The following is a 252,922-nucleotide window of genomic DNA, read 5'->3' as shown; positions in this document are numbered from 1 at the left end:
GAACCTAGGTCCTCTAGAAGAGCAGGTGCACTTAACCTCTAAGCCATCTCTCCAGCTCTTAGTATTTATTTATGTGTGTGTCTAAATATGCTAAATATGCTGGTGCCTGCAGGGGTAAGAAAATCCTCTGGAGCTGGAGGGACAGGTGGTCAACAGTCACCAGCATCTTGATGTAGGTACAGAAACTGAACAGGGGCCCTCTGGAAATAACAAAAAGCTTTGTTTTTTGAGACAAGGTTTCTCTGTAGCTTTGGAGCCTGTCCTGGAACTAGCTCTTGTACACCAGCTGGCCTTGAATTCACAGAGATCCGCCAGCCTCTGCCTTCCAAGTGCTGGGATTAAAGACGAGCGCCACCACCACCCAGCAGCAAGCTCTAACTGCAGCTCTATCTCACCAGCCCCACACAACCTGGATTTTGACCCTAGAAGGAGTCTAGCTCATTTTATATTCTGAAGCTATACGTGAGAAGATATAATAAACTCTTTTCCCCGGGCATAATACTGCAGGAATTTCTGATATGGGAATAATAGGGGACATACTTAGGCAAAAATAATATCAGTTGGGCAGTGGTGGCACTCAGGAGGCAGAAGCAGGTGGAGCTCTGTGAGTTCAAGGCCAGCCTGGTCTAGTGAGTTCCAGGACAGTCAGGGATACACAGAGAGACCCTTGGGAAACAAACCAAAACCATCACTATCACCACGTCTCTGGGGGCTCTGCTCCCAGCATACCCTCAGGTGCTGCCTCCACCCCCAAAAGCCTGTTTCAAACAAGCCAATGAGGGAGGCTGACGGTGTTGCCACCCTTTTCACTAGGGAGGTGTCGTAGAAGCCGAGGAGACGGGAAAAACATCAACTTTTTTTTTTTTTTTTTTGATTTTTCGAGACAGGGTTTCTCCGTAGCTTTTGGTTCCTGTCCTGGAACTAGCTCTTGTAGACCAGGCTGGCCTCGAACTCACAGAGATCCGCCTGCCTCTGCCTCCCAAGTGCTGGGATTAAAGGCGTGCGCCACCACCGCCCGGCTAAAACATCAACTTTTAATAGAGATTCGTAACTGATTCCCTAAAGAAATATGAAGAGTTACTTATGGCATGGCTAAATTGGGCACACTTCAATCGGGCTGTTGAGAAGTTATTAAGATACATACAGCTACATGAGCTCTGTCAGGACTGGCTACTTTTCCAGCTAGAGAGGTCTTCTGGTCTGGGCTGCCTTGGCTCCAACTCAGAGCTAGGGAGAGAGGGAAGAAGCCCCACCTCTTGGCTCCAGAGCCCACTGCCCAGTGGCCCAGAAATTCTAGCAAGGGAAATTAAAACAGGAGTAGACTCCCCCCCCCCTCTGGTTTTTCAAGATAGGCTTTCCTCTGTATATAGCAGCTCTGGCTGTCCTGGAACTCACTTGTAGACCAGGTTGACCTTGAACTCCCAGAGATCTGCCTGCCTCTGCCTCCCGAGTGCTGGGATTAAAGGTGTGCGCCACCATCGCCCAGCTCCATCACCATTGTTGTATACCAAGTAATTTCTCTGTTTATTCCTGTGACCCAGGACTGACAGTAGGCCTTACACGTCTCCATCTTCTCCATCTCTGCTGAGGGTCCCGCCCCCAGTTGATGCTGTTATTTTAGAGGAATGGTCCTGGTTGCTATCTCAGGGATGAGAAGAAAGGCCAGTGAGCCAGTGTCTGCTCGGGGCTGCAGTGGATCTGTCTTCCCTAAAGCTTATTTGCCTTAGCCCTTCCTTCACTGCCTCCCCTGAAAGTTAGGGAAGGCAAGAACCATGCTACCCCCCTCCCTGCCCCAGCTAGATAGAACTGGACTCCACACATTGGTCAGGCAAAGGTGCTATTTTTTTCTGGAAATTATTTTTATTTCATGTGCATTCATGTTTTGAATGCATGTATGTGTGAAGGTGTTGGACCCCCAACAATGGAGTTACAAGCAGCTATGAGCTGCCATGTGGGTGCTGGGAATTGAACTTGGGCCCTCTGGAAGAGGGGTCAGAGCTCTTAACCGCTGAGCCACCTCTCTCCAGTCCCCAAAGACTATTTTAAGCCCCAACCTCAGACCCTTCCTTAAGGCCCACCTCCTTCTTATCCTGGGACCCTGTATACTGGGATCTTCTGGATGTTTAAACATTCATCTTAAGTGCATGCGTCTTTTGCCTGTATGCGTGGTACATGAAGAGGCTAGACGTATCAGTTCTCTTTAAAACCGAGGTTGGAAATTGTCACGTGGGTGCTGGGAGTCAAATCAGTGCTCTTAGCCACTGGGCCATCTTTCCAGGGCAGGTCTTACACTTTTTATTTTATGATTTATTTATGTATACAGGTCTGTATGTGCAGGTGTCTGGCCAGAAGAGGGCATCAGATCATCTGAAGCTGGAGTTACAGATTATATGTCTTATTTATACGAAAGATTTGATTATTTTTATTTTAAATGTTGTTTTTCTACTGCTTCTCAATTCTTCAGAGTTCCTGTATGACTTGCACAGAGATAGCCTGTCCTGTCTCTTGTGCCCCTGCACATTAGGAACACATCCAGGGGAGGAGTTATTGTAACTGCCCCCCCCCCCCCAGCAGTGGTGACACTTGAGGGATGCTCTCCTTCCTGGTAGACATTACTGGGAGGAGCGCCTACATTTATCTCTGTCTTTCTCCTGGCTCCCTTATCTTTTGCTGTGGATGCCCACTGGATCTTCGGCCACGGACATTGCTAGCTGTCCCCTGGTACCTTGCTTTTTCAAGGCTCCTGACTAACAAACGGTAGGATGATTTTTCTTCCCTCCCATTAGCCAAAACAAAAGTCATTTCCACAAGAATCATTCCAGAGGGTTAAAGTCCATGACCATCATTGCCGGGAGAAAGGCAGCAAGTAGACAGGCATGGTGCTGGAGCAGCAGTTGAGAGCTCCCTTCTTCCATAAGTAAAAGGCAGAGTTATTCCTTTTTTTTTTTTTTTCTTTTTTGGTTTTTCGAGACAGGGTTTCTCTGTGGTTTTGGAGCCTGTCCTGGAACTAGCTCTTGTAGACCAGGCTGGTCTCGAACTCACAGAGATCCGCCTGCCTCTGCCTCCCGAGAGTTATTCCTTTTAATTATGTGTATATGCGGGTGTCTGTGCATATGTACACATGACTTCAGTGCCTGGGGAGGCCAGAAGATGGCGTTGGAGAACAGGTGGTTGTGAAGCACCTGACTAGGATGTTAGGAAACTGCAAGGGCAGTTAACACTGTTAGCTGCCGAGTCATTTCTCCAGCCACTTAACCGCCTTTCACTATTTATTCCACGCAGTGTCCACAGATGTCAGAAGAGGGCATTAGATCCCTTGAGCTGGAATTTCAGATGGCTGTGAGCCACCATGTGAGTGCTGGAAATCAAACCCAGGCCCTCTGCAAGAGAAGCAAGTTTTTAAGCACTGAGCCATCTCTCCACTACCCCACCCCTCCCAAACTGTCTTAATCTCATGTCAGTGCCCATCTCCATTTCCTCAGCCTTGTCCACTCAAGCAATCTTATCCCTCCAGCCACAAAGGCAGATGAAGACTTCTCTTCCCAAAGTATAATCACACATTAGCCAGAAGACTGTAGTTCTGGGCACTGTTTCTGCTGGGGCCCGAATAGGAAGGATGACTTAGGAAAGAAGTGGATTAGGCAGAAGTAGGGACTTCCTATTAGCAAGCCTGCATCAAGCTTTCCCTCCTCTGCCTGCTTGTGGAGGCGACTCCAGAGGGCGCCCCAATTCCATTTCTCTGGTTCAGGGGCTCTGGGTTGGCAGTTTAACCAGTACCACTTAGCTAATTCAGTGTTGTCTTCCCTCCTGCCTTCTGGAGCAGCTCCGTGTTCAGGTGGCCCAGCTGACTGTCAGCTGGCTGAGCCCGCTGGACCTGTGTTCACAATCTCTCTCACACTCTCAGCAAGAGATGGCTGAGTTCTGCCAGCACCACCATAGCCAATAATGACCTTGAGGGAGGAGCCAAGACACCACGGGAAGGAGGTTGATCATCATCAATGCTGGTGTGCCCGTCCTAAGACACATCACCCTCAATGACAGGTTACTGAAGCACCCCAAGTGGCTCTATGACCTCATCTACTCTCCTGCTTCCACAATTGGTAGTGAGGTAATGGCACCAAGCCTGAATAGGATAAGCAAGGATGTCAAAAATCCAGCCATCTCAAGCAAGCAGTTTGCTCCAGCTAGTAGTAGGGGCCATTTCCAGTAACTCTGATCTGAGACAGCTGGGGACAGGGTTGTTTTGGGATATCACCCCTTCACTACTGCAGATGTCTGACATCCCCAAGACATTCTGTTTATCTTCTCCGGGTATTGGTCCTGAGATAGATCATGGTTACTTGGCAATGTTTGAAGACCCACCCCAGCCTCCCCCCAATACTGGGCAAGTGCTGTACCACTGAGTTGTCTCTTTTTGTTACTGCTGCTCTTAGGCAGGATCTCATGCTCAAGCCCTGGCTGACCTAAAACTCACTATCCAGACAAGGCTGGCTGTCAAATCCACAGTGAGATCATACTGCTTCAGACTTTCAGGTGGGGTTAGAGGTGAGTGCTTCCTTATCTAGCCCCTGAGAACACTTTGATAAGAGTCACACTTTTGCAACTGGTATCTAAAACCAGAAATCATTCAGATGGATAAATAATTTGGATTTACATTCCCAAATGTCAGTAGTGCTGACATTGTAAGCCTGGTCAGAGGCAAGGGGTATTCTCCAGCCCCCCACCACAGGCATAGGGGGCTAAGCAAGGCTCATCACTGCACAGCACAGGCAAAGAAGGCTGCCGCTCCAGCTTTGAAGGTCCCTTGTGACCTTAGGAACGTGAATTGGCTGCCTGCTCACCTACCCACACACCAGCCTCCAGTGCCCATGATGAGGGGGCCTGGTGAAGTTTTAGCTTCTCACGAAGATTCACTCATCCCAATGCCAGGTAAACCCTATACTGCCTGGATCAAAGAAGATTCTGGTTTTAAGGAGAAGGCTGGGTGAGGGTAGGAGATGGACATACAACTACCTTGCCACTCCAAGTCCACCTATTTTGAAGTTACCCCAGTCTGTGGCTGGCTGGAAGCTCTGCCCCGCCTCCCTCTATTTAGGAGGCAGCCATGGTGGCTTAGCTCTTGTCTCTGGTTTCCTAGGGAGCTCTGCTGAAGCAGCCCAGCCTCCGTGGGTCCATCTGTCAGGAAGGCTGTTCCGCCCCATCGATTGCTGTTCCCAAGGGGCTGTGTTGCTCCAGGGACCCAATGTGGCCGCCAGATAGCAGGGAACCACACGAAGAGGCAGGGAGGGAGGCGGCTTGGCAGCAGGAAGAGCCAAGAGGGGCTGACACTGCAGAGAGAAGGCACAAAGCTAGACAGGCATGAGAAATGTAGAGGGCCAGGGGCAGTGCGGCAGCAGGCTAGCTGGAATGACCACTGAAGCCAGCCGGCACCCTTAGGACTCAGTTTTGCCTTTGGACATACCAACTTCCCACTTGCAAAGACAACAGCAGCTGACATTTATTGAGCAGGAACAATGTGCCTGGCATTGGGCTGGGGCTTCACACACCCGTGCTTTCACTTGAGGGACTGCCCGTTCAATGCAGGTGCCATTATTCTCCAGCAGGAGTGGAGGAGGAATCAGAGAGGCTGCGGCACTGTCGGTAGCCACACACGTGATTCAGCTGGGCCCAGTGGTTGCGCCCCAGCTCCAGACAGACAGAGCCAGGTCAGAGGGGGAGGAGGTAGTCTTGCTTGGCTAGAAGCCCTGTCCGCCCTCCCGGGGAGCCGCCTCCTCCCCTGGGCTGCGTGACATCTGCCCCGCTTCCCGGCCCCAGACAGCTGCCCAGAGCCACGTCAGCACTTCCACCAGGGAGTCTAAACTGGCTCTGGCCCCTGAGAGGGAAGGAGGGGGAGGAATGCGGTCCTCCGAAGGATGGCTTCTCAGAGGGGTGGCCCACTCAACTAAGTAGGAATAAGGGTACATGACCTTGGACATTTACAAGATGCAGTTTCCCCTGCATCTTGTTGATATGTAGTGGGGGCCTTTTGGCAAGGGTATTAGTAGCATTCAATGTGGATAGAGCATATATTCCCACACAGTCCAACCATAGTTCCAGAGATACCAGTACAGCCAGCTATCCTACTTAGAGCCACGTGGTCATCTAATAAGGACCCTAGCGGTAAGGAAGTGCATGGCCCAGCTCTGCAACTGGCCGGCTGGGGCCAGAGATAACCAGCGCCTCCCGGAAAATCATTAGCATCTGTTTGGGCCAGTAAAGTTGGCTCTCTGGTGCCTCCGCCTACTGGAAACGGCGGCTGCGGCCCAGCCCCTTTGGTGCACAAGCCGACTTTAACTCGGGTGGGGACGACATCTATCTATCCACCCACCCTAGGAGTGGGGTGACCGGACAACAAGCAGGGGACAGGACTTGTGTTGTCAGGGGTGGGGGCTTCCTCTGCAAAGTAAGTGGTTCACTCCGCACTCTGGGTAATCCAGGCCGGCTCTTGGAGATGCCCGTGCTGGCGGCAGCCCAGGGAGTGTGTGGAAATGACACCGCCAGGGCGGCGGAGATCCCCCCCCCCCTCCTGACATTGGCTGGAAAGTGGAGCAGCTCGTCAGGGACAATCAATGGCGATCGATCGCTGCGTGGCGCAGGCGGCCAGCGCGCGGGCGGGGGGGGAGGGGCAGCGCGGCCAGCAGGGGTGGGGGCACCCGTAGATGAGGTCAAAAAACACACAGAGCCGCAAAAGGGCATAGTGGGGTCGCATGCATACAAAACCGTACAGAGAGGCATCACATAGGGTACCACATTACAAAAGGAGGCAGTCTCATCACACTAGTCTCTGACACAAGTCACAACACAAGAGGGTTAATGTTTGGTCTTCATGGACACACGATGAAATCAGTCACACATAACTACACAATGATATAGCTTATCACAAACACACGACCAGTTCCACCACACACAGGGCACACATACCACACTATTCACCCACCATTTGCCAGTATATAAACTTACACTGACTGGTCTTAACTAGACAAAAATGGGGGAGTTGATATGTCTGGCTGCACAAGGCAAAAAGTTGGGTCTCAATATGCACTTTCACTATGGGATCAAGAGGTCAAGCGGAACACAACTGGGCCACCCATTACCCTAAGATGCACCTCAATAACTAGGAGGAATAAAGGAGCTTGATAGCACCCACCATGAACCAACTTCATCATGTGGAATGCCACCCCCCCAAATAAACACCAGAGCACAGGCAAAGTGAACAAGCATTAACTCACAGTTCTGACAGTACTGCCATGTGATGCAGCACGGCCCAGGTGCACAAGAACTTTACACAGGAGTCTTCGGTTGTGAGTAGAGACCCTAACGGGGTTGAACGACTCCTTCACAGGGGTCACCTAAGACCACTGTAAATCATATTTACATTATGATTGGTAAGAGCAGCAAAATTAGGAAGTAGCCACGGAAATAATTTTATGGTTGGGGGTCACCATAGGTAGCTGTACTACTGGGTTGCAGCACTAGGAAGGCTAGAAGCACTGTGTTAGCAAGTCCTATCTATACAATGACTGATGCCCTGACAGAGCTCTAGACTGAGTTCCTCTCAGGGAACTTGATTTACCACAGCAGCAAAGAAAACTTTTGTCACTACATCTGGAAAACCCAACTCACATGGTTGTTTTCACCCAAAACAAAACAAAGAAGCCACACTCTTACCCCCATCCCACTGGATATATCCTAGCAGCAGGGTGAGCCCAAATAGAACTTAGGCTCTGGGACCTTGGTGGGGAGCCACAACCGAGCCTCTCACCAGGTGCTACTGATCTTACTTCCTGTTATCTTCACAAGCTTTAGAAGACAAAGTTACCCCACTCAGTCTCCCAAATTCAAGGACTTTCTCTACTTAAATCCACTCTCTATCCCTTTATTTCCCCAAGAGAAATAGAAGTGTTGGTTATAGTCCCAGAATATTGGGCATGGCTGAGTACACCACCTTTGATCCCAGCATTCTGGTGGCAGAGGCAGGTGGACCTCTGAGGTCAGCCTGATGATCTGATCTAGAGTGAGATCCAGGGCAGCCAGAGCTACAGAGAAACCATCTCCAACAACAAAGCCCCAGAGAGGTTCTTTCAGTAACAAACATAAGCAGCAGAACAAGGCCAGCCCTAGGTCTCAGCAATACCCCTACCCCCATCCTGAAGAAAAACATGTTTGTGGGAGCAGGATCAACATCTTCAGTCCTACAAACACCCTTGTAAGACCTCCACTGTGAGCTAATGCAGGTCAGCTGGGCTGGAGCCCTATCTTCATGTTCAGACTTGGGCCCACTCAAGGGCTTCCAGGAATCTCTTCTAGCAAGGGAGCTCCCCACAAAGGAAGGTCATGCCTAGAGTGACTCCCAATACTCCCAGTTAGATTCTTTAAACTTTCTGTGACGGGCTCTCAGGTCTCACACACTGACCTAACATCTCTCCTAATACAGAGGCCTTCCTTGACTAGAGAATGAAGACTGTTTTTGTGACATAGGATAGGAACAGCAAGGATCTGGCCATGGTGGCTGTTAACAACCAACTCCTTCCCCTTCCAGGAACAACTGAGAACACATGGGGGAAGAAGAGATCTGATCTGCCATTAACACTCTTTACCCACAGCTGAAGGCAAATTCTCACATTACTCCTCTCCCCCAGGTTTTATATCCATCAGTCACAAATGGTTGACATGTACATCCTGGTATATGCATGCCCCCTAAGGGGCCCAGTCTATACAAGGTACTGGTATCCCATACTGTTTTTTGTTTTTTTTTTTTTCCGAGACAGGGTTTCTCTGTGGTTTTGGAGCCTGTCCTGGAACTACTCTTGTAGACCAGGGTGGTCTCGAACTCACAGAGATCCACCTGCCTCTGCCTCCCAAGTGCTGGGATTAAAGGCGTGTGCCACCACCGCCCGTCCCATACTGGTCTTGCTCAAAGTTTTGCCATGAAAATACACAAAACAAAACAGGGCATATTCAAATTGTCCATAGTTACTTCCTTGAACCTGGTCCACAAATTTTGTTTCTTTGTGTAACGGCTCTGGCTGTTCTGGAACTCTATAGACCAGGCTGGCCTCAAACTCAAAGAAATCAATCCACCTGTCTTTGACTGAGTGCTGGGATTAACCAAGTGCTCCTTTTCGATATGATAAAAATCAAAGGACATATAAATTATTTGCTCCAAATTATATGATTGAAGAGCCTTTGATTCAAACCCAGATCTAATTTCTCTTTTATAAAGGTTACAGATTTAGGCTCACGCCCATATACATAAACACTAAGGAATGTCCATGCTCACAATCTTCAAGAGTTCCTGACATGAACAGTCCCTCCCAGCACACAAAAGCTGGCCTATGCTGTCCTTTAGTCTGGAGCCAGTCACATTCTCCATAGCTGTTGTTCAGGGAAGGCAGGGAGTCTACATTCCCAGGTTTCTGCCCTGACCCACTCCCCTTCCCCACCAGAGCAAATTCTTCCTGCTACAGCCTGATAACCAGCCCCAGTGGGAAAGACGTGGTAGAGAGCAAAGCATTCTGGGGGCCAGTCTGCTAGCCCTACTCAGGGATGCCTAAGACCCAGATCTACTGCCAGTGTTTTGTAGCAAGCCAGCCTTTCCTTCAGGTAAATCTCTATTTTTCTAGTACAGCTACAATCAAGGCCTCCCTACTTATTACAGGGACTTTCCCAGGTCCAAAGTTTTCTTAAGATGTAAAATACTTCCCATGGTTAGGAACTAAAGAAAACTCAGGGAGTCCCCTAGACTTCCCTCTCTAGAGGTATATAGCCAAAACCCTGACTTCTGGGCAAAAACAATCTCTAGAAGCTTTCCAAATTTGGGGATAGTAGCGGTTCTCATAGCTCTGCCTGGGTTGCAGCTACTTGGTGACCTCAGCAAATCTACAGTTATTTGCATACCCAGATGGCCAAGCCTAGAATTTCAAAGAATTCCCAATGAAGAGGCAGCTGGCTTCCGGATGGTGGTCCTGGAGGCCACAGCTGCGGCACTGGAACACTAGAAAGCCTGGGGTCCCCGATCATAAGATAGATTGAAAAAAAGAGTATTTCTCAGGCCTCACTCACCACCAGTGCTCTACTCTTGTTCCCGACCCTCCATCTTTGGGTCTAAAAGAACCATGTCATGGCTGCCCAGCTCATGCAGGCAAACAAGTGACAGTGGATAGTTGATGAGGGTACAGGGACCATCTGCTTTTGAGAAAGACAACAGTGGGCACCAGAAACGTGAATCCCCTTGTTCACATGAAATAATGAACACAGCCAAGTGGACAAGCCTGGTGTTGAAGCTGTTTATGTAATACAGAGATGACTACAAGAACACGTGGTAAAGACCTAGCACTTTGATACTTTTGGTGGGGCTAGGGATGCTATTTAAGACACTATAACCTGTTCTCTTTACAGTAAACCTTTCTGAGTACTAGACTGAACTAGGCACTGGTCCAGTTATTTCTAAATACATCAAACAAAAAGCCAAACCTAAAACAAGCCTCCATACCCCAAACAAAAGCCTCTCAGGCTCTGTCCAAGCACATTCACTGACCTCACACACCTTGTAGCTTTAAAAGCTACGGGCCATCATTGCCCTCTGCTGGCGACAGAGGAACTAGCACCCACACAAAACCCCTTTACCTGTAGGTACAAAAACTGTAACCCTAGTTAGCTAGCTATCTGTTGAACCATGAGTTAACAGGGTAGAAAGAAACTGAGGTAGAAAAACGGTGTGCGTGGGGGGGGGGGGCGGCGGCAATTATCTCCCACTCACAGAATAAACATCTGAAGAACCCTAAAACCCCACCAGATTCTATCTTTTCTCATGTCCTTGCCCTATCTGCTCCAAAGGAAGGCTGAGTGAAAAAACCTACAGCCATACTTCTAGAAAATTAAACTTTAAAGAAGTCTGAGACAGTTTTGTTTCCACTGTCCCCTTTGCCACTCTGCAGCAAGTGCCTGAAAGTTCACAATATCCTTTAACAATTGGCACAATATTCTGCAGGTTAGCTACATCTTCAAAAATGGCTGTGATGCTAGCTTGGGGGGGGGGGGGCTGGGGTGTTTAAACAGGTGAAACCAATGAATTGTATACTTTACTACAAGGGGAAAGGAAAGATCAAGACACCAGAACCACAGGGTAAGTAACCCAGCTTTTCCCAATTACTTCAAGCACAGAACCCATCTCTTGCTTCTGAGCTAGTGTTGGCTTTAAAGCCCAAACGGATTATCCTTTGGGATGTCAAGAACTACCTTAATGTCTAGGGAAAACAAAGAAAACTGGCAATCTGAGAAGATATCTTCTTCAACAAAATCCTCTCCTTACCTATTGCAAAAAAATTTTAAATTCAAGATTTGAGGAACAACAAGATGGCTCCCCAAGTAAAGGCACTATTTGCTGTCAAGCCTGACAAACTGAATTCAACCTTTGGAACTGACATGGTGGAAGGAAAAAGTCTCCAGAACCTTGTTTGATAACCACACACATGCTCAAAAACCACACACATACTCACACTAAATAAATGTTTAAACATTTTAAGACTTCAGTGTGTCTGGTGGGACAGACCCAGCTTTTGTGGAAGAAGCAAGGATACCCCAAATTCAAGACCAACTCAGGTAACTTGAAACCCTGTTGCAAAAAGCAAAATGAGTGGCTGAGAGATGACTCTGATTACAAGTACTTAATGCTATTCTATTGCCAAGTACATTCCCAGTATGTACACAGTACCCCCAAAACACCACTAACTTCAGTTCCAGAGATTCTGATTTATCTGGTGCCCTAGATATGTGCATGTGGTACACATATTCAGGCAGGTTCACAACAATACACATTAAAATAGAAAAAATAATCTTGTAGAGCGTGGTGCCACATGCTCTTAAACCCAGCACTGGGGAGGCAGAAGCTGGCGAATCAAGGAGTTCAAGGCCAGCCTGGTCTATGTCACACAGAGAAACAATCTTGAAAAATAAAAAAATAATAATAATAAAAAATAAAAATCTTAAAACAAAAATGGCTGGAACTATCTTTAATTTTAGCACTTGGGAAGCAGAGGGAGCTGATCTCTTGAGTTCGAGGCCAGCCTGGTACAGAGAGCAAGTTCCAGGACAGCCAGAGCTACACAGAGAAACCCTGTCTCCATAAAACAAAAACAAACAAAAAAATGAAACAGGGCTAATGATAGTTGGTGGAATGCTTGCTTGCCTAGCATGCATGAAGCCCTTGGGTCAAGTCCCTGCATTGCGTAATTGGGTCTGAGGTACATGGTACCTGTAATTCCAGCACTTGGTAAGTAAAAGGATCAAAATCTCAAGGTCATTTACAGCTGTAAGTTTAAAGCTGGTCTGGGCTACATGAGACTTTGTCTCAAAAATACAAATACTTTTAAAACTGAAGTGGATGCAGCCTATGCTTATAGTCCCAGGCTTCAGGAAGAATTCAGCTCAGAAGTTCAAGACCTAAAGTTGAGACTACACATAAAAAACAAAGAAATTCAAAGTTTTCTAATTACTTCAGAAAGAAGCTCAAATTGGAGATTTCAAGAATAAGATATGGAGGAAGATGGTTCCATACCTTTGAAAGCTGCAGCAGGCATACTGCATACCCTCACAGGGTCGAAAGGGAACATTTATTAAGGCTCCTGCTGTTTGAGTATTTAGTGGCTTCATGCTTTCTTTCCTACAAGTGATCAATCATTTGCTTTCAGAGTACAATATAGGAAATTCTACAAATAACTTACATAGGTTAAAATCAAACAATGAAACACTAATCAAAGACTGTTAAGCTGCTATATTAGTACCAATGTATTCAAGGTTGAGGTAATGGGGACCAAATCCAGGGCTTTGTGCATCCTACACAAGCACCCTATCTCTGAGCTACACCCCCGACCTATTAACATAGATTTATATCTGATAAGAGGTAAAACTCTATGAATAATTCAAAGATGAAGAGTGATCCCTAGCTACTAGTCAAAATTTCTAACTTTGCCTAAATTACCTAAAAAGCAGTCAAGGCAAGCTAGGTGGTGACTGTATTACAGTCCCTGAGGTCAACAGCTTTAAAGGCTTTCAAAAGATGTGCTTTCCCATTTATACTGAATAAGGTAGGTAAAACATAGCAACAGAGAATTGGTTCAAAAACTATCAAGAACACAATGGTTTTGTGTAAGTAAGGGTATAGTACTGAGAGAAAGGCTTAAAAAAATTAGACAAGATCTCATATATTCCAGACTTTCGATCCATAAGCCCGTACTTCTAAAGTGTTGGGATAACTTATGCTCAGTCCAGACAGACTTATGAAAAGTTACAGAGAACACGGAGAAAGCCAGTTTTCACATAAGTGCATATATAATACAGGGGAACAGGAACCCGCACCAGGTATGCTGTGGGACAATGGTCTGTATGTACCCTGTCACTTGTATTTTAAATAAATGCTGGTTGGCCAGTAGCCAGTCAAAACATACAGGAAGGGTGACCAGGCAGGAAGTATAGGCAGGGCAATGAGAATTCTGGGAAGAGGAAAGTTTCAGTTTGCAGTTGTTACCCGGACACAGAGGATGCAAAAAAGGTACCAAGCTGCGTGGCTAACACAGACAAGAATAAAGGGTTAATGTAAGATACAAGAATAAACAAGCTTGAGCTAATGTAGACCTCTGTGTTATTTCTTTGGGACTGAATGACTGTGGGACCTGGCAGTACAGAAAAACTCAAGTCAACATATTCCACAGGTCTAAAAGTCAAGAGTAGTAGGGGTGAAAAGGAAGACAAAATACATCTATAATTCAGAAGAGCCAGTAACAGAAGAAAATTCTATTGAGACTGACTCACCTCCAGGAAGTGTTAAGGAGTCCTATACTGAGACAAATAAGAATTTCTCCTTAACTGCAGACAAGCGGCAACAGATAAGCATTCTGATTATAATTTAGAAATAACTTATTTCTCCTGGCAATCTAAAGCTCAAAATAATTGGCTGAGGCATACAGATGGCTCAGAAAGTGGGACTGGGTGAAGAAAAGAAATACTTCTAACGTTAAGTCAGTGCAAAAAAAGTCTCAGCCCTTGGTCATATTTTCCTTTTTACCATAACCTTCCTGTCCCATCATCACCATTATAGCCCTGCTAAATCCTTGTCCTTGACAAATCCTTAACAAAGTAGAAGTTATCAGGACAATGATCCCTTTGACTACTGGCCAGTAATAAGAGTGTGCAAATATCTGAAATGGTTTTACCAAGATATTGCTCTGAATATAACTGGACAAAACTGTCTAAACTCTTACTAAGACCCAAACAGAAACCCATAACTGACATGCCTTTGTAACCACTGCCTTACCAAAATAAAATAAACCTTTAGACACGAGAGAAATTTCCTGTGAGAATCCTGAGTGACATCTGTATTCTTACAGTGAGATGGGATTCATAAAACAAGTAGACCAAAAGTGTCTTCATATTCTAACCACATTCACTGGCCTAATATTGTCTGTGACCATCCAAACCTTTCATTTGGCATTTGCACAATAAGATGACAGCTTTTATTTAGCACAAAAATACTCAAAGCACTCTTATAAAAATTACCCATACTATGACCTAATAAATGGTAATCAGCAAGCAGCTCTTTGAAATGAAAGGCAAATAAGAATGGGCTTTCAAGAGCTGTGCAACGGAACCCAAAGTAAGTAGCAGCATTAATAATAAAAAATGGAAACAGCCAATGGCAGAGCAACTATTATGTGCAAGGCAAGGGGCCCACTAAAACAGACAGACAGACACACAGCACCCAAAAACTGAATTTCCATCTGCTTATAATAGTAATGATACATGGTGATTTCTGGTTAGAGTTCAATCCTAAATCTTTCTCTCAGCCGGGCAATGGTGGCGCATGCCTTTAATCCCAGCACTCGGGAGAGAGAGGCAGGCGGATCTCTTTGAGTTCGAGGCCAGCCTGGTCTACAGAGTTGAGTTCCAGGTCAGGCCCCAAAGCTACAAAGAAACCCTGTCTCGAAAAACCAAAAACAAACAAAAAAAGTCTTTCTCTTACAACCAGTAATACAGCATTCCTGAAATGTCTGTAAGCTGCCAGCTGCTAACCAAGAGATTTTTAGCAGACAGGTTGAGATGGAGGAACAGTGACACTGAGAGATGAGACAGGGGAACAAGTTTAAAACCAAAAGCAGTGGACATTTATTCCTCATTTGTGTGCAAGAGTGTAAAGATGCATTCCAAAGACGCTGATGACTAGAGAGCGTCAGCCAGGCCTTCAGGCTGGCCGGGTTTACAGTCAGGTTAGGGAAGGGGTGAGGGCAGGTAACTTGCCTAGTTCACACGTATGTTTCTGGGTAACAGTTGTTTACAAATTTCAAACTACATTTTACTAGAGTCAAGGGAAGACTTCAAAAAGCCACATACAGTACAATTTAAAACCAATGAACATCCTGCAAATGTTAGTGCAAAGTAATTATGTAGAGTCTCCAATACAAGATTGTGCTCATGTTTTCCAGGTTTGGTCAGTTATTCTTTTATGATTACAATCACAGAGGCTTAACTTGTCAAACAGCAACACCTTTGTATTCTATGTCCTATGTACCAAGAGACTATCACAAGGTTTTGGTGAAATGCTGCTCAGTTTCATAACAAAGCAAATTTATTTAGTTTAACAGTCATGTTCCTGGAATGGTGCACATAAGTTTCATGAAAATGCCTTTGAGCTTATGCCTCTATCTTATTTAATAAACTACTCTCCTATCTTGTTTACGATGTAAACTGGAATTGTTTCATGATTTTGAAATGCAACAAATATAAATGAGAACATTTCAGGGACGAGGAGAAAATCCACCACTAATCTTAACTAGACAAACTTTTTAAATCAAAAAGCCTATTCACACAAAATTATATGTAATGACTGTAGTAATCAGTTTATTACACAGATTAATCATTCTTGAACGTACAAGCTCCAGAGGAGCAACTGGGTCTTTAAATATACACAAGTATTTCCATCAAATGAATTTTCACCCTTACATCGAAATAGGCCTAAAGCAGTTAAAAACATAAGAAAAATAAGAGCTATTAGCTATGTATTAACTGAGAAACCACATACAAACCAAAGATTATGGAAAGGGGCTAAAAGGAAGAAGGCAGAAAGGGCAGGGAGATGTGAAAGTGTCGGGAATAAAGTCCACCACACTTTATGTACTAACAGCTCCAGTCCATTTAAATGTTGATCAGTCAAACTCAGACCTTAAATACAGCGTGTAGGCAGAGTCTAATCTGTTTGGTCATAACATTCACCTAAGTTGTAGGTCCTTCAGGGTGAAATGAATACAGAAACAGCTTCATGTTCTTCACCGTGCTTTTTATGACTGTTTGAGATTAGATGGGTTCCACTTAAAAACAATCTCCTACGGGTCACTGGAGCTTTTTCCCTCTCATCAAGCAAACACTGTGTACCCACTACCCCTCACATCTTGCCATTATCCAAATTTAGGTCAATAAGGAAAGCTTTTAGTCTCACACCTAGGTTATGCCCGGAGAACTGGCTTCTCACACACACACTTCTCTGCTAGGAGGCAATGTTGGTACAGAAGTACAGTATTTCTAGTTTGTTGTTCCAAGTATGTACAACACGCAGCACTGCTGTGTCAGGTAAACATGTGCACAGGGGAAGATGAGGCGTGGGCTCATAGAAAGCAGTCAAATGGAAATCAAAAGGACTTTCTCTTTCAGAGTTCCCCTAGCTTTATTTGTAGAGGTTATCCAATAATTTCTTTAATTACATCGCATACTTCTGAGTCCATTCCCGAGCTATTCTGTTGTACCTGTACACACACAAAGAGAACTTGGCTTAAGAGAGGTAAGGAGTCAATGAGCAACACATTTCATTCATTATCCCAATTAGTAATTTTAGGGCAATAACTGAAAACACTAAAGCAAAATCATCTTTTCCCCTCCAATTTCTTTCACACACACTCCCCCCTTACTCTCTCAGTCCCACCCCCCTATCTGAGCTAGGGTCTCACTTCAGAGCCATGGCTGGCCTTGGACTATCTAAAACTAGGATGGATGGCCTCAAACCTGAGGCAATCCTCCTGGGTGCTGCCATTACAGAGATGTACCATGACCTAGCTTTACCTCTAATTACAAATAAGCCTGTATTCATAATACGGTGAGACACTGCTGTAAAACCAAAACGATTTCCTATAAATGCAGTATCTAGAGAACTCAAGTCAAGTTTAGAATTTGCTGTTACCTTTTTCTTTTTTTCTTTAAATTCCCGAGACAAGGACTCACTGTTTAACAGCCTTGGCTGTCCTGAAACTCAAATTTGTAGACCAGGTTGGGGAACTCAAGAGATCTGACTGCCTTTGCTCCTGAGTGCTGGAATTAAAGTCGTCTGCCACCAACATCTGGCTTCCACCCTATGTTTCCGACTGACCTTCAACTCAGTGCAGCCAAAGGCAACCTTAAACTTGTAGTCTTCCTACCTCTGGAGGGCTATGGTATGTGCTAATACACCTTAAGATTTTTTTGACTATGTAATTCTACATTATATGGTTTTTAAAATCACTTAACAGTAATTAAAATGGAATAATGAACTAAGAGGGGAGACTGAGACAGTAGTTTCCAAAAATTGTCTCAAACAACACATAAAAATAAAAAAAGAATGAGACCAGCCTGTACTACATAGACTCTTGTCTCACAAAAATACAATAAGGGAGCTAGAGACTTGCTGTTAAGAGACTTGCTCCTCTTAAGGAGGACTTCATTCTGCTCCTAGCTCCTGCATGGTAGGTCACAACCATCTGTAACTCCAGTTCTGGAGATCCAAGTCCTTCTGGACTCTGCGAGTACCAGGCACTCATGTGGTATATACACATATATGCAAGCAAAACTTTCACCTATTCATACACATAAAGTAAACATAAAAATTATAATGAAGTTTGAATGGTGTTGCATTTCTTTAGTTCCAGCACTTGGAAGGCAGAGGCAAGTAGATATACCTGTGAATTGAAGGATACCTTCGTCTACACATTCCAAGCTACAGGCCAGCCAAAGGTACACAGTGAGACCCTGTCTCTAAACAAAACCAAATAAAACCCTACAAAGAAATAGAATGACACAATACCTTCCTTTATATTAATAAAACAATTATTTGGCATGGTTTACTTCAATAATTTATATAATAAAAAAATTGCTCCATAAAAACATTCCAGTAACAGGGGAAGCTGTAAAAGTCTAGAAGGATAGTACTTGAGGTAAAGACAGTTAAACAGTGAATCACGAGGCTAGCCTCAGCTACATGAGACCATTAAAAAACAACAAACCAAAAAAGAAAGAGAAGACAAAGGAATAGGAATGAATCATTAGGCATAATAGCTCATTCCTGGAAATCTGGCATTTGGGAGGCTGAGACAAGAAGACAGTGAATGTGGCAGCAAAGGCTACATAGCTAGATTCTGTTTCAAAATGTGTACATATGTGTGAACACAGGTTTGACAAGACATCCTATAGCCCCAGCTATCAAAGACACTGAAAGGCAGAAAGGTCATTCTATTACAGGAATTAAAAGCCAGCTTGGACAGCATAGTGAGACTCTATCTCAAAAACAACCAAAACAAAGCAGTAGGCAAATCTGAGTTTGAGGCCAGCTTGGTCTACAGAACGAGTTTCAGGGCAGGTAATAAAGCTACACAGAGAAACCCTGTCTCAAAAAACAAACAAAAAACCCCAAACAAAACCAAAATAAATACAGCTAATGTTTGGGGACATACATCTTTAGCTACAATATTTGGGAGGTAGGAGCAGGTAGATTTGTGACTTCCAGGACAACCAAGACTTTTCAGTGAAACTGCCCCCAAAATAAATAAAAAAATAAATAAATTAAGCTGCAGGGTCTGGAAAATGGCAGGCAGATGACGCAGCAGTTGAAGACCAGCTGCTCTTCAGAGGATCACTCACATGGTACTTTATATCCGCTAATGACAGTTCGAGGGAATCTGATGCCCTCTTCTGGCCTCTGAACAAACATGCAGGTAACAAGCATACACACAATAATTTAAAATTTTTAAAATTCTGCCAAAACACATGATTATAATAGATGCTACTTAGACATAAAACAAAACACTTTTAAGAATTAGTGCCAGAATCCCCCATTCCTGATGTAGCTCCATTAACATCACTATCAAAAAACCCAATCAATAATCTATGATTTTTCTGTTATTTATGATTTTGTTTTTTTGATTCTGTTGTTTTTGAGATAGGTATCAAATTCACAATTCTCCTACTTCAATATTTTGCCTATCTATATCTATGAATTTTCTAATACAACATATTTTAAGTAATCATGTAATATTTTGTTTTTAATTAGTTAAGAGATAGGGTCTTACTCAAAAGAGATCTACCTGTCCCTGCTTCAAAGAACGGAGATCAAAGGGATGAACTACACAGTCAGCTATCTGTTTATGGGTTGTTACTTTTTGTTTAGTTTTTGACATGACAGGGTCTCTTTGTATAGCCCTGGAACTCACTCTGTAGACCAGGCTGGCCTCAAACTCACAGAGATATACCTGCTTCTGCCTCCAGAGTGTTCACATCAAGGGTGTGCACCACCACTGCCCAGTGGCAGACAGATCTCTGCATTCAAGGCCAAGCTTGTCTACAGAGCCAGGGGACTCAAGGCTACACAGAGAAACTTTCTCCAACAGTAAAAAATAGAACAAAACAAAAAACATCTAAGTTCTCCGATATGGTTCCTATCATAATCTCACTAAATAATACCTAAAAGCAAAAATGATGAGTTTGAGGCCACCCTGGTCTACAAAGCAAGTTCCAGAACAGTGAGGACCGTTACATTGAGAAACCCTGTCTCAAAAAACAAACCCTGCCCCAAATAAAAACAAAATCCTTTCATGTACTCCTTGTAGAGTTTATCTTAAACATTCAGTCCAAACACCAACGTTATAAGGAAGTTTTGAGACAGCTCCACCCCACACCTGACAGGGGATACTTACTTTTCTCTATCTGTTTTGTAGATCCGAGCAATCTCAGGCACTAAAGGATCATCTGGATTGGGATCACACAACAGAGAACAGATGGACAAAAGTACTAGGGCATTAAAAAAAAAAAAGTATATGTTAGTAGAAGATCAAAGTAAAGGGCTTAAACATGAGAAGCTGGGTAGCACTCAGGAGGCAGGGATAGGTAAAGAGATGGATCTCTGTGAGTTCAAGTCCAACCAAGGCTGTATAGTGAGACCCTGTTTCCAAGGGAAGAACAAACAATGCCCCCCCAATCAACCTGAGATGCTACCAATGTTAAGAATAGAATCGGGAATGCAGGTAACTTAATGATAGAAAGCTTGCATAATGTGCATGAGATTCTGTTCTGAATTCAGTTATTAGCAGAACAAAAGCTCTTCTAAACCCTAGATTGAGAACACTTGTCAGTGCCAGTGAACTTCAATTTTTAAAAGCTCAAGTTTAGAGAAAATCAGCTGTCAAATTTCCAGCAACAGACAAAATTAGTTGTCTGACATCACCCTCCAATACAAGGAAACTTCAAGGACAGCTCAGGATAGAAGAAATTGTCTCAAAAATGAAATAAATTTTAGCCAGGTACCAGTAGCTCACACTTGTTATTCCCACACTACAGAAACTAAGGCAGGCACATTGCCACAAGTGGAAACCAGTCTAGACTACAGAGTAAGACAGCAAAAATAACCAAACAGGGCACCAGTGAAATGGCTCAGCAGTAAAAAACTTGAACAGACTGCCAAGCTAAGTTTGATTCCTGGAACCCAAAAGCGGAAGGAGATAACGAACTCCAAGAGTTGGCCTTTGATCTATATGCAGTGTTTTTTGCGTCCCACCCCACATACATTAGTAAGTAAATAAAGTCAAACAATCACATCATTCACCCTCTCAGTGGTAGCTGGCTTATTTACACTTTCACTCTATATCAAGCTAGCCTAAAATTTGCTATGCAAGAATAATTTTGAACTAATATCAATCATTCTGCACCCATTTCTCAAAAATATAGGATTACAGTGTATATACCACTATAACAGGCTTCTACTTATTCTTGAGTATCACAATCAACAAGTTGACATTATACCAAGGATTATCTATTCTTGAAAAAAAATCAACCCCTTTCCATTGTGTCAACAAATCTACTACAGAGTAATGAAGATTGGCTCTTTCAAAAGAAACAGGAGTGGGGGCTCAAGATATGGCTCAGCAGTTAAGAGCACTGACTTCTCTTCCAGGGAAGCCAGGTTCAATTCCTAGCACCCAATTGGCAGCTAACAACCATCTAACTCCAAGATCTGACATCCTCACACTGACATACACGCAGACAAATAAAATTTTGAGAGAGAGAATATGAAACAGGAGTTATAAAAAAAAAATAAATAAATAAACTGGGGCTGGAAAGACAGCTATGCAATTAGGACCGCTAGCCACTCAGGACCCAGGTTCAATTCCCAGAACCCACATGGTACTGTGGTACATGCTCACAACTCTAACTCCAATAACAACACTCTCTTCTGGCCTCTGGGGGAACCAGACACATACACAATACAAATACATCCATTAATGCAAAGCACACATAAATTTGAAAAACATAATTTTTAAAAAGATAAACCAATAAACAATATAATCAATTATTTCACCTTGACATCAAACAACTATTCCATTACCTTTTGAAATAGTTAGTGCTGGAGACCACTGTGATCGTAGAATATCAAGACAAATGCTGCCATTACTGTTAATATTTGGATGATAAATTCTTGTTGTAAATGCAACCTAAAGAAAAAGAAATCCTTGTGATTGATTTAGTATATTCATACAGAGCATATTAAAAGCAATTATCATATTCCAAATACCTTAGGTGGTTTGAAGGGGTAATCTGTTGGAAAATGAATTGTCAAGAAAAACACTCCACCCTGATAGGGGCTGTCATTCTGTTGATGATAAGAAAGTGAGATTTAAAATGAATAAATTACATAAAGTAAGTATTAAGGAATTAAAGTGAATACTTACTGGCCCCATTATTGTAGCTTGCCAATGAAACACTGAAAAAGAACAAGAAAAAGAAAACTATCATGTTAAAGATATTCACATCAAACCTATACTGTAGAAACCTATCACGCCTACTTAATCAAAATTCATTTATGCCAGGCAGTTGTGGCTCACAACTTTAATCCCAGCACACAGAGGCAGAGGTAGGTGGCAGAATGGTCTACAAAGCGAGTTCCAGGACAGCCAGGGACACACAGAGGAACCCTGTCTTGAGGGGGGGTGTGTGTGAGAGACTACAACAAAGTTCATTTATAAACAGTATGATAATGACTCACCCCACCACAGGGTTTCTCTAACAGCTTTAGCTGTCCTCAAACTCACAGAGATCCATCTGCCTCTGCTACCCGAGTGCTGGGTTTAGAGGAATGTACCACCACTGCCTGGCAATAATGGCTATTTTCTTTTTACAATTTACTTAATTTTATTTTATGGATATGGTGTGAGGGTTTCAAATCCCCTGAAACTGGAGTTATAGACAGTTGTGAGCTGCCATGTGGGTACTGGGAATTGAACCCAGGTCCTCTGGAAGAGCGGCCAGTGTTCTTAATGCTGAGTCATCTCTCCAGTCCAATGACTATTTTCTATGGGCAGGATGAAGACTAAACCAGTTATGATCTCAAACCACTGAAAAATACACACACACACACACACACACACACACACACACACGTAAATAAAAACAGACAGATGAGCAGGGTGCCTTTAATCCCAGCACTCAGGAGGCAGAGAGTGCCTTAGAATCCAGCCTGAGATCCAGGACAGCCAGGGCTGTTATAGAAAAAGTCTTGAAAAACCAAATGAACCAAATACATACACTAAAACAAAACAAAAACGGACAGCCAATTTAAAAATAGGTGGAGAGGCTAGAGAGATGGTTTGGCAGTTAACCATATACACTACTTTTGCAGACCAGAGTTTGGCTCCCAGCACCTTAATCAGGTGGCTGCGCCAGAGGACCCGTTAACCTCTTTTGGTCTCTGAACACTTACATTTGTGTACATACACACCAAGCTCACATACACCACCACAATCGAAAACACAATAAAATCACCAACAACACAAAAGAACCCACACATTTTTCTTGAGGCTAGCAAGATGCTCAACGGGAGCTATCAAGCCTGACATGATTCCCAGGACTCCCAAGCTGTTCGCTGTCCTCCACATATTTCACCATAGGATGTGCACACACATTGGACCTAAGCACGGTAGTATAGTATACCAACAACAACAATACTGGCAAAGCTGAGCCATGATGCTAAATCTAAGTTTATGTTTGGCTAAGTAAAGGGTTTGAGGCCACCCTGGTGAGTTCCAGGTGAGCCAAAGCTACATGGTGATTCTATCACTAAAACCAAACAACTAACTTACCAACAAACAAAACCTGTTTCAAAGTCATACCTGGAAGATAAATTTGTTTACAAAGTCCAAAGAAAAGTTCTAAATGCTATTTCAAAAAATGATTCATTGAATAGTGGAGACACATGCCTTTAACTTTAGTCCCAGCACTTGGGATGCAGAGGCAGGAGGATCTCTAAGAATCCAAAGCCAGCCTCATCTACAAAGTGAGTTCCAGGACAGCTAGGGCTTTTACACAGAAAAACCTTATATTGAAAAATTAATACACACACACACACACACACACACACACACACACTTGTCTTTTTTTTTTTCTTCCCCACTCTGAAACAGGTTTTGTCCTGGCTACCCTAGAACTGCTCTGTAGGTCAGGCTGGCCTCTAACTCACAGAGATCTACATGCCCCGCCCCCTTAGTGCTGAGATTAAAGGAGTACACGGCAACCACCACTTGGCTACTTCCAAGACTTAACCATTCTTCAATATAATTGCATAAAATATACTTAAAAAATAATGCTGGCGTCTTCTTTTCCAATCCGCCATCTGTGGTGGCAGCGCCGCCAGGATACAGATTTTTGTGAAGACCCTTACGGGGAAAACCATATGCTCAAGGTTGAACCCTCGAACACTATAGAAAATGTCAAGGCCAAGATCCAGGATAAGGAAGGAATTCCTCCTGATCAGCAGAGGCTGATCTTCGCTGGCAAGCAGCTGTACTTTGTCTGACTACAACATCCAAAAGGAGTCCACCCTTCATCTGGTGTTGAGACTTCGTGGTGGTGCTAAGAAAAGGAAGAAGTAGTCTTACACCACCCCCAAGAAGAACAAGCATTAAGAGGAAGAAGGTGAAGCTGGCTGTACTCAAGTACTATAAGGTGGATGAAAATGGCAAAATTAGCCGTCTTCGTCGGGAGTGTCCTTCTGATGAATGTGGTGCTGGAGTTTTCATGGCCAGCCACTTTGACAGACATTATTGTGGCAAGTGCTGTCTGACTTACTGCCTCAACAAGCCAGAAGACAAGTAGTTGTGTATGAATAAATAAAAAGACAGGAACTGAAAAAAAAATGCTGGCACATTACAGAAAGGGTTTAAATACTCAAATTAGGAAAAACTATTTTCAAGTGTGCATGTGGTGAATGTGTCCACATGCATGTACTTGTGAGAGTGTTACCTGTGTGTGTGGAGATCAGAAGTTGACTTTGGATATATTCTTTACCTTACTTTTATTCTAGACAGTTTTTTCACTGAATTTGAAGCTGGCCTTTTCAGCTACAAGGGCTGGTCACTGAGTCCCAACCCACTTGTTTCCACATTTTTGTATTCCAGCACTGGTTACAGGTACACTGCTACACATCCAGCTCTTTCTATCGATGTTAGGTATATTAAACTATGTTTGCATTCTGTACAGCATACACTTTACCCACTGCACCATCGTCTCAGCTCAGAAAGATTGATGTCTTTTTTTATTTTTCCTTTTGTTTTCAGTGGGGAGTAGAGGAAACCCTGAATGAGTGAACTTCTGAGTGGAATGTGTCTTGTTGGCGTGCACACAACCACGTCAAGAAATCCAAAGCTTCAGACCCATGGGAAAATGGCAAAGCCTTCCCCTCTGGATGAGGCTCAGAGAATTGGCAAAGCTGTTTTCTGATCAGTGTGCAGATTATAGTGTGAACAGAAAATGCCCACTATAACTTTCTCTCCTGGATGATTACAGCTCAAAGACTATTTCTCCTACAGAGATTAGCTAAACTTGCTTCAGTGTTTGGTAGAGTACAGCATAAATTTTGCCTCCTTGCTTATCTGTCTCTAACAGCCCTGCCTTCTTCTTCAGCTGCATGTAATAACCCCATTTTCCATTTTATACAATGAACACACTGAGCTTCTGGGGTACTGTGGTTTCTGCATCAGAAAGTTCAGTGTACCCAATCTTTCTTTCTGTTTCCATATGTTTGTATTTTCTTCATTTAACAAACACCCCAGTCAGGTACAATTCCTGAAGCCCTAAAATACGTGGCAATGGGTGTTTTGTCTGAATGTATGTGTGTGCACCACATGTATGCAATGTCCAGGAGGCCAGGAAAGGACCCAAGATTCCCTGGACCTGAAGTTACAGACAGCTGTGAGCCACTAAGAGGGTGATGAGAACTGAATTTCAGGAAGAGCAACCATTACTCTTAACTGAGGGAACCATCTCTTCAGCTCCAAATATTTTTACATTTTTAGACAGGGTCTCATGCATGCCAGGCTGGCTTGAAACTGCAGAGGATGATCTTTCCACCTCTATGATGGCATGTGACACCACGACCAGTTTATGTAGTCCTGAGGTTCAAACCTAAGGCCCTGTGCATATTACTTAAGTACTTTACCAACTGAGCTACATTCCCAGCCACAACAACAACAAAATTAGGTCATGCAAAGGTAAGTGTAGCACTTACCTTTAATCTTAGTACTAAAGAGGAAGGGGCAGAAGGATCTTTTTGACTTTTGTTAAAAAAAAAAAAAAACTTTTGATACAAACAACTAATGCCAGGCCAGTCAGAGCTACACAGTTAAGACCCTGCCTCAATTAAAAAAAAAAAAAATTTAACAGGGGCTGGAGAGATGGCTCAGTGGTTAAGAGCTCTGGTACTCTTCCAGAACCAGGGTTCAAATGCCAGCACCCACACGGCAGCTAACAACTGCCTGTAATTCCAAGATCTAACACCCTCACACACAAAGACATACACGGTAAAACGCCAATTCACCTAAAATAAGAATAAATAAATAAATTTAAAAATTTAAACAAAAAACCCAATACCAATAAAGCTTAAATCACTATCAGGTAGTATAATAATCAAATAAACAACTAGATCTGTTTTAAGTTGTACCCTTCTACATAATCCTCTTGTGTAATTTAAATCTGTCTATCGTGGTCCAGGTCAAATTCCAAGAATCAGAAAATAAAGTATTTAAATAAGAATTTCAAAACACTGAGGTTTCAAGCATAAAATTTTCCAGCAGCTAAGTATTAATTCTTTGTTGCTAGCCTTCTGAGAGCAATCCTTTATTCTTGCTAAAAATCGTACCAGATTTAAGAAGAAATTAAGAGGCTGGTGCTGTGGCTTTAATGGTAGAGTATTAGTCTGGCAGGTGCAAGGTTATGGGCTCAATCCCTAGTCCTGCTACACATTGGAAGAAGGGAGAAAAGGAAACAGTTCTGATGGCTCAGCGGGTGGGAGAGGCTCAAGCAGAAAGATTACTCAAGAATTCAGGCTCAACCTGAGCTACCAGAGGGGAAAAAAGTCTCAAGACAAAAACACGGCCAGCAAGATAGTTCAACAGGTGAAAACACCCGTCACCAGGGCTGACAATCTAAGTTTGATCCCCGGGACATACAAGGTGCAAGGAAAAAAGAACCAATTCCAACAAATTGTCCTTTTTACTTTCAAGTATGTTCGAACACCCACAACCATTGCCTACAAAAATCAATATAATACAAGACTTGAGAAAACATAAATCAGAACAAGTTTCTGGCTAAAAAGATAAATAGTTCTTTTATGGTCTGTGTTATTTTATGCTCTAGGATCAAATCTATGAAAAATAAGTAAAAAAGAACAGAAATAGCAACAGGTTGGCAACTAGAACATTTGCAATTATGGAAAGAATATCCTTTCTAATAGAAAAGGGAAAATATCAACATTCAAGTAGTACTGCTATCTTAGTAGCCTACTGCTGTAAAGAGACACCATGACCATGGCAACTCTTCTAAAGAAAAACATTTAATTGGGGCTGGTGTACAGGTTCAGGTTTAGTTCATTGCTGTCATGAAGGGAAGCATGGTGGCACACAGGCAGACATGATGCTGGAGAAGGAGCTGAAGAGTTCTACATACAGAACCTCAGGGAAGAGAGCAACACTGGGCCTAGTTTGAGGTTCTGAAACCTCAAAGCCCACACCCATGACACACTTTCCCCAAGGCCACACCTCCAATACACCTACTCCCTGAGTCTTTGGACGTCATTTTCATTCAAATCACAATTATGTCTTTCATATCCATACTCCAGTGAAGACACTATAGTGTCTCTGAGAGGGATTATACTTTTAAGAACTTTAACAATCTTAGTATTATTGTTGAATGTGTATGAAGTATGGATACAGTGTGCATGTGCCACAGTGTATGGAGGAGTGGAGGCCAGAAGACAACTTTCACACAGAGCAAGTTCACTCCTACCACTATGGGTTGGAAGACAAAGCGTAGTAAATACTTCCTTTTACCCACTGAGCATCTTACCAGTCCTGCTCTCAAGAACCTTTACAGCAACAGCAGTAAGAATACCTACTGGAATCACTAACATGTTTCCTTCTGTTATGCTCCTGGTCTCTTTAGGTAGTAAATATGAATGAGGGGAAACAACAGCAATATAGTATCTAACCATGATTCAAATGATATCAAAGCAAAGCAAGGGTTTCTCTTTGGTGGTACTAAACAAGGCCTCATGCATATTAGACAAGTACTCTATGACTGAGCTACATACCCACCCCTAAACAATTTGGACAATAAAAAACAAAAAAGTGACTACTATTACAACTTTGGTTGGATGCTGTCAGATCAAATTATAGAAACTGAAAGCTACAATCTGTTGTATAAGCTTTTAAAGGTGATCTTTACAGCTCAAAAATTTCTTTTTAGCACTACAGATGAAGCCTTGCAGTTAAAACATATACTAAGAACATTTGTTAGTTTGCAATTAAATCTTCAGAGACCTATGTCTGAAGACACAGATCCCAAGAGGGTCACTTTACCAAGTTCATAACAAAATAAAGTAGATTAAATATCTTCAGCTTACTTCAAGGAGAAAAAAACAGAGCATTAAAATTTGAAGCAAAAGCACTGGACAAAGTGATGCACATCTTTGATCCTAACACTTGGGAGACAAAGAATGGTGGATTTCTGGAAGTTCAAAGACAGCCTGATCTATACAATGAGTGCCTGACAAGCCAGGGTTACATAATCAGTTTCATAAACAAAAACCAAAAACAAAACAAAAAAAAAATAAAACTCAAAACACAAACACTTGACAAATCTCTCTCTTCCTACTGCCCCCTCTCTTAAGTATGTGTGTTTAAGTGCTGGGTATAGGTCAGAGGATTATATCAAGTGTTTTCTTTTTATCATTCTCTGCCTTGGTTTTTTTCCCTTGGTTTTTCGAGACAGGGTTTCTCTGTTTAACTGTCTTGGCTGTCCTGGAACTTGTTTTGTAGACCAGGCTGGCTTCAAACTCACAAAGATTCACCTGTCTCTGCCTTCAAAGTGCTGGGATTATAAGCATGTGCCACTACCACCCAGCTCTCTGCCTTGTTTTAATGCAATCTCTCTTCCTAAACCTGTAGCTTATGTTTTTCAGTTAGAATGGCAAGCCAGTAAGATCCTTGTCTCAGCTTTCCACAAAGATGGAGGCTATAGCTATCTATAAGCCCAGCCAGGTGAGACTACATCTGACTTGTTACATGGGTGCTGGAATTTGATTTATGATCCTAGGTTTGCATAGTAAATGCTCCTATTGAACCATCTCTCCAGTTCCTACCTTATTCATTTTGTTGTACTTAGCCTACTTTGATTCAGTATCTTTTTTCAGATGGAGTTTCTTTGTGTAACAGTTCTTTCTGATTGCCCTGGAACTCACAGAGATTGTTTGAGATCCTCTCATCTCAATTTCTCAAGTACTAGGATTATAAACCCAGGCCATCACACCGAGTTTCTACCATTTTCCTCTCTTAAATAGGGTCTCACTAGCTGGGGCTGTGATGGCATATACCTTTAGTCCCAGTGCTTGAGAGGAAGAGATGGGAGATCTGAGTTCCAGGCCAGCCACGCCTAGAGAGAAATCCTCTCTTGAAACACCAAAACAAAAAAAACAAACAAAAAAACAGGAGTGGGTGTCTCACACTGTAACCTCTGCCTCTCAATTATTGAGACTATATGGGACCACAGCTGGCTCTTTTTAAGAAAAAAAAAAGTATATACATATTTATTTATTTATTTTGTTTACAATGTTCTGTCTGTGGGTATGCCTGCAGGCCAGAAGAGGGCACCAGACCTCATTACATATGTTTGTGAGCCACCATGTGGTTGCTGGGAATTGAATTCAGGACCTTTGGAAGAGCAGGCAATGCTCTTAACCTCTGAGCCATCTCTCCAGCCTCGCTGGCTCTTTTTCTTAAGAAACTTTTTAAAAAATAATTTTAGTTTATGTTTCTGTGTGTGTGACATGCAGATAATTGGGAGGCCAGAGGAGGGTGTTGGAACTAGAATTACAGGTTGATTTGAGCTATCCCTGGGTACTTGGATCTGAACTCAGGTCTTCTAGAAAAGCAGCAAGCTGAGCCATCATCCAACCTTTTTTGTTTTCTCTTTTTGGTAACTTTGGTGGCATCTCATAATTTTGTTTCTTGAGACAAGGTCTTTAGCACATACTGGCCTTGGACTCACAATTTTCTTGCCCACACTTCCCAGGCTCTGGGATTACAAACATGCCACCACAATAGTCAATGTGTATTATCTCTTTCTCAGTGCTATCATTTGTAGCATATTAAGGTGTTTTTTGGATTTTTCAAGATAAGGTTTCTCGGCCGGGCGGTGGTGGCGCACGCCTTTAATCCCAGCACTTGGGAGGCAGAGGCAGGCGGATCTCTGTGAGTTCGAGACCAGCCTGGTCTACAAGAGCTAGTTCCAGGACAGGCTCCAAAACCACAGAGAAACCCTGTCTCGAAAAACCAAAAAAAAAAAAAAAAAGATTTCTCTGTGTACCCCTGGCTGTCCTCGAACTCAAGAGATTCTCATGCCTCTGCCTCCTGAGTGATTGTGGGTGTTTGAACATACTTGAAAGTAAAAAGGACAATTTGTAAGAATTGGTTCTTTTTTCCTTGCATCTTGTGTGTCCCGGGGATCAAACTTAAATTGTCAGCCCTGGTGATGGGTGTTTTCACCTGTTGAACTATCTTGCTGGCCGTGTTTTTGTCTTGAGACTTTTTTCCCCTCTGGTAGCTCAGGTTGAGCCTGAATTCTTGAGTAATCTTTCTGCTTGAGCCTCTCCCACCCGCTGAGCCATCAGAACTGTTTCCTTTTCTCCCTTCTTCCAATGTGTAGCAGGACTAGGGATTGAGCCTATAACCTTGCACCTGCCAGACTAGTACTCTACCATTAAAGCCACCACCACCAGGCTGCTTCCTTTTTTTGTTATAATAAATGAAGTCTAAATAGTCTACTTTGAAAAGTTATTTGCCCTTTGAGGGTACCCAACTTTGCAGGACAGCCATTTTTGCTCAAAGATAAGTGTAATAATGCAAACTGCAATAGCAGCAAAGCAAAAATCAGTAATTTTCACATGCTTAAAACACTTCCTACCAGGCTAATCCTAGCACTCGAAGCCCAAAACAAACATATCTCTGAACTCAAGGCAGGCTGGTCTATACTGTTCCAGACTAGACAGAAAAACAGTGAGAAAAAAAGAAAAAAAAAGGGGGGGGGGGAACAGGAAGAAAAAATGAAAAAAAAGGGGGGGGGGGAGAATGGGAAGAAAAAAAGAAAAAAAAGGGAGGGGGGAGGTTGGACCAAAAGAAAATACTCCAAATCATCTGGGTTTAAAGACTCACACCTGAGCTGTCTCACACTTTTAATCCTATCACATGACAGGCAGAGGCAGAAAGATCTCAGTGAATTCGAGGCCAGCCTGGTCTACAGAATGAATTCTAGGACAGCCAGAGCTACACAGAGAAATCCTGTCTCAAAAAACAAAAACACTCACACAATGAATCCTAGCACTGGGGAGGTTGAGACAAAAGGATTGCATGGCAATGAGTCTAGTTTTTTGTTTTTAATATTAAATTTAGTATTACTGTATTAAACTAGCATTAAAATATTAGTAGGGCCAGTAAGCAGGTAAAGACATTTGCTGAAGCCTAACATTCTAAGTTAACTCCCTGAGACTCACAGGGTAGGAGAAACTCCCCAACACATAACAAACAAACAAATACATTTTAGTAATAAGAGTGGTTGCCTAGCATACACAAGGCCCTGGGTTCAACCCACAGTACTATATAAACAATTTAATAATTATATCTGCTTTCACACATATAACCCCGTAGAATATAGTTAAATACAAACATATACAATGATTTCCTTAAAGGGCAAAATAGCCAAATGTAGGTTAACAGCTCTTTTATCCCAGGAAAATATCCAACAGAAAGGACAGGTAGAAAGAGACCAGAGCAACCACAAAGATAATGTTGCCAGAAGAAGCTCAAAATATAATAAGATGATTGGGTATACTTAAAACAAGTTTTGTTCAAGGATAGTGGCAAATGCCTTTAGTCCCAGCACTCAGGAGGCAGAGGCAGGTAGTTACATCTCTGAGTTTGTGACCAGCCTGATCTATACAGAGAAATCCCACATTAAAAAAAACAAAAAACAAACAAAACCACACAAAAACAAAACAAACAAGCAAAAAAACATACCAAAACATATTCTGTCACGGGAAACTACAAGTTAAGACTCCCCTTTCCCTATAGCAAATGACCTTTTAACATATAACAGTAAGAGGGCTGACTCAGCAGCTGAAGTGCCTGCAGCCAAACTTGACCACCGGAGTTCAATCCTGGGACTCACATAGTGAAAGAAAGGAACAAACTGCAAGTTGTCCACTGACCTCCACATGCAAAACTGTGATGCTTAAACTAACACTCTCACACTCTCATACACACACCCCCACCCCAAAAATAAAGAGAAAGTCTTGTTATGCTGCAACTCCATTCAGATACTTACTATCATCTCCAACAGGACCTGCTGAACACTGTGCTGGAGGATCTCGGGCCAGGTCATTCAATTCCTTAAGAAAAAACAAAGAGAAGAAATGTAACTTTACATAGTTTCTAAACTTACCTTATTAACAATGCTCTCTGCCTTACTAGTGAAGCTTTTATGATTATTTTTCAGTCAGTATTTTTTGGAAGGGTGGCTCACTATATAACCCTGTCTGGCCTTCAAAGATACACCTTCCTCTGTCTTTCCCAACACTGGGATTAAGGTATGTACTAGTATCCCCTGCAAAGCTAGTTTTATGTTTTTCTTTTCTTTCTAAAAGTATTTATTGTATCTTACAAGTGTTTTGCCTGCATGTATGTATTACATCAGAAACTGTCAGATGCTAGATCCCCTAGAATGGATGGATGGCTTGCATGCTGTGGGCTACTATGTGAACGCTAGAACAGAATTCTGGTCCTCTGAAAGACCAGCAAGAGCTCTTAATGGCTGAGTGATCTCGCCAGCCACTTGAGCAATTTATAAATGTAATCTAATTGTGCTGGCCACCTACTTCTGCTTCATCCTCAAGTAGTCATAGTTGCTGAGTGGTGGTGACTTACACTTTTTAATCCCAGAACTCAGGAGGCAGAAGCAGGCAGATCTCTGAGTTCAAGGATGACATAGTTTACAGAGCAAGCAAGTTCCAGGACTGGCTCAATAGCTACAGAGAAACCCTATCTTGAAAAACAAAAACAAGGGGCTGGAGAGATGGCTCAGAGGTTAAGAGCATTGCCTGTTCTTCCAAAGGTCCTGAGTTCAATTCCCAGCAACCACATGGTGGCTCACAACCATCTGTAATGGGGGCTGGTGCCCTCTTCTGGCCTGTAGGCATACACACAGACAGAATATTATATACATAATAAATAAATATTAAAAAAACAAAAACAAAAAATCAGACTCTTGGTTCAGTCTTATATACTTTCCTTACACAAATGGTTATAAGCACCCCTCAATTTCACTAAGATATTTTTCTCCTTTAAAAACAAAATAAGGAACAGTTAAAGCCCAAAACAGTGTTTTTGTTGTTTTACTTGATTGTGTGTGTGCAGCAGAGGACAACTCTTTGAGGAATTAGTTCTCAACCACTTTTGCTGTTTGTGCCACACTCTATACTTCAGGCTCTGTGGACCATGAACTTCCAGCTAATTCTGCCTCTGCCTCCCATCTCACAGAAAGGATGCTGGGATTACAGATGCATGCTACCACATGTGGCATTTACATGGGTTATGGGGACTGAACTCAGGCCATCAGGATTATAAGGCAAACCGAACCATGTTGTAGACCCTATTTTTTGTGTTTTGAAAAGGAGTCTATATTGCTCAGATGTTAGTGCTAGCCTGGACTCCAATGGTACTCTCATGTCAGCATTTTCCATGCTGGGACCAGAGGAAGGCACACCACCAGCTCTCCAAAACTGTTTTATTGCTTAATTAGTCCAGGCTAACCTTGAATTTATGGCAATCTTCCTGCTTCACCCTCTGAATGCTACTACCCTAACCTATTTTAAAGAAAAGTCACTATTTTTCTTTTATCTTTTTTCTCCCTCCCTCCCTTTTTGAAATGAAGTCTCCTTCTGTTGCCCAAGCCTGGCTTCATTAAATTTGTGATCCTGTCTCAGACTTTTTTTTTTAAAGACAAGGTCTCACCCATAGCCTAGCTGGTCTAGAACTTCCTCTGTAGATTAGACTGGCTTTGAACTAAGTGAGACACCTATCTCTGCTTTCTCTTTAGCTAGGATTAAAGCTGTGTGCCACCATGCTCATCTCAACGACAATTTTTATATCACAAACTGTTAGAGCAGCTCTTAAAACTCATAAAAGGGGAGGAGGTGGCTCTGAAACTACTCTAGACCACCTCAACCAATGCTGACATGTTTTCAGCTGATGTCATAGCACCAGTGTGCCAAACAGAAAACCTTTAAAAGGATGTGGTACACTCTAGTCAGATAGGGCAGATATATAATATCGGCTACTGGAAGAAAGGGCAATATTAAGGCTGCCTGAATTATGACGAAGTTCAAGGCTGATATGAGCACCTTCGTGAAAGCAAAAAAACAACACAATAAAACAAAAAACAAAAACCACTAAGAACTGGGGATACAGGTCAATGGTAGAGTAACTATGTATCATGTTAGGCCTAGTGTCAGTCTATAGAACTTCCAAAGAGAACAAACTATAAAGGCTTACTGAGACTGATTTATCTATAGCATTGGCTCCACAGTCACATGTCAGCTTTTTAGCTATTTTAACACAAACTTGGAACCTGGAAGTGATATTTGGAAAACTATATGAAAGAAATTATTCTCTTTTCTTTTTCCTCAGCTTGTTTTTCATGTTTTCTTTTGTAGTGATGCAGATCTAACTTACAGTCTGGCATACGCTCAGCAACTGTTAACTACAGCCTTTGGCTTGGTTTTAAGAGATCAAAAAGCTGTTAGGAAGAACTAATTTTAGAACATATTTTAAAAGTACAACAGTAAAAAAAATAGGAAAAATCCAACATTAAAAAGTTGTACGTTTTTATTTTGTGTGTGTGTTTTGTCTGTATATGTATGCACACCATGTGTGAACTAAGTGCCTGCAGAGACCAGAAGAGGGTGCTGGAGAACCTGGAACTGGAATTGCAGTAGTTATGAGCTACCATGTGGGTGTTGGGAAATGAAGTCTGCTCTGAGAGAACAGTCAGTATTCTTATCTGCTGAGCCACTCTCCAGCCCCAAATTTAACTTTTTTTTTTGGGGGGGGGGGGGCGTGTGTGTGTCTGTGTAGCTCTGGCTATCCTGGAACTCACCTTGAACTCAGAGATAGCCTGCCTTTGTCTCCCCAGTGCTAGGATTAAAGGCATGTGTCAGCACATCCTTAAATTATGAAAAAACATATTTAGACTGGAGCAGGGTGAGGTCACACATAGCTTAAACTGCTCTCAAACTTATGTAACCAAGACTGGCACTGAAGTTCTGATACTTCTGCCACAGTCTTCTAAGTACTACAAGAATATACCATCTTATTATATTCTGCTCAAAATACTTTAGTATGTTTCCATGTATTATTTTTCCTATCACTGTTCACTTAAGTACTCTGTACCTAAACTACTATAGAGCCCTTTAGCTGATGAACTGAAATTACTTTACTTGTGATGCTTTGGTAAATGTCCTTGTTTTTGGTGTGTGTTGTGCATGTATGCATGTGTTTGCGTATAAAATGAGCTTCTATAAATAAATTTGGGTCAAAGCCTCCAGAAGGCCACAGGCTTAGATTCCCTGCATAAGTTCCATTTCAAAGTGCTCTGATCATCTGCTGCCACTGAGGTTCCGAGGTTATAATAAAGCATTTTCCAGCATTACCCAAAGTAACCCTTAAAATTAATTAGAAGTACTCTGCCCTTCAAAGTATATTTTTCTTACCAATTTAAATGTTTCACACAATAAACTGTTTGCCATTAATTAAGCAGATGTTTTCATTATTACAGAAGAATTTACGTACAAAGTCACCATTTTCTAAGTTTATTAATATTCTCTACATTTTTAAAGACAACAGCAAAATAAAGGTTTTTCTAAATCTTCATACATTAATGTTCTCAACATTATGCTCATAAGAAGCTTTAAAGATTGATTTACTTGGCCTCTTGAGATAAGTTTTCATACCTACATCATGACTGAAGTAGACATTTATAAAGTATAATAAAGCCATTGGTTTAAGAATCAAATAATGCCGAGTAGTGGTGGTGCACACACCTTTAATCCCAGCACTTGGGAGGCAGAGGCAGGCGGATCTCAGTGAGTTCGAGGCCAGCCTGGCCTATAAAGTGAGTTCCAGGATAGACAGAACTGTTTATACAGAGAAACCGTTTCAGAAAAAAAACAAAAACAAAAACACAACACCCCCCCCAAAAAAGATTCTGATAATTAGAAAATACTGTATCCTCTGTGTGTGCACACATGTGTACAGTATCTGTACCAGTGTACATGGGGTTAAAAGAAAACTTACAGAAGTTGCTTCTTTCCTACCATGTGGTTCCAAGGATCAAATTTGGGTCATGAACCAGGCAGTTTATATCTCTAATCCCAGCACTCAAAATGCAGGGATAGAAGGATCTCTTGTGAGTTCTAGGCGGGCGTGGTCTACAAAAGTGCCAGGACAATCAAGACTACATAGAGAGAAAAAACCCTGTTGAAATAAGAGCGGCGGGCTGGGCTGCGTCCCGCCACCCGGCTAGCTTTACCCGAAATAATTACACAGAGACTGTATTCTTTTAAACACCGCTTGGCCCATTTCTATCTAGCCTCTTCTAGGCTAGCTCTCGCACCTGGACTAGCCCATTTCTAATAATCTGCTGTAGCCCACGAGCTGGCTTACCAGGAATGATCTTAACGTGCATCTGCCTGGAGTGGAAGAATCATGGCGACTCCCTGACTCAGCTTCTTTCTCCCAGCCTTCCGTTCTGTTTACTCCACCCACCTAAGGGTGGGCCTATCAAATGGGCCTGGCAGTTTCTTTATTGCTTAACCAATGAAATCAACAGATTGATATATGACACTCCCAGTGCCAGGACAATCAAGACTACATAGAGAGAAAAAACCCTGTCTCAAAAAAACCAAAAATTAGCTGATCATGGTGGTGCATGCCTTTAATCCCACCTCTCAGGAAGTGGAGGCAGGTGGACCTCTGAGTTTGAGGCTGGTTCTGATCTACAGACTGAGTTCCAGAACAGCCAGGACTACAAATCCTATCATGAAAAACCTAAACCAGGGCTGGAGAAATGGCTCAGAGGTCAAGAGCACTGGCTAGTCTTTTAGATTTTAGAGGTCCTTAGTTCAACTCCCAGCAACCACATGGTGGCTCACAACCATCTGTAATGAGATCTGGTGCCCTCTTCTGGCCTGCGGGAACATGTGCAGGCAGAACATTGTATACATAAAATATAAACCAGGAGTTGGGACATATATTAGGTGTTAAAGTGCTGGCCTAGTATGTACAGAACTGTGGGTTCCATCCCTAACACTTCATGAATCAGACACAGTGCAAAACGGTGATCAATCCTAGAATTCAAGAGGATCAGAAGTACAAGAACATCTACTATAGGGGCTGGAGAGATGGCTCAGTGGTTAAGAGCATTGCCTGCTCTTCCAAAGGTCCTGAGTTCAATTCCCAGCAATCACATGGTGGCTCACAACCATCTGTAAAGAGGTCTGGTGCCCTCTTCTGGCCTTCAGGCATACACACAGAATATTGTATACATAATAAATAAATAATTATTAAAAAAGAAAAAGAACATCTACTATAAAGAGAATAGGGAGCTCCAGGCAGGTAAGCAAGAGAGGCAAGAGAGGGAAGGAAGGAGGGAGGGAGGTAAAAGAGAAGGTAAAGAGAGAAGAGAGGAGGAAAGAGAAAGAGCAAAGCCTTAGAACTTTGTCAGGGCTGGAACTGTAACGTGAAAACAGCAAAGCACACAAGCACAAGTGTGTATATACGTATACCTTATTTTACTGATTTAAATTATGTATATATGTATATGATACACAGAATGAAAAGCTTAAATACACATACACTGTGAAATGGCTCACTGCCTAATTAATATAAGTATCATCTAACATTTACTGTTTTATAACAAGAATACTTAAAAAGTACTCTAGTAATTTTCAACAATACATTATAACATTCTCCCATACCACAAAATATAAGAAAACATTATCAGAGTTAAGAATGTTTTAAAAACTATAAAATTATATTATTACTATGTATGTGCAGGGCATAATGTGTGTGTGCATGCACACACACACGTCAACCACAGCATACAGGTAAAAGCCTGAGAACAACTCCATGGAGTCGTTACCTCCCTTCACTCTCACATGGGTTCTAGCAATCAAACTTGCATCTCAACTAGATTTGAATGGCAAGTACCTTTACCCACTGAACCATCTCTCCAGTCTCAACAAATTTATATTTATTCCTCTAGTCTAACAAAAATTTGGCCAGGGGCTAGAGTGGATAGGGATGGCTCAGTAGATAGGAGCACTAGCTCCTCTTCCAGGACCGAGATTCAATTCCCAGTGTCCACACAGCAGCTTACAAACATCTGTAAATCCCACTTCAACACCCTTTTCCAGCCTCCCCTGGACACTTGCACATACATGGTGCACAGACATACACGCATAAACTAAAAATAAATTTTTTAAGATCTTAAGATCAAAACAATAACAAAAAACTTTGACCAACTTTTCTCCACCCTCAGACCCCTTGGAGACCCCCATTCTATTCTACTTAAATGAGTTGAGTATGAATTTTTAGGTTCTATATTCAAGTAAGTTCATATCATGCTCTGTCTGCATCTAGACTAATTTAACAGTAAGTATTCCAGATTCTTAAATATTATTATAAATAACAAGATTTTCTTTTTAAGGCTTTTTATCCTCCTGCCTCAGCTTCCAATGTGTTAAGATTACAGGTATGTGGCAAGATGAACAGTTTTAGAACTTTATATACTGTCTATTAAGCCATAACAAACAGGAAGGAATCTAATCTCTAGCTTTTTGCACACTGAAGTCCATCCATAGGAACTGCCCAGTTAAATGTCTGTGCAACATATAGCTGAGAAGCTAGAGAGAAGGCTCAGCAGTTAAAGAGTGCTTTACTTGTTGCTCTTGTGGGGAACCCTGGCTTTTAATTCCAAGCACCCACATGGCAACTCACAACTAGAACTCCAGTTCCAAGGGACCCAATGCCCTCTTCTGACCCCTTTGGATACCAGGCACTCACATGATACATAGTTACACATGCAGACAAAATACACACATAATCTTATTTATTAAATAAATAAACCATATACTTGAACTATATATACATACTAAGTACCCAAAGAAAGGTAATATTGTTTTTTACTGACTTCACGGACAATACCTGCCCCACATGGTCTCTTGTAACCCAGGCTGCCCTTGGACTCCAGATCTACCTATCCTCCACCTCCCAAGTATCAAGATTGCAGGTGTGTACCACCATACTTGACAGGTGGCACACTCATTTTCTGGCATAACTGAAATATTCTTCAACATACCTTGCAACTGACAATATTATTTTCCCTTCTTTCTTCTTCTGAGACAGTTCTGGTTGGCCTGGAACTCACCTATGTAGAACAGACTGACCTTGAACTTACAGATACCCAATTGCCTCTGCTAGAATTAAAGGCATGTACCACCATACCCAGCCAATGTTTTCTTTCTTGATTGCATTTTAGACATAAAAAAGACAGATACGGGCTGGAGAGATGGCTCAGTGGTTAAGAGCACTGACTGCTCTTCCAAAGGTCCTGAGTTCAATTCCCAGCAACCACATGGTGGCTCACAACCATCTGAAATGAGGTCTGGTGCCCTCTTCTGGCCTGCAGGCATACACACAAACAGAATATTGTATACATAATAAGTAAATAAATAAATATTTAAAAAAAAAGACAGATACATGGAAAAATCAACCATCTCATTCTGATACTGTAGCCATAAGACCACATACCTACTAAAGTACAAATGAGAATTTTACAATTATAGCCAAATTAGAAAAATTGCAGTCAGGCAGTGGTGGTGCACACCTTTAATCCCAGAACTCGGGAGGCAGAGACAGGTGGATCTCTGCGTTTGAGACCAACCCGGTCTACAAAGTGTGCTCCAGGATAGCCCAGATTAACCTTGTCTTGAGAAACCAAAACCAAAAAAGAAAATCACTAAGTAATGGCAAAACTAGAGGAAAAAAAATCCTTCAAATAAATGAATACAAACATTTGCAAGAACAGAAGCTGCCAAGAACTGCTACTTCCCAATTCTTTAAGTTCGTAACAATGGAGGCTATTTCAAGGCAAGTTTGACTCCATGACATAGGACCTGTTAGGATCCAAAATTTATTTTCAGTAATTGGTTATCTCTGCTCTCCAAAATGAGTGTGTCACATAGTCAGGTAGATGACAACAGTCTATGCTAATAGACAGATATCAATGCCAAAAGCACCACTGCTAAGCCCCAAAGAAAAAGCTAGACACTAGAAAAGAGTTCCTATTCTGCTACTCAAGTTACCATGGTCCCTTCCAGTATTTCAATCTTACTTTCAAAAGCAACTATATAGGAAACTAGAAATCCAAAATACTTATTTGTAAGGGGTTACTGCCACTCTCTCCCATACTAACCAAACCCCAGAGTGAGTTCCAGGACAGGCTCTAAAGCTACAGAGAAACATTGTCTCAAAAAACACATAAAAAGTGGCTGGATAATGGGGTTCTCAGGAGAGGTAAAACGGGAGCTGGGGGAGATGAGTTAAAGAGAATGTCTTAGTCTGCTTCTGTGGCTATGACAAAATACCCGACACTAAATTATTTTTGAAAAACAGATTATTCTCATAATTGTAGAAAAAAATAAAGAGGCACAATGGCATCCTATTTCTTAATATATCCTGTAAAACTGTGGCTTTCTCTCAGCAGAGAACTTATGTGATTTATTTATTTTTTTGAGAAAAGTTCTTCCTGTGTCACCTTGGCTTGCCTGGAACTCACGGAGAACTGCCTACCTCTACCTTCTGAGTTCTAAGGTTAAAAGGATGTGTTACCATGCCTGGCTACATCACAATTCTTACAGACCAATAGGTTCTATGATATGAGATGTGTAGACTGGTGGCTGAGGGTATAGCTCAATGGTAAAGGAAAAAGGCTCAATCCCAAACACCACTCAAAGTGTGTGTGTGTGTGTGTGTGTGTGTGTGTGTGGGTGGTGTTATGGGTCAAGCTATTAAATTTTACATTGTCTTACAAATGGCTATATACATGCAAAATGGTCTCATCCGATTAATCAAAACTCAAAAAAACAAAAATTGTAGTTCTTCTATCAAAGGAGCTGGGTATGGCACTCAGGAGGCAGATGCAGGCAGATCTCTGAGTCTGAGCCACTACCTTAGCCTATAGAGTTCCAGGCCAGCCAGGATGACAGTGAAATCCTGTCTTAAAAACACAAAAACAAAGGCAAAACCAAATTTCAGATCTAAAAATGTTTCAGAAAAATTATTCTATTTTTGTTTGACAGAGTCTTTCACCTCTCCAGAACATTCCCATCTACAAAGCTAGACTGTATTAACAAATGTGAAAAATATATCTGAAAAATGTCTAAGATTGCATTTCATATAAACTTTAGAACTAGGAGCCTTTTGTCTGTCTAATCAAAAAAAAAAAAAGACGGCATTTAGTAAAGTATTTTCTACCAACAGCAGAAGACGGCAGATCTGTGGGAAAGATTACAGAACCATGACAATAAGAAAAACTAAGTCTGGGTTGGGGATGGTGGTGGCACACACCTTTTAATACCAGCACTGGGAGGTAAACTGTGAATTCAAGGTCAACCTGGCCTACAAAGAAAGTTGCAGGACAGCCAGAGCTGTTACAGAGAAACCTTGTCTCTGTAGCAAAAGTCCATAGTTAACTGAGGAGAGATTTGGTATCAACTAATATTATGTATATAATCAGAAACAAAGCATACCTTTAGAAAGTAGGGTCTCTTAAAAAAATCACTTTTTAGAATTAAGTGGTAAAAGTTGGAATTTATTAAATTATAAAGTGCAATGGTGGGGCTGGAGAGATGGCTCAGTGGTTAAGAGCACTGTCTGCTCTTCCAGAGGTCCTGAGTTCAATTCCCAGCAACCACATGGTGGCTCCAAACCATCTGTAATGAGATCTGGAGCCCTCCTCTGGCCTGCAGGCATACAGACAGAACATTGTATACATAATAAATAAATAAATATTAAAAAAAAAGAGTTCAGTTACAAGTAGCCATACTTGGCAGCTCCCAATTGCCTGTAAGTCATACCCAGGAGAACCCACTCTTCTGGCCTTGTGGGAACTGTATTCCCATGTGTACCCCCATACACACATATTTAAAAACAAATGAAGTCAGTCGTAGTGGCACAGGCCTTTAATCCCAGCATTCTGAGTGGCAAAGGTAGGTGGGTCTCTGTGAGTTAAAGGCCAGCCTGGTCAACAGAGAGTGCCAAGACAGTCAGGGCTACACAGAGAAACCCTGTCTCAAAAAACCAAAATAAAAGAAAAAAATATTTTGCCAGGCAATAGCAGAGCATGTCTTAATCCCAGCAGTCAGGAGGCAAAGGCAGGTGGATCTCTGTGAGTTTGATGCCAGTCTACAGATCAAGTTCCAGGACAGCCAAGATTATTACAGAGAAACCCTGTAATAAAAAAACAAAACAAAACAAACAAAAAGAATAAAGCTGATATGGTGGCTCACATTAGAGAGGATCAGGGCTGGAGAGATGGCTCTGAGGTTAAGAGCATTGGCTCCTCTTCCAGAGGTCTTCAGTTCAATTCTCACTAACCACAATGTGGCTCAGCCATTTATAGTGGGATCTGATGCCCTCTTCTGGCATGTAGGTGTACATGCAAACAGAGCACTCATAAATAAATAAAAATCTTTAAAAGAGTTCAACGACAGCCCAGACTACATTAAAAGGGTTGAAGATGTCACTTAACAAAACAGTGGGTTGGATCCCCATCACCACCACAGAAACCATGTGTGATATCGCGCGCTCTCTCTCTGATACCATGTGTGATATCGCTCTCTCTCTCTCTCTCTCTCTCTCTCTCTCACACACACACACACACACACACACACACACACACACACACACACAGCTGGAGAGTTGGCTCAGCAGGTTAAGAGCACTGAGCTGCTCTTGCAGAAAACCTAGGTTCAATTTCCAGCATCCATGTGGCAGTCCCCAAATCTCTAACCCCAGTCGTAGGGAATCCAATGTTCTTGTTCCTGGGGCAACAGACCAAGGTACACATACTCAACACACAGGTAAAATTTATACACATTTAAAAAATTTCATTTTCACAATCTTGGCACCTGCAGAGGCATGCTGGGAAATGCAAGTATGTCTAGAAGGTTGTGGTTCAAGGTCATTTTTGATGGCTATGAGTGTGCTTCTTAAAACTGAAGATATTCAGGGCTGGAGAGATGGTTCAAAGGTTAAGAGTTCTGGCTGCTCTTCTAGAGGTTCTAAGTTCAATTCCTAGCAAACATACTGTGACTCACAACCATCTATAATGAGATCTGGTGCCCTCTTCTGGTGTGCAGGCAGAATACTGTATACGTAATAAATAAATCTTTTTTTAAAGAAAAAAAAAACCTGAAAATATTCATGCCCAAGATAAAACTGAATTCTACTTAGGCAAGAGATGTGTTCATATGCATAAAGCAAAAAAAAAAAACAAAAACAAAATGAAACAAAAAACAACGCAAGGACTCCTGAACAGGCAAACAACAAAACCAGAGCAATCTGGCAAAAGGAAGCTCAGGCCTATGCAAACAGTGACATGGTTCAAGACAAATTCCAAAGCAATCGGACACAGAATTCATGTGATGTTGTATCCCTCATGGATTTAAACTAATAAAAGTGATAATAGGTGCCTACTATAATCTGTTTTCTTTTTTTCTTCAAGGAATGTTTAAAAACCATACAGTGCCACTTGTGGGTTCTAAAAGCATTTTCAGGACAAATACAGAAAAGGTAGCAAGCAGAGGTATTCTGTAGTATAACAGAAGCATGAAAATATAATGCAGCCACGTACAGTGGTGGTGCACTCCTTTAATCCCAGCACTTGAAAAGGAGAGGCAGACAATCTGAGTTGGAGGCCAGCTTGGTCTACAGATTCCAGGGCAGCCAGGGCTACACAGAAACCCAGTCTCAAAACAAACAAAATATTACAATGCATCCATATGATGGCTCACAATAATCCCTCCACTCTTCTGAACTCCATAGGCACCAAGTACATACATGGTTCACATATATCATTCACACAAAACGCTCGTAATTCTTATTGCCTCCCCTTCTCAAGTGCTAGAATGACAGGTGTGTTGTCACCTTATTCAGCATTAGAATTTTAGTGAATCCAAGGAAGCAAAATTATAACGTAGTATAAAGTCTTCAGGACGGCTAAGCACAAAAGGCGCTTCCCATCAAGCCTAAAGACCCAAGTTCTCTACCTTGGATCCACACAATGAAAGAACAAAACAACTTCCACAGGTTGCCTTCTAACCTCCATGTACACTTTGTGGTATATGCATAACTCCATGCACCCACACACAATAAATTAAATAAAATATAATTTAAAATTTTAAAAATACCTCAGTGCTCGAGTGTAGTGGAACAATCCTTTTTTACACTATGTATATGTATTACTCTCACTGGCTAATAAAAATTGATCAGCCAATAGCCAAGCAAACTGTACAGGTGAGATGATCAAACTGAGGATATAGGGAGAAAGAAGAGCAGAGTCATAGACACCAGACAGCCACCAAAGAAGCAAGAGATGCTAGAGGACAGATAAAAGTAACAAGTCACATAGCAATAGACAGATTAATAGAAATGGGTTAATTTTATAAATATAAGAGTTAGCTAGTAATAAGCCTGTGCTATTGGCCGAGCATTTGTAATTAACATAAGCTTTTGTGTGTTTAGGCAAGCAAATCTCTCTGAGTTCATGGCCAGCCTGGTCTACAGAGGGAGTTCCAGGACAGCCAAAGCTACTAAACAGAGAAACCCTATCTCAACACACACACTTCTTTAATCCCAGCACCCAGGAGGCAGAGGCAGGCAGGTCTCTGAGTTTGAGGCCAGTCTGGTCTACAAAGCAAGTTCCAGCACAGCCAGGGCTGTTACACAAAGAAATCCTTTCCTGAAAAATTAATAATAATAGAATCGTTTTTTTTTAAGATTTATTTATTAATTATGTATACAGTGTTCTACCTGTGTGCATACCTGCACCCCAGAAGAGGGCACCAGATCTCATTGTAGATGGTTGTGAGCCACCATGTGGTTGCTGGGAATTGAACTCAGGACCTCTGGAAGAACAGTCAGTGTTCTTAACCGCTGAGCCATCTCTCCAGCCCATAATAATAGAATCTTAAAACTTAAACATATATATAGTACAAAATTAAATTTATGGCACATGATTGATAAAAACTAAGATGTTAAGATAATGATTTAACACATTTCATATGTATGTGTGTGCATATATGTTTAATTAATGGTGTTTTGCCCACAGCAGTCAAAAGAGGGTTACAGACCTTCTGGAACTGGAGTTACAGAAAGTTGTGAGCTGCCATGTGGGAGTTAAGAAACAAACCTAGGGGGCTGGAGAGATGGCTCAGAAGTTAAGAGCACTGCCTGCTCTTCCAAAGCAAAGGTCCTGAGTTCAATTCCCAGCAACCACATGGTGGCTCACAACCATCTGTAATGGGGTCTGGTGCTCTCTTCTGGCCTGCAGGCATACAGAATATTGTATACGTGATAAATATTTAAAAGAAAAAAAAAAGAAACCTAGGACTTCTAGACTAGAATAGCAGTAAGTGCTCTTAACTGCTGAGTCATTTTTTTTCAGCTCCTATATTATACACACACACACACACACACACACACTCTCTCTCTCTCTCTCTCTCTCTTCAAAAAGTTACTGATTATTTCTTCCTTCTCTATAAGTACTCTCAGTTTTCCAGCAGTAGCATCTACTAAATAAAATGCAGCTAATAAATCACTATCAAAGCCGGGCGGTGGTGGCGCACGCCTTTAATCCCAGCACTCGGGAGGCAGAGACAGGTGGATCTCTGTGAGTTCGAGACCAGCCTGGTCTACAAGAGCTAGTTCCAGGACAGGCTCCAAAACAACAGAGAAACCCTGTCTCGAAAAACAAAAACAAAAACAAAACAAAAAAAATCACTATCAGGACCAGCAAGATAGCTAAGCAGTTACTGTTTTCCTAGTGGGTGTCAAGTGATATCCTACAGTCCTTGTGATTTGTGATCTGCTTTTTGATAAGGCATAATGGTGAAGATAGATACTAGAACCCTTATAATAGCTGACAGAACTATAAACAATTGCCCAAATTGAAACAAAGTCTAGATTCCATTGCTTTATACAAGAGTACATCCATATAAAAATCAATACTTTAGCATAACTGTTACTATCTGTGAAGTTGAAGACTAAACACAGAACATTTAAGAGAAGGCCCTCTTAAAGTAGGAAGGTTGGAGAGATGGTTTAACAGTTAAGAGAGTATATTATTGCTCTTGAGGAGGACCTGAGTTCAGTTCTTAACTCCCTAACCACCCTGCACTCAAGCACCTAACCGAATACATACCTACCATGTAATTAAAACTTCAGAGCTGGGCATGATGGGAGATACATTTAATCCCAGCACTCAGGAGGTACCTAGCTATAAACCATTCTCAGATTCCTGTATGAAAAAGTGTGGTATGTTTTAAACAGTCACTTTCTTAAGTGGCAATAGATAGCTAATACAAACAAGGTTAACAAGTATTTATAAAATGGGAAAATGACAACATACCAACAGACAGGATGCAATGAAAAGCAGCCAACTAAACAAATCATCTGCCACCTAAGGTGCAGATATACAGCACTGAGCTTCAAAAACATTCCTGCCTAAGGCAAACAAATTAAACCTAATATTTGGAAATATGAAAAAAGCCAGGGGCTGGAGAGATGGCTCAGCAGTAAGAGCACTGCCTGCTCTTCCAAAGGTCTGAGTTCCAATTCCCAGCAACCACATGGTGGCTCACAACCATCTGGAATGAGATCTGGTGCCCTCTTCTGGCCTGCAGGAAAACAGGCAGACAGAATACTGAGAATACTGTACACATAATCAATCAATGAAAGAAAGAAAGAAAGAAAGAAAGAGAAAGAAGCCTAAACTACTAAAACTAAGAGGCATGGTGTATACTCCTTTAATTCCAGCACTCAGGAGGTAGAGACATGAATTTGAAGTCATCCTCTGCTAGAGAGACAAGCCTTAGTCCAGTCCAGGTGACAAGACCCTACTTTGGAAAAAAATAAAACTAGGGATTGCCATGGAATCACATCAGCAGATTCCTCAGAAACAGCTAAAGAAAAATAACACTAGATTTTTAATTTTTCTATAGGCCTGAGTTTTGGGGCTTTTTTTTTTTGTTGTTGTTGTTTTTATGTTTTTCAAGACAGTGTTTCTCTGTAGCTTTGGAGCCTGGCCTGTAACCAGCTCTTGTAGACCAGGTTGGCCTCTGCCTCCCGAATGCTGGGATTAAAAGCATGTACCGCCACCACCCGGCTAGGCCTGAGTTTTAAATTTTCCTAAAAATTTAACAAATGAAAAAGCCCAAAGGCAGTTACTTTATTAAACTGTGGATATTAAATGCTCTGTTGTTGTTGAAGAGACTGGAACTGATCTGGTTCCCAGCACCCACATCAGGTGGCTCTCTAGACAGAACAAATGGTATTTTGTTTCCTTACACTATAAACTATCAAAATTTAATTTTTTTTTTTTTTTTTGGTTTTTCGAGACAGGGTTTCTCTGTGGTTTTGGAGCCTGTCCTGGAACTAGCTCTTGTAGACCAGGCTGGCCTCGAACTCACAGAGATCCGCCTGCCTCTGCCTCCCGAGTGCTGGGATTAAAGGCGTGCGCCACCAGCGCCCGGCTCAAAACTTAATTTTTATAGAAAAAGCAAGTGTAGCCGGGCAGTGGTGGCGCACGCCTTTAATCCCAGCACTCGGGAGGCAGAGGCAGGCGGATCTCTGTGAGTTCACAGTGAGTTCCAAGACAGTCAAGACTACATAAGAGACCCTGTCACAAAAAAACAAAACAAAGAGTAGTACACTGACAAGACTTTTCCTGTTGCAAATAGGCATGAACCAAGCATGCACTAAAAGTGTGTTCCAGGATTTGGCTATGCCTACAGTTGTTTTATTCTAAAAAATGGGCTCTTAATGTTTCCCACATTGGTCTTGGACTCCTAGACTCAAGTAATCCTCCTGCTTCTGCCTCTTAATTTAGCTGGAGTATGCCCATCTAAGAATCTTTGTCTAATGAGGGAGACCTTCCAGAAAACTATACCATGACGTTTATCTTTTAAAGTAAGCTATGCCTGCTTTCCTGGGCAGTAAACCAAACACTCATGCTAGTATTCAGTATTCTACAGGAATATTTGTAATTTGTTTCATCATTTTGCCAAAAATTACTCAACCCATACCTCTATGAATATTAATGTAACACACAGCACACATTTCTAGCAGTTATCGTTTTTATTTTCTGAGATTCAGGAGATTAAGTGTAGTGGCAAACATTTTACCTTCAATTGTTCTTAATTCAATGGCCAATACTATTTTTAAATTTAGTAATATTAGGAATCAGGACAGTACTACCCACTTTAATCCCAGCAACATTTCAAGAGAGATAGGTAGCAGATGCCCTATTTTCTAGCACCCTCATTCTCCTTTACTTTAGTTACATCCTACTTTTAGTTATCTGTCTTGAGTTCAAAACCTTTTTTTAACTGTGAACTTTGTTTTGTCTCCTAAGAGTCTTAGAAGTTTGCCTTACTATTGGATCATTGATGGCATTACTATATTTCAAAGCTACGTACACAAACCTTAAACTATCAAGACACCATTAAAATATGTAAGGAATTATTATGTTTTAAAGTATCTGAACTTGCTCATTTACTTATTAAGATAGAATCTTATGTACCCAAAACTGCCCTCAAAGATAATTTGTAGTTGAGGATGACCTTGAACTTCTGATCCTCCTGTCATCATCTTCTCAGTTCTGGGATTACATAAGTATCCAAGGTGCTAGAAATCAAAACAGGGCTTTGCAAACTAGTCAAGCACTCTCCCTACTGTGCTTCACCCCCAAGACTAGTACCTTCTCTTTTGTCACTCTACAACTCCTGGAGGAATCAAAATATTCAGCCTGCTAACCTTCTCAAAAACAGAAAAATTAAGCCTATATTTCAACAAGGGCACCTGCATCTTTAGAACTAAAGGTAAAAGGAAAAACAGGAAGTCAAAAAGGTCTTTGATCAGTCAAAGAGACCATACAGTTGAGAGAACACACGAAACCCTCTTCACTCAAAGCCTACTGGATCTTATTTTAGACACAATTTTAATAAGCTCTGTGATCTGGTTTCTTAGCTCACAACAGATGAGATGCAGCCAACTGGAAAAGGGCTGGGGGTGGTACTAGGAGAGGCAGGCAGGCCTCAAAGCATCAAAACCTATAAAGTCAGCAGAAAACTGAAACACAGAAGGCTATTTGGTATAGACACAGACACACAGACATGAAGACATACATGTGCACACACAATTCAAATCCCTGCTATAACCATACTATTCATAATGTGTCTCCATGGTAAATTTTGGCTAAAGACTAGCTCAGGAATCTCCAAGATATACATCAAAATAATGCCCATCAAAAGCTTTTTCCAGAACTTGGGGTAACTCAGTAGTGGGGTATCTGCTGAGAATGTACAAGGCCCTTCCTTGGTCCAATCCTCAGCAGTGAAAATAAAAAGTGCTGTAAATTTGGCCAAAACAGACTATGCATGTATGAAATTCAAAAAAATAAAAAATACGTACAAAAATTCAGACAAAAAGTACCAAATTCAGACAAAAATTTGCATTATATATCAAAGAAGTAAGATACTGAGTTCTTATTTTTTATTTTTGGGAGGCTTTTCAAGACAGGGTTACTCTAGTTTTGGAGCCTGTCCTGGACCAGGCTGGCTTCAAACTCACAGATATACACCTGCCTCTGCCTCTGCCTCCCAAGTGCCACCATCCAGCAAAATACTGAATTTCTAAAGATGCCTCCTGTCAAATGAGGTAAAAATTTAAGAATTCTATTAGAACTAGATAAAACACTTCATGATGGGCTGAAGAGATAGCTCAGAGGTTAAGAGCACTGACTGCTCTTCCAGAAGTACTGAGTTCAATTCCCAGCAACCACATGGTGGCTTACAACCATCTATAATGAGATCTTATACCCTCTCCTGGTGTGCAGGCAGAACACTGCATACACAACAAATAAATCTTTAAAACAAAAGGGGAAAAAAACCCACTTCATGACATTTGAGGTCGAAGGGATATTTAAATAATAGCTCTTTTCAGAGTCTGACAACAGGAAAGGCAACACTAAAACTGATTATTCAGACCAAGCAAGTCTTGGGATTCCAGATCAGATATATTGGGCTGAGGATAAGATAGGAATGGTTTTAACTGTATCCATTAAGCCAATATAAACTATATATGCCACGCAAAAAAAAAAAAAAAAAAACAATTGAGAAACACAACTTCTGCTTTTGTTTTCACAATAATTTTGATGAAAATAAAAGAGGGATTTTTCTAGTCTTTGGCAGTCTAAGAGAAGTCAAGTCATACTTGACTTCAACAAAGGTTCTAGGTTACTAAATGGGAATAGAGAGATACATATATAAATTTTAAAAACTGAGCTAAGAATGCACCTCAGATGGCGGAGTTCAAACTCTGGGTTTGATTCCAGGGCCACTTAAAACTTAACAGGGTGGGACATGCTTACAGTCACAGTATTCAGGAGGTAGGGGCTGAAGGAGCACAAATTCAAAGTCATGCCCCTATACATAGTTTCAGGCCAGTTTGGAATACATGCAAACCTGTATCAGGAAAATAACTAGGGGACTGAGACAGCTGAGCTGTTATTTTTGTTCTTGCTGAGAACCCAGGTTGGATTCCCAGCTCCTGAATGGTGGCTCACAACCACGTCTAACTCCAGTTCCAGGTGATTCAACAGGCATATACAGTGAGCACACAGATGCATGAAAGCAAAACATTCATAAAGTAAAACACATAATTGTAAAAGGTTTATTGAAACAAATAGCCAGATGGTAGTTGTACACATCCTTAAGCCCAGAACTCAGGATCAGGAGGCAGAGGCAGGTAGATCTTTGTGAGTTCGAGACCAGAGTGGTCTACAAAGCAAGTTCCAGTACAGCCAGGGCTACAAAGAGAAGCCCTGAACAAAAACTCAATCTCTAGGATGCAAGGAAAGGTGTAAAATAGTTCAAGCGAGGGCTATGGGTGAAACATACACAGACATTTTTAAGGACAAATGATCATTTCTAAACCTGATTTCCTTTTTAAAGATTTATAAGAACTGGGAATGTAGTTCAGTGGTAGAGTGTTTGCCTTAGTATACATAAGATTCTGGGCTCAATTCCTTGTACTGTACAAAAAGATTTAAAGTGAAGGCAGGTGTGGTGGTACCTGCCTGCATCCCAGTACTGAGGATAAATACCAACCTGAACAACAGTGACAGCCAATCTCAAAAACAGCTGGGGGCAAATGTTATTTTAAGACTTAAGTGTATGTTTTGAGTCAGTGTTATCGCCCTCTCTGAAGAAATCTCTACAGCACAGATATTAACACAAACACTAAAAGCTATTAACTCGTTGGTTTAATCTCAGCACTCTGAAGGTAGAGGCAGATGGCTCTTGGAGTTTGAGGCCAGCCTGGTCTACATCACAGTAAGTTGCAAGCCAACAGAGCTAGGAAGACCCTACCTTAAGGAAAATTAAGAATCTTTGCAAATTATCACACATCAAACTCACTTTCTCTCCCAGCTTTGGGGGATCTTCTATAGGTATAACTCAAACAGCAACTCAAATTGATAACTTCCCAATAGACTCTATAAGGATCTATGACAGTTAAAGTCTTTGAAATTCTTACACATGCTGGGTGGCAGTGGCAGGTGCCTCTAATCCCAGCTCTTGGGAGGAAGATCTCTGAGTTTGAGGCCAGCCTGGTCTACAAAGAAAGTAAGTTCCAGGACAACTAGGGCTGCTACACAGAGAAATCCCATCTCCAAAATGAGAGGGGGAGAGAGAGGGGGAGGGGGAGGGGGAGAGAGGGACAGAGGGACAGAGAGAGAGAGAGAGAGAGAGAGGAGACGATATATACACATTACTTGGATGTTTATCCTTTACATGGTTTTTCAAGAGATCTTTCACTAAGCTCATACTTTAAAAAATAGTAATTTATTTATCTTTATTTTATGGGCATTGATGTGAAGGTTATCAGACCCCCTGGAACTGGAGCCACAGTTGTGAGCTGCCATGTGGGTGCTGGTTGAACATAGGTCCTCAGAAGAACAGCCAGTGCTCTTAACCGCTGAGCCATCTCTCCAGCCCCAAGTCCATTCTTCTTTTAGCAAAGACCCTGCTTCATTTTAGTGCCAAGACTTATTGCTAAAGCCTATCCTTTGATTTCTTAAAAAAAAAAAAAAAAATCAAGCAAAAGTTGGTAAGGTGCTAATTCACGGTAAGGAATGGAATTAATTCCACATTCGAAGTCTTGAATAAAGAATAAAATGAGGACCAATTGCTGAACTGTGGTTTCCCATCTTTCAATCTGCATTTTGACTTCGTTCTCCATTCTTTGTGTCCCCATCCTATCAGCCCTTATGGGTAATCCCAGGCCCTACCACTTACTAATAAGGTGAAGATTTAATATGGCCCATCTGAGGAGCCAAATAAAATACCAAACAAAATTCACAGTGGGTGACTTCTTACGTCCAAGGAAAAAAATAATAGTGACACCAAAAGGTTAATATTGAGGGGGAGGACACTGAAGTTTACGCCAAGCCTATGCTATCCTAATACTAAATCATATCAATAACTAAGTGGCTAACCTTTCGTTTAAAAGAACTAAGAAATTATTTCTAACCAAAAATCGAGTAAAATCCCTTCTAAATTAGGTCTTCACGAATATATTGTCTAATATTAGCGTTAAAATCATTTTGGGAGAAGTCTGTGAAAGGAATTTCTCCGGCGGTGTTCAACGTTCGGTTTTCGGAACTGCCTGGCTTCACCCTACCAGGTAAACAGTAGTTCCACTAGCTCCCGTCCTGCAAAACTGAAGGGTTAGTCTCCGACGACATGCGGCAACCCCGAGGAACAACGCTTCTCCACTTAACCCCCTCCGCCCTCCGGAGGGGCATTCTCTTCCCTCTGACTTTCCAGACCAGTAAGGACGACTTCAGCGTGCAGCCAGCTGCCCAAGAGTTAAATGAACTCAAGGAAACAGTCACGGATCGAGCAAAGGGACCCTCCGGTCGCACCCTGTCTGGGTGCTCGATCTCAGGGAGCTCCGGGTAGGGCGCCCGAGTAGGGGGACAGAGATTGGACAAGCAGCCCTATCGACCTCAAACCATAGGGCCGCCCAACGCCCCAGTTGCTGCCCCCACCCCCCTTCCCGCGCCGTCCAAGTCCCCTTCCCAGGCGGACAATAGCCCTAGAGAGCAGCAAATCCCAGGCTGGAGGGAGGCCTGGAAAGGAGGCGGGGTGGACGACGGCGAGGACCGGAGCAACTTCGGCCTAGCAGGGTCCCCGCGCTCCGGCCTTCGCGGGCGCCATCTCTGGGAGTGGGGTGTGAAGGCCGCCCCGTGGGGCCGGCGCCGGCAGCGGGAAGCAAACGCCGCGAGCCCGGCGGAGGCGACCGCGGGAAGTGCAGGCCGCAGCCTACTCAGCGGGCTCTCCCAGCGGCCCATTCCCACAGCAACACCCCGGCCGCTTACCTTGTGGATTCTCTTCAAAGCCATGGTGGGAAACGGTGGCGACGGCCCCCGGGGCGGGGACGGGGACGGGGGAGGGACGGGGAAGGGGCGAGGGGGGCCTGAGACCGCCCGAGCGGTCGCGAGTCGGCCGGAGAAGACCGGGAGCTCCGAAGCGCGGATCCGACGAGCTGAGGGCCGAGGCCCACTCAGCTACTGGGCCTGCCGCAGCGGTCACCGCATCACCCGGCGGCGGCCCCTTTATGCGCTGCTGCCACAGCCGCCGCCGCCGTAGCCGCCTCTTCCTCGTAGGCTCAGCGCCGCCTCCTCAGCCGCCGTGGATCCCTCCGCCAAGGAGGAAGCGCCCCAGACCCCGGGCTCGCCGAGAGCTTTACGGTCGCGGAGCCGGGAAAGCCTGCTGGCTTGCCTGATGCAGGTGGACTAAGAGACGCGCGGGCGGGCGGGCGGCGCCGCCGGGGTGGGGCCGCCAGAGCGCGGGGTGGGCCCAGGCCGAGGGGCAGGTCGGGAGGCTCCGGGATTGGCGGGCCTGGGAGGGAGGGCCGGGCCGGCGGCGGAAGGATACGGGCCGCCCCTGCGAGGACCTTACGCGCCGGCGCCGGCGCATCCACGGCCGCGGAGGGGATGACGTCGCGAGGCACGGAGAGGCGATCTCGCGAGAGTTTAGGCGCGGGTTCTAGATGCTCCTCCGCCAAGGCCCCAAATTGGCCCCCGGTACCCTGTGCGCGTGGCGCTTCGAAGATCAATAAACGCTTAAAGGGACGCGTTCCCCACGTTGTTTAGTCCCCAGCAGACTCAGAAGGAAGTACCAAATCCCACTGCTACTTTCCTGAAAGAGAAAGGGACTTTCAAGGTCACACAACTCTTCATCTATTGGCAGTTTTATGGTCCTAGAGCTTGCAAAAGGGGAGCCTTGAGGCTGGCCATCCAACCAAGACCCCGACTGGACATGACTCGAATGTTCTTTCCGCAGCCACCAGCCTGTTAGCCTTAGGAAATATGCCAAGGAGAATAAGAAAATATGGAAAGGATTTTTTTTAACCCTTTTTTTTTTTGGTTTTTCGAGACAGGGTTTTTTTTGGGGGGGGGGAACTAGCTCTTGTAGACTAGGCTGGCCTCAAACTAACAGACATCCACCTGCCTCTGTCTCCCGAGAGTGCCACTCTACCGCTGCCTCATTTCGATTTTTATACTTAATTTTTCATATATTGGATGTTTTACATTTATTTGTTTGTTTGTTTGCTTACCTATTTATTTTAATTAAAAAATTAGCTCAGTAGTGGCGAATGCCTTTAATCCCAGTATTCAGAAGGCAGAGGTCTGCAGATCTCTGTGAGTTCGAGGCCAACCTGGTCTACATAACTAGTCCAGGACCTGACTTGAAATCCTGTCTCAAAGAAATCATTATATAGAGAGAGGTTTTTCCTGAATGTATATCTGTGTATCACAAGCATGCCTAGTGCCAGGGAGGTCAGAATAGGGGTCCTGATTTCCTCGAGCTGGAGTTACAGATGGTTGTGAGCTGCCATGTGGGTGCTGGGAATTCACCTGGATCCTCTGGAAGAACAGTCAGAATTTTTAACTACTGAGCCATCTCTTCAGCCCTTATTTTACTTACGTATTTTTTTTTTTTTTGAGACATCATCTCAGTAGCCCTGGTGGCCAGGAACTGATTATAGAGATCAATCTGGCCTTGAACTCGGAATGCTAGGATTGAAGAAGTGTGTCACCACACCAGACAATTCTTTTTTCTCTCTCTCTCTTTAAAGATATGTATGTATGTATGTACGTATGTATGTATGTATGTGTTTATTTGGTTTTTCAAGGTAGGGTTTCTCTGAGTAGCTCTGGATGTCCTGGAATTCACTTTGTAGGTCAGGCTGTCCTCGAACTCGTAGATATGCCTGCGAGGAAAGGCTCCAAAGCTACAGAGAAACCCTGTCTCGGGAAAAATAAAAAAAAGATTAATTTTTTTTTGTTGTTTGTTTTTTTGAGGCAGGGTTTCTCTGTAGCTTTGGAGCCTGTCTTGGAACTAGCTCTTGTAGACCACGCTGCCCTCAAACTCACAGAGATCCACCTGCCTCTGCCTCCCTGCTGGGATTAAAGGTGTGCGCCACCATCGCCTGGTGATTTATTATTTTTTTTTTATTTTATGTGATTTGGTATCTTGCCTTGCATTGATGTCTATGTTCTCCTTCTGTGCCTAGAAGCCAGAAGAGGGTGTCAGAGCGCCGGGAACTGGAAGTAATCTTGGTGTTGAGTCACCTGTGGGTGCTGGAAACTGAACCTAGGTTCTCTGTAAGAGCAAGTGCTCTTAGTTACTGAGCATCTCTCCAGCCTTTTGACCAACTTTTATATGAATTTGAAGGATTTGAACTCAAGCTCTCATTCTTGCATAGCAAATACACTTACCTGCTTACCCACTCAACAAAGACCGTAGCCCATTGCTGTTTTGGTTTTGTTTTCTCTCTCTATTTTTTCTTTTTGAGGCAAGTTATTATACTGTTACTGGAATATTTTTGGAACCTCACCTACTACCTTGGAAATTGGGGTCCCTTTATGAGAGTCTTGGTCTTGCTTTTGTTTTGTTGTTGTTGATTTTTCGTTTGTTTGTTTGGTTTGGTTTTTGGTTTTCCCAGACAGGGTTTCTCTGTGTAACAGTTCTAGCTGTTCTGGAACTAGCTCTTGTAGACCAGGCTGGCCTCAAACTCACAGATACCTGCCTGCCTCTGCCTCCCGAGTGCTGGTCTGGTCTTGCTTTTTAATTAAGTTTTTAGATTTATTTATCTTATTTTATATGTATAAGTGTTTTTGCTTACATATATGTGTGTTTTGTGTGTGTGTGTGTGTGTGTGTGTGTGCATCATGTGCTTGCCTGGTGCCCACAGAAGCCAGGAAGGGCATCAGATCCCCTGGAACTGGACTTAAGGGTTGTTGTGCGCTACTCTGGGAATCAAACCCAGTCCTCTGTGAGAACACCAAGTACTCCAAGACTCTGAGCCATATCCCTGGTCTTGTAAAAAAAAAAATTAATAAAGGACTCAGAACAATTTTATTTGAGTTGAAAACAGAAACCCAGGGCAGGAAAGGCGGAAACTTGAACAGGTGCGCAGAGGACAATTGATTAAAAGGAAAAGAAAAGGCTGTGCCAGGGAGTGAAGGTGGCACTGAAGCCAAGCCCATGGCAAGAGAGGCGCTTTGAAGACTGCGAAGCCCAGTGGCAGGGAAAGCCCCTCAGGAAGGGAATCTCTGAGAGCCTGTGGCTCCTTTCTGGGAAGGAAAGGTACATCACCTCCCTGAAGGTATAATTATTCTTCCTATCTCTTCAGCTGGGTTTAGAGTAAATCTACCTTCCTGAGGATACTCCCTCAATCAGGTGATTGCCTAGCCTAACTGGAATGTTAGGTCTCCAAGCAAGCCAGAAATTCTATTTTCTTGACCAAGAAGAAAGAGCTTCCCTTCAGTGGGCCTCAAGGCTGCTGTAAAATCACCATGTGGCCCAGACTTGCCGCAAACTCTTGACACCTCTCTTCCTGAAATTACAGGAGATTGTCTCTTTATCTGTCATTCACCCCCACACCAGTCCCTGAAGACAGGGTCCCCTTGAGTAGTCCGGGTGGGTCCTCCAAGTCATGGTCTTTCTGTGTCAGCCTCAGGGTTCTGTAAAGCTGTCAATATGGCTGTCCTTCTGGGGCTCTGGGGGTGAAGGCTGTGTTGCTCTTGGTCTTCTTCACATTTTTGTTAGCATATATTGTACAAAACAATGCATTTCTTTGTGGAATGTTCATGCAGACATACAGTATACTTTGACCATATGTAATCATCTGTCCTGTCCCTTTAAGACACAAGCCACACCCACTCCCTCCCCATGTCTGCTGAGGCAAGCTGATCTTCAGTTTCCAACCTGAGTCCTTTCCCTTTCTCTCTCTCTCTCTCTCTCTCAGAGGCAGCTTCTATCTCTACCTTCTCCCCACTTCTCCCCTTTCCTCCTCTCTGTTTCTCTCTCTCTCTGTTTCTCTCTCTCTCTCTCTCTCTGGTCTTCCCCCTTCTCTCCTTCCCCTCCATAACCTACTAAATAAATATGCAACTTCACTCTACATGTCTCTGTCTCTCACCCGCCACGCGGCTTCCTGCCTGGGGCCCGGCTGCCTTTGTGGCCTGCCATAGTCTCAGGACCCGCTGCCTGCCACCGCTCGGGGACCTGCAGCATTTTACTTAAACCATTACACCATGTTTACCTCCCCACTACCCTCTCTGATTCTACTCCCCCTGAGCCCTTCTTCTCTAATAGCCTTCCCTTAGCTTTACCGACAGTTTTTGAGAGATCCTAGAACTCGCTCTATAGACCAGGCTGGCCTCGAACTCAGAGAGATCCACCTGCCTCTGCCTCCCCAAGTGCTGGGACTAAAGGCGTGTGCTGCCATCACCCAGCTTTAATAACATGTTTTATGAGAGAAAAAGCAACAATGATCTCGTTTCACCACTTGTTTTTCGAAAGACACAGTTTGTTTCTTTCTGGTTGAATATTTCATGTTATTATTCTTACAGAACGTCAACAAAAGACTAACCAGAAATTATTATTATTATTATTATTATTATTATTATTATTATTATTATTGGTTCTTCGAGACAGGGTTTCTCCAGAACTTCTGTATAAGCCATTCATGTATCGTTGTCAATTGTGAGAGAAATCCCTCCTGCAAATCAATTTCGGTTCCTCTCCCTGGGGTATCAATTCATGCATTGGAGTGTTTCAATTAGAGAGGCCTTTTTCTTTCTTTCTTCTTAATTTTATGTGCATTGGTGTTTTGCCTGCGTGTATGTGTGTGAGGGTGTCAGGTCCCCTGGAACTGGAGTTACAGACAACTGTGAGCTGCCCCGTGGGTGCTGGGAATTGAACCTGGGTCCTCTGGAAAAGCAGTCAGTGCTCTTAACGGCTAAGCCATCTCTCTAGTCCAAGAGATCTTCTGTTATAATGTTTATTTATTTATTTTTTGTTTGTTTGTAGCAGGATCTAGTCCTGGCTGCCCTGAAGCTATGTAAATCAGGCTGCCTTGATTTCACAGAGATCTGTCTGCCTCTGCCTCCTGAGCATGGATTAAAAGTCTGTCACCACACTCAGTCAGAGGCCATTCTTGTTTTTTTTGTGTTTTTGGTTTTTTTTTTTCCTTTTGGTTTTTCAAGACACAGTTTTTCAGTAGCTATGGAGTCTGGAGTCTGTCCTGGAACTCACTCTGTAGTCCAGGCTGGCCTCAAACTCAGAAATCCACCTGCCTCTGCCTCCTGAGTGCTGGGATTAAAGGTGCATGCCACCACTGCCCGGCCACAGGCCATTCTTTTTTTTTTTTTTTTTTTGGTTTTTCGAGACAGGGTTTCTCTGTGGTTTTGGAGCCTGTCCTGGAACTAGCTCTTGTAGACCAGGCTGGTCTCGAACTCTCAGAGATCCGCCTGCCTCTGCCTCCCGAGTGCTGGGATTAAAGGCGTGCGCCACCACCGCCCGGCTCCACAGGCCATTCTTAAAGGATGCCTATAATTGAGGCCTGTCAGTGGTGGCGCACGCCTTTAATCTCAGAATTTGGAAGGCAGAGGCAGGTGGATCTCTGTGAGTTTGAGGCCAATCTGGTCTACAAGAGCTAGTTCCAGGAAAGCTGGGACTGTTACACAGGGAAACCCTGTAAAAAGGATGCATCTTTTACACCTGGATTCAGAAACCTCCATTAGAGTTTGTGGGGCAGCAATGAAGCCTGAGAAAGGGGCAGGACCTTGAAGTCTTTGCATACCCAGTGTTACCTGCTGGCAGTGGAGGTTGGGTGAATGGGCAGGATTACATTCTCCTCGGGCCTGAATGTGGTGTGGAGCTGTTCTTAACCTGTCCACCCTCTACCTCCAAATTTTGCCCTACCCCACCCCCCACTTCTGGAGCCTGGGGCTGACTCCCAGCAAGGGAGGCAGGAGGACTGTAGGAGGCCTATTTGGACCTTTAATCATCATCACAAAGGCCTTCTTGACTAGGGTCCCAGGATTCCTGGAGGCTTGTTCAAGGCACCCTTCTCTAGGATCTTCAGGCCTTCTTTGATCTCAATTCACCCCGACGCTGGGCCTCCTGAGGTGGCTAGATACTGCATAACAGTGGCCCTCTCCCTGGTTTTTACTGCATTCTTAAGCTCTTAATGACAACAAAAGCTAACACCAGCGTCTCTAGGAGGGAGACTGTTACAAAGGAAAGCAGGCTGCAGGTCCTTAACTGCTCCAGGCTTCTGGCCTGCAGCTCCAGTGTGCTGCCCCTCCCACCTCTTCCTCTGGTTGGCCTTCTAGTTTCCCTGGCCTTCAGGGTATTTTCAAAGTTCCTCCTTTATCTTAGCTCCGTTACCAGCTCAATAGCCTTTGTCTCAATCATTGTCTCTCTCATCATTCATGACACCCCGAAGATCCCAAAAGGATAATTTTATTTCCCTGAGACAGGATTTCTCTGTGTAACAGTTTTGGCTGTCCTGGAACTCACTCTGTAGACCAGGTGGCCTGCCTCCTGAGTGAGATTAAGACTAAAGGCCTGCGCAATCACCACCAGGCTGAGGATTGTTTTCTTACTCCCTCTCTTTTCAGTCAAGTCTCCATCCTTTCTGGTACCTCTATTAGCCAACTTTGACCTTCAAGGGAAGGTCAAAGGTCCCCATTGCTGTCAAAGGGCTCTAGCAGTGCTTTCTTAGCCCTGGCCACAAAACTGACCTATTCTGAAGTTTCAAGTCCCCTTTCGTCAGGTTCTCCCTTCCTGGGAGATCTGGATCTGACCCCAACAACCACCCGCCGTGGTAGAGCTGGGGGTGGGAGCAAACAGAGCCTGGTCCCACTGTTTGCAAGTTTTTTTTTTTTTGTTGTTGTTGTTTTTTGATTTTTCGAGACAGGGTTTCTCTGTAGCTTTTGGTTCCTTTCCTGGAACTAGCTCTTCTAGACCAGGCTGGCCTCGAACTCACAGAGATCCGCCTGCCTCTGCCTCCCGAGCACTGGGATTAAAGGCATGCACCACCACTGCCCGGCTCGTTTGCAAGCTATTTGACTATGACAAAAATGACTGAAATTCTTTTCCACACCGGTCTCCTTATCCATAAACTGGGAATAAAGATAACACCCTTCTCTGCAGCCTTTGGTGAGAAAGAGGTCAGATAGGGACGTACTGCCGAGAAACCAGTGCTGTGAGAGAGGGATGGTTTCCATGTCAGTTTAGAGACGTGTGGAGAGAATCTTAACACCCCACTCCTGGTGATAAACATTTCTCTGAATCCTCTGGGAGGCCTTGGGTGCCAGGGTCAGCCAGCATCCAGGGAACCTGCTTACCTGGCTGACTGACCGATCCCGTGGTAACGGAGTTTCCTATTCTCAGGCTCCCTAGGAGTCCAGGCTGGCTGCTGCCTGCTCAGCCCTCTCTACCTCCCACTGGGTTTATCTCCTCCCTAACACAGACTCTCAAAAGGCCCATCTGTATTTCCTTCTCCCAGCATTAGATTCCAGGGGAAATTCCAATTATCTCAGGGACTATTGTTTCAACAATCCGAAAGTCAAAGAAACACAAGTGTCTCTTTAGAATATCTTTAGTCCTGCCAGGATAGTTACACTGTCAGGTCTTGTTCTCACGGTTTACTTATCTCCTCCACTAGACTGCAAGGAAGGAAAAGATGATACTGTTCTATCTGGCCATCTGAGGGCCTTGCTCTGCTCAAGTCTGACTGTCTGGTTCACATGATGCTGAGTATTGGGGAAAGGGCTGAGATAGTCAAGGACTTCTACGTTCTGAGCCCCTGGCTTCTGTGAATTTAGCCTGTGATAAGGGCCCGCCTAGGAGAAAGAGAAGGCAACATGGCATAATCAGTATCTGTGTGTACATATGTGACTGTCATAACCATGTAACAAAGGACCGCTCAGTTGGAATGTGTGTTACCATGTAAGAGAGAAAAGGGGGAATAAAATATAAAAGGAAAATGACAAAGAGGTGTATAAGGCAATGCACCCTATGTTAGGGTATTAGTCTTTTTGTTTGTTTGTTTTTTGTTTGTTTTTGTTTTGTTTTTTGTTTTTTTGAGACAGGGTTTCTCTGTAGTTTTGGAGCCTGTCCTGGAACTAGCTCTTGTAGACCAGGCTGGTCTCGAACTCACAGAGATCCGCCTGCCTCTGCCTCCCGAGTGCTGGGATTAAAGGCATGCACCACCACCGCCGGGCTGGGGAATCAGTCTTTGGGTGTGAATTTGCTAAACTAATCTTGACACAATAATAAACTCTGCAGCATCCTGGCAGAGAGCCTTGGTGTGCCATGTCTCTGCCATGAGAATCTGAAAATGAGCCCCGTGGAGTGAGGACTTTGATGATCTGGAAGGACACTGGCATGGCATAGTAGTTACTTACAGGTGGGTATCTCTGGGGTCTAGACTCAGTCCTTGTGGGGTCTGTGGGTCTATATCTGCACTGCCTATATCTGACTGGCCTGATGTTCATCTTTCTCTGGCTTTCAGGGCATCAGATAGCAGAAGACAGTGGACTCACGAGCACCCATTTCCATAGCTGGACCTGCTTATTCAAACGAGCCTGCAGCAATCACCTCAGAGAGCCTACAAGTCAGTTTTCCCAGGATACCCGACTCACTCCCGTCCTGGGAGGTAGCCCCATCAAAGGCTGAAGATCCTAGGGAAGTGTGTGCTACTTTTCTCCTTCATTCTTCTCTTGTACCCCAGATAGCACCTCTCCAACCATCTTCCACTGACCCTCCCCCCCCCCCCCCCCACACAACATACCAAGAAGTAGTACTACCTTTAATCCCTAAAAATTGGCTCTTAGCTCAGTGGCAGAGCACATACTTAGGCTGTGAGAGGCCCTGGGTTTAGTCCCAAGTACACAAACAAAAACAGAATGTTAAAATAGCAGTGAGTTACACTTGACACCTAAGTGGATGTGGTCTTTCTCCTTCCCTAGCTATAAACCTGCAGGGCTTGTTTGTTTGGGTTTGGTAGTGTTGAGACAGGTCCCTCTCTGTAGCCCTGGTTCTCCTGGAACTCACTATGTAGGCTGGTCTCAAACTCACAGAAGTCCATTCGCTTCTGCCTCCTGAGTGCTGGGATTAAAGGCATGAGCCACCACACTCAGCAAACCTGTAGTTTTCTATGAATCACACAAGAAATCCCATTTACAGTAAATGCTACCTACCTCTTCATCCCCTCGTGCAACCTTGTGACCCATGAATTTATCCTAATAGACTATAATTCTACCCAAGTATCACCAAAGCACCCTATAATCTTATTTGTTGAAAAGGCAAAAGATAAAAATGAAAGTTTCTCAGCAAGCCTGAAATTGTACGTATGGTCACTGTGAGTCAGTTAAGCAAGATTCTTCCCTGAGAAGCCCATACCCAGGTTGTATCTTATCCTTTCCCCAAACACCTTTCTATTAAATCCATGCTAACATCTATATTAAAAAATCTCTTCTTAGCTGAGCGGTGGTGGCCCAGGCTTATAATCCCAGCACTCAGGAGGCAGAGGCAGAAGGATCTCTGTGAGTTTGAGGCCAGCCTGGGCTACAAAGCGAGTTCCAGGACAGGTTCCAAAGCTACACAGAGAAACCCTGTTGCGAAAAACCAAACAAAAAACAAATAAAAGAAACAAAAACCCTCTTTTTAATAAATTCCACTTCTGCTTCATAGAAGCTCATTCTGAAATTCCCCCGCCCTGAAATTCTTTTTGAAGGTGCCGTAAAGAATCCTGGCTTCTGGGGCTGAGAGGTGGCTCAGCAGCAGTGCTTGCTGCTCTCCAGAGGACTGGAGCTTTGTTCTCAACACTCACATCAGGCAGCTCACCGCAGCCTGTAGCTCCAGAGTATCCAACAGCTTCTGAGAATCTGAGAAATGTGCTCAAGGGTGGTGTGCACGGGTACACACACACACACACACACACACACACACACACACACACACTCAGAATCCCATCTTCTGCCAGGCAGGTTGGTCAGCACTCCTTTGATTCTAACACTTGGAAGGCAGAATCAGGCAGGCCTCTGTGAGTTCCAGACCAGCCAGAGTTACACAGTGAGACTCTATTTTTAAAAACTAAAAATAAAATCTTAGAGTGTAGGTCTCTGAACTCATGGCCAGAAGAGATGGTTCGTGGTAAAGTGCTGAACAAGCATGGCAACCTGGATCTGGATCCTCGGCACCCGGGTTAAATGAGGCAACCCCATCTTAACTAAGATGAGAAGCTGGAGAGATTGCTCAGGGGTTAAAAATACATCCTGCCTTCTCGAAGAGTTAGATTTCCTAGTCCCCAGTCAGTGGCTTACACTTGATTGTAACCGAAACTTCGGAGGGACCCCGATGTCTCTGGGCTCTGCAGGCATCTACACCCATGTACACGTACTAAATATCACAAAGAGTGATAGACGACACCCGAAATTGACCTCTGGCTTTCATATGTACATACACAGGTAAGTAGTACCCACACAAGCATCACAGCACCACCACCAACTCAGGCAGCTGCGTGGGGCAGCCCCATGCCCTACCACCATTAACAATATTTTAAAATAGTTTTTATATATTTCCATCTCATTTTAAGGTAAACCAAGGTCCTGGAAGATCGTCTCCTGGAGTCACAGCTGGAGACTGTCCGCTGGGGCCGACTGGGTGTCCTCAGGAAAGAGCTCCAAGACTATTCCGAAACAGGACAACAGATTCTTCGACCGCTTCTGCCTGCTTGTCCATTTGAGGATAAGTGCTCCCAAGGATGCTGTATGAAGCCCAGTCTCCTGATTTGGGCGCCCGAGGGAAGCGTGGAAAAGCAGAGACGTGAGCTGGGAGCAAGCAGTCAGCAGTGATCAAAGACCATTTGGTGCCGGGTGATCGCCCTGGCACCAACTAGAGTCAAGCTCTCGACTGAGAGCAGCGCCATCTAGCGAAGCCCAGCTCTCGGCACCGAGCCGATGAGGTCACTCCCGGGAGGCATGCCGGGAAGGCGAGCCGGGGGCACAATTTACCAAAGGGCAGAGGAAGGGATTAACACCTTTGGGGCCTCCGCCTATCTGGGTAATGTCCTTTGGGGAACTCTGACCACAGAGTGGAGGGCCTCCTGAGTTGGGGTCTTGGACATCCGACAATGCGTTACCAAGAACCTTGCAGCACCATCATCATCATCCAGTGGACTCTGGCCGTTGCCGGGACACCGCGATGGGTGTTGTTCAGCCAGCAATCAGCAATCGGGTTCACTTCACTATTTCTTGCTCAGCAGCTGGAGGAGAGATCTTTGTAAAGATTCTGTTTGGGGGACTTTCGTGGGATATAAAGCTCAAATTCCTGCGTCAGATCTACCACCACCTTTCCTCCACCAGGACCCCGGAGCCCAACATCCCTTCTTTCCCTCAGTTGTGGACCCACAGTCTTCACTTGCCCCAAATTCGCTACCGGGGTTTGTTAAGTGTGCAGTTTCTAAGTCGCTACCCCAGAACCACCAAACATGTTTGCAAACAGGTTGCCATGGTGCAGCCCATGCTGTAAGGACTCAAGAACACCAAGGCTCACACAGGTTGCCTTTTTCAAAGGACAGGACTCATTCTTTAAATTGAGTTGAAAGGTCCGCCTGATCCTGCTCTCCCGAAGTCCTGGGCTTTCACTCTGGGTACAAGACAGTCCCAGTGCTGAAAGGAAGAGTACACACTCTAGCTGTGCAAAAAGCTGACTCAAAACTCCACCTACTGAGCACTGCTCTAGGAGCAAGCCCAGTGCTCTAGGTGCCGCCACAGAGAAGAGACTCAGTAAATACTTGTTGAGGATGGAATGGATGACTATCTGGGCATAGTCTAAGCTAAGACAATATATACGAGGACCTGGCATCAGGAATGAGGGCAACAGAAATCCAGAAAGTGATTTGGGCATAAAGGACTCTAAGAGTTTCCCTCAGCTGTCATTCACAGAGGTCTAGTTTGGGGCTACACTTCCTCCCAAGGCCCACGATTCAGCTCTCTGCTCTGAGACTTCAATGCTTTCTCTTCCTGTGCTAGGGGTTTGAGTGTCTCACCCAGGGCAACTGGAGATAGTATCTTTGTACTCCTACAGCACAGTGCCTCTGGCTTTTGATCTATCAGAGAAAAATCAAGCCCAGCCCAGATAAATAACTCAGTATAGCCTGGAGGAATGAAAACTGAAAGCAAGCTCAGGTGAGGGCCCGAAGACTGTCCAGCCCTAGGACTGATGCCAAGATAACAAGTCAGAGATGCTGTGTGAAGTTAACACAGACTGCTGTGAGGTCCTATCCTTCCTTTGCCTCTGTCTTTGAGGATGTTGCCTTTTAATTGAGGATTGTGGGCAAGATTTAAATTGGGTCTTAAAGAAGATAGCAATGCCAATAGCAGTGTCGTTTAGTATTTTTGTTTTTTGGAGGCAAGGTCTCCTGTAGCCTAGGCTAGCCTCGAATTTACTATGTAGCCAAGGATGATGTTGAACTTCTGATCCCACTGTCTCCACCTCTCAAGTACTGAGATTACAGTGTAGAACCGCCACACCCTGATGACTGACCCCAGGGCTTCACGTGTGCTAGGAGAGCTTTCTAACCACTCCCTGGCCTCCCCCACCCCCATTTTAATATTTTAAGAGAGAGGGTCTCACTCTGTAGCCCAATCCAGGCCATCCTGGTACTCACTACATACCCAGGCTGACCTTGAACTTGTGGCAAAAATTCTCTTCCTTCAACTTTTCAAGTACTGGGTAGTTCCAGATCACTTAGATGTCTGTCACGCACCAAACACTCTTCTACGTACTTGGCATGTAGTTTCTCTCACATTTCCAGGAAAAGGTTCTGAGAGGGAAAGTCAGTCCATACCCTTGGAGAGCTGTGGATAAGGCAGAGGGCTTGGTGGAAGGGACATAGATGGGTTTAGAGGGGACTCCCCCTCAGTTTAGGGAGACGATAGTTCCTTGGTTGAAGGGCAAGGGTATGCACCAGAGTCCGTGGTAGATGTCACACCTCCTGTCTGCATCTAGGGGGCCTTGCTTGTTACTTGGGGCTCCTTTTGTTCGTGTTTCTGTCTTAGAGAGTCTAAGAGCCCTGGTTCTGAGGTAGTCTGGTTGTTACCTTTCTGCCTTCCCTGGGCTTCAGAGCCCTCTCTTTGTCCTCCCTCCCTCCTTCCCTTCCTCCCTTTGGTGAGGACTCATGGATGCTGAGCATGTACCCTGCTGCAGAACTCCACTCCAGAGGCCTCCCCCTGAAAGGAGCTTTGCTCAGTCGTTCCTAGCCCAAGCCCCTGGGCTCTATTCATAGCTCCTAGTACAACTGAGCCAAGAGGCAGGTGCAGTGTTCCTCAAATAGCTCTTTACCTGCCTCACAGGTGTCCCTGGAACACAGGACAGGCACAGAAGAGGGACAGGAGAAACCACCAGAGGCTCTCCCATGAACATGCCTGAGCAGGTGAATTGTTTGGCCCCTTTTAGGGTCCTGCTTGTTCCCTTGGTGGGCCTCCAGCATGTGGACACAGCATCCACCCCCCCCCTTCCGTCCGTGTCCAGTCATTCTTTTACCTCTCGAAAGATAGGGTCTTCTCTGTGTCAGATCTTGTACTAGGCCCTGGCGTACAAACCTGAACCCAATAGACAGCTGCCTTTTAGTTTAACTGGCCACCAGGTGTCACTAGTGCCAGTCACATGGCATCTCACAGACCTGAGAAGAGGCAGTCAGATGGGGAAATGTGAATTGATTTAGACCAGCTGTGTTTCACCAGCCTGAATCAGAAAGCAAGTTCCCAGAGTGGAAAAAAACACCCCTCCCCCTCCTCCCACGGCCAAGACACCCTTGTGTCTTCCTTAACGGCCCAGCTGGCCTGGGACCTCAGGGATGTAGGACCTAAGGTCGGTTTGGAATTTTTCTGTAGCTCGTGCCTCACAGAGCTCATCAAACTTCCTGCAAACCCATTTGTAAGTGCCTCTTACTCTCACCCAAGGTAGTGTGTGTCATTCGAAAGCATTTTCTAGTTTCCAGCCCACGTCTGACACTCACTTTAGCTTCCCTTATGCATGCGGTCTATGGTCAAAAGGGGAAGACTCTTCTTCTCCTCTTTCAAGGTTTAGAGGAATTGCTGGGTTAGTTTATGATCTAAAGACACTGTATTTTGGCTTTGGGACAACTTCAGCAAGTGAACAAGGTTAAGTTTTGTTCGCCTACGGCTTATAGTCTGTCCAAGAAGCCAAGGACTGGTGGGCCTGGTAAGTCATATTTAGAAGAATAACTTGAGGCCACCCTGGGCTACAGAGTGAGACCCGGCCTAAAAACAAAGAGGGACTGAAGAAATGGCTCACAAGAAATCAGGGACCTCACAACCTTCCGCGCATCCAGCTCCAGTGACTCATGGACTCTGACCTCCTCAGGCACCTGCACTCACGTGCAGATATGCAACCAACACATAATTCAAGATAATAAAAATAAATCTTAGGGGCTGGAGAGATGACTCAGCTGTTAAGAGGACTGGCTACTCTTCCAGAAGACCGTGGTTCACTTACCAGCACCCACATGGTACCTCACATCAAAACAGAGCAAAACCCATAAAGGGAGCCGAAGAGATGGCTCCATGGTAAGCGTGTTGCTGCACAACCTTGGGACCTGAGTTCAGATCTTAGCATCCATGTAACAAGCTAGGCATGATCTGTCACATGCTGCAACAGCAATGTTTGGGGGATAGAGACAGGAGCAACTCTGGAACTTTCTGGATGCTAGACAAGCTGAAAATACAAGATATGAATTTGAATTCAGGGAGACCTTTCTTGGAAGGAATAAGGCAGAGAGTGCAGGGGGACACCAGAGGACCTCGTTTGGGTTTTGCACACAGGCGTGTTCACATATGTATGTCACACACACACACTATAAAAACAAATTGGGTGTGGTGGTGCACGCCTCTTACCCCAACGTTTGGGAGGCAGAGGCAAGAGGCCTAGGGGACTTCCTGAGGGAGGTCTTTCTGTGGACAGATTACAGAAAGTTTGTTGTAGAAAACAATGAGGCAGAAAGACTCATCTTAACAGGCTGCTTTGTTAGAACAGAGAGGGGTCTCAGTCTTCCCGCAAGATGAAGGCTGAGCTCATTTAGAGAGACTGAGGGGCAGGTATATATACAGACACGTGTACATGAGTAGCTACCAGGAAGTTACAGCTGTGTTTTTGTGGTTTGACTAGGAGCAGGGTGGGTTCTTTTCCATATACAGGTGGAGCAGAATGATTCAGGCTGGGGCTAATCCATTCTTTATGGCTAGGGGCTATTGCCCAGCATAGCCTGACTCAGTTCCTCATGACCAAATGCCATTACCCAACACCAACACTGTGTTCCATACCCAGCCCTTTTTTACTTTTGATTTTGAGATTGTCTCCCTAGGGTTGCCCAAGCTGGCCTTGAACTCACTCTGTAGTTCTGAGTGACCTGGAACCTGAGCTTCTCCTGATTTAGCCTTCTAAGTAGCTAGGGTTATATGTCTGCACCTCCAGGCCTGGAATGAAATATATATATTCACACACACACACACACACACACACACACACACACACACACAGAGAGAGAGAGAGAGAGTCTTTTTCCCCCTCCTGAAGCTTTTTAAAATTAAATTTAGCAATTACATTTACTTATCTATTAGTCTGTGTGTGCAAACAGGTGTGGAGGTCAGAGAACAACTTTTGGAAAACAGTTCTCTCCTTCCAACATGTAGGTCTGAGATCAAACTCAGGACTTAGGTTGTCAGGCTTAGTAATAACTCCTTTATATACTGAGATACCTGTATACCCTCTCCTGTACTGAGACAGGAGCTCAGGAAGTCCAGGCTTTTCTGGAATTTATCATGTAGCTAAGGATGACTTTGAACTTCTGATCCAGGCTTGTAGTATTTTTCTCGAGACAGGGTTTCTCTGTAGCTTTTGAGCCTATCCTGGACCTTGCTCTGTAGAACAGGCTGTCCTTGAACTCACAAGACCCGCCTGCCTTTGCTCCCCAGGTGCTGGGATTAGAGACCTGAGCCACCACCTCGTGGCTCTCATACCCGTAGGATATAAAGCCCTGTAAATTGGGTTAAAACCATTAAAAGCAAACAAAAAACCCCAAACAACTAGAAAGGAGACCAAGAGGGGGTAGAGGTACTGAGGAAGTGGGGGAAGGGCAAAAAGAGCCTTGTGAAGTGTGAAGTGAAAGCAGAAAGGAGACTGAGGGGCACTTACAGGAAAGGGTAGGAGGAAAGGGGGTGGAGAGACTGAAGCCGCAGAAAATCTGCTAACACACACATTGTTTGACATTGCTGTGATGAAACCTGTTGTGGGTATTCACCAGAGAAAACTACTGGCTGGCAACTCTGCTGGGTGTTCAGGATCCCAGTGCAGCCCTGAGCTTTTCCCAGGATGAGCTTTTAAGCACACACGCACATGCACACACACACACACCATATTCTGAGTTGACATACTTCCGTTACCAAGGACAGTTAGCCAGAAGCAGAACTACAGAAGCTAAAAGGCAAAAGCAAGGTTAGTATATTTAGAAACTTTTCTAGAATTAAGGACTCTGACAGATTAGGGTTTTGTTTTCATTTTGACTAGTGGAGCTATGTGCTCAGTTTTATGGACTGGTAACTTTCATCATGGAGTCAGTTGTGCTAATGGTCTGGGGTTCTGTTACAAAACCCAGCCATTGGGATACACACACACACACATACACACACACACACACACACACACACACACTCACACACACCATTAATGATAACTCGAAAAAATAGAAACAAGCAAGCCCCACATGGTCTGAAAAAGGCAAAAGTTAGAGGTTAGAGCATAACTCAGAGATCAGCCAGAGATGCAGGAAGAGAGGAAGAGAGAATTGTTACTCAGTGGGTATCGTATTGTGTTTCCGTCTGGGGTGATGGAAAAATTACGAAAATGGTGATGATTCAATCATACCACAAAGAGAATTCTTTTGTTGTGTTTTTCGAGACAAGGTTTCTCTGTGTAGCCCTGGTGGTCCTGGAACTCACTTTGTAGACCAGGCTGGCCTCAAACTCAGAGATCCCACCTGCCTCTGCCTCTAAGTGCTGGGATTAAAGGCGAGCGCCACCACTGCCTGCCTCCACAAATGTGCTTTAGGCTCTTATCATTTCTTGGCCTTTTGTCTAAGATCAAGCATAATTTAAGCTATTTAATCATAAATATTGGGATTATGGCATAATATCATCACATCTGGCGAAGGTCACACAGCCAGGAGACACAGAAGTCAGACTGGATTACAGATTCGATACGGTCACTGATATTAAAGCTTTTCCAATGTTGATATCCCATGAAAATTAAGTGATGCTGAGATTGTGTGGGCCGGAGTGACACTGAGAGGTCAGAGGCCACTGGCCACAGTTAAACTTTGTCAGAATGAAACTTCCTCTGAATGGGTGAGCGAGGTTATTTCTCTCCAAAGAACATCACTGAGTGTCAGAGAAGACAGAATGGGCCTGGAGATAGAAATAAGAACTTGTTCACACTAGCACTTCCGGGTGACTGGACAGAAGAGGCAACTCCAAGAACTGCCTGAGAGTAGCAGCCCGAGAGCCAGACAGCAACCTGAAGCTAACTTTCCTCCGAGGCCTTCTCCTTGCTGATGAGATTGGTCAGTCTTGGACAGATCCAAGCTCCTTGCTTGTCTGCAAAGTCGGTCTGTCTATACGTTGAGGACAGTCACACGCAAGCCTTGCCACATGGTATCTCACAGGCCTGGCCTCAGGGTGCTAGTCAAATCTTCAGGCTTCCTATATTACTGATCAGGTTAGGAATTTGATTGTGTCCTCAAGGAGATGAGCTAAAGTCCTATCCTCTAGTATGTACGCCTGTGTCTGTTTTCGGTTGCTAAGGGCACAGTACAAACTGGGTAAGTTATAAAGAAAACAAGTTTATTTTCAATTTGTAGTTCTGGTCCAAGGTCAAAGGACCTCACTCAGTATTAACTTTCTTGCTGGCAAAATACCACGGCAGGCCATTATGGGGCCAAAGACAGGCGTATTTATTTATTTATTCATTTTGTTTTGCGAGACTGGCTGTCCTAAAACTCAGTAGATAGCCAAGGATGACCTTGAACTTCCTGCTTCCACTCTCCAAGTGCTGGAGATTTAGGAGTATACCACGATACCTGGCGGAGACAAGAGATATATGTACTTCCACTGGTCCTTCTGTTCTTCTTATAAATATTTATTTATTTATTATTTATACAGTTAGCCAGAAGAGGGTACCATTGGCCAAGATCTAGCTGACCCCAGGGCTAATAGTGCTCTTTTCAGAATGTTTTATACCTGCTGGCCCCATCGCTCCCATAGCTCTTCCTAATTTGGCTTAAATGACACATTTGCAGGAAAAGTCTGGACTTGGACATTTTGGTTGCCTACCAGAGCAGCAAACCGAATACATCTCTGGTAGTCCTCATCGTGTGTGTAGTTAAATACTTACTTGAATAGTTATCCCCATTTGCCCTGCTCAGTGTTGGTGCCAGTTCAAGTCCTGGCCTGACAGATCCACCAGCAGACGTGCTCGTGCATGGCGCAGTCTCTAGGAGGATGCACTGGATAAAGGACGTGCAGCAGTGGCGTGGTGTCCACATCTGCAATCCCCACACTTGGGCGGTAGAGGCAGGAGGATCAGGAGCTCAAGGTCATCCTCAGCTACACAGGGAGACTGAAGACAGCCTGGGCTACATGAGATCCTGTGCAGGATGTTTAAAGGCCCAGGCAGTGGAGCCACGTCCCTCAGCAACTTTCTCTCCCACTGCAGATGACCTTTCGCTAATCAGTCCAAGTTAGCTTGTAGATCACAGTGCATTCTTCAGCAGGCGCTGCTGGCTTCCCTGCTTCCTTAGTGTACTGGGTGTTTGCTTTTTTTTTTTTTTTGTTTTTGTTTTTCGAGATAGGGTGTCTCTGTGGCTTTGAAGCCTGTGCTGGAACTAGCTCTTGTAGACCAGGCTGGCCTCGAACTCACAGAGATCAGCCTGCCTCTGCCTCCTGAGTGCTGGGATTAAAGGTGTGCACCACCATCACCAAGCCACTGGGTGGTTTTGTGTGTCAACTTGACACAAGCTAGAGTCATCAGAGGAAGGAACTTCAGCTGAGGAAATACCTTCCTGAGATCCAACTATAAGGCATTTTCTCATTTAGTGATCAATGGGGAAGGGACCAGTTCATGGTGGTTGGTGCCATCCCTGGGCTGCTGGTCCTGCATTTTGTAAGAAAGCAGGCTGAGCAAGCCATGGGAAGCAAACCTGTAAGTGGCCCCCCTCCATGGCCTCTGCATCAGTCCCTGCTTCTTGGCCATGGTGGTTTGTCACAGCTATAAAAACCCTAACTAAGACTCTCTGTCTCCTTCATTCACTGCCCCTGACTTCCAGGCACATCCAATTGTTCCTGAGGAACCTGGCTCAGCACCTTCTGTAGCAGGCATCCACTCCCACTGCCTAGAGTAGTGGATGAATAAAGGGGAGGGAACAAGTAGAAGACAGTGCCCAGACAGAGGCAATGCCAAAAAGTTTGCTTCTAACTGGATATTAAAAACAAACAAACAAACAAACAAGCATATCTATATATTTACTTACTTACTTACTTATTTAATGTGTATGATATTTTGCCTGCATGTACTGCTTTCATGATTCATGCGAGAAGAGACCAGAAGAGGCATCAAATCCCTGAAAATGGAATTAGATATGGTTGTGAACCGTAGATACTGAAACTTAACTTTGTTCCTCTGAAAATGCAGCTAGGACTCTTTTTTTTTTTTTTTTTTTTTTTTAGACAGGGTTTCTTTCCTAGAACTAGGTCTATAGACCAGACTGGCCCCAAACTCACAGAGATCCACCTGCCACCTGCCTCTGCCTCTTGAGTGCTGGAATTAAAGGTGTGCACCACCACTGCTCAGTTACAGCCAGGACTGTTCATCTCTGAGCCATCTCTCCAGCCCTTTCTTGACGAATACTTTGTTGTTATTGCTCACTATGTAGACCAGGCTTTCCTGAAACTCCCCATCTCAGGCCCCAGTGCTGGGATTACAGTCGTGCGCCCCGGGTGCTGGGATTACACCACACCCACCCTTCTGTGCTACTGTATACAGTATATATCATACACATAATTTTTTGTTCCATGTAGTGATTAAAGGGAAAACAGAATAAAAATCACCTAGATTCCTACTGCAAGGAATGATCATATGTCTCCTCTTGTCATCTACCCCTTTAACCCTTTATGTGATCCAGCTGTGGGAAGGGAAAGTGTGGTTAGGGAGTTCCCTGCACTTTAAGGAACTTGTTTTAAAAAAAACTCAAGAGACTTTCCAGGAAGCCAAAATGTTCCTGGGAGGCAAGGGGCATCTTTGAATGTCTGCCTTTTTCTGTGTCTGCTTGTGATGCGGGTGGAGTTCAGGAGCGGACTTTCTTCCTGCCCGGGGGCGGGGGTGGCAGCAACCAGATTCTCCCTGTGCCAGGGAAACCACAGGAGCCATGGTCCCGGCATTTCCCATCTGCTTCTAAAACAAGGCACAGAGCCAACAGCTTCTGAGCACCTCACGGGCTTCAAGGTCTCACTCACTTTGGTAAAGTTAGTGTACCTCTTTGAATTCAGATCACCCTCACATACTACACGTACTAGAAGGATAAAGAGCTAGCCCAATGGCTTGCAGGGAAGAGGGGCTTACTGCTAAGCCTAAGGATGTGCTGGATCCCTGGTATGCACACGGTTAAAGGAGAGAGCAGATAATTTATTTTAGTACCCCAACAATAAATAAATAGCTATAGTTGTAAAAACAAACAGAAAACAAGGAGAGAATTAGAGCCACCTGCCTGGGGAGTCTGGGGGGACTGAGCAAAACAGGATTCAGGATATAGAGTTCAGATATTCGCACAGCCTGCCATTCTGAGCTAAGTTATAGGCGTGGTCCTTTCCCCGAACACCCCTCCTCTTCCAGGCTTCTTCCACCAAACTCTGCTCAGAGTGGTTTCAGGAAGTAGCATGTGCTGTTTATCCTATTCTCTCAACCTCTCCGGCCCCAGTCCTCCCCTCCGGTACCCCAGGCATTAGCAGTAGAGGCTTTATGAGCAGCTGGAAATCTTGTGGTGCTGGTCACCGTTGGTCCTTGTGTGGAGTCCTGCAAGGTGTCCCCTGGAGTGTGTCACAATCCTGGGAGCTTGAAAGAACCCAGAGTGCAGGGCTGTGGCTGCTGGTAAGTGGCTTTCCCACCCTATGTTTGGGTTTTGGAAAGGGCACTGGAGAGGATATTTCAAGCCTCACTCCCTCTCCTCTCCTCAGACTGGTTTATCAAGGCTGGCAGGGGTGGGGGTGGGGGTGCTTTGGCAGGAAATACACTTCTCCCCAGAGTACCCGAAACTGTCACCTGATAAGGGGCAGTGCTGCAGTTGTATTGAGGAAGCTGCAGTTGTTTTTAATATCTCATTTTTAGTCTACACTTCAGGAGGCCACTTGCTGATAGCTACTGTATGTCTCTTGCCTGCCTCTCCTGCTCCAGGAATACCTCACTCTAGGAGGCCGAAGGTAGGATTAGAAATGGCGCAGTACTGTTCTGGCTCTCCATGGCTGGAGCAACCCTGGGTGGGTGGTTCACATAGGCCACTTTAAGATCTAGGTCTTGGGCAGTTCCTTTCTTTCTTATCACACCAGTGGGCCCAGTAAGGCACGCATGCATGGGTTCTGTTTACAGTATACCTCTCTTAGACAGGTTCTGTGGAATGCTATAAGCCCAGGACATCTCCTAGAGGGGTCTCTAAGAGCAGCCTATAGGAATGCCAGGCAACAAGGGATGGGAGTCCCAGGGAGGTGACCAGTCAGGATCTTAGTCTGTGAAGGGCGGGAGGGGACCAGAAACATAGCTGTGGATCTTATTTATTTATTTATTTATTTATTGAGACAAGGTTTCTCTGTAGCTTTGGTGCCTGTCCTGGAACTAGCTCTCTTGTAGACCAGGCTGGCCTCGAACTCACAAAGATCCACCTGCCTCTGCCTCCTGAGTACTGGGATTAAAGGCGTGGGCTACCACTGCCCTGCTCAGCTGTGGATGTCTTAATGCCCGCAGATGCCATATTCCAGTCTGCATCCATCCATCCCACGTCCCAGAGGTAATCGGTCCAAGCAGGCAGCCTTGGTCTTGCTGGTGACCAGCCTGGTGATCCTTTGGGGGCTCGGTGACTCACCGGATCACATTCTCCATTACCTGGTACTCCACCTGGCCTCCCTGCAGCTTGGACGACTGTTGAAAGAGGCCTGCTGTCTGACTGAAGAGCTGCGCCATGTCCACTCCAGGTGACCCTCTGCAGTCCCCACAGAGACTGGGTGCCCAACCAGTGTCACACCCTTCACTCCTAACCTCGGCCTTCCCTGAACCTCACTGGCTGAGCTGGGCTGGGGTCTGAGGTTGGGCTGTTCCCGCAGGTATCAGAGCAACTACAGGAAGGCTGTGCACGCTTGTCTGGGCTGCCCCATCCGCCGTACGGCCCTGCTGGTGCTGTCCTTCTATTTCTGCTACTATTATTTCCCAAAAAATGCTGGCCTGAGTCTCAGTTGGATGCTCCCCTTGCTGGCCCTCTCACAGTCCATCAACATCCTTCTGGGCCTCCAGGTAGGGAGGGCATGGAAGAGGTGGGTGATGGGGGTAGATGGGACTGTGACTAATGCTGAGCTCAGCCCTGGGGAGGAGACTAGTTTAACGCTAAAGAGCCGGGTGTAGAGCTAGGGGGCTTGGGATCATGGGTTTAACAGCAGCAGTGAGACTGGGAAAGCTTCCTGCAAGAGAAGCTGTCCTGTCCCTCTTGGAAGTCCCTCAGGTCCCTCCCACTGTCTACAGAGCCTCGCCCCAGCAGAAATTTCTGCCATCTGTGAAAAAGGAAACTTCAATGTTGCCCATGGGCTGGCCTGGTCATACTACATTGGGTACCTGCGGCTCATCTTGCCAGGTAGGCCACCTGCATCTTCATTCTTAGACAAGATACACGGTTTTTGCTATGCTTTTTGAAGGATTTCCATGTCTACCAAATAATTAAATTATTCCATATGAAGACTGTTAAAAGTTTTAGTGTGATCTTTGAGACAAATGTTTTAAAGTCTTGGGTGCTTAAAACACCCTATGTACTGAGCTGAAGAGTGGCAGCGCACGCTTTTAATTCCAGCACTTGGGAGGCAGACAATCTCTGTGAGTTCGAGGCTAGCCTGACCTACAAAAGGACTTCCAGGACAGCCAGGACTTGTCTCAAAAAACTTGTCTCAAAAAAAAAAAAGCAAAAACAAAAACAAAAAACCCCACACAACCAAACAGAAAAACACCCTATGTATTTGAGAATGACCTTGAATTTCTGATTGTCCTGCATCTATATCCAAACCCTGGGATACAGGTGTGAGCCACTGTACTTGGCTTGTTATTGCTGTTGTTTTGTAATTAATTTGTTGTCTTGAGGATTGAATATGGGGCTTTACACATGCCTAGTAAGCAGTCCTAGTAAGCAGTGGGATATGTGTACACTGTGAAGATATATTGCTGTGGTTGGTGTAATAAAAAGCTGAACAGCCAATAGCTAGGCAGGAGATGTTTGGATATGGTGCAAGAGGACCTTGGTGGGTTCAAGGAGTCCCACGGCAGGTGAGAGCCCAAGGCGGGTAAGAGACAGGCATGTCATGGAAGCAATGCTCATGTGGAGGGGTTTTGTTGAGAGAAAGGGAATGGAAAAGGGAGAGGGAGACCAGCTCTGGGGATAGGAGCTATGGAAGAGAACAGAGAGGCAGAAAGAGAAAAAGACAAAGAGACAGGCAGAGAGAGACAGAGACAGAAATAGGCGGTGCAAAGACCTGCCTGCCTTTTCAGAAGAGCAGCAGGAAAGAGACCGAGACTGGGTGGAGCACATGTGCACAGATTATTATGTAGTGATGTACAGACTGCATAGTGATGTAGCAGGCATAGTGCTCTGGGCTGGCCGGGATACTACCTGAGTGCATCCTGCCAGGTGTCAGGGGGCAGACCAGCATCATGCTTGAATCCCAACAGGAGAGACGGGAAGGACTTGGGGGCAGAGATAGACTGTCTTACTTCTGGCCACGTGGTAGAATGTAGATTAATATAAATGGGTTGATTTAAGTTATAAGAGATGGTTGGGGATGACAAGCCTAAGCTAAAGGCCGAACTTCCATAATTAATAAGAAGTCTCTGTGTCATTTTTTTTGGTGAGCTGGCAGCCCAAAGAAAACTCCAACTATACCTCTGAGCTACATACCCAAGGGTATCCTTATTATGCCTGGTTCACAGTAATGATTGTGATAAAAGATAATCAAGGCTTTGCCCAGGATCATCTAAGGTTGCTTGTTTTCTTCTTCTTCCTTTAAAAAAAAATATATATATATATATATATATATATATATATATATATATATATGAGACAGGGTTTCTCTGTGTTTTTTTTTAAATATTTATTTATTATGTATACAATAGTCTGTCTGTGTGTATGTCTGCAGGCCAGAAGAGGGCACCAGACCTCATTATAGATGGTTGTGAGCCACCATGTGGTTGCTGGGAATTGAACTCAGGACCTTTGGAAGAGCAGGCAATGCTCTTAACCACTGAGCTATCTCTCCAGCCCTCTCTGTGGTTTTGGAGCCTGTCTTGGAACTAGCTCTTGTAGACCAGGCTGGTCTTGAACTCACAGAGATCCTTCTGCCTCTGCCTCCCGAGTGCTGGGATTAAAGGCGTGCGCCGCCACCACCGCCCGGCCCCCCCTTAAAATATTTTATTTAGGACTGGAGAGTTGGCTCAGAGGTTAAGAGCACTGACTGTTCTTCCGAAGGTCCTGAGTTCAATTCCCAGCATCCACATGGTGGCTCACAACCATCTGTGATGAGATCTGGTACCCTCTTCTGGCCTGCAGGTACACATGTAGGCAGAATACTATATATAATAAATAATAAAAATATATTTTATTTATGCGGGTGTGTGCACAGAGGTCAGAGGACAACACGTGGAGTCTGTTCTCTCTTTCCACGGTCTTGAGGCAGAGGCAAGGTCTGTCTTGTTTCTACTGCTGCACAGTCCTGTCATGGCCTCCGATTTCTCGATTGCAGTGCTGCGATTACAGACAGACTTTCTCGCCTTTTACATGGTTCTGGGGATCAAATTCACTGTGTCAGCCTTTGCAGCATTACCTGCTGAGCCATTTCCCCAGTCTTTTTAAAAAGATTTATTTAGTTAGTGAGTTACTTTCCAGACAGGGTTTCTCTGTGTAGTCCTGGATGTCCTGGAACTCACTTTGTAGACCAAGCTGGGCTCAAACTCAAAGATCCCCCTGCCTCTGCCTCCCAAGTACTAGGGTTTAAGGCGTGCACCACCACCACCCAACAAATATTTATTTGTAACTTACATCTGTGAATGTGTGCCTGCATGAATTACGTGTGCTATGTGCTTGCAGGTACACTGTGTAGCCAGGCAGCCCTTAGACTGGCAATGCTCCTCCTGCCTTAATCCTCTAAAAGTTAGGACTACAGGTGTGTGCCACTACAAAGAAAGACGACTTTCTTTGCATGATTCCCTTCTTCTTTCTTCCTTTGTCTTTTGAAACAGAAATTCGCTACGTAACCCTGGCTGGCCTGGAACCCATATGTAGGCCAGGCGGGCCTTGAACTTGTGTTCCTTTTGACTCTTAACTGAGATTACAGACATGTGCCATCCTACTTGGCTTTTCTTTTGTTTTTCTTTTTCTTTCTTTCTTTTTTTTTTGGGGGGGGGGGCTGTGTTCCAATACAGGTTTTTCTGTGTCACAGTTCTAGCTGTCCTGGAACTAGCTCTTGTAGACCAGGCTGGCCTCGAACTCATGGAGATCCACCTGCCTCTGACTCCTGAGTGCCGGGATTAAAGGTGTGCGCCACCACCACCTGGCACTTTTTTGTTTTTTAAAATTTCCTTGTGTAGGTGTTTTGCTACATGTGTGTCAGTGTACCATGTAAGTGCCTGGTGCCTGAAGGGGCCAGAAGAGGGCACTGATCCCCTGGAGCTGGAGAGACAGATGGTTAAACAGCCATGAGCTCAGCCCCTTCAGAAGCGCAGCAAGTATGGGTTAACTTCCGAGCTAACGCTCCAGCCCCATGAAAAATATTTATAACATGCTAGATCCCCTCATGTTCCTTTTCTCTTTAAGTTCATATACTATATGGGATGATTATCATTTATATTTCATTTTAATATTGTTTTCTTTAAAATTTATATATTTAAGGGCCTGGAGAGATGGCTCAGTGGTTAAGAGCATTGCTTGCTATTCCAAAGGTCCTGAGTTCAATTCCCAGCAACCACATGGTGGCTCACAACCATCTGTAATGAGGTCTGGTGCCCTCTTCTGGCCTTCAGGCATACACGCAGAAAGAATATTGTATACATAATAAATAAATAAATATTTTTTTAAAAAAAGAACTAAAATTTATATATTTAATTAAAAGTTTTCCTTTATTAAAGCTAATGAGTTGATTTCTTGGGCTTCCCTACTGCAGGGCTCCAGGCCAGGATCCGACTGTTCAATCAGCAACACAACCACATGCTACGGGGAGCAGGGAGCCGAAGGCTGTATGTTCTCTTCCCATTGGACTGTGGGGTGCCCGATGACCTGAGTGTGGCTGACCCCAACATTCGCTTCCGAGATAAACTGCCCCAGCAAAGCATAGACCGTGCTGGCATCAAGAATCGGGTTTATTCCAACAGTGTCTATGAGCTTCTAGAGAATGGGCAGCCAGTAAGTGTACAGAACTGGGCTTGGGGAAAAGGCTCATTTCCCTAGGATCCTGGATCCTTAGCCACACTCTGGTAAGAACTCATTACTCTTTTTTGAGCCTGGCTGCACAGCTGGTCCCAGGACAAGGCGAGATTCAGTTATGAACTACATTGAGAAGTAACATTCACAGAGCATTTACCATATACCAGAAGCTAGTGTATGTGCACCGATGGCCACCTCTAAACCACCAACCTGTGGGGCTGGGGCTGGTGTGATCGCTACTTCTACAGTGGAGGAAAGTGAGGCTCAGAGATACAGTAATGAAGGTTGTGAGAGCATTTGAAGAATTGGGTGTGGGTGTGGGGAAGCAAACCCCCAGAGCACTTCCCCAGACTCCATTTTCAGCCAGGATACCATGCTCTAGGATCATGGGGAAGGATCTGTGAAGGGTGTTTAGGGCAGTCCGGGCCTTAAGCTAGGAAGGGGGCATTAGAGGCCTTAGTAGGGCAATCATGTCCTAGGACTCGTTCTGCAGACTGAGGGAGTAGGGAGGGCCATAGCCTATGGCGTCAGGTCCCCAATTCACCTGTCAGGGTCCTGGCTTGTCTAATCTCGTTCTCACCTCCTCCAGGTAGGCGCCTGTATCCTGGAGTACGCCACTCCCTTGCAGACCTTGTTTGCCATGTCACAGGATGGGAAAGCTGGCTTTAGTCGGGAAGATCGGCTTGAGCAGGCCAAACTCTTCTGCCGGACACTTGAAGACATCCTGGCTGATGTCCCTGAATCTAAAAACAACTGCCGCCTCATTGTCTACAAAGGTAAGACACTGCCAGGGTTGGAGGGCAGAAATCAGGAACTCCAGTATCTCACAGAGGGTCAGAGAACAAGGAGGCAGAGTTTTCTGGGCTTTGCCATGTGGTCAAAGGGGTCAAAGGGGTCATGCCATGCCCTTGCCTCCTCTGGTAGATGTCTTCTCGCCACCTGAATGTGGCCAGCCTTGACGCCGTGGCCTTTAGACAGGTCTTTGCCTTTTCTGAGCATCATCTCTAGAAGCAGGAGGGTGGGCTTCCATGACCTACAACTACTTCTAGCTGAGCTCTGCCCCCCCCCCGCAGGCTGTGGGGTAGATGGGTAGCGGGAAGGGGGCTGAGGCTGAAGGCTTGCCCCAACAGTCCCTAAGGGTGCATGCATCCTTGTTGGGAGTGTGTAAGGTCCTCACCTAACCCCCACTCTACATCCCTGTTCCAGAGCCTCAGGAGGGAGACAGCTTCTCCCTGTCTCAGGAGGTTCTCCGGCATATTCGTCAGGAAGAGCGGGAGGAAGTGGCCATGAATGACCTCCAGACCTCAGTGGTGTCCCGTTCTCACTCCTCTGTGCTGTCCCAAGAGCCGAGACTCCTCATCAGTGACATGGAGCAGCCGCTCCCACTCCGCACAGACCTCATCTGAGGCACGGGGCAGCCTTGTCTGAGCTGCTGGTGATCCTTCAGCATCCTGACTGGGGCTTCCCTCGTGACTGAGTGGGTGACCGAGGGGGCTTCCCTCAGTGACTGAGGGGGTGACTCACAGAGATCTCACATCTCCCGACGAGTCCCACATTCCTGGGTGAGCCATTGTATGTCTCTCTCTGAGCCTGAGCCTACTCCCCTATGGAATGGGATCATAGGGTTCTTGTGAGGACTAACCATGTAGAAACTTGGTGTCACTTGCCAGGTAAAACTAAGATAGGTCAAGTATTTGCCACCATCGATGCTCTAGCATTCTCTGGTCCTTGTTGTCCTGTCTGGATGGGACCAGCAGACCAGCTTCTGGTCATGTGTGTTCAATGGGAGCTTCAGCAGGTGAATGGAGGGAGGGAGGAAGGCGCATTAGGAACATGCGTTCTGTTCGCTGTATGTAATCACAGTGGGCTGTCCTGCCAGGCCACCTTCTCAGTAAGCATATCTATTCTCAGGGTTTTGGAGGAGCCTCTTTCCCTTGCCCCTAGCACTGGTATTTGTGTGACACTGACGAACTTACTCTCTGTGGTCTCTTTACATCATGTTCCTTGTATGTGGTCCTCTTAAAGACACCGCTCAGATTACACCATCTTTCTGCAGCTAGGCTGTGACTGCTATACGGACCTGGCACGCATCGTCCGTGTCTGGCTGCATATACAACACACTTCCTGCACTCTTCCTTATCCTGCTACAGGGGAGCAGGAGATAGTTGTCATTTCAACCCAGATGGAGCCCACCAGGCACACGAGGGCACACCCCACCTTTGCTTTCAGTGTCCTTGCCTCCGGAGCCAGGGCTGAGTGGCGCTAGCACATGGATGCCACCGGTGGTACACAGCTGTGTCTCGGGGAAGGGACCATTCGAAGAAGCGGAGGCCACTGACCAGACGTTCTCTAGTGAGAGTTGTGAGAGGATCAGGGAGGAAGAATATGTTCCCTGGGGACACTGGAGGACATGTCACTGAGCCCACCTTTGGTGGCACTGCCACCCCACGTGGGAGGGCAGATAGTCCACCTACCCGTTCCACCTAGGCTTTACATGCAGCCTCCCTCTACCTTCGTTTCCTTCACCCCGGCTCAGGGTGCCACTTTGTATTTCTTTCTCTTTGTTTTATGTGTATGTGTTTTCTCCAAAACTGAGAATCAAGAGTTGTGGGCTTGTTCACACAGGCAAACCCTCTACCACTGAGAGCCCTCAGCCCTCATATGTTTCTGAAATGTCACTTTGGAGAAGTCATACACATGCACACACACGCGCACACACTCACACACGTCAGAGGAAACCAGTCACTCTGAGGATAGCAGAGCCAGGGAAATCAACTGGGGGATAGTCCCTTCTCTTCCTGACCGTCACAGTCATCTTGCCCCCAACAATGAGGAGCCTGTATCATAGCCAATGTTCCTTCTCCAGAAACCAGCCCAGAATCAAGGGCCTCCCCACCTTGACTGTGTTCAATTTACCAGTCCCCAGGATGGTTCCTAGACTGTGGAGCTGGTAAAGCTCAAGTTCAAATACTGACGTCATTGCTTGGTACCTGTGTGTTCACCGTGGTGTTTTGTTTTTTTTTTTTAGACAGAATTTCTCTGTGTAGCCCAGGCTGGCCTTGAACTCACTGTATATGATCAATTGATCTTGAATTCAGAGATGCATCTGCCTCTGCCTCCTGAGTACTGGGATTAAAGGCATGCACCACCACAACTAACCCCTCCCCCTTTTCTTAATAAACAGCGTGTTCGGGCGGTGGTGGCGCACGCCTTTAATCCCAGCACTCGGGAGGCAGAGGCAGGCGGATCTCTGTGAGTTCGAGACCAGCCTGGTCTACAAGAGCTAGTTCCAGGACAGGCTCCAAAACCACAGAGAAACCTTGTCTCGAAAAAAAAAAATAAAAATAAACAGCGTGTTCCTCAAACTTGCTGTGTCATTGAGAATGATCCTGAACTTCTAATCCTCCTGTCTCCATCTCTCAAGTACGAGGATTAAAAGACTGTACCACCACGCCCAGTTTATATGGTTTATGTCTGCATGTTTCTGACTGCATATGAGTGAGGTGTGGAGGTACCAGAGAAAGGGGCGCCTTTCCAGAGAGCCACCAGGAGGCCCGACTTGGTTTCCCGGGCCCCAGTCTTTATTTTTCTGACTAATTTCCTGCCGGGATAGACCCAAACAAGTTCCACAGAGTTCCTCTTCTTTTCCTGGTTTCCCGCTAGCTGGAATTTTCTGGATCCGGAAGTGATTTGTAATACATTTTAGGCTTATTCCAACAAGCCCACACTAATTGAAAAAGTAAGAGGTAATAAGAGACCCCAAACTCCCCCATCACATCCTAGGATGGCAAGGCAGATTTGGGGACAAACCAAGGCCAATCTTGGAATCTAAGTGGAGATTAAGAATTCCAGGGGCTTTGGGTGTCATCCACAAGCCTCCTTTCCCGGCACCCAGTGTCTCAGAGAAGACACGGCACAGTTCTCGCCTGAGTTCTCCTTGGATCAGCAGTGTGTAGAGGCAGGGCCTTCTCTGTAGACCTGATATCCCTGCGCAGGGATGGAACCTTCTCTTTATTCCAAAAGGGATGGAGATCAGAAGTATAGGGAGGGAACAGGAACTCTGAGGAGGATCTGGAGATCCCTGAGGGGAACCTTGTAAGGGTGATCTTGGCACCATGTCTGTGGGCAAGGTCCTCAGGTGGCTTTTATTTCTCTTGTCACCATGGAGCTTTCTCGTTAAATATCTGAGGGTTGCTCTCGCCGAGTCCAGAGGACTGTCTGTAGTCCAACACCCAGGTTCTAATTCACTTTTCAGTCCAGTTTCTTGTTCTGAGAATAGTCAGGCCAACTCCAAATGACCCTCCTACAGATATGTGACTTCATCAACGCTCGGCCTGTGTCCATCTAGGGCAGAGCCAGAGTGAGGGATAGGAAGTCCCGGCTGGGTTTCTCTGTGATTGTCCTGTAGGTCCAGCAGCCGCCAGTGGATGAGGTAAATGCCATTCTCTGGCTTTAGAGCTGGTGGCTCTGTGAGGAGAGTGGCATGGCCCTGGTGCAATGTGGGCCCAAAGTGAACCGCCAACACAATGCAGATCGCTAAGAGGACAAAGGCAGCGATGATTGCAGCGACAAAGGGCAGCCCGTCCCCTCGCGGTGCTTCCCAGACCTCACCTAGCATCTCGGGGAGCCGCCTTTGAGGCTCCTGTTCCAATGACCCATTCACAGGTGGAGAAGGCTGAGGATAGTGGCCATCCTGGGGGAAGAGGAGAGATGACAGAGGTTGATGTGGGTATGAACATACAGAAAAAGTCAAAGGAGCCGGGCGGTGGTGGCGCACGCCTTTAATCCCAGCACTCGGGAGACAGAGGCAGGTGGATCTCTGTGAGTTCGAGGCCAGCCTGGTCTACAAGAGCTAGTTCCAGGACAGGCTCCAAAACCACAGAGAAACCCTGTCTCGAAAAACCAAAAAAAAAAAAAAAAAAAGAAAAAAAAAAAGAAAAAAAAAGTCAAAGGAGAGGAGGGATCTAAGAAACAGAAAATGTGTGTGTGTGTGTGTGTGTGTGTGTGTGTGTTTGTGTAATCACACACACTCATAAGAACAATAAACTGGGGGCTGGAGAGATGGCTCAATGGTTAAGAACACTGGTTGTTCTTCCAGAGTACCTGGGTTCAATTCCCAGCACCCACATGGCAGCTCACAACTGTCTGTAACTCCAGTTCCCGGGGACCCAACACCCATGGCAAAACACCTATGTGCACAAAGTAAAATTAAATAAATTAAAAAAAAGAACAATAAACTGAAAGACAAAGACCTGGGGAGCTACAGGAATGGGGGTGGGAGGCAGAGAAATAGACAGTAACAGAAAAACAGCCACCCCTGAAAGACTGTGTAAAGTCACTCAGGAAAGGCAGAGGGAGAGGCTTTATTATAGTCTGGCGTAGTAAATACAGTTTGTCTCCAAAGTTTCCCTTCACTGCTTCCTCTTCCCAGGTCTCCAGCAAGAGTCACAGATACATTAATCCCAGCACTCGGGAGGCAGAGGCAGGCGGATCTCTGTGAGTTCGAGACCTGCCTGGTCTACAGAGCTAGTTCCAGGACAGGCTCCAAAGCCACAGAGAAACCCTGTCTCGAAGAAAAAAAAAAAAAAACAACCAACCAACCAAACAAACAAAAAAAGAGTCACAAATACATACTGGGTTGTGCTCGAAATCTGAGTACTCTTTGGGCCGCTGCCCCACATCCCGGGCAGTGGGCAGTGAGCAGAGAGCAGCAGCTGCCTTGAGATGTTCTGGAGAAAGGGAGTTGTCCAGTCTTAGGGGCTCTCCTGTTCTAAGTCACTGAGGAGCAGAAAGGCGCTACCCTGAGCTGGGATAGGAGGAGGGGACATGAGCCCCAGAAACTTGGTCTGAGGTGGGATGTGTGCCCATACTTACATCCCATATGTATGTCCCCTTCCCCCTAGGGCTTGGGGCCAAGTTCAAGGGGCCTAGATAGGACTGGAGTCGGGTGTAGATTCCTGGCTATGCCCAGGATGGGTTGACATCCTGCACCAGTCATCTACCCTTGCCAGGATCTTATGTCTCCTTGCTGAGGACATAACCCATGTCACTAGTGTGTCCCAACCCTGCTGGATGTTGAGTAGGGACAGGGGATCTCAGTAAAGGATGAGAAGTCCAGAGTTAGTGAGGTGGCCTCCCCCTCCAGTCGTCATTCTACTGTATACTGGGAATTGGGGGTCTCTCTAACTCTGAGCCTTCAGCCTGGCCCACTCTGGACAGTTGGAGCTATGAGATCAGACAAAACTCTTTCCTTTAGTCCGTCAGTCACAGTGTCCCTAAATTCCAACTCAATACTGCTGCCCATGCAGAGCTGAGTGGGGGCCTGGGGGGTTGTTATGGGCCTCCCCACAGGGGCACAAAAACAACCCCAGGTGTAGAAAGGGAGAAGGAAGCTTAGGTTGGGAAAGGTGTGGGGCCCCATAGGGAATCAGGCCAGGTGGGCAGGAAGGGGCAAGCAGAGTCTACCTGGTGCATTGTCCGGGGCTGGAGCAGAGTTCCCTTGGGACTGGATACCAGCTGGGCAAAGGAAGAGAGCTCACTGCCTAGCTCAGCCCCTACCCGGAGCTGCCACGTCTGCCGTGCTCTAGGCACACACCCTCTGCACACACCCTCACTATTCTTTCCCGCGCCTGTCCTTACAGAAACATCTAGGCTTCCCAGGGCCAGTCTTCAACTCTGAGAGTACCTTGATCTTCCTCCTAGCCACTTCCTTGAGTGCCTCCTGCATGCCCTGCCCACGCCTCCTCCTGCATATTCCAGTTACTCCCTCCCTAGGACCTGCCCATGCTCCTGCTCTCATTTCCTGAAGCCAAGGCCCTCTGCTCTTTCCTTGTTATACGTAAAATATCAAGCACTCTGATCGCACATCCTACATAATATCCTGGATATAATGCCCTAGATCACTGTAGCCTAACAGCTCTGTCTGTAATATCCTGGATATAATGCCCCTCGATCACTGTAGCCTAACAGCTCTGTCTGTAATATCCTGGATATAATGCCCTCGATCACTGTAGCCTAACAGCTCTGTCTGTAATATCCTGGATATAATGCCCTCGATCACTGTAGCCTAACAGCTCTGTCTGTAATATCCTGGATATAATGCCCTCGATCACTGTAGCCTAACAGCTCTGTCTGTAATATCCTGGATATAATGCCCTCGATCACTGTAGCCTAACAGCTCTGTCTGTAATATCCTGGATATAATGCCCCTCGATCACTGTAGCCTAACAGCTCTGTCTGTAATATCCTGGATATAATGCCCTCGATCACTGTAGCCTAACAGCTCTGTCTGTAATATCCTGGATATAATGCCCTCGATCACTGTAGCCTAACAGCTCTGTCTGTAATATCCTGGATATAATGCCCTCGATCACTGTAGCCTAACAGCTCTGTCTGTAATATCCTGGATATAATGCCCTCGATCACTGTAGCCTAACAGCTCTGTCTGTAATATCCTGGATATAATGCCCTCGATCACTGTAGCCTAACAGCTCTGTCTGTAATATCCTGGATATAATGCCCTCGATCACTGTAGCCTAACAGCTCTGTCTGTAATATCCTGGATATAATGCCCTCGATCACTGTAGCCTAACAGCTCTGTCTGTAATATCCTGGATATAATGCCCTCGATCACTGTAGCCTAACAGCTCTGTCGTCCGTGTTTTGCTTTACCACATTTATTTCTAAAATGTTAAGAACTAAACTACTTTTTTTTTTTGATTTTTCGAGACAGGGTTTCTCCGTAGCTTTTGGTTCCTGTCCTGGAACTAGCTCTTGAAGACCAGGCTGGCCTCGAACTCACAGAGATCCGCCTGCCTCTGCCTCCCGAGTGCTGGGATTAAAGGCGTGCGCCACCACCGCCCGTCTCTAAACTACTTTTCTAAATTTATTTTAATTTTTTATTTATTGTGTGACTGTTTTTGTGCACATGCATGGTGTATATGGGGGCCCTTGCGTCATGCAGGTGTGTGGAGGTCAGAGGTCAGCTTTGTGGAGCTGGTTCTTTTCACCTTTATGTTGATTCACGGGAGCAAACTCAGGTTGCCAGGCTTGCACAGTAAAAACCTTTATTTGTCAGGCCATCTATTATTGCTGTTCTTGTTTTGAGACAGGGTCTCTCTATGTAGCCCTGGCTGTCCTGGAACTCACTATATAGACCAGGCTGGCCTCGAACTCACATGGATTAAAGGCAAATCCCAGCACTAGGGAGGCAGAGGCAGGCGGATCTCTGTGAGTTCGAGGACAGCCTGGTCTACAAGAGCTAGTTCCAGGACAGGCTTCAAAGTTACAGAGAAACTGTCTTGAAAAAAAACCCAAACCAAACCAAAACAAAAAAAATAAAGACATGGGTCACCACTGCCCAGCCACACCATTTTCATAAAGTGTATAGATATATAAACATCGGCTGAGGGTAGCTGGTACATCTACCTTTTTTTTTTTTCAAGGATAAGAGGGGTAGGTAGGGGTCTTTCTGGTATAAACCACAAACCTGTTAGACAAGTTGGAAATGAGCTGTACACCTCACTGTAAAGATTTGTTCTTTCTCTGTGCTGAGAACAAAGACCTAAAGAGGAACTAGTAAAACAGAAATCCCAGGCTGATGAGCTGGCTCATCTGGTAAGGTGCTTGCTGCCAAGGCTGATGACCTGAGTTTGGTCACCAGGATCCACATGGTAGAAGAGACCTGACTCATTCCTGTGTCCTCTGACACACAGTTGAATGTACCCCCCCATACACATGCAAAATAAATAACTTTTTTAAATAAATAACTTTTACAATATTTAATAATATATATTAAGAATCCTTACTTCTTTACCCCACCACACTTCTTTTAACCTTATGATAAACAGACACCTATAAAACTATGATTTAAGGGCTGGAGAGATGGCTCAGAGGTTAAGAGCACTGACTGCTCTTCCAAAGGTCCTAAGTTCAATTCCCAGCAACCACAAGGTGTCTCACAACCATCTGTAATGAGGTCTGGCGCTTTGTGGCCTGTAGGCATACATGTTGGGAGAACACTGTATATATAATAAATAAATACATCTTTAAAAAACAAAAGAGACGCGGGGCGATGGTGGTGCAGCCGGGCGATGGTGGCACATGCCTTTAATCCCAGCACTTGGGAGGCAGAGGCAGGTGGATCTCTGTGAGTTCGAGACCAGCCTGGTCTACAGAGCTAGTTCCAGGACAGGCTCCAAAAACCCTGTCTCGAAAAAAAACCAAAAAAAAAAAAAAAAAAAAAGAGAGAGAGAGAGAATCTTTTCTGTTTTCTTTTTTAAAGATTTATTTGTTTGACATATATGAGTGCTTTATTTGGGCTGGAGAAATGGCTCAGTGATTAAGAGCACTGCCTGCTCTTCCAAAGGTCCTGAGTTCAATTCCCCACAACCACATAATGGCTTACAACCATCTATAAAGAGATCTAGTGTCCTCCTGAGGAAGAAACCTGGTCAGTTGTCCTCATCAACTTAGACAAGTTCAACAGAACTGTCATCTACGGGCTGCCCATGCCTGCCTCAGATGCCTGCCTCAGCATTGGCAGGGCAGACATTTCATTCATTCATTCAGTGCCCTATTTGCATGCATGCCTTTATGGCAAAGAAGACATCAGATCCTGCAGTAGATAGTTTTGAGCCACCGTGTGGTTGCTGGGAATTGAACTCAGAACCTCTGGAAGAGCAGGCAGTGCTCTTAACCACTGAGCCATCTCTCCAGCACCTTCTCTCTGGGTTTTGTTTACTTGTTTTGTTTTTGTTCTTTTGAGTTTTTAGGCATAAGGTTTCTCTGTGTAGCCCTGGCTGTCCTAGAACTTGCTCTGTAGACTAGGCTGACCTTGAACTCACAGAGATCCACCTGCCTCTGTTTCCTGAGTGCTGGGATTAAAGGTTTATGCCATCACTGCAAAACATCTTTCTGGGGGGCTGGAGAGATGGCTCAGTGGTTAAGAGCATTGCCTGCTCTTCCAAAGGTCATGAGTTCAATTCCCAGCAACCACATGGTGGCTCACAACCATCTGTAATGAGATTTAGTGCCCTCTTCCGGCCTGTGGACACACACAGACAGAATATTGTATACATAATAAATAAATAAATATTAAAAAAAAATAAAAAAACAAAACATCTTTCTGGTTTTTTTAAAAATATTTATTTATTTATTATATATACAATGTTCTGTCTGTGTGTATGCCTGCAGGCCAGAAGAGGGCACCAGACCTCATGGTGGTTTGTGAGCCACCATGTGGTTGCTGGGAATTGAACTCAGGACCTTTGGAAGAGCAGGCAATGCTCTTAACCGCTGAGCCACCTCTCCAGGCCCCCTTTCTGGTTGTTTTTGAGAAAAGGTTTCATGTAGATTAGATTGGTCTTAAACTTGCTATGTAGCTAAGAACTTAAACTCCCAATCTGTCTGCCTCCACACCCTGAGTGCTAGGATGGTAGGCCATGACCAGTTATTTGTGTTTTGTTTGAGACAGGGTCACATTAAGTAACCCAGGCTGATCTCAAGCTCAGTACTCTCCTGCCTCAGACTCCTGAGGACTAGAATTACAGGTGTACACCGCCCTGTTGTAGGAGGCCACTTGTTTGTTCCTGGCTGCTCAGCCCTGAAATATCCTCACAGAAACTATATTAATTAAATCACTGCTTGCTTGGCCTATTAGCTCTAGCTTCTTATTGGCTAGCTCTTATATCTTAATTTAACCCATTTCTTTTTAAAATTTATTTATTATGTATATAGTGTTCTGGGCACCAGATCTCATTATAGATGGGTGTGAGCCATCATGTGGTTGCTGGGAATTAAACTCAGGACCCCGGGAACAGCAGTCAGTTCTCTTAACCTCTGAGCCATCTCTCCAGCCCCATTTCTATTTTATATTTTACAACAAGGCTCATGACCTACCACCAAGTTTCCAGCTGGCAGCTCATGTCTTTTCCCCTCTGGTGGCTAAGCATCTTTAACTCCAGTTCCAGAAGGTCTGACGCCCCCTTCTGGCCTGAGAGTGCACTCCATGCGCGTGGTATACAGGCTATACATACAGGTACAATATCCATACACATTAAAATACAAATAAATACATCTTTAATATGTATGTATGTGTGTATCTTCCAACCTGGCTCTATTCTGCTAAGCCATTTATTGCAAGCAGCTTCTTTATTCATTAACCAATAAAAGCAACACATATACACATAATAAAATCACCACACTTCCTGGACTAGTTTTTCCAAGGTAATTTTTGGTACCAACTAGCTACCCATAATAAGCCATTCCTCATCTTGCCCCTGGGTGCAAATTGGCCTCTATTCACATGGAGATCAGTAGACTCCAGAAGACCCCCTCACCTAGTGACTTGAAGCAGTAAGTATCAATAGCTTTTTGATTTCTTGCTTCTTATCCAAGCTGCCCACACCCTGTCACCTCCACTGAGTCTAGGATATTGACCTGACCCTCAAATTCCTGAAGCCTCTTGGTGGCGGGGATGAAATCTACTGATCATTTCCCCACGGAATCGAAGGTTCTGATGATCTTCTGCACCCCCACCCCCACATACCTTGGTCCTTTTGTATCTTAGAAAGATGCAATCTGGACTTTGCCCCAAGTCAAGACTTTCACTTGTGAAGAAGAGAGTGGACTTTCTGGCCTCAGGCTTCTCCATCACTTGCCCGTATCCACACTCACCATTACAGCTGTCCCTCTCCCTTTGGCGTCTAAGCCTTTGCCCTCTTGGCAGCTGGGGCATCAGCCTTTCCTGGAATGTGTTCTTCTGCTCCTGAGGCCAGAGAAACCTTTTTTTCTCCTTAAACTCTATACAAGTGTGTTTCTTACCTGTTACTAACATTTGCTTTTATCGTGTATGTGATGTGTGTGAACTTGCGTGCGTGTGCATGTTCATGTGTGTAAGTGTGGGTGTGCCTGTGAGCCAGCATTTACGCGGAGGCAGAGGACAACTCGGGTGTCACTTCCAACCCCGCCTCTGTTTGCCGCTGCCTGTGCCGGGCTCGCTGGCCTGAAGCTTCCCAGGGGCTCTTTCCCACTCACCCAGGAGCATTGGGACTGAAGAACCACAGCCACACACCCAGCTTTATACCAGTTCTGGGGATTCAAACCCAGGTCCCCACTGAGCTATTTCCAAGTTTACCTGTTTCTCACATTGCTGAATTTCATCTGAGACAGGAAGTTTGAGGCCATCCTGGGCTATAGAGTAAAAGCCTGTCTCAAAATAAAGTAAATAAACAAAACCACAAATGTATATAAAGTAACAATAATATTTGGAGAAGAAGAGGCCATGAATGGGAAGGAGCAGGGGGACACAGGAGGAGCTGGAAGGGAGAGAAGGGGTGGAAATGATGCAAATTCAGTACTCGTGCATGAAATTCTCAAAAAAATTTTTTTTAAATAAACAAAGAACAACAAAACCCAGGGTTTTGAGAGACGGCTCAGCAGTTGGAAGTTCTTGATGCTCTTTCAAAGGATCCCTCTTCAGTTCAATCCATCTCTGTAGCCACATGCCAGCTCAGCATCTGTAGCTCCAGTTCCAGAAGGTCTGACGCCCCCCTTCTGGCCTGAGAGTGTATTCCATGCACGTGGTATACAGGCTATACACACAGACAAAACACCCATACACATTGAAAACACAAATAACTACACCTTTAAAAGAAAAAAAGTAACAAACAAAACAAAAAGCAGGCTTTTGAGAAAGACTCATCAATTGAGAGCACTTGCCGCCTTGCCAGAGGGCCCGAGCTTGGTTTCCATCACTCACACAAGTGGCTCCGTGGAAAGCGACCCCTTTTCCTGGCCTCCATGGACACCCATATACCCATATACATGTGGCAAACGCACAGACACACAAACACACCAATAAAAATAAAATCTTTAATTTGAATTTAATTTTATGTGCTGGGTATTCACCTGCACATACGTCCGTGTAGCATGTGTGTGCCTGTGCTTGGCTAGAAGAGGGCCTCTTTCCACTGTGCCATCTTTCCAGTCCCTACAAAGCACTTGGGAGACAGAGGCAAAGGCAGGTGACCCTCTCCTCTGTGAGTTTGAGGCCAACCTGATTTTACATAGTGAGTTCTAGGATAGCCAGAGCTGTTATACAGAGAAACCCTGTCTTGAAAAGCCAAAAAGAAAAGAAAAAGAAACAAAGAAAGAGAAAAAACAAATCTCTCTCAAACAAGGGCCAGTGGAAGTATGTTCAGTGGAAGAATGCTTGACTCTCTTGTACATGGCCCTGAGATCTCAACATCATGAAATAAATACACACATAAATAAGAAAGCCAGGTATTGTGACCCACACAAGAGAAGTGGAGGCGGGAGGGTTAGGAAGTCATGGGTGGTATGACCTCCAAAGTGAGTTACAGACAAGTCTGAGTTATACCAGGTGCTACCTAAAAATCAATCAATCAATCAATAAATTAAGAGGCAGGGAATGATGTTGTATGCCTTTAATCCCAGCACTTAGGAGGCAGAGGCTGGAGGATCTGAGTTTGAGGCCAGCCTGGTCTACAGAGTGAGTTCCAGAACAGTCAGGGCTACACAGAGATAAACCCTGTCTAGAATAAATATTTACATAAATGGAAGTATTGTATGCCTGATGTCTCTGTTCTTCATTTCTTTCTCCTACTCTTAAGTGTTTTAGATTTAATTCAATGAGTACGTGCTGGGGCCTCACTGCATGGTGAGCTTGTGTAGAATACAGCTGGCCTTCAGTCTTCAGGAGATAGCGAGAGCCTGAGGCATGCTATGGAGGGTAAGGACAGGGTATTGCCCAAGCACAGGGACACCTAACCCCAGTGGACTGGGGAGAGGAGGGAAATACCTGGCATGTGATCCTCATGATGTGTGCGTAGTGCGTGTGTGTGGTGGGGTGTGTGTGTATGTATGTGTGCATGTGTATGGTGTGTGTGTGTGTGTGGTGTGTGTGCGTGTGCATGTGCACGCACACCAGTCCAAGTGTCTGTACAAAGGCAAAAAGCCAGCCTCAGCTATTGTCCCTCCGGAGCCATCCACTTTGTTTTCTGAGACAGGGTTTTTCATAGGAACCTGGACCCACCAATTGGGCTGGAGGGCCAGTGAGCCCCAAGGATTCTCCCATCTCTGCCTCTCCAGTGTTGGGAGAGGCCAACCACCTTGTCTGGCTGGAATTTAGGTTCTCATGCTTGCAAGGCTAGTTCTTTCCCCACTGAGCTCTTTGCCCAGTCCGCCTCTTGTTTTTCTATTAGGAATAAGGAGATTGCTTGTAAGGCCTCCCTAAGGGATGCTGCAAGTCCCATCTGGACTAGGAGCCCTGAGTGGGGAGAGGAATGTGGAGAATTCTTAGTCTATAGAGCATGGGCAGCTGGTGGGTTGAGCTTAGGGCTGGGCCCTTGGAGAGGAGAGTGTGTCTGGAACAGTAGGCTTGGGGGAAACCACAGGTGCTGCAGGGAGAGACCAGAGGGATCGCCCAGAGAGGAAGGTAGCATTGGGGGCAGACTGGCACCACTGACCACTGCACACAGAACCCAGGGAGCCCAAAGAGGCCTCTCACAGCCTCTGCTGCTCAGGCTCACATCCTCATCTGGGATGTGCGCTCTACTGGGGCCCCTGGAGCCAGTCCCAATCTGTTTCCTTCTATTCTTTGACAGGAAGCTCCTGGAGGGCCAGCCCCGCCCCCCCACCTCAGCCCAGCACTCCCTCTCTCTTCTCCACTATGGACAGAGAAAGCACTGAGAAGCCCGCCAGCTACACGACCAGCTGATATGGGGACTAACAGAGCCGTGAGGCTGGGTTCAGCAATCCTTGGTTTACTCCTGCTCCAAGGTAAGAGGCGCTCGCCACTTTTTTCCAGCAAGTCCCCCCCCCCCCCCCCCCCCCACACACAGAGGTTCCCATCCAGGGAAATTCCAGAACCTTTCCATAAAGGGGATCAGCGGGCCTGGAGGATGGGAGTCACCGCCCTGGTAAAACAGATGCTGTTAGGCTCAGTTATGGTGTTTTCTAGGGTTCCCCATAGAGTCTGGCCCCCGAAAGGTGGGAAATGGCTGTCTTGATGCATGACAGAACCTGGAAAATTCCTCCTGAGGGTACACAGGCAGAAGAAGCCTGTGGCTGCCCCGCAAAGACTCCTGACTGATCCGGTCACCACTGTCACTCTTCTGAAGGTTCTAGGCCTATGGTCTGCACCTTGGACTTAAAGGTCACCTTCTCTTTTATTCTTTCCTGTGAAGAATTACAACCTGTGAATTTGAAATGCTGACTTTAATCTCAAGTCACAGCAAGAGGGCTTCTGGTTAGACACAAAGAACTGTTTACCAACGAGGGGACACACAACACAGGGGCTGGGTGAGATGGCCTCCCACAAGGTGCCTGAAATAAAACCTCCCTGATGTGGCTGGTAGTCATGAGTGGGGCCTTGGGGCAGGATCCTCTGATTAGGGAGTCATTGCTGGGAACCCTGAGAAGTTCGGGACACTCTGACTCACAGGACAGCACTTCCCTTTGTCACACAGCCCCCAACCCCAGCCCACTGCTCCAAGCAGTGGAAAGATGGCCAGCCCGCTTAGGTGAAAGGGTCTGTGTTCCAGAAAACACTGCCTCCTGCCAAAAAGTGAGACATTTCTTTAGAAGTCCACGGGCTGGGGGCAATGCTGACGCCCCTCCCTGCCCACAGGATAGAGTCAGAGGCTAATCCTGGGGACCTGAGGGATCCCAAAGGCCTGAACTCCCCCAGCCACGTTAATTTCTAACTTGCCCAAGCTCTCCATCCAGGAGCTCACAGCACGTGTCTGCATCATTTTGGCGACTGAGGAACTGTGTGGAACAGACTCAAGCCGACGGGCGTCTTGACTGTGGAGAGAGTCAGCTAGTCTCTAGATTTGGAAAAATCAAGAGAAAGGGGCAAATTTTAAAATGTCTAGCACTGATTGAACAAGGGCTGTCAGAATCTGCATGTTTTATATGTATTTTCTCCCTTAACCTAACTGTTTATGAGGTGCTCTGTCTGTCTCTCTGTCTCTCTCTTCCCCCGTGTGTGGTGTGATCCTGAGGTCCAGTTAATTTAGGGCTTACACAGAATTACACCTCTAGCCTCTCACACTTCAGAGAATTCAGGTCCATCTCAGACAGTGAGTGAAGCCAAACCCACTACTTTTTTGTTTTTCTTTGCTCTGCTGGGGATTGATCTGAGGGTCTCACACAGGCTAGGTAAGTGCTCTATCACTGAGTTACATCCCATGGTTTTCAACACTAAACTACTGTTTAGGAGCAGGGGCGTGGGCGGGATTAGACTGGAAGGAAATGAAGCAGGTAGGATTAGGAAGTGGAGGTCAGGAAAGTGAGAAACTCCTGTGGCCATGGTGCTGTGTCTGTTGCCCCTTGGTTAAAGGCGCTGCCCTTACAGAAACACACACTCCTTAAGCCTCCTCTGCCCGCACGCAGAATAGTCTTCTGAGGTGACAATCGGGAGGAGTGGGATAGGAGGCAGGAGTACAGACCTTTAAGTTTTGATGCCTGTGCCTTGGGAATGCCTCAAAAACAGGCAGATCATTTTCTAAATAGGTTCAGAAAGACAGGTGCCCTCTGACTTCCACCCCTCCCAGAGCTAAGGGGATTCATAAGACGTGCTTGAACGGGAAGCAGTTGTGTTTAGAGACTTTGGATGTCCAGGTTCGTCCCTTGTAAGGAAAAATTCTCTTTAGCTTGGGGTTCCTGTAATATTTACTTCCTTCTGGAACCTCTACCCACAAAGGAACAGGGGATGTGGGAGATCTTGACCTGGAAAAACACATCTCAGGGCTGGGGAAGCTTTGGCTTGGAAGCAGTTCCACACTATCCAAGTGATAGCTGTGTGGAGGAAGGTAGTGGTTTAAGAAAAACAAACAGACCAGCAGGCCGCCATAACCTGGGGTGGGCCCCAGCTGCCTCAGTTCATCCGGGGCCTGGGCCAGCCTGCAGCCTCAGTCCAGCCTGTGCGGAGGGAGTGGCTCCAGATGGGTGGTTCCATTTCCCCCGTGTTGTTTTCCTTTCACATTGTTCATAGGTTTCAAGAATGATTTCATTGTGGAAAGTGAGCAAACATGAGTTGACCTTCCAGCATCCCCCCCCCACACACACACATAAACGCATACGCACGTCTACGCAGAGGCCCACAGACACACATGTGCACAAACAGAATGGCTAACAAGGGCTCCAACTACAGCTGCTGCTGGTAACCACCTCCTCCCCAAGTTTGGCCCAGAACAACCATTTCTTAACTTGTCTCTCTGCCTGTGAGAGTGAACTTCTTTCAGTGCTTCCTCCCCTCCTGGACGTACCTCAGAATCTGTTTCCTGTGCAGGCCTCTACCTCCGGTGGGGGAGGAGAGAGACAGAGACAGACAGACAGAGACAGAGAGAAACACAAACTAAATCCTAAGCCCCACCCCATTTCATTCACCTTCCCCTCCCCTCCCCTTGGAGTGGGTCCAAAAAATGACAATCTTTCCAGGGGTAAATAAATGAGCCGGTAGTGGCGTAGGCCCAGAGACCTGGAATTCTGGGTATTTGTCCAGACATGTCGCTAGTTTAAATGACCATCCCCTAGCCTTGTGTCAGGTTGGTGGGATACCTATAGAGGATTGAAGACACAGTAAAAGACTCTAGGACCCTGAACCATAAGGTGGCCAAGTGTGCTCCCCTTCTATCATGGGGGTTTTAGACAGCCAGAAGACCCAGTATCCTTCGTGAGCTCTGCTTGGCAGAGTTACTAAGGTAGTCTACATATTTGGTTTGATTTTTGTGAGACAGGTAGATCAGGCTGGCCTTGAACTCGCAGCCATCTGCCTCCTCTACCTCCGGAGTGCTGAGAGCAAAGGCGTGCGCCACCATGCCCAGTCTGTGTATTTTGCTTCTCTCACAGGCTACAGCTCTCAGTCCACGACGACTCAGACCTCCCCAGGTAAGGCTCATGGTCTACTCCAGCATTTGTGCCGAAGGGTCTAGAAAGGTATTAGAGAGGGAGTGCTGGACTGTTTTTCTTTTCTTTTTTGGTTTTTCAAGACAGGGTTTATTATGTAGCCCTGCCTGCCCTGGAACTCTGTCTGTATACCAGGTCAACCTCAAACTCAGAGAGCAGCCTGCCTCTGCCCCCAGGTGCTGGGACTGAAGGCCGTGTGTACCACTACCTCTTGGTCTCTGTTTCTCACTGAATGCAAGTGATGTGAGCTTGGGCCAGAGGTCTCTGGGGTTCACTTCTCCGGCCTAGTCTAACATGGCTTGCAGAGGGAAGAGATGAATAGTCAGAGGTAGAGGAGGGGAGGAAAAGAGACAAAAAAACCAAAGCAAAACCTAGCTTCAGAGAGGGAGAGAAGGGCACAGAACGGTTGGAGAACAGCGTAGCAGACCCCTCAAATGATGTGTTTCAGGGCTCTTCAGGAGTCTGAGCCCCTAGCCAGTTTCTCTCAGCTCAGGTGAGTGAGTGAGTGTGGCTGCTGAGAAGGCCAGCTCCACCCATCCATGCCACTCCCAGCCATTTAGAACTCCTTGGAGCTTGGGGGTTCTCAGATGGGCAAAGGGTACGACATCACCAGACTTGCCCCACTTCCTCTCCCCATCTCCTTCTGTTCTTGCAGGAGACGAACCTTCCTCAGGGCCCGGCAGTTCAAGGCTTCTGCTTAGCACCACTTCCCCAGGTACTCCGCTGCCAGGACTACAAATGGTGCCCAGAGAGGGCCAGGAAGAACTTGGCCATGTCAGCTCTGCAGGAGAATGTAGACTTGTGGCAGAAGGAACAGGGCCTTACACTGGTGATTCCAAAATAGGGAAGCAGAAGCAGGTGTCACAGGACCCCTGCAAACATCACCCGCATCCGACATCAGCTCTGGAGGACCCTCCCCACAGGCAGTAGCCTCAAGATCTGAACCTGTGAAGGAGTGAGATGAGCAAATGGAGGTTGTGGGGCGGAAGGTGGGGAAGATGGGTTCCAAGCCGAGCAAGCTGCAAAGACCAAGGTTCAGGGGTGAGCCAGAGAATGGCTCCTTCAGGAACGGAAAGCAGGGATGCGAAGGAGGGCAGGACTGGAGCGCGGGTATAGTGCTTGCCTAGTGTAAAAGAAGACCTAGCTTTATAACCATAAACACACACACAAGAAAAGAAACAGAAAGAAAGGAGGATATGTTGGACCAAGGAACCCTCCCTGTGTATATTCTGGCTGATGCTTTGAGGTGGTCATGTGTGCACCCAATCCACAGAAATTCTACAGAAGTCCTCGCAAGTCTCCTTGGTATCCAGTCAGCCTGTAACGCCCAAGCCAAGCACCACGGATAGTCACACCCTTTCCTTGCCTGGCCTGACATCACTACAGCCACAGAAGCACACACTGGGACTTGGTGAGTACCCAGGGCAGGCGGGCAGGAGGTGGTGGACCCTAGATATGTCTGGATGTGTTCCTTCCTCCTTTAGTCAGATGGCCTAAGTGCTGGATGGAGGGTCTAGAAGCGATGCCAGTGGTGCCCTGGTTTGGAAAATCATAAGAGAGCATTGGAGAGAAATAGAAAAAGGAAGTTGGGCCTGCTCATTGTCAAGGTTAAACAATCCTGAATTTGGGACAGAGAAAAGAACGGACAGGAGAGGGTAATGGGAAGGGGACTCCCAAATGCAGAGCTGGGAAAGGGCTAGACCCTTCTCAGAGCATGCTGGGAGGGATGGGAACCCTCCAACTTGGCCATTTGCTTCAGGTGCAGGCACAGAAACCCCAGACGGCGGCGGCGGTGGCGCCGGCGGCAACAGCACTGTCAACAGCACAAGAGGAGGTATGTCCAGTGTGTGTTCCCAGCAAAGAGGAATGGTCAGACATGCCTATGACCATTTCTTTTTGATCATTTTTTTGATCCTTGGACATTTTCCACTCCCAAGCTTATTCAGGAGGTGAGTAGAGATAAGGAAATAGGATGGCAAGTAGGTCTGAAGTATGTGACTTGTGCAAGGGAAGAGGAATGTGACATTGGCTCTCTCCTTCATCACATAGGTCCCAGGGTTTGAACTCAGACCACAGTATTGGTGGCAAGCATCTTTACCTGTTGAGCTACTTAGTCAACCCAATATCATTTTAAGAGGACCAGAAACCTATGCACTCTCTCTGGCATCCTAGTTCTTTGGGTCAGTGCCTTCTCTCCTCCCATCTTCAACTGTTGGCAGAACAGAGATGGCTCTACATTGCCCAGTATGTTTTTCCTGTTCCTGCAGCATAAATCCTTTCTTCTGGGCACTAAGTGATGGTGGGAACATCTTGAACCTTCTGGAATCCTCTGAAACCAGTAGTGTAACCAACTGGCAGAGCTATTTATGCAGGGACATGAGATCTCTAACCTCTGTCTTTGTCTTCAGGTGGTCTAGTTAGAGGCAGGGAGGAAGTCTTTTCTAAGGGCTGTTAGCCCTCTGCAGGCTCTTACCTCGGGGATCAGGAGAGATCTCTCTTTGCCAGCTCCTGCCAGATCCCTTCACTGATGCACGGACACACACTCTGTTTCAGAAATGTCTCTGAATGCTACTCCCAGTTCAGTAACCACAAGCCTGCAGACAAGGGAAGATGTGAGCATCCAGCCCAGCCCCACACCACAGCCAATGATAACTGTGATGGCCTTTGGTGAGATGGCAGGGAGGATGGGGCATGAGAGGGTGGGTACTCTGCCTCAGGACTGACTTAGACTCTGGAAGGGAACGCGAGTTCAAATCTCATCCATTCATTCTGGGGTGGACTTGATGGTGAGCAAGTCTCTCATGGAAAGAAGTCTTCTCTGGCTTTCTGACCATCTCTTCTTGGCTAGGGGTACCAGCTAATACAGAAGCAGAATTCACTTCACTCTGAGTGAATATATATCATGAGCACACACGCATGCAGGCCTGTGTGCGCGCACACACACAAACACACACCTTACCAGGGAGGGAATTCTAGACACATCCTTATTGCCACACCTCTTCCCCTGTGCTCCCCATCTCTTCCCTGCTCAGGTGTTATCAGCTTCATTGTCATCCTGGTGGTTGTGGGGATAACCTTAGCCAGTGTGGTCAGTCTAAGGTTTATGTGTCGGAAGAACAAGGAGTCTGAAGGTAATTGTCTTGGCTTGCTGGGCTCCCTTGACCCCTGTGCCTAGGGAGCTGGACAAGGGGCTCAGGCTGACAGCATATAAGATGGGAAGGGGTGCTTGGGTGACTTTGAGAGGAAGTCTGGGATCTGAACTATAGTGTGTGACCCTAATTTCTGTCCTTGGGATTTTACAGATCCACAGAAACCAGGCAGTTCAGGGCTTTCGGAAAGGTAAGATGTTAGAAGTCTATGAGAGGAATCTTCTATTTAGCACACACACTTCTGCCTCCTTGACACACGCCACACCCACTCACACCACTTGCAGACATATGCCCCACAGTCCTGCAGACTTCACTGAAGCTGGGCCAGGCTGACAGGCTCAGGTGAGCAAAGATAAGGGAGGCTCTTCAGCACCAGAGCTCAGCTTCTGGTGTCTCTTCATGAAAAGTGCAGGAGCGCAGATTCTAGCCTAAGATACATCCTCTCTAAGCCCAGGAAACATTTTGAAAACTTACTCTGAAGCAGGGTATGGTGGCTCACACCTTTAATCCCAGCACTTGGCAGGCAAAGACAGGCAGATCTCTGAGTTCGTGGCCAGCCTGGTCTACAGAGCAAGTTTCCAGGACAGACAGGGCTACATAGAGAAACCCTCATTTTGGAAAATGAAACAAAAACAAACCAACTATACACCATACAAAATGGCATAAAACTTGTGATATTGTCTCAAATCTTTACAGTAATTCTTTTTGTTTGTTTTTGAGACAGGGTCTCACTATGTAGCTCTAGCTGTCCTGGAACTCAATAAGTAGACCAAGCTGGCCTTGACCTCACAGAGGTTCACCTGCCTCTGGCTTTTATAGCAATTCTTTAAGGGATGAGACAGGGTTTCTCCGTAGCTTTTTGGTTCCTGTCCTGGAACTAGCTCTTCTAGACCAGGCTGGCCTCGAACTCACAGAGATCCTCCTGTCTCTGCGTCCTGGGATTAAAGGCGTGCACCACCACTGCCCGGCTTGACTTTGTTTTACACATTAAAATGTTGTCAGTGCCAGAGACACAGTTCAGTAATTAAGAGTATGTACGTCTCTTTCAAAGGTTCTAGTTTGGGTTCCCAGCACCTACATCGGGTCACTCTAGCTCCAGGGACTCCACTGCTTCTGTCCTCCAAGGACACCCGCACTCCTGGACACCCTCCCCCTCCCAACACATACATACACATAAAGTTTAAAAAATTTAAACTTTTTAAAAATTGGGGCTGAAGATATCGCTCGGAGAGTGCTTGTCTAGTATACAGAAAGCCCTGGGTTCTAGCTCAGTTACTGTGCAGTTCAGACCTGGTGGCAGATAGCTGGAATTCCAGCACTTTGGGAAGTAGGAGGCAGGAAGATTGGAAATTCAAGGTCATCAGTGAAAACGGGTTGTAGTTTGAGGCCAGCCTGGGCCACGTGAGACCAATCTAAAAAATAAACAGACAAATACCACCAAAATAAAGCGAGCAAACAAACAGAAACCAGGTTGTAACTTTGTCAACCTCAAACAACTAGTAGATGGTAAAGACTGTCTTGCTTAGAAGAGAGAGCCTCACAGGGCCTGGGTTGGCCTTGATCTCACTGTGTAGCTGAGGATGGCACTGAGCCCCTCATCTCCCTACCTCTTACCTGCCAAGTGCTGGGTTTCTAGTTGTGCCACCAACCCAACTCGAAAAAGAACAAAAACATACCAGCTTTAAGTACAAGTCTCCTGGCTTTCAGAGTATATTCTCATTTTATCATGACCTGTCCCTAAATACATTTGTCTGAAACGAAGATGGAAGGTACGGTGCCCCCAAGTTCCCTTTACCCCCTTGCTCTGTCCCCTTCTCTCGGTGAACTGGACTCCTTCCCATCTCAGCTGTTCCACAGCCAATGGAGAGAAAGACAGCATCACCCTCATCTCCATGAAGAATATCAACATGAATAACAGCAAAGGCTGCAGTGCAGCGGAAAAGGTACATTCTTAAATAAATTTTCTCTCCTTCCCCAAATTCACCCATTTCCTCCCCTCCCACCCCCAACACTATTTTCAGGATCTGGTTCCTTAGAAAGGCTAACACCATGATCAAAGTCTCTTCCCCTGCTTCCCTACCTTGCCCCTCCCAAGTTCACTATTCCTCATCATGACTGTTTTTCAGATTCTCTAAAAGTGACCTGGAGTCCCTATGGGTCACAATGTGATGCAGCTGCCCAGTGACCAAGAGGAAGAAGAGATGAGATGAGATTGCTGGAGGCACGAGTCGGCATATAAGTTATTTTGTTTCGTGTCTGCCCCAGCTCTAAAGGACATTGCATTCCTCTAGGATCAGAAACAGCGCATCATGTGAGAGACTCCATCCCAGTGCAAGCCACTCTAGCATTTGGCCTGCTCTTCCTCCTCCTCAGAGACTAAGGAACGAGGAGTCAATAGAGCAAGAGTCAAGGAAGGAATGAGGTAGACTGATCGATTCTGCTCACATTAAAGTTGTTTTTCTGGCCCGGAATCCAATTTCTTTTAAGGTCTATGTTGCCATCTACCTATTTCCTTCCTGGCTTTCTTCCTGTTTGTCTTTCTTTCTTTTCTTCCTTTCCATTCCTTTTCTTTCTTTTTTTTTTCTCTCTCTCTCTTTCTATGAGCGTGTGCTTAAGCGTATGTATGTATATGCACCATGTACATGAAGGACCCACAGAGGTTAGAAGAGGCCATGAATCCCCTGGAACTGACTTAACAGACAGTTGTGAGCTGGGTACTGGGAATCAAGCCTGGGTCTTCTTTGAGAGCAGTCAGTGCTCTTAACTACTAAGACATCTCTTCTCTCTTCTCTCTCTCTCTCTCTCTTCTCTCTCTCTCTCTCTCTCTCTCTCTCTATATATATATATATATATATATATAATTTCTTAGCAGCATTCTAGCAACTTCGGTATCTTCTCTCCTAGGCCAGACATGCCTGTGTGTTTCTACCTCTGTAGGTAGTGCTGAAAACTTGAAGGAGTTTTTGTTAGGTTTACCTGTTACATGTCTTTCTTTTCTTCCTTCCTTCCTTTCTTCCTTCCTTTCTTTTCTTTCTTTCTTTCTTTCCTTTTTTTTTTCAAGACAGGGTTTCTCTGTAGCTTTGGAGCCTGTCCTGGAACTAGCTCTTGTAGACAGAGTTGGCTCGAACTCACAGAGATCTGCTTCTACATGTCTTTTCATTTACTAATTTAGTTATTTGTGTGTGTGTGTGTGTGTGTGTGTGTGTGTGTGTGGTAGTTGGGATTGAAACACAGGTGGCACTCTACTGCTAAGGTATATGTGCTGAGGTATACTTTATATTTTGAGACAGTCTCACTGAATTGTGCAGGCTAGCCTTGAACTTATTCTGAGGTTAGGTGGGCCTTGAATTTAATAATCTACTCGCCTTAGCTTCCTGAGTACCTGGAATTACAAACTGTGCAACCAGGCCCCAGCTTTACTGATCTTCTTAGGTAATATGGAAGCAGTGAGTAACCACCTCAACAGAAGAAAGAGAGGCCATAGTCTGTGCCCAGTCATCACCAATAGTGAATGGAATCAGGCCATCAGGATGGTTTGCACACTGTGTGAAAATGTATTGCTGTGATTAGTGTAATAGAAAGTTGAACAGCCAATAGCTAGGCCGGAGAAGAGGCAGAACTTCCAAGAGGAGAAGAAACTCTGGGAAGAAGAAGTCAGGGTTGTTAGCCAAACACAGAGAGGAAACAGGAGGTACAAGATGGAAAAGAGGCAGAATACAGATTAATATAAACGAGTTAATTTAAATTATAAGAGCCAGTTGAGACAAGCCTAACTAAGGCCAAGCTTTCACACCCAATAATAATTCTCCATGTTATTATTTTCGGGTTTGCTGTCCCGATGAGAAAGCTTGCTGCAGGTGCCTGCCACCAAGATTGGTGACTTGAGTTTAGCACCCAGGACCCAAAAGTGGAAAGAGAGAACCAACTCCTGCAGGTTTTTCTCCAACTTCTACAAGAACCTACACATATAAACACACACATGCAACAGACAAGCAAGAAATCCTTCTTAAATTAATTTTTAAAAATTAAAATATAGGTCGGGTAGTGGTGGTGCATGCCTTTAATCTCAGCATTTGGGAAGCAGAGGCAGGAGAACCTCTGTGAGGTCAAGGCCAGCCTGGTCTATACACTGAGTTCCAGGACAGCCAGGGCTATGTAGAGCGACCCTATATCAAAAAAATCAAAATAAGAAGAGAGAGAAAGGGGGCTGGAGAGATGGCTCAGTGGTTAAGAGCATTGTCTGCTCTTCCAAAGGTCCTGAGTTCAATTCCCAGCAACCGCATGGTGGCTCACAACCATTTGTAATGAGGTCTGGTGCCCTCTTCTGGCTTGCAGGCATACACACAGACAGAATATTGTATACATAATAAATAAATAAATAAATATTTAATAAAAAAAAGAGAGAGAAATAAACAGAAAAAGAAAAAAAAAGAAATCTTCAGGAAAAAGAACACGAGAAAGACAGCTTACCTGACAAAGAAGCTCTAGGGCTGAGCGCTGACAAATGCCCTCTGCCTGCCTCAGTGTGAGCAGGCGTCATTTTGGTCCTGGCATGGGAGGGAGACTGGAAAGGTTTACAAGGGCAGGTAGTGGGGCTTTGTACACCAAAGACTCACTTTGCTCTGTGCAGCTGATAGGCTTATTTCCTAGAAACAGAATTAAGGATCTTAGGTACACTGTGACATCACATGATCTTTTTTAAATTTACTTTTACATGTATGGGTGTTTTGCCTGATATTGTCTATGTTCCCCAGAGGACAGAAGGTCACTGGAGTGACAGATGGTTGTGAGCTGCCATCAGGGTGCTGGGAATCCAACCAGCAAGAGCAGCCAGTGTTCTTAATGACTGAGCCTTCTCTCCAGCTCTGTGACATGAATTTTAAAAAGGAGAGGAAAAAAAGGAAAGATATATCTTCCTAACAATAGCTGTCTGCTATTATGTTAGTTTGGAAAGGACAGAGGGAATGGTTCTATATGTGTCTGCAGAGTGTTTAATTTAGAACCCAGAGAGAATATCACGTACCTAATCTGCAGAAACAAAAAGCCATTTTCTTCTGGCTTAAACTTCACACCGTGATATGAAAGAGGAAGAACAAAAACTTTTATTCTCCCTACCTCCATCTTGTTAAAACTGTAACATAATCATTTTTTTCTCTCTTTTCTTAAATTTATTTTGAGATGTATGGGTGTTTTGCCTGCATGTATGTCTGCACCCTGTGCAGTGCCCACAGAGGCCAGAAGTCAGGTCCCCTGTGCCTGGCATTACAGTTGTGAGCTGCCATGTGGGTGCTGGGATTCAAACGGATTCCTCTCCACCCCAATCCCCCCAAAAACTATTAAAATAAAAGTTTGGAGAGGTTGGGTTTGATTGGAGAGATTAATACCAGAATTTGGGAGCAAAGGCAGGCAGATCTCTATGAGTTTAAGGCCAGTTGGCTTTACATAGCTAGCCCCAGGCCAGCCAGGGCTACAGAAAGACTTTATCTAAAAAAAAAAAAATCCATGTGGTGGTGGCATGCACACTTAATGCCAGCACATGGAAGGCAGAGGCAGGCGGATCTCTGAGTTTGAGGCCAGCCTGGTCTAAAGAGTGAATTCTAGGACAACCAGGGCTACACACAGAGACCTTGTCTCAAAAAGCAAAACAACAACAATAAAAATAATACAACAACAATACCAATGCAACAACAAAAACAATAATAATGAAGACAAGATGTGATATTTACATTCATAATCTTAGCACTCTATGAGGCTTGGGCAGGAGAATATTAAGTTGGGGCCAGTCCGGAGCTGCATTGTAAGACAGTGTCTAAAGAAAAGAGCAGAAGAGATGGTTCTTCAGTTAAGAATGCTTGCTGCTCTTCAGGGGACTGGAGTTACATTTCCAGCACAAAGGTCAGGCAGCTCACAACCATCTGTGACTCCAGCAATCTGATCCTCTGTTCTCAGCAAGCACACTCGTGTGCGTACACACCCACAGAAGCCACATAAAAATTAATCTTAAAAAAGTTAAAGACGGGGGCTGAAGATATGGCTCAGCGGTTAAGAGCACTGACTGCTCTTCCAGAGGTCCTGAGTTCAATTCCCAGCACCCACATGGCAGCTCACAACTGCCTGTAACACCAGTCCCAGGGGATCCAACACCCTCACAAAGACATACATACAGGCAAAACACCAATACAAGTAAAACAAAAATATATTAAAAAATTTTAAAGACAGTGCACATCTTTAATCCCAGTACTCCAGAGGCAGGAGGACCTCGGTGAATTCAAGGTCAAGTTCTGGCCAGTATGGCTGCACGGTGAGACACTGTTTAAAAATAGCTGTATTCTAAAAAGAAAAGATGAGTGGGAGCCAAAGACGGTGTGAGGTGACTCCAGGCAAGTCCTCAGCATCCTGTGGACTCCCTCCTCTTTGTATATTAGGAGAAGGAGCTGTACTTTGTCTTGTTCACCTCACACTCTACAGGGCAGTAGAATGGGGAAAGGAACTTGGGAAGACTAATCAACAATTGTAGCGATCAGCGTGGGGTACCACTTCCCAGACCACACTTCAGAGCCGAGGCATTTGTTCCTAAGCTGTGGGCTGCTGAGGACACATGGCTGGCTGATGGTTGGCTGGTGGATGTGAAGGACCTTGGTTTCTCTTGCACATGATCATCTTCCCTTACTTGTTACAGAAACATTCATTAATAACTTTTTGGTATACATATCTCAGTGTCTCAGAGTCCATTTCCTGGAGTACTCATCCTATATAACAACACTATAGTATTTTCATATTTAATTTTGCAACAGAATCTCCTCTATCCCAGGCTAGCCTGAAGCTCATAACGTAGCCAAAGATCACCTTGCCTTTACTCCCAAGTGTAGATATGTACTACCGTGTCCGGTTTTATGCAGTGCTGGCTACCAAACTCATGATTCATGTGTGTTAAACACTAGCAAATGAGTCACACATCTGGCCCTAATACTACAGTACTTTTTTTCCTTCCTTATGTGTGTGTGTGTGTGTTATGTGTACTTACGTGTGTGGGCACATACATTTGTCAGTGGAAAGGCACATGTGTGTGCCTGTGGAGGCCAGAGGTTGACAGGCCATGCAGGTCTTCTTTGCTCACTGTGTGTGCTGTGGATTCAGGCGGGTCTCTCGGTTGAACCCAGTGCATCTTAGTCTGGCCATCTAGACATCCAGCTCATCCCAGGGAACGCCCATCTCCTACTTAGCTAACACTGGGCTCACAGGCCAGTCCCCACGCCTAGCCAGCTTTTATAGGGTGCAGGAGAGCTCCGACTCTTACCCACAGAGCCATCTATGATCACACAATACAGTGATTATTTTTTAGATCTTCAGGCATGTTTTATTTAAATTGTATCTCCAACAGCACATGCTTTACTGTTCAGTCACAGTTCAAAAGTTTATCACTGGCGTAGAACTTTCCAGGTGACATAACAATGTCTAGAAGGCTTGAATTCTGTTAGAACCGTTGTCATTCAGCCATGGCCACGTGGTTCAGCTGCTGAGCATACTGCACTAATCAGGTCAAGGACATGGGTGGATTTCACTCTGGTTAACTCATGTGCCTTCTTCATTACAAAGCCACAGTTTTCCCTGACTCTGGATAATGTGCTGCAAATGTGAGCTGTTAGTCATAAGGTATTTATATATGGGAGGGGAGGAATAACCTGGTATTAATAGCCTTGAGACTGCCGGGCTCTTACCTACTACTGATGCTGTACTACACTAGCCACTACTGTTGCTAGGTAACAATACTCTGGGGAGGGTCCAGGATGAACTCATTTAACGCTAAATCCTGCTCTCAGCAAAGGAGGTTGGAGGGGCATGTCTTTGGTAGGATCCTATTTTGTATGTAAATACAAGAGTCCAGCTCTGACAGGAAATCCGAGTGCCGCCCTCTGCTGCTCCTGTAGCTTCCCTAAGCTTACATCTCTTCCTTGATGTCTAGACAACAGGATGGTGACCATTTACAAGACAACTTCCTCCCTTTTCTTACACAAGACTACACAGTCCTAAAGCAGGAAGCTGTTTCTCTCTCTCTCTCTCTCTCTGTGTGTGTGTGTGTGTGTTCGAATGTCTTTTTATTTCTTTGCTCAACCTATAAGAAAGCAAGCAACACAGGCCGTAACTAAAAGAAAGAAGGTTTACCCAGTATCTCTCTTTTTCCGGGCCTGGATGGGGCAAATCTCACGTCGGCATCTCTAAAAACAAACACACTGATAGAAAACTGGCTGCAGCTCCGTTGCCCTTATCTGTCACATAATTTCACAAAGTCAGGTCAATCCTACTAAATTCTATGTAAATCTGTCAAAATACCAAAAACCCATACAAAACAAAACAAAAAAACAACAAAAAACTTGTGGTCCTGATGGCCAGCCACCTAGATTTGTGAACAGTTTCCTTTTCCCCCAAAACTTTTTCACCAATTTTCTTTCTGAGAACTGCCTTGGAGATCCCAGTTCTCTTCCCTATTTCCCTCCAAGAAGTTCTTTTATTTTTATTTTTTAATTATGTGCACATGTGTATGTGAATGCGGGTGCCCATGGAGGTCAGAAGAGAATGTGGGATGCCCCGGGGCTGGAGCTATAGGTGCTTGTGAGCCACCTGACCCAGTGCTGGGAACTGATCTCTTCAAGAGCAGTACGTGCTTTGCGCAGCTGAGCCCCTCCTCCAGCCCACCTCATTAGGAATGCACGGTACTTCTCATTCTAGCCAGATACTTCTGAGTTCTGATGGTTCAGACACCTGTGATTACCTGCAGACTTTAACCCCGTGCCCTGGAAATCCAAGACAGTTATCCTATCTCAGTTGGTCATCTTCTAAAAGCAGGCTGTCTACAATTCCCAAAGCAGAAAACCTTTTTTTATATACAACCATCTGATGCATGATTCTGATTGTGCCATAGAGCAGGAGTGGATCCTTCAGGCCAGGCTTCTGTCTTCTTGCTTGTGAGCCATCTCCCCTGCCCAGATCCAGTTACCTGAAATATATGAGTTGGTCATAGTTCCAGGGCCTCAGAGTTGGGCCTTCAGCTTATCTCAAGGTCTGGATGCTTTTGTCTTTCGAGTTTACCACAGTCCACCTGGTTGTGAAGCATAGTCCTTCCCATACAGATTCACCCTGTCAGCCTTTTTTGTTTGAGACAAAGTCTCATTATATCTCAGGTTGACTTCAGACTAGGATCCTCCTGCTTCACCTCCTGGGTGCTGGTACTCCAGATGTGTTCTAACACATATGTATGTTGTTGTTGTTGTTTGTATTTAAGACAAGTTTTCCTGTATCCCAGATTGCCTTGAACTCCTGAACATTTGTGTCGCTATGCCTGGCTTATCCTCTGATCTTTTTTGAAGTCAGGAGTGGGAAAATCATTAGTTTTAGTAGCTGGAGCCAGGTGCTAGGACATGGGGGATAGCAGCTTCCTATACCTTTTTGGTAGTGTTTTTCTTTTTTTTTCCTATTTGTAGTAATAATAATCGCCAGATATACAGGCAGGAGACCTAGTTAGACATACTGGAGACTTATGACATGCCTAATACAGACTCTACACTAATAATTTACAATGTCAAACTACAAAGAAATGGTTTTTTTGTAGCTGGGCAGTGGTGGCACATGCCTTTTATCCCAACACTCAGACGGTATTGGCAGGCAGATCTCTGTGAATTCAAGGTCAGCCTGGTCTACAGAGCTAGTTCCAGGACAGGCTTCAAAGCTACAAACAAACCCTATCTTGAAAAAAACTAAACCAAATCAAATCAAACAAACAAAAAAACAAAGGAAAAATAAATTGTTTTTGCTCTCCCATGCTAGTCTGTAGTATCGGCTGGCATTTATTAAATACCAGACAAATTGTTAAGCATTATCTTCTTGTATCCATCACAATGCTAGGCTAATCTCTTAACCATTATGCTGTTCCTCCTCCTAAATCAGATAATGCTCAAATGTGGAGACAGCTGTCATCTTCTTGCTATGGCGGCGGGGCAGGGCGCAATGCTATCTTTAGGGGCTCTGTTTGTAACTGACATTACAAATGGCACAAGCATTTCAGGGTGCATTAATCTGGGAGCTCTCAATATATGAAACGCTTTGGTTGGAGGAGGGCAATGCAGCTTTCCCAGCTGTGCCTCTCTTCCCCCTCCAGCTCCTCATGGAAGATCCCTGAGGCAGTCACACACTGAATCTTAAGGATGCCTCAACTTTGACAGAGGCCAAAGCAGAAGGAGAAGGAAGTTGGTCAGGGCCACATAATGAGTTGTGGCAAACTCCCAGCTACAACCTGTATCCAACTTCTGAGCCAGTTCTTGTTCCCTCTGAGAGGCCTTGTTCTCCTGGAGTTCCAAGTGGTTGTGAAGTCTGTATGCCAGGCTCTGACAGCGGGGAAGTACTAGAGCCGCATGTCCTCTGGAGCTCTTACCCTTCTGTCTGGGTTCAGGGCTATGCATCCCCATGTAAACCCCATTTTCCCAACAGCCTAAGTAGCAGGTGGTTGACAGCATAATTGATCTAGTTTTCTTGAATAGGATCTAAGCAAATTCCAGCTATTTATTTTTCCAGATAATTTTCTGAAATCCTGATCATTTTGCCCGTTTGTAGACCTGATTTTTGGCTTGGTGATTAGATTAGGTTTGGTGATCCCCACCTCATCACCTTCCTCCGTGGATTGTAAGGGAGTGAGGAGACCAGAAATTCCCCTCTGAATCATGCGAAAGAATTGCTCTGAGTCTTTGCTAGACTTCCCAGAAAACAGGGTGCGGAACAGAAGGAATAATCGCTCATTTCCTCTTTACAAACTTCTTAGAGCTGGCCCTTCAGAAAAGAGAACGGGACAAAGAAAGAACTGGGAAAGAGGAGAGGAGCCTCGGAAGTTCATGAGTAGAATGGTGATGAAGTAAACACAAGGGCTCTGAGGGCGGCTCCTAAACTTAACGCCCCGCCCCATTGGTCCCTCTGAGGACTAAGGAGCTTGGATGGGAGGAATCCAAACTACTGTCTAACTATACTAAATTCACCCCACTTTTCTTTTCTTTTCTTTTTTTCTTTCTTTTTTTTTTTTTTTTTTTTTGCGGCCATTAAACCTCCCAGAGTGAGTTTAGCCTTCCCAAACCATTTTTCTATCCCCAGGGCCTAGCATAGATTTTGCACAGAATAGGCACTGGTAGATACTTAAGAGGGACATTCCTGAGGGTGTCACCGGTTGGCCTGCAGTGTGTGAAGCCGTTGTCCCCTAGGACCTTTGTATGTTTTCAGGATCAGGCAGGAAAGAAGCCACTCTTCCCAGCTATAGATGAATCTGAGTCTGAGCCAGAAACGCAGAAACGAGCCAACTAGACAGTTCTGGCCTCACTCTGAGTATCCCGTCCCTTCACACCACTGCATCTCCGCGTTTCTCGCGCGGGCCCCGTCGGGACTTGTAGTCGCGTAGCCCCGCAGCCTACATGAACTAAACTACAATGACCAGCGTGCCCCGCGCCCCGCGCCCCCTCTCTTTCAGCCTCCGGTACTTGCGAGGCTCAGCTGACCTGCTGACTGAAAACCGATATGGCGGCCACTCTGGGCAGCGGAGAACGCTGGACCCAAGGTACCAGGTTCCGGACTGGAGGGTGGGACAAGGCAGCATTCCGGAGAGATCAGGGATGTAGGCTCCTCGGATCTTAAGGCCGAGATCCTGGACCAGATGGAGGTTTGTGGAAAGATGCTAAGCCTGGGAAGGGCTCGGGTTGCGGTGGAGGACGGCCCAGGGCAGCGGCCGGGAACGCTGGTCCCTGCTGAGGCTGTAGCTCAGAGCTCAGTCATTGGCTACTAGTTGCCTCAGAGCCCCCAGCTCCGCCCCGGCCATGCCCCATCCAGAGCCCCCGGCTGTCCGGCCAGTCTTGACCTCCTGTGATTCGAGGGCGCTTAGGATGCTGAGTTCCGTAGCATACCTGCCCTTTATGGATAACTCCTTCACGTTAGGCCACCCGACTCTCTAGTCTCGGTTTGATCTCGTTCCTCAAGGCTTACACCAGGGCCAGTAGGCAGTCTGTCCTTTTCCATCCTACGGTCCGGCAGAAAGTTTTGATCCCGATACCTATCATCTGTCCTGCGCTATGCTGATTCTGCAGGGGGAATTTGACAGACGCGGGTCCCTGAGCTCACAGAACTGTCAGTCCACTGAGAGAGTTTTACCGGTTAACAGCCTTTTACAAAACACAGCCAGTAAGTTCCTGGGTTACCGCAGCAAGGTTGGGGGTTTGGGCTACACACTGACAAGGTACCCAACACAGCCTGGATGTCAAAAGAAGCTTCGTTTTCTCCAAACATTACATATAAAGATATGAAGGATGCCTTAAAGGAAAAGTGTCAAGGATCTTAAGTAGGAGAGAAAGATGTTTTTAAAGCTTTTTTGGATTTGCTGACAAGATATGAGTGCCCTGTCCCTCACTGGCTTGCCCTGTACATTTTGTAGGCTTCAGGACTTACTGAATCATCTTGCACTAAACTATAACCTTTGTGTGGTAGGAACTGGTCTGACCCATACAGCCCCTGATATGTCTAGCCCAGTGTCTCGGTTCATATTAGTTCTACAGATGTTCGTTTCACTTTTTAAAAAGATTTATTTTATTTTTAACTATGTGTAAGTGGGGGAAGAAATATGTCCCTGGGAGTTAAGGCGCCCTTTGAAGCCAGAGGCATCAAATCCACCTGGAACTGGAATTACAAGAGGTTTGAGCTGCCATGTGGGTGCTGGAAACCAAACTCAGGCTCTCTGCAAGAGCAGCCTAAACTCTTAACTGCTGAGCCATCTCTCGAGCCCGACAAATGCCAGTTTAAGAGAATTAAATGACTCCATTCTTTCTTGTTTGTTGTGTTGTGGTTTTTATTTGTTTTTGAGACAGGGTCTGTCCATGCTTCAAATTTTAAGGGTAGGAGCCTTTGCAAGCAAAGTATTCTTTTATGAACGATGTCACCTCTGGCCATGCAGCACAAAGAAATAGGCCTCTCTCCACACTGCTCTAAAGGCAAGGTCTTGGGTAGAACTGCCTCACAAGCCCTTCTTCTGTATCTCAGTTAAGAGCATTTGTTGAACGAGCACTGTCAGTATGGTGAAAATTTAGGGCTTTGTGCTTCTGGCATTTAAGTTTCTTCCTCGGGTGCATCCTGTATTCTCTGTGAAGTATCCCAGGCAAGATGTTTGTTGGAGTTTTTTTTTTTTTTTTTTTTTTTTTTTTTTGGTTTTTCGAGACAGGGTTTCTCTGTGGCTGTGGAGCCTGTCCTGGAACTAGCTCTGTAGACCAGGCTGGTCTCGAACTCACAGAGATCCGCCTGCCTCTGCCTCCCAAGTGCTGGGATTAAAGGCGTGCGCCACTATCGCCCGGCTTTTGTTGGAGTTTTGAATGGAAATTTTGAAGTCTCCATGATGTCTGTAGTCATCTAAAGACACTTCTCCACCCTTCCTTCTCCACCCTTCCTTCTCCACCCTTCCTTCTCCACCCTTCCTTCTCCACCCTTCCTTCTCCACCCTTCCTTCTCCACCCTTCCTTCTCCACCCTTCCTTCTCCACCCTTCCTTCTCCACCCTTCTCCACCCTTCCTTCTCCACCCATCCTTCTCCACCCTTCCTTCTCCACCCTTCTCCACCCTTCCTTCTCCACCCTTCTCCACCCTTCCTTCTCCACCCTTCCTTCTCCACCCTTCTCCACCCTTCCTTCTCCACCCTTCCTTCTCCACCCTTCCTTCTCCACCCTTCCTTCTCCACCCTTCCTTCTCCACCCTTCCTTCTCCACCCTTCTCCACCCTTCCTTCTCCACCCTTCCTTCTCCACCCTTCCTTCTCCACCCTTCTCCACCCTTCCTTCTCCACCCTTCTCCACATTTCTCCACCCTTCTCCACCCTTCTCCACCTTTCTCCACCCTTCTCCACCCTTCTCCACCCTTCTCCACCCTTCTTCACCCTTCTCCACCTTTCCTTGTCCACACTTCTCCACCCTTCTCCACCCTTCTCCACCCTTCTTCACCCTTCTCCACCTTTCCTTGTCCACACTTCTCCACCCTTCTCCACACTTCTTTGCTCTTATCTGCAAGCTGCCTCCCAGAGAGCGGGGGCAAGCAGCAAAATTACAGAGCCAGGCGTAGTTGCGCATGGTTGTAATTCCAACCTAAGAGAAGCCGAGGCAGAAGATTCCTGAATTTGAGGCCAGCCATAGTGAAACCTTGTCTCAAAAAGTAAACAAAAGTCTAAGTTAGTTTGAACTGGAGGTTGATTCGGCTGTTGGCTTGCAGCTTACATTGATGCAATTAGAAGAAACAAATACCCAGAAGACAGAAGACCTGGCAGTCATGATCCCTGTGGTTGCTGTAACTGCATGAAGGCACAAAAGGAATCGAAGCCTGAGAATGAGAGGACTCAGCCCCGGCAGGGAGAGGGGAGCTCCACTTACACCGAGGAACAGCTACTTGGGGTCCAAAGGTAAGCCTGCAGGACAGTGGTTCTCAACCTTCCTGATGCTGTGATTCTTTAATACAGTTCCTCATGTGTTGAACCCAACCACAACATTATTTTGTGGCTACCTCATCGCTGTAATTTTGCTACTGTTATGAACATAATGTAACTAGCTGGATAGGCAGGATATCTGATATGAGACTCCATGAGAGGGTCGTTCGAGCCCCAAAGGGGTAGAGACCCGCAGGTTGGAACTGCTGTTGTTGGGTTAAATAAAGGATTTTATAGAAAGTGCTTAGAAGAATGTCTGTCTCAGGAGGGGCTATGCAATGACTGACCTGTGTCATCACCATTTTCCTTATATTTATGTATTACTTTATGTGCGTAGATGTTTGCCCTGCACGTATGTCTGTGCACCATGTGTGTACAGTGCCCTCGGAGGCTCAGGACTTTGGACACTAGAACAGGAGTTACAGGTAGACAGTTTTGAGCCTCTGTGTGGGTGTTGGGAATCAAACCCGGGGCCTTCAGAAGAACAGCCAGTGCTCTTAACCACTGATTCATCTCTCCAGCCCCCGTGATTGTATTATTGAAAGACACTAGCTTCTTGACTTTAAATGAAAGACTGGGTAAGAATGGAGCGTTAGAATATACTGTGAGTTGTGTGATATGCTTTAGGAGAAGCCGGGAAAACAAAGTAAGAAAGCAAGGGCTGGGAATGTAGAATGTAGCTCAGTAGTAGAGAGCTTTGTCTCGCAGGCAGGAGGCCCGAGGTTTGATCTCCGGTACATTAAAATAAAAAAGATGTCTTTTAGCCAGGTGTGGTGATCCAGGTTTGTGATAGCAGCTACTTAGGAGACAGAGAGCAGAGTGTTCGCAGGGTTATGGCCAGTCTATGACAACGTGAGTTCAAGGCCATCCAGGGCAATTAGGGAGAGCCGGTGTCAAAATAAGAAAGTGCAGAGTGGACTGGGGATACAGTTCACTGGTGGAGTGCCTGCCTAGCACTGCAGGACCCTGGGTCCAGTCCCAGAATCACAAAACAGACAACAAAGAAACTAGAGGGTAGGCCTGGTGACATAAGCCTGTTGTCACAGAGCTTAAGTGAGGTGGGAATATCTGGGGTTTGAGACCAAAACAACAAAACCCTACATAAGAAGGATAAAGAAAAAATACAAGAACAGATATAAATGAAATAGAAAATAGGAAAACAATAGAGAAAAACCAATAAAGTCATAAATTAAATCTTTAAAATGTCAACAAAACTGATGAACTTTTAACTATACTGTCCAGGGAGAAAAACAATACTCACTCAAATGACTAAAATCAGGAATGAGGCATGCCTGGTTGTACAAACCTGTAATCCCAGCACTCTGGAGCAGGAGGAATAGACAACTCCAGGGTAGCCAGAGTTACACAGAGACTTGTCTGCCCCTCAACACACAGACATACACAAAATCAGGACTGAAAAGAGAGGACAGCACTACCCTTTTTTTATTATTAATTTTATTTTTATGCCTCTGTGTGGGTGTGTGTACATGGCGCAGATACGTGCAGAGACCTGAAGAGGGCGTCAGATCCCCTGGAGTTGGAGTTAGAGGTAGCTGTGAGCCACCTGATATGTGTACTGGGAATGCGAGTTTGAGGCTTGGTCTGCATAGCAAGTTTCAGGCCTGAAAGAGCTATATAGTGAGAGACCCTCCCTCGCTGTTATTTGTTTGAGACAGGGTTTTTCTATATGCTGGGACTAAAGGCATGCACCTCTATGCCCTAGGAGACAGGTTTTCTCTGTTTAGCCTGGTCGTCCTGGAACTCACTCTGTAGACCAGGAGGTTGGTCTCAAACTCAGATTCACCTGCTTCTGCCTCCTGAGTGCTGGGAATAAAGTTATGTGCTACCACGGCCTGGTAAACCTGGGAAACTCTGTCCAAAAAGGGAAAAAATAGAAAAAAAATTAAAGAAGAGAAGGAAAGAGAGGAAAATCACATGGAGATGGAAGGGACCCAGAATGATTTTTGAAAAAGAACAAAGTTGGATAAGTAATGCTTTAAATTTTAAACTTACTTCAAGACTAACGATGAAGACCATCTGACAGATATGAGGATGAACATGGATCTCAGTGGGATCGGCTGAGAGTCCAGAATAACCCTCATGTTTATGGGCCCTTGAGTCTCATTGTTTGATGTGTTTATATAAAGTTTCACTCTGTAGACAGACTGGTTCCAAGACAGACTCCCAGTAAGTGTCCTGCCTCAGCCTATCAAATGCTTGCAATGCCAGGTGGCATGAGCCACCAAGCCTAGCTCTGACCCGTTATTTGTTGATAAGGTGCCCAGACATTTTAATGGAGGAAAGAATAGTCCTCAGCAAAGGTTTAGACAACTGAATATTCATATGAAAAGGATAAACCTGGACCCCAGTTTCATGAGCACAGAAAATCAATTCAAGGCAGGTGTGGATCTCTCTGAGTTTCAGGACAGCTAGGGCTACACAGTGAGACCCTGTTTCAGAAAGAGATGAAAGGATGAGAGAAAGAAAATGTAATTTTAAAAATAAGGCGAAGAGTGGGAAGGAAAAGACCTGCTGTCGATCTCTGGTTTTGATACATGCCCATAGGAAGTCCTTCTCCACTACACGGAGAGGTGGGGCTGAGCCTGGACTACATGAGAGTCTATCTGAAGGAAAAAAAGACCAAGCATTGTGTGAATGCTTTTAATCCCAGCACTTGAGAGAGACAGACACAATTAGATCTTTATGAGTTGGGGGACAGACTGGTCTACATAGAAAGTTCCAAGACAGCCAGAACTACATGAGAAAATCCTGTCTCAAAACAAAACGAAACCCCTCCACATGTCCCTGAAGGGAAAACGACTTACACAATTTTGAAAGATAGCTATAAGGGCAGATGTGAGAACACACACCTATAATCTCAATGTGTGGGGAATGGAAGCAGGAGAATTAAGACCTCAAAACCTGTGATGTCTGCACCGCCTCGAACCAAGGTTGGGCAAGGGCCTGGGGATTAAAGAACACACAGAGGCACGGGCCACTTTTGAAGCAAGAATGCCAATTTTATTATGTTCCCAGGCAGCTTATATAGTGCTCTCCTTGACTAATGGTCACACCCTAGCTCTCTGGATTTTTCACTGCAAGCCCACCAGAAACCACTTCCTTGTTATCAGGAACTCCCGAGGGTTCCCGTGCTCAGAGTAGCTGCAAGCATAGGAAAACAAGTTGTTTACTCCGGCAGGCAAGGGGTCATAGAAAGTTCAGAGTCTGAGGGTCTGCAGCTCCCAACAAAAACCAGCCTTAGCTACATAGTGACCTTGAGGCTAGCCTGGGCTGCTTGAGATGCTGTCTTAAGAAAACAAAATAAGATAGCTAGCTAATTCTTCTAGCTTTGCTGTTCTTTGATTAATTTTCAGGATCTTAGCCTGAACTTTGGCATAGAGGCTAACATGCTTCTTCTGCCCACTTATATGACTGTAAGAGGGATAGAGGAGTAGACCCAGAGGGGCTGTGTGAAGGTCTGGATAGGATGATTTCAATGTTTATATTTTGTTGGGTTTGTTTTGGAGTTCACAGGTTGGAGGGATGAATTGTTTGGCTACTAGTTATACAAATAGAGCCTCTATAGATATACACATTTTTAATTTTTTTCTTTTAAGAATCAAGAAGTGCAGAAATTACTATGAAATTCTGGGAGTTTCTCGCAACGCCAGTGATGAAGAACTTAAGAAAGCTTACAGGAAGCTCGCCCTGAAGTTTCATCCTGACAAGAACTGCGCTCCTGGAGCAACAGACGCCTTCAAAGGTTTGGCCTTGAGCCCATGTCCATCTGCCCTTGTATTAGTGGTGATAGCAAATTTGTTTGTTTTTAAATCTTTTATTGTATTTATTTATCTTAGCAGGGGCATATGCATGGAAGTCAGAGAACAACTTTTGAGAACCAGTTCTCTCTTTCCATTCCATGGGTCCCAGGAATTAAGCTCAAGCCCCTTTTACGCTCTGTCTTAGAGTTTCTATTGATGTGAAGAGATACTACAGTGTGTGCACGCGCGCGCGCGCACACACGTGCACACACACACACACACACACACACACACACACGCAGACAGCTTTTTGCTGTTTATCTTTGGAGCCTGTCCTGGAACTTGCTCTGTAGACCAGGATGGCCCCAAACTCACAGAGATCTGCCAGCTTCTGCATGTAAAGGCATGTACCACCACTGCCCGGCTGACCACGGCAACTCTTATAAAGGGGAACATTCAATTGAGGTGGCTTGGTTACAGTTTTAGAGGTTCAGTCCATTATCATCATAGCAGGGAGCTTGGCGGTGTGCAAGAGATGTGGTGCTGGCTACATCTTGATCAAACTGTAACAGGAAGTGAACTGAGACACTGGGCAGTATCTTGAGGACATATGAGACTTTAAAGCTGCCTCCACAGTGACACACTTCCTCCAGTAAGACCACACCTACTCCAATAAGGCTACATCTCCTAATAGTGCCACTTCCTTTGGGGGCCATTTTCTTGCAAACCGCCACATTCCACTGGCCCCCAAAGGTTTGTAACCATATCATAATGCAAAAATGCATTTAGTCTAACTTCAAAAGTTCCCATAGTCTATATCAATCTCAAACTTATTTAAAAGTCTAAAGTCTCTTCTGAGATTCATACAATCTCTTAACTCTGTTTCCCTGTAGAATCAAAATTAAAAAACAGATCACATACTTCCAACATAAAATGGCACAGGATATACATTACCACTCCAAAACATAGGGAAGGGAGCATACCGAGGAAATACTGGACCAAAGCAAGACCAAAAACCAGCTGGACAAACTCCAAACTTCATCTCCATGTCTGATGTCAACCCTCTTCAGATCTCCAACTCCTTTCAGTTTTGTTGATTGCAGCACACTTCTTTCTCTTGGGCTGGTTCCTCATCCCGTTAGCTCTCCTCAGCAGGTGTCCCAAGGCTCTGGCACCTCCAGCATCTTGGGGTCTCCAGGGCAATCCAGTCTTCACCTTCACAGCTTCACACAATGGCCTCTCTAGGCCTCCATTCAGGGCCACCCCTGACACATGCCTGGCCTCAGTTGCTTTCCTTAGTTTCAGAGGCAAATCCCATAACTCCTTTCTTCTATCCTTAACCGTAAAGCCTAAACCACGTGGCTGAAGCTTCTAAGTTCTGCTTCTTGCTGGAACATGGTCCCTTTGTTCAATTACATCTTCACCAGATTTCTGTTTTTGATTTTTACCTTTACTGCCTAAGCTGTCCTCAAACTTGCCCTAAAATTCAGAGATCCACCTGCCTCTGCCTCCCAAGTGCTGGGATTAAAGGTATGCACTATCATGCCCAACTTGATACATTCTTAATAGTGATTATTAACACAGTTCTTTCCTGCCTTCATCTACTTAGATTGATCTCTCTCTGTCTGTCTATCTATATACACTTTTTTTTTAAGGAAAAAAGTTTTGTTTTTTTAATAACATCTTTTGTAGGGTGGAGAGTTGGCTCAGCAATTAAGAGCACTTTTTGTTCTTGCAAGAGGACCTGGGCTTTATTCACAGCACCTACAATGTGGCTCACAACCATCTATAACTCAAGTCCCGAGAGATCCAATGCCCTTTTCTGACCTCAGAGGGAATCAGATATGCATATACATACACGCAGGCAAAACATCATACACATAAAATAATAAATAAACCTTAAACCATTTCTAGGGCCTGGAATTCAGTGGTTAATATCGCTTGCTACTCTTGCAGAGAACAGCAGTCTGTTTCTAAGAACCTCCCAGGTTGCTTACAGTAGCCTGGAACTCTAGTTCTAGGAGATCTGCCGGAGTCCAGCTCCAGATGAGGGCAGGGTCTGAAGTGGGTGCGTGCAAGGGCGGAGATGGAGAAATCAGACACAGGACACTTCATAGTGTTGTTTCATGGGAGATGGACAGAGAGGAAGCATATCTCAGGGTGGCTTGATCTACTCTGACAATCTGCATCTCTCATAGACTTTATTTAGACTCCAAATCATTTCCTCATAGACTTTAATCATTGATTACAAAGTCTTGTCATGCTGCATACTTATTCTAAAGTCTTCCTTGATTATATAAGCATATCAAAATAAAAGAAACAAAATGAGCAAACAGTAAATTTCATGAGAACTAAAATCTAACGTGATAAAATCAATCATTTTAACTCAATTACATTAATTTTGTAATCAAAAATCTTCTTCTGTTCCTGCTAGTTCTTTGTTTTTGAGGCAGAACATGAAAACCTCATGATTCAGTTATAGTTTGTCAGCTTCTAAAATTTCCCTGAGTTTTTCTTCTTTAATGATTTTTTTTTTCCAAATCCTATGTCTCATACTTACTAATACCACTTAAGTAATAGGTTCTATAGAAAACTCAGTTTCTAGCAGAAGCAGGCGGATCTCTGTGAGTTCAAGGCCAGCCTGGTCTACAAGAGCTAGTTCCAGGACAGGCTCCAAAGCTGCAGAGAAACCCTGTCTCAAAAAAACAAAACAAAAAAAATTGTGTGTATGGGGTGCCTGGTGAGATGGCTCAGAGGTTAAGAGCACTGGCTGTTCTTCCAGAGGCCTTGGGATTTAATTCTCAGCACCACATGGATGGCAGCTCACAACTGCCTGCAGCTCTAGTTCTAGGGGATCTGGCATCCTCACACAGACATACATGCAGGCAAAACACCAATGCACATAAAACAAAAATAAATAAATAAACAACATAAATATCATAGGAAGAAGAAGAAGCAGTAATGCAGTTAGTTATTATACAGACAAAACATGAAACCCCAGCGGAACCACGTTGGTCATGGAAAGTAAAAAGAGAACCTTGAGGTCCTCGATGAAGGACAGCAAAGGGGGCTACAACAGAAGCACGGGTGGATTTAGTGATGAATCCAGGTTTGTACAACAGGCTTTGTGGGTAGCAGCAAGAGGCAGAATAAATGCTTTTGTAAAGGACATTTACAGAGAGAGGAGGACTAGGAGTTGGAGCAGGCCAACCAGGGGTGCACCAAGCAGTAAAAGTTTGAGGGAATAAGGATTGAGGGTCATAAATAACTTTTTGTCTGTTAGATTCAAAATATGTTTTATAATCAAAACTAGGGTTATTAAGGAGGCATTAAAAGGATAATAATGTACAGTTAATAGCAAAAGTTAGTAGCAAAGCCACAAGAAAACCATTTAGGAAAAGTTTCTCTAGAGGCAATATGTGTCCGTCATTACCCAGTGTTGAAGGGTCAGGACAAGCAAGGTTCCAGAAGGCAATGGCCAAAGAGTAGTCTCATATTTACTATCCTTAAGGGCAGGAAGCATAATTTATAGAGTCCAAAGATTTCTATTATATACATATTTGTTATCAGAGGTAGTAGTTACTCCACCAGGGAAATCAGCAACCAAAGTATGTTGGGTAACCAAAAACCAACCAGTAAATGGGGAAACAGAATTGGTGTAAAAACAAATGGGCGCTGGGCAGTGGTGGCGCACGCCTTTAATCCCAGAACTCAGGAGGCAGAGGCAGGCAGATCTCTGTGAGTTCGAGGCCAGCCTGGTCTAAATAGAGCTACTGCCAGGACAGGCTCCAAAACTACAGAAAAACCCTGTCTCGAAAAACCAAAAAAAAAAAAAAAAAAAAAAAAGAATTGCAACGAAGGGCGACTAGGCAAACGATGTAAAATCATTTGTCTGTGAGAGTGACAGGTAGACAAGAGACCATTTGCTGTAATACACCCATAGGTTTATGAGCAGTAGGCAATGTTATTAGATCCCATGGTTCATCAAGTTTTATGCTTTGTAATTGCTGTTTATTAATAGCCTGTTCCACAATTGTCAGTGCCTTTTTTGCTTCATCAGTTAAGGAACAAGGAGACAAGGATGTCAAATAAAGGCTTAAGTTCTTCAGTGGTTAACTTTTTTTTTTTTTTTGAGACAAGGTTTCTCTGTAGTTTTGGAGCCTGTCCTGGAACTAGCTCTATAGACCAGGTGGGCTTCGAATTCACAGGTCCTCTTTGAGTTTTATTAGGACTCAGCTTATATGTCCTTTCTGACCATGGAAAAACAAGGCCCCTCATTCCCTAGTTGGGAAGTGGGGCTACCTCTGAGGAACTGAGTAGTTGTTTTACCTTGGAGGGTGGCAGCAGCAATAGCTATGCCCTGAGCAAAAGAGGGGGTGAAATCAACACAATCCTTCAGATAATCTGAAATAGTTCCCAGTCTTCTGACAGATTTTTACCAATGGCTTTTGCAGGCAGTATTAACATTCTCATAGGCCAGTTGTTTGATAATTACTTCTGAAGCCTGCTCCTGAGGTGTCTGGTCATAGCATCAGTGAGCCGAGAGATAAATGACTCATAAGGCTCAATCCCCTTTTTTGTTTTATATTAGCCACCTCCTGGGAAGAAAGAGTAGAAGTAGGCAGATTTCTCCAAGCAGCAATAACCAAATCAGACATCAAAAGCGAACCTTTCTGGGTATGTTTAGCTGTTACCTGGGATCAGTCCATTGGCCCACTCCCAACAGCATAGAAAGATCTAGATCCTCTTCTCTTTCTGATGCCAGCTTCCTTTTTGACTTCTTCCTCGTATTCCTCCTTTCATGATAAGAAATGTCCTGGTAGGCACACTTTAGCCAGTTGATGCCAATCATTAGGAATCACCCAATAAGTACCAAAGTTCTTCAAAAGTGCGGTAACATCAGGTGATGTGGCCCATAGCTGGCAACTGCCTCCTGTAGTTCTTTAACAAGCTCATAAGGCAGTGGTTCTCAGGAAGGTTCATCATTTCTATCCTCTTTGTCCCCATAAATAAGAGGGGAGAATCTTAAAAGAGGTGCCAGAAAGCTTGAGTCCTGAGCTTTGATGTTTGGTTTCTTTTTTTTCTAAGAGGAGGAACAGATGACTTATCATAAGGGGAGGCCAATCTTTATCATGATCTCGCAGCTTCTTCTAAATCCTGGGCATCATGAGGATCTGAGGGCTCCTAAGGAGCATCCTCAGGATCAGATTCTTCTGAGTCATTATTTAACAGATCAATTAAATCTCCATGTTTTAGTGCAGGAGGCTTAGAAGGAGATTTTATGTTAACGAGAGAAATTCTTTCAGAAACGTTGTCGGGGAGATCTGTCCCTTCTTCTGCAGACAGGGCTTGTTTAATAAAAGAAATGCTTGAATAGGCATCTCTTTAGGGCCATGCTTAGTGTACCAACATCTTACATCTTTTCCAACTTCTTTTTCAAACATCTAAGTTGGTGGATGCAAGGGCAGCAACAGAGAAATCAGACACAGGACACCCCTTAGTTTTGTTTCACGGAAGATGGACAGAGAGGAAGCACATCTCTGGATGGCTTGACCTACTCTGACAACCTGCACCTCTCATGGGCTTTAATTAATTAATTAATTAATTAATTAATTTGTGTTTTTTCGGAAAAAAAACAACAACAACAGGGTTTCTCTGTGTAGCGAGTCCTGGAACTCACTCTATAGAGTAGGCTGGCCTCGAACTCACAGAGATCCTCCTGCCTCTGCCTCCCGAGTGCTGGGATTAAAGGGGTGCGCCACCACTGCCCAGTCATCATAGACTTTATTTAGAGTCAAAATCATTTCCCCATAGACTTTAACATTGATTACAAAGTCTTTTTCATGCTACATACTTTTTCTAAAGTCTTCCTTGATTACGTAAACATATCAAAGTATAAAAACAGAACAGTGAATTTAATGAGAACTGAAAACTAACATTATGATAAAATCAATTCTTTTAACTCAACTTTTTTTAATTGGTGTTGTAAAAGTCTGTGGTTACAAAACTTAGAACAAAGATGTCTCTATTTGTTTGGCTAAGTTCATAGATCAGAACTTATTTCCTCCTACCTGTTATATCAAGCTTCTACTGTATTATTTATTAATCTACTGTAATGTGAATAGCTGATCTTTCTACTGAAATCTAATTTCTTGCTCCCTTGTTTAGATTCTTTCTTTTTTTTTTTTTTTTTTTTTTGGATTTTTTGAGACAGGGTTTCTCTGTAGCTTTTGGAACCTGTCGTGGCACTAGCTCTTGTAGACCAGACTGGCCTCAAACTCACAGAGATCCGCCTGCCTCTGCCTCCCGAGTGCTGGGATTAAAGGCGTGCGCCACCACCGCCTGGCTAGATTCTTTCTTTTATATCTACTGTAAGACCGCCATCCTTTCCCTTGACCTCTGAAGTACCATGCTCTTCGCTTTATTCCTCCTATAGTCAGAGAAGTCCTGATCTGTGAGTCTCCTCAGGAAGCCAGGCAGTTCACTGAGCCAGATGTTTCTCTTTGTGTCTCTGTCATAAACCCTTGTTTTCAGCATGGTTTCTATCTTTATCACAATCCTGCAATGAGCAGAAGAACATCAAGCCTCCTAAAACTGCTTGCTTTGCTCAGGAGGGCACCAGACCTGTCATTAATATCATAATCACAATCTTTTCCTGCCCATGCTAGTTTCGTGTTTCTGAGACAGAACATGAACACCCAATGATTCAGTTAGAAGTCAGCTTCTAAAATTTCCCTGAGTTTTTCTTCTTTAATGATTTTTTTCCAAATCCTGTCTCATACTTACTAATACCACCTAAGTAGTAGATTCTATAGAAGACTCAATATCTTGCCTAACTAATTCTCCTAGGGAACCATCATAAATTTTATTCTTACTAACGTCAGCTTTTATAAGAATTGTTACATTATCCCAGTTCTAGCCTTAAGTGAGGGGCTCTTCACAGCAGTGAAGTCAAACACCAAGCATTTCAAAGACACAGGCAAGAGTTGTGTAGGAAATCCCACCAGGGCTGTGAAGGGTCAGTCCAAGTCGTCCGAGCACTGGAGCTTTGTCAAGCAGCTCCTATAAGACGAGTGGCATCGCCAGAGACCTAGTGTCCTCTCCTGGCCTTTGCAGCTGCTCACTTATACATACACATACATTTTAAAACTTGTTTTTAAGATGACCTTCTAGATAACGAGTGAATGAATCAAGTTGGCATGTCCTGTGACACTTCGAGGTCGGGAACTGCTTTCACATGGCTTCCAGGAGCGCTTCAAACTTCTGTGACCAGGGAACTCCTTGTTCATGTTACATGTTATTGGCATGCTTGTTTTCTTCACCATACAGTGAGGCAGTGGTGGCACATGTCTTTAATCCCAGCAAAGGCAGAGGCAGGCAAATCTCTGTGAGTTCAAGGCCAGCTTGGTTTACAGAGTGAGTTCCAGCACAGCTAGAGCTGTTACACAGAGAAACCCTTTCTCGAAAAACAAACTAACAGACAAACAGAATACTGATCTAAAATCCTCAAGAAAATCAGTATAATAATGTTTATATAGAGACAGCTGAATACCAACCAGCTTTGTCTCCTGCTTGGATTGCTTGCTGTGCTAGGGATTGAAGCCAGTGGCTATAGCGGTGACCTAAATCTCTCTAGCCCTTGATGGAGAGTTACAATGTAATAAAATACTAAGAATTAATCAATCGAGAAGCCCACCCTGCTGCCCCTGGTGTGTGCAGAGGACAGACAGTCCAGGAAGCACAGAGACAGCACCGCAGCCCAGCACACAGCTGAGCACTTGGGAAGTGAGTGGGTGGTGGAGCAATGGGAGAAAAAGAAGCAAGCAGGCAGGTGGCAGAGAAATGGAGGGCGAGGAGTTTGTGTGCTGTGAAGCAAGGCGGAACTGGACTCCTGAAGGCGATTGCTGTTCTTGCTCCTTGGGAAAAGGTGAATTGCACTGCCCACCAATTGAGACCACAGCAAATTTCAAGGCTAGTGGACCTATGCCTTCTTCCTTTGAGAAAACTGACCACTGTATGAGTCAGTGACTCCCAGAGCCTCATCCTAGCCCAGGGAGAAGAGCAGTGCCTTCTTCCGGACTTGTCCTGCTGTTTCCTTCTCATCATTCTACCAGGCCCAGCTTCTATGTCTTTATTGTACTAAACCAAAACAAAACATAACCCCATAAACCTTTCTGTATGTTTGATATTTTGAAAAAGAAGAAAAAAAGATTTGAAAAAACTTGCAAGTCTTTTTTATTTGTGTGGATATGGGTGTGTGGGTGTCTGAAGGCCAGAGGACAGCTTGTAAGAGTTGCTTCATTCCATGTGGTTCCATGTAGACCATGTGACTTCCAAAGATTTCACTCAGGCCATCAGGCCAAATGACAAGTGCCTTTACTCACTAAACTGTCTTGTGGGCACCGCTGGAGAGATAGCTCAGTGTTAAGAGCTCTGGCTTTTTTTTTTTTTTTTTGAGACAGTGTTTTTCTGCTTAGCTAGTTTTAATGCAAACATTATTAGAGTTTTGTAGAAGAATCCTAACAAAGTACTCCTTCTGACTATTGACACCAGCAGACACCTGAATCTGTGTGTGGTGTGAGCGTAAGCATGTGTATGCCACAGCATGTACAAGGAGGGCAGAAGAGCCTCTACCTGCCTGTTTTGCTTTTCTGAGACTTAAGCCCAGGTTGTCCTCAAACTGGCCACGTAGCTAAGGGTGGCCTTGAGCACTTGGTCCTCCTCCATCTCAATGCTAGGATTACAGGTATAATGTTCCGCTCTTGCAGGTACATTTCTCAGATTCAGAAGACTGTTTCCTAGAGTGTGCTCAAGTGAGCCTCTGGTGAGCCTTTCAGGCTTTTGTTAGTTTGTTTTTGTGGTGTTTTGAGACAGGGTTTCTCTGTGTAGTTCTGAATGTCCTGGAACTCTCTCTGTAGACAAGGCTGGCCTTGAACTCAGAGATCCACCTGCCTCTGCAACCTGAGTGCTGGGATTAAAGATGTGCGCCACCACTGCCTGGCAGAACACCTTTATTTTAAAATCTGTTTCTGTTTGTGTGTGCTTATTTGTCTATGTGTACAGATGTCCACAGAGGCCTGAACAGGTGTCAAAACCCCAGAAACTAGAGTTACAGGCAGCTGTCGGTACCTATTGCAACGTTGAGAACTGAACCTGGCTTCTCTACAAGAACAGCAAGTGCTCTTGACCTCTGAGCCATCTCTCCAGCCCCCCAAATTCTATTTTTGAATAACAGGAACGTTAGGCATTCCTTCAACATTCTGACATTATTGGCAGCCTCGGGTAGGGGCAGGGCCCCAATGTCAGGACAGCTGGAATGACATGAGAACATTGGCTAGGGGTTAATGCTCACTTCAGTAACAGTTCCTAGTTGTTGGGTGCTAGTGTTGTTTCTGTTTTATCAAGATTATGAGCAATCTCTGGGGAAGTCCTTCAGGGAAACTTTGTAGGCCTAAGTACCTCTCTTTGGAGTTCTGTGCAGCGGTCTAGCACCCGCTCTGGGCCTCTTGCCACCGCTGCTGCACTGGTCACCCCCAGGCGCAGCCAAGGATGTGCTCATGTGCTGCTTCTTGTTGGTTGCAGCAATAGGAAATGCCTTTGCGGTCCTGAGCAATCCCGACAAGAGACTCCGCTATGATCAGTATGGAGATGAGCAGGTGACTTTCACTGCACCTCGAGCCAGATCTTACCATTATTACCGGGATTTCGAAGCTGACATCTCTCCAGAGGAACTATTCAATGTGTTCTTTGGAGGGCATTTTCCTTCAGGTTGGTATTTTTTTTTTTTAAGTTTTGCACCTTATGTGTGTCTGGTGCCTGCATGTATGTCTATGCGCCTTATGTGTGTCTGGTGCCCGCATGTATGTCTATGCGCCTTATGTGTGTCTGGTGCCTGCATGTATGTCTATGTGCCTTCTGTGTATCTGGTGCCTGCATGTATGTGTATGAGCCTACTGTGTGTCTGGTGCCCGTATGTATGTCTATGCGCCTTATGTGTGTCTGGTACCCGCATGTATGTCTATGCACCTTCTGTGTGTCTGGTGCCCGTCCGTATGTATGTCTATGCACCTTATGTGTGTCTGGTGCCCGTATGTATGTCTATGCACCTTATGTGTGTCTGGTGCCCGCATGTATGTCTATGCACCTTCTGTGTGTCTGGTGCCTGCATGTATGTCTATGCGCCTTCTGTGTGTCTGGTACCCGCATGTATGTCTATGCGCCTTCTGTGTGTCTGGTACCCGCATGTATGTCTATGTGCCTTCTGTGTGTCTGGTGCCTGCATGTATGTCTGTGTACCCTATGTGTATCTGGTGACAAAGGTTAGAAGAGGACAACCCTGGAGCAAGAATCACTTTTTGTGAGTGGCTGTGGATGTTGGGTTCTCTGGAGGAGCAGCCAGTGCTCTTGACCACTGAGTCTTCTCTCCAGCCCAAGGTTATTATCCCTCCCCCTCTCCCCCATGACAGGATTTTTCTGTGTAGCTTTGGAGCCTGTCCTGGCACTATCTCTGTAGGCCAGGCTGGTCTCGAACTCACGAAGATCCATCTGCCTCTGTCTCCCGAGTGCTGAGATTAAAGGCATATGCCAGCTGACTTGAGGTTATTATCTTAAAATTAAAATTACTATGATTTTTTTTAAATATTTATTTATTTATTATGTATACAATATTCTGTCTATTTGTATGCCTGAAGGCCAGAAGAGGGCACCGGACCTCATTACAGATGGTTGTGGGCCACCATGTGGTTGCTGGGAATTGAACTCAGGACCTTTGGAAGAGCAGGCAATGCTCTTAACCTCTGAGCCATCTCTCCAGCCCTGATTTTTTTTTTTTTTTTAAAGACAGAGTTTCTCTGTATAGCCCTGGCTGTCCTGGAACTCTATAGACCAGTCTGGCCTTGAACTCAGAGATCTGCCTGCATCTGCCTCCTGAGTGCTGGGATTAAAGGTGTGTGCTACCATACCAGGCTAAAATTATGATTCTTTCCACAATTTATTTATGGATCTCAGCAAATTCTTGTTTGAAGATCTGAATAGAAGAACATCCGTGCTAGAGAAACAGCAAGAATTCGGAGTGAGCTGAGTGGAAGGTGACGAAGTCTCTAGCCTCCAGCTGTGCAGAATTTTGACCATATCATCTGATTTTCTTTTACTGTAGTCACCCACCTGAAAAATGGAGCTGATATTTCAGGACTGCTGGGAAATATTATATATATATATTTGAATATATATATATGAATATATATATATTCATATGATATAGAGACTGAACCCAAGGCAAAGTCTAAGTGCTCTGGCTGGTTTTGAACCCCTTGTGTACCCACAAGAGCCTTGAACTTGCTGTCCTCTTATCTCAGCCTTTCCAGTGGCTGTGGTTGCAGACTGTACTGCTGTGCCTGGCTCAAGGGCTAGGCATGCCCATCAGGGTCAGGTAGTTACAGAGAGCTTACAGACTAAATACCTTTCATTAATGTCATCATCACAGAATTACAGTTACAAAGAAGTTAGACCTCCCCCAACACAAATGTTCTTTGAGAAAAGAGGGGACCAGGGAGAGGGAGAGACAAGATAAAATAAAGGAGAGAAGTGAATATGGCCTAAGTATGTGATATTCATGTATAAAAATTAATGCTGGGGCTAGTGAGATGACTCAGCAGGTAAAGGCACTTCCCACCGAGCCTGAAGGCGTGAGTTTATCTCTGGGTCGGACATGGTAGAAGGAGAGACACAGTTCCTGAACGTTGTCCTTTAGCCTCCATACATGTGATTTGTATGCATATACACACGTGCACATGTGGGAGTGCACACACATACAAACACAATCTAAAATAAATAAATGTAATATTTTCAAAAGTTCCGTCAGGCAGTGGGGTACATGACTTTAATCCCAGCATTTAGGAGTTAGAGGCAGGCAGATCTCTGTGAGTTCAAGGCCAGCCTGGTCTACAGAGTGAGTTCCAGGACAGCCAGAGCTACACAGAGAAACCCTGTCTCTCAAAACCAAAAAGAAAAACCAACCAAACTACAACAACAAACCCACCACCATCAGCAACAACAACAAAACAAAAACAAAATAATTATCTGGGGTTCAGTGGGTGAGGGTACTGGCTGCTCTTTAAGAGGACCTAGGCTGGAGCCCTGGTGCTCGAATGGTGACTCACAAACATTTGTGACTCCAGCTCCAAGGGACTGACTTCTGCAGACTTGCATGTGGTACACATGTATACAGATAGAAACACTTGAGCTCTGGAGGTTGGGGGGAGTCGAGGGGAGGGAATGGGAGGAGAGGAGAGAGAGAAAACTGTGGTGGGTATGTAAAATAAAAGATAAAAAAGGTTAAATAAAGCCCATAAATAAATATTTATTGTTCTTTTAAGACAAGGTCTCTCTATGTAGGCCTGGCTGTTCTGGAAAGCTCTGTAGTTCAGTTTGGCCTCAAGCTCACAGAGATCTACCTGCCTCTGCCTTGAGTGTGAGGATTAAAGATATGTGTAATCACACCCAGCAACATAAAATAAATATTTAAGCAAACAAAAACACATAAATTTGGAGCTGGAGAGATGGCTTAGTAGTAAGAGCACTTGCCCATGTAGAGGACCTGGGTTCAATTTCCAACACACACACACACACACCTTACTCCCATCTGTAACTCCTTCTCCAGGTGCATCCTTGTGATGCCTTCTGGCCTCCGTGGGTACTGTGTACATATAGTGCACAGACATGCAAGCAGACAAAACACCCTGTCTTAGCCAGTGTTCTGTTGCTATGAAGAGACATTGTGACCAAGGCAACTCTTATAAAAGTAGGTGTTTAATTAGGGGCTTGCTTATAGTTTCAGAGGGCTAGTTTATTATCTTCATGATGGGAAGGCATGGCAATAGAGCAGTAGTGAGAACTCCGCAGCATGATCTACAGGCAGCAGTCAGGGGCAGGGAAACTGAGCCTGGCGTGGACTTTTGAAACCTCAAAGCCCAACCCCACTGACAGTCTCTTCCAACAGGACCACAGCTACTTCAGCAAGGCCACACCTCCTAATCCTTCCCAAATAGTTCCACTAACAGGGGACCAAACATTCAAATGCATAAACCTGTGGGATCCATTCTCATAAAAACACCACATGCCCATATACATAAAAATAAATCTTTTTAAAAAATCACGATGAGCCAGGAGGTGGTGGCACACACCTTTAATCCCAGCACTCAGGAGGCAGAGATAGGCAGATCTCTGTGAATCTGAGGCCAACCTGGTGTAGAGAGTGAGTTCCAGGACTGGCTCCATAGCTGCTGACTGGGAAACCTTGTCAAAAAAAAAAAAAAAAAAAAAAAGAAAGAGAAAGAAGACCAAAAAAAAAGATAGTAAGTTGAATTTTTGTGTTGTTAGGGATGCAGCCAGAACCTCCAGCATGGTAGGCATGTATCCCATGCTAAGCTACACACCAGCACAAATTGTATTTTTTTTGTTTTTGCTGTTTTTGTTTTTTAAGATAGGATTTCTCTGTGGAACAGCCCTGACTGTCTTAGAACTCTGTAGACCAGGCTGGCCTCAAACTTACAGAGATCCACCTGCCTCTACCTCCCAAGTGCTAGGATTTAAGCCATGCACCACCACCACCCGGCAATAAACTGAATTTTATGAGTGGCTATTAAAGATGGTAGTGCCTGGGCTGGGAAGATGATGGTTCAGCGGTTAAAAGCACTGACTGCTCTTCCAGAGGACCTTGCACACCCCCTGTCCAGCTGGCCCTTTGGCTCACCTATTGTCTTCTTTTTCTGCTGGGCCAGATAGGCAGATGCCCTATCTTTTGCCTTCTTGGGAACAAGACTTTGAAAAGAACCAAAAGGGAATTGCCATCTCATAAATGTTCTCTCTCTCCTTTTCTCCTTCCCTCTCTCTAATATCTGTTTTCCAGGAAATATTCACATGTTCTCAAATGTGACAGATGACAGTCACTATTATCACAGGCGACCCCGCCATGAGAGAACACAGACACACAAGAGAGAGGAAGAAGACAAACCTCAGGTGTGTGTGCAGTCGAGCTCCTGCTCATGGCCATCCTGAGCCTGCTCCTGTGGTATATAATCAGTCCTAGAAGTGCAATTGAGCTATGCTGCTAAAACGTACTTTATGCTTTGATAGAAGAGCTGGATAAGTATCCCGAATTGGACAGTGTTAGTAATCCTCCATCCCTGATCCCTTTTCATGTTTTCCTAGGATCCTAGTTTTCCTGTAAGGCTGTATTTTCTTTCTGTCCCTCCCTCCCTCCCTCCCTCCCTCCCTCCCTCCCTTCCCCCCTTCCTTCCTTTCTCTGTCTCTTAAGGTTTTTTTTTTTTGTTTGTTTGTTTGTTTTGAGATAGGTTCTCTCTGTGTAACCCTGGCTATCCTGGAGCTCGCTCTGTGGACCAGGCTGACCAGGAGAGTCTCACAGGAAGCTCAAAAGGCAGTGCTGCTGGGATCAGACCCAGGTTCTCAGGCTTGGTAGCCCCTTGACTTCTGAGCTATCATGGTGGCCAAACACTCGTGTACATATTCAAAAACAGCAACAACAACATATTATGCCTCTGGCTTGTTCACAACCCGTAGAGAATGTGCCCTTTCTCCAAACAGTAGTTAATAAGATGTGTGATGAACCTCGACCCCACATTGTCAAGGGAGAATGTGGTCGTCTTTGACACAGTTGGATGTCACCAGTTTTGAACAGCAACAGCAGAATAAGAGCTGCTTAACACTGGCCACTGCTGGAGTCCCATCTGTGTCTGGCAGGCTTACCTAGAGATAAGGGACAGCGGTATTATTGATGGTCCAGGTCGGAGGGGCTTCCTTTAGCCTCTCTCCAGAGAGAAAATGAGTTATTTGGTTCTAAGCTGAAGTTGGGCCTTTGGGCAAACCTTGACCTTGTGGACACTCCTGTGCAGTGCATTAATAATCTGTATTCCTTTGGAATGGTGTATTCTCACACACTTCACTATTTTCTTTTACAGACTCCATATTCCGCATTTGTTCAGCTGCTTCCAGTTCTGGTGATTGTGATTATTTCTGTCATTACTCAGCTACTGGCCACTAACCCCCCATATAGTCTATTCTATAAATCGTAAGTGGAATATTTCTAATTTTTTTCCTTAGTAACAGCTTAAAAGATGAAAGACTTAGCTAGATGGTGGTGGTGCACGCTTTTTATCCCAGCACGCGGGAGGCAGAGGCAGGCGGGTCTCTGTGAGTTCGAGGCCAGCCTGATCTACAGAGAGAGAATTCCAGAACAATCAAAGATACACAGTGAAACCTTGTCTTGAAAACCTGTTTGGCCTATTGGCTCATGCTTATTACTAACTAGCTCTTACAACTTGAATTAACCCATAACTCTTATCTATGTTTAGCCACGTGGCTTGGTACCTTTTTTCAGTAAGGCATTCTCATCTTGCTTCCTTTTGCATCTGGCTTGCAATTGCATCTGGTCTCTGCCTTTCCTCCTCCCAGGATTCTCCTAGTCTGCTTGTCCCACCTATATTTCCTGCCTGGTTACTGGACAATCAACATTAAACCTATACAAGTGAGAAATCTTAACAGTGTGCAAGAACATTATCCCACAGCACCTTACTAAGACAGGTCTCTCTTGTTTCTGCCACTGTTTCATATTCCAGGCTAGCTTCCAGCCAACTCTCTGGTCTACTTCACACCTTACTGGAGAAGTGCTGAGATTACAGATGCTTCCCACTTTGTCTGGCTTTTTACATGGGTTCCAGGTATCAAACTGAGATCCTCAGGCTTACATGGCTAAAACCTTTACCTGCTGAGCCATTTCCCCAGTGCCATGCCCTCCACAAATTATTCTAAGACATGGTTTCATACAGCCAAGACTAGGCTTGGACTCCCCGAGTAGCTGAGGATGACCTTGAACTTCTGATCCTCCTTCTACAGGGGTGTGCCACTGCTAGTTTTATTTGGTACTAGGAAAAAGCCCAGGGTTTCCTGTATGTTAGGCAAACATTATACCAACTGAGCCACATCTACAACCCTCAAAACAAACTTTTAAAGGTTTAGTCATTCTACTTTTCACACAGAAAGACTTGTAAGAAAGGCGAGCCTTGGGCTGGAAAGGTGCTCTAGTTAAGAGCACTGACTGCTCTTACAGAGGTTCTGAGCTCAACTCTCAGCACCACATGCTCACAACCATAACCGGAGTCCTATGGGATCAGATACCCTCTTCTGCTACACCCTACCAAAAGAGAGAGAGAATAAACTGTAAGCTACTTCGGTAATTGTCAAATTGCTTGCTTTCAATCTTTGGTCACAGTGCTTCTAAGCCCTTGCTGACCCATCCGTACTCCTGCCTCCCACTGCCTATAGTAACTAACAAATGTTGGGAGATGCTGGCAGTCATGTTTAGAGGCCATCTAAGAGTAAGATTGACAAGTAGCACTAGCTGATGTGAGCCACTCTCTGTTTCAGAACGTTGGGCTATACCATTTCTAGAGAAACGCAGAACCTGCAGGTGCCTTACTTCGTGGATAAAAACTTTGACAAGGCCTACAGAGGAGCTTCTCTTCGTGACCTGGAGAAAACAATAGAGAAAGACTATATTGACTACATTCAGACAAGCTGTTGGAAGGAGAAACAGCAAAGTAAGTAAGGCCAAGCAGGCTGTTATGAGGTCTCCCAGCCTTCTGACCCCCTCCTTAAACAGAGACAGAGCAGACACTCACTCAGATAATACTGCAAAGAATGGACATTTATTGACATGTGACCAGGACTGGAAACTTAGGAACTTGGGCATCATTGTATTCTCCTATTGTATCTTCTTCTCTCTGCTGCCTGCCCCCCACAGGGGGATGGGTTTATTACATAGCCCTAACTGACTTGTTTGTTTGTTTTTTGTTTTTCAAGACAGAGTTTCTCTGTAAAACAGTCCTGGCTGTCTGGAACTCACTCTGTAGACCAGTCTGGCCTCGAACTCACAGAGATCCGCCTGCCTCTACCTCCCAAGTGCTAGGATTAAAGACGTGAGCCACCACCGCCCATCCCTGACTTGTGACTACTCACTGTGTAGTTCGGGCTGGTCTCAGAAATCTGCCTGTTTCTGCCTCTAACCTGCTGTTATGCAGCCCTGGATTTTTGATCCTCCTGAGGACTTAGATTATAGGTATGCACTAGTTCTTCTGTCTTACTACCTACCTTTTTTTTTCTTTTTTCAAAAAATTACTTTTATCTGTGCAAGAACATGTACAAGAGTCTAAAGAGATGGCTCAGAGGTTAAGAGCACCTCCTGCTCTTCCAGAGGACCCACATTCAATTCCCAGTACTCACATGGCAGATCACAACTGCCTGCAACTCCATGATCTAACACCCTCTCATAGATATACATCCAGGCAAAACACCAATGCACATTAAAAAAGAAGAAGAAGAAGAAAGGCTGTGTACAAATGTACAACATGTGTGTGACAGTCAGAGGACACCTGTGGGACTCCGTGCATCCTAACTGTTGCTCTTGTTGATGTCGTAAGGTCCCCAGCCTCACCAGTCACTGAACCCATTTTGCATCCCAAGCTTCTTCATAAAGTTCTCAGTGCTATCTGGTTTCCTTCACAGTCCCTAAATCACACATTCCCTAGTAAGAAATTTGATTGAGCCAGCCTCCCTTTTTGAGTGATACCAGAAGTTTAGTTGCTGGCTTGAGCCAAGCAGTGGTGGCACATACCATGATCCCAGCACTCGGGAGGCAGAGGCAGGCGATTCTAGGAGTTAGAGACTAGCCTGGTCTACAGAATTTTAGGACAGCCAGAACTACACAGCGAGACCCTATCTCAAAAAAGCAAAACAAAACAAAATCCAGTAACAACAAAAGAAGTTGTTAACCTGGAATCTGGTGTCTTGTTGCTTGTGGGTGCATAGAAGAAGAGTGACTCCTGTCTGGCTTCTCAGTAGTGTGGATGGGAAAGAGCTTTCTTTTCTTCCACTCACAAGAGACAGTGTCTCCCGCTTGGCTTACCGCTCCAGGTTTTACGGGGCGTCCTGGCAGTAGCCCTGTCTCAGCCAGTAGTTTCATTTTAAATTCCAATCAAACTGCCCCCGTGCACAGTTTAGAAACACACACACACACAGTAACTGCATCTTGGCTTTGCAAACTGGGCTCTGGTCGATTATTCTTCAAACTATACCGCATCTTTTAAGCTTTATTTCTAGATGTCTTTAAGTGTATACTGATAAAATTAGTCCTTTGGTCATAGTGCTTCTGAGTCCTTGCTGACCCCTCCGTCCTCCTGCCTCCCACCGAGTTAACCCACCCTTCCTGTGTTTAAAGCACATTGCTCTTCCTGCTAGCACGGTACTGATCAACAGCATTAGTGGTCCATAGGTGCATGCCGGTTCCCTCTCCGGACTGCTGGCCCCAGAAGCAGACTATCTTACTAATTCTGTGTCCTGGGCTGCAGGCACAGTCCTGACTTCAGGACAGGAGCTCCACACATGCCAGAGAAGATTCTCCTACTGCAAAGCAGGGCGCTGAGGAGGAGTGTGAGGAACGGTTCGGTGCTGGTGTCTTATCCCTCCCCTCAGGGACTTCGCCTCTGCCCTCCATTTCTACAGGGCAAAGCTGGCTACCCCCCAAATGAGGGGAAGTTAAATACTTCATTGTTAAATTAATTTTGTTTGTTTGGGGTTTTTTGAGACAGGGTCTCACTATGCAGACTGGGCTGTTTAAATTGGATTTTATCTTTTAAAAATCAGGAAAGATCTGTGTGTGGTGGTATAGGAAGGCCTGAGATCCCAGCACTAGGGAGGCAGAGAGAGGAAGATTTTGAGTTTAAGGTTAGACTGAGATTCATAGTAGTAAGACTCTGTCTTAGGAAAAAAATCAGGTTGGTGAGGTGGGTCAGTGGGTAAAGGCTCTTGACACCAAGCCTGACCTGAGGTCAGTCCAGGACCCAGAAGTGGAGAGAGAGAACTGATTCCCACAAGTTGCTCTCTGACTACCACGTACATGATATGGTTCATGCATGAGGGTATGCACACACAAAAAATAAATAAAGGGAATTTGAAAAGAAAGAAAGGAAGAAAAAGAAATAGGGAAAGTGTTTGGTATATAGTCCAGGCTGGCCTCAAACTCAGAGATTCTCTTGCCTCTGCTTCTGAGTGCTGGACTTAAAGATGTTTCCCAGCAAGACCTACCCCAGGAAAAAATTTAGGAGCAAGAATCTATGTGGATCTAAATCCGATGAAAGCCACAGTAATGTGTCCTTACCAGCCCCTCTGTGATGGGCACAGGAATGGTTTGGATTTATTGCTTTCTGCAGGAACTACACGAAAATCTTCATTTTGCATTCTTCAGACCCTCACACACATAAGAACTCATATGACACCACATACATATGCATGTGCACATAAACACACAAGCACAGGTGTACACACACACGCTTGTGCATGCACATGTTTCGTATTCTACTTTGCAGCATTAAGATGCAATGCAAAAAGATGAAAGATTTCCCCAAGAGTGGTGTTTGAGCTTTTGTTCCTGTCCACACGAGGCTTGTTCAGATCTGTGGCTCTGTCCAGGCACAAGTGAAGACTCTGTGAGAGCCACAGCTGGTAGGACAGGCCTGTAATCCCGCCCTGTAATCTCTGGGAAGCTAAAGCACGAGGATCACAAATTCAGGACCTGCCGTGGCTACAGAGTGAGTTCAAGGCTAGCCTGGGCAACTTAATAAGCGCTATCTCATTTTGCTTTTTTGTTTTGTTCTGTTTTAAAAAAGAACTGAGGGTATGACTTGGTGGTATACCCAGCAGTATATATGAAGTCCTAGGATCCACCCTCAGTTAAAAACAGCCCCCCACATACAACTCCATGAATGAGCCTGATGTGTGCGGATCATCAGTTCTGAATGGAGGTTCTGTTCCTAGCATTTAAACACAATGGGTGTGTGGAGCCTCCACACCACTCCAGTGCCATTTGAGAAGCAGCATCTGCCCTCTGAATCCAGCAGCAAGTGCAGCCAGGAAGGTTAAATTTAGCACTTTGAGTTTGTAAAAATAAACTCACTTGAGAACAAAGTTCACTCTTGGCAAAGTACCAAATGGAAATTTTATCAAGGGTAGCCATTGTCTTTGAAAATCTTTATTATTCCTTTATTTGCTTTTCCCTGGAATGCCTAATATGGGTGATTTTTTTGTGAATAATCCTTTACTATGGATGATGTCTACATGTTCTACGTACTGCCAGGGAGAGAGGCCGCGTCGTGCTGGGTGGGATACAAGTGGCCGTCAGGAACCGCCTCCCAGCCCGGGGCAGGGGGACTGAGTGAGTCTTGACCTGGACTGAGCACTTCTTTCCATCCCTTTGAGCAGACAGAGTGGGTAGAATCCTTGGCTTTGAAGTGGGGGAAAGAATTCATTTCCTACTGAGAGGTTTTGTGTGTGTGTGTGTGTGTGTGTGTGTGTGTGTGTATGTATGTGTAGCTTAGTGCAGGGCCTGGCACATAGTGAAACCCAGGCTTATACAGCTTCACACAGTAGATTGAAGGACAGTGTCCCCTGGGCCTGGGTCGTGGCTAGTTACAATTAAAGAGGACATTTTTTTCTTCTTTGCTTTGTTTTCTCCTTTGTTAAGGAGAAACTGTATTTTCTTGATCCTGCTTCTTCCAAAGACATTTTTCTTTCACTTCACTTAGCGGTTATTGAGTGCTGGGGCCGGAGCGACGGCTCAGTGGTTCAGAGCACTCACTGCTCTTCCGAGGCCTCCATTCCCGGCACAAATGTGGAGTGACTCATAACTGTAACCCCAGCTCCAAAGGATCCAGCACCCTCTTCTGACCGCAGCTCTGTGTGTTGGTGCATGGTGTACATACATACACTATATGAAGCATACTCGTAATTTTATTAAAGATTCGTTCATTTTATTTTATATGTGAATGTTTTGTCTGCATGTATGTCTGTGCACCACATGTGTGTGTGGTGTCTACAGAGGTCAGAAGCGGGCATTGGCTCCCCTGAACCTAGTTATGGATAGTTATGAACATCATATGAGTGCTGATAATTGAACCAGGTCCTGTAAGAGCAAAAAGTGCTCTTAGCCTTTGAGCCATCTCTCCATCCCCAAAATATTTTTTAAGTTATTGAGTATTAACAGAATTTGTTAGAAGTATTATATTCTTTGAGCAGGCCCTTGGCTTGTGCCTCTTCATTGCTACAAAGCAGCATTATCTGCCCCGATTTCAGTGAGCTTTGTGAAGGCAATCCATGTCTCATGTGACAGGTGTCTCTCTTCAGCTTGTTACAGTGGCTGTCAAGATAGAAAATACTAGACTTCGTTAGTCTCTAATTCCTCTGATGAGGACTTCCGAGAATGAGACACAGGAAAGTCAATAAACAAAACGGCTTGGTGCAGTAAGGAGCAGAGCCACAGAGTCTGTCCTGGATACTGGTGTAGCTGTGACTGTAAAGGAACGAGGTGCAGACTGATTCACAGAAGTCTCCTGCGTAGCCTTCCCACCTGCCAAAGAACCCTAGGAAGGAATGCTGAGCACCTAGTGGGGTGCAGGAGCAAAAGCTTAGCATTTGGGTGCTATACACGACCCTCCACAGAGCCCATCACCTGCAAGGTGATTGTGCCAAGGCAGGCCCTGGCATGCAGGCACTGTGGGCACCCGCACCAAGGGTAAAAGCACATTGTTCTGCAGCCTGGGAGACCTACTGCCTGCCAAGCCACTGCTGGCTGGAGTCCGGGCCTGCAGTCCAATTGTTCAGGGAGGGTTGTCATGCTCATCCACCCCCACCCTGGAGTCCTGCACCTCCGCTGCACTTTGGGCCTTACTTGGTGTAAATAGAATCATTGTGAGCAGAAATGCCAGGCAGTGTTTTGTGTTGGTAGACATTTATTCAGAGGTCCATGCCTATTGTTCCTTCTGGCTGAAGGCTAATTCCTGCATTCGGGTAGTTGTATCTTGTTCTACCAAGATAAACAAAAGCTGTCAGCAAAGATGATTAAGGATGGAAGATATATTTCAAAATGATTAAAATAGCATTTTCATAAGCATGGTTCTTTAACAGCTGCCTGCTGCTGGCAGCCCTGAGAAGCCACGAAGCCCATCCAAGCATGCTGTCCTGCTAATATGCGGCACACATGACATGTTTCCAAAGGTGCATCTCAGGAGCTCCCCCTAAGAGGGAGGAACTTACAAGAGAATAAAAACTTAGACCAACAACCATGGAGTTGGGAAACAGCAGAGATTATATTCCAGCTAAAAATAGAATGGCCTACTCTATCGTGAGGAGAAAGTGAAATTTATTTAGTCAAGGGCACAGAGGCCACTGGGCTGAGATGATTTCACTTTTAAAAGAGCCACTTGAGTTGTGGACCCTATATGTGGTGAGAGGATGAAGAAAGCTTCCACCTGACCCTCTGTAGATGCTCAGCTTCCAGAGTAGGCCCCGTGTCATGTGTGACTTAGGACCCTGCAATGCCGAGGGAAGAATGAAGCAGCTGTCTTTGTTCGGATGACAGGGATAGGCGACGCGGCTCCAGGCTCTCCCACTGCTGTCTGATCGGCACTGGAGCAAGGCGCGACCATCTCCTCTTTCTGCACCTGTGCAAGCTTCCTAAGCCCAGGGCCAAATGTTTTGTTGATAAGAACTAAGGCTCGTGCTCTTATGAGAGCACAGACTGTGGGTCTCGTCCCAGGCGGCTTTCCCCTCAGTACCTGGTGCAGTGCCCATCGGGTTCCTCCAGGGTGGAAAAGTGGCATGGAAGTAAGGCCTTGTGGGTCTAGGGATACTGACGTGAAAGCGCTCGGCCTTGGTGAACCAGCACCTGTCGTGTCTTTTCAGAGTCAGAGCTGACCAATCTGGCGGGGCTGTATCGAGATGAGCGGCTGCGGCAGAAGGCAGAGTCACTGAAACTTGAAAACTGTGAAAAACTTTCCAAGCTAATCGGCCTCCGGAGGGGCGGCTGAGACGAAGATGGCCCAACTCAGGATGGGGGTTTCTTACTTGTTACTATTTACATTGCAAATCCATTTTATAATACAAGTTAGGAGATGATGAACACTTACTATCTGCTGACTTTGTTGGGCAGAGCTGCAGGACATGGAGCCACGCTCGTCACCATCCAGTTCTTCCAGGCCGGCTCCCAGGGCAGGGGCGGTTCATCTCAGTTACGGGAATGGAGAGCAGGGCATCCCAGAGAAGACCCAATTTCTGCCTTCATCCCTGCAGCAAAAGCCCACTCCCTAGGCATTTCTAGGCTCGGCCAATGCACTTCACAGTACTGATGGCGTCCAATGAGAGTCACACCTCTCTGCCATAGCCACCATCCCCCAGTGTTCGGTTTTCCACTTCCTAAGGAGAGTAGAGAGAAACTGAACTGTTTGGCCAATAGTTTGGTGTTATCCAAGTTTGTTGAGGCAGGAGCATTAGCAAACTGCCTGATTTGTGGTTTCTTTTCTTTCTTTTTTGGGAGAAGGGCTCATTCTGTAGCCCAGACTAGCCTGGGACTCACTACACACTCCAAGATGGCCTTGAATTTGCAATGTTCTGCCTAAGAGCTGGGATTACAGGCATCAGATACCTTACCCAGTAAGGTTCCTTTTACCTCCTTAGTCAGCTCTCTCAGAGGGTCTAGAAAGTCAAACCTGTGAGCAGGCTGGGCGCAGTAGCGCACACCTTTAATCCTAGCACAGGCAGAGACAGGCCAATCTTTATGAGCTCAAGGCAGGGCTAAGGAAGAAGGTAAAATACAAGACTGTCAGCTCCTCGGTGTAGATTCCTGGTCCATTTTGGAATTAGAGAGCACTGTGTCCCTTCCCCTTTAAATCATCATTTAGTATGGTAGGTTGTGCCCTGAGCACAAGTATGCACAGAAGTGCAGTGGTCAAACCCAAGAGGAGGCTCGGGCCTAGAGACCCAAAGGGAGGAGCCTGTCTCTGTGGCACGGAGGGCTAATATTAGCCTTAACAATCACTTTGTTTGACTCAGAGCCCTGCACATTTTAGTACGAGGTGGTCTTCCATGCACTCAGTGTTTATGGAGTGTCTACTACAAAGCAATGGCTTTCGCATGTCTCTCTCTTTTAAATTTATGCCTCCTCAAAATTTGTGAAGCTGGCGCATTCCCTCTTTCATGAATCAGAACAGGACAAATGGTTGGCCTGGGTCATGTGACTAGGTGAGGAAGTACAGAATGTGAAAGATCGTCCTGTTTCTCAGATGACTCTAGCCAGGTTGGCAAAGCAGAGATTTTCCCTGGAACGCTTCTGCCGTCTGGAACACCTCTGCCACCAGTTTGCACCCTTCAGGACTGCTACCCTGCTGATCTTTCAGAAGCAGGACCAGGGCTGGAGAGATGGCTCAGTGGTTACGAAGAGCCTGGCTGCTCTTCCAGAGGACTCAGGTTTGATTCCAAACACCCACGTGGCAGCTCACAACTGTCTGTAACTCCAGTTCCAGAGGATCCAGCTCCCCCTTCTGGCTTTCATGGTCACTGCATGCACCTGGTGCACAGACATACATGCAGGCAAAACACCCATACACGGTTTTTAAAAAGTAGGACCCTTACATACAAATCTTTCAGAGGAAGAAAAAACAGTTCTTTCTAGAACTAAGGCATTGATTTCCCAGACTGGGTGGTTGTGCCTTCCTGTGGAGGGCAATGCCAGATCTGAGCTCCTGAGCTGCCCAGCTTGTCATGAAACTGACTTTGAAAGGTTACTGGTTCATATTTCATTTCTTTTTAGATAGGGCCTCATGTATCCCAGGCTGGCCTCAAAGCCTGGCCTTGAAATATAGCCAAAACCTTTGAACTTTTTTTTTCTAAACAGGGTTTCTCTGTGTAGCTCTGGCTGTCCTGGAACTAGCTCTTGTAGACCAGGCTGGCCTCTAACTCAGAGATCCGCCTGTCTCTGCCTCCCGAGTGCTGGGATTAAAGGCGTGCGCCACCACACCAAGCCCCTTTTTATTATTAATCATCATCATTATTTATTATTATTATGTTTTGTTTGTTTCAAGACAGGGTTTCTCTGTGTAGCCTTGGCTGTCCCGGATTTCACTCTGTAGACCAGGCTGGCCTTGAACTCAGAGATCTGCCTCTGCCTCTGGAGTACTGAAACTGAAAGTGTGTGCCACCACCCTGAAACCCTCCTGCCTCTACCTCCTGAATGCTAGAGTCATTCCTGGCTGCTGTGCTGCTGGGGAAAGGACCCAAGGCATTGTGCATGCTAGCTTACTAAGCTACATCCCCAGACTTACCTTCCGAATTTTTTGAAAACCTTTTTAACCTATGAGCAGCAGGGAATTTACTTTGTAAAATGTGCCAGGCACAGTGAAACATACCTTTAAACCCAGCACTCAGGAAGCAGAGGCAGATAGATTACTGTGAGTTCTAGGCCAGCCTGCTCTAATAGCAAGTTCATAGTGAAACCCTGTCTCAAAACAAACAACAGCAAAAACCATGCATTGTAAAATGTACCCATGAACCAGACAAGCCTGTGGAGAGCTCCTAGCCATGAAGAACGCAAAGCTCTCCTCTCCCAGCCTCAGCCCGGGCTAGAAAGTGGACCAGTGGGGTAAACCCTCTCCTGGATGCCATGAATAGTTTGTGGATTTCATGGCAGTGATGAATTATCTTGGTGATGACCCCAGAGTCAGTCTAGCCCAGCTCATTAAATGTCACACCGACTGTCTGTTCTCATAGCCTGGTGTACTGTTTTATTTACTGCTGATAGACTATAGTACTCACATCTGGTCTCCTCAAGAGGGCCAGACTTGCTCTGGTTGAAGGGTAGTTTAATCTATTTGGCACTATGTAGAATCGCGTTAAACTCTTAATTCCTTGCTTATAATTTAGATACCTTGTCTTCGTATTGGTAAAATAAGCTTTGTACTCTTGCCTATGTCTTTGATGAGGTTTCCTGGCAGTGTAAACTCTTTAGCTATGGCTTTTCTAGCTGCCAGTGCGGCTCACAGTTTGAGACCCAGGACGGAGACTGTGATGGGAGTGAGGGCTCACCCGGGGCCAGGAACTGACGTTCAGATGATGAGGAGCAGGGCAGCCGGAAGGAGCCCATGCCCTTGTTCATCTGCTCAAGCAGGAGCCATCTCAGCCTCACTGGTCAGCTCCGGTAAGAACATAGTATCACCGTGCATGCTTCCGGGACCTGTTAGGCATGACAGGAAGCGCCACGCCGTGCTGGCATCAGGGCCCAGCAGGCTGGCTGAGCTGCAGCTGCTTTCATTCTCCTCATCACTGCTCAGAGCTAGCGCTGCCAGGGGCACCGTGAGATCCCAGCACTGGCCACACAGCCACCCGTTGTCTGCATGCACTGCCCTCACAGGAGCTGGCACTTAGTTTGTATCACTTCAAGTATTAGATTGGTGTCCTAATTATTTATTTTGGGAAAGGACCAAGTTACTATACATCTTAATGTTTGGGCCTGCGCTATTGGTACCTCATGCAGTGGTCACAAAGTTACTGAGTCTACATTTGCATCACTCTCAGTGTTTGGAGGTGGGAGTGTTCTGTGACCAGAGTCAGGAATGACACATGGGAAAATGCTGAAAAGTCTGGCCACCTGATCATTGCATCTAGAATGAGTGTATTTTAACAAAGTAAACATTAAACAATTTTATATACAAAATGCAACCTTATGGCTTTTCTTTGTTTGGCCTTTGTCCACTACCTCATGCGTGGAGTCACTTTGGACCAAAGATGCTCCTGTGGAATAGTCTGTGTTTAGAATCGTACATAATGCTAATGGGATGAATTCCAGACGGGCGCGGTGGGGGGGGGGGGGGGGGCGGTGGGTTTCAAGACAGGGTTTCTCTGTGTAGTCCTGGCTGTCCTAGAACTTGAGCTGTAGACCAGGCTGGCCTCAAGCTCTCAGAGATCCGCCTGCCTCTGCCTCCCAAGTGCTGGGATTAAAGGTGTGTGCTGCCACCTCCTGGCTAAGGATTTTTTGTTTTGCATTTATCACCTTTTCTGTGTATAGGTGTTTTGCCTGCATGTGTGTATGTGTGCCATGTGTGAGCGGCGCCCTTGCAGGCCGGAAAGGGCATCGGTTGTTCACCATGATGTGGATGACGGACAGAACCTAACTTGGGTCCTCTGCAGGAGCAGAAAGTGGGGTTTTGGCTTTGGAGGGGGGAATTTGGAAACATAATTTATATATAAAATTTTAGCAAGAAACAATGTAAAATGACAACACACATTAAAAGTGAAAATAAGCCTGGTGTTGGTGGTGTACCCCTCACACTTTTAATCCAAGCTCTCAGGAGGCAGAGGCAGACCATTTCTGTGAGTTCAGAGTCTATAGAGTTCCAAGATAGCCAGAGCTATGCAGAGAAATCCTGTCTTGAGAGAGAACCTGTTGATAAAGACCACTTTCTATCCTGAAATAACTGTATAAAACATGATATCCTCAAGTCAAATACCTAGGAGCGACCTAATCTTTATTTCTCTTCAGAGAGAATGAACCCACAGAGAACGCCTATAGGTGAGAATGCAACTTTACCTGAACCGGAGTGACTTCTGCTAAGAATTCCTTCTGTACTTTCAGATAGCAATCCAGCGTACCACAGCCAATCTAGATCAAGCCTAGATTTAGTATCAGAAACACTGGTGCTACCCAGCTCTTTCCTGGCTATATTCTCAGTGGGCCATACTTAGCAAAGTCTTGGTTTAAAGATACCATTCACGGTGTTTAATATTTACATGGTACAACTGGTCACATGTCCTACTTGGCTCAACATACGTGTGAGACTCAGTACAGCTGAGTTTGAGAACTTGCCTGTATTTTAGGTGGGCTGGGTCAGAGGCAAATGATACCTCGGACGTCTAGATCAAATGCCGAGTGCAGTGGTTCTCAACCTGTGGGTCGAGACCCCTTTGGGGGGGGTCACATGTCAGATGTTTACATACAGTTAATAACAGAAGCAAAAGTCATGAATTAGTACGAAACAATGTTATGGTTGGGGTCACCACAACATGAGGAATGGATTAAAGGTTGGCAACATAGGAAGGTTAAGACCACTGTCTTACTGGTTTTCATTTTGGGGTTGTTTTAGAAGAGGGGGGTCTCAGGAAGCCCAGACTGGCCTTGAACTTCTTATCTTCTTGCCTTGACATCACTAGTGCTAGGATTCCAGGTGTGCAATACTCCGCCATGGAAGTCTGACTTGTTCCCTCCAAAACATCTGGAACTTCTGATTCCATTAGACTCCACTCCAAAACCACCATCCACTTACACCGTAGCAGCTTTACCCCCTTACCTAGAATATTTCAGTAGCTTATTTCATCCCCAGCATTAACATCATCCAAGTTCTAATCATAGCTAGCATTTTGAAGATTTTGCTTTTTTTTTTTTCTTGAGACAGGGTTTCTCTGTGTAACAGCCCTAGCTGTCCTGGAACTAGCTCTTGTAGACCAGGCTGGCCTCGAACTCACAGAGATCCGCCTGCCTCTGCCTCCCAAGTGCTGGGATTAAAGGCGTGCACCACCATTGCCTGGCTATTTATCTTTTTCTTAGCACTGCCATAGCTCTACTACTATTTCTTCTAGCTGACTATTGACGCACTGGTCCGCTAGACCAAGTCCTAGTCTGGTTTTGTCTGGGATGAGCCGTGAAGTGCCACCTTCCAAAACGAGCTGCTCTGGGAGAGTCTGTTGAGTGTGGTGACTCAAACAGAACCCCGGGAGGAAAGCACGAAGATGGCCGGTGCACGCTGACGTCAAGCCCGAGCCACAGCGTGCAAGGCCAGCAGGAGTGACACCATGGCGACGGCAGCTCACAAACATTTCAGTGGGGCTGGCTGAGAGTTTCCAAGTTCAGTCCATTATCGTCATGGTGGGAAGCATGGCAGCATGCAGGCAGACACGGTACTGGAGGAGCTGAGAGTTCTGCAGCAGGAGACTGTGCCACACTAGGCCTAGCTTGAGCATGTAAGACGTCAAAGGCCCCACTCCTACACACACACACACACACACACACACACACACACACAGTGCCACACTTCTTCCAACAAGGCCACACCTCCTAATTGTGCCATCCGCTATGAGCCACGCACTCGAACACTAGACTATGGGGGCCATCCCTAGTCAGACCACCACAGAGACATGTCTAAAACACCACTATCCACAAAACTAAAGATAACAACTAGATAGGTGTGGTGGAACAGGCCTATAATTCTTTCCTACTATGGAAATTATCACTAAAGGGTTTTTTTTTAGAAAAAACAACAACAATAAAAAAAAAAAAAACTTTAAAAATTCTTAGGCAAGGCCGGGCGGTGGTGGCGCACGCCTGTAATCCCAGCACTCGGGAGGCAGAGGCAGGCAGATCTCTGTGAGTTTGAGACCAGCCTGGTCTACAAGAGCTAGTTCCAGGACAGGCTCCAAAACCACAGAGAAACCTTGTCTCGAAAAAACCAAAAAAAAAAAAAATTCTTAGGCAGGGGGCTGGAGAGACAGCTCAGTGGTTACGAGCACGCATTGCTCTCCCAGAGGACCAGAGTTCACTTCCCAGAACCCATATCAGATGGTTCACAGCCATCCATAACTCCAGCTTCAGGGAATCCAACTCCTCTGGCTTCTATGGGCACCTGCACAAATATGCACACACAAACACAAAACATTTAAAAAATTAAATACTTAGACACATGACTAGAGAGATGGCTCAGCATTCAGGAGCACCTGCCCTTTCAGAAGGCCCAGGTTCAGTTTCCAGCACCCACAAAGTGGCTCACAACCATCCATGACTTCAGTTCCAGGGAATCTAAGGCCCCGTTTCTGAGCTCCCACAGGCACTAGGCACAGATATACATCAGGCAAAACACTGATACACGTAAAAGTAAAACATTTTTTCTGAACTTCTTAGGCACATGGGTCATATTTTGAGAACCAGGCAAGGGTAGTGGCAATACAGGACAGTATAAACTATAGACTATGCCCACATGAGGTTTCTACTGACTGCTTCTCTTGCCAACTCCCCACCCCCCTTTTTTTTTTCTTTTTTGAGACAAAGTCTCATTATGTAGCTCTGGCTATCCTGGAATTTACAGAGGGTGAAGATTAAAGGCATCTGCCACCATGCCCAGCTTGTTTGTTTTAAGATTTATTTATTTATTATGTGTACAGAGTTCTGCCTGCATGTCTGCCTATAGGCCAAAAGAGGGCACCAGATCTCATTAAGGATGGTTGTGAGCCACCAACCACCAAACTAGCCTTGAACTTGCTATGTATGAAAATATGACTCTGAATTTCTTATCTCCTGCCTCTACCTCCGAAGTGCTGGGATTACAGGCTTTCCATGCATGCTAATAAGAGGCACGCACTCTTTCAATTGAGCTTCTGTATTTTTGTGGGCTTTGTTATTTTGAGGCAGGGCTTTTCCATGTAGATCATGGCTGGTCTTGAACTCACAATCTTCCAGCTTCCTGAATGCTGAGGTTTCCATCTTAAACTACCAAGCCCAGTCATTTGTTTCTGCATTGTTGGGGGATGAATCCATCTTGGCTCTCCCCCGGCCAGCGCTCTACCCACTGCGCGACACGCCCCGGCCTCGAGAAGCTTTCTGAAAGCCGGTCCTCGGCCTTGTTAACAGAGGAAGTCCCCGCCCCCGGTTGCCAGGGCGCTCTGTGGCGTTGCATTCTCATTGGCTGGCGACGGGTAAGGCGCGCAGCGGGAGGCCATTTCCAACGAGCTGGCGGGGGCGAAAGATGGCGACGCCCCTTGGGTGGTCGCAGGGGGGCTCCGGATCTGTGTGTCTCGCCTTCGATCAATTGCGGGACGTGATTGAATCTCAGGAGGAGCTGATCCACCAGCTGAGGAATGTGGTAGGCAGCCAGAGCTCGGGGAAAGGCCGCAACTGGACGCCTCCCCCGCGGGGGCGAGGCCAGGCCCTCTTTGGATTAGGGGGCGTGGCTAGAATACAGTGCGGAGGGCGTCATCCTGGAGGCGGGGCTCACCTGGCTGCTAGGGGCAGAACCAAGAAGAGCGGGACTGGGGGTTGTGGGGGGCAATGCCTGCCTGAAGTTAACCCAAATCAGGCGGTGTTCCCCACTCTGCCTGCTTGCTGAAGGGACAGGAAGATGCTCATTGAACCTCAGTGTCTCCACTTTTAGTGGAAATGACCTCACTGACTCCCAAAGCCTTCTGCGCACAGAAATCAGAACATTAAGTCATACTCCTCCCCAGTGTCAAATGCAGTCCTAATCGAATTTGGCCTTTCCCGGTGGTGGTTTAAGGGTCTCCAGACATTTCGGTGTGCGTTTGTTTCCAGCCTCAGCTAGTGGGTGCCAAGCATTGGCGTCACAGGTTGCCTTGGTGCTGGCTAGCAGGAGCCAACAGTTTTTGTTTTTTTTCTATTTTAGTAACAATGTTGAGATATTTCTCTAGCTCAAAAAATAAAACTGGCTTCACATCTATTTTTCACTCTAATGATTTTTAGACAGTTTCTTCCCTTCTGTGCAGTTAGATTCAAGGGGGATTGTGAGAGGCATACTTAGCCTATTTCCAAAAAAATGTATGCTTCTGTGGGCACTGAATTCCCTTCAATTCCCTGAGGGTCCCCAGATCTTTCTCTTGGCAGCTCACTTTGGCATGTGTGTCCCCACCATCTGGAACATTTTTTCCCTTCTCATATTTAGCAGTCAGACATCAGGATTAATGCCACTGTCTCTGAGAGGAATCCTGGCCCTTAGTAAAGCTGGGTCCAGGGCTGTTCTGTGTACCACAGTCCACTGGGCTTTCCCCCACAACATACAGCATGAGCTGTCTTCAGGAGGCGGCTCGCTCCTTGCAGGGAGCACTTAGGACTGGGCCTCAGTAAATCTCTGGAACTAAAATCTCCTGTCCCAAGGCCTGAAGTCCTGGATATCATCCCCTTAGCCATCCTTGTCCCTGGTCCCTAGAGAGCAACCCCTCCCACCTTGGTCCCAGCCCCTTCCTGAGCCGGGCTCTGTTGCAGATGGTTCTCCAGGACGAAAATTTTGTCAGTAAAGAAGAGTTCCAAGAAATAGAGAAGAAACTGGTGGTGAGTAATGGCGTCTGCAGACGCCTGATTTCCTCCCGATTCCCAAGATCCCGGTGTCTGGGCAGGGTCCTTGTAGTGAGGCTGAGTCTTCCTGCACCCAGGCTTCAGCGCCTTTGAGAAAGGGAGTTAGTTAGGGGACCCTACAAGACCCAAGGTGTCTTGGGATAAAGCGGTAATCACCTCCCCTGCAGGAAGAGAAAACTGCTCATGCCAAAACCAAGGCCCTCCTGGCCAAGGAAGAGGAGAAATTGCAGTTTGCCCTCGGAGAGGTGGAGGTACTGTCCAAACAACTGGAGAAGGAGAAGCTGGCCTTTGAAAAAGCGTGAGTGAGTGGGCCCCAGGAAGAGGTGTGGAGGCTGGGGGCTTATCTGCCTTCTGCCTGCCCACCCTTTCATTGTAACTTCCCCTGCGCAGGCTCTCCAGTGTCAAGAACAAAGTCCTGCAGGAGTCTAGCAAGAAGGACCAGCTCATCACCAAGTGTAATGGTAGGCGGGAGGCCCGTGCTGCCCCTCAAGTTAACATACACGGGCTCTTTCCCAACAGCCCAGGGCCTGTGACAAAATCAGGGTTCTACCCCAACTTCTGCCCCCGGCTGAGGATACAGGCAAGTCCAGGCGGGTCACACCCTCGAAAAGGCCTTCAGGGACCAGGCAGGTCACGGAAATGATGGATGAAATCGGTGTGCGATATTCTTCACAGCCATAAAGGAACGGGCTTGCTCCCATTTTTCTTGAAACATACAACCTTCTTAGTCCACCTTCTGTTTTTTCCCATTTTTGATAAGTGTTAGAGATAGTGCACCCAACTGATAACCTTGCTTCTAGAGGAGTCGTAGAACAAGCTCAGTCCTCCTGGGGAGCTGGTCTTCCACTCAGGACCAAGCGACTCATGAAAGCCGTGCCCCTCCCGTGAGAACAGGGCCAGGATCCCCAGATCTTTTAGAAAAGAATCTAGGAGCCAAGTGTTGTGGCACATGGTTCTGATCCCAGCACTCAGAAGGTTGAGGCAGGAAGATGGGAGTTTGAGGCCATCCTGGATGGTGTAAGACCTTGTCTCAAGAGCAGAAAAGAATTTTCAAGCCAACTTTAATGGGAAAAATCTGAATTATTAGTGTAGGCAACTAATTTAGGCAATTTGAAAGAATTTTATTCACGGAGTAAAATCTGCTGAGCTGCTGGGTTTCAGCTCTGCCATCTGCTATGTACACATCTTTGGCCACTTACTGGTCCATGGCGTGCTCTGAGCTGAGGGGCGGCACCTTTCAGTTCCAGAGACTGCTAGACTTGTTACTTAGCCTAAGAATTGTCTATGAATTCCATGCATGGAATCTGTTCACTCTCTGTAGCAGATCTTCAATAGGCCAGAGACGGCCTGAGCCCAAGAGGGTTAAGGTCCCTCCCTAAGCCTAACAGATAGTTACTGTCTCCCCACACCCCCAACTCCTCCCTTATCATCTTTTCTACCTAGGGGTTGGAGAGATGGCCTAGCAATTAAGAGCTCTGACTGCTCTTCCAGAGGACCCGGGTTCAATTCCCAGCACTCACATAGCAGCTAACAACTGTCTATAACTCCAAGATCTGACACAGACATACATGCAGGCCAAACATCCCTATCCAGAGAACCCAGAGAACTGGAATTATTTCCTGGTATAGCCAGAGATGTCTTTCCTTAGGCATTTTCTTCTACCACAATCAACCCAGGCCCTAGGGCTCACCATGTGTCATGGGGTCAGGGTCTGGCTTCCTCTCCACAAAATGTCCTGCTCCTCTCCAATGGGCTACAAGTCCTCACCTAGGCAGTGCGGTGCTGTGACCCTCGCTTTAATCAATATTCCTACCTGACCCTTTGTGATTCAGTTTTGTTTTTATATTTACATAGTTTTTTTCTTCCTTCCTTTCTTGATCTTTAATTTTTTTGAGACAGGTTCTCTCTGTGTAGCCCTGGCTGTCCTAGAACTTGGTATGTAGACCAGGCTGGCCTTGAACTCACAGAGATCCTTCTGCCTCTGCCTCCAAATACTGGAATTAACAGGTGCCACCACTTCCCAGCTAGTCACACAGATTCCTAGTTCTTTCCCAAAAGAATTTTAGATGCAGTTAATTTCATATTATCCAGAAGACCTTGAGAACCAGACTCCAAGGCCCTGTCCTGCCGCGCACTGAGATCCTTCCTAAGTCTCTCGCCTTCATCTCTGTCTCTTTCCTCTTTTCTACTCTGTTCATCTGGGCCCACATTTTATCTGAACTGATAATGCACCAACATTTCTGCATGGTTGGAGCTTGTGCTGTAGTTTCCTCTTCTCCTTCCTTTCTTGTATGTGTACATGCCTGTTTGTATGTTCGTGTCCATGCAAGGACCAGAGGCCAAAATCGGGCAGCTTCCTCAATCACTCTCCCCATTTTTATTTTATGTGCATGAATGTTTTGCCTTCGTGTGTGTGTGTGTATGTATGTATGTATGTATATATGTATGTATATCTGCACTGCATGTGTGACTGGTCCCCACAGATACAGAAGAAAGCGTCTAATTCCCTGGGGCTGGAATTAGTGTGTGAGCTGCCACATGGGTAATGGGACTTGAAATGGGGTCCTCTGCAAGAGGAACAAGTGCTTTTACCACTGAGCTGATTCTTCAACCCCCTGACATTTATTTTAAAGCAATGGTTTTGTGTTACAGTTCTTGTATGTGTGTGCATGTATACATCACACCCTACACGTGTGGAGGTGAGGGAAGATTTGGTCTTCACGTTTTCCTTCCACTGTGTGGGCCCTGGAGATTGAACTCAGGTCCTCTTTGTGTTAGGGAAGAACTTTAACCAGCTGTGCCATCTCGCTGGCCCACTGCCCTGGCTGTGACAAGGTCTCACACTGAACCTGAAACTTGCCAGTTTGGGCTAGACTTCTGTCTAGCCATCCAGAAAGCCTCAGGGACCCACTGTCGGGATTACAGGGACACACAGTTGCACCCCCCGTGGGTGCTGGGTATCCAGATTGTGTGCTCACATTCGTTGTGCAGCAAGCACATTACCAACTGAACCCCCTCCTCAGCTCCCATTCCACTTACCTTGTATGTGCTCGTGTGTGGGTGTGGGTGTGCATGTGTGCACCTGCATATGGAAGCTGGAAGACAACCTTCAATTTCATCCTGAGGACTGGTACCCACTTCCTTTAAGAAAGGCTCTCTCAAAAAAAAAAAAAAAAAAAGGAAGAAAAAGAAAAAAGAAAGGCTCTCTTGCTGGGCAGCGGTGGTGTACACCTTTAATCTCAGCACTCGGGAGACAGAGGCAGGGGGATCTCTGTGAGTTCAAGGCCAGCCTGGTCTACAAGAGCTAGTTCCAGGACAGACACCAAAACTACAGAGAAACTCAGATTCTCATGCTTGCAAGGCAAGTGTTTTACAGACCAAGCCCTTCTCAGCCTCCAATTTTTTAAAATATTTTTCAAACTTCAATGACTTTGTTTTTTTAGGTTTATTCATCTTAATATTTTGTATGCATGGATGTATCTTCTGCATGTGCCTGGTGCCCTCGGAAGCCAGAGGAGGGCATCATATTCCCTGGGACTAGCTAGAGCTACAGAAGATTGTTAACTCTCATGGGTCTGGGAATGGAATCCAGGTCCTCTGGAAGAGCAGCCAGTACTCTTAACCACCAAGTCCACTCTCCAGTCCCCGCACTTTTTTTTTTTTTGAAATGGGTTCTCAGGCATCCCAGGCTGGCCCCGAGCTTGCTATTGAATGACTTTGAATCCATCCTCCCGCCTTCACCTCCTCGTATTGCTCTTCCTTTCTTTTTCTCTCTTTAATGGTTCTGGCAGCTGGACCCAGGGCTTAGCATGCTAAGCATAAGCTGCTCTCTACCAGTGAACATATTCCCAGTCCTGTGCAGTCTTTTCCTCAGTGGGATATGCCCCTCCCCGACTGTGTGATCAGAAATTTCCAGCACTCCATGAAGGGCAGTTATATAAATGAATGCTCTTAGATCCTGATAGCCACCTGGATTTTTTATCCAAGACACAGAAATCTATGTATTGAATGTGCACCTGTTTAGGAGAGAGGCTTTTCCATGACTGTCCTCACATCCTCTCCATGCTGCCTTGGAAGAGGGACGTATGAGGAAACAGGCCTCAAAAGCAGCTAAGCCAGCATGCTAACACTGCCTCATCGGTATGAGCCTCTCTGAAATGTGTGGCCTCATCCTGCGCTCTCGTCGGTTTCTCTTCTGTCTGCCGTTTGTTTCTCTCTCTCTCTCTCTCTCTCTCTCTCTCTCCCCGCCCCCGTGTGGGAGCCTCATACATGCTAGGCAAGTGTTCTAGGAATGAGTCACACCACCAGCCTTCAACGCCTGAGTCTTTATTTTTATTTATTTATTTTTCTGGAACTCACTCTGTTGACCAGGCTGGTCTCGAACTCACAGAGATCTGCCTGCTTCTGCCTCCCGAGTGCTGGGATTAAAGGTTGTGCACCACCACCCAGCACACTTATTTATGTTTTTTTTTTCTGTTGAGACAGGTAGCCCAGGCTGGCCTCAAACTTGGTAGGAGACCTTGGGCTCCCAATACTCTCAGCTCTGGCATGTGCCAACACCCTCAGTGTAATTTCTGTTTTTTTTTAAATATTTATTTATTAATTATGTATACAATATTCTGTGTGTGTGTGTGTGTATCTGCAGGCCAGAAGAGGGCACCAGACCTCATTACAGATGGTTGTGAGCCACCATGTGGTTGCTGGGAATTGAACTCAGGACCTTTGGAAGAGCAAGCAATGCTCTTAACCTCTGAGCCATCTCTCCAGCCCTGGTTTTTTTTTTTTTAATTTATTTATTTATTAAGGATTTCTGCCTCCTCCCCGCCACCGCCTCTCATTTCCCTCCCCCTCCCCCGATCAAGTCCCCCTCCCTCATCAGCTCGAAGAGCAATCAGGGTTCCCTGACCTGTGGGTAGTCCAAGGACCACCCACCTCCATCCAGGTCTAGTAAGGTGAGCATCCAAACTGCCTAGGCTCCCCCAAAGCCAGTACGTGCAGTAGGATCAAAACCCAGTGCCATTGTTCTTGAGATCTCAGTAGTCCTCATTGTCCACTATGTTCAGCGAGTCCGGTTTTATCCCATGCTTTTTCAGACCCAGGCCAGCTGGCCTTGGTGAGTTCCCGATAGAACATCCCCATTGTCTCAGTGTGTGGGTGTACCCCTCGCGGTCCTGAGTTCCTTGCTCGTGCTCCCTCTCCTTCTGCTCCTGATTTGGACCTTTCTGGGTTTTATTTTTGAGGATTTTTTAAAATTTATGTGTATGAGTGTTTTGTCTACACATATGTATGTGTATGTGCCATGTGTGTGCCTAGTACCTGTGGAGGTGAGAAGAGGGTGCCAGATTCCCTAGGCACCTCTCTCTCTGCTAGATAGATAATAATATCTATGTTAGAGAGAGAGTTAATTCACATATTTAGGAACCACCATGTGGGTGCTAGGAACCAATTCAGGCTCCTCTGGAAGAGTCCGGGCTCTTAAGCACTGAGCCGTCTGTCCAGCCTCTAGTTCCTGAGTCCTAACTCTTCTTTTGGGGAAGATGAACACATGTCTGATGGGTTCACAGACATCATTGCCCACAGGCGGCCCTCTATAGCACAGGGCTGGGCACCCACCTTGCCCTTTATAGGTCCGGTTGGTGGACGTGGCCAAACTCGATGTTTCTGATCCCAAAGTCCATCCATTCCACAGTACACAGATCTATGAAACACTGTTTCAGGTCTTAGGGAGTGAAGGAGACAATAGTCCCTGTCCTTATGAACCGTGTGTCATAGTTGTAGAAGGACATGAGTGACATATGAGGTGTGTTAGACATCGGCAAGGAGAAAGGGAGCAGGGACGGGGACTCAGAAGGGGAGGGGTGTAATTTCTAGATGAAGGGTCTAACCAAGGATGTGTAAAGGCCCAAGAGCAGCAGCTAAGAGCCAGGGCTTTGGCCTTCTTCTTTCCAAGGAATTTTTGCCCATCCTCACCTGGGCGAGGTTTGTAATTGAATGGTGACATCGCTGACTTACTGTCCCCACTCCCAAGACCCCATAAATTTGCTGATACGTCAGGGCCTCGTGATGAACACCTGTAATCCCAGGCTGAGTAGAAGGACCAAAAATTTAAGGCCTACCAGGGTTACAGAGTGAGTTTAAGGCTAGCCTGGTCAACCTAATGAGACTGTGCTTAAAAACCAAGTAGAAAGTAGATGGGTGTGGCCGTGCGTACTAGGCTGAGGCAGGTGAGTGTCTTGCATTTGAGGCTAGCCTGGTATGCATAGCAAGTTCTAGAACAGCCAGAGCTACATAATGAAGAGAAAAATAGTAGAAAGAGGGAAGCATGCCTTTAATCCCCCACTCTGGGGGCAGAGGCAGGCTGTTCTCTGTGAGTTCGAGATCAGCCTGGTCTACAGAGTGAGTTCTAGAACAGCTGGGGGCTGGGGCTGTGTCGAAAGACTCTGACTAAAAAAAAATTAAAAAATAAAAAATAAAGGGTTGGGGATATAGCTCAGTGATAGAGCACTTACCTGTCATGTGTAAGAGCCTGGGTTCAGTCTCCAATAAAGAAAAACAAACTCATTCATACTGAGGCACTGCAACTGTTCAAAGATAACCGAGTGGCAAGAGCAAACCTCTGAGACGCCCCACAAGGGAAGACCTCCGCTCAGGAGCGGCCTGAGAGATGGGAACCTCCCCTCCTCCCTGCCTCTCTCCCCCACAGAAATTGAGTCTCACATTATAAAGCAAGAAGATATACTTAATGGCAAAGAGAATGAGATTAAAGAGTTACAGCAAGTTATCAGCCAGCAGAAACAGATTTTCAGGTGAGGGGCCGGGCCAGGCTTGGGGGTTGCTGATGGAAGTGGGGAGCCTGACTTGGCCCCTACCCAGGGCTGTCCAGCCTACGACCAGCTGGCTCCGTTGCAGGAATCACATGTCCGACTTCCAGATCCAGAAGCAGCAGGAGAGCTACATGGCCCAGGTGCTGGACCAGAAGCATAAGAAAGCCTCGGGAACACGTCGGGCCCGGAGCCGCCAGTGTCCCAGGGAAAAATAAAATGCTGGTTGCCTTGCTGGTCTCTAAATGCAATGCCCAACTTCTACCTTCTCTATTCTGGGGAGACCAGCTCTTCCCCTCCATCCTGGGGACCCCCACCACACTGGGCAGAGGAAACACTGCCCAGTCTCCAGCCCCTGCTGCTGTACTACTCCTTTGGGATAGGATAGTGCCCATGGTAACGGAGTGGGAACTGCTGCTTGCTTTTGGTGGTTAGTCTTCTCTATACTCAGCCCAGATTAGCCCAGTCACACCCTGCTTGAACTTCAGTGAATGTGATTCTCTGAGGTTGGCTGTAGGGTTAGGGAAGAATGGAGTGTGTGCGTGTGTGCATGCGTGTGTGTGCATGTGTGTTGGTGTAGCCCTGACTACAGACTTTAAGACTGGATTCCAGAACCACAGTAAATCTGAGAAACCAGAAGAACCCAGATAATTAAAAAAAAAATGTGTATGAGCTGGACTGTGGTGGTGCACACCTTTAATCCCAGCACTTTCCAGCATTTGGGAGGCAGAGGCAGGCAGATCTCTATATGAGTTCTGAGTTTGAAGCCAACCCTGGTCTACAGAGCAAGTTCCAGAAGAGCCAAGGCTACATGGAGAAACCCTGTCTCGAAAAACAAAACCCCCCAAAACAACATGTGTATGCACTAGCCATCCAAAGCACTCCTGCACCTTCTTACACTAAAGAACAAAAACTTCAGCAGGGCGGTGGTGGTGCACACCTTTAATCCCAGCACTTGGGAGGCAGAGGCAGGCGGATCTCTGTGAGTTCGAGACCAGCCTGGTCTACAGAACTAGTTCCAGGACAGGCTCCAAAACTACAGAGAAACCCTGTCTCGAAAAACAAAACAAAACAAAAAGAACAAAAACTTCCACAGGGAGGAGGAGGCTACACAACCTTAAATCTGGAAAACAGGGAAAGGGCCCCAGCCCGCTCAAGTTGCTCAGGCAGGCCTTGATGGGGTGAAAGGTTAAATCCTCTCAGAAGTCTTCACTGAGTGTGCCCCTAAGTGATCTTGGGGAACTCAGGATCCACAGGATTGGTTAAACCTGGCTTGTGCTGGTGTCAGTGTGAGGGTGGGCATAAAGCTGGGCCAGTGCTCTGGCCTCAGGGTCAGCTGGGGCCTGAGTCATAGTGGGACCTTCAAGCCAGAAGTTAAGGGCAAGTCGTGTGCTATTGTCAGAGGACAATGACAGCTGGTGGCTGCTTCCCTACTAGGAAGGAAGGAATGCTGTGGGGCACCGGAATAAGGTCCTGTGTGCCTGGGACCTTAGAGGGAACCCTACAGTGGTTGGTTTGTCTCCCAGCTTTGTTCTGGGTGCTAAGCAGCTTGGGAAAGCTAGCCAGCGCCTGCCTGATTCTCCTTACCCTATCCAAGGTGGTGTATGGACGTGAGAAGTCAAGGAAGCATATGGATTGTAGCTAAGGAAGCCATGGAGGAGTTTCCTTGCGATGTTAAAGAGTTGGGGGCTGAGGATATGGAACTTCAAGCTCACACCCTGACCGGCTCAGAAGTCCCTTGCAAGGCCAGAGTTTTCCCACCTGTGTTAGGTGGAGTTGGGCATATAGCTGTTTGCTCCTTTTCAAAACTAGGCCTGTCTTTCTCTCACCTGCCTGTCAGTCAAAGTCTGGAGCCCCAGCCCTGTGTTCCACCTGTGCTGGAGAAAGTTCGGGCAAGGGGGTTTGCACCGGATAGTGCCCAGGACTTGGGTCTCTGCTGACAACTCCGCTAGCTTCAGCGTAGACACTGGCGCTTTAAGACGCTTTGACCCCATGGCATCCCGGCGGGGCGGAGACAGTGCAGGCGCCACCAGCAGAGGCATTGCCCGGGAGGTAGTGCTAAGTGTCCTGCCCACCATGCTGACTGCGCTCGCCCCGCCAGCCCTTCCAGGGCTCTCAAGGCAGCTGCCTGCCCCTGCCCGGCGTCAGGATTCATCCGGTTCGTCCGGCTCCTACCACACAGCTCCGGGTTCTCCGGAGCCCCCGGACGTTGGGCCGGACACAGAAGGCCGGGGGACTTGGCTCTGGGTGGCCCCTGGGCGGGGGGCGGGCGCGCAGCCTGTGCTGTCCGTCAGCGCCCAGAATAGCCGCCAGCAGCACAGCTCCGGCTCGGATTTCCCGCGAGGCCCGGGCTCCGGCCCGCTGCCGCCCCGGCCCCAGCTGCGCATGCTGCCGTCGGGGGAGATGGAAGTCATCTTCGGCGCCAGGGCTCTGTTCAGCCGCTCCGACGCGGAGGATCGGGAGGAACAACAGCTCATGGCGCCTGCCATCAGCAGTCCGTTGCTGCCCGGGTCACCGTCTCCTGTGTCAGTGTCGCCGCAGCCGCAGGCCCCCGACGGGGGCTCTCGCTGGGCCACCTACCTGGAGCTGCCGCCCCGCGGGCCGAGTCCGGCCGTCTCAGGCCAGTACGAGTGTGTGGAGGTGGCCCTAGAGGAGCGCACCGCGCCGGTTAGACCCCGCACGGTGCCGAAGCGTCAGATCGAGCTGCGTCCGCGGCCTCGGAGTCCCTCGCAGGGCAGTCGCGCGCCTCGTCCCCGACTGCTCCTGCGCACTGGCTCCCTGGACGAGTCTCTGAGCCGCTTGCAGGCCGCCGCGGGCATCGTACAGACGGCGCTGGCCAGAAAATTGGGCTCTGAGGTCCCGGCCCCCAGCAATGCCACTTTTAGATCCACGGGGAAACCAGAACCCACGACGAATCCTCGGGAAACAACACGCAGCACCCGTGTGGTCCCGGAAGAGGTCAAGGCTCGGCCACCCCGCGCACAAGATAGTTCTGTCCACACCAAAGCCCCGCGGCCTTGGCCCAGTCTCCGAGAGCGAGCAATTCGGCGGGACAAGCCGGCGCCTGGGACCGAGCCGCTGGGACCTGTTAGTTCCAGCATCTTTCTGCAGTCAGAGGAAATAATCCAACAGGCTCACGAACGGGAATCCAAGACTCAGTTCCCTCGTGAGACTCCCGATCGAATCGTACCGAGAACACGAAGTCCTCCCTTCCATTCTAGAAGCTCCCGAGTGGTTCCCAGTAGGGTTGTGAGACCAAGGAGCCCATCTCCTCCGCAGCAGACTCCAAACGGGGCCGTGCGGGGTCCTCGGTGCCCGTCCCCCCAGAACCTCTCACGACCTCATAGGACTGTCTGGAGAATGGGCAGTCCGTCCTTCCCTGAAGCATCTTCTGAGTGGGAAAATCGGAATGAGGCCGTAGAGGACTACAGCAGAAGGAGCCCTTCCCCTCCACCTCTTTCCCAGTGGACTCAAGGTGTCGCTAGAGTTGGGAACCCAGGTCCCGAAACTCCTTCTCTGTGGAAGGCTCCACATTCGACAGGTGGAGATGCTGTAGGGCTGAGTAGGGGCCGGTCCTCGCCAGCCCTGCTCCCACAGGAGTTACCTGATCATCCTATTGAAACAAGTAGCCCATCGCCCCGAGAGACATGGGGTCCTATTGTGCAGGGCTCATCGACGGTATTGCGTCAGGAAGCTATGAATGGCCTAACTCAGGAGTTGGAGCCGCCTACACCACCAGCCCCCGGGACTCCAGAACTCACAGAGGCGCAGTGTCTGCTCACCCTGGAAAATGCGGATAATGCCTTCAAAGGCAGGCAGCCGTCTCCAGTTGTCGATACACCGGAACCTCCCGGAAGTCATCTCACAAGCATCCTAGACGACGATGTGTGCCCAGAAGCCTTGGCCTCGGGAGAAGCAGCTTATGGACGGTCGCGCGTGACTATTCCGCGGCCGCGAGACGTGCGCAAGATGGTTAAGACCACTTATGCGCCAAGCTTTCCCGCGGGAACCCCAAGTTCCGGGCTTCCCGCGCCTTCTGCTGACACCCGCGGGGACGGCGATGCATCAAAAGCTCAGGAGCTCCCCGCGCTGGAGTCGCCGGCCCCGGCTCATTACACTTCCATTTTTCTCAAGGACTTTCTGCCGGTAGTACCTCATCCCTACGAGTCACCAGAGCCTTCACTCCATGCGACCCCTAAGGATGTCTCCCACTCCAACCAGGTCCCGAGGCGGAGGGCAGAGAACAACACCGCGAAGCCTTTCGCGCGCAGTGAGATCCGCTTGCCTGGCGCTCTAGTCTTGAGCCGCCGGCGGGAGAAAACCCCAGCTGTCCAAGGATGCGGTCCTGGGGTAGAAAACCTGGATGCTGAGGCCCAGCGCCTGGTCCCAGAACACGAGGGTCGAACCAGTCCCTTAGGAGGCGCTCACACCTCAACCGAGTGGTCCCCTTTAGGATCAGCAGGGACCCAACCTCCTCACCCCAGCTCCCCGCAGGCATGTCCCAACTCGAGCCTTGGGACAGCACCCGAATTGGAGACACCACTTGTGGCTCCTGCAAAGGTGGTTCAGGCGCCCCTCCCGCGGGAGCCTCAGGCGACAGCGACCAGGACCGCTGCACCCCTCCCGCGAGCTGCCTCTGCGCCTCCCACGGATCGACTCCCTCCTGCATCCACCCAGGGGGCGCGGAGGCTTCCAGGAGCCGCGCCACCAGGAAAGGTCCTCGTAGACCCGGAGAGCGGTCGCTATTACTTTGTGGAGGCTCCACGGCAGCCGAGGCTACGGCTACTCTTCGACCCCGAGAGCGGGCAGTACGTGGAAGTGTTGCTGCCGCCCTCGCCCTCTCTTTCCCGGCCGCCACGACAAGCCTATGCCCCGCTGGCCCTAGGGCCGGGCCTCTACCCGCCCGCCTATGGGCCTGTCCCTGGCTCGTCACTGACGCCGCCGTCCCCCAATCTCCAGGCCCTTGGCAGTCTCCAGCTACCCTGGACCCCTGAAGCCGGGCCCCTGGAGGGGATGTACTACATGCCCTTGAGCGGGACCCCCAGTCCGGCTCCACCGATGCTCTTTTGTGCCCCGCCCTCCAATTCCGGTCCCATCCAATCCAGCAAGGGTTCCGTGTTTCCTTTGTGAAGCTTCAGGTCGCGGTCCCCTTGGAGTTGTGTTCCCTAGAAGGCTTTGGGAGTTCTGGTTCCTAGTCACTTAATTTTTCCTCCTCAACTCTTTGGCTAGTTCCAGCCAGTCCCCAGACCAGAAGTGATCTTAAGAGAATGTATCTGCTCCCTGGGCTGACAACGCTGGATCATCATTAACAAATGCCTGGCTGCCTATGCTCCGCCCTCCCCCCCCCCCCGCAACAAAAAAATGTGTATCCCTTTCCCATACCTTCCCAGGGTGTGGTGTATGTGTGTATGCAGGCAAGCAAGTATGTCAAAGTGAGACCACTAAGAGATGCTGGGGTTTCCCAGAATGGAGGGTGTGGGAGTAGCAGGGCCAGGGCTGCCTATGGTGATGGTGAACTGTTGGTCTCTACCTAACACCGGGCCCCAGGCGGGTGGGCAGGACAGTGGGTGCTGCAGAGATGGAGGGGATGGGGGACAGCCATCAAATCTGGGTTTGAGCCTTGCTCTGGAAGGTTTTGGGAGAACACAATGAGGCCCCGGCCGGCTCAGGGCTGAGAATGGCAGCTGTGGGGATAGTATGTGAGGTGGAAGATGGATGTTGTATAAGGAGACGTGGAGGGTCGGGTTGGAACTGCAAGTCCCAGGATCGCTGTGGTCCCTGTAAAGACAGCCAAAGGGACAAGCAACTCCTTGGCAGAAAGGCCTGCAGAAGGTGCTAGGAAACGAGGAAGGGGAGTGACGTTGTTCTTCTTTGGGCTTTCTGTTGATTGCTAGGGGTGACTAGGTACAAGGGGTGAACTAAAGAATGTCAAGTGATCAGTAAATACTTCTTTTGGCTAGCTATTCCTGAAGACTGACAGAACAATCTAGAAAAATAAATTAGTTTTGGGAGTTGTGGTTGTTTAACCAAAATGGAAAGGCAATGGAGGGATGACGGCTAACAGTTCACAGCATGGAGCCTAACTCCTAACACATCAGGCCCCAGTGTCTGTCTTCTGAGCCATCCGCACCCAGGCAGGAGGCAAGTGAATCTCTAAGATGACAAGAAGGGGAAGGCTGGGGTTTAGCGTAGGGGCATGCTCTTGGTGTCTAGAAGGGAGGGCAGAGCTAGCAAGAGAAACCCAGGTGTGGTGGTGCATGCCTTTAGCCCAGAACTTCAGAACTTGGGAGGCAGAGGCAGGCAGATAAATCTCTGTGAGCTCCAGGCCAGCCTAGTCTACAAAATGAGTTTGAGTTCCAGGGCAGTCAGGGCTACACACAGAGAAACCCTGTTTCAAAAGACCATAAAAAAAAAAAAAAAAAAAAAAAAAAAAAAAAACTGACAAGGGGCAGAAGAAGGATGTCCATGCAGAAGCAACAGTGCCCAACAGTGCCCACACAGGGACTGGCCCTTCAGGCTGCTCACAGCCCAGGGAAGCCCCAGACCTGTGTTCCACCTGCCCTGAGGTAAACTGAGAGATGGAGCATGTATGTCTCTGTGGGATGGGAAGTGATCTCTGTAGATTTGAGCCTGAAGTGACTGGACCTTGCTGGAGGGTGTTTGGAGAGGGACAGTTCCCACTAGAAGCAGGGTCAGGGCTGGCGATTGATAGCTTTCTGGTTCCAGGCCTATGCAACTAAGATCCCCCAGATCCCCTACCAGCCTTGCCCTGGACTGGAAACTGGCTAAAACACTAAATCAGAATAGCCTGAACATCTCTACCAAAGATTCTGATCCCCATGGCATAGAGGGACCAGGCCACCCCCAGAGTGCATCGTCTTGTCCTGGTTTGCAATAAATGGCTGGCCATGGAAAGCCATGGTGACTGTGATAACAATTAGTGTATAATCCTTATTTCCTGCTGCCATCCTTAAAACAAAACAAAACAACCCACTTTTCCCTGGAGTGGTGGTACCTACCTTAAATTCTAGCACTTGGGAGGCAGAAGCAGGTAGATTTTTTTGAGTTCAAAACCAGCCTGGGGGGGCTGGAGAGATGGCTCAGTGGTTAAGAGCATTGCCTGCTCTTCCAAAGGTCCTGAGTTCAATTCCCGGCAACCACATGGTGGCTCACAATCATCTGTAATGAGGTCTGGTGCCCTCTTCTGGGCTGCAGACATACAGACAGACTATTGTATACATAATAAATAAATAAATAAATAAAAACCAGCCTGGTTTACAGAGCAAGTTCCAGGACAACTCAGGGCTGTCTCAAAATAGCCATGTAAAAAACACTTAAAATTCTGTATTTTTATTTTATGAGTGTTTACCTGCATGTATGTATGTATACCACATGCATGCCCATGAAGACTAGAGGGCATTGAACCCCCCGGAACTGGAGTTACAGATGTTTATGAACCACTATGTGAGCGATGGGAGCTGAGTCCAGGTCCTCAGGAACAGACGCATTTGTTCTTAACCACTAAACTTTGGTCAGCTTGTTGCTTCCCCCCCCCCACCCCCCGACAGACAAGGTTTATCTGTATAACAGCCCTGGCTGTCCTGGAACTCACTCTGTAGACCAGGCTGGCCTTGAACTCACAGAGATCTACCTGCCTCTACCTCCTGAGTGCTGGAACTAGCTGGGACTAAAGGTCCACACCCAGCTAGCTTGCTCCCTCTTAACCCCCACAAAGCCCTTCCATGCCTGGCTCTGGCCTGGGTGAAGGGGACTCTGCGGTCAGAGAGAGATCATGTATGCTCTCACATACTGTGGTTGCCAACCTTACCACAAGGAGAACCCTAGGCTGGCAACCACAACCATGGCCACATTCCTCCTGGTGGCTGAGTGACCTAGAGGCACTGGGGACTACTCTCATCATGGCTCCTCTGGTAGGAGGATATGTCTCTTCTCTCTGAGCTTTCACATCCTCACAGTAGAATAAAGATGACTGTAACCGACTGCCTCACCCCCAGGGTGTTCAGCACAGTCCCTGCCACTTGATCAGGTCACAGTATTGAGATCCACCCCCCCCCCCCAACTCCTGGGTCAGCCTAGAACCTCTCTCTGTGAGCTGGAGCTCAGTGTGTGGGAGCCAGGGTCCCCTGTGGGAACTGTGTACGTGTCACCTCCAGGGCCCTGGGGGAAGGGAGGAGGACAGCGAGGTGTCGATTCCCTATTGGCCTGAGCCACAAATAACTCGAATGCACAGCTGCACCCCAACCGCAGTGCACGCTCCATGAAGTAACTTCAGAGGCCATGAGGCTGGCCCTGCCATTGCTGCTACTGTTCGGGTGCAAGGCCACCCTGGGAAGCCTTGGGGACAGGCCTCCGCTCTCAGCTACCGCTCCAGTGCTGGATGACGAGGAGAAGTACGCATCTTATATGCCTGTTCACCTGCGCTGTGATGCCTGCCGGGCTGTGGCCTACCAAGTAAGTTCTGCCCGTCCCCCAAAAGTCCTGGCTCAGACCACTCCATCTACTGTAAACTCCATCATTGGCCTTTAATCCCCAGCCCGCAGCCCCAAGCAGCCATCTCTCCATGACATCACCAGCCTCCTCCACTTGAATTGCCCTGCCTCAGTTTACACCCTTGCCTGGTTACCTAAGAGCGGCCAATCTAAGGTGCCCGCACCTTGTCACCCCAGGGAAACATTCATCCTCTTAGATTCCTTCTCTGTAGTCTTCTTGGTCTCAACACCCTCCCCAGGCCCCGGAAGTGCCTTTACTTCATGCATGTTGGGTACATGTGTATCTATGTGAACCCATCATACTTGTTGCTCCCTCAAGCTTGCCTATGTGACCATGTTTCTGTATGTACGCAGGGTGGATGAATACATGTGTTATTAAAGACTGGGCTCTGGTTATTTTATTTGTTTATTATTATTATCTTTATCACTGGCTTTCTTTGTTCTTGTAGTTTAAAAATAGCACATGCTACCAGGCAAGCATGCCCTCGAAGAGTGGCCTGGTTTTTCACACAGCATTTCCTCCCCTGCCTGAAGTGGCCCAGCCCAGCTTTGGGGCCTGGGCCAGGGTGGGGATGGGGTGGGGAGGGGTGGTGAAAGGTGGTGGGGTGGGGAGTAGGAGGGGTGCTGCAGCTTGCCTCACAGGTGCTTCCTGCTCAACAGCAAGCACCTTGGCCACTTCAATCTCCCCAGAGACTTGGGTGTCTGTCCTTTCCTCCTTCCCACAATTGACAGCCGCCCCACAGTCCTAGCTCTCAGCACCTCCTCATTCCAGATGGGGCAACATCTGGCAAAAGCAGAAGCTAAATCTCACGGTCCAGACTCCAGTGGACTGCAGGAGCTGAGCGAGTCGGTATACACAGATGTCCTGGACCGGACCTGCTCTCAGAACTGGCAGTCGTGAGTTGCCAATCCAGGCCCTACCACTTGCTGGGAATCGAACTCAGGACCTCCGGAATAGCAGTCAGTGCTTTTAACCTCTGAGCCATCTCTCCAGCCCCCTACCACTTTCTTAAGGGAAAGGGCTGGGGGGTACAGACCTCCATCCTCCTGTTGATACCACGTGCAGGGTCCACGAAGGCTCTGGCCTCTGGCCTGAGGGAGGAGGTTGACTGGGCTGAAATCCAGAAAGTGCAGCTCTTGGGGGCAAGTTGGGGAGCAGATGGCAGCAGAAAAGTCACTGTGAGATCTTGGGCCTTGAATTTAACCCAGTCTGAACCCAGCAAAAACTCAGTGTACTTAGGATAGAAGCAAGTCCCTCCTTGGCCAGGCCCCCATTGATCCTCTATCCCTTGCTTCCCACTGCTGCCAGCTATGGAGTTCAAGAAGTGAACGGGATGAAACGTCTCATGGGCCCAGGACTCAGCAAGGGGACAGAGCCTAGCATCAGCGTGATGATTACTGGGGGTCCCTGGCCCAATAGGTAATTACAGGGTGGGGAAGGGGTCCCTGGAGTCCTGGCTTCCCCCCAACATCCCTGTGGGTAGGTTAGGGTTCAAGGTACCTCTTGCTCTCTTAGGCTCTCCACGACGTGTTTCCAGTACCTGGGAGAGTTTGGAGAGGATCAGATCTACGAAGCCTACCGCCAAGGCCATGAGGCCCTGGATACCTTGCTGTGTGGTGGCCCTCAGGGTTCCTGCTCACTGGAAAACCCAAAAGAAGAGCTTTAGTACAAGTGGTACACCTGCAGATCTTCTCTCCCTATATATATATATATATATATTTTAAATTAATGGTTGCTTGGAGACAGGGTCTCATCGCATAGCACAGGCTGGCCTCAGCCTTGGAAGTGCTGCCGTGACTCTCCTGAGCCTTTGGCCCTATTCCTTCAGCAGTGGTGATGGGGAGGGGGCAGGGAAACCTGGGCCTTGTTGTCAGTCTTCTTCCTTCCTCCACCCCTCTTTGGGGCAATGGGGGTTTCTACTTTCAAATAAAGCTCAGTGACTTTGAAGTCTCCATAAAGGGACTTGGGGATGGTGGGACAGACATGGAAGTCTCTGTTGAACACCTTCCCATCGCGGGCCACATACATAGCACTCTACCCACCTAGAAGACAGCTGGCACGGCTGGAAATGGGAGCAAGCTAGGAAAGGATCCAGACAGATGGATCCAGTCCAGGGTCAAGCAGTCCAGGCCTTTGGATCCCTCAGAGGGAAGGTGCAGCCACCTTGTGGCCACCGAGGCATGGACTTCTTACTCTCTGTACTTGCTTAGACAATGGAGGCTCAATCTAAGTAGCAAGAGAACATGAGGACATGACCGCCTCAAGGTATAGTTGAGAAGGATTTTATTGTCCATGTGAGGGAGAAAACAGCCAGAGGCATCTGGAAGAGTCCAGACGGAAATGGGCCCAGAGAGGACGTGGGGGCGGGGGAGTGAGAGACACTGGGAGAGGCGCAAGAAAGGGGACCAGGAGCCAAGAGCGGAAGACCAAGAGAACGCCCGTGGTCAAGATGGCAGATTTATATGGGAATGAGAAGCTGGGGGAAGGGAAACCTAGCCCCTGGGCTGGAGAGTTTTAGGGTGGGGGGCAGGGTGGGCAATGCTGCCAGGAGCCATGAGGCTGTGTCTGAGTTTCTTGGGGACCTGACAAGCAACAGACCCAGTACCGTCTGGGCTGGGAGGGGCTTCAGACTTTGAAGGTAGGAGCAATGTTGGCTGCTGGAGGAACTGGGGTGTCTCAAACAAGCTTGCACGTGTAGGCCCTGGGTGTTGGTTTCCGCAGCAGCAGCAGCCTGCCTCTTCCGCCAAAGCAGTTACATCATCACCTGCTACCAGGTGCTTTCCGCCCATCAGCTATGCGACATGTGCACCCCCTAAAGGTGCTCCCCCAGCACAGCTCGCTCATTCTTTTGTCTCTCTTTATCTCTTCTTTCCTCTTACCCCTCTTGTTCCTCTCTTGCCTGTTTTTTCCTGGCTTGCCTCGCTTGTCTCTTGCTTTTCCTCCCTATTCCTGCCTGCCTGCCTGCCTCTGTCACGTCCCCACTCCAACACAGCCTTTCACTCTCCCCTTCCCCCAGTAAACCTACTGCACTAACTCTGCTGCACAGTGTTTGCTTAGTGGCATACCTTGGCAGGGCCTGTGGAAAGGTACCCACTTCACCTTTCTTTTTATTTATATTTACACTGGGTACTGCTCTGGATCCCTATTTGCCCTACCGAGTGGATTAATTCATAAAGGAATGGAAACACAGCAGCTTCCTCTTGGATTAATTTGACCAAGATTGAGCCAAGTTTGAATTCTCCATTTCTCTCCCTGTACCTTCCAACTGTGCAGTCTGGCTTCTGGTCTGCCAGGAATCTGTCTGCTGTGTGTGTTTGTGTTTAAACTGTGCCTGTCCCCTAACACAAGGGCCTCACTGTATTTATTGTTTGTTTTTGAGACAAGGTCTCTCTGTGCAGCCCTGGCTGTCCTATAACTCACCAAGATCCATTTACCTCTGCTTCCCCAGTGCTGGGATTAAAGGTGGGAGTCACTAACCTGGGCCAGGAATGAGGGATTCTCTACAGAAATCTTTAACAGTTTTACAAGGGAAAGTCACTTCACTGCTTCCACGTGACCTGGATTAGTAAACACAAGCTGTAAATAGATGCTCTCAGCCTGTAGCCACGACTGTGGACTGTTTGCAAGGTGTTTTGTGGCTATTGGTTTTGAGGGTTCTTCTAACCTGCTGGCTGTTTTCAGTAAATAATTGTTGCTACAAATGCATGCACACATACATTATTTTCGGACAGAGCATTGAAGGGCACATAACTTAAGATTAAAGCTATGCATTGGTTTGGATTGTAAAAGATGATGGCATGGGAAATCCAAGGCAAATAAGGTTGGTTACAGCACTCCCCTAAAGGCGGGTTAAACTCAAGCAGGCTGAGCGAGGACACAGCAGGATAGCAGGTTAACTATATTGTCTTAAATATCTCAAGGGGTGTTATTAACTTTGCTGTGAGGATTGCCCAAAGTTCAGTCCACTGAGAGTCAAGAAATATCTACAAAGCCTGGCGGTGGTGGCGCACGCCTTTTATCCCAGCACTTGGGAGGCAGAGGCATGCAGATCTCTGTGAGTTCGAGACCAGCCTGGTCTACAGAGCTAGTTCCAGGACAGGCTCCAAAGCCACAGAGAAACCCTGTCTCGAAAAACCAAAAGAAAAAAAAAAAAGATATTTCTTTATACAAACGTATTACTACCTTCCACATCCCACTGCTAGGGTCTAGGAGTCTGTGTTTTGTTTTTGTTTTCCAGTTAAAGAATTAAAAGGCAGGGAAAAAAATCTTGAATGCAACAGGGAGCAACAGAGAAATCTGGACCCCTACAAGCAGAAGCAGATAGACTCGGCCATTGTAGAAAGGCATGTGTTGTGGTTAGGGAAACACACACGCAGCAAGCACACGAGAACAGTACCCTCCAAGAGTGAAGGGGCCTTGGGAGGCTGAAAATCCAGTCTTCTTGAGACTGAGCCTTTAAATCCCTGAAGAGTTTTCCTCCCTTAGGGTCGATCAGTTGAAGAGAAAAAAAGGATGGCTGTTACATTGTTATGCCCAGATGGTGGAGTCCCCAAAGACCCACCATGGCGTCCACACTTGTATGCAAAAGCAAGGAGCCTTTATCGGACCAACTGTCCATCCCACATAGCGGTGAGGTTGGAGCACGCCAGGTCTGGGTGGGGAAGGTTGGAGGTGAGGGGATTTCCAGGGTTCAGGACCCGATTGACTGACATTTGTCTAGGGGTATCTTGGCAAAAGGGTGATAAGGTGTGTGTTGAGCTCGGGGACATCTAGTAATCTTATTTAATGGTTGCAATGTCCCTTCAGATGCTGTCCCTCCCTGGGAGGTGTCAGTTTATGGCTTTTCTCTGCCTGCCAGCAAACTGAATCTCAGGTTTTTATTAAGCCTGTTGTGGCAACAGTGTAACCAAACTGTCCTGGGCCCCACAAACATGGTCTGTACGCAGCCTCTAACTTGTCGAGCCAGTCCATCATCAGGAGGTCTGCTGGCAGGAGAAAAAGCCCACACGGCCCTTGTTTTAAGCGGGAAGGCTTTTGTGTCAGGTCAAAAGGGTAAGAAAGAAGTCAGTCATTTTGGAAGTCCGTCACCTTTATTACCTAGTGATGGGCCCCTTCCTATCTGTCTGCCTACCATGGAATATGTCTGTTAGGAGCATAAGTGAAACCATTTTGTCTGACTTGGAATAATGCAGTGCCTGCAAGAGGAGGTAACCTCAAGGTCTGGCAAGCTTTGATATGCTAATAAACCGAGTCCAACCCATAGGCTAATGAACAAGCCCCAAGAGGTGAATGCTGATGGTGCAAATCTAATGCCCACCGGACAATACAAAAAAACTGGAAATTTGGAGGTGACCGAGGATCGCGCCAGGGTGCTCCACAGTCAGTTGGTTCAAGCCTTTGTGCTGATTCCCATTGGCAAGGGGGCTCTGAGACTGGCCACTGTGTAACTCTGGCTTCAGACTGTCGAGTTCCCAGCACCATTGCTGAGTTCACACATGCTCTCCTGTCAGCACTAGCCACTGACCGGAGCTCTCAACGACCTTCTGGAACCTTCAACAGTGCCATTCTCCCATCATGCCACAGATTACGCACCTCATGGTGGATGCCAGGTGAACTTGCAAGCTGCTGAGAAGTTCTAACTGGAGAATTCCCTAGTGGAACGTTAGCTGCCGGATGACCAACTCGGATAGATGAGATGTCTGTTTACGTGAGAGGAGCAGAACCTTTAGAATAGCATGGTGTTGTAAGGGATGATTGTGTGGCTAACTGAGCATATTTGGCCAGCAAATCTGGGGTGGCCATTCTAATTGCTGAGCACTGGGTGTGCTGTCTGCAATGTCTAAGTCCTAGTCTAGCATCTTCACTTGCCCTAGGGTATACACAGTGCCACCTTCTTCCCCAGCCCTCTCTCTAGAGAGAAGCCGCAGAAACCAGAAAACCAGGGTCCAGGTTGCTGGCCGGACCCTCAGGAGTGTGAACTGTGGGACTGTGCAGGTGCCTATAATGAGAGCCCAGGTGATACTGGCTGATGTCACCAAGGAAATCTGGAGTTCCTGCTCGGTTCTTAGTTTTGTTGTTAAAAGGAATGGAACTGTTTGGGAAGGATTAGGAAGTGTGGCTTGTTGGAGGACATGTGTCATGGGGGTGAGCTTTGAGGGTTCCCAAACCATGCCCTGTCTCTCTGTCTCTCTGTCTCTAGTGGTTTGAATATGAATGGATTCCCCTAAGGTCATATATTTGAATACTCAGTTGCCAGGCTACAAAGGTGTGGCTTTATTGGCAGAGGTACGCCAGTGGGTGCGGCTGTGGAGTCTTTCATGGGTCCACACTAGGCCCGGTGTTTCTCTCCGCCAGCTGCCTGCAGATCAGGATGCAGAGCTCTTAGCTAGTGTCCCAGCGCCATGCCTATCTGCTTCCTAACAGAAAAGTATAACCCTTCCCCATTTGAGAGCCTAAAAGCACAAGCCTGCTTTTCCTGACACTCCGTGAAGGGTTAATTACCTACAAACCTCAGGTGTACTGAAGTTCCGGGCAGGAGGGTTGACCTGACTGATCACACACTTGGAAGCACACCAAAACTGCTGGCATCTACCACCTCCAGCCCGCAGTGGAGCTGGCCGGGCAGATGGACTCTGCCTTCCCCAAAGATACCCCTTTGCTCTCCTATAAAAGCCCAAGGTCCCACACACTAGATGCCCAGCTGTTCTGATTAAAGAACAATTCTGCTTCTGGAGAGGACTGCCCGCTTTCATTTCCTTGCTGCTTCAGTTCATGGATGATGTCTCAGCTGATCGTCAGTATCTGCCAGAATCCCAAAGAAGACGGTTCCAGGGCCAGGGAAGGACTGGACTTGCCAGGGAGAGCAAAAACAAGCAGGCAAAGAGAACAAGCTTCCTTCTTCCACGTCCTCTACATAGGCTGCCAGTAGAAGGTGTCGCCCACATTAAAGATGGATCCTGCCACCTCAGAAGATCCAGAATAAAAGTGGGTCTTCCCACTTCAAATGATGTAATTAAGAAAAAGCCCAGGGCTGGAGAGATGGCTCGGCAGTTAAGAGCACTGCCCGCTCTTCCAGAGGACCCAGGTTCAACTTCCAGCACCCACATAGCAGATCACATCTGTCTGTATCTCCAGTTCCAGGGTATCTGACACCCTCACACAGACATACATGCCGGCCAAACACCAATGCACGTTAAAAAAAAAAAAGAGAGAGAAAGAAAGAAAGAAAGAAAGAAAGAATTTCTCACAGGTGTACCTAGCCGCTTGAGTTTTAGTTAATCCCAGGTGTAGTCAAGATGATTACCAACAATAGCCATCACCAGGGTCTATTCTTGGCTAGCCTAAAATTCACTATGTAAACCTTATTGCCTTCCGTGTGCTGGAATTAAAGGAATGTGCCACCATCCCAGCTAGGCTTGGACTAACTCTTGAGAAGAAACAATAAGTAATGTTCTAATCTTGGGAGCCGATCAGAATGTCATGTCTCCACCCCAGGCCACAGGTATCCTATTCTTTTGAATAGTAGGCTTAGGAGCAGTAAGGAGGAGCAAAGAGAATTTTCATCTTCCTAGTGTGGCCAGAGAAACAGGAGGTGGGGGTCTGAATCTGAGCACAGGGAGGGGTCCGCCCTTGGCCTCAAAGGTCACACCACCTAACAGGGTCCAGAAGACTTTCTGCTGTTGGAGTGCTAACGTCGTCATGGCCCCCACACGGGGACACACTTCCGAGCCTTGTGATAATGCACACGTCCAGGTGAGGTTTGGGCTGAATTGAGCACTGATTGAAGAAGTAGTGGGGGTGGGGGGTAGGGGCTCCCTTTCTGCCACCTGCAGAGCACTGGGAGGAGTCACAGAGGCCCAACAGGTCAGACCACTTTGAGAACCAGGACAGAGGAGTGGACCAAGAAGCAGAGGAAAAGCTGGGGCTGGAAAGGGAATTGCACGCGCGAGACTGCCATGAAGCTACTGCCCAGCTGGAGAGCCGCGCTGCCCATGGGCCCTTGGCATGGCCTGTGCCCCTGCATCCCAGCCTTGCCGTGGGCACAGCAACCCAGAAGTAGGTAGCTTCAGGGTGGTTGGGGCTAGCATAACCGGAGGGGAGCAGGTGCCCAACCCAGGCCCAGCTCCTTCCAGCTGAATGGGCCCCTGGATCCCTGTGATTGCCTTGGCTAACTCTCCGCTCTAGCCGAGGTCAGGAAAAGAGATGTAGGCACAGAGTGAATGCGAAGAGTGATGGGCTTAAGGAGAAAGGTTCCATGTTCAGTTTAATGTTCGGCTATTTTTATTTTAACCCTTTGAGATAGTTGGGGTTTTTCTGTTTGTTTGTTGTTTGTTTTTCTATTTTATTTTCTGAGGCAGGGTCTTACTATGTAGCCTTGTCATGGAACTCACTCTGTGGACTGGGCTGGCCTTGAAATGGCAGAAATTTGCCTGCCTCTGCCTCTTCCGCCTATGGGCTGAGTTTTAAAAGCGTGAGCTGCCAAGATCTTACGTGGCCAAGGATGTTTGAGGCTGGTCTTGAATTCCCAACCTCTTGCCCTCAAGCTGGGATTCCAGTATGTGTCATCCCACCCAGTTTTCCTGTTATTTGAAATAATTAACAATTTAGATGTAGTGCGCGTGCCTGAGCATGTGTAACGCCTGTGTGTGGGAGGACAACCTGTGGGAGCCAGTTCTCTAGCCTGCGGGTCCTGGGGAGACATCGAACTCAGGTCGGCAGACTTGACAGCAAGTGCCTTTTCCTGCTGAGACATCTTGCCAGCCCCCAACTTTTATTTACTATTATTTTGTGTGTGTGTGTGTGTGTGTGTGTGTGTGTGTGTGTCTGTGTTGTCTGTGTTTGGGTGTTAGTGCCACAGGTGGACAGGAGGCAGTCAGAAGACAACCTATAGAAGTCGGCTCTTTCCCTCCACCACGCATGCCCCAGAGGTCAAACTGGGGTCACTGGGCTTGGTGGCAGGTGCCTTCACCTAATAAGCCATTAGCTAGTCCTTTTCTGTTCCGTTCAGGTTTTGCTATGTTAGGTGCTATTTCTTTAGTGTTATTCCAGGCTGGCCCAGACAGAACTCACTATACAGGCCAGGGTGGGCCTGACTTACTGCGATCTAACTGCCTCCTGAGTCCAGGGATTACAGGCATTAGCTACTAGACCCAACAAAATTCTTAACACTTTTGCAACAAGAGCCCCCTCCTCACTTTCCCAGGGTTCCCCAAACCTCGTAGTTCATCCTGGCTAATGTGTGTGTGGGGGGAATCCTCACCCTGAGACAGGGCATGAGCTACACAGGCCTTTCTGCAGATGCCTGAGGAACCCTATATGGTGAAGGCTGGCAGGGAGGGGGACCAAAACTAACCCAAGTTTAGCATTGGTTTCCTGAAACCTCACTTACCGTCTAACCTTGGTCATATCACTACTAAGTCTTTTTCCTTCAGCAGTGAAAGAGTTAACAGCCCGCAGCCCCAGAGGGGCGGGACATGTGGCAGCACACAAACGGCACAGATATTGGCATTTGATGGTGATGCTGATAAGATTAACTTCTATTACTAAATGTAGAGGGCTTCAGGCGTGAGTCATGCCTGTTCTCTCTCCTGCCTGTCATCCTCCAACTGCCCCCTCTCGCCCTGTAGACTCTGGCCCTCCCTAGGGAAACAAGGACAGGCTTCATGCCAGGCTTGGATGCGGGTAGGATATTCAGAAGATAGACGTGCCCCATGCTTGGGTGGCCAGAGTTAATACCTTACCTCTCCCTGAGTGTCCCTTTCGCAATCTGGAGCTATGGACCTGGTTACAGATTGACTTCGAACAATGTCTGATGTGCGGAGTAAAGTCCTCCTTGGCCTTGGTAAAGCCTTCCTCTTTCCTCCTCAGAAGTTTCTCCAACCCGTGTCTCAGAGATGAGAGCTCAGGACTCCAGGAGCCCGACACAGGTGCTGGCGAAAGCGGGGAGCTGGGCAGGGACACGGCAGGTGGGGGCTGGGCCTCTGCTGGCCTTTCTCGGAAGGCAGAGGCAAAATTTCTAATGTACTTGACAAAAAGAGACAGTCCTGAGCTTTCAGTGGCACTCAGGGAATGGAGTGGAGAGGATAAAGATAAGGAGCCTGTAGTTTGGGGGCTGACTGACCTGGGCTTAGATGGTCGGTAAGGGCTGGGCCTACTCCCTCTGTGGCACCTTCAAGGACGTCCGAGAGGCAGAGGTGGGATGGGAGGGGTCTTATCCAAAGCCTAGACCTCTCCCTTGGGCCTCTTTGTCTTCTGACTTAGGGGCCTCACTAGAGAGCCTAAAGGACTAGGGGCTCTAGAAGCCAGGCCAGTGCCTTCATCCCTAAATTGGGATGTGGGAAGAAGCAGTGGCCACCAGCTGTGAGGGTGGCCGGTCCAGTCCATTCTTACTGACTGGCCGGGAGGCCGTGTGACTCCCGTAGTTCAGGCAGCATAGGCTTTGCAGCTCATCACTCTGCCCTGAGCTGTAGCTCTCTCTTGCTCCAGCATGAGTCCCTGGGTTCAGCAGAGGATTCCACCAGGGACCGGAAGACATCCTTGCCCATGGAGCCCAAGTTGGACATGTTGTACAAGATTGAGGATGTGCCGCCATGGTACCTCTGCATCCTGCTGGGCTTCCAGGTGCGTTTCCCCAAGGCCTCCCTGGACACAAGTTATTTCAGGCCAGAGAAAGAAACAGGTCAGCATGACGACTGTCACCAAGCAGCAGTGTCAAAGCAGGTTAAGTGGCCTGGGAGGACTATGGACGGCATGTGACAGGCAGGAAGGGCCCATCCACAGAAGCCATAGGAATGACGTGGGGGAGGCTGGGGCTTTGGTAATCCCTAGGGAATGATGTCATTTGAGTAAGCACCCTGTCAGGACACTGACCTGGGATGCACGTTTCCCCGTGAGTGTCGTGGGGCCACCTCTCACACTCCTCTCACCTCAGCATTACCTGACGTGCTTCAGTGGCACCATCGCTGTGCCCTTCCTTCTGGCTGAGGCGCTGTGTGTGGGCCGCGACCAGCACATGGTCAGTCAACTCATCGGCACCATCTTTACCTGTGTGGGTATCACCACTCTCATCCAGACTACAGTGGGCATCCGGTGAGCTGCCCCTCCCCAGCGCATGCGCGCTCACACACCGCACACTGCAGAGCCAGAGCAGGCGGTTTCTCTGAGAGCATCTGGTTTCTTCCCTGTCTGCTGCACTATCTACCTGGCCAGCCTTAGAGCTAGGTAGCTGAGCTCCCAGGAGACTGTGTGTAGGGCGTCTCCTTCGCTTGCTCTTTACTCCAACGTTTAGGAGCACTGCTTCCTTGCCCCACTGCCCATCCCTGTGAGCAGGCTTTCAGCATCTGTGTGGACCTGGGGTTTCCTAGCCCCGGATGAACAATTCTAATCCGGTTGGCTCAATGGTGGTGGATGCGAACAGTCGCAAGTAGCCCTCAGATGCAGAAAAGGAGCTGTCCGTTTCTAGAGCGCGAGGCTCTCCCGGATGCTGAGATGGAGGGCCGAAGACAAAGCTTGGGGTTTGAACTGAGGGGAGTCCCCCTGGGGCCCCAATGCCTTCGCTCTTTCTCTAATGCTTCCTCCAAGCCTCCAGTTTCTATCCCTTTCCCTCAACCTCCTCTGCCACCCACCACCGCTACTCTGTGCCGCCTTCCAGGCTGCCGCTGTTCCAGGCCAGCGCCTTTGCCTTTCTAGTTCCAGCCAAAGCTATCCTGGCCTTGGAGAGGTGGAAGTGTCCCCCAGAAGGTGGGTTCGATTTTGATTTCTGTGCTGGAGGAGCCATCAACTGCCCAGAGTCTAGATACCAGGGTGTATTTACGGCACTGTGTTCTCTCTCTCTCTGTCCCCAGAGGAGATCTATGGTAACTGGAGTATGCCCCTGGATACCTCTCATATCTGGCACCCGCGGATCCGCGAGGTGGGTAGAGAGAATGGGCTGGAAGGAGGGGCTAGAAGGGCAGTTTGTATACACTGCTGAGTTGTGTTCAAAGAGGTGGTCGAGAAACTTGAACATTCTGTTGAGGCCCCTGTCAAGGTGACTTACAGCCGATTTTGCCTTTTTAGGTCCAGGGTGCAATCATGGTGTCCAGTACGATAGAGGTGCTGATTGGGCTGATGGGGCTGCCTGGGGCCCTGCTCAGCTACATTGGGCCTCTCACAGTCACCCCCACTGTCTCCCTCATTGGTCTCTCTGTTTTCCAAGCTGCTGGTGACCGAGCTGGCTCCCACTGGGGCATTTCAGCTTGGTGAGTGGACTGCGGGACTATTTCTGTCCAATCCTAGACTCTGACCCCAGCCCCTTCACTCCTGCCGTGTTTCTAGGCGTCAGCCTGGCCTACCAGTTATTTCCTTCCTGTGTCTCTACCCCCAGTTCCATTCTACTGATCGTCCTGTTCTCCCAGTACTTCCGCAACCTCACCTTCCTGCTACCTGTTTACCGATGGGGCAAGGGTTTCACTCTCTTCCGCATCCAGATCTTTAAGATGTTTCCGGTGAGGAGCTGACAGATGCTAAGACTAGCAAAGGGGAAGAGCTGAGGCAGGGCCAAGGCTGGGGCAGGGCCAAGGGCTCCAGCTAGAGGCTGAGCATCAGTGGGGGTTCTGGGGCTGGTGCCGACATAGGAGCCTGCAGCACCCCGTCACCCCACCTGCTCCAGATCGTGCTGGCCATCATGACCGTGTGGCTGCTCTGCTATGTGCTGACCCTGACTGATGTGCTGCCTGCAGATCCCACAGCCTACGGCTTCCAGGCACGAACTGATGCCCGAGGTGACATCATGGCTAGCTCACCCTGGATCCGCATCCCCTACCCATGTAAGCAAGTCCACTTGGTCCTTTCTGCTTCCAGCCAGAACTCCTGTGAGACAGACGCCTGCTGACTCCAGTTCGGCTGACAATGCAGTTAGCATTAGCCCTGTTTGTGAATGCCACCTGGTGTTTATCCCCAAACCTTATGCCAGATCTGTGGTTCAGTGTGAGACCCTCCCTACCAGCCCCTCTCCCTTTCAAATAACCCCGTCTATCCCCACCCCTGTTGTCTCCAACCCAGGTCAGTGGGGCCTACCCACAGTGACTGTGGCTGCAGTCCTGGGAATGTTTAGTGCCACCCTGGCTGGCATCATTGAGTCCATCGGTGACTACTATGCTTGTGCCCGGCTGGCTGGTGCACCGTCCCCTCCGGTACATGCTATCAACAGGTATGCCCAGCTCCATGTCTGATCCTGAGGGCCACTATGAAAACAATTGTGGGGATAGGACTGGGTCCCATGGTTGGAGGCTTGGGCAAGAGAGCCATTGTCACCTCCAGCCCTCATTTCCTTGAGTACGGAACTGGGAATTACTCTATAAATGCTGGGAAGTGCGGAGAGATGCAAGAGTCCCAGGGAAACCAGGTACAGACAACTGTGTACCCAGTTCCTTATGTGTGTTCTAATGCATGGCTAGCCATGCTGTGAGGTGGGGACCCTCATCATCTCCGTGGTACAGATGAGGAATTGAAGCTCAGAACTGTCCAAGGGAGTAACCACTGGCACACAGTGCTGGTACTGGCTCCTGGCTTTCAGAGTGGAATGCAACGGATAATGCCAGCCTGAACAGCCCCGGAGCCAAGGGGACAGGACAGTCTGTGGATGAGGCTGGACCAACACCCCACTCACCATTTCTTTACAGGGGAATTTTCACTGAAGGCATCTGCTGCATCATTGCTGGGCTACTGGGCACAGGCAACGGGTCTACCTCGTCCAGCCCCAATATTGGGGTCCTAGGGATTACCAAGGTGCCACGCCACCAGCCAGAGTAGCACTGTCCTGTTCTGTGTTGCAAAGCCCTGTTCTGAGTAGTCTTGGCTTTGGCTCAGCCCCACCTGTGGGAGCATCCCACCTTCACCCTCCCCTCTACCGAGCACTGGGGTCTATTTATATGCCTGACACCCTGTCCCCTGAACTGGCCCTGCTTCTGGTTCTAGCCAGCCCCTGGCTTCCGCAGGTGGGAAGCCGTCGAGTCGTGCAGTATGGTGCAGGCATCATGCTGGTCCTGGGTGCCATCGGCAAGTTCACAGCCCTCTTCGCCTCTCTCCCAGACCCCATCCTGGGTGGAATGTTCTGTACCCTTTTTGGTGAGTGGCCGATGCCTGCCCAGTGGGCGTGGCGGGGCCCATCCAGCCAGGCTGCATCCCTGACAGTTCTGCGGTGGCAGGTATGATCACCGCCGTGGGACTGTCCAATCTGCAGTTTGTAGACATGAACTCCTCCCGCAACCTCTTTGTACTGGGATTCTCCATGTTCTTTGGCCTCATGCTGCCCAATTACCTGGAGTCCAACCCAGGTGCTATCAACACAGGTACCCTTTGTTCTCTACTGTCTCGAGATGTGGGGGGAAAGTGGGGCGTCTCTCAAAGCTCTCACACACGTGGGGTGGAAACCAGTGACGTGGTAGAGCACTTCCCTAGCTCCTGTAATGAGGCTGGATTACAAGCATGAGTCTAGCTATTGATCAAGTTTTATACGTGCTCATTTAATTTCCAAACCGAACAAGAGTTCCCAGGGGCTAAATGTTGTCCTAAGCCAATAACTAGCAGTTGACAGAAGACTGTCCCAAAATATGGGACAGAAGCATGACAGGCTTGAAAGTCAGGGCTTTGAAGAGCCCACGGCCACGATAGTGGGCGACACCGGTGGGAAGTCCCTGAGCCTCCTAGAAAAGGCCACTAGCCCACTGGCCCTCGACTTATTCCACAGGCATTTCCGAAGTGGATCAGATCCTCACTGTGCTGCTGACCACGGAGATGTTTGTTGGCGGGTGCCTTGCTTTCATACTGGACAACACAGTGCCAGGTACTGGGTCAGTGCTGGGAGGAAGCACAGAACCAGGCCATACTCCTATGTACAACAGATGGCCTGGTTCCTGCGGACAGATGGCCAGGTCTGATGCCATGCAGCAGCAGGAACAGACGAGCTGACGGAGTGTCCACTGGCTGGGGGAAGAGCCTGTAGCATGGCATATTCCCTAGGTCTGGAGAGTCAGTTCTGGGTTTTGGGAGTCTCCCACCAATTCTTTATGGCCACCAGGCTGGAAGTGCCTTTGTTTTTGCAGAGTTGGACAGGTAAAAACACAGCACTGGTTTGTGGGGGCAAAATCTACCAAGTAAGTTAGCAGCCTGCTACGCAAACAGAACCCCAAGGTGAACCCTCGCTGCCCCAGCTCTTGCAGGGAATGTGGAAATGTGACAGCCCAGTATGCGTATGCCCAGTAAATACATGTTAGAGACTGACAGCCATGAGATCTCACACCATCCTCAAAACCTGACAGGCCAGGCTGGATCAGCAGTGAAGCACGCGCCAAGCATGCGTGAGGCCCTAAGATTCAATTCCCGGTATTGAAACCAAACAATGCCCACATCATAAAGTAACTGAGAATCAACAGTTACTGTACATGACCCCTGCAGACAGGCTTTGGAAACTGAGTGGGGAAAGCTCAATGAAGACAGTGGTTATTAACCATGGTTTCTTGAGGAATGGCAGTTCAGACTGGCTTAAACTTGCTATTCTCGTCTTTATCTGCTATCTGACGTATCACCATACCTGGCTTATTCCTGCAGCAAATGTGGTTCAGAAAAAGCTGGTGGAATTTACCAGCTTGGCCGAGGCAAATTGAGGATGTTTGTTTTGAGGAGTTCTTCCCACAAAATGGGACATAAAACTGGGTTTAAATAACAAGTTGCTGAGACTAAGCTGGAGTCATCTGCAGATAAGGCAGCTCCATCCTGAGAGGAGCACGAGACAGGGACCAGACTGTTAGTGGGAAGACGCTCTGGGCTAGGCAGGCTTTTAGGCTATGCCAGCGGCATAGAGGCAAGTGGGGCACGGGGACCACAGTCGTGTGTATGCCAACAGCTCAGGGGCAGCCTTTCCGAGGCCTCCAGCCCTCCTTGTTAAGAGCCTGAGATTTATTCGAGGCTGCAGTGGCTCTGGGTTATTCTTAGCTCTGGCTGCCCTCACTCCTCCCACTACACTGGAATTATTTCAGTCTTTGTCAGCCCCAGCCCTTCTGAGAACCTGCAATCTCTGAGATTCTGGGTCTTCTCCCATAGGTGCACCCTCCTCCATCAAAGAGTTTTGCTCAGCTTGGTTTTCATTCATACTATAGAAATGATTTATTTCCCAAATGTATAGTTAGAGTGAATCTTAATATTGATAGTGTTTCAAGATCTGTGTCCTTGGCCTGGCAGGACGGCTCAGCAGGATGACCTAAGTCCAACCCCCAGGGCCCACATGATGGAGCAAGAGAACCTATTTCCTGTGCTTATCATTTGATCTCTGCACTTTCATAGTTACAGGATAAACATATATATATATATATATATATATATAAAATTTTTATTTTTCGAGACAGGTTTCTGCGTAGCTTTTTGGTTCCTATCCTGGAACTAGCTCTTCTAGACCAGTAAATATTTTTTTAAAAAAAGGATAAACGATAAACGTGACAAAAAGTTAAAAAAAGCCGGGTGGTGGTGGCGCACGCCTTTAATCCCAGCACTCGGGAGGCAGAGGCAGGCGGATCTCTGTGAGTTCGAGGCCAGCCTGGTCTACAAGAGCTAGTTCCAGGACAGGAACCAAAAGCTACGGAGAAACCCTGTCTCAAAAAAAAAAAAAAAAAAAGTTAAAAAAAATACGTCCTTATGTATATAATCTAGATCCTACTTCTTGGGTCCCACGAACCCAGCACACACTAACCCTGTATTCAGATCATCCATCCATCCATCTTTTGGGTTTTCCCAGACAGGTCGCCTTGGCTGTCCTGGAACTTTCTCTTTAGACCAGGCGGCCTTGAATTTAGAGATCCACCTGCTTCTGCTGGGATTAAAGAAGTACGCCACCACTGCCCAACCCAGACAGAGTAAAATGACTTAGCCTGTTTCTTCTCAAAATTTTGTGCAATAGTGCCTACACACCTCCCAGGAGCATTCTGAAATAATGAAATTAGTTAGCAGAGTCTGATGCTATGGTTCCACAGCATTAATCTTTAAAAAATTTTATTGTAACACTGCATTTTATATGCATTGGTGTTTTGCCTGCATGTATGTCTGTATGAGGGTGTCAGATCTTGGAATCACAGACAGGTGTGTGTGAGCTGCCATGTGGGTGCTGGGAATTGAACCTAGGTCCTCTCGAAGACTAGCTAGTGCTCTTAAACATGGAGGCATCTCTCTAGCCCCATTATTAATCTTTTAGAGTTTCTCAGAGCTATGGCAAGTAAGGCATCCAGGGTGGTAGAGAGTGCTTATCTAGCATATAGAACTGCCTTGGGCTCCGTTCTAGCAATGCAAACTCAAGACTTGATTCCAGAAGTATGCGTTACAACTGGTTGTATGAAAGGGAAGCAGCACAGGGCTGTCACCCTCTTAGATGACCCCACTGTCCTCCTGCAGGGAGCCCAGAGGAAAGAGGCCTGGTACAGTGGAAAGCTGGAGCCCATGCCAACAGTGAGACGTCAGCCAGCCTGAAGAGCTATGACTTCCCCTTTGGGATGGCCATGGTAAAAAGGAGTGCCTTCCTCAGATACATTCCTATCTGCCCAGTCTTCAGAGGATTTGCTAACAAGTCAGAAAATCAGACTCCAGTTCCAGAAGATACTCCAAACAATACAGAAACTGCATCTGTGTGCACCAAGGTCTGAAACTAACTACGAAAGGAAAGGTAGGATGTGTTACGACTCTTGTGGGAGGCTGAATAATCCAACATGTTTCAACAAAAAAAAAACCTGAATTCCATTTTTTGTAATCTGTTTCAAGTTTCTTCAAGGGGAGAGTAGGCTGGATAAAAAATCCTATGTGGATTTTGGGTGGAATTCCTTAGCCATGTTATAATGAGAGCAGAGATTCCCAACTGTTGTGGGTCACCGATGGTTACAAGTAAATTGCAATATTAATCCTACCAGATATAAGCAGCATTTAGGACAAGCAGTCTATAAGCAGTCACCGTAAGCCTGCGTTTCCAAATTCTTTTATGCTTGTATGTATTTTTTCAGTCTTTCAAGTACTGACATTATTGGCATAAGCCACCATGATTAGTTCACTCCCTCTCAATTCATGATCCTTCTATCATAGCCTCTCTCAAAATGTAAGAAAAAAAACTTTAATTCATTTTATGTGTGTGTTTTGCCTGCATGTCTGTGTGTCATGCACCTGTTCAGTGCCTGCAGGTTAGCAGTAAGCACGGGATCTCCTGGAACCAGAGTTATGGAGAGTTGTGAGCTACCACATGGGTGCTGGAAGCCAAGGATCCTCTTGCCAGAGCCACAAGTGCTCTTTCTTATCCACTGAGCCATCTCACAGCTCAAGTGCAGGAACTTTGCAGGTGTATATCACTACACCTAAATAATGTTTGGTATGGAAAAGGCTGAAACACTAAGACATTAAACAGGAAAAATCATTCCACATATACCATTTTGTTTCAATCTTAGTGGTCATAAAACTAAAATAATTTTAATTACTTCAGTACCACAAATCTGTTAGTACAAGCCCGTAAGGGGGGTGACCATTTGTCTTTAGGGCTTCAAAATGTGTGGACAGTTCTGAATCCTGACTTTGCCTAAAATGCAGACCCCTGGTTTGGGTTAATGAAATGCTTTCTCCCTACGAGCTGTGGTTCACTGAAGGCTGAAAGGCACTTGTGTCTGCTATGCGAGCTGTTAAGGAGGCACATGAGATTGAGGCTGGTTTGAGAAAATAAAGGTATTATGGACCCCCCCCCCCACACACACACAAAGAACAAGTTTCAAAGATACACACATTAAAAAAAAAAAAGAAAATTGGGGCTGTTGAGATGGTTTGGTGGTTAAGAGCCTGGCTGCTCTTCCAGAGGTCCTGAATTCAATTCCCAGCATCCATATGGAAGCTCACAAGGGTCTATAACTGTAGTCCTACAAGATCAATACTCTTCTGTGTAGTGGTATATCATTTGTATCTTGATAAATAAAATCTTGCCTGAAGACCACAGGCAAAGGTCAAGCCACTAGAGAAGTTTTCCCTCTACCAAGGCAGGGCGACTGCAGACTAAGCCTCTCTCCTCCCATTTTATATTCCTTCTAGTGCTGGGATTAAAGGCATGTGACTCCCTAGGACTGGGATTAAAGGTGTGAGCCACCACCACCTGGATTTGTTTCTGCATTGATCTTGTGTAGCCCAGGCTGAACTCAGAGATCCATCTGCCTTTGTCTCCCAAATCCTGGTATAAAAGGTGTATGTCACCATTGCCTGACCTCTAGTGGGTCTTCAGGCAAGATTTATCAAAATACAAATAATATATCACCACATTCACCCCTTTTATTGTCTATAATAAAAAAAGGCTATATTCAGGCAGACAAAACATTCATCTACATTAAGTAAAAAAATAAAGGCAACACCTGTTAGCTCTCAAAAAGTTAGTACTAAAGGAAGGGAGGGAGGGAGGAAGAAAGGAAAAGAAAAAAGAAAAAGGAAAAATTAAAGCCAGGCTTGATGATGTAATGCCAGATCTCTGTGAGTTAGAGACCAGCCTGGTCTACAAAGTGAGTCCCAGGACACCCAGGGCTGCACAGAGAAGCCCTGTCTCAGAAGAGACAAATGACCAGTTAACAGTGGCTGCTTGCCATGCGGAAAATAGTCCCTAAGTCCAACCTCCAGAACCATAGATAAAAAGTAGTAACTTCTCAGCGCTTTCCACAATGAATGTGAGCCAGAAACACTCACACAGAAGAGTAAGATAATCTCAGCACCCAAAAACCCGAAGCAGGAACCTGAGCTGCTGAGCTAAAGCTGGCTTTAGCTATGTAGCAATATGGTGTCTCAAAACATAAAGTCGGGAGTGGTAGGCATGCCTTTCAGGAGGATCTCTGTGAGTTGGAGGCCAGCCTGGTCTACAGAGTGAGTTCCAGGACACCCAGGACTGCACAGAGGAAACCCCGTCTTAAAAATAAGCAAAAATGATGAAATAAATGACTACGTGGCCCGTTTTAGTCTTCAGCCCTATAATATCAAGAGAAATCCATGCTGCTGCTCATGCTAAACAGGTGTTCTACCATTAACACATATCCCCAGCACACCAGTTTTACACCACGGCTATCTAAGATTTCAGACACTGGTCTTAGACAACAAAAAAGCAAGGACAAGTCAAATACTGGAGAGACACTTGCATAGCTCCTGTGTATTTGAGCAAGTCCTCCTCTCTGAGCACAGTTCACCCACACTCAGTACCGATACTGGAGAGTCTGTACCAATAAACACAAGCACCAGCTCAGTTCTACTATTATTTATTTTTTTAAATATTTTTGAAAAAATATAATTTTTTTACAATATTTTCAACTTAAACACTATTCACACTGAACACGTATGGCAGCTTAACCTACCCAAATATGAAGTTTAAGAAGCCAAAACTGTTCTAGCTTTGTTAAAAGAAAAATTGTGCTGCAGACTATAGTCATGATAGTTAACAAAGCAAGGAAGAGCACCACTCAAAATCATGCTTCCGCCTCTTTAGTGCTCCAGTGGATGATGGGCTGGTATTGGTCCTGTGCCAGACGTCACACACGTATGGCTATGATGCAGTGGATCCGCAGAAGACACACGCCTCAAGTCCTACTTCTTCAAGTTCACCACCGCTGGGCGAACCCAGTGTTCCTAATATGATAACGCACCAGGCAAAAGCCAGCCTGGCTCTGAACTGACCACCACCGTACCCTCTGCAGACATTCTTGTGTAACAACTTACTGCTAGTTAACACTTTCTTCAGAAAAGGTCATTTTCAATGGACAAATACAACTGAGAAATCTGCTTAACAATCAGAACTTAATTTAAACTTACACATTTACTTATTTTACAAAGTGTAGACATTAAAGTGTCAATTAATCCTCAGGGACCACCTACCCTCAAAGACAGACAATTCAGTGAGAGCTGGAGCTTGTTTAATTTGGTTCTTTGTCACAATTGACTGGTGCTTCTTCCACTGCTGTCTTTACATTAAGCCACGGGGCCAATTCTACTTCCAGGAACTGTGTGACAGCTTCTTACTTAGTAACAGTCTCAGCACTTTTATTAAGCATGCAAGACTAACAAAAACTTTGGCAATGCATAAGTGTAACACAGTGACGAGAGAGCTTTTACAATGAAGTCTTCTAATACTGCCTTCACAGTGTGGAAATTGTGCTACATCCACCAAAAGAGGGCCCCGTCTACTCAAATATGTTAGTACTTCACCCCAGGAACAAACTCCTTTGCATTTGGATTCAGATTGCTCTTGACCTGGAAAATAAATACATAAGAAAGAAAAAAAAAAGCAAATTCATTATAGTTGGCTGTGGATTCTCAGAAGCATTCAGCCTAGATCCTTATGTAAAAAATATCTTAGAAAAATACAACAGACTGGACTACAGTTATACCTAACCCCAAAAACCTATGAAAGAGAAAGAAATGTGATGGACTGTTTATATCCTTCTTTGTTTTATATAGGTCTCTTTGTACAGTCCTAGCTGGCCTTGAACTCAGAGATCAACCAGTCTATCCTCCCAAGGGCTGGGATTCAAGGCATTTGTCACCACACAAAGCCTCTATATCCTATTTTACCAACTTCTAAAGTAGGAGCTGACATTAAACATAACAATAAAAAGACCCCACTAACTTCACATAAACTATAGGAATATTAATAGCATGGGATAAGGACTTCTGTCAACTGTACATGATGCTCTGGGTGACTTCCAAGTAAGTTAAATATAAGTTTACAGTAGAATAACTGGGCATTGTTGGCTGTTGGTGAATTTTACTTATGACCGTCACTGAAAACTCGGGGGTTATCTTTCTACAGGAGGAACTGGACGTAACAAGAAAAGAAAACCACACAGAAGACAGAAGACCTGAGTTGGGATTCTCAGCTCTGCCTTTTCCAAATTCCCATGTAAGCTTGGACAAATCACCTTCTGAGACTGTTTCCATATCAGCTTACAAAACATCAGAAGAGTAGGCCAAAGTCTCTAAGCACTCTAGAGACTTGCACTAGAATTATTCTGTTTCCCACGTTTACTTTCCTAAGCATACATGTCAATGTAAAGAAATAGTGGGAAATTCTCTACATTGAGAGTTGACAAAAAGGAAATCAGGAGATTCCAGGGGTAAATACAGACATGCAGGTAGGCTTTTTTTTTTTAAACGGAATTTAATTCTAATGTCATGTATTTTAAGACCAAAACATAATACTAAACAATATATTGGACCAATAACTTAGATAAATATCCCCCATTCCCACAGGGAAATAAATCTAAATTTTAATTAATGTCTCAGGCCTGGGCTTGATCTTCAGCATTATATACACAGAAATAAAAACCCTTAAGAAGAGCAAACATGGTTTAATTGTAAAACCCAGAAGTCTTTTATATATAATCTCTGGCAGCTAGAGGAGTCTAAGAATGAATTAAAGTACTCTCAAATAGTTTGAGTTAAACTAATCAGTTTCTGTGTTATGGATTTATGCAAAATCCAGCTTATACTCAAGACTAGCAAAGGTTCATCAGAGCACCAGTATCATTTGACACGGCTAATAAGCAAGCATCTTGACATCATATACCTTGTTCAGCTAGGTCACTGTCATTTACTGCAACAAAGATTATACCACAATGTAAATGTTTTCTGCATTGTCCTTTAGTTGCAGAATGGTTTCCAAAGCATGACGGGGAGGATGACTCTAAACTATCTCCTCTGGGATGCTTTTAAACAATTACCATGCTTAAAACCTGATTCTTCAAGTTTAGGTGATTATGACAACAGCTTAGTAAACGAATGCACACTGAACAGACAACAATGAAGAAATTCCAGAGCCCAGGAGTTCCAGATAATTCTCTTGGCTAGAAAAATGAACATTGGCCGGGCGGTGGTGGCGCACGCCTTTAATCCCAGCACTCGGGAGGCAGAGGCAGGCGGATCTCTGTGAGTTCGAGACCAGCCTGGTCTACAAGAGCTAGTTCCAGGACAGGCTCCAAAACCACAGAGAAACCCTGTCTCGAAAACCCCCCCCAAAAAAAAAAAAAAGAAAAATGAACATTGAAAACCAGAAAAACAATGTAATTGCATGTGGAGCATGGTGGCTCATGCTTGTCATTCCAGGTCTTGATAGACTGGGGCATGAGGATTACTCTCTAAGTCTGAGGCTAGTCAGGACTATGCACTGAGTTTCAGGTTGGATTGTGCTGCAGTGAGACCCTGTTTCAAACATCCACCCACTTCACAAAACAAAGTCTTGTCTTTTAATTTTAGTAAAAGACTCATCAGGGTCTACTTTAGTGACGATGAGAACTTTATTGCAAGGGCATTAGCAGTGATGACACTGAGGATAAGCAAGAACATAAATCTAGCTTTGCGTTCTTTTCCTGCCAAACACTTGTAAAAGCATCTCAAAGAAACCCAATCAGGAGATCTAAGAAATTTTATCAGATAAGAATTTCCAGATTTTACCAAATGTTTAGGTGATAAAGAGCAACACTTTCATCAAGGTACTTTTATATAATCAAGCCATATGGTAATATTGTAAATTTTGTACTACTCCAAGACATTCAGATACTTCAAGGGCAACATAAGTTTAATGCAACATCAAGGTTGAACCAACAAGTTATCCTATGTGAGACTGGGGGACCTCTGATTCCACGCTTAAAAAGAGTGGGAAATTTTTCAAAGGGAAGAGATGTGGAACTCTTCTTAAATAGAGTGTAGCTGGATTTTCCACTTATGGGAAAGATGAGGTAGGGTCTAAAAAGATGAGAAATGACTTTTTTTTTTTTACCACAAGATCTTCCAGAGAAGAGCCATCACTGATAACAAGGTCATTAAACTGGTCTTGGATTTGGTCCATAGTTTGTGGGAGATCTCGAGCTGGAATAAACCATTCATGTTCTTCTTCCTCTTCCAACATTTCTTGGAAACAACGTTCAATAAATTCTTCTTCCCACAACTCCTCTTCTATCTAGAGTTACCAAAAAATAAGGGATAATTATAGCATAGCTGTAGGACATCCCTAAGTATGGCTTAAAATATCTTAAACGAAGCCACCTGCAATCATAATGTGAGAACAGGTTGTGGTAGGTCGTACACGCCTTTAATCCCAGCACTCAGGAGGCAGGCAAGTGGATACCTGAGTTTGAGGCCAGCCAAGAATACACAGTGAGACCCTGTCTCAACACAACACAACACAACAGAACCATATCAAATAATAATGTGGCTGGCTGTATGGTTTACACACTTGAAAAACAAAGTAAAACTACTACAGTGAGTTCTAGGCCAGCCTATAATATAGAATGTACCCATTTCTCAAAATTTCCCATAAGAGCCAGTCACAGAAGTGCACAACTGTAATCCTAGTACTATGGAGGCTGAGAAAGGAGAATGGTGAGTTCACACACACACAAAACAGAAACACCAAACCACAGTATCAGAGCCAGAAATGCAGCTCACTGGTATAGTATATCACTATGCATGAGGCCTTGGGTCTGATCTCCAATAACAAAATTCAAAAATTAAAAACTTCCTCTGCTGCTTTTTTACTACAGGTAACAAAAGAAAACAAAACCCCCATAAAGACTGAGGAAGAGCTGTTTAGGGTTATTCTAGGTCTTTATTTGTCTCTACAGAATGTCTCTCCATTTAAAACAGCAGGGAAAAAGTAAAGGAGTGAGCCAGGTGGTAGCAGCACATGCCTTCAATTCCAGCACTCAGGAGGAGAGGTAGGCGAATCTCTGTGCATTGGAAGTCAGCCTGGTCTACAGAGTGAGTTGTAGGACTGCCAGGGATATGCAGAAAAACCCCATCTTGAAAAGCAAAATGAAAATAAATAAAGAAAGAAAATCCTCAAAATAAAGAAATAATCTCTTCGAGAAATATTTATCAGAATTACCCATGAAGCCTTGAAATACTCAGCCCCTAACCCAATCTGCATAAAGACTACAGGAAAATGTCTAGGAGGTAGAGATTAAACAGCCAGGGCTACACAGAGAAACCCTGTTTTGACACCCCCACCCCAATCCCTCCAATAGAAAGGGAGGCTGGAAGAAACGATTCAGTGCTGAACAGCACTAGTTGTTCTTTCAGAGGACCTGTTCCCAGCACCCACGCTGGGCAGCTCACAACTGCTTGCAGTTCCAGCACTAGGGGATTCAAAGTCCTCTCCTGGCTTTTGCACCTGCGCATACATGGCTCAGCCATTAGGTTAGGCTCATAACCAAAAAAAGTAAAAATAAATCTTAAAGTTCATGGCTTTAATCCCAGGACGTGGGGGGTGCAGAAATAGGCTGGTGTATTTCTGCAGGTTACTGAGTGAGACATCCTGCCTTAAAAACAAACAAGACAACCCTTTTCTCCTTTAATAACAGCCCCGCACCTCTATTGAATCTCACTGAAATGATAGAAACTGTTTTACTCTACAATGTCCATCATTGGATACAGAGATATTAGGCTACCTACTGATTGCCAAACCAAACGATCAGGATTGGGACTAAGAAAGCGAGAATAGTAGAAATGGGGATAAAGATGTCGCTTACCAATCTACCAGAGTTCTCTAAAGAGTAGTAGCAGATTTTAAGGTTGATTAAGATTGAGGCTCTTAGGTGAAAAACAGACCAATTTTGCACCAGACATCTATGGTCTGTGTGCTTCAATTTCTTAAATTCTCTCGGATTTATACTGTAATACAGAGATATGATTTGGTTTAAGGCAGTGGTCTTCAAACTGAACTATCTGGGACCTTTTTTGGCTTCCTGGGCTCTATCCTATTATTCTGCACCAATCTCTAGAGTGTGACCCCGAAACAAGCTGCCCAAGTAATTTTAATGAGCAGTTAAGCCTCGCAGTAATTAGCAGCCAAATAAAGTAAGAGTAGTAACACACAAATCTTTACCCTGCATATAAATGACCACACACACACACACACACACACACACACACACACACACACACACACTGGGGTCAAGCACATCTTTGAAAGATATGAAGCTACAAAAGAAACACGTTTGTACACAAAACTGACTTGTCTGTTGAATTCCTCTTCGTTTTCCATCCACATGTACTCTGCAAATGGATTATCATCTTCATGAGAATGACCGTTAATAATCACATCTTCATTGATGATGCTTGGGCTAGTACTGCTGCGACTTGGATCTTTCATGGTTGGTGTTTGTTGTCGTTTTTAACCTTTAAAGTAGAGTACAATCATTCTTTTAGTTCCTAGTGAGTGCACCTGCTGTTATCACCACCCACCGAAGTGTTAGAGGCACATGCGACAGTAGTTGGAAATGATTAAGAAATAGCTGAGACAAGGGCTGGAGCTATAGAAGTAAACAATGCTTTTGTGTTTGTGTGAGGACATGCACATGTGTGAAGGCTATGTTTTAAAAGTTAGATTCATAAATTTTACTTGACTTTTGTTAGTATTTTTTTTTCCTATTAATGCTGCTTAGAAATCAGCTAACCTCTTCAATATAGAAGCTTGTTTTCACTAGATCATGTCCTTTATCTCCATTCCTACTTGAAATTCCTCACATACTGGTTTCCAACAGTATATCACTACTAAAATTTTAAATATGATTTTATCATCTTTCTCTACTAGTTTCGTATCTTAAGAATTAGCATTAAGCCGGGAGGGCAGTGATGGAGCATGCCTTTAATCCTAGTCCTGGGAAGTAGAGGCTATGCAAAGAAACCCTGTCTTGAAAAAAAAAAAAAAACGAAAGGAGGGGCTGGAGAGATGGCTCAGTGGTTAAGAACACTGGCTGTTCTTCAGTAGGACCAGGGTTCAATTCCCAGCAACCACAAGGTAGCTCACAACTATCTGGATCTCCAAGATCTGACACCTTCACACAGACCTACCTGTAGGCAAAACACCAATGCACATAAAATAAAAATAAATAATTAAAAAAGAAAGAAAACCCAGAATGGTCTCATTAACCTTCAAATAGATACACTTCTTGCCTGGGCTGCACTCTGAACTGTCATGACTCCTCAGCCTTAGCTGTACTCTTACTTTATCACAGTCAGACAGACAGACAGACATTAGTCTACCAGTCTCTTTAGCTGTAAAGGAAAAATAATTACTCCACCAGGCATGGTAATGCCTATCTGTAATTCTAGTACTCAAGAGGGGGAAGTAGAAAGACTGCCCTGAGGCTGAGCCACCCTAGATCACACACTGAGTTCTAAGTCAGCCTGGGCTATGTAATAAGGTCTTGTCTCAAAACCAAAACAATATTCACACACAAAAAAATATTTCCATTAGTCCTTTTCCACACAGAAGTTTTCAAGAAGCATTAAGTTTCTGTCTTAATGTTTGACACTACAAGGTAACGGTTAGAAGAGCACCCTAAGAGCCAGACCCTAACTCTAACCCTCTAAGTGAGGCAGACCTATAGACCTGTAATCTTAGGACTTGGGAGGCTCAGGTGGGAGGATTAGCTGTACTATGTGCATAGAAGACTTATTTTCAAAAGGAGAGAGAGAGAGAGAGAAGCTACAGGCTAGAGAGTATAGGAGCATGCCTTTGATCCCAGTACTCAATAGACAGATCTCTTGAGGTCCAGGGCAGTCAGAGTTATATATATAGTGAGTCCCTATCTAAAAAATAAAACCAACAAAAAACTATCACGTCTGTTTTATTCTCAGCTGTGTAATGTATAAATCAGTTATTTGCCCTAAGTCTCACCCTCCTCAGATGTGAACTGGGTAATAATGAAAGTACCCAGGGCTAGAGAGGCTGTTCAGCAGTTGAGAGCACTTATCGCAGAGGAGTTCCCAGTACCAATAGAATAGTGGCTCACAACCATCCTTAGTTCTGGTTCCAGGGGACCCTTCCTACTCCACCCTCTGATCTCTGCAGGTGCCAGGCACACAAATGGCACACACAATTACATGCAGGTGCACCACATGTATGCTCAGTGCTCGAGAGGTCAGAAGTTGGCAACAGATACTCTGGAACTGAAGTCACAGATGGTTGTGTGCTCGGAAATGACATTTGGGTCCTCTGTAAGGGGCAACAATTAAACAAGCACTTTTCTTAACTGCTAAGACACCTCTCCAACTCCAGCGCCATTTTTTGATTTTTGTTTTTCTGAGACGGGGTCTTATAAGCGAAGAGTGGCCTTGAAGACCTGGACCCGAAGCTTCTGCCTTTACCTCCTTTCTGATTACAGTCACCCAGCACTGGTGTTTACTCATTTATAGACAAGGTCTCAGTACATGGTCCTGGCTTGCCTGAACTTGTAGACCAGTTTGGTCTCAAACTCATAGAATCCATCTGCCTCTGCCTCCTATATTTATAAAACACGCCAGCCCCAATCTCCTAAATGCTAGAATTATAAGCCAGACGTAACCACAACCAGTTAATCATTTAGAAAAATTAAGCATCAAAAGCAAGGTACAAAGTAAAAATAATCACAGGTCTTCTACCTGTAGGAGTGAAACAATGTTATAGAAAAATCCTAATCAAAGGTGGCACATGGCAGGAATTCTCGCTACTCAGGAAGCAGAGCGGTACGAAGTCTGGTTGATTTATCAAGACTCTGCTTCAAAGGGCTGGAGATGTTGGTTGTTACACTACAAACAGCAAAAAAACAAACTCTAAGCCTGTGATGTAACACTAATCTCTAATGTTATAAGGCCGATTTGGTAAGAGTAAGGATGGCTCACCATTCTCCATCATTTGAGTAAAAAGCTCAAATATATCAGAAACACTAATTTATGCAACCAGGTGTTAAAATGTAAGATACAACTCAAGGGCTGGAGAGATGGCTCAGCCGTGAAGAGCATTGCCTGCTCTTCCAAAGGTCCTGAGTTCAATTCCCAACAACCATGTGGTGGCTCACAACCATCTGTAATGGGGTCTGGTGCCCTCTTCTGTCCTTCAGGCATACACACAGACAGAATATTGTATACATAATAAATAAATATTAAAAAAAAAGGACATAACTCAAACCCTTTAGGCAGATGATCATCTCAATGGTATCAATTAAAGCCTTTTAAATTAAAATTTACATTTTTAGTTCTTTTAGTTTTAGTACTTTTTTTGTACTTGCCATATTTCAAGCGTCCCTGCCCATACTGGGTTTCACTATGTAGCTATGGTTGGTCTTGTACTTAAGAGATCTGCCTCTGCCTTCTGAAAGCCCCATACTCCAAGTTTTCAATAACCACAGGAATGCTGGGTTTCGGAGTCCAGCCACTATATCTAGTTTAAATAACTAATACTTATAAAAGTACTTGGAACAACGACTAGGATAATTAAATGATATGTACTTGCTAAATATCTGCCAAGCTCCTGTTTTCTCAACTTCAAGTTATGTAAGAAAAAACCTGCTCTATTTCACACATTGTCATGATGAGTATGAAAATACTTTATAAATTATAAAAAGGGGTGAAAGTGCAAAAGGTTGTTAAATACTACCTTCAATCTTCCAAAATAAAATTGCTCTAACAGTGGACATTTTATAAGTGTCATTAAAATGAAGGCAAGACTATCTAGGGTCATAAAGTGATAAACCTGAATTAAGATTTACTTATTGGAGGAAACCCCACTATAAACTTACTCTGTCCCAAAGAGGGTAGAAAGTACCTACCTCAGTTTGAGTTCGCAAGGACCAATATGCACATCCTTTAACCATTACAGTGAATCGCCATTCCCCCCATCCCCTAAAGAAAGATAAATAGGGTATATTTTTTTGAAAGTTACCTGTCTTTTGATACATACTTGTGAGAATGGTTTTTGTTCAAGGTCATTAACACAGAGACTGTGTTCAATATCCTGTCATTTACAGACCAAAAACAGAGCCACAGAACAGCAAGAGCTGGATCTCATTAAAGTTCTTGCAGAGTTTCTCTTCCTAGTTGAAACGATCTACAGCTCACATTTCAGACATTACTTACATGAACCAATGCCTATCAACTACTAAATGAAACGTGAAAAATGTGCCACCGTGAAAAATTAAATGCTCAGCCAGCACACGCAAAATGAGCATCTCCTGAAATTAGCGTCAAAGGCTGTCAGCAAACTGAAAATCAAATTATTTCTAGGGTTTGGGCCTGCAAAAGTAGGGAAAGCAAGCCTTTAGCACCTATTAGAAAATTATCGCGGGCTACTGCAAAACGTTTTTTAAAAGTAAACTTCACTATAAGTCCTAATACTCCCTTTCGTTGAGGTAGCAGTGGTACCGAAAGGTAAGGGGGCCAGTATCCAATAATATGAATTGAACGGGCCTTTTATCTATCAGCACCCCAAACAAAGGCCCTATCGGGAGCACATGATGAAGCTTAGAATAAAGGGGTAGGGGTGATGAAGAAATGGAAGAGGTTGAAAGATACAGGCCGTTCGACCGTTACAGAGTGCTCCCCTGGGACACCGTCAGCCTGCCAGTCCCTTGGCCCCTTTCCTCCCCAAACCCGAGAGCCGCAGAAACGCGCAGGCGCAGTAGCAAGGGCTGCGCGTGGCGACGCGCAGGCGTAAAGTGGGTAGAAACAATGAGCTTTGTTGCCCAAGCGGCGAAGGGGGGGGCACAGGGAAAAGGTACTGGATAAGTTTAAAAAAAAAAAAAAGTCTGAGGATTGAGGAACGCAAGAAAGTGCTATCCCGGCAACACTCACGCGCCACAAAAGACCCGGACAGACGACTGTGCGGTCGAAATCATAAATAATGAAATGAGAAAAAAGAACAGAAAAACGAGCTGAGGCCACTTCGGAGAGATAGATGGAGCCTGCCCCGGCTTATCCCTCAGACTCGGCGGAAATGGACCAGAAACAACAGAGGTCAAATCGGCCTCGGAGGCACACAGCCTGAGCGGCCTTTTTGCCCCCTCGGCCTTGCCGAGAGCGGCCTCTCGACCGTCGGGGTCGCCGCGCCCTCACAAAGCTCGGTCTGAGGGGACCCCTCACCCAGTGCACGGCAGCGGGGACGGCAGCCAACGAATCCTGTCGGCCTCCGCGGATCTCCACAGGCAGCGCCGCTCCCCCGCTCGACGTGCGCTTCGCCCGCCGCCTCCCTTCTCCAGTCCAAACAAACACCCCAGCCCGGAAGTGACTTCACTTCCGTCAGCGCCGGCCCCGCCCACTCGTTCTGTCTTCTCTTCCCAGCCAGGCCACCAGAGTGCGCAAGAGAGAATGCGACAGGTCTGAGTTGTGCTCCCATTCAAGAGCAAAGGTCTTCCAAAGGCCTTCCAGGTGCTCAGCAGAGGCCCACCTCGGGGTTTCCTAGGTCTCTTGGTTTCTATTTATGCGAGTGTGACTTCTCATGCGCCCGCCCCACCAGAATGATGGGATTCTGTGAATATGGGAGCTGGGAACTAAGGTATGCATACTAAAAGGGGTCATCCAACTAATCTACTCCGATATACATACTAAAAATAACACACTGGGTCACGCTAAGAACACGCACTGATGTCATACTGAGATCCTGACAAAAACAAAAAGTAAAAGCAGAGGTATATAGCTGACCCACAAGCATTCGTTCTCACACACGTTAAAGACAGACCATCACATGCTATCAAAATAACAGCAGGTGGTTCCTATGCAGACTACTGAACCTCTTTAAAACCAAGACAGGAAACTGCTTAAACTCAGGCAAAACTAAGGAAGGCTCAAAGAATTTCCACAACAGTAATTCCATCACGTTTAAGACGTAAGAAGCAGGAATACAGGACCATCATTGCTATATGAAACTTTGTCAAAAAAAAAAAAAAAGGCCAGCAAGATGTTTTAGTGGGTAAAGCAATCTTTGTCACCTGAGTTCCATCCCCAAGACCCAAACATTAAGGTAGAAAACACCAACTCCACAACTTGTCTCTGACCTCCACACATGCCATAGCAAACAAAACAAACCCCAAACCTTTGAAGCTTAAAAGCTTCAGTGTACTGGCCTATGTGTTCTTAGTCACATTTCCTTGCTTTCATCATTGGCAAGCTCTTAAGTTCTGTCAATGACACTAAGCAAGAAAAACTATCTGGATGTTGTGGAAAACTGAGTATACTCTGATATAGGAAAATTGAACCTGGAAATTAAATTTGAATCCTCAAAAAATACCACATACTCATCCACTGAAACAACCACTTTTTTTTTTTTGAACAGTTGCAACCAGATCCATGGTTTCATCTCTTTGTATAGTACTCAAAGGTCTTCGCATCAGTGACATTCCTTTTGTCTTCACCTCAGGCAGCATTTTTACCCTGGGCCAATCTTGGTGACAAGGGGTTTACTTCTTAGTATTTATTTCTGGACAGTTCAAAGCCCCAAAGAAATCAATATGAGTGGTCTAACATGGTTAAACTACTTCACTTACGCTTACAGAACTGTATACTAAACTTTTCATAGTAGCCTCTCATCTGCAAGGAAAGTGCACAAACCACTAAGCTGAAGCCCCCACAATTATAGCCAATTGGAAGGGAAAGTTTGACTCTGCTGCTGCTGAGCAACCATACAGCTATAAGAAGAGACTGTATGGTTTATCCAAAGGATGCTGATAACCATCTGGAGTGTTACACAACTGTAACCTTAGCCCCCAGGAAATTAGCTTTCTCAAAAAAAAAAAAACAGAAACAAAACAAAACAAATAAACCCAAGTCTGTTGTAAATCTAAGCCTCAAAAACCAGCATTGGCGAGAAACTTGGAAAATAGTCTGAGGTAGGAGTAACAGAAATCAAGACGTGTTTACATATTCTTTTTTTTTTTTTTGTTTTTTTCGAGACAGGGTTTCTCTGTGGCTTTGGAGCCTGTCCTGGAACTAGCTCTGTAGACCAGGCTGGCCTCGAACTCACAGAGATCCACCTGCCTCTGCCTCCCGAGTGCTGGGATTAAAGGCGTGTGCCACCACCGCCCGGCTTATGTTTACATATTCTTTAATTGACCTAAACACTTTTAAAAGATTTTTAAAAAATACTTATTATGTATACAATATTCTGTGTGTATGTCTGCAGGCCATAAGAGGGCACCAGATCTCATTACAGATGGTTGTGAGCCACCATGTGGTTGCTGGGAATTGAACTCAGGACCTTTGGAAGAGCAGGCAATGCTCTTCACCGCAAAGCCATCTCTCCAGTCCTTGAAAAGATTTTTAATTAGTGTACGAACATGTATGTCTAAACGTATGTCATTTGTGTGGGTGCCTGAGGCTTTGAGTTGGATTTAAAATGTGAGCCTCCATCTAAGTGCTGGGACCTGACTATAGATCCTGTTCCAAGAGCAGTATTGTGAACCTGAGCCATTTTTCTAGTCCATCCTCCAGCCTCCCAAGACAGGGTTTTACCCTGTAACCATACTCATTTTGAACTCCTAGGAACCCTTCTGTCTCAGTATCCATAGTGTAAGATTCTAGGCAAGAGGTACCACACATTTGGCCAACCCAAACATTCCTAAAAATCAGGTAAAAGCCAGATCGAATGGCACATACGTCTGGAACCCCAGCTACTCAAGAACAAAACACTGCGGTGATGGAGTGTCTCTTTAATCCCAGCACCTGGGAGGTAGAGATAGGTAGATCTCTGTAAAACTGATGCGAGCCTGGTCCACAGAATAAGTTCCAGGACAGCCAGGGATACGCAGAGAAACCCTTTCTCAAAAAACCAAACACAAACCAAACCCAACCCAACAAAAAAATTCAGGGCTACACTGCAATTGCAGGGCCAAACGCTGACAATTTAAAGAACTTGTTCCAAAATAAAAAGCTAAGAGTTATTGGGAATACAGTGTTTTCTTAGCACATGAGGCCTGGAGTTCAGTATCTAATATTGGGTGGAGAGGATCATGAGTTACTAAGGAAGCTTAGGTAGGATGATTCCAACTTCAAGGTCTACTTGACAATTCAGTAAGACCTGTCTCAAAACAAAAACCAGGTCTAGGAGTATAGCTTAGTCGTAGAATGTGTCCCTAAGACATGAAAAGGCCTCCTACACTAAATCCCCAGTATTTTACAGAAACTCCTAATTTGAGCATGCTAGTCTAGAATCCCGGCACTCAGAAGCAGAGGTACATGACAGACTCTGCCTTGGGGGAGGGGGGATGCTTGAGGATGTAGCTCAGTTGAGCTGTCTACCATGCTCTAAACCCTGAGTTTGGACTCCAGCACCAAATAAAACTGGGTATGGTGCACGCATACCAACACTTGGGAGGTTAGAAGCAGGAGGAACAGAATTTCAGATTAGTTTATCATACTCAGGTACACACAGATGGGCAAATCCATACCACCTTTTCTAAAAGCCCACCATGGTGTCAACATACCTTCAATCCCAGTACTCAAGAGACAGAAGCAGGCAGGTCTCTGAGTTGAAGCCAGCCCAGACCAACTTAAAGTTATTTCTATATAGTTTGAATAAGGGATTTGGAAAATAGTGTGCATAGGGGAATAGAGTAATGATGATATGTGCCATATTGTAAAGACAGAACAATTAACTTCTCCAGCTTGGATTGGCTTTCTACAGCTCAGCAGCAGCTTAAAAGATGGGATACACCTAATACATACAAGCATCAGGCACAACCAGAAAAAAGGAGTTATGTTTAGGCTCATAGGTCATCACATTAATATTTGAAGGCAATATATTCCACGGGTTTGCATAGCATTATAATTTAGGTGGCTGTCAGAGACACAAACAGGTTTCTTAGTACTGAGGAAAGAAGTGCCTTGAGCATGTTAGGCAAGGGTTTTAACAGCTCTATACCTAAAGATTTTTTATTTTTAAAGATTTATTATGTACAGTGTTCTGCCTGCAAGTATGCCTGCAGGCCAGAAGAGAGCACCAGATCTTATTGCAGATGGTTGTGAGTAACCATGTGGTTGCTGTGAATTGAATTCAGGACTCTGGAAGAGCACAAAGTGCTCTTAACCCCTAGTCATCTCTCCAGCCTCTAAATATTTTTTTTATAGGACAGGTTACCCCACCTAAGATAGAGGTCAATATAGAAGTTGGAAGGAAGCAGTTGGTAACTCATTTATAGTCAAACCTAATTTAGGGTGCAAAAATATTTCATTTAAATGGTTTCTCACTGTGCTTTGAAGCTGCTCTTCACCTGTAACGTGCGGCACTCCTGAATAGTTTGGACTACCACAGGATCACTACAGTGCCCCTGTCACAAACCAAATAACCAATGAGAATGCTCACTTCTAATTTTGGCAAAGTTGAGCAAACAGGAACTGGCCTTACTTTTGATAGGCAGTGGCAACAGCATCTTGTCCAAATCAATTGTAACTGTTACTTGGAGGAATGGATTCAATCCCCAACATCACAAATAATCCCACCACCCTTTTCACAAATGAGCAATCTTTCTGCTCCTGAAACATCTTCAAGTCTTTTGAGACACCCCGGCTGCCTGGCTAGCTTATGCCCGAAATAACAACACACAAACTGTATTCATTTAATCACTGCTTGGCCCATTTCTATCAAGCCTCTTCTAGGCTAATTCTCACATATTAATTTAGCCCATTTCTAATCATCTGTGTAGCGCCCCTAGGTGCGCTTACGGGGAAGATTCTAGCCTATGTCCATCCTGGGTCAGAGCTTCATCGCGTGTGTCTGCCCAGGAGCCGGGAGCATGGCGTCTCTCTGAGGCATCTGCTCCCGAGAGGAGAGCTGTGGAGTCTGAGCTCACTTCCTCTTCCTCCCAGCACTCTGTTCTGTTTACTCCTCCCACCTATCGTCTAACCAATGAGGGCCATGCAGTTTCTTTTTATTTAACCAATGACCTTCCTCCATCACTGTAGCTTTGGAGCCTGTCCTGGAACTAGCTCTTGTAGACCAGGCTGACCTAGAATTCACAGAGATCCGCCTGCCTGTGCCTCCCGAGTGCTGGGATTAAAGGCTTGTGCCACCACCGCTCGGCATGAGTCTTTTTTGAAGAGTCATGGATACGATCACGTAGTATCATGGATCCCATGCTTTAAAAAAAAAAAAATCCTTTAATCACTAGAATGCAACATTTGCATTTTTTTCACCAAGTAGTAAGTTTGAACTCTCATATTTTTGGTAATGTGTCATCTTTCATTAAAGAAATATTGCAAAAAAAAAAAGAGGAATATTGGAAAACAATCCTCAAAGGGTTAATAGCTCAGTGCTGTAACACTTGCCTACCTAGCATGTATAAAGTCCTGGGTTAGCTCTCCTACACTATAGTGGTTAAACTCAGCTAGATACCTTGATACATTTCCAGCTATGGAGAATTCTAAATGAAGGGAGGGCATCACGTTGTTCAAGCCAGCCACCAGTCTAGAACTCCTTATCTTCCTTCTAAGTGCTAGGGTTTTAGTTCTGTCCCCATTCCCCAAGTTTCTGTTTAGCCCTTGAAGTCCAGGAACTGGTTCTGTAGACCAGGGTGACTTCAAAGATTCCCCTGCCTCTGCATCCTAGAGTTAAAGTAGTGTGCCACCACACATTGGTTGCCCATTTTTTAACTTCCAAAAACCTTACTGTGAAAAATGCTAAACAAATACCCTAACTCGTCACATTACCTTAAAAAGGAACATTCACAGCCAGAATGCAGTGGCACATACTTTATTCCCTGCACTCGGGAGGTAGAGTTATGTGGATCTCTATGAACTTGAGGGCAACACTGATAAACCTTGTCTTGAAAAACTGTGGGCTAGGGGTGGAATGGGTATATGGGACGCTGACACTCCACAGGTTGAGGATATGGCTCAGGGGCTGAAGACTTACTATATTCACCATGTACAAGGCCCTTAGTCGAATACCTAACATTGCAGCAACCACTCAGTACGAAAAGTGTATGTGAAAGCAGGAGTGGTGGTAGAAAGGAAATCTTTCCCTCCTAGATAATTCAAATAGTGGATATGATCTTGAAAATTCTTAGAGGAAGGCCTGGTAGTGGCGGTTCATGCTTTTCACTGAACACTTAGGGGACAGAAGGTTATCTCTGAGTTTGAAGCCAGCCTGATCTAGAGAGTGAGTTTCAGGAGAGCCAGGGTAAAACAAAATAAAAGTTTGTAGAGAAAGCTAGGTGTAATGATACACACCTTTAACCCCAGTACTTGGGAGACAGGTGATCTCTGGGATTTGTAAGCCAGCCTGGTCTACACAGTTGAGTTTAAGGACAACCGCAGCTACATTGTGAAACCTTGTTTTGTTCTTTATTTGTTGAGGAGGGTGTCACTGGTATAGTTCAGTGGGTAAATGTGCTTGACATAAGCCTGAAAACTTTTGAGTTTGGTCTGGGGATCTGGCAGTAGGAGACAAATGACCTCAGAAAGTTTTCCTCTGATCTCCACAAAGATACATGTGTCCACAGAATCTAACCAATTAAGTGTTGATAGCATATGCTATATAGCCAGAAATTCATCTTCCCGTTTTCCCTCACCTAGACCATCTACACTGCTCAGGCTGGGTTCAAATTAAAACTTTAACTTTTGGCACTCCGAGTACCTGAGAGGTACACAATAAAATGAAATTTACTTCTGGGATATGCAAAGTGACACTAGCAGAACTTAAAACTTACTAGCAATGAGGAAAAATGATTGTAAAATAAACTCAGGGTATCCTTAAAACCTTCACTCATGTTTCTAGAATAAGATTGAAATAGCAAGAATATATGTTCAACTTTATAGCAGGTGTATTAAAATTTTTTTCTTAGACCTGAAGGGAGCAAGGATGTGAGTTGATATGCAGGTTTGGCAGGACCCCAAATTCAAGCCCAATCATAGGGTAAAACAGGGTCTCTATCCCAGACTGAACTCTGAAACTCCCCACGTTGCTAGGGATGACCTTAACTTCTGATCCCGTTTATACGTCCTGAGTTCTAGAATTAAAAGTATATGCCTTCACTCCTGGTTTATGGGGTCAGACTGGGTGAATGCTAGGTAAGGACTCTATCAATTTGAAATAACTACATCTATAGGCATTTGAAAAGTAAAAAAAAGATAGCCATATCTGGGGGGAAAATCTGACTTACTGCCACAAATCAAGCTAAATAGTTTAAAGTACTCTTCAAGTCACCAACTCCACACAGTGGGACATAAAAACTAAGCTATCACTGCTGATAGATGTGTTTCCATTTATATTTACAATGTTATTCTTTTGTTTGTTTGCCTTTAGAGAAAAGGTTCTACAATAGCCTTGAATGGACTGCGACTCTCACAAAGATCAGGCTTCCAACACAGAGGCAGCCTTGCCTGCTGCCCCAAGTGCTGGGATTAAAGGTATGTGCCACCATGTCTGGCCGGTCTACTTTTTTTAACTGCTGTTAGATTTAAGAAACAAAAAACAAAAACGGGAATTAACAAAAGTGGATCGTTAGTAACAGTTAAAATTAAATAAAAAAAAATTGGCAAGGATTTTTTGTGCATGTTACTGAGGAGACTAAAATTTTACCCAACAATATACTTGAAATATCCTTTTAATACAACAGGGCTGGAAAGTTTGAAACAATTACTAAAAAGTTTTTGTCACTGATTTAAATTGAAACTGTTCTTTGGACTTCAGATTATCAAACACATCTAAAATCCCTTCCTGATTTTAAAGAGTGACAAAACTTAATTTTTCCAATGCTATTTTCAATTCTATTAAGGCACGGACATCTCTGGATATGAACTTTAGCAATTTCTTTATCCTCAGCATTTACAACTGGAGAAAAAAGGGCTCACGTTTCATTATGTAACAAGAACAAGAAATCCACCAGGACTGAGATCTTTAGTTGTTATTAGAACACCCAATCTAGACTTAAGAATGATTCGTTAAAGCATGCACAAAAACCTAACAATGAAAAGAAAAAGTCACAACTGACAAATATTTTGGTTAACATTCCAAACATGTTCAACCAACCAACCAACCAACATGGCCTAGTTTTTTTTTTATTGGTATTCACTTCAGTAACTTGAATCCACAGATATAAGCAGTATATAACCAGAGAGTTACAAGTAAACACAGATTATACATGCAAAGTTCTGCTCACAAAGGTCACATGTGCAGGTACATGAATTAGAAGCGTGCGTCTAGAATTATGGCCAAACTCTTTTTAAAATGCAGAAATGTAAAATCACATTCTGAAAATATAGAGATGGTTTACACACTTCAAAAATCAAATGTTGCTTATACCAGAGATGTATGACAGCTACAGGATTCAAGTGACAAGCAATAGGTTCTCAGGAAATTAATACTGGTCAAAGAGAACGGGAATATTTTTACATTTCACTGAAATAACATTCAACTACTAGAATACGAAACCTAGCAGGAACTCAGGGAAAAAAAATTACAAATCTAAAGCCAATTACTTAATTTCTTATCATCTAAACAGCATGACATTAAAAGAAAACTGCACCTGCATTCGAATTGCCAATTTCACATGAAAATCTCTAAAAAGGAAATGCAACCAAAACAGCTTCCAAAGTCAAATGAAGTCTGCAAGGCTCAGATTAAACTGTGGAATGTTTCAGATGAAAAGTAATAAAAAATACAATTGGTTTTGTTCTTTATTGAATGGAATCAAAAGTTGACATTTCTTTGAAGCCTCGAACTACTAAATTTCATTTTTCTTGAATGGTTCTATGTTATCTCTTATTGGTGCAAGTTGTTTTCCATAAGTTTACAACAGTCAATCTCTATGAAGTACTTTTGTCTGTTGCCATTCTGATGAAACAAATACTTTTCCATTAACTTAACCGTATGTGTACTTTCTGCTATAACACTTAAACACATGAACAGACATCTATTATTTTTCCACTAAAACAAAAGAGTACAATAGTTTTCTAACTATCAGTATTGTGTTTAAAAAAGGTTAACATTAAAATCAAAGAACCATTGTTTTCTTGTGAAATAATTAAGCTTCTTGTACATCTTAAGTTTCCTTCTTCTGTCTCCGTTCTTCTGCCAATTTATTCAGAAATTTCTGAAGGGAAAAAAAGAATTACAGGGACTAAGTAACTGTTGAGACACCTAATATATATATATATATATATATATATATATATATATATATATATATATATATGTATGTTATAAAATATTCACTCCAAGTTTAGGGACTTACACTAATGTCTTAATATTTTATGAATGAGTTAATCTTATCATAGAAAACTAAACTTGCTCAGGACACAACAATAAAGCATGAAAAAAATGGCAAATGGGGAAAATGGATATTTTAATGTGCAATTAACCCTAACGTTTAGAAATAAGAACTCGATTATATAGGAAGAAATAGCTAGATTAGATCTTTGTTTTAACAATTTCACTGACCTAAAAGAGCCACAGTTATACTTTGAAAGACCATGGCTATGACCGGCTGTGCTCTAATAAAACATTATTTATAAACAGCAGGTGGCTAGGCTACAAAGTATAGCTTGGAGACCCCTTCTACCTATGATCTCCAACATATAATTTCTAGATATAGATCTATTAAGATTCTAAGGGAATTTGAAAGATATTTAAAAAGCATTTCTGTTTCTTTACTTCTGATTAAAATATATCAGTACTGGTTACTGCAGACTGATGAGAGGGTTAAAAGCCATTATATCCTTAAAAAGAAAATGAAAACAAACAAACAAAAAGAAAAAAAAAACACAAAACACCTAGTTAAGAAAAGTGTCAAAACAGTTAAGAAAACTGCCAATTTATCATTTGAGCAACATAAACTCCCCAATACCCTTTAAATGCAGCTCATTCATCTTTGCTCTAAGTATTTAGTCATAAAGCATACCCTTCAGGTAATAAGCATGGCTTTGACACCACATGGCCTAAAATCCAAACAGTGCATTTGTAGTATGAATGAAGCTATACTCATCCTCCTCCCAAAATAAACTGCTGTTAGCACTGAAAATAACCACCATTCTTTTCTTATACCCTTAATGGTAAGAGACATACAGACTGCAATTTGAAAACAACATCAATGATATAAACAAGAACAAAAATTATTTTTTTTATTCACCAGTCAACAATGTGCTGAGATAACTGAATGCTATACAGGTTGAGTTTCTCTTGTTTAAATAATTTGGGATTTGTTTGTATTAGAGAGTTTAGATTTGAATGAGGTCCCGTGAACCATAGTCAAAAGATAACAATTCTACCTTTTTTTCCCACTGAAACAAAGCTAGGACCTTACACTGCTACCAAGAGCGCTGCCACTGAGCTGCACCTCTATCCCCTAGAGGTAATTTCATTTTTTCTTCCTTGAATGTGTAAATGGGTAAAAACACATGTTGAAGCCCAAGATTGATATCGGGAATCCTCCTTGATTGCCCTTCAATCTTATTCATTGAAGCAGGGTCTCTCAATCAAACCCAGATCCTGCTGATAAAGCTGGTTTTACCAGCCAGCCTGCTCTTAGACAGCTAGAATTACAGTCTTACCCCTCCCCAGCCTGGCATTTTCTGGGGAGCTATCCTCTTGCTTTCACAGCAAGCAATTTTACCACTGAGCTATCTCCCAAGTCCCCACACAATATTTTTAGGAGTACCAGCATTCTGACTACAATTTTTACTGCTAACGGACCAGATGTTGCGAGTCTCAGACTGTCAGATTAGGAATATTCAACAAGTAGCCACTATTCATTATAAATGAAGGAATGTGAAAAAACAAATCTCTTACAACTGAATTGAGTAATACTCTCAAGTTTCCTTGTACTACTTAATATTGAGACCTTAAATAGGGTCCTAACTAAAAAGCACAGTACGAATTTGTTCTTGCTTCCCCCTTTGAGGTTTACCCATTTATTGCTATAATGTAGAAATAAAAAAAATCTGTTGGTTATAAAAGCGAGAACATCATTCATAATATTAGAATAACAATTTTTAAAGGTGGCTCACACTTATCCAGTACTTAGGAGGCTGACAAAGAAGGATCCCAATACGAACTAGGGAGACTCAGTCTCTAAAATAAATCAGGGACTCGGCACTCAACAAACTCAAAAACTTTTGACTGTTCTACTTTATGTTTGGACCTCTAGTTTCTTTGAAATTTGAGAAATTAGTTTGAAAATACTTGGATAAGTTATAATGTAAAAAAATAGGGTTAGAAATTATTACTTTTCTTTCTTCCCAATTCAATACACAGCTAAGAATAGCACTGATCCTCCCGATTCTATCTCCCAAGTTTAAGAATTATGGGTCTACACTACTGAATCTGATTTTGAGTGAAAAGAGGTTCAAAAGTTAGTAGAACCCATTAAATCCCTTAAAGCCCAGCCAATTAAAGAAAAACATCTTTGAGATAAAGCATTATGATGGGTCCAAGGACATACACACATTTTACTTATGTATCTCATTTATTTCCATAAATCATTTGCTTTCATAAGTCTCCTCTTATATTCAGCCTTACCTTTAATTTCTGATAATGAGGAAGGCTGCTGCAATGAGTATTCTTTGCAACTTCTTCATTTGTATAAAAGAGTGAACACAGCTTACAGTAAAACCCTGTTTTAGGTATCACATAGTCTATACCTAGAAACACAAACATACATTCTTACAAATTAAGTAAAATTAAATTTTACTTAGTACTCTCAAATCTTTCTTCCTGTCAATAAAATTTGAATCAGACAACATATTTGTGAAAAGTCCAGTACAACCTAAGCTAAAAACACAAATAACAACACAATATTCTTTCTTTTTACTTAACAGATGTTCAAAGTCCTACCTATCTGTACTCTTAAAATGGAAGACAAAAATATTAACAAACACAAAACAAAAAGCAATGTGTAATTTTAGAAATCATCATGAGAAGAGAGAACATAGGGGGATGATAACGTAATACAAAATTAGGAGACACATGGAAGAGGAAACTAGAACAATGTTGATGTAAATTTACAAATTAATATCAGGAAGGGAAGAAAACTTTATATACTAGCAAAGCTTACATAAGAGCAACTTTAAATCTTATTTTAATACATTTGCTAGGAGAAAAAAAGAAGAAAAAGAAAGTCTTTAAAGCTTACCAACAGGAACATTAGGCTGATACGGTCCAATTCTATACTCATCTGGAATTGCATAGTCCTCCTTGTTCTCGTCATTCTGGCCATCTGCATTTTCACTTGCGTCTTTGTTTGGATCATCAGCATTCTCAGCAGATTCAGCACCTGGTTCTGTATTTTCCTCATTTTTAATCCCATTCTCCAATGCAGCTTCATTTTCTTGATCAAGATCCTCCATCTTGTCCACCTAAGTTTAACCAAACCATCATCATTTTTGTCACCAGGTTTAAATGTCATGCCTGATTCATGAAATTTTTGAAGTTTTGAATCTTTCCTCATCATCAACCTCATCTAGTATGACAAATACTTCCATATTCCCTGGGAAATGACACTGTTAAGAAAGAACAAATTCACTGCACAAAAATAATCCTGCATTAATTATCCCTTCTCACGGATGGTATACTTTCTTAGCCAGTATAAGTCAATCCTCAGCACTATCCTTAAAATCAAAGTATTATTTAAGAAAGGAAACAAATTTTCTGCTAGACTCACTAGTGACTTCAAAAAGACTCTCAGCTTTTTTTTCTTCTTCCTTTTTTTTTTTTTTAAAGAAAACAGGTTTACTGAGTATACTCTAAGGAGTAGGATGGTCACTAGCAAGACTAGATTGTGGCCGATTTACCTTGTCATAAAGTTAAATAATGGGGTTTAGTGTTGTTGCTTAGTGATGAAGTGTTTTCTTTTAATGTGTTGCCATTAGTTTGACCCCTAACATAAAAAACAACAAACATGTAGAAAAACAAATCTGTCAAGCTTCAGTAACATGAATCCCACTAAAATCCACACTTCATCAAATGGAAAGCCTGCCTCATCTGAGAAAATATCAGAAGACTTTATATTCAGGCTGGAGAGATGGTGCAATGGTTAAGAGCTGTGATTTTAATTCCAGAGGATCTGATGCCCTCAAATAGACATATATAGTCAAAACACCAGTGACCATAAAATAATAAAGAAATCATTAGAAAACAAAAAAGATTTACAAAAATGCTATAAAAAAAGATTATCTATATTTCACTGAGGGTCTGACTCAGTGGTGGAGAGAGCCTGCCTAAGACTTATCAGGCCCAAGGTTCTATACTCAGGACCATTAAAATAAATAAAAGGAAAGAAATTTCATATTTTATACTTTCTCAAATATGCTAAGAAATTTTTGAAGAGAAAAAAGAAGTTTTTTTTTGAGTCAGGAACTCTTTATGTAGCCCTGGTCTGTCTGTCTTGGAATACCCAGAGCTATATGCCTGCCTCTCCCTCTCTCCTAGAGTTATGCGTGTACCATCAAATCTGACACTCAAAAACAACTTTTAAATAGTTAAAGTAATTGAGTTACTCAATATCAAACTTATAATCTTATCTTTGTAGTTATTTGCACAGCTGAATCTCAAACTCTCCTCTACCTCCATTAAGTTCTGAGATTACAAAGATATGCCACTTGCTACCATCTTCTTGAAAACAGACATACCAGCATTTAATAATTACCACTGCAAGACAAAGGCTTGTCTACTTTAAAGTCCTTCTTGTACTTTTGTTTCAAGTCTTCTTTAAAAGTTGACTATTTTTGCAGCTAGAAGGAAATGTTTCTACTGTAGAGTTTCCTCTTTGTCTTTGAACTGTATCTGATTTATCTGACCCTGCTTCAGGTTAAAATTGATTTGACCCAGTATTCTAATTAAAACATAAATATAAAGCTTACTTTTTTAAGTTTTTTCTTGGATGCTGCTGAAGCACTTGCATCTTTTTTCACAGCTTTATCTGAAGGTTCCTTTTTTCCATCAGATGACACATCCCCTAAATTAGCAAGATCAGTCTCATCGCCCACTGAACTACCACTTTCTAGGAGAGCTGCAGCTTCTTCCTCATCCACAAGCAGCTCATCTTCAGACTCAAGAAGCATACTGGGTTCCTGTTCTGCCTGGTCATCCTTGGTGTCTTTCTCACCGTCCTCACCCGACTTCTCTTCTTGTTCTTTACCCTCAGCTGGACTCTCTGTCTTCTGTGAACCATCAGTCTTGGACTTCTTATCACTTGGCGATTCTTTTCCATCTGGAGAATAAGATCTTTTCCTGAAATAAGATAAATGTACATTTTGTTTGCCGAGTTGGAAAATAAAAGTTTAATGTCGGTATTCATGGTTAATATCGATTGTCAATTTTGTAAGATCTAAGATTCAGGGCATCCTGAATGTGGATGGTACCATTCATCCCATGGACTGTCTAAGGTCCCCAATTAAATAAAAAGGAGAAAGTAAATTGAATGGAAGCATTTATCTTTCAATGTAACCAAACTCTCACTGCTATTATTTCCTGAGTGCTTAAACTTGTAAGCCTAATCAAACTGTTCTTTTCTGAAGTTGCTTTGGGCCAGATATTTTTGTCACAGCAAAGACCAGCAATTATTATGCAGTAAACAGACAGACATATGAAAAATGAAATTACCGGGACTTGTCTTTTTTCAGCAAGTCAATGCCTCTGTTAGGAATCTGAAAGATAAAAGTTTTGAGAAATTAAATACACTAAAAATTTACCCATCTGTAGAATTTATCAATTAAGTAACATTCTTCAACCCTCCTTTATATAATCAATTTAATTCATTCAATCTGTACAACCACACCTAAGAAAATCTACTTGGATTTTAAAAGTTCATTTCAACCCCCAAATCAACAAAGAAGTGGGCAATAAATCATTTTGGAAGCATAACTCTAATAAAGTTTAAACAGGTTAGAGCAATGGATGATGCTTTCACAAAACACAATCTTTCTACTGCAAAAGAGGAGCCTTTTATTTTTAAAGGGGAGAAAAAAAACGGGGAGGGGAGGGCAGGTGGTTGATGGCATACGCCTTTAATCTCAGCACTCAAGGCAGCAGTAGGCAGTACTCTGGGGCTCGAGGCCAATCTAGTCTACAGAGTTCCAGGACAGCTAAGATTACAGAGAAACCCTGTACGTACGCATGTACAAACACACACACACACACAAACCACCACCACCAAAAACCAACCATATCAATAAGCTATCTTTTTTTTTGGGGGGGGGGGGCTTCTCACTATGTAGACCAGGCTGGCTTTGAACTCAGAGATCTGTCTGTCTCTGCTTTTGAGTGCTAGGATTAATAAATGGTGTGCCACCACACCTAGCCCACCAGCCTGTTCTTTTTTTTATTTTATATGGGTTTGTTTTCTGTAAGGGTTTTGTCTGCATGTACTTGAGTATTTTCTATGCATGCCGATGCTCAGCGATTAGAGGAGAGGACAGAATCTCGAACAGGAGTGATTCTGAGCCATCATATGGGTGATGGGAACTGAACCTGGATTCTCTCTGTAAGAGTATCAACTACTCTTAAATCACTAAGCCATCTCTCCAACCGTTAAGATTTTTTTTTTTTTTTTTTTGTGTCTACCTGTCTGAATGTTGACACTTAAGTCCAGGAACCCTCAAAGGCCAGAAAAGGAAGTTACAGGCAATTATAGAGCACCTGACTTGGGTGATGGGAACTCTAATCCTTTTGAAGAGTACCAAGTGCTTTTAACTGCTGAGCCCAAAACCTAGCCCTAAATCTTGTACTTCGTATACAATATGATTAAACTAGATCAATGAAATGGCGGAGTAGGTAAAGGTGCCTGCTCCAAGTCTGATAATCAAATGTGCATGCACAGTGGCACTTGTACTCCCACAAAATAAATGCAAAAGAAGGCTAAATACCATGAAGGACGGCACTGCACCAGAGGACTGCAACCTGATTTACAGTGAGTCCTAGCTAGAGTTTCTAACAAAACCCTGTCTATCCCTCCCTTCTCCTCCCAAAAAGGGTGGACAGAAAACACCTTTGTGTCTTTTTCCAGACATACGGACTTATCTTAGCTGTTGGTCAAAGCAGTAAGGTAAGTTGAACCCAGTAGCTTGGGAGCAGATGAGATTACATAGTTAGACCTTGTCATCTAAGATGTTAAGACTATTAAGAACTACATACCCTCAGCACCAGTTTTTTATATTTCTCAGACAAGTCAACTTTAACACATCTTCCCTGAAACCAAAGTGCCTTCTTCAGACAATGGTCAACCATTGCCATTGCATCTTCTCTGGTCTCCATCTCAATAAAAGCCTGGAGGGAGGGAGAGAGGAGAGAAACCCACGATGACATTATTTCTCACAGAAACTATATAAAACTATTCTGTATGAAATCTTCAGCAGAGCAATTGTATACATTGCATCAAAAAATTCCCAATACTCTCCTGATTCTGTGTATTACTGGTGATTGAAGCCCAAGGTTGTACTTCTGAGTTTCATTCTGTTCTCTAAATTCTTTACATAAAAATATTTAAATATGAGTAAAGTGAATTCAGATGCTAAATTTGGATTCTGAAAAGCTGGCTGTCACAGTGGCTCACGCCAAGAGAGAGTGAGTGATTTTATCAAGATGGGAGGGCAGCCTGGGCTACATATTAAAGTTGAGGCTAGCAAGAGCTATCTAACAAAGCCCTGCATAAAAAACAAAACAAAACAAATCTCACAACCACTAACCAAATCTTCAAAGACGAGTGTCTATATATATGTGTAAGAACTTTAGGAAGAAAAGTCTAAAAGTAAACTAGGCTTTTATCATGACAAGAGAAAACAGTTTACTTTCCTCTTTGTATTTTCAAAATTTAGATGCTTGACCATAAGCATCTAACTAAAATAATAATGATAATTTAGATATATTCAACCCACAAGATACTGCATTTCTGCTACTGACATCTCTCCCAGTGAAATTATCTTAAAGTGCGTTAAGAACTTACTCTTAAAAACCTCCCCATGTGTATTACCTGACTTTTCATCCTCATCAATATGTAATTCTTTATTTTCCCATAAGGCTCAGCAAGCTTGAGGACAGCACTGTCAGAATAGCCAGAATGCGGTAAATTGCTGAGATGTATCACACGTCCAAGTTCTTGCTTTTGATCAAACTTCTGATCTGGTTTTCCTTCAGGTTTCTTTAAAAGAAAACAGAAAAAAATTCTAAATAATTGAAAGGCAAGTCAAAAGTTGGCAGGTATGCTACAATTATTAACAGTCTTAGCTTTTAAACCAAGTGAACAATTACAAAAATGATGTATTAAGCTTATTACATACAACCTAAAGACAAGGACAAATGAAAAGCTACTACTAACCTTTATTCTCTTATACTTCTGGGATAAATGAACTCTGACTGGTTTGCCAAATACTAATGCCGGTGTAGTTGTATAATAATCCACAGCAGCCTGAGCATCTTCTGTGGTTGCCATTTCAATAAATGCCTAAAATCACACAGAAAGAAATTTCTAAAAATATTACCCCCAATATTTATAGATTTTACACCACTGTATTTAATCATTTAATAGGAAGCACCTTCAATAATCAAAATGAAAAAGACCAGTGTAGTCAAGCTGATATTAAACTAGGGCTCACAAATGATATACTTACTAAAAAATAATCTATTTAATATTAGGATATATATCTTCCTCTGATATTTCAATTTACATAAAAATTTCCATTAATCTAAAATCATTCAATTTCTTTAATATATGAGTGCTATGAATAACTAATATTCCTACTCATACCTCATTAATTTTATTCAAAATCAGATGATTTGAAATGACTCCAAATGGTTCTACCAGTTGTAATAGTTGGTATCTCAAGTTTTTTCCTCGCTGAAAATCCATAATGTGAACAACTCTGCTGGTTTCCTACCCATTAGAGAGAAAAGAAAAAAATGTCAATAAAAGTCCTTTAAAAGCATTTTAAGTATATTTTGTCATATTTCAGTTGACAGTAGTATATACTCAGCATCTGCACACACATAACTTTTATATAAAATTTTATTGTAGCTGGGCAGTGGAGGCACATGCCTTTAATTCCAGCACCTGTAAGGCAGATCTCTGTGAGTTTGAGGCCAGCCTGGTCTAAAAGAGATAGTTCCAAGACAGACTCCAATGCTACAGAGAAAGCCTGCCTCGCAAAACAAAAACAAACAAAACAAAACTTATTTTATTATATGTGTGGGTATCCTCATTTGAGTGCTTGTGGAGGCCAGAAGACGGTTAGATTCCCTGGAGTTGGAATAGAAACCATTCAACTACCCAACACAGGATCTAGAAACCAAATTTGAGTCACCTCTAAGAACAGTATATGTGCTATTCACTGCTGAGGATCTCTGGCCCCACACTAACGTATTTTTAAGGAAATCCCCCAATGGTCTTTCAACTGTTTTGATTTTCATTTGTGTGTGTGTGTGTGTGTGTGTGTGTGTGTGTGTGTGTGTGTGAGAGAGAGAGAGAGAGAGAGAGAGAGAGAGAGAGAGAGAGAGAAAGAGAACATGAACACAAATCTGGGTGGGTAGAAAGGGGAAAATGCAACCAAAATATATTGTTTTTGTTTGCTTGTTTAGAGAGGGTTTCTTTGTGTAACAGTGCTGGCTGTACTCAAACTTGCTCTGCAGACCAGGCTGGCCTTGAACTCACTCAAGGTTCTGTTACCAGTGCCAGGATCAAGGGCATGCACCACCAAAAGTCTGGCTATGATCAAAATATAATGTACTACACAAAGTAAAGAAAGAAGCTGGAGGGGCTGGAGAGATGGCTCAGTGGTTAAGAGCACTGCCTGCTCTTCCAAAGGTCCTGAGTTCAATTCCCAGCAACCACATGGTGGCTCACAACCATCTGTAATGAGGTCTGGTGTCCTCTTCTGGCCTGCAGACATACACACAGACAGAATATTGTATACATAATAAATAAATAAAATTAAAAAAAAAAGAAAGAAAGAAGCTGGATCTGAGGATATAGTTACTTGGAAGGCTGAGGCCCCCCCCCCCCCAGCAACAAAACTTAAGGGCAGCCTGAGTAATTCTCAAAACACAAATAAAAGGGGGGGGGGAAGAGGAAGGCTGTACTGCAGTGGTTAAATCCTTGCCAACATAGCCAAGGTCTTAGGTTTGATTTCCAATACCCCCCCCCCAAAAGTTGGCAAAACCAATTATGCATTAAAATGTTTATTCTAGCCTGGCAGTGGTGGCGCACGCCTTTAATCCCAGCACTTGTGAGGCAGAGGCAGGCGGATCTCTGTGAGTTCGAGACCAACCTGGTCTACAAGAGCTAGTTCCAGGACAGGCTCCAAAGCCACAGAGAAACCCTGTCTCGAAAAACCAAAAAAAAAAAAAAAAAAAAAAAAAAAGAAAAGAAAATGTTTATTCTATGACCAACCAGAAAAGATTACTTAATAACTTTTAGCATCTAGAAAATGTAAAGTACACAGCATATTAAATGTTACCAGAATAAATTCACTCATTCTGTTTTTTTAAAATATTTATTATGTATACAATATTCTGTGTGTGTATCTGCAGGCCAGAAGAGGGCACCAGACTTCATTACAGATGGTTGTGAGGCACCATGTTGTTGCCTGGAAGTGAACTCAGGACCTTTGGAAGAGCAGGCAATGTTCTTAACCACTGAGCCATCTCTCCAGCCCTCATTCTGTTTTTTAAAACAGTATCTCATTATGTAGCTAAAACTCTACATCAGCCTGCCCCTGCTTCCTTTGATGGAATTAAAGACATTAGTCACCATGCCTCGACTAGAATAAACCTTCAAAAAATAAAAATAAAATAAAATGGTGGTTTGTAGGGATAAGTCCAGCCCCTTAGGGGGTCTGTAAGTCTATTTCCCCATTAAAGCTGTATATATTTTTACAATCTGTCTGCATTCATTATGCTGTTACATTTTTTTACGGTCAAGTTTCAAAGACAGCCTCTCTACATATTCTTGTTACATTTTAATAAATTAAACGTATATGTGTGGGCATTTTCATGCTATGGTATTAGTGTGGAGGTCAGAAAACAACCTTTATCCCCCCTTCTACCATGTGGGTCCTGATAGTCAAATTCAGTGTTGCTGCTGTTGAGCCATCTTTCCAACCCAGATTCTTTCAGTGAAAACTATGAACACAACCGGATACCAAAGTTACTAAGGTAAATCTTTTGACTGTTACCAGTCACGTAAAACCATAACTGTGTAAAGAAATCTCTTTTCTTTTCTTCTTTCTTTCTTTCTTTCTTTCTTCCTTTCTTTCTTTCTATTATTTTTTTAAAGATTGGGTCTCACTATGCTGCTCCTGTCTGGCCTCAAACTCAAAGAGATCTAGATCTCTCTGCCTGTCTCTTTAATGTAGGAATTAAGCAAATGTCATTACATCCAGAAAGCATAATAGTTTTCAAATTAAAATACTCATCCTGTTATAAAGACTGTGATTAAGACTGTATCAATAAGCAGTCGGCATGGTAGTGAATGTCTTTCATCCCAGCACTCGGAGGCAATTGCAGCTGAATTTCTGAACATGAGGTCAGCCTGGTCTACACAGCCTAGTGCTACAACAGAGAAACCCTGCCTTGAAACCCTCCCGCCCCCAAAAGATTCAATTAGTAAGCATTTAAATGGAGTCACATTCCCAACAGCAATTATGATAAAAGCAACAGCTGTAATACAGACCACTCTGCCTTTTTGCATGTGTCTTGGTCCTTGTAGGTTCCCATTACCAGCACCTGTGCAGAAGAAAAAAAAAAATTAAAAGATTCACAAAAAATATACTTCCTTATAAAGCAAGATGGCTTTTTTTGTTTCCTTTTTTTGAGACAGGGTTTCTCTCTAGATTTGGAGTCTGTCCTGGAACTCACTCTGTAGATCAGGCTGGCCTCAAACTCAGAGATCCATTTGTCTATCCCTCCCGAGTGCTAGGATTATAAGGCATGTGGCACTACTGTCAGGCAAAGCAAGGTAGTTTAATTTAAAAAAATAAATAAATAAAAAAAGGACATCTTTCAAATACAAATGGGAAGACATTATGACTGCCTTTTCTTTTAAAAAATTAATTTAACTTTACTTTATGTGCATTGGTGTGAAGGTGTCAGATCCCCTGGAACTGGAGTTACAGACTCCAGTTGTATGTTGCCATGTGGGTTCTGGGAATTGAATCCTGAATCTCTGGAAGAGCAGCCAGTGTTCCTAATCACTGAGCCATCTCTCTAACTCTGTGACTATCTTTCTAAGCTGTTACTGTAAAAGATTCTTTTAGTAACATCTAAGACTACCATTTACACTAAAAGGCAATATAAATTTCATATAATCACCCAGATTTCCTCTTGGCCCAACTGCTGGTCCTCCAAGATGAAATGAAGGAGGTGGAGGTCCCAGAATTCCTGGTGCTGGGTTTGTAGACTGTTGCAGCATGAATGGATCGCCCCTTGTAATAAGAACAAAATACACGAAGCACAAAATAAACAAAGAATCATCAGATATAAAATTATTAAATTACCTCTATGTAACTATGACTATTTTAGCTTAAGTAGTACACACACACACATATGGCAAGTAGTGGGAAATGTGGTAACAGTGAAAAAAGAAGTATTACTATATTGTTTTCTAAAAATTCCTTACACTGGTACTTTAAATAAATTATCAAATTCTTATTTGGCAAAAAACCACAGAAAAAAAAAATATATATATATGTATTTTTTTGGTTTTTCGAGACAGGGTTTCTCTGTAGCTTTGGAGCCTGTCCTGGAACTAGCTCTTGTAGACCAGGCTGGTCTTGAACTCACAGAGATCCGCCTGCCTCTGCCTCCCAAGTGCTGGGATTAAAGGCGTGCGCCACCACCGCCGGCTCACAGAATATATTTTTATGAAACATAAAAAGTTAAACTTGGATTCCTTACACTGGAATAGCTAAAATTTTTTAACTTACATTGTATGTCCAGTATCATTGTCAGGATTCCATTCTGGGTAGCTTTAAAAAGATCAGAAAATTAATTTTAAAATAAAAAGGTTCTTTTCACAAAGTAGTCTCCTTAAGCCTCTAAAACAGAGATGATTCATTAGTAAATCTGAGAATCTACATTTCAAAAGCAAGTAACATTTCAAAAGGAACTTCAGACACCAAATGATTTGTATTAAGACTGCAATACTTGTAAACTTAAGTGATGCATGTTGAAATGTTCCTTGTTAAATTGCAAGTAGGGAAAGTGCTACAGAAAGAATTAGGAAGGTTTTTACACACACGCACCAAGTTTCTTACCCCAAGGAAGGTATCAGAGCAGAGTTAGGCTGTGGCACTACAAAGGACAGCCTCAAAGGAGTTAGGTATGTATAGATAGTATCTGCTATAATAGGTGGTTTATTTGAATTTCATTTCAATTTAGCAGCCTACATTCAGAGCGAAAGCTAATGTCATTTCCATGAGGAAATGAACTTGGCTTCTAGCAATTTTTAATTATCCCTCTATATTTTTTGTTTTATAGCTCATATTAACTGTTATTAAAGTGCTATCATATATTTTGATTACAAACTGCTATTTTTTCATTAATTCTACTAAAACGATTTCTTATTAACAGGCCAACGTGTATTTATCCTATAAATTAAAAAAAAAAAATCAAGAAACAAAGTATCATTATATCTATTATTAAGATAGTTAGTCTAAAATTAAATATCAACCAGACATTATCAATTATGTGACAGTAACAATATGTGTATAAGGAAAGGATGAACTTCCCCAAACCAATAACGGATGTTTCTGATTCACGGTAAGGATGCTTTATACATATTTCAAATTCCTACATTTCAAGAAGAAGCTGGCATCGACGACTGTGACTTGCTCCATTGATATGTTGACTCCACTCCTGCAGCAAAGTAAATTAGCAGAATTAACAAAAATTAAAAGCTAAAATATTTTCATGAACCATTAATGTGTATGCAGTGTCAAGTTGTTCAACATTTATTAAGTGACAGTGGTTTAAGCTAAAACCACTTCTGAGTTCTTGAAGCTCGATCCTGCCCTCAAATACTCTATGCACATTCTTGGAAAAACTGGATTAATTTGGTCAACATAATTGAGACCTGACAGTGGAAATATGAAGATAGTGCGGATCAAGAAGAACAATGTAACTGCTGTGGACCATACTCAAGTATCCACTATTTTTGGAATTGATTATTTTGTAATACTCTGTATAACAAAATAGCCACATACCTAGATTTCTAGAAAATGTGTGTGAATAATTTAAAGTAGAATCTTTAATTTCACCTTGACTTTTAGGCAAATTCCAAACATACTATACTTTCTACTATAGCCAAAATGAAACAAAACAACAAAAAAGCACTGTCAAAAAAGGCCAACATGATTAAATGGAAATGGTTTATCTAAGAAATTTTCCCCATTTGTCAAAAATTTAAGTTCCCACATTTACATAAAACAGAATCAAATTTAAGGAGTGCCTTTTTCCAAATTTTAAGGAGGGAAACAATGTAGTCCATCAGTATTTCCTTTTTTGTGATTTAGTTTAATATAAGCCATTAACTAAATTGATATGATTCAAATTAATTTTCCTTTTGCTAAGAAAGATGTTTGGTTAATTTTTTATCCAATGTAAGAGTTAGGAAAGGTGGGTTTTGCTGCCAAAATGCCCTGGTTTATTTCCTAAAATACAATATAACTAGATATGACTCCTAAGTCTAAATTAATCAAATTCATTGCAACAAAATTCCCCTATTGTGGTGAAAAACAAATGAAATAATAAAGGCAAACTATCTGAACACTGCCAAGCATATGAAGTTATCTATACTGCATTATCTCAGAAATTCACATTGTTTTACAAGTAGTGTTGATTTTTTACAAGTTTCCACAAATCGAGACAATTTCTAAACTAGCACTGTTCTTGAAAGTTCTAAATAGAATATAAACATGGTCAGGCAATGCATTTTTCTCAAACAAGGGGATTAGAGAGCCTCAGCTAAATGAAAATATAACTTCAAATTACACAAGGAGTTTTACAAAGGCTCAAAATGGCATTTTATAAACTGGACCTAATTTTGACTTCTATTACAACAGTCTATAGATAGATTGTGCTCTAGAAAGTTAATCAAAACAATGTTAAAGAACTGAAAGGGAACATATCCAAACAAAATAGTAATTAGAATGAGGTGCTATCAACTACTATTCTTAGTATTTTGAAAACTAGATTGTCTTTCAAAAGTAATAGCTAATAGGAACTTGAGAGATTTCCATAACGGTTATACAATCAGACAGTTGGGCTAAAGTTTCTACTTGCAACACAATAGACCGTTCTGGAAGCCATTTTAAAAATGGCTATAAGCAAGAGGCACCATAGGTAAGTTCACAAATTCAGAAAAGGGACTAAACGAATCCATCAACCTAAAAGAGTTTCAGAACAACTTCAGATAAAAGTATCTATCCTTAAGAAGCAGTGTTTTAGGAAAAGAATGAATGTTATCCTATAAGCATGTTTCTGAATTATAGGAGATGGAAAGGGCACAGAGTTGAAAAGAAATTACATCCAATCCCCCATGTCCTATAAGTTTCAAGTTTATGGTAAAAATGTAGCTGGTCTTTCAAGCACTACGAAGAAGGCCAAGATCAGAAAATTAGTTATGTATCTCCCAACCCATCCATTATTAATCAGCTCCACTGTACTTGATGTCTGGTTTAGAATAAGGACTAAGAATCCAACGATTAAAAACAACACAAAAAACCTTCTGGATTCTATTCTGACATAATTCCTACATGAGATAAAGAATAGGGATTCACTTTTTGAATTTACAAGTTTAGTGGGGGGGACCCTACACTCACACTTAATGTCTTTCAGGTTTTACATAATAATAGTAAGCTTTATAATAATCATTCTGGAAGTATTTTCAAAGTGACAGAATAGAATTAATTAAAAGACTTAAGTAATACTAAAAGAAAAAAAATAGAAATTCAAGTAATAAGACAAAAAGGTTGCAGTGGGCAATTTTCTTTAAGTCAAAGAACTTGAAGTTTGAAATTGTATAGATATGCTACTTGATGTTCTAAGGTGACCTAGAAAAAACTCAAAGGAAGACTATTACTTAAAAATCATCTAAAAAATATAAAATAAGGGCACTCCATCATGACAAGTTACACCATGCTTTTCACTTGAATTTTGTATAATGTAGGCCATTTAACATTACCATTAAGTGAAAACTACAGATTTTCCAAGTTATGCAGTGATACCAGAGAGCAGGATACTTATTTTTTTCATTGTCTATGTCCACCACAGGAATTTCTTAAAAAGTAACATCTGCATCTGTTAACAGTTCATTGCTGAAGTAAATTGCTTTTTTAATGAAGCAGATACAGAGAAAACATCAGCTAAGTTGAGGCAACTATAAAAGAGAAAATCCAAGTGATTAATTTTGTTCCAATTGGTCTAACCTACAAACACAAATTTTATAAAACCCAATGGCTAAGCAAAAGTCCTCTAAAATAATTGTTAAATATACCCAAAATTTTGAATTTGCAAACTAGAACCCAAGCAGTTTTATAAGCTAAAAATACTCCTTAATTCAAAGTGTCATCAAGTATTCCAAACTGCTCTTTTGTTACTTTAGATTCATTTAAATTATTAGCCTTTTTTTGCGAACTAGAAAGTAGTAAAATTTGGAGGAAAAAAAATCTTATACAAAATAGAAACTTTTTTAATCTGACAAACCCTTTTATGGTTCCTTTCTTCCAACAGCAAAGATTTGCAGTTCTTTAAGATAACTTTCACTTGATCCCTGTAACTATTTTCCTTGGAATTTGGAGATCTTTTCTGAGAACATATAATTTCTGCTATATTTCTTGGAAAAGAGATTAAGAAGTAACATAGAAAAAGCTGGAGTCAATCAATTTTAATGGACCTTTTTTTCATTGCTTTAATTTACATCAGACTAAATCTTGAAGTTTAAAAAGAATAAAAACCAAAATAAATTCCATGGCATAGCTAACAAATCTGGGAAAAATAAAAATATCTAACAAAACAAGATTTGTTGATTCTTTCTAGCTCCAGGTTTTATTTCTTTGTTGAGACTGAGTCTCACTATGTAGACCTGGCTGGCCTGGAACTCAATGTGTACATCATGCTGGCCCAGAACTCAGAGATCCACCTGCCACCTCCCAGTGCTGGGATTACAGGCATGAGCCACCAACGCTCGGCGGATCTGTTTCTTAAATAAAAAAAAATCTACAAACCTAAATTTGGCTTTTATTTTAACTTATTTTATATGAAATAAAAGATTAAAAGATAAAAAAATGTTGAGATCTAGTCATTGAAAAGGGAACAATACATAAAAATAGGGTCTAGTAGATTAAAAAAAAAACACTAAAAAATGAAGTTAAAAGAATGTGATATGAAAAGAAAATGTCCCAGATCTTACTGTAAAGAAAAACCCTGTAACAGTGACCATAAAAATCAATCTCATGGTAGCACTCATTCCAGCTAGATAGGTTACTACAAAGGACATCGGGAAAAATGGATGTTGACAGATTACAGATCAAGCTAGCGGGGGTGCTGCACCATTGACTTTATGTCAACTGCAATATATACTGAAAAACAGAATTTCAAAAACTCCAGTGAGAATGAGTAACACTGAAAAAGCTGAAAGAGAAGGACAATATTTAAAAGGGCATTTTGAAAAGGCTTCCATTTTGCCAGATGTGATACTTAAAGGAGAATTAGGCTTGTTTTTTTTTTTCCTCCCACAAATGACTATTCCAGAAGTACAATAAGCCTAAGTCAGAAAAAGAATTTTCTTACAAGGAACACAGAGCAGGATAATGTAGTCAACGATTTATCAAAGTCTCTAAAGGGACAGATGCAATAAATATGGGATAATAAAAAGTGAGCTTTGAAGTATGTTTAAGGAAGTTGTGGAAACAGAGAAAAAAAATGATGCAAAATTTCAGTCATAGTATGAGAGTTTGTGTTAAGGGAAATTAAAAAAGGAAGAATGAACTAATCTAAAATATGAAACATACTGAAACACACACCAGGGCTCTACATTAACTTTCCCTGTAGCCACAGATAAGGAAAAAAGAGAATTGTACAAGAATATATCTTTGACTACATACAAATCAGCAATCAAGACAGATGGAAAGCTGAAATCTAGCATCCTAAATGGCAAAGCACATTGACTTCAGGAAAAAAATGCTTAAAACATTCAACAAAGCAGACCAGGGGGAAAAAAGCCTGCTTAAATATGATTAAGAAGAACATACTGATGCCAAAAAAAACAACAAGATAATCCCAATGGATGACAGCTTTGTGGCCAGAAGCATTCTAGGTAGATTATTTTATTAATGTAAAGCCCTGGTTTATACTGCTCAAAAACAATTACCTTCCAAATAAAGTGTTCTCAAAAGCATAACAATTCTTGATCAACTCAATGTCATCAGACTACAGAATTAGAGTAAAAGATATAGGTAAATACAGAATAGGCACTACAATGTAAAAGAAATTAGAAGCATCTGTTGCTTTAACTCACCTTATTAGAATGAACTGGCAAATCACATATAGAGCACAGATGGGGATAACCCTTCGGTAAGAGTCCATGGAAGTCTTCAATATTGCTACTTGGAGGAGCGCCCCTCTTTTTCTCAAAGAGAGATCTCTCTTGTAAGGGGCCAGGACCACGTCCCATTCTCTCATACTCACTGTCAAATTTATGATAGTTATGCGAGGTCTCACCAAAAAAAGAATCATCCCTACACCTTTCTCCATCTCTTAATCTGTCATCTTCATAATCCATTCTGTCATAATAACCAGATTCTTGAGAACGACTTCCATGGTCATAATCAAGCACTGGGTTGAGACTAGGACCACGATCATCAAAACTATCTCTTCTAAAGTGCCTTTTTTCTTCCCAATCATCCCTAGGTACTCTGTAGGGTGGCTCCCGTGTAGCAGATCTGCCATCTCTACCATAACTCAATGTAGGGCCTTCTTCAGTTCTCCTCCTTTTAAGCTGTAGAAGGATTTGGGGCAAGTTCTCAGGAGTAATCTTGTCCTCTGGATAACGACTCAGTTCATCTAAGTCTCTAGCAGACAGACCAAAGCTGGCCAAAATATTACTGGCCTGGTCTGCATCTCCACGGTGTTGAGAAGACAAAGGGAGTGGACCTCTACTTCCAATGTTAAATATAGACTGCAAATTATGGGAAGAAGTACTAGCAGAAGACAGTGCGCTATGAGCTCCTTGTTGATTCAATGAAGAACTCATTCCAAGATTCATTAAACTAGCAAGGCGTGCAGTACCCTGGTTCATCCTTCCAAGAGATGCTGGCATACTTAAAGACTGGGTAGCAGCAGCAAGAAGGCCTATTCCTGCTGCAGACAGGTCACGCCCATGACCCTGTGAGTCCCTACCGAGAGATGACTGCTGGAATGACTTGGACATTGTAGAACTATCTCTTGTCTATTTTATAGATAAAAAAAAATTGTTTTTAAAAGACGGCCAAAAAGAAAGCTCAAACTAGAAAGCTAGGTTAACTTTGCTTCAAAAATGGTAACGCCAAGAAAAAGGATCAATAAGGACTGTAGAATCTTCTTCAAGCTGAGAACCAGCAGACAACTCTGTAGAAAAATAAGCAGTTTTAGTCATAAATCCCTTTAAAGTAGATGCCGTTTTTTAAGAAAAAAAAACTTACGCATCATGTTGATTAAAAAAAAACCACTTAAGATCTCAAACTTACAAGGAATTCATACATATCTTAAACAGATTCAGATGTATGCAGAGCCTGCATATAGATATTTAAAAAGTAGCTTTTCATGCTGAAATTTAACAAAGGGAATTTCATATTGGGCTTAAAAACATTTAAACTCAAGGCCTAGATGTTTGTGCATCAAAATTTCATTGAAAACAGATGGGTATCTTCCTTTTAGAAGAATAAAAACATACTCTATAGTATGATGCTTAAGTTCTAGAAGACTAAAAAAATCAAAATAAAAAAAAAAAGGTCAGCAAGTCAAAGATGAACCAGTTGTATTCTGCTTTAGAAAATGAGAATATCACTTTCAGAAAGAACCAAGTAAAATCACAAGTAAATGAAGCTTAGGGTGTCAAGTATCTGACGTAAGATCTAAGATCAAGTAACAGTTGAGACCTTCGTGCAGCAAAATTAACTCGAGGTGAAGACAGATGTGAAGATAAATAATTTCCTACAATTTTAAGGATTTCTGCCCAAATTTAAGCCACACAACTAACTGCCTTCTTACTGACCATGCCAGGCAGTGCTTATTTGATACCTACTCTTATAAGGTAAGAACAGTTTTGGTCAGTATAGAAACAGACCTACCAAGAAAAAACCCAGGTTCAGGAAATACAGCTGATTTAAAGAAGGGAAAACACCCCCAAGTTAGCACCTATTACTGTTCATTTAATTTTCAGGGCTATAACATCTCTAGAGTTCAAAGCACATAAATGAAATCAAAGACCTTGTTAACAGATTTCTGCAAACTCTTCACAAGAATAGCCCAATAGCTTGAAAACTTTTAATTCTGATTATAATCCTTCAAGATGTGTTTCTGGATGAAATTTTTATTAAATCATTAACACTGCATCTCAAAAACTGTTATAAGAGTGTGCAAAGTATTAACACGATTCCCATTAAGCATTAGTTAAAAGACGTTAATACAACCAATGTTTTCTGTAAGACAATTTTATAATCACAATCACATACAAGATAAATCTGATCAATTTGTCACAGACTTCTACTATGATGCATTGCTTCTTCAGTTTTGTGTGTTTGAATAGTCATACACCTAAGCATTGTAGTTCACTAAATTTTATTACACTAAACCCCAGAAAATACCCAACAATTAAAAGTCAATTATAGGATCAATTCCATCAATAGTAGATTAAAGCAAAGATATACTGGACGAACACAGTGGTAGAGAAAGAATAAAAAAAAAGTTACAGGCAAGGAAGATTTGAACTAGATTAAAAAAAATAGATGCAATAAAGACACAAATGCTATCAGTGGTAGCTGGAATTACAGATGTTTTTGTACACCAAGAAAGATGAATTTAAGACACCAAGGAAACTAGTTCTAGACAAGATCCACTTACATAATCTCCTTTAAGTTTTAAGGTAAGATTAATGAAGAGAAGAGTTAGTGGGCAGTGGATGAAAGGATTTTTCTTTTTTTTTAAATAAAAATAGTATCTTTAAAATGCCATACACAACAGGCTGAAATACTAAGCATGTTGGTATTAATCTGATATAAATGAGTCATTTAAAAACAGTTAATATTTATCACAGCTTTGACATTTACCTTACAGTCAAAGCCTTTTATTATTCAAAAGTCTGTCTTTTGAAAAAACTATTCCTATTCCAGAGAATAGTACTTTATTGTGCATAAAAGTTTAAATTATCATATTTTAAGGAAATAATCATTAAGTTACAGTGACATCAAGTATATTTTTTGTACTTTACATAAAAACAGTGGATCTGGAAAACTAAGTTAAGGTAAAAGATAATTTAAAAGACAAAACAGAAAATGGATGTTAGAAAAATTCAGAAAAGGGAGGACACACAATATAAATCAATCCTATGAGAAGGTGCATTCCACAAGAACCATTTTACAATTTCATCTTAAGATGCAGCTACACACAACACTGAAGTCTTATTACTGCAAAAAAGAATTAAGTTGGACTTTTTTTTATGAGTATAAAAAAACCTCACTTTCCCCACAGAACATACAATACTGTTATCACATGAGCCACCATCACTAACCATTCTGGCCTGCCAGTGACCTCGCTGTTAGGGCTGGGCTGAGAGCCCTCACCAGGCAGCGCTGGCCCCTGGCCACCACTACAGAGGGCCAGACAGAGACAGAGTTCTCTGAGACCCAGAGGGTCAGTATCTTCTAGAACAGAAGGTAGTTTGTTTTCTTTAACAATGTCCGTTAACCAACAAAAACCAAAAAAAATTTGCCACATCCCAGGTGCCCACCCTGGGCCAGTAGTAGTGCTCATAAATATAATCTCAGTACTTTGGAAGTCGAAGCACTCACTACTGTGAGTTTGAGGTTACATAATCCACACATAAATTCTAAGACATTTTGGAACCTCGCTTCAGAAAAATCAAACATGAAAGCATTGCTTAGAAAATATTAAAACAATGCCACTAGAATTTTTAGTCAACTGAAGCTAAGATATAAATCATTTTTAAAGGGCTCATTCATATGGGACCTGTTGCTCATTAGTAAAGTTAGTGAAATACTGAAGTACTTCATTACTAAACATTTATTAAAAATTTAAGGGCTGGAGGCCATACAGATGGTTCAATGGGTAAAGGTCCTTGCCCACAAGGACCAGTGACACAAGTTTGACCACACAGAGTTGTTTCTTGTGGCATGTGGCCTACCAAATAATAAGTAAACAACATTTACATTTTATGGGGTTGAAAGCTCAAGATGTTCCCCAATAAGTAGAGTCCTTAAAGCCCTGGGCTCAACCCTCAGCACTGGAACAGTGGCACATGATTGTGATCCTAGCGTAAGGTCCACTGTCCCAGCTTGGCTTCAAACTCAAGATGCTCCTACTTCCACTTCCAGAGCACTGGCAGATTGGAGGCAGTAAGATTATGAGTACAAGAGCATTTGCAGCTACAAAGAGTTTGAGGATGCCTGGGTTCTCTTCAGAGAACTAATCTGAGAATGCAACATCAAAATATAATTTACCCATAAATTCTAAATGTCCATTCATGAATGCACAATCTTCCACTCTTAAAACACAATGCATCCCCAACCACAAAAACTAGGAAAACAAAAAAGCTTACCAACATGACCTATAATTTAAATTTAGGTAGGTGGGAAGGGGAATGAATAGGTCAGTGGAACACTTGCCTGGCTAAATTCTTGAGAGAGGTCTTGAGTTCAACTGCTAGCACCACACACATAGAAATAAACAAATGCAATTTACAACAATACAAAAATCAATTTAAAATTTATTTTATACTTGGGAGAGAGAGTTAGGAGAATCCTAGTTTACAAAGTGGGTTTTGGGCTACCTAGCGAGACCTGGTCTCAAAACAAACAAACAAAAAAAACCTAATTTATTTTATATGTGTGGGTCAGGACAGTCTGCAGGAGTCAGTATTCTTCTGCTATGTGGGTCTTAGGGATTAAGTTCAGGATGTCAAGCTCAGCTGAAAGCATCTTAGCCCAACAATAAAAAAATTAACTAATTTACTAAAATATATCTTTACACATAAAACAGCCTCTGATTTAATTATCAACAGAACTTCCCTCCCTGAGTAGTAAATATCATCATCATATTATTATTATTTTTGAAACAAGAGTTTCTCTGTGTTACTAAAAGATCTGGTTGTCCTGGAACTTGCTCTGTAGACCAGTTAGCCTCGAGCTCTCCTGAGTCTGCCTCCCAAGTGATGGGACTCAGGACACACCACCACCGCCCAGCTTAAATATTTTAAAAAGTTAGAAGAATATTAAATCTAGATAGACAGCAGTCAGTAAAATGTTTGCCTTGTAAATACAACAACCTGATATTGATTCCCAGAACTAGAATTTAAAAAAAGGGTATACTGGTAGGAGTTTATAATCCCTGTACCAGGAAGGCAGAGACAAGAAGAGATCTTTGGGGGCTTCCTTGGCCAACTATTGTACTGTAATTGGTGACACTTCAGGCCAAATGAGATCTAGTCTCAAATAAAATGAATGGCATTCCTGATGATACCTGGTGTTGCCCTATACATCTCCTCACACTAAAAAAGAAAAAAAAAAAGAAAAAAAAGACAACTAAAATATTCCAAGAAAAACACTGCTAATAGGTATCTATTACTGCCACATCTTGACATGCTCTCAATTATATAAAATAATCACTTCTTAAAAACAACAAGTTTTAATTTGGAGACTGGGATGTAGGTCACCGTTGGGTAAGATCTTAATGTGTAAGATCTTGGGATCAATCCTTAGAATCACAAAAATAATTTTTAAAAATCTGTCAATGCCTTTAATCCCAGCACTCGGGAGGCAGAAACAGGTGGATCTCAGTAAGTTGGAGGCCAGCGTGGTCTACAAAGCAAGTTCCAGGACAGATAAGACAGAGAAACCCTGTCTTGAAAAACCAAAATAAGTAAAAAATAAAAATCATTTATTAAACCTTCCAGAAGGCTTTACTAAAAGTTACCAGCATAGGGCTAGAGATGATTTAATGAGTGAAACTGTTGTGCAAGCCTGAGGACGAGTCAAAGGCACAGCATGAGCACCTGTAATCCAGACACTCCACCTACAGACAGAAGAATCTCAGAAGACAGAAGACCTGGAGTACAAAGTGGGAGGGAGTACGATTCTGCCTCAACCATGGTAGAGGGTTCATACATGTGAGCCTGCATTTGTTACTGCATACACAAACAATAAGAAGATACGTAGCAAGACCCTGTTTCTAAAAACAAACCAGACCAGATTCACTGTTATTGTCTAACATAATCACACTTAAAACATACACAGCTGAGTACCTTAAGAGGATTTGTTGGGGGGAGGCTGGTGGGTAGGAAGAGGGTCATTCTATACATTCCACATGGCCTTAATGACTTCAAAACAAAACAATCCTGTAAACTCTAAAGTCTGAAATCTTCCCCAGGCCATTTTAATTTGAAAAGTTATGTATAAAAATCCCTTAAAGACAACACATCTAAAATTTCCTCAATTGTAGTTTCTTTCTGTTCTACTTTTAGATATCTATAGTTTAAACACAAAGTTTTTTAATTAAGGATTTCAGAGCAGCTGGGTGTGATGTTGCATGCCTTTAATCCCAGTGCTGGGCAGGTGGCAACAGCAGTAGGATCTCTGATTGAGATTGAGGTCAGCCTGATCTACACAATGAGACCCAGTTACAAAAATAAAAAACAAAAAGAAATTTTAGAATGAAGAGAACATATTCTGTATAGATATACTAAGAACATCTAACAAATCATTATCTGATATTTGATAACACAAGTACTAGTTTTTTTGTTATTTCTGTTCCAGACTTTGTTTAAAGCTGGTCTACTTCTACCTTAATTCTTCTTAAAAATGAGATCCTAAACACCATGAGAATCTGATCTGATAAGGACTTCTACTATTTATACCCACACACCCATTTTTCCTCATTACAAAAGCAAATGGAGGCAGCACTTTGGAGGCTGAGGCAGGAAAATGGAAAACTGGAGGCCAGTCTGAGTTATTGTGTCAAAACCATGATCCAACAAAAAAACAAACAGTAAATGCTAACTTCTTAAAGGAATTTTAGAAAATCACCAAGCAGGAAATATAAACTGACCTAGGATCAAACTTCAGAGAAAACTTTTTTTGGATATATATTTTTCTATATATTTAACAAATCAAAGTTGACATCCGCAATACTGACTTTCCATGTAATAATGTATAGCATAATTATTTCTAAATATTACCCTCCTCTTAAAATATTATTTGAAAGTAGTAGTAGTATAGATTTCCATTTCCACAATAAAACATCCCTCTCCCAAACTGAAGTTTTCAACTTTTATTGTCTACCAACAAGCCTGGAGCCTCTGTGCATTAAGAATGCCAAGTAAAAGTGACATCACTCAACTCCATCAATTAAAATTCCACACTTAAAAAAAAAAACTGCCTTTAATATTTATCATATACAATTTGACTATTAGGCTGGGCGATGGTGGTGCACACCTTTAACCCCAGCACTCGAGAGGCAGAGGCAGGCGGATCTCTGTGAGTTCGAGACCAGCCTGGTCTACAGAGCTAGTTCCAGGACAGGCTCCAAAGCCACAGAGAAACCCAGTCTCGAAAAACCAAAAAAAAAAAAAAAAAAAAAATTGACTATTAGGATAAATTTAAGTGCAACCTTTCCATCTTAGAACTATTTATCAAGGACCATGCTAGTGCATTGTCACTATAAAATTGAAACTTAATACTCAGGCAGGGGCATGGCGGTGACCGCCTTTAACTATAGTATTCAGGAGGCAGAGGCAGGTGGATCTCTTCTGAGTTCGAAGCATAATGAGTTTCAAAAAAAAAAAACCCAAAACACTATCTTCAAAGAAAGACAAAAAACAAAACCAACCCAAGAAGATTTAATACTCTCTTCTACCACAGCACTTAAGTAAACCATGATATTTCTAAAATGTAAGACATTATCGCTGCATTCCCGCTTTTAAAAATGTATCACTTCATTTTATTATTTCTTGGTCTAAAAGCATCAGGTAAAAAGTTAAATACTTCCAAATCAATTCATGTTTAAAACGCTATATAAAAGTTGTATATAATTGATGAGGAAGTAAGAGAAAGCTACTTCTATGGGTAGGAATCATAAACTAAGTACTTGTGAAATGGCAAAAATGTAAACTTAAAAAACCTCAATGCAAAACACGCTGGGTAAATGTATCTTTTTCAAGGATTATATAACCAACCAGAAGAATCTTTTAGTAATACTTCGGTGACATTTAAGTGCAAAGGCAACCTTGGGGGTTTCTGCAATAAAATACTTCCCCCTCCTTCGAGATTCCTAAAATACTAATGTTCATAAGTTATGAAGCTAACTGGGCGTGGTGGCACAGGCCTGTAGGTAATTCAGCTCTAGGGATGCTGAGACAGGAGGATATGGAGTTCCTTCAGCGACCTCAAAAAGAAATTTATACAATGCGTAGGGTAACTTGACTGTCAGTAAAATAATGCTGTTTTGAGACAATCCTGATGTTACCACGACTGGCCCCGAAGTCATGGCAATTCTTCGTCCACCTTAGTCTCGAGTGCCGCTATTACAAGTATGCGTCATTACGCCCAACAATTAGCTTTTAAAGAGCTTTTCAACACCCATGAAAAACCGCCCGCGATGTAATTTTTTTGCCGGCATAGTCAAATCTAAATTTACCTGGGCGAAGCGTGTTGTACCGACTGACAACTTAGCCCATTTAAATACGCAACACGCAGCATCAACACAAAAATCCCATGATTACTTCCTATGAAATCAGCGACACATAATTTCAGAGCTCCAGAAAGACTAGAAATTTCAGAATCACCACCGTTCTCGAAACGTCTAGATGAGTAACTGTAACCTATCCAACAGAGAAATATTCCACAGAAGGGGCTAATCCTTTAGACAGAGTCACCTAACAGGGAAAGCGCCGAAGGGGCAAACACCTACGGTAAGAGGAAAACACAAAAGCGTGGCACAGCACTAGCAGAAGAGACTGAAGGCTACACCACGGCCCTCCGAACCCTTTGTCTGAAAACCGGAAGGTCTCCCAACACACCAGCCTGTCCAGAGGAGCCCGGACTGTTTTGATAGAGAAAGGAAATGTGAGGTGACTGACTGACGAAACGAACATTCTACCGAGGAGCATGCAGAAAGCTCTACCCAGGAGGCAATACAAAAGCCAAACGTTAACGTTTCATTTTCGGCCATTTTTACGCAACTGGGGGGGGGGGGGGGATGGGGAGGAATTGTTCCAGATGTCGGGCTAAAATCGCGCGCGGGCGAGGGACGCTGGAGTCTTGGGAATGGAGCAAAACGGAGCGAGGGGTGAGGGACGGTAAGGCCACTGACGCCAGGGAAAGCAACGTCGGTCAAAACACGCAAGCTTTTCACGGCCTACGGAATCCTCCATTTTGGGTCCATTTTCAGGGGAAAACGGCAAACGCACCGTGCGGGACTCGCGCGCCCACGGACTTCCCGGGGTTGACTACCCTCCCTCCTCGGACGGCGGGCCCCAGCGGACGGCCTCCGCTCCCTCGGGTTCCGAACGCTCCTCCCTCCTCCCAGCGCCGGCGGCCCGCGTGTAACGGGCTCGTCCCGCCCCCGCCCCCTAAGCCAGGCGCGCAGGACGCTCGGCGGAGAGGCGAATCGAACCTCCGGACCCCGACTCTCCCGCCGCACCCCCGGGCCGTCGGCTGCCTGCGCGTCCTCCTGCCGAACGGCTCACCTCCACCGCCCGGGGAGGCAGGCTGCGCCGCCACCGCAATCCTAACATGGCGGCCGCCGCTCAGGCGGCTCACATACGCAGCGCCGACGGAGACCGCACGGGGAGCGGGAGCGAGCGGGAACGGCGCGCTGCCAGCTCCCGACAGGCACGGCCGCGGCGGCAGCCCCGCTCGGAGGACGCGGACAGCCCCGGCCACCCACCCGGACTCTTACCCGCTTCACGCCTACCTTAGGGGAAGGGAGAGGGAAAAGGAGAGATACCTCTCTCAGCGAGCGGGACGCGGAGGCTCCCACAATCCCCCGCAGCAACGGCGCTGGCAGGAGGTGGCGACGAAATGAGAGCTCACTCTCGCGAGAGCGCCCGTTCCCACCCCCGTTCCAGTTCGGCACGCGCTAGCCCCACCCCCGGCGCGGGGCGGGTCCCGGACGCACGCGGCCGGCGTTGTTCTCTGTAGCGGTCGCCTCCCTGCTCCCTTGAAGGCGGGAAAAGCGGCACGAGCGCGTCCACAGGTTCGCACACCTCCCTGAAAAATGCTGGGCGCCTCAACACCTCAGTGATGCTGCACAACACTCCAAAAAACGGAGCAGTAGGTGGGCGATCTATACTCTCCGATTAGCCCGGTGAGGAACCGTGCTAGAGGGAACTATATTTTAGTTGTTTAGCCAGAAACTCCTGTGACATAGAATTAATTAGCGGTGGATAGGGCAGTTCGAGAATTAAGATGCCAACACACCATCTTAAAAAAAAAAGGCTGAATTTTTCTGCTGTGACGAAAGGTCTCTGCAGAGGCCATAAACGGTTTGAGGACTCCCTGGAACCGGCAATAGACCCGCCTCTGACAGTTCTCTGCTGCAAAAAGTCCTGGGACCCGAGATGCTTCTGCTTTGAGATTAGGGAACCCTTCAGGCTGCAACCCTCATAGAACTCAAAATTTGGAAGGTAGAAAGATTTAATTATTGGGGAGTGTGAGGCCAGCCTGGTCTACAGAGCTAGTTCCAGGACAGGCTCCAAAGCAGAGAAACCGTCTCGAAAAACAAAAAAGTTCTGGATGCTTCCTGAGGTAATGCTATTCACACATAACCAGTTCATTTTGACAGGTAAAAAAGCCAACTCTCAGCATTTTACCTCAATTTATTGTTTTATTTCATCAGTGCTTCTATCAATTAGGCCTTAGAGAAACGGTCAGCTGTGGTAAAACAATCTTTGTCCTCATGGAGCTTTAAGTATATGCAGATAGAAACCAAAATGTGCATCAATTTAGCTAGATAAAATAGATAATAATCTGAGGAATGAGAAAGCTAATGATCTGGTGTTAAAGTGTTAAGGCAAGTGAAGAGACTGATCTCAGGTATTAGAAGCAGGGGTAAAAACACAGTGCTTTTGTAGGTAAAATTACAGAGAAGACCGAGGAGGTAGTAAAGAGCTATTCTCCTGGGCTGGAGAGATGGCTCAGAGGTTAAGAGCATTGACTGCTCTTCCAGAGGTCCTGAGTTCAATTCTCAGCAACCACATGGTGACTCACAACCACCTGTACTGAGATATGGCACCCTCCTCTGGCGTACCGGCATACATTGAGGCAGAATGTTGTATACATAATAAATAATTTAAAAAAAAAAAGCTATTCTCCTTGGGTTGCATATGCAATAAGATATGTATTCAAGAAAGGCTATAGAAGAATTAGCAGGCACAAATCCTGGTTATTAACACATTACACACGAATCCACAATAGATGCCTCACAGCATGGCATTCTACAAAAATAGTGAACAAAAGTGGAGGAATACTTGGAAAATAAGTTAATCACAATGATCAACAGGAAGACAAAAAAATTAAGATTGATAGATGAATGTATGGAAGGGACACAGGACCCAGCCTATGAAGAATGTGTAGCAAGAAATCAGAGCTGAAGTAATTTATTTTACTTGCTATTTTAAGTAGCTTATATTAAATACAATCATTAGGAGATTATCTTAGTTACTAATAGAAATGCCTCCGAAGACATTAGGGAGTCATTTCTGTGCATCAATGAAAGCAAGACCCAATAGAAATAAGATCTTCATGTCCAATCTCAAATCACAACACACCTAACCAACGCTTACACACTCTACCGGCATCTCAGCTGTATACAAGTGAAACACTTTTTAATTGAGTAGTTCATTGAAGCTCTGCAGTGAAATGGAAGACAAACTACAGGTGTGAAGAGACATCACAAAGACAGACTTGTGAGCCTGTATTCATCAAGTATGTGATAGTAGTTTGGGGGTACAAAGATGGGAAACTGGAGAACTGTCCTCTGAAACCTGGCCTGGGAGCGGGAAGAGAAGGCTCAGGATCTGGGCTAGCAAAAGGACCTTTTTAATAGGAAAAGGCTATATCTATGAAGGACAAAATATATTATAATATTAGGTTCGCTAATGCCTGCAACCCCAATTGAGCCAAGTTTGAGAGCAGACTGCCTCCGCCTCCTCAGTGCTAGGAGTAAAGGCATGCGCCACTGCTTTTTTAATGTTTGAGGCAAACATTTTTGACAAGTTCTCGGGCTGAAGATGTAGCACAGCTGGCAGGCCCTGGGCTCCATCCTCAACACAATTTGAGAAGTCCTCGCACACCTGTAAGGCAGGAGGATCAGGAGGCTCAGTCACTAGATACCAAGGTAGAGAATTTTGTCTGGAAACCATGTCACAAAACAAGTCATAATAACTTTACACCCAACTGTCAATCTTTACAATCTACCATGAATTTATTCACAAACAGTAAATAGTAAGGGTCTTCCCTCCCATGGAGTTTTCATCTAGTAATTTTGTCCACTGTTCAACATATGATCCTGGGTTCAGTCCCCAACAATGGAAAAAACTGGCAAGAGCTGATCTTATTTAATAACAGAAAAAAGCAGCTTAGGTGGCTAGAGATGGCTTGGCAGTTAAAAGTGTATGGTGTTCTTACAGAGAGCCAAGGTCAAGTTCCCAGACACCCACAAGAGGTTCAGAATGCTCTAGGGGAACACACCCATGGGAAGTTTAAGTTTACAGTATTTAATATCCTTGCCCAGAAACCTATCCCTGAGGAAGAACCATGAGTGTGTAGATGTTACTTCTACACAATGAACTGCTTTCCCTTTCAGGATAACTCAACAGTAGGGTGGCACATTGAGAAACACGAGTTAGTAAATTGATTCACTGTAGGAGTCTCTACACAGCAGTAGGCAAAAAATCTCAAGAATTCACCAGCTCAGAGAAATGGTTTTCCTAAGAGTTCAGCACAGCTCCATTAGCAGGAGCACAATTCTCAAGAGTCATTTCCACCCTTCTCAAGTCTCTAATTAGTTGCTCTTACCCTGTTCTTTTCCTTTGTGTAAATTCCTAGGCACTGGAGAGGTCTTTTTGCATCCCTTTGGGACCTGCAGAACTTATCCCATTGGGTTTTTTCTAACTATAATTTAAGACCTGGCCCAAAATTTCAAGAAAAACCCTGTCACCTGTTTAAACCCAGTAAGTGACAAAGTAATAACAGCCACCATCAATGGCAGCACTAGTTGCCTACCTTTTTTTTGACTTTTGAGACAGGGTTCCTCTGTCCTCAAAGTCCGAGGTCTATTTGTTTCTGCCTCCAGAGCATTAGGATTCAAGGTGTGCACCACCACCAGCTCTGCCTACTTATTTCAAACATGTTCCTTTAATTTATGCAGACCCAGGACCTGTTGCCCTTGCTTCAGACCAGGGTTCACTTCCCAGCACCCGGGTGGCTCACATCCATCTTAACTCCAGTTCTAGGGGACCTGCTAGCTCGACTTCATGCCATCAGGCACGCAGAGGACACACAAATATACACACATGAAATTTTAATATTTATTTCTACATGAATGGGTGTTTTGCCTGCTTATATGCCTGTGCACCACATGCATAGTGTCCTGGGACTGGAGTTGAAGGTTGTGAACCACTGTGTGTGGATGCTGGGTATTAAGCCTGGGTCCTCTGGAAGACTGAGTTATCCCTCCAACCCCTAAAAAAAAAGTAATTTAAAGCCTCCTGCCAAGCCTCACAACTTGAGTTGGATTTCCAGAACCCACATGAGTGTTTTCGTCCTCTTACCTCCACTAGTGAGTAGCACCATGTCTCCATATGCTCACAAAACTGCAGGTACAAAAATCCCTGCAGGGCCGGGCGATGGTGGTGCACGCCTTTAATCCCAGCACTCGGGAGGCAGAGGCAGGTGGATCTCTGTGAGTTCGAGACCAGCCTGGTCTATAGAGCTGGTTCCAGGACAGGCTCCAAAACCACAGAGAAACCCTGTCTCGAAAAAGCAAAAAAAAAAAAAAAAATTAAAAAACAAAACAAAACAAAAATCCCTGCAGGGGGCTGGAGAGATGGCTCAGTGGTTAAGAGCACTGCCTGCTCTTCCAAAGGTCCTAAGTTCAATTCCCAGCAACCACATGGTGGCTCACAACCACCTTAATGAGGTCTGCAGGCATACACACAAACTGAATATTGTATACATAAGTAAATAAATATTTAAAAAAAAATCCCTGCAGGAGAGGCATGGTAGTACATGCCAGTAATCAGACTGCTTGCAAGGTACAGGAACTTACTGTTACATAGTAACATAGTTAAGGTTTGGTTACACAAGACTGTCTTTCAAAGAGTGCTCTAAACCAGATGTGGCACCTGCCACCCCATAACTTGGGATGGGTGTGGGAGTGCTCACCTACCATTCCAGCACTTCAGGGATGGAGATATTAGGCCAAACTCTCACAGGAACTATCTGTCTCAAAATAGTCTTGGGCCTGACAGATTCAGTGGTTTATCTTGCTGGTCCCCTAGAATACCTGGTTCTGAGCCAGTCATCCCAGGGGATCCACATACCTTTGCTTAAAATATCTTTAAGTTCATTACAAATGGTGAGAACCACTAGAATAGAAGCCATATAAACCCAAGGATAACGAGGATGATCTTTTTCTTCTAGATAATAGTCACTTTATTCTTTCAGATAAGAAACACAGACAAGTTTGGCATGTGATTGATGACTCTAGCACTCAGGAGGCTGATCCAGTTGGATCACCTACTTGAGGTTAGCCTGGGTTAGACTATCTTAAAAATGTGTGAAGATACATTTTGATACTGTAACTAATGCTGTTCCATCCCAAGGCCTGAACTTCAAAGGTCAGAAATGTTACTAAATCTATTCTGCTACCTCTTTGTCAGTAGCCCCTGGGAATTTTTTTAAAGCTTTCAAACATTTGGGAATTTTTACCCTGAAAGTTTCAATGAAATTCCAATCTCAGTGTTCATCAGTAAAAGCTTTATTGGAATATAGCGCATTCATTTGCTAATACATCGTCTGCTTTTCACACACAGTTGCAAAAAACACATTATTAACAATATTTCCTATCTGGAGTGTTATAGGAACTTAAAAGACCTTTGCTTTTCAAAACCAGTGTCCCCAAAGCATTTGAAATGTTCTGAGCTGTCATAAGATGGTTACTATTCAAACAGATCCCTAGAACAAAGTAGTGAGCCATGTCCAGTAGTACATGGTCGTCATCTAGTACCTCAAGATGTTATAGCTGGGGGTCTGGAGAGGTGGCTCAGAGGTTAAGAGCACTGACTGTTCTTCCAGAGGTCCTGAGTTCAATTCCCAGCAACCACATGGTGGCTCACAGCCATCTGTAATGAGATCTGGTGCCCTCTTCTGGCCAGCAAGCATACGGACAGACAGAACACTGCACATATAATAAATAAATCTTAAAAAAAGAAAAAGAAATTATAGCTGGGGATGCAGCTCAGCTGCCCTGGTGTGGATTCCATCACTGCCCCATCCCCAAACTGTAGCTGGACTTTGCAAGCATCCCCCAAAGTATCACAGCTCTTAATCCTCTAAGGCAAATTTAACTTCCCCTGCCCGTGAGTACTTTAATTAGGATTTCGACATTACAGGGACCACATACATTACTCAAAACACGGTGTTGTCAGAACCCTGAAGTCCTGATGGAGGCAGTCTTCTCATTTTCCTAGAATCCAGGAAAAGGTAACATGCTGTCAGTAAGGTGCCAGATTTAGTGCAAAGGAGGCAAAGCGGCCTCCCTACACAGCTGTATTCCATTCAGTCCCATTCCTTTTAGCATGGAAAACAATTGTTTGCACCTAGACTAGGACCAACTCCACAAGGAGTCATTCCACTCTCAGGGATGCAAAACACTGCCTGAAGGTAGCCGGCACCACACCAATACAGTGCAGAGCCAACCCTCAATAAAACAGCGCTTATTCTTCCAACAGTGTAACACAGCCACAGGCACCACACAGCCTGGACAGCTGACAACTGCTGGATCACTCCAGAAAAATCTCCTTTCCCATCTCATGTACACTCTGACTGCAGGTAGCAGACATGAACAACAGACTTCACTTCCAGTCTTACAACAGTCTCCGCCATTTGGAGGGACTAAACTTAGACTGTTAGCAGTGAACAAGACACCCTACAGTTTGTCTTCTAGGACTCACAACATCCCTATAAATCATTCCTCAGTTGGAATGGCAGGCAAAGATCCTTCATACTGTCAAACAAAAACATCAAAATTCTGCAGTCAACTCCAAGAGTAAATCTGCTTCCCTTTGTTTCCTGACGCGTATCTATAGCGATGAGGCAGAGAAGGCAATGCTAGAATAGACACTTACCTGATAACCACACCTGCACTACTTCTCAGGGGGGCGAAGACCACCCTAATTCCAAGTCATCCTAAAGAAATCAAGCAAATAAGCTTAGAAATTCATAATAGTTAGGTATTAACATTGCCCTATATAATTATAAGTAACTAGTCAGTCCTTTCCCGGGACTGAGTATTTGAAGCAGAGAACTACCTATTACATGTTATCCTTTGCCCTTCCACTGAAAATAAATGTAATTTGTGTCCTGTTGTCCCGCTAACTCCTCTGAAGCCGCCTGCTCCTCACTAGTCCTAAAACCATTCCCAGAAATCTGTTCCCAGTGTATACTTGAGTCCCTTTTAAGAGGTTAATTTATAAAACATTCTGGTGGCCTGCAGCCCACTTCCCTGATAGCTGGATCAAGATCAAAGGAAGGGATAGTTGGAGTTATCTGAGTTTAAGTTATTCTAAGATGTTAAAACTGGGATCAGTGTCAGGGGAGGAGTAAGAATTTGAGGGGCGGGAAGGCAAGAGTCCAGATACCAATGCAGAGGAATAGCTAATGCTAAGGCAAGCCTGCTTGAAGGACATTTCCTAGGCTAAGCCAGTACCGGTGCATAGGAATAACAAAGTAGTTATGGGCATGAACCCAAGGGCAGGGGAGATAGATGGGGTTTAGAGTGGATAGCATAGGGCAGTAACTTTCCTGTCAATATTGTGATCAGAGATAGTTTGTTTGGTTTGGTAGCCTATGGCATTAGATCAAGGAGCAAAGGGGTGGATGGGGGCAAGCATGATTAAGATGTGAGCAGCGTGGAGGCTACTGATGGGGTGTGTCAGAAGATCCACACAGGGGTGCTTGATGGACCAGGTAAAACCCCTGATTTTGGTCCCCTAAAACACCACTCAGGGTAACTTCTGGAAATCGATTAGGGCTGCCTGTTTGCAGAGCTAATTCCCAGCCATCCCTGAGTGTCTATTCAAATTCAAGGGTCTGGGTGCAGACCGGAAAGTGACATGCTGAGTCATGGAACTTCAGGTGATACCAAGTCTGGTAAGGACCCCTGTCCAAAAGAGAGAAAAGGGAGGGGCCTTGGCAGGATGCCAACCACTCAGGATGTTAGTTTTCACAGAAGCAGTAACTAGGTGGCCTCTATTGGATAATCATGATTCATTCTGAGTGATGGGCTTGCCTACAATTGCGGCATTCTTAGAGAACCAGCATCCTAATAATAAAACAGATCAAACAAAAGATCTGTTCACTTGCTGCTGTTTGACCTAAGCTTAGTTCCCAGAACCCCATGATTGATACTCATAACGTTTATTGAAAAACTAGAGCAGAATACTAACTTTTGTTGAGACTGGGCTTCTAGGTTGCCTAGATAACCTAAAGGGGATCCGGCATGCCACAATACCAGATTCAGCATTCCCGTCAGTGAGCTCATTCCATGGGGCACTTCTGAAGTCTCTTTTGAAAAAGGGATATTGTCTGGCATTGGTGACTCACACTTTAATCCCAGCACAGAGGCCTGTAAATCTGAGTTTGAGGCCAACCTGAGACACAAATGAGTTCCAGGATGCTGGCCAGAGTGTTACACAGAGAAACCCATCTAGAAAAATGAAGGGGGTACCACAGTCCAGCTCTTATTATTGTGGGGAGGGGGAGCTATGCACTTGTAGCGAGAGCACGTTCCAGTAACAACCTCCACTGTCTCAGGCTCTAAATCCGGATGTTTCTGTTTACACCCTCACTGGCTTGATTTCTTTTGTTCTGCTTCCATGTTGTGATTCGAGTAACCCATGTCAAACTTGCCAGACCAGAACCACTAGAGACCTGGCCTTTAGGTTTCTTCCTGCATAACTTGCTCTTTACCTTAGCGGGCAAGCAACTATGCTGACATCCTGGAATAGTTAACAACAGAGTTGGCATGAACCAGGCCCAGAACGCCAACCAGCTATTGGCTGCTGTTCTCCCAGCCGTGTAACACTTGCCTGGGTACAAGGAAACCTAGGCAGCTGCCTACAGCTGGGGCAAAGGAGAACTAGCGGAATCGTACTCACCAGGGCAGGCATCTCCTCAAATTGGCAGCTGGGCACTATGAAATCAAAACATCCCAGATTAAAGTCAGCCAGCAGTCAATGCCCGTGCAGTTAAAAATAAAAGAGAAAACAAAACTCTCTGCCCCCAAGCCCCCTTCACCTTGTGAAGGTTGAGCCAGACAGACACAACAGTAGACAAACAGCTTACCTTTGGGAGCTCTGTCCCTAACCACAATAACTAACTGCCTCAGAGTTCTCTAGTAGGATTACAGTAACTTAACTGAATGTAGTCATGGTACGAGGGGACTTGTGCTAAGAACCTCAATTTCTGACACTTTGCACACTATTATAACACATATAAGGCAAGTTATCCAAGCTCATGCCGTTCCCAAACCTCACGTCTAACCCACTCTAAGCAATTTAAAAGAATATTAGAAATAATATAGGCCTCATTGTTCAGGTCTAACTACCGTTTCAGGGCGTGGGCTGAAGCAGCTCTGGTTCCCCATGGACACGTGTTCCCCACAAACCGTTCACAGTCCCTGCCCGGAGCTCCAGAAATGCTAAACTCTGAACACATTCCAGGTGATTCCCCAGCTGCAAAGGGACCGCACCTCATTGGTGGCTACTCTTGGGGTTACGATTTCCCCTAATCCCTTCACGATGACCTCCAAGGCCGGAGGCACAAGGAAACAAGCCCCTGTCTCTTCCCGTGTCCAGGCAGAAGCCTTCTCACCCTCCGTCTCGCCTAGGTAGGTAAAATCTCCAGGACCTCTCCTCGTCGGGCCCTCACTCACCTACACGTGCTCGGAGCTCCGCAGGACACAGCAGCCTTGGCAGAGGCCAAGGAGGAAAGGGCTGCCTGGAGCCGGCGGGAGCCCCACCCCGGGGCGGTAGCAGGGCAGGGCGATCCCGCCCAAAAAAAGGCGGGGCTAAAAACACACCCGGCTGACGACGTAGGAGAGCGAAGTCCTATTAACACTGACCTGTCTTAGAGAATTGCTTAGTCTCTGAACAAAGGCTACATTTGCCTGGGTCTTTATGTATAGGAGCCCTAGGTTTGCAACTGCTAAAGACAGAGTCCCTCGTGTTCTACTGGGGCCAGGCTGACTGCCTACGGACACCTAGTGCTTGCAATAGCGGTTTCTCTTCCACGTGTGGCGCCCTTTGGTTGCTGCTGGTCTAGCCCATGCTTTTTGTGCCTCCAGTGCAGATCCTTCAGCATCTGATTTGTCGGTCGGTTAATGGTGCCCCTAGCCACACAGATCATCTCGGTGAGTCATGTTTTAAAACCTGCAGACCACACCCCTGATGTCCTTCAGTAAAATCCTCGAGTGGACAGATTTGGGCTGCTCCAGTGCAGTAAGCTAAAGGTCACATTCTTGATTTGAATAGACACCTCTCTGTTACCAGGATTTCTTTTGAATACTAATCCTTGTAGTTAAGGATTATGATTCTGGGGTCTGAACCCGATTTGTAACTCCTTCAAATCCTGCTTTCCAACTCCCTTCCCATCTTCCTTTCCAGCCTCTCTGTCAGTAAAGGTCAGGCAAGCCTCTGGGGATCAGCTACTCCTTGGCATGTGCCAAACGTTTTAGCACCTATTTCCTCAGTTCCTTCATGAAAGGGGATGGGCGGTCCTGTACATTCCCGCCTTAGCAAACCTCCTTTGAAAACTCCATGGCGCCACAAATTGATTCCAACAAGAGACCCTAGGCTACAGAGCCAAAGAACTGCTGGAGAAGTAGCAATCACCAATCTTCCTCCCCAGGTTTGATGGAGTTGGACACTGCCCCTAGCTAGGGAAAGGCTTACATAAAGGCAGTAATTTAACGGTCACATGGTCAATGCTGGGCTAGAAAGCAGGGCTGTTTTGCAGTTAAAAAGGAATGTAGCCGAAGACTGCTGTCATAATCAATGCAGAACCCGGCTGTCACAGTGTATTCATAAAAGAGGGTTTATGAGACCTATAAAGCCGAGCAGGCTGGCTAATTTTCCTGCAGAGCTCTGCTAAAGGAGGAATTGCATTGGCACCTCATGTATTTTGCTATCTTCCCTTCCAAACCCACAACACAGAGAAGGCAGAACTACCTGAAGAATTCATGAAAGGAGAGATGACAGTAGAGTATGTGTGCACTTGTTTATGAGGGACTTCAGAGAGGAGGCAGGGAACAATTGAACACAGGGTCTCCGAGGAGAAAAGATCAAGAACCTGGTGTTGACTGTATTCACAATGTAGTCTAGCTAGACACAGAAAGCAAGAATTATGTAAAAGAAAGGCCAGTCACTGTGAATACGGCTATGTGGTGAGCCCTGTCCTCATGCCACAGTGGAAAGGTAGCCAACATTCTTTTAGAGATGGGCCATTTAGTGTCCTGTAGAGAAAAACGTGTCATTCTCCTATATTTTTGTCTCTTATACTTGCAGCAACAAGACTGTAAGGAAATAATAAAAACAAAGAGGGAACACTTCTCTTGTTTACAATGTTGAGAATTAAATACTAGGTCTTGGTTTTTTGAAATCGAATCTTGCGTACCATAGCCGGGTCCTGAATTCATTTCTTTTAGCCCAAGAAAGAACATTTCCAGACCAATAATGTGGATTGGTGGGAAGCAAAGGATGACGGCAAGGCATAGAACAAAAGTCCAGCCAGAAGTGACCAGCTCCCCAAGCTTCTTGCTATTTCTTCATTTCCTTCTCTTTCCTTTCTATCCCCCCTTGGTGTGTGTGCATGTGTGTGTAGCTTTTCCAGACAGGGTTTCTCTTCATAGCCCTGGAACTCACTCTGAAGACCAGGCTGGCCTAAACTGATAGAGATCTGCTGGCCTCTGCCTCTCGGGTGCTGGGATTAAAAGTGTGCTGCCTCACCACTGCCTTGTTCCATCCACTCTTTCTTGTTTCTTCCTTGGTCCCTTTTTCCATTAGACTGCTCTTTTCCTCTTCTACCTCGACAGGGACAGCTAGTAGATAAACACTAATAATTTTTTTTTTTTTCGAGACAGGGTTTCTCTGTAGCTTTTTTGGTTCCTGTCCTGGAACTAGCTCTTGTAGACCAGGCTGGCCTCGAACTCACAGAGATCCACCTGCCTCTGCCTCCCGAGTGCTGGGATTAAAGGCGTGCGCCACCATCGCCCGGCAATAATTTGTTCAGTTAACCATGTCAGGAGCCATTTTCCCCCAAAAATTATTGCAGGAACCATTGTCCTAAGGAGTTTGCAGAAAACCCCACTTCCCAATTGTATTGAGAACTGTTTTACTGGCAGAGCCTACCCCACACCCAATCTGTTAATAGAGAGCTTTCTGTTAGCGGAACCCGCCCCACACTCCAATTATCTAGAGAACTAGGTGTGTCAACTTGTGAACTCCTGGCCGAGGAACCCTGACCTGACTGATCATAATCTCCTGGCCTACATGATTGACGTGGACCACACTGCAAGAGCCCAGGCTCCTGCCCCCCCCCCCCCCCCCCCCCCCCCCCGCCAAATTCCTCATCCTATATAAGCTGTAACCATACTCTAATAAATGGAGGCTTTGACAAGAACCCCGCTTGGCCTCCTTCCTCTTTTCCTGCCCATATCTTCCAGATAGCGCCTCTCCGGGACCCTGGAATGACTGACCAGCCAGGTGGGTTACAACCCTAGACTGAGTACTTTTTTTTTTTTTTTTTTTTTTGATTTTTCAAGACAGGGTTTCTCTGTAGCTTTTTGGTTCCTGTCCTGGAACTAGCTCTTGTAGACCAGGCTGGCCTCGAACTCACAGAGATCCGCCTGCCTCTGCCTCCCTAGTGCTGGAATTAAAGGCGTGCGCCACCACCGCCTGGCAACCCTAGACTGAGTGACCAGCCGAGGCAGTACAGTCGCGCCTGAACAGGGAAACAAGAGACATTCAGGAATTACAAAGGGTCTGGAAAACCTAAAAGATTCCTTAGTCTCTCTGTCAGAGGTGGTTCTGCAGAATAGACGAGGCCTTGACCTGGTTTTTCTTAAAGAAGGGGGACTTTGTGTTGCCCTTAAAGAAGAATGTTGCTTTTATTCAGACCAAACAGGCCTAGTACAGGATAGCATACAGAAGGTAAAAAACAGTTTAGAAGAAAGAAAAAGAAACAGAGAAAAGCAAGAGTCTTGGTACTAAAACTGGTTCTCCACTTCCCCCTGGCAATCCACACTTTTGCCTAGTTTATTGGGCCCTCTTATGGGACTATTACTACTATTATCCTTTGGCCCTTGGGCCTTTAAAAAACTAACCCGCTTTATTAAGACCCAGACTGACGAAATAACAAAGGATTCCATAGCTGTTCATTACCATCGCCTGAACACTCGAGGCTCCATGGAGGACCTCAGAACTCCAGAGACAGAGCAACCTGCATCTGCTCTCCAATTTTCCACCCTTGCTACACACCCCAAACCCTTTAGGTCCTGGAATCCCTGGAAAAAAATGTTTGGCAGGCAGCACTCATAATCTTAGGGTGGAGTAGGCATTTAGGAAGGAGGATATACCTTAGGCCAGACTAACAGGTGAATACTGGGTTTGGAAAATGCCCTTTCTTCTTGTCTGGAGGTGGAGTTATTGGTGCCCAAATTATATCTTTACTCAACCTATACGTAATATCTTTTATTTGAGGAGCTCCTCGCAGTCTTTTCATTAATGATAGACGCAGGGGCCCAACGACGGGAGATAGTGTGGAGTTCTCGCCTGAATAGCACACCATACAGAGGCTATAGAGGCCGGCTCAACATGGCATGGTGTCAGGACGAGAATTGCCCTCCACATGGCCTAAGACAGGGTACCCTGTGGTCAAAGACCTGCTTACTTTAGGTCTTGCTAGATACCCTTTATTTGAGGAGCTCCAAGGACGGGCGACTTGTGGCAGGACATCCCCCAACCTAAGACAGGGTGCTGGGAACCCGAGGACGGGTAAGGGGGAAAAAGACCTGGTCCCCACTTGACCTAAGACTCATAAGGCACCCCTCTGTTCCCAGGAGAGGTAAATTGCTCCTCCACTCGAGAGGAGGGTCCCTCCTTGTCCCAGTTCCTTCTCCTTTAGATCTGACACCATGGTTGGACTCTGACATGGTGCCCTCCACTTGATAGCTACTTGCCTTTATAAAAGGAAGGGGGAACCATTCAACAGATGCAGATAAAGTCAGAGATAGAGATTTCTGTTTGCCCAAAGCTTAGTCTATTAGGAAGTAACATACACTACACATATGGGTTGTAGCAGCTAGCATGGCCTGGGAGAGTCCTAGAGATGGCTGAATTCTCTCTCACTGACCCTGAGTGTTTAGAGGAGACTCTTTTTTTGTCTATGTACTACACTAGCTGGTAAATAAATAATAGCTACCCAAGTTAGATTGGGGTTCTGTGGTGCCATTATTATTTCTCAAAAGCATAGTTAGGTTGCCAAGAATGTAGAAAAATTAAAATTATCATGTGCTCTGGTAGCAATGTAAAATGGTAAGACGATGCTCCTGCTTTGGAGAACAGTCTAGCAGCCAGGTTCAGGGGCATGACACACACAGGACATCCACCTCAAAGAGAGAGGATTGTCACACGCTTGAAGCCAGCCTGAGCTACACAGTCAATTCCACTTCTAGACTATCAGGGTAATATTAAAAACCTTTTCTCAAATTTAAAAAAAAATATTTATTTATTTAACCTGCTTGCCTGTGCACACACACCAGATGTCATTACAGTTGGTTGTGAGCCACCATGTGGTTGCTGGGAATTGAGCTCAGGACCTCTGTAAGAGCAGCCAGTGCTCCTAACCTCTGAGCCATCTCTCCAGCCCCCCCCTTTTTTTCTTTTCTTTTCTTTTTCTTTTTCTTTTTTTGGGTTTTTTTTTTTGAGACAGGGTTTCTCTGTAGCTTTGGAGCCTGTCCTGGAACTAGCTCTTGTAGACCAGGCTGACCTCGAACTCACAGAGATCTGCCTGCCTCTGCCTCCCGAGTGCTGGGATTAAAGGTGTGCACCACAACCACCTGGCTCAATTTTTTTTATTTTAAAAAAAGAAGAAAGAAAAGAAGAGAAAGATGGGCTTGGAGGGATGGCTTAACAGTTAAGAGCACTGGCTGTTCTTCCAGAGGTCCTGAGTTCAGTTCCCAGCAACCACATGGTGGCTCACAACCATCTGTAATGAGGTCTGCTGCCCTCTTCTGACCTGCAGGCATACATGCAGACAGAATACTGTATACATAGGGAGGAGAGTGGAGAAAAATGTATAGCTCAATAAAAAAATAAAAATAAAAACACCATTTTTTTTAAAAAAGCACTGGCTGCTCTGTAAGAGAATCTGGGTTCAGTCCCCAGCACCCACATGGTGTCTCCCAACTGTACATTACTGCAGTTATGGGTCTGACTCCCTCTTCTGGCCTCCAAGGGCATTAGGTGTGCACATGGTACACAACAAGTTTAAAAAGAAAGAAAAGACTGAGAATTTCTCAAATAGTTCATCTGGGCTACTTTATGACCGTGATTCTCTGCCTACATATCCATACAAAGGAATGGAAATAGGACTATGAAAACTCTGTGCAATGCCCTGACAACCTGATTCAAGCCTCAGGATTCATATAGGAGAGGTCCAGCCCCTGTATGTGGTCCTCTGACTTCCACACACTTATGCTGGTATGCACATGTGTATGTGCACGTGTGCTCTCCCCCCCCCATAAAAGTAATTAAAACAATTTTGAGACAGTCTATGTAGCATTGGCTGGCCTGAAACTCACTATGTAGATCAAGCTGGCCTGGAACTCATAGAGATTTACCTGTCTCGTCCTCCTGAGTGCTGGGTATGGGATTCAGGTTCTCTGGAAGAACAGGAAGTGTTTTCTAACTTCAGCATTTCTCTAGCCCTCTTTCCCTTTCTCCTTTCTTCCTTCCTTCCTTTCTTTTATTTTTTTCCTTTCTTCTTCTTCTTTTTCTTTCTTTGGGTTTTTTGAGACACAGTTTCTTTGTGTAAGCCTGGCTGCCCTGGAACTCACTCTGTAGACCAGGCTGGCCTCTAACTCAGAGATCCGCCTGCCTCTGCTTCCTGAGTGCTGGGATTAAAGGTGTGCGCCACCACCTTCGGCCTTTCTTTCTTGGCACAGGGTCTTACTATATAATTTAGGCTGACCGCACTTTTACTAAGTAGCTCAACTGGCCTTGAACTCCCTGGGACCACCCAACTGTAGCCTCTGGAATTATGGGTATGTAGCACTGTGACTGACCGAACACTTTAAATGGGCGAATTATATGGTATATGAGTTATATCACAATAAAGATATAAAAATAACAATGAAAAGAATACTAAGGGGCCTGGAGAGATGGTACAGAAGTTAAGAGCACTGGCTGTTCTTTCAGAAGGCCCAGGTTCCATTTGCAGCATCCACACGGCAGCTCCCAAACCTCTGTAACTGCAGTCTGCAGTGATTCAATGCTCTCTTCTGGCCTCTGAGGTAACCTGGCACGTGAATGGTGCACAGACATGCAGTCAGACAAACCTTACATATAAAAATAAATTTGAAAGAAAGAGACTACTTAGGGAAAAAATCTGCACCCCTGCTTTTAATTCCAGGCTGCCAATGTGTTTTGTTTTGTTGTCGATTTAAAGTCTAGAAAGAACTTTTTCTTGTGTCCAGTGGCTTCTCAGCATTTTTTCCTCAGTCTCTGGGAAAACATAAGGCATGTGGGCCAGCAGCACAGCTGATTGGGAGAATTTCATTCATTCCCATCCTTCCACTTCCTACTCCTGCTACCCTATGATGGCTCGATTCGACATGTCAACATGTATGATGTACTTACTATGCATAAACTATGTAGTACTGGAAAGAGCCAATGTCTCTTTACTCTCTCCAATGTTTGAAATTATATTATGACAATGAACTCTATGTAAACAAAAATAGCACTTTAGATAAAAAGGTTATGTGCCAATCATAGTCCTAAGGCAGCCTGGGACATTGGGCTCCTCCTATTGCGTGTAGGGCAGCATAGTGACAACAGCTACAGCAAGACCGCTCCCCAGTCCTTGACTCCCCCTCACATGCCTCCAATCAACCCTTCCTCTGGTTGCTAGACTCAATTTGTTAGTCTATTTTCATACCCCTCATTTTCTCACCATCCCCACCCCCACAAGGTCCAAATTGGCCCTCCAATACTGAAACCATTTGCCGGAAATTCATTAAACTGAACACATGGGAAATTACAGAGGAGATTTCACTTGTCACTTAGGCTCAAATATAGAAAGTAATTTTATGAGGCCAGCGCCGGGAGGCTATTTTTACCTTGTGTGTTTGTGCTGAGCTCCCTTATCCTGCAGTCTCTCATTCTTCTCTTCCTGGCTATCTCCCCTTTTCTTTGTTTTCTCCTCATACTAAACGTTGCCCTTTAAATCTTTATCCCCGCTTCACACTTGAGTTGTCACAGCTTCTCTCATCTCACATTCTGGCGTCTATTTCTGACGTCACGATCCATTCAACCTGCAGCAGGCCCTGTGCTGGGCACCAGGGTGGGCGAGTGGAAAGACAGAGCCCCTGCTATTATGGAGTTACAGCCTGATGAAGGACCTCAGGGACAGAGAATTCAGACTTGGTCACCAGAAAGCTGGGAGGAATAGATTTGTACCTTTCTGATTCTGATATGAATTTTACTACCGAGTAAACGGGGATGCAAAAATAGCCAGAGGCCTGGCGTGTTTATGAGGAAATAAGCCCGTTATAAAAAGAGGTAAGAACACCATAGGCCTGACTTACATGTGCTGTGTAGTTCCCTAGGTAGAGAGAACGTGGATTTGGGATTCAGATTTAGGTTTGATTCTGACTACTCCACTCACAAATTCCTAGTTTGACTTTGCAATAAGTGACCTCCGGGCCTCAGTTTCCTCCCCTGTAAATTAGGAGTATCATCTGGGCATGGTGGCATGTACCTAGACTCACAGCTACTGAAGATGCAGTGCCATTTCTAGAGCCCAGAATTTGGAGATAGCCTGGGCAATGCACCAAGGTGCAATTTCTTAAGAGGGAAAAAAAAAGAAAAAAAGAAAAACGAAAAAAAGACTACTGTCATCCTCTTTTTAAATGGTTGCTGCCTTTTAAGGTACAGCTATCCTAACCAGCAACTGCAACTCGGCCACTACCAGCCGCGGCTATGCAGCAAGCTCCGCAGCCTACGGAAATTCCGTTCCTCAGGCACCGACTCTTTCAAAGCTGCTAAAAAAAACTTATCTAAATTTCTGTTCTCCAGATTCAAACGTTGAGGTAAAACCCTGCTTCCCAGAGAGGCTGAATAGCAAGCAGCTCACCTCCTCGCCTGTTGTGTTTTTTTCCTGGCCCCTTCTCATAAACCCTTCTCCACCTGGCTCCTCCCTACAACTTCCTGTCTACTAGTTGCTGACTCAGCCTCCAGACCGCAGGTGAATTTTATCTAATCAAA

General features: G+C 44.8%; 11 protein-coding genes, 1 long non-coding RNA gene, 1 other non-coding gene and 1 pseudogene across 20 annotated transcripts; 9 read left to right on the top strand and 5 right to left on the bottom strand.

Annotated features, from left to right (window-relative positions):
• Positions 1–15,389: 15,389 nt before the first annotated feature.
• Positions 15,390–54,129, bottom strand: LOC121443016 (ubiquitin-conjugating enzyme E2 D2). The gene is made up of 7 exons (XM_041644699.1): positions 53,698–54,129; positions 32,245–32,308; positions 22,050–22,081; positions 21,893–21,970; positions 21,707–21,812; positions 20,022–20,115; positions 15,390–16,829 (listed from the first exon to the last, which is right to left on the bottom strand). The coding sequence occupies exons 1-7, from the start codon at positions 53,719–53,721 to the stop codon at positions 16,784–16,786; spliced, it is 444 nt and encodes a 147-aa protein (XP_041500633.1). The 5' UTR covers positions 53,722–54,129; the 3' UTR covers positions 15,390–16,783.
• Positions 22,523–24,468, top strand: LOC121442922 (annotated as a pseudogene).
• Positions 54,037–62,281, top strand: LOC121443017. The gene is made up of 3 exons (XR_005973620.1): positions 54,037–54,109; positions 61,967–62,087; positions 62,193–62,281. It is a non-coding gene; the product is annotated as an uncharacterized LOC121443017 (long non-coding RNA).
• A 12,411-nt stretch (positions 62,282–74,692) lies between these two features.
• Positions 74,693–83,612, top strand: LOC121443011 (stimulator of interferon genes protein-like). The gene is made up of 8 exons (XM_041644683.1): positions 74,693–74,899; positions 75,137–75,228; positions 75,767–75,993; positions 76,123–76,309; positions 76,535–76,643; positions 80,209–80,447; positions 81,058–81,244; positions 81,675–83,612. Exons 3-8 carry the CDS (start codon positions 75,767–75,769, stop codon positions 81,872–81,874), a joined length of 1,149 nt encoding a protein of 382 aa, XP_041500617.1. The 5' UTR covers positions 74,693–74,899; positions 75,137–75,228; the 3' UTR covers positions 81,875–83,612.
• A 675-nt stretch (positions 83,613–84,287) lies between these two features.
• LOC121443035 (small integral membrane protein 33-like) lies at positions 84,288–87,141 on the bottom strand. The gene is made up of 2 exons (XM_041644723.1): positions 86,934–87,141; positions 84,288–85,161 (listed from the first exon to the last, which is right to left on the bottom strand). Exons 1-2 carry the CDS (start codon positions 86,940–86,942, stop codon positions 84,772–84,774), a joined length of 399 nt encoding a protein of 132 aa, XP_041500657.1. The 5' UTR covers positions 86,943–87,141; the 3' UTR covers positions 84,288–84,771.
• Positions 87,142–95,149: 8,008 nt separating this feature from the next.
• LOC121443038 (endothelial cell-specific chemotaxis regulator-like) lies at positions 95,150–104,021 on the top strand. The gene is made up of 10 exons (XM_041644725.1): positions 95,150–95,270; positions 98,346–98,384; positions 99,058–99,117; positions 99,676–99,813; positions 100,162–100,236; positions 100,956–101,069; positions 101,435–101,533; positions 101,705–101,741; positions 103,398–103,494; positions 103,678–104,021. Exons 1-10 carry the CDS (start codon positions 95,210–95,212, stop codon positions 103,684–103,686), a joined length of 729 nt encoding a protein of 242 aa, XP_041500659.1. The 5' UTR covers positions 95,150–95,209; the 3' UTR covers positions 103,687–104,021.
• Positions 104,022–113,090: 9,069 nt separating this feature from the next.
• Positions 113,091–142,816, top strand: LOC121442924 (dnaJ homolog subfamily C member 18). Of its 2 annotated transcripts, none has more exons than XM_041644554.1 (8): positions 113,091–113,141; positions 115,821–116,007; positions 119,649–119,794; positions 129,375–129,560; positions 133,699–133,808; positions 134,768–134,877; positions 136,233–136,405; positions 142,599–142,816. In XM_041644554.1, exons 1-8 carry the CDS (start codon positions 113,102–113,104, stop codon positions 142,721–142,723), a joined length of 1,077 nt encoding a protein of 358 aa, XP_041500488.1. In that variant the 5' UTR covers positions 113,091–113,101; the 3' UTR covers positions 142,724–142,816. The 2 variants fall into 2 exon arrangements, with proteins under 2 accessions (XP_041500488.1, XP_041500489.1); XM_041644555.1 differs by having other exon boundaries at positions 113,097–113,243.
• A 7,635-nt stretch (positions 142,817–150,451) lies between these two features.
• LOC121443033 (spermatogenesis-associated protein 24) lies at positions 150,452–158,872 on the top strand. Its single transcript, XM_041644721.1, has 6 exons — positions 150,452–150,592; positions 151,726–151,791; positions 151,983–152,113; positions 152,206–152,276; positions 158,519–158,621; positions 158,725–158,872. The coding sequence occupies exons 1-6, from the start codon at positions 150,476–150,478 to the stop codon at positions 158,852–158,854; spliced, it is 618 nt and encodes a 205-aa protein (XP_041500655.1). The 5' UTR covers positions 150,452–150,475; the 3' UTR covers positions 158,855–158,872.
• Positions 158,873–160,712: 1,840 nt separating this feature from the next.
• LOC121443020 (proline-rich basic protein 1-like) lies at positions 160,713–165,003 on the top strand. Its single transcript, XM_041644702.1, has one exon. It carries the CDS (start codon positions 160,713–160,715, stop codon positions 163,764–163,766), a length of 3,054 nt encoding a protein of 1,017 aa, XP_041500636.1. The 3' UTR covers positions 163,767–165,003.
• Positions 165,004–165,883: 880 nt separating this feature from the next.
• Positions 165,884–169,099, top strand: LOC121443034 (marginal zone B- and B1-cell-specific protein-like). Its single transcript, XM_041644722.1, has 4 exons — positions 165,884–167,108; positions 167,919–168,043; positions 168,456–168,566; positions 168,663–169,099. The coding sequence occupies exons 1-4, from the start codon at positions 166,935–166,937 to the stop codon at positions 168,811–168,813; spliced, it is 561 nt and encodes a 186-aa protein (XP_041500656.1). The 5' UTR covers positions 165,884–166,934; the 3' UTR covers positions 168,814–169,099.
• A 6,057-nt stretch (positions 169,100–175,156) lies between these two features.
• LOC121442975 (solute carrier family 23 member 1) lies at positions 175,157–189,438 on the top strand. The gene is made up of 16 exons (XM_041644623.1): positions 175,157–175,202; positions 177,015–177,073; positions 177,633–177,767; positions 178,078–178,235; positions 178,798–178,886; positions 178,991–179,058; positions 179,205–179,386; positions 179,512–179,632; positions 179,797–179,953; positions 180,189–180,336; positions 180,809–180,914; positions 181,124–181,253; positions 181,334–181,477; positions 181,876–181,971; positions 184,566–184,833; positions 188,974–189,438. The coding sequence occupies exons 2-15, from the start codon at positions 177,041–177,043 to the stop codon at positions 184,811–184,813; spliced, it is 1,815 nt and encodes a 604-aa protein (XP_041500557.1). The 5' UTR covers positions 175,157–175,202; positions 177,015–177,040; the 3' UTR covers positions 184,814–184,833; positions 188,974–189,438.
• On the bottom strand, positions 187,411–198,211 carry LOC121442977 (polyadenylate-binding protein-interacting protein 2). 4 transcript variants are annotated; one of them, XM_041644624.1, is made up of 4 exons: positions 198,060–198,211; positions 193,174–193,337; positions 190,939–191,118; positions 187,411–188,414 (listed from the first exon to the last, which is right to left on the bottom strand). In XM_041644624.1, exons 2-4 carry the CDS (start codon positions 193,309–193,311, stop codon positions 188,358–188,360), a joined length of 375 nt encoding a protein of 124 aa, XP_041500558.1. In that variant the 5' UTR covers positions 193,312–193,337; positions 198,060–198,211; the 3' UTR covers positions 187,411–188,357. The 4 variants fall into 4 exon arrangements, with proteins under 4 accessions (XP_041500558.1, XP_041500561.1, XP_041500560.1 ...); XM_041644627.1 differs by lacking the exon at positions 198,060–198,211 and adding an exon at positions 197,772–197,791; XM_041644626.1 differs by lacking the exon at positions 198,060–198,211 and adding an exon at positions 196,751–196,811.
• Positions 198,212–205,954: 7,743 nt separating this feature from the next.
• On the bottom strand, positions 205,955–244,370 carry LOC121442943 (matrin-3). 4 transcript variants are annotated; one of them, XM_041644585.1, is made up of 18 exons: positions 244,315–244,369; positions 243,539–243,573; positions 241,508–241,568; positions 240,784–240,846; positions 225,407–226,494; positions 220,685–220,746; positions 219,816–219,857; positions 219,202–219,314; positions 218,564–218,616; positions 215,645–215,770; positions 215,216–215,341; positions 214,871–215,038; positions 214,036–214,167; positions 212,506–212,549; positions 211,764–212,133; positions 210,038–210,260; positions 209,425–209,546; positions 205,955–207,001 (listed from the first exon to the last, which is right to left on the bottom strand). In XM_041644585.1, the coding sequence occupies exons 5-18, from the start codon at positions 226,316–226,318 to the stop codon at positions 206,951–206,953; spliced, it is 2,544 nt and encodes an 847-aa protein (XP_041500519.1). In that variant the 5' UTR covers positions 226,319–226,494; positions 240,784–240,846; positions 241,508–241,568; positions 243,539–243,573; positions 244,315–244,369; the 3' UTR covers positions 205,955–206,950. The 4 variants fall into 4 exon arrangements, with proteins under 4 accessions (XP_041500519.1, XP_041500522.1, XP_041500520.1 ...); XM_041644588.1 differs by lacking the exon at positions 209,425–209,546 and having other exon boundaries at positions 244,315–244,370; XM_041644586.1 differs by lacking the exons at positions 240,784–240,846; positions 241,508–241,568; positions 243,539–243,573; positions 244,315–244,369 and adding an exon at positions 235,072–235,210.
• Positions 240,969–241,162, bottom strand: LOC121443047. Its single transcript, XR_005973622.1, has one exon. It is a non-coding gene; the product is annotated as a small nucleolar RNA SNORA74 (small nucleolar RNA).
• Positions 244,371–252,922: the final 8,552 nt, after the last annotated feature.

This window comes from Microtus oregoni, unplaced genomic scaffold (genome assembly GCF_018167655.1).
Source record: "Microtus oregoni isolate MIOR12 unplaced genomic scaffold, Mior012 000098F_ref0000018, whole genome shotgun sequence".
Lineage (NCBI taxonomy): Eukaryota > Metazoa > Chordata > Mammalia > Rodentia > Cricetidae > Microtus > Microtus oregoni.
This window is presented reverse-complemented; position numbering and strand designations above follow the sequence as displayed.

What these genes read in the sequence shown, in the direction of transcription:
- LOC121443016 (XM_041644699.1), bottom strand. Translation starts at nt 53,721, where the DNA reads ATGGCTTTGAAGAGAATCCACAAG. An exon ending in AAGCTACAATAATGGGGCCA is followed by an intron (nt 21,971 to 22,049) that starts GTAAGTATTCAC and finishes TATCATCAACAG; the next exon opens with AATGACAGCCCCTATCAGGG. An exon ending in AGCACTAACTATTTCAAAAG is followed by an intron (nt 20,116 to 21,706) that starts GTAATGGAATAG and finishes TTAATGCCCTAG; the next exon opens with TACTTTTGTCCATCTGTTCT.
- LOC121443011 (XM_041644683.1), top strand. Translation starts at nt 75,767, where the DNA reads ATGCCATATTCCAGTCTGCATCCATCCATCCCACGTCCCAGAGGTAAT. An exon ending in ACATCCTTCTGGGCCTCCAG is followed by an intron (nt 76,310 to 76,534) that starts GTAGGGAGGGCA and finishes CACTGTCTACAG; the next exon opens with AGCCTCGCCCCAGCAGAAAT. An exon ending in CCGCCTCATTGTCTACAAAG is followed by an intron (nt 81,245 to 81,674) that starts GTAAGACACTGC and finishes TCCCTGTTCCAG; the next exon opens with AGCCTCAGGAGGGAGACAGC.
- LOC121443038 (XM_041644725.1), top strand. Translation starts at nt 95,210, where the DNA reads ATGGGGACTAACAGAGCCGTGAGGCTGGGTTCAGCAATCCTTGGTTTA. An exon ending in GACGACTCAGACCTCCCCAG is followed by an intron (nt 98,385 to 99,057) that starts GTAAGGCTCATG and finishes CTGTTCTTGCAG; the next exon opens with GAGACGAACCTTCCTCAGGG. An exon ending in GAAGAACAAGGAGTCTGAAG is followed by an intron (nt 101,534 to 101,704) that starts GTAATTGTCTTG and finishes GGGATTTTACAG; the next exon opens with ATCCACAGAAACCAGGCAGT.
- LOC121442924 (XM_041644554.1), top strand. Translation starts at nt 113,102, where the DNA reads ATGGCGGCCACTCTGGGCAGCGGAGAACGCTGGACCCAAG. An exon ending in CGGAGAACGCTGGACCCAAG is followed by an intron (nt 113,142 to 115,820) that starts GTACCAGGTTCC and finishes GTTGGCTTGCAG; the next exon opens with CTTACATTGATGCAATTAGA. An exon ending in TGGAGGGCATTTTCCTTCAG is followed by an intron (nt 129,561 to 133,698) that starts GTTGGTATTTTT and finishes TCTGTTTTCCAG; the next exon opens with GAAATATTCACATGTTCTCA.
- LOC121443033 (XM_041644721.1), top strand. Translation starts at nt 150,476, where the DNA reads ATGGCGACGCCCCTTGGGTGGTCGCAGGGGGGCTCCGGATCTGTGTGT. An exon ending in AAGCTGGCCTTTGAAAAAGC is followed by an intron (nt 152,114 to 152,205) that starts GTGAGTGAGTGG and finishes TCCCCTGCGCAG; the next exon opens with GCTCTCCAGTGTCAAGAACA. An exon ending in CAGCAGAAACAGATTTTCAG is followed by an intron (nt 158,622 to 158,724) that starts GTGAGGGGCCGG and finishes GCTCCGTTGCAG; the next exon opens with GAATCACATGTCCGACTTCC.
- LOC121443020 (XM_041644702.1), top strand. Translation starts at nt 160,713, where the DNA reads ATGCTGACTGCGCTCGCCCCGCCAGCCCTTCCAGGGCTCTCAAGGCAG.
- LOC121443034 (XM_041644722.1), top strand. Translation starts at nt 166,935, where the DNA reads ATGAGGCTGGCCCTGCCATTGCTGCTACTGTTCGGGTGCAAGGCCACC. An exon ending in TGCTCTCAGAACTGGCAGTC is followed by an intron (nt 168,044 to 168,455) that starts GTGAGTTGCCAA and finishes CACTGCTGCCAG; the next exon opens with CTATGGAGTTCAAGAAGTGA. An exon ending in GGGGGTCCCTGGCCCAATAG is followed by an intron (nt 168,567 to 168,662) that starts GTAATTACAGGG and finishes TTGCTCTCTTAG; the next exon opens with GCTCTCCACGACGTGTTTCC.
- LOC121442975 (XM_041644623.1), top strand. Translation starts at nt 177,041, where the DNA reads ATGAGAGCTCAGGACTCCAGGAGCCCGACACAG. An exon ending in ACTCCAGGAGCCCGACACAG is followed by an intron (nt 177,074 to 177,632) that starts GTGCTGGCGAAA and finishes CTCTTGCTCCAG; the next exon opens with CATGAGTCCCTGGGTTCAGC. An exon ending in CCCAGGTGCTATCAACACAG is followed by an intron (nt 181,478 to 181,875) that starts GTACCCTTTGTT and finishes CTTATTCCACAG; the next exon opens with GCATTTCCGAAGTGGATCAG.
- LOC121442977 (XM_041644624.1), bottom strand. Translation starts at nt 193,311, where the DNA reads ATGAAAGATCCAAGTCGCAGCAGTACTAGCCCAAGCATCATCAATGAA. An exon ending in AAGAGGAATTCAACAGACAA is followed by an intron (nt 191,119 to 193,173) that starts GTCAGTTTTGTG and finishes TGGTAACTCTAG; the next exon opens with ATAGAAGAGGAGTTGTGGGA. An exon ending in CTTCTCTGGAAGATCTTGTG is followed by an intron (nt 188,415 to 190,938) that starts GTAAAAAAAAAA and finishes TTTATTTTCCAG; the next exon opens with GTCAAGAGCAATCTGAATCC.
- LOC121442943 (XM_041644585.1), bottom strand. Translation starts at nt 226,318, where the DNA reads ATGTCCAAGTCATTCCAGCAGTCATCTCTCGGTAGGGACTCACAGGGT. An exon ending in AATGATACTGGACATACAAT is followed by an intron (nt 219,315 to 219,815) that starts GTAAGTTAAAAA and finishes TCTTATTACAAG; the next exon opens with GGGCGATCCATTCATGCTGC. An exon ending in ATAAAAAACTGGTGCTGAGG is followed by an intron (nt 212,550 to 214,035) that starts GTATGTAGTTCT and finishes TTTATCTTTCAG; the next exon opens with ATTCCTAACAGAGGCATTGA.